The following is a 223575-nucleotide window of genomic DNA, read 5'->3' as shown; positions in this document are numbered from 1 at the left end:
TTTGACCTGGTGCACAGATGGTTTGGCTTTCAATATCTCTTAGCTCTTCATGTATTTTGTTGTGAGTGTCCATGGCCAATCCTCTGAGTGACCACAAATGAACATCCTGAAATAAACACAGAGCCCTTTTGCCTGTGAGGGCTCTCACACCCATCCATGTCTAGCAAAAAATTGAAGCTGCTCTGAAACATGACTTCTGCTCATGGGACCTTCTCCCTTTGTGCATATTCTGTCATGTCACTGAGCAGTGACAAAAAAGAGATGCCATGGCCTCCTGCTGCTGAAGGACCTGCAAAAATAACAGAGCTGAGGGTTAAGAGTCCCATGTGGTCTTTTGGGTACCAGGTGAATGTTCCTGTGTGACACCAGCCGGGGCACAGGGGTTTCACTGTGGTGGTTTGGAGTTATCTGAAGACCTGTGTTGCACAGGGAGACAAAGCTTTTATTGCTGTTGTTCTGTGCCAGTGGCTTTTGAACTTGTTTCTAGGTGTCAAGCTGGATTTGCAAAACATCCCTTTTTCTGTGAATATGAGTGTCTAACAGAAAAACTTGTAAGGGCCACTGTTTCTTTCTGCTGGTGGAATCAGTAGCCATCTGAAGCAGAGCTAGCACTGGAGGAGTTCATTCCTGCATACCCGACTTGGGTGAAATTGTAACCAAGGCTTTCCCTTACTGTGCATCATAATAAGGGACAAAGCAAGTACTTCTGTGTGTGCAGTCTTAGCTTGAGGGACACTTCAGATAACAAAAAAGTACATTTTATGGATGAATACAAGGTCCATCTGCACATCACAACTGTATGTATTTTCTAAATTAGCTTGCACTTGAAGTGTGAAAGCTGTGTATGTCACTGAGTATGGTTGTGTTTACAGAACATATTTTTTTAAAAGCAATTCCAACCTTTTTCTGTCAATAGGAATTACAGACCTCATTTTAATAGATAGGTGTTGTTAAGTCCTTTTATATTATAAAATGTATCTGTGACAGCTGGCTTTGTCCTGGACACACTGAACAGAAGCCTTTGTACAGTGAAATTCAACTTCAGGTGAAGTTTTCCTGAAGTCTGGCTCGTTTATTTCCTGGTGTTGATGGATGACACAACCTCGTACAACACAGGGAATTCTCTGCTAGCAAACTTGCTTGGTCTTTTCTGGAAAACACAGCTCCTGCATGGGCATCCAGAGGTATTAATTGCAGATTGTTTACATGCCTTTCCTCCAGCTGCCTCGCCAGGTCCAACAGGATTTTACTTGGCGCTGGCCATGCCCTAGGAGCTGCCAGGTGCTGCAGCTTTGCTATTGTGAACTTCCCCCTGGGGGTTTGGTGCTTTATCTGCTGGGATTCTCTGGGTGCAGCCACTGCATCCTCTCTCAAACACTAGAGAGGTTTTGGTGCCTCCCCGAGGCAGGGTGGTGTTCTGACTGCAAAATAAGGTTGGTTGTCATGGCCGGGAGCCCTGGGGCTCTGTGGGGCACTCCCCTGCCCCTTCCCAGAGGCACTGGGCCAGTGTGCAGCTGACTCCCAGCCAGCCTTTGGGATCTACCTCAGGAAGGTGATTTTTGTGTCTTGTCTCCTGGTTCTTGCAGTGAGGTTTGATCCAGGGGGTTAAGCCCCTTGACAGGGCTTGGCCAGAAGGGAGCTGCTTTAGTGGAGCCACTGAACCTGCTGTTCACCAAGGTGGGGAGCCAGGAGCATGAACAATGTAACCCCCGACTCCTTTCTTCGGCTCTGAGTCCCCAAAATGTGTCTGGTGTGTCTCTGAGGAGGCAGGCACCAGGCAGGGGAGGAATCCTTTGTGGTCCCTGCCCCTGTGACCTGGCAGCAGGAAGAATGAGAAGAGGGTCAGTGCCCTTCTGCTGAAATCTCCAACTATGCTGCTTCATGGGAAGAGTCGCCACCAGGCACTCTTGGTTCACCTTGCCTGTAGCTCTGGTGAGGCCTGTGTTCCATCACTTTGGGAAGTGATAATGTAGTGACAACTTCTTATGGTTTGTGGGTGTTTTTTGGGCTTATTTTTTTCCTTTGGAGCCTTTGTGACAGCTTTCACTGCTGTAACAACAAACAGCTGGAACTATATTTTCCAAAAAGGTATTTGGACCATGTGAAGAAGCAAAGGAGGTTTTCTTTCTTCTCTGCTTTAAAAAACCCAACTCCAAAAAAGGTTAGCTCCATAGACATATATCCAAAACATCATTTTTTGGCACACAGGTCAGATAAAAAGCCGTAACATTTTTTCACATGGTGAAGCCTGTCTTCTTTTTCTGATCTGACATTGCTAATTGAGTAGGTGGAGCAGGATGCCTTTGTGGGCCCTTTGGCTGTGGGAACCCTCCCCTCTGATGTCACCAGGAGCTGAGCTGCATTACAGTCTGTACTATTTGGCAGGGAAATGACTACACAGACACCACGCAGGGCAAGATCCAGCATGAGACAGCTTTTACAAAGCAACTGCCAGATAATAAGGCAATTAGAGATGAGAGGTGCAACTGGCAGCCACTGTTCCAAGCTGCCATGTGCTGCAAGGTGAACGTGGCAGCAGAGAAGGCAGAGGGAACAATGACAAATTAAGCAGCCCTGCGTTCCTGCACCAATCTGTTACTTTAGCTCTATGCAGTGAGGAGTCACAAGGATGGATGTCTCTTACCTGTCCCACTCTGCTTCTCTCCTGCTGCCTAACCTTATCTTATCTAATAGCCACAAGCTGGATTTACCACAATCCACTTGTAGATGTCAAGGAGAAGAAAGCAGTGGTTTAAAGTCAGGTCCCTGTGCACAAATCACACTGGCCCTGACTGTGAATCAACGTGAAACCAATGCAAACATATGGGAAAAAGTGAAGTTTCAGTAGGAAAGGCTGCTGCATCAAATGCCCTGCTGGGCAGGGCTCAGGCAGCACAGTGGTGACTCTGCCCTAGCTGTGAGGTGACACACAGCACATGCACTGCCTCCCATGCATCTCATGTGCTGTTTGCCTGTTAGAGATCTGCTGTGCTAGAGAAGCCCCAATGCCATTATAACCTACACCTGAATTAGTACAGATTGCCTGTAGACCAAACTGATCCTCTCCATCCAAAAAAAGCAGCAGTTTCTCTTGGTGGCCAAGATGGCCATGAGTGGTACAAAGGGCAGTGTGAAACAGAAATAATGCCCTTGGCCTGCAGCATAATTGATGTTTCCTTCTGATGTTTCCTTCTGTTAAAGCCTAGCTAGAGGAACATTTCATACTTCCTCAAAGGTGGGAAACAGCTTTTACTCAGCTGGACAGGGAGATTTCATACATGTGTTTTAAAAACCAGTTCATCCTGAGTCTGGCTTTAGCAGCAAACTCTTCAACAGGATCTGTGTGGCCACAAAGGAAAGCAGAGCTTTGCACTAAGCAACATACACTAAAAATCATCTGTGAGCAGCAGCAGGAAAGGCACCTGCAGTGCAAGGAAAATGGGAAGGTTACAAAACCAGCAATCTCTTTCTGGCATGTGTTTCATCCTGCAGGACTATAAGACAGGGAAGCAGCTCAGCAGTCAGATCAGTGGGACAGCTATCACCACAGTGCTGGAGGGAAGGAAGGAGAACCACAATGAAGAAAAAACCAGACTCACACAAATTACCACCACATAGCTTAATCTTTACTAATAAAGCCAAAGAACAAAACATCAGCATTTTTTCCTCTTTTTCTGCCCAAAGAGCATTCCCATTTTTAACACTACTGCTTTTTGCAACAGATGAACTATTACACACAGACAAAGCAAACCAGGGAATATTAAGACATTTTCTACATTTGTAGTTTGATGTCATTTCTGAAGACAATGCCTTGGTGAAATGCACTTTTTCACCTTGACACTGTGTCTTTCCTTAAGGGGCCACCTAGATACCTCAATGCTGTGACAAACAGGAAGGAGGAGCCACGGGGAAAGTCACGTCAGGAAGATGAGGCAGGTGCACTGTCAAGACACTTCCCAGCTCAATACATTTCCAGTCTTGCTCAGTTCTGAGAGGGCTCTGCAGAGGAAGATGGTGCCAGGCCCCACCATGGCACAAGGCTGGCTGTGGTACCAAAGGGCAGGTAGCTGACTTGCTCATTAGCTTGACAGGTACACTCCAGTATCCTGGGGCTCTGCTCAGCATTCAGCTGTTCTTACTGTGTATATATCTGTGCAGTTTTAAAACTAGCAGGTTTTTTAATTCCCTTTAGGCTCCAGGCAGCCAAACTCACCTCCCACAGGAGCCATTCCAAGCACAGTAGCCAAGACCAATATGCAGATAATCACTGAATGAAAAACCTGCCAGCTGACCCCCTAGTTAAACAGTCCATGCAACAGAGGCCTGGGATTTGCCAGGGTGGCCAGTGTTGGCAGGCAGTTCCTGTACATGTGGTGAGCCCTTTCCCTGTTCACACACCCAACTTGCTCTGCACCCACAGTGGAGGGAAGGAACAAAGAGGTGGGTGTGGAACAAAGGGGTGATGTGAAACAGGATCAGAGCTGGCATCCACCTCTGTTAGTATCTCTCTGAGACTTCCCGGGCAAGTTTCCTTCCTGGCTTTTCTATGGGCAGGATCAGGGATCCACAGGCTGAAGAAAGAAACAGTCAGCTCTTGGCATTCTTGGCATGGAGGAATCTCTCATCGAGATGTCTCTGTTGGTACACTGTGCATTGCCTTGATCTTCCAGCTCTTCTTGTTCCTCACTGATCCCCCACATTATTAACTCCTTCTGTTCCTCACTTTTCTGCTCTGTTCCTGTTTGCTTCAGCCCAGCTGTTTGCCATGCAGCATTCCCCACTCCCACTGCCTTTCAGCATTTTCCCCAATCTCTGGCTGTAGAGATGCAGCTGGGTTTGTTGCTCCCATCTCACCTTCTGCCTTTGACAGAGGGGTGGAGAAGTCTCTTCTGCTGCTCCCATGTTTTAATCCTCCCTGACAAACCAGCAGAGAAGCTGCTACACTGTAATGTTAAGCTGTTTGTGCACTTACATTGCTGCTGCTGTCCAGCAGAATGGAGAAATTATTAAAATTGCAAGGGATTTGGCAAGGGGCACTGGAACGTGCTCAAGGAAGTCACCTGCCAGGTGACAAATCAAGACCAATTTATGCAGGAGCAACAGTGCATCTCCAAGCCCAACCAGAGACACTGGCACTCAGCAGATGGCCCACAGGTCACACATATCCTGATGTGTGCCCAAAAGGTCAAACTGTGCCATCTGTCACACTCACACCTGACAGAAGATGCCAATTAAAATCAGCACCTGGACTGAGAGAGCACAGGAGACCTGGGGGACAATGACCACAGAGCCTGAGTGACTGGGAGTGCACTACACTTCAGGTACTACCTGACACATAAGCCTGCTCTGAGAGTACTCAAAGTATGTCCCACTTCTCCCAAACCAATGGCCTGATACTCAGGAGCACCTGGAGGCAGGTCTAGTGTTTCACAACCCCACCACACTACAAGGGGAAGCAAAGCAATAGCAGCAGTTAAGATTATGGAAAAAGAGCTTTTACTGTGTGGATTTGAAGATGAATTATACTTCAATTACAGCCACTAGCAACGGCTTCATATTGCTCAGTAATCTCTGCAGCTTCCAAAAGCAGCTGGTACTTATCACTCCTGTACTACTGCATGGGAGGGGAGGGCCAGAACAAACCACCACTTTGGTTCCAAAGTAACAACCATCCTGAGCTACCTGCATGGGAGGCTTGCCCTGGCAGCCTCCCTTGCTCATCTGTACATGAGATGCTGCAGGAAAGGTTTATTCCAAATCGAGGTCTAGGAAAGGAGAAGCAGCTGTGCTGTCCAGGCTCTGCTGTTGGTGGCAGAGGGAGGTCAGTCCGGGTGACTCCATCTGCAGCTTAAGCTCATGGCATGGGATGGGCTTTGCAGCAGTGGGAAGGAGCATCTCCACCCTGCTATAAGCACCTAACACACTAACCAGCTGCAGCTATCACAGGGAACAACAGAAGAAGCCTCCCACAACAGCAGCAAAAGACAAATCAGATCCCTTCCAACCTGCTAACTTTCTGAAAACAGAAAGGGCCTCACGCCTCTTCAACAAAACAGGCTGATCTCCACCAGCTTAGCTTGTAAGGACTGTGGAGAAAAAGGCAGAAAAAAATGAACACAGAAACGTTTTTCACCTCTTTGTAGAGCTGCCAGCACACCAGTGAAGCTGGGCACTGTCCTGCAGCAAGCTCTCCCTGCGGTAAGCACGCTGCAGAAAGCAACACTGCTCTTGTGAGTCATGCACAGAGGCACAGGACAGAGATTCACACGGAGACCAGCTTGTGGCTAACAACAAAGGACTCGGATCAACACACAACACCAATAAACGTGCAGAGCATGGCAAAGACCTGAAGAGACAAATACAACAGAAAAGAGAAAAGTTCAAAACTTGACTTCTCTGGTCCTACATCTGAAGGTGTCACTTTAACAGAACTTAAGTGTGGCTTCTCCTGTTCATGCTCTAATGACTTCATGGTCCTTTGGGGCAGAAGGGGTGAGAAAAGGGCTTTATCCATCTGTCGGTTCAGCGTCAATTTCCTTCACTATCAGAGGCACGAAACAGTCTCATCTCTTTTGGCATCAGTTTCCTTTCGAAATGATGGTTTTAGCTGTCCTGTTCCACTTTGTTTTCTCTCCTTTGAGGTCTAAGTTCAAACGCTGGAAACTGGGAAGTCTCCGGTACTGAAATGTCTGAGAGGAAGTGAATAGCTCCAGCCATGCCTAAAACATAACGAGAAGGAGATCATTGTGCACATTAAAACAGCACAGCTGACAGCAAAGGCAACAGCACCTATCTGAACACTACCCTCACTGGCATCTTTTTTAAAAGAGGTGAACTTAGGCCCTACAGAAAGGCAAGTTCATCTGTACTTTGCCCAAAAAACAGATTTTCTTTTGAAATATCAAAGGCAAGAACCAAGATGTCTCTGCTAACATGTCTTCAACTGAACAACCTCAATGCTATTTCAAATTAAGAAAAAGTTAATCCAAGCTTGGACTGTCCTTCATAATTTGAGCAGCTCTTGCTTCTCATTTCATTGGTTAAAAGAAAAAGCCAGAACTTTATTGCACTTGTGAAGTACAGATTCATTTCCTCACTATCCATGAAGAGGCCATCCAGACCCCAAAGTGCATCACCCAGCAGAACTCATAGGGTGACAGACAGGAGAGGCACAACAAGGAAATCGTGCAAATACAAGTTCAGTTTTATGCTAAAATCCTACTTTATAATCAGCTATGCATATATATAAAGGAACCTTTCTGAATTACAGTATCTGATTGAAACAAAACACTTAGGACAATTCCATAAGATGCACATGCAACTTCTGTTCGAAGCATTTGGGCAGAATTGCACAACAGCAAGCATGATTTTGGCTACAAAAAGAAACAAAGCCCCAATTTAGGAGGTTTTTCCATCTCAAATATGAGACTTCTGTATTTTTCTTTTAAAAATCTAGACAATTAAAAACCAAAATATAAGCTCTATGTCAGCATTCAAGCACAAATCATCCATCTCTTTGCACTGTTTCACTTTCTCAACAAATTTCAAAATTTTTATACAACAGATTGTATGCATGCTCTTTTCCCTCCCTACAAGAGCTCTCAGGAATAGGAATACTTATGCTTTTCTCCTTTAAGCATTAAGACAATAACTCTGAATTTAGTAGGGCTGCATATAAACTCCTGCTCTCTTGTGTTCATTTACGCCCTGGACTGCTAATTTGCAAATATCCCTGCTCGGCTGCTGTAATTTCAAGTATCTGCGGCAGGTGGCACACGAGGCTCGTTGTTCATGGAGCAGCCACAGTGCTACCTTAAATCCCACTTGGATCTGTAATTCCTTAGTACTGATTCTGGAACATGAGGATGATACAAGGAATAGAAAATAAGCTATATTTAAAAAAATACAAAACTCTAGGAAAGTAACTGGTAACATCTTGGAACTTAAAGATAAGCCCCTAAGAACTCTGCACTGCTTTCCTAGTCAAGTGATCTGGGTTCATATTAAAATTACCTCTTCCTTGGTTGAATATGGCAGCAGAGAATGACTAGTTCTGACAGCTAGCAGCTAGATGGAGACCCCCCTACCCACAGCTGCTCCTCTGCCCAGTCCCTCTGAAAAACCACCTGTGACAAAACTGCTGCCTGAACTTCTGTTTGCTTTAAACCAAGCTGCATCAGCACAGCAGAATTTTATTCTGGAGTAACACTGCCACTGGTTTTACATTCAAGCTGCTGAAATGAAAGCAGGAGTGAGAGCTGTGACAGTGAATGATTTTTCTTTGTCCTTTTCTAACCGCCACCTTCTTTTAGGCAGAGATGATGGTATGGGGGGGAGTTTAATAGTGGAGGAACCCACCAAAGACTTCCCAACTCCTACACATGTGCCAAACTTGCAAGGATGCCCCTCTTCCCTGTAGTACAAGACCATTTGCAACACCAGCACTTTACCTTCAAAGAGGGAATAAGGTCGGTCAGGAATACGACATCCATGTGCACCATACTCCAAACACCATTCAGCAAACTGGGGAACACATTAAAAATATATTTTTATTCAAGACTGCTAAATGCAAGCATGAGTATCTGAGTATCATTAATAGGTACAAAATGTGAAGCAGTGTAAGCAGACACACAACACATAAATCACTGAGATCAATTTGTCCTCCTTCAACCATGACAAGGCCTGCAATCAGGTTTTAAAACATGGATTTGCATAGAGTGAGTTTCAGTTTCATAACAATGTAATGTTGGGCTAGACATCTGCTTTTTGTAAATCAACCCTGCTACATGCCAAGGAAAAAATGCTGTAAGAAAAGATATACTTGGTCAAAATTTACTAATATTGTACCAGTCTCTTATCTCTCTTGTTGCTTAATTTATCCACAAACTGAGGACTTATAGCTGTTAATTGCATTTTGGTTTTCTTTCATTTCTGTGCACCAATTTAGAGTATTCAATCTTCAGCTGTCATTAATTAGTTTCATTTATTTGCTCTTCCCAAGCCTTATGAAAAATCATTATAAATACAGTTAGACAATTATGGTCATCAATGTTTTGTGGGAGGAGATGGAGTACCATTAAAAAGAGTTAACAATCTTTCTCACATTTGATCAGCACTGCTGCAGTAGCTACATTAGACACACATGGCTTATGAACCACACCTGGATCAATTCAGTAACAACCAGCTACTTCTCCTTTATGGCTCCCCAGAGCATCAGGGGGCCACAAGCTCCCCTGGCATTTCTGTGCTTGGACACAAACCACTGCTTGTTTGAAATACATGCACAGACTCCTGCAAAGCAAACGACTGAGAGGTCTCTCCCTGCTCCCCCTGCAGTTTGGCCTATCTGCTGGCAAACACATCAGCCTGAATAGAGGGTGTCCCTGCTCTAGAGCTGGGGCTTTATGGGGTCTAAGCATTGACTCCAGAGCCATCAGTCTGTTCATTAGAAGGAAAGGGGTGGTATTTCCTTTCTCCCTCACCTCCCCACTCTGCTCTGTTTAAGTATTTAGTGGAGGATGATGATCTTCTCTTGATAGAGGTATGTGCATATGTGTGTGTCTTCAGGAAACACAAGGAAAAAGCCACAAACACTGTGATTCACACTGTTACTAAGAACTGATTAAACATTTCTCTTCACCCTCTGGGTATAGATCTCCAAACTATGGTTGAGTTCTCCCATGTAATCCTGTCTTAAATGTGAGGACCAAACATGTTTATGGCATATTTCTAAGATACAATCAATTCTTGCAACATCCACATCTGATTGCACACTAGCCTTGATTATTACTTCCAGCCTGGGAACTGCAACAGAAATTTTAAAAATGCACCTTAGGCTACTGAAACACAACCATCATTTGCAAGTTCATAGCTTCAGCACAATTGTGATCCAGTAAGCCACAGGATCTTTGTTTAACTGGTGGGGGGAGAAGAGGGGGAAGAAACAGTATCTTAGGAAGACATCTGACATTATTTGTCACACAGACTGGCATGCTTGCCACCAACAGTGGCAGTCACCATGCTGAACAGCACAGGGCTCAATGCTCTGTTGCCTGCAGCCCAGGATGCCACAGCCCGTCTCCTCTTACACACAGGCCAGCTATGAGTGCCTCAGCTCCTGACAACTGGAGAGAAATGCTGTGAGGATAAAATGTGAAGGACAAAACAGGGGTCTCCTCTATTCAAGTTCTTGTGGTTCATTTGTGAAACAGCTTCATGGCTTTCATGAGGTAACCAGGTATTCCAGGCAAGACTCCTTCCCCTGGGCTTGATGCTTTTGGTGTGAAGAAGCCCCCCTGGGAGGGCAGCCATCTCATTCTCTCAGTTACATGCCTCTAGGTACCTTCATGTTTGCTTCCCTGCACACTCTGGCTCAGAAAGAAAAGATTTCAAGAATGCCAGACAAGCAAATTCCTCTGCCTGTCTCCCCTTACTCTGCCTGTTGTCTCCCCACTCTCCCACTTAGCATCCCTAAGGGGATGCTGGAGATGCTGAGTGGCAGAGTGGCTGCAAATCCCCTGCATGACTATGGTGGGCAGCTCCAGCAAACAGTCTTTGGCCACAGCATCACAACCTCCTTCTTAAAGGGATTTCAGGTACGTATCAGAGTCTCTGCCTTTCCTGGCTTTGAGACAGACATGTTAGCTTTTCTCTAGATAGGTGTGGACAAACATCTGGCTCTCGTGGGCCAGAAATGCAGCAGCACCAGGAGCTGCCCAGAGCTGCACAAGGTGTGCTAGCATGGAGGATGATAGGGAGAGCTGCCAGCCGTGCTGCCAGCAATGCCTGCAGGGTGCTGTGGCTCACACATCAGCAGTGGGTGACTCCATGTGTAACAAAGTCACACATTTGCTGTGGGAGCACTAGGGTTTTATTTCAATCTCTAGGATGCAGGTATGTCTACAGGTGTCCTCACAGCATGATGCTTTGGTAAATGTGAGACAAGCAGCAGATCTTTAAAGCTCTGCTGAGAGAGGAAAGGCTGACTGCAGAGATGAATACAGTAACTTTACATATGGCCAATATTCACTAAATAACACCTAGGAAGCAACTCATCAAATTTCATTTGCAATACTGTATAAAAGGCTTCAGCTAAAAAGCTGTGTACACAATATAAAACCTCATGTCAGTGAACTAAACTGGGGAAAAAAAAAAAAAACAACAAACCAAACCAAGGTCTTACAAGGTTGGAAAACAGGCAGAGAAAGCCTTCTCCTTCAGTAAGTGCTAGCAGAGTCAGGAGCTGAGAGCAGAACTTGGACAATTCCAATGGAAAAATTCTGAGTGTGTCTTTCTCTGCAATTTGTATTAATAAAAAAACTCAACGTGAGCAATTCAATAACTGCAATTCAGAGCTCTAAAAGCCCCAAACAGGCACTAGTTTGAAAACAAATAATTACAAAACACAAATACAAACAGCTTGAGGACCTGAGGAGGACAGTGAAACTCTCAGTGGAATAATTAGCACCACATAACATCAGTCTGTTATTGTTCAGGCAGGCTAATTTCCCAGGCTCTAATTTTCTTCTGAATACATTTAGTCCCTCCCCTCTTACAAATAATTTGTCTGTTTCACTCTGCTCATTAAGACAGTGCCTGCCCGACAGACACAGTTGAAGCTGTCCAGCCAAAGTGAGCGAAGTGGAGCAGTGAGGGGCCCTGTTACCCCAGCCAGTGTCCCAGCCAGCCCCAGGGCACATCAGCCCAGCCCCAGCCCAGTCTGTACAGGCACTGGGATGTGAAAGGGAGCAGTGATTTTGTGGCATGCTGCAGAGCTCACCTTGCAAGCTCGGTAGAGGTACTTTCTGTCCTGAGTTAGGTTATAGAGAGACAAGAAGGAGTAGCCATTGCCAGCAGTACCATGGCAGATCCCATACCCTTTTCTCAATAAACCTCTCTGCCAGATGACATCACTGCAATCCATAGCATCTTTCAGGTATTTATCCTCTTTAAAAGTCTGTGGAATAAAAACAGAGAATAAACACACATCAACTGAAGTATTAATGAAAACAAAAGGAAGCTGCTCCTGACAGATGTTCTGCTGTTTGTGTAGGGTTTTTCCATATAAAATTTATTTTTAATTTTAATAATCTATTCTTCATAGACTTCTCTTTCTTTCCTTAGTAGGTTGTTTCTCCTTTTCCTGCAGGGTAAAAGAAAAAGCTTTTTGGGTTTTTGCTTTCAAAATCAGGACCCCCAAAGAAAAAACTCAAGTTCAAGGCCTTTGGTTCTAAAACCTACAATCTATTTGAACATTATGTGGTCCTTTTTTCTTCATTTTCTATTCCCAAACCAGAATTTGAAAATACAGAAATGTGATGCTGCCTCCAAGAAAGGTAAAACAGAATAATGGATATCAAATCTGGTCCTAAATTGCTGGTCTGGTCTTCATGACTAATTCTTCCTGTTTGCTCACTGTCTGCCTTCAATTCCACATCAAAAATGCACAAGAATATCTCTTTGCATAGCACAGGACTCTTTTCTCTGCCACAAATACAAGCAGGAACCCCACATTTCCTTTATGAGTACTTGTACTAGTATATTTGTAGAGTATATACTCAGAAGCAGTAGTCAGTTCGAGCAAAGGAACACTTTTGCAAAGTTTACTGCAACTGATATACATTTTAAACATAGAGGGCTCATGCAGAAACAAGCAAACAAAAGCAAGGAATTAAGCTGAATAACACCAGAATTCCACCTTTATAAAGCCACTTTGCTGCTCACCTTTGCCTAAGTCACTTTACAGATCAACAAACAAACAAAACCCCAAACCAACAACAACAAAAATCCCAACCAAAATAACCCCAACAAAACAAACCTGATGCACTGCTGTAGACCTAGTCCTTTGGAGATGGTATCCCCTGCCAAACTATTTAGTAAGATAATAGAAGCAACTAACATGCAAGATTCTTAAATTCACAAGTTTGATACAGGAAGTGCCTCTCTCTGAACAGGGTTTGCCAGCTGTTTAGCCATAACATTTTGAATTAAGGCCTGGTGACAGCACTTGATTTCCAGGACAAACACTGCTGTCTGTTATCACAAGTCCTGCATGAAAGCATAGCCAGCAAAACACATGCCAACTTTTTTCTTTCAGTGCTTCAAAAAGAAGAATAGAAAAACATATGTTTCATCACTTTAAACACAGAGAGGCCAAAAAGGAGACTGCTAATCAGAAATTAGTCCTATCCCTCTCACCTCTTGCAAAACATTTTGTGCTGGGGAAAGCATCACATTGACAAAGAAGGAGAGAGTGGAGAAGTGTTAAGTCAATCTCTTGCCACAGTCCAAAGAAAAAGCAACTGCAACTGCTGTTACATGCAGCAATGCTGTAAGAATTTTAAAGCTCACATTTCAGGTAGCAGCATAAGTAATATTCCATAAACCAAGCCTGCTTTTCATCAACCCACCCAGATGCCAACCAGGGAATCTGTCAAGGAGGGCTGTCAAAAGCAAGAATCAATTTGCATAAATTTAATTAAATGGCATACTTTCAAATGTCACGCAAATCAGAAGCACACAAAAAGTCAGGTAGCAAACCTAGCTAAGAATGGAGAAGGGCAAACAGCAGGTTTGTGGTAGCTCAGCAGTTTTATTTTTGCCCTGGAAGGGGCCTGGGATCTTAGCTCTGACGTTAAATTCGCCAGAGTTATATCTTAATAAAGGAGTAATTTATGGAAGGCATTCTTTGGCAAGGCACATGAACCTATATTTTTGAAAACCAACATAATTGTTAAAACTCTTGGGATGAAGATTCAAAGAATTTACATCAAAGTTCTCACACCCAGGACTCTGATGCCAAACTCTTTAAATATACATCTCTTTTCCAAGAAAGCTTAGTAACTGCTAGTGCCCTGAGAAGAAATTTTAGCTACTTATTTTTCTCTTTAAAACATACCAATGTAAGTGTTCTGAGATTTTTAGGTGTCTTGCTTGGGGTTCTTGTTCAAAAGCCTAGATCTAGAAATACACTATATAAAGTCTTGCAAACAGGCCTGCATACAAGTCTCTCTGTGAAGACAGAGGTATATATACATACATATGTGTATATATATACAAATATCTAAGAGCTCGGTGCTAATTACACCAAGGCTGTGGCTTTGATCCCTGCTCGGACCACAGACTTAAGGGCTGGACTCGATGATCACTGTGTCCCCTCCAACCCAGAATATTCTGTGAAATCTATGCACACAGAATGCTTTACCTTATAAGCCTGCATGAGCATGTGGATGACTCCAGGGGCACCATGGCACCAGTGAACCAGCCTGTCAGTCTCATTGCTCAGTGATGATGGGTAGTTCCCAGATCGGAATTTTTTATGACGCACGTAGTCAATGCTCGGCTTCACCAGCTCTGTCAGGGTCTCCTGGTCCACATTTGCAATTGGCTGAGGAAAATATTAAAACAAACATCACTAAATACATCAACAGAAGTAGTAACAAATTGTGTATCAACACTTAATTCTACAATCTGTTTTCAAGTATCCTACATAAGTGCCCTTGATCCAAATACTGTGAATCACATCCTACAGATTTAATTAATGTCTGCTTATTACACCCTTGCTAAGAGCATTTTTACAGTCATTGCAGAGACAAAGAAATTGGGGCACCAAGTTGTTACCTGTCTTAATGGAGGTGACACAGAAAGATTATGGAAGAACTGAGAACAGCCTATGACGACTCCCAGACCTCTCTTTGTAACTTAAAATAGGGACAACACTTACAGAAGAAAAACAGTTTTGTACACATGGTGCTCATAATACAGACTTCCAATATAATGGGTTACACATTTTGTTTTAAAAATAACTATTTCCCAACAAATGAAGGAAAGTGTATATAGCAGCATACCTGGCAAGAGATCTATGAAGGCTCAAGTTTTCCATCATAAACAAAGCTCCTTGAAGCTATGGGCTATAAATCTGCATTTCCAATTTCAGAAGCAATAACTACCTCACCAAATACCTAAACATCTTTGCACTACAAAATCATCCTTCAGTTGCTCTTAGGAATTTCCTTTCTAATTTTTTGTTTAATTTACATCCTTGTCAAATGGAGAACACATCCATAATCCTGCATGTTCCTTGTAACTAAAGGTATAGAAGCCAAGTAACTGTGGTGTCTGCATTTGCTCTTGGTTGGCATTCCCTCCACTACCAGCCCATTTTCCACCATTGTAACAGCAGAGCTCTGTATTTTGACACAATCTATATGATTTCTGGAATTTCCGCAAGCTTTGGGAACAACCACAGGCACTGGAGCCTATAACAGCCTCATAACTGACCTTATTTTTTAAAATAACTTGTCTTTATTACTGATTCAATGTCGTAAAATTCCACTGTTTCCCACCAGCTCCAGCACATTTGTATTCAACAGGTGAGCACACTCCTAGAATTCAAAGTCTGGCAGCCAAATGAATGCAAACTTTCAATAGCTATATTTTGAGTAACCTGAAGAAATGAGAAGCCTCTATTTCCCCTCAGCCAGAAGACAAAAACACCCCAAAGTTAATCAGCTCTCACTCAGAATCCTCCCTGTGTGGTAGTGAGACTTCATAGGAATGTTTGTGTTGGGGCTCTTGATTTCACAAGAAGAAGGCAAAGAGGATGGGCACCAGCAATAAATGCCTTCAGTCGGGAGCTGTGCAAGGCAAGCCCAGGCCAGCTCAGAAATCCTTAGGAGGTAAATCCAAGAGGAGCAGGGCTCTTTACAAACCTCCTTACCTTGCGTTTCCAAGAAGATTTGAGTACAAGGGAGTTTCTTGCCCAAGCTGCTGAGGCTCCCAGCACTCACTTCAAACAGCTAAAGAGTAACCTACAGGTGTGTGTCCTGACTTTCTGGCCAAGAGCAAGGGTATGCAAACAGACACTTTTGTTTCAGGGTTAGTGAAAGATCTTAGAGTACAGACTTCCTAGCTAGCATTTCAGAATCCTCCCTCTACCTCCTGGAAGAGTTACTTAACATGGCTAAGCTCTTATTCTTCTAGCAGCCTGTAAATAACTCCAGCAATATCTGTTTTCTCCAGTTTAAGAAGTGTTTGGACAACACTCTGGGAACATAGTTACTTAACATGGCTAAGCTCTTATTCTTCTAGCAGCCTGTAAATAACTCCAGCAATATCTGTTTTCTCCAGTTTAAGAAGTGTTTGGACAACACTTTGGGAACATTTTTGGGGTGTTCTGTGCAGGGCCAGGAGTTGGACTTGATGACCTTGATTTGTCCTTTCCAACTCAGCATATTCTATGATTGTATGATAGAGGTGTTGTACAGGAATTACCCTCAGTAACCTTCACATCTCAGGTGCAATGTTCAATGCCTTTTTTTTTTTGTTATCAAATAACCACTCAACAAACCATCTCTTGAATTCTTTGATGAAAATACAGCAAAATTCACCCCATTTGGCGTGGGAGGGATAAGGAAAGTATGGGACTCTGATATGCCATCTTCTTCTGCAGTGGATGACTCAACTTTGCATGACTCACAATATTTAACATACAGTGAAAATATGGTAATCTAATGCTGCATAAACAATGGCTTTCTGGTAATTCTTAAAAGCAGCAATTACATGTAAAGGAAAAATAACTAGGATTTTAACATGTAGATAGAATAGCTTCTCCTCAAACCAAAAAGCAATGAGCAATGATTTCTGCTATCAGCCTTAAATAGTAAATGAAGCATGGAGCCTTTAAGGAACCTTCCTTAGAAGACTAGATGTTTCTCTGAAAATCTAGCACAAGCAGGGAAAGAAAAAGAGAAGCCAGAAAGCTGAAAGAAGCAGAAGGGGGTGGACAACCATGCTGAAGAAAGCAGTAGGTAAAGATAGGAACAGGGTAAATCAGAACAGCCTGGGGCCCCAGTGGGATGGTCACTGCAGAAAATGGGTATAGTAAGGTTAAGACACACCCCAGGTAGCAGAGCAGTAGCTACTTCTATAGCAAAGTCAGCTGGTTTAACCAGAACTGCTGGTGGAAATGGTGTAAGGTAATCTGAAACACAGCATTTCCTCTAAGCAAGGAATGGCTGAGCAGTGGCAGCACCAAATACCAGCACAATCACTTCTGCAGTGAACACTGGTACACAGCTGCAGACTGTGAGGATGTACAGTCCTTCCATTTGCCTGAAGAAAACTCATTCTGCATGAGCTGGCAAGGAAAGTCATATTTACAGAGACGTGCAGACTGGCAGCAGCACCTTCAAACACCAGAAAGAGGTGCAATAAAGTTTTGTAGCTCTGTGGCAATCTTCTATAATGAATCTTAAGGCTCTTTTCCCAGACTGTAGAACAAAAATAATCATAAATCCTATTGGAAATCTCAGGGCAGGGGAAATTGATTTAAATATGAGAAAGAGGAGGTTTACAGAAAAGAGGAATCTCACTAAGGAAAACAAAAAGAGGAAAACAGAGGTCATAAATACACAAAAGTACATCAGACTTTTGTGTGAGAAATAGGGGAGCCAAGGAAGAAGAAAAACATCTGAATATTAAAAGCATACGGAAGACAAACATGTGATTAAGGATAGTCTTCCAACAGCATCAAGACAGTAGGGGGGGAAAAATCACTACAGAAGAGAGGAAGGGCATGGAGGACAGGAGGCACCAGCAGTGCAATAATTTTAAAATGGCAAAAAATTGAAGAGTGATGGATAGTGAGTAAGTGAATTTTTAGCTGTTCTAACTGAAGGTACCAGAAGAAGTATGAAGATGAGAGAAAGCACTTCACTCACTTCACTGTCTTTGCTGAGGACAAGAAATCAGATCCTGAAAAGCTGGTGCTCTGAACCACAGCTCAAGAGTTAATTCATTCTAATGTGATCCTACCCTAGTCACCGTTTTCCTCTGCTATCAAACCCTTAGGCAGCACCTCAGCACAGCTCTGTGCTGCAGTCTAACTCCAAGTTGTGAGACCCTGATCCAGCACAACACTGCACATGCATGAAAGCTGAAGATATTATCCCTCTGATCAAAAAGTCTCTGCTACTTCACCCCAGCCAAGAGAAGATGCTCTTACCTGCATGAGCATGTAGTAGATGCCAGCCACTCCATGGGCTGCTCCAACATACTGCTTCCTGTGCCACTGGTACAGCAGAGGACAGCGCTCTGTCTTCCGCTCCTCCTTGGAGAAGTTCTTCCCCGACTCAATAATAGCATCTATTACCTAAGGAAAAGAACATATCCTGATGTTGCTTTCTTCAATCCAGAGGGTTTTGCTTCTGCATGACTAAACCCACAACAAACAATAAGCCACAATACAGTGGTAGGACAACAATATTCAATTCATTTGGATTTGAGTGCTGAGGGAGAAAAAGTATTTTCCTTAATGATGAATTCAATTATATTTTAAGAGTAAAAATTTAATCTATCAATATTTCTAATTGCTTTTTTTCCAGCCCTGGCTTCTCTGGTTCTGGTATCCGCAAAATGGTCATGCATGCTCCCCACGCTAAATTTCCTTTCTTTTAACTTAAAATACTTGCACACTTCTGGGGTTTTTTTGGTAACAATGTCTCAAGTGGTCAAAACTAGTTACATATTGACTTATTTCCTTGGCTGGACACAGACCCACCCACACTGGTCTGTCCCAGCCCCAGCTGGGCAGCAGGGAAAGAGGGAAGAGACTGAATGAGATGAAATTGGGTTTCCAGCTCTAAGCCCCTCTTCTCTCCAGCACCCCTCTCTTAAATTGCTTGAAATATGTATAGGAGTGATCCCAGTTCAACCTCAGTGATACTGTGATGCTGGAGAGAGAGAAGTGTCCTACCTCTTTGATAACAGACTGTGGGACAGTGTCTGGACCGATTTCAGTGTTCAGGTACAGCAAGGCATACAGGTAACCTGCTCTGCCGTAGAGCAGCTCATCTGGAAGTTCAGAATCTGTGCTGATGACTGTCCTCTGGAGCTGCAACAACCTGCATCACACAGTGAAGGTGGGGAGAGAGGATCTTCTGTAGAGACCACACTGCATTGCACAAGCCCATCAATCCAGCCAGAAGCAGAACAAATGGTGAAGCCCCACCAACCCCCTTCAACCACTCCCAGCCTAGCTGGCTGCTGGATTTACAGGCAGGAGTTCTGCACACCTGCCATCCTGGAGATGGGAAACTCTGTGAGCCAGAGCCAGGCCAGTATCAGCACAGCTGTCAGGATTCTGTGCAGGCAGAAACAGATGCAGGGTAGGAGAAGGAGAAGCCCAGAGAGCTACTCCAGCAAAGACAGAAATCTCCTGGAACCTCTGGGAATTTCACCAAAGTGAGGAACACTCAACTATACGTGTTTAAGAGGGGAAAAAACAAACACACAATAAACCCCAATACCACCATTTGTCATTCCCTCTCCTAAGAAAACACATTGTCTCAAACATTTAGCACCTCAGTTTTGAAAAGCACACTGCTATAGTGCACAAGTGTTTTGCTTGCCTTTAGCAGTGAAAAAATGAGAAACAAGAAGTGCTGGCAGTGGTAATCCTCATTTTCTACAGAATGACTCTCTGCTAATACTCTACCAGTCTGTATTACACCGAGGTGGGTCAGAGATCTGTTTTATGGCCACTCCCTCCCTATCTCTTCCTATCTTTTCTGATTAAATTGATATTTAGATGAAACCATGGTGATGATCCCATTTTAAATTGGGAGAGGGGTAACAACAATCTGGATTAAGACTAAATTCAATTCCCAGATTCCTCCAGTTATTATTTCTCAGGAGAAATGTTAGCATTAATATCATGCCATAGCAAAACCACTGACCTCAATCATGTGTTTATGCTGTCCCTGCTCAATACTAGGAAAAAGCTACTAAAAAACCCCAGTTTTATATCTCCTTTCTCAGAGCTATGCTTTGGGTTTAGAATTAAATTATTTTCTTCTAAATTGTCCGCTATTAAGTTTTATTGTTGAACTCATACAACTGGACAAGGTAAAAAAAGTGAAATCACAGATAACATTTTACATCTATAATGTGCCACTCAGCTGGTGTCATGTATATATTTGTAAATAAAAAAAGTTATAATATAAACAAATAATCAAACTAAACTCCTTTTCACTACTCCTCATAGAAATTATTTTCCAAGGAGAGGCAACCCTAAGATTTACTGCTAATCTCATTTTGCTATACTCATGCTTTTTGCCTTACAGTAAGCAATGCTGCTTTCTGAGCTGCATTCAAAATGACATGCCCAAGCTGACAGCCAGTTGTAAAAGCAAAAAAACCCAAACCTAACACTCATTTCAAAACTGAAATATTCATTCAGGAACAGCAGCAGAGGTTAATCACACTAGGATTCCAGAATAGAAAGAGACCAATTACATTTCCAAACATAAACTAGAATGGAGATGAGGACATAAGCCTCGTTGCAAATTCTGCCAGCCTGAGGTGTGCTGCTGGACAGCTATCAGATGGACTGTGGTGCTGAATGCAAGCCCCACAGGGTTCCAGGGCTTCCAGCCCTTGCTGGGATAGCAATCAACTGTACCAGCAAAGGCACAGTCAGCTCTCTAATGAAGCTACACTGAATGGGATTTCTTGAGACATTTGTTCCATTTAGATTACTTTGAAAAAGGGCTGGAATTTTTTCAGGCCACCCTTCATATGCTCTGACCTAATTAAATTCTTTGCCTTTACAAATCTGCTCCTGCAAATACTTCCTCTTTGATATATTAAATTTTTGTTACGTATCAATCCCATACACCGTGTTTCTGTCTGCCTGCATCCAGACCCAGTGCACATGTTTTGTAATGAATCTACAACTAAGACCCACTCTTTACAGAAAGCATCACATACTGCATAAGCACTACATATTGCTGATGACAAGAGCGTGGCTTTTGTTAAATGTCACTTCAATGTGACAAAATCAGAACGTGTGTGCACTACAGATATGCCCAGGACATCCTGTCCTAACAGCGATAGAGGACTCAAGATAAACGACTAAATATGAATCAAGTGCAAGCCAGCTTTAATAAAGATAAAGCCTATTTTGTATTGCTGTACCAAAACCTTATCAGGAGAGAAAGTGTCCATTCTTTAACCCTGTCCTCTAAAATTTCACTTGCAAAGTTACTGAACCAATGCTCTCTACAAATGAAGGGCATGGCATTTCCCACCATCAACCACTTACTTGGCAACACAATCTTGAGATTCACTGCTGTTTTTCAGCTTGTGGTAAACCACTGCACCCACTGCCAATGGCCCAGCATCACCACAGAGGAAAGTGACTCTTCTGCCATTCAGATTGCGAAGGATTCTCTTCACGTAATCGAGAGATCGCTGCAAGTGGCTCTGGTTTTTGGTGACACGGTATAGTTGCAGATATAAGAGGGCAATACCTGAAATGAACACATGAAAAAGAGAGAGGTTCACTTATTTTTCTTTCTAAGTGCATCCTATTCCCCTCTTTGGTGCCTCTGAACCAGTAACTCAAATGTGAACAGGTATTTTGGCAATAAATCATGTCAGTCAAGGGTCCCAGCTTACACAGTGTGAAGGCACTGGGCCACTATTTGGATGACATTTCAATGGGATGGTGGGAAGAATAAAAGTTATCTGACTGAAGCCCAATGGTAGAGCCTCAATTTCCAAAAAAAGAAGCAAACTCATGACTCAGGCCTCAACACTTGGCAAACTGTATTGGGTTTGCATAGCCCAGCCTTAGTAGTGGGGGGATACAGGCCTCTGTGAGAAACTGCTGGAAGCCTCCTTCATGTCTGGCAGAGCCAATTCCTGGTGGCTCCAAAGGCTTATGTGGTCAAGACTGGGAAATTAGAAATAGTGGTAATATCTCTGTAATAACAGATTTAGGAAGAAGAGGAAAAAACATTATTGAGCAGTTGTAATTGTGGCCAGAGAAGACTGGAGTGAGAACATGTGAGAGGAACTCTGCTGACCCCAGGTCAGTGAAGAAGGAGAAGAGATGAGGTGCTCCAGGCACTGGAGCTGAGATTCCCCTGCAGGCTGTGGTGCAGATCAAGGTGAGGCTGTACCCCTGCAGCCCATGGAGGCCCACCATGGGGATGCAGAGATCCATCTGCAGCCCCTGGAGAAAACTCATGGAGCACACCAAAGCAGGCACGCCAGCCCAAGATGAGGTTGTGACCTATTGTAAGGAGGCTGTAACCCCTGAGGAGAGAGGAGCCCACACTGGAGCAGCTTGTGCTTGGAGGACTGCACCCCATGGCAGAGTGACCCATGCTGCAGGTTTGCAGAGAGCTGTTGCTTGTGAGATGGACTCATGGAGAACTGTCTCCTGTAGGAGGGACCCCCATGGTGGAGCAGGGGAATGACTCTTCCTCCCAAGCAGGGGGTAAAACCATGGGTGATGAACTGACCATAACCACCATTCCCTGTCTCTCTGTGCTGCTGGGGGAGGATGCAGAGCTGGGAAGAAGGGAAGAAGGTGTTTTGAAGGTCTTATTTTACTTCTCACAATCCTGCTCTGATTTTGTTAGAGATAAACTCAATTAATATCTTTAATTCTAGCCTGTTTTGCCCATGATGGTATTCAGTGAGTGATCTCTCCTGGTCCTTATCTCAACCCATGCAGCCTTCGTTGTATTTTTCTCTTCCCTGTCCAGCTGTGGAGGGGAGTGAGAGAGAGGCTTTGTGGGTGCCCTGCATTCAGCTGGCATCAACCCACTACACAAAGAGATCACTGGAGATTCAAAAATTTGAGTTAACAAGCACATGTGTGATTCAGTATACTAATTGTACAATTCTCATCTCTTATATGCAAGAAATGACTTCCCTTTTGATTTGTAAAAGGATATTTTGATGAGTTTTTGGATTCAAGTTCCCAAGTTCTTCACACCCCCTAAAAGTATTTCATAACAAGATTACAAGCTTGTACAAGTCAAGCAGGTTTATAAAAGCCAGAAATCAAATCAGGGCTCTAAGAACGCCAGGAGGTACTATTAAGCTTCACTCTGTTGAACTCATTACATAGTTTTCCATTCAAACAAACTAAAACCTTAAAAGTAACAACAATGTAGGCTGAAGGAAGTGAAACAAATCCATCTAAGTGGATGCCTATTGGCCAATCACTTATCTCCAGACCACACTGTAACTCAAACCCATTTCTGAATGGGGAGAGCGCTCTCCTGAGCCTCATCCAAAGCCCAGTACACACAAGGCCCACTGAGCTCCCAGAGAGGCTATCTCAGTAGTACCAGAACAACAGCACCACAAGAGCGCTGGTACATCCTCACATGCTCCCTGGGCAGGCTCTGAGCCAGCCCTTCTAGCTGAATCTAAGAAGAAAGCTGCAGAGTTTAGGTAACCCAGTTCAGCATCATGGGAACTTGTGGGCTATTTACAGGGATTTGTGGAACCCTTTTTTATGCTGCAACAGATGTGTAAATATCTTGGCTTGACCAAAGGATGATTAGAAACACAGCCACAAAGTCCAGTTTATCTCATCCTTCCTAGTGTTTCTCAGTGCAACACCCTTAAAATGACTCCTCCAAGAGGTCTGGCCAAAAAGTACAAGAGGACAAGTAAAAAAGTACTTGTATAAGTAAGATGGACTCTTACATGTGTCCCATGGTTGCTACATGCCAACAGCACATGTTCCAAGATGTTAAAGACGTTTCACAAAATGCAAGCCAATGCTCATGACTGCACTGCCAGTAAGATTTGTCTAGACTTAGTACATAAAAAGCAGGGCAGTTGTTTACAGCACTACTTTTACCTTCTGATTTGCACGCTAGCAAAATGCAGCAAGAGCAAGTTTGGGGAAAAAGTATCTGCATTAAGTATTTTAAAAACCAGATCATTTAAATACTTTTATTCAGAACCATATCCACAGGAGCCTTGAAAGAAGTTAACAGCTTGGAATAGATGTAAATGGCAATCCTTCCACAGGATGGAAAAATCCCACACTCATTAGACAACGTCACTTGTTCATCTATATTCCTGTTTCAGCTAATGATGGCTGTTACTTTTACCTTATGACTCATTTTCAGTATGCTCTGGTTTATCAGCCATAATTTCAGTTGTCAGTCACTGTGCTCCCCGGGAGCCATTCCATACTGTCAGCACGAGAAAGCCCACCACTGGAGATCTGCACGCACTCAGCAGCCAGTCACTTTCAGACCCTGAAACACGTCTATCTTTTAAGCCTGAGTTGTCTAAAACTTCCCCACCCATCCACCCACAGCACCATCTGTACCAAAACATCAAGAAAAAAGCAAAGAAATTTTACCCTTTAATTGCCAGATTTAAGCCTAAGGATGGATGAAGGCTGGAGAGCTTTTCCAAGCTACCCCCCCCCATGACAGAGATAAAAGAATAGATCTCCACAGGCCATATTTCAAACATGTAGTGCTAAAAGTTTAAGTATGCCTGAAGTTTGAGCTGGAAGAGCAGGAACAGAATATGCCAGTCTATTCAGCAGAGTCACACTTAACAGGCTTAGATGGACATGTCCTGGCAACTTGAAGAACGGTGGCCACATCCGACATGAAAACTGCAGGCTCTGCCTAAAGGATCAGTGTCCTGGTTTCAGCTGGGGCACAGTTAATTTTCTTCTCTGTAGCTACAGTGCTGTGGTTTGGATTTAGTGTGAGAATAACACTGATAGCACACTGATGGTTTAGCTGCTGCTGAGCAATGCTTACCCTAAGTCACGGACTTTTCATTTTCTCATGCTCTGCCAGGGAGCAGGTGCACAAGATGCTGGGAGGGAGCATGGCCAGGACAAGTGACACAAACTGGCCAAAGGGATATCCCCCTACCATGGGACATCATGCTGGGTACATAAACTGGGGGGAGCTGGCTGGAAGCCACCAATCTCGGCTCAGGCGTGGGCTGGACTTTGGTGAGCAGGTGGTGAGCAAAGGCATTCTGCATTGTCACAGACATATTTTATGAAAAATCCTTTCATTAGGATTTTCCCTCCTGAGAAGCTGAGAGGCCTCAGGAACAAAATATAAACAATGATTATCTGCTGCTGTGGAATGCAACAGGTGGATCTGTGATTGGTCTCATGAGGTTGTTGCTAATTAATGGCCAATCACAGACCAGCTGGCTTGGACAGAGAGTCTGAGCCACAAGCCCTTGTTATCACTCCTTCTTATTCTATTCTTAGCTAGCCTTCTGATGAAATCCTTTCTTCTATTCTTTTACTATAGTTTTAATGTAATATATATCGTAAATTAATAAATCAGCCTTCTGAAACATGGAGTCAGATCTTCATCTCTTCCCTCAGCCTAAGACCCCTGTGAACCTGGTCACACAGCATCACCCATTTCTCTTGCATTTTATCCTTCTCCCCTTTTCATTACAATTGTAATTATTTGTTGGTTCCATTGCTATTATTATTTTACTTTATTTCAATTATTAAACTGTTCTTATCTCAGCCCATGGGTTTTATCTTTTTTTTTTTTTTCAAATCCCCTCCCTATGCAACTATGGCAGAGGGGATATAGGAGAGGCAGGGTGTGAGTGCTCAGCTGTGTGATGTTTAGTTGCCAGGTGAGGTTAAATCACACCAATTAGAAGGGCTCATTTACATCTGGACAGCATCAGTGATGCAATGCTAAATGAAAAATGGTCCCTAGCAACAACCACCACCTGCATATGCCTAATTTTCCTCACGATCTTCACAGTCTTGCATCCATACCTCTACACTCCCCCTCCTCACACAACCATTTTACCATTTTTGTACAGACAGAACAAGAATAGCCAAACTACCCAAATTCCAGATTTGAAGGCTACAAGCCTCTGGCCACAGAACATATTCCCCCCATCTATTCCCAGAGATTAGAAAATGCTGTTACCATTAGAAAACTGGTAACTAGTAGACTGGTGAACAGAAAAAGGTGAAAAGTAACAATTTTTTAAAAGCAATTTTAAAGAAACAAGAGGAAAGATAAAAGAGCAGCCTTAGAAAATCCACTCCTCTTGCAAAACACTGATCTCCATATACAAAAGTCAATTACCATTCTGTATCTTTTTTTGCTGAAGTCAATGCAAGTTACAGGCAGTGGTGACCAAGGTTCCAGAGTTAAAAGAAAAACCAACTCACAAAAATGCCTGTAACAGAGGATTTCTGCCACTCCTATGAGAATATCAGAATCTCCTGTGCATAAATCCAATCACATCATTTTACAAATACATTTCATTGAAATTCTAGCTTTCTCACCAGTCCAGCCAGTATAGGCAGAGCAGTCATGTGGATCTGCCGTCTTCAGCCCTTCCTCCATTTGTTGCAGAAGGTCCTTGATTTTTGCCTGGATCCGTTTTGAGAACCGAGCATTGACCTGAAAGCAGGAGACAGGGAACAAGCCAGAAAAGAAAGTAATTAAACAATGCAAAGTGCCTGCTCCACTTTCTTGTTTGGGAAGAAAACCAAACCAAACCAAAAACAATCAAGCAAAAAAAATAACTAGGAAATAAATAACACATACAGCAATCAGCAGCATCAAGGTGGTTCATCTTAAGTATGTCTCTTGTAAATTCATTCTGACTACATTTTAGAGTAAGTTACAGGTATCTACATTAGACAAAATTACCTGTGCATTCTTTAAAGTCACACAAAGAACAGCTATGGACACTATGACAGCATGTAATTCTAATCAGGGTCCTGGTACCAAGACCATGTTATGGACAAACAGCACAAGCCCCCCATGTTATAGGTGCTTGCTCTCATCACAAGGACCCTGCACACCCTTTGTAGCACTACAGAGCAGGAAAAAGCCCAAGGAAAAGAAATGTACCAGGTGACCAGTCTTTGTACAGAATACTCAAGACAATCAAGCCAAAGAAGATGAGCAGAAGCAGCTCAGCATCTTCAGCTCAGGAACAAAGGGAAAGAAACAAGTCTTTGATTTTACATGCTGCTTGCTTTTACTTTTGACCAAAAATGCTTATATAGATGAAATACATGATCTATGTTATCAGAGAGTACTTTACCTTTTCCAACATTTCTCTCTATTATGCACACTTTTAGGGAAGATATGTTAGTGATTACCCCCTAAAGCCTATGGAACATGGAAATTAGCACAGTAGTACAGTAAGTTCTTGACTACAGCACACCCCAAGTGTGGGGTTTGGATAAATTACAGGTCCTGGATGCTACCATGCAACTGATTACTCAAGATGTGCCACATTTCATAACTCTTGTTCAGAGAGAAACTTCAAATAAAAATCAGTGATTTCAAACATCCATCCAACAGATTCAGAAATCAGAAGTATTTAAGAATTGCACAAGGCTTCTGACACACCAGAAATCTTCAGGCTGAATAGTTCAAATCCATTTAAGAATATCCACGGTAGGATAGGAAGGGAAAAGGAAATATCTCACACTGAACACATATAATTCTAGAAACAAGTTAGAGACACCTTAACCTTCTCTAATATCTCGAGCAGCCAAACACAGTAGGCATCTGAAGCCTGTTACTCTTCAGTGGTGTTAAGCACCTTTCTGTTAGGGAACTGTACTATGCATCCACATCACCAGCACCACACCACCCTCCCTTTTTGACTGGTTCAGTGAGGTCTCAACACAAAGGAAAACCTTCCTCAAGGGCAGAGCTTCTCTCCTTCAAAAGACAGCTATGCCGATGCTAAGGCATATGGTGAAACAGCATGAGGATATTCACGTGGATGCATCCAGGCACAGAGCTCAGCTTGTCTGACAAGAGTGAACTAAGGCTTCAGACTCCCCATTTATTTACCTACTGCACATCACAAGCATGCTGGTTATCTTTTTGTTCTGACAATACACCTGCTGTTACCAAATCAGGATATTTTATATCAAACACCAGATTAAATTACTTAGAGGTAGGAGGGGAATACTAGGACATCAGGATGCCTGGGTTCTGCATTGAAACCTCAGTCCCATACAAATAATTTAGCTCAGGTTGGTAATCTCTCTCTCTAGAATCTGAATTGTAATTTACTAGTCTTGGTTCAGTGCTTGAAAAAGCACAGATTAAAGGATATTTTTATTAATATTTTTATAATTATCTGTAAGTCCAAACAAAGCTGCTCCCAAGCTTATGTCAGTGTGAATAGGTTATAAGTGGCAACTAAGTTTTCCCCAGCTATCCTTCTCTCTTTTTTTCTGGTTGCTCTGAAGCTTTCCCAAGCAAGCACTGTCACTGATCATTTTATAAGATTTCCCTATAAGCTTGTAACATACGCTTACATGCACTAGAATAAATTAATTGCACAAAGAAATGAATATTGAAAGGTGGCTTTAGAAGATTTAAAAGCTTCCTTCAAGGAATCTTGGGGCAGCATTACAAGTGAGCATAACACACACACTTGTGTGGAGCACAGATTGATTTTAATCAGAAGCACATTCATCTCAAGAGGATGTTTCCAGCTGGCATTCAGCCTTTGCTGGAGGTAACTTGTTATTCCTTTAGGGACAAACAAAAGCCAGGAAGCCTGATCTCTGATATCCAGTGGCACATTTACTTCTGGTTCACAACAGATTGAGTGATAGCAGGAGCTGAAGGGTACCTTTAATCAAAAAAGGCTTTCTCCAGGAATTCAACTGCTGCATTACTCCTCTGCTGCTGCAGAGAGAACAACCATTATCATCCCAAACACTGCCCAAGTTTTATATTGTCAAAACACAAAAACAAGGGCTCATTCCTCATTATACCAAATAGAGCCTTGTGCCATACTGGTTATGGTAGTTAACATGGCTCATTATCAGCACAAAAGTGATGCAGAAAAACCAAAATGTGTTAGTTTGGAAATTAATAGTTTTGTTATTTATTTGAACCATATCACTTTTTCCATTGCAGTGAGGGAGCAGGCAAAGCTATATCCCAATATAAAGCCTTCCAAAGCCAACAAAAATTTAAAGAATGTAAGTACTTCTGTAACATCACTCACCTTTGGCACTAATCACAAGATGTCTAAATTATGTTGTCCTTGTTATCAATACATGTTTCCCCTATCCGCTTTCTTTCATTTGTAGGGTTTCTAAAGAGAATTTAACTAATTTACTTTTGTAAATTCAGCACTAGAACTACACACCTACATTAGAGCACAGTGCTAACACCAAGGTCATGGGCTAGATCCTCATATGGGCCATTCACTTAAGAGTCAGACTCAATGGTTGTTCTAGGTCCATTCCACCACAGAATATTCTGTGATTCTGTTCTTATAAAATATTTTATATTTATATTTATAGATATAAAATATTATATCCATATTATAAAATTTCTATAATGATGTAAATAAAAATCTCCTAAAAACCCCAAACATTCCACTTGCAGTCGACATTACAGTAACATACCAGTTCTTCCTGACCATTGCAGCCATATCCAGCTTTATGGCATGGCATTAAAACAAACCAGAACCAGGGGCAGAGGAGGCAATAAGCAGCTGGCATACATGTATTGTACATCATGATTTCCTGTAGGTAAGAGAAGTCTGTAACTTTAAAGTCTCACATGCACATTTGGACCAAATGTCACAGTGCTGATATAAGTCTGAGTGCAACCCTGAGGCCTCGTGGCACTCCTTTTGTCATTAAAGTAACAGTCTGGTTTGACAGACATGGGATGAGTAATCTCATTTGCAATTGACAAAGACATTTAGATACCCATGTGTTGTTCAAAAACACCTCCTGGCATTTGCTTGCTCATGACATCTATGCTAAGAACTTGTGCAGAGCCACAGCAGGGCAATGGAGACCTGAGAGCACAGCTTCCTCACAAGCTGCCAATGTACCAATCTTTCTTGCTACCACCAGCTCCCAAAACAACCATCTTGCTCTTAACCCTATTTTAATTCATCCTGTTTTGGGGGATAGATGTTACATGCAAAACCAGACTGCAAAAGTAAATAACTGATTCTGCTGAAGTAGAAAGGAGATTACCTATACACACAGTGCTACCTCCCAGACAAGAAGAATATATACTTTTAATTCACCTCATTTTGTTGCTGGTGATGTGTAGAACAGAACACATAACATGGTGCTGTGTTGTCTTTGCCAAAGTGTATTTCAAAGAGAAGAAAACAGAGCTCAAGTTGGTGCTGCAGCAAGAACTCATTCAAAAACCAAACTTGCATAGAAGATGGCAGAAAGAACATGAAAGTCACTGGCGAGGAAGAATGTAGTAGGGGAAAACTCACAGTTCTGCTGAAATGAGGAATCCTGGCTGTACAGAAATCTTTGGGAACTTTGCCACTGACTGTAAGGGAGCCAGGTTTCACACCCATGCATTGGAGCATGGGTCTACTGAAGCAGGATGAGCTCTCACACTCACCTCCACAAGTTCCTGCAAAAGCAGACAAGAAGGGATGGCAGTAGGATCCCATATGCAGAATCTAGCAAGGTCTGCTGGGAGGTGACCAGTCTTTTTGTACAGAAGAACAAGTTCTACTTTATTTTTACCCAAGTCAAAAGACTCTTACAGCTCCAAGAGCAGCACCTTCTTCTCTGAAAATACCAGACACTGCCGAAGCTCATCACCCAGCCTCTGAAACACTCACAGTTCTCTGCTACTTCTCACACAGGTCCTCCACAAACAAATGCCAGTTCTGCAAAACCACACGCTTAATAAATGCGTTGAAACAGTACTGTCTGTAGAACACATTGCACTGATTTTCAGTGATCAATCACTTAGTGCCATACATGTGACAATAGGGGAAAAAAACAAAACAAAAGGCAAAAGAAGGGGGAGAGGAGGAAGAGATAGAGAAATCAATAGCTGTAGGCAAATTCCTACACTGCTACAAATGCCAGCTTAGGAATAGGCTTTAAACACAGTCATTGCCCTGTCTCAGGGGATATAAAGGTGTGAAAAGCATCATTAAAAGGCAAGCATTCAAGTTATAGAAAGAACTACTTAAGGCAGGTGAGAAATAAGACTGTCTCTAATGCATTTGTGTGTGAAAGAAGTAATATCTCTCATTGGTTATAAGACAGCAAAAATCCAAAGCTTAAAGATCTAGATCATCGCAAAGAATCATCAAAGAGCTCCAGATTATTGGTAACCAAAATAAACACGATTAACGGATATCCTATGTTTTGGGAAATGGACACTGATAAAGCAAAAGAGAAATACTGAAAATTGCTGGTCCTCCACGTAGCCTAACAGCAACATGCAACTTCTTGAAAGCTGAGAAAATAAAAGTCTGAGTATAATTTAAAGTCACTCAGTACACAAAAGTGTCTAGCCCAGCTGTGACAATTTAGGTGGTCCTCAAGTTTCAAAAAAAGCTAAAACCTCTACCAATTCTAAGTTACCTCAATGCAGAGAGCAGATATATTCCACATATTGAGCTTGACAGCAGATAATTGCAGTTAGACCCAAATAAAATTTATTTTCACCAGGAAGCAAGTACGTGTTATTGCACTTGCCCACACAACTGGCTGGAGTAACAACTCATTAACATGCAGGTTTGCAAGATAAAACTAGAAACTGATGAAGAGTGGATGGATGTGAGACAATTTAATCAGAACTTGGGGGTTTGATTTCATGAAGTATTTTCATTCAGAACTGGTTGACTGAAACCAAACAGGCTTAACTCTGTGGTCACCTCTGAACAGCAGGAGAGGCTTTCACTACAAAAGCATCAGAAAAGCCCTAAGCAGTGTTCAGTGCTGCCTGTGCTGTGGGAAAGAAACAGCAGCTCTTCCTTCCAGGCTGTGTACGACTGCCAGGAGCTAGTGAGGGACAATGAAGTACGACAGAGTGATTTCCAGGCTCAGTTTTGGCCAAGACTCTCAAAAAGCAAAACAAACTTTCCTTCTGAAGAATTACAGAGAACACTGCAAACCTTGTTTGTTTGAGAGTCTCCTATGAAAATAGCACATGCCTGAGTTGGACAGCCAGGAAATGGTCAAAAAAGTAATAAGCTCAAGAAATGCAGCTACCTCATCCCACATCTCTGGAAAAAAGTGGGAAGAATTATTTAGTGGCTTTGGAGGTTGAATTTTGCCTCCAGTGCAATAAGTTGTATAATACTCATTAGTATAAGTTGTTGCTGAGTCAGTCCCAGAACACAGAGAAATTGCTGCTCCCAGTGAGGTAACCAAAATGCACAGTGAGGCAACTGCAAAGTTTATAAAAATGAAAAAAAAAAAAAACCCAAACTAAAACAAACAAACAAACAAAAAAACCCCAAAAAAACAAAAAAAACCAAAAAACAAACAAAAACAAACAAAACAACAAAAAAAAAAAAAAAAAGAAAAAAAACCCCAAAAAAACAAAGAGAGAAGACAAGTGAGGCTATGATAAAAATCCATATATATATATATATATGTATTTAAAAGTATATTTTACAGGAGAAGGAAGACTTAAAAGCCATATAATGGCATTATGAGAAGTAACAGGAGATTGAGAAACCATTAGGAAACTTAGGAAACTAAATACTACTAAATCATCCAAATGATAAATCTAAGTAAATATCCTATATCACCATTAATAAGTACTTGCCAATGAGCACCATTATCTTTGAACAGGTTCCCTGTAAGAAGTCCCCTGCAAAGCCTAATAAGGTATTCTCTACATTTCTCAGAACATACCACTTTTTTCACTTTTTTCTAATATTCTTAGAACACTATAGCAAGTCAGGAAAAAACATACAAAGAAAGAATTTGCCTAAAAAAGAAGTTAAAAGTTTGGGCACTCTAGTGACCAATCCATGAAGTTTGAATCTAATTTTGCTTCTGTCTTGTGATTCCACAACAAATTCAGACAATCTTAATGTAAGGGCTGGGATCATGGTAATTTCTTGATGACAAGGATGCCTCTTTTTTTTTGCACAACCACAAAACGCAGACCATTGTCTAGGCTTCCACCTTCCCCTGGCTGAGCAGATAACATCAGGCTGCCTTTTCTTCCCAGGTCACTTGCCTGTCGTCAGTGTGAAGGAGAACCCCCAATCACACCTGACCATACTGCAAATGCAGCCACAGGGCTGTGGTGGCTCTGAGGAGGCAAGAGATCCTTGAACAAGCCATCAGCACCCCTCAGGAGCAAGCTCTCCTCACCCTTTTCCTTCCCAGGAAATCCTTTAGAGCTGTGTAACTCTCTACCACACTAGGGAGCTACGAACTAGGGAGTGTTCTTTGTTATGAGACTATTAATTTCTCTGCCTCCCCCAACCATCTACATTTCCATTTTGAAAACTTTTGGACTGACCACTTTGAGATAATATCTATAGGTACATTTTTAGGTTAAGGTATCTCTGTGGGGCCCAAACAAAAAAGAAAAAGGCTACAGGATGTATATTTGATTGAAATATTAAACATCACTTATTAAACAAAGGTTTACATTTAAAATTGTTTATTATTAATTTAGAATTAATGCTGTCTGATGAATTATTACCTTGGCTTTCTCAGATAAGTTACAGAAGCAATTTAAGTTCATGGTACTTTAATGATGAAGAGATCTAGTTATGAAAACAGTGATTTTCAACTACATGAGCAGAGCCCACATAGATAGCTGCACTGTTTACTGTGATTACTTATAAGAAAGCAAAGCAGCAACCTCAAATTCTACTCTCCTACTCCCATACCTTCAAGATTTCTGAACAATACTTTACCCACACACACTTCCATATGGAGATTTTTGTCCCGATTGTCTCACCTTCCAGACAATGCCTTGAAGAGCTTCTTGTCCTTTTATCAAGCAGGTGAATTTTAGATGGCAATCGTGACAGACTAAGAAATCGAATGGATTAATAATGCATTGCCTTCCATGACAACAGCAGAGCCCTGCACACCTCAGGCTGTCATTACGTGAGTCGCTCAGCGCTCCTCACTCCGCTCAGCAGCAGATGGGAGTGGAATTATGCATTATGCACTGCACTGAGGCCTTCTGAAAGATGCCCTCATTTTTAGGTGGGCTTGTGTACAAAAGTTTACAGAACAGACTTCCTACCCTGTGTAAAGTCCCTTTGTCTTCACTGGGGCTTTAGGCAAGCAAAGACATTTCTCCGCTGGAATGGGAGTCATTAAATGCAAAAATAAAACGCTAAAACGTAAACTGAAAATCACAACAACAACAAAAGCGCCCATCATGAAATGTCACAAAAAGGCAGTACTAGGAGTGACAGCATGCAAATACTTCAAAGAATATAAATGCACATAAATATTCTCACAGCTATATTCTAGCCCAGAAACACATAAAATGACTCCTGAGATTTTGCAGATGCAAAACCAAAAGAAAATGCACGCTTGCTTCTGCCTTCTATGAAATGCACAGAATTGCTGTAGTTACATGGTTTTAAGGCAGTACAGAATTATTTTTTTCCCAGAGGCACTTCACCCTCCCGAACAGAGCCCACACACAGTACCTTTTATCAAATACAAGACTACTCAGGTGCTCTAAGATATTTTCTGAACACACCTGCACCCATAGCAGCTGACTGCCACTTTCCAAAAAGGAATGTCATCCACCATTGATGCTCGGGAAAAAACACATACATGCACTGCAAAAACACCATTCTTATGCATAGGAGAGCCTAACAGGCACTGCTAATGTGAACACAGAGCTAGAAATTCTTGACTAACTCATTTCAGCTCTGCCACAGAACAACATCTCTCCATTTGGATTCATTCAAGAATCAAATCTGAAGTAAATTAGAGTTGAACTATTCTGCAATAGATCTAGTATACTCTAAAATGTACAGAGGTTCATCTTCTAAGGATGTAGTGTTCATCTTCAAGGATGTTCATCTTCTTTTGATATCTCACCATTCTTCTGGTTAACTCACTTGAGAAAACTTTAGTCCATCTAGATCAGCAGTAAATGAAGGAGTGTTTTCTCTTTTAAAATATAGACATGAAGTGTGGGGTTTAAAGCAGGTACACAAGATGACTGGCCTACAAGGGACTCGGTATGTTTATTACCGATTTAACAACAATATATAGCTATAGTGGCTCTGCCATCTCCTCTCTGCCTTTATAATTCAACTCATCATACTTGGATGGTTATTATAGACTAAGCCAGACACAAAAGAACAAAGAAATAACAGTTCTCTTACACAAGGAAAAAAAATATCGTTACCTACACTCAGCATACTGCCAGAGAGCTGTATACAAAACAAAGTACATTTCACTGTTACACCTACTCTTGCTTTTTAAACCTTCTCAAATGCTTTGCTTTTGACAGCTGCAATTATCTGCAGCAGTTAAGACATTGAAACCCCAAAGCATTCTCTTTTGTACACTCTGCTTAGCCACATACAACTTCATAAACCTCAGTCATAAACAACTTGGTGAAACCTTTCATTGCCTTGGACTGATGGTGAGCTGATGGTGTCCTGCAGGTAATTAAAATGGTCAGAGCGAATGTCCCTCCCACTGTTGGGCATCACCATCCTTGTCCCACTCTATCAGTAAGCCAAGGTAATTTCATATTGTCACAAGCAGGAAAATACAGAGCGGGTATCAAGAGCTTTCCTTTATTCATCTCAGCATACAATAAAGAAAGTTATGAAGTTAACTTCCCACCATCAATGTATTTGTGCTAGCAGCAGTGTCACCACGCAGTGTTTTCCATGCAAAAGATGACAAAGCTGTACAGTACTGAAGGATGAGGCTGCAGACGGGCTAAATGACAGAAAGTCCATATTCTGGCATTCCTTCTGCAGATTAATCCAGCCTGCAAGTTAACAGGCCAGGCCAGAGCAGCTTCTCTACTTAAAACCTAAGACACTCACAATACACCAAAAACCAGCACACGGCATCAAGGAGACAACCAGAGCAGGACGACTGCGAACCTAGTGTGACCAGTCCTACCAGGCAGACCTTCTGTGAGCATGAACCAACTTGCCAGGTGCTTATCATGGAGCACCTGAACCTATAAAAGCACACATGTCAATAAATAAACACGTGAGAAGAGTCTAGCTTCACCTAATGAGTGAGCGTTGCTGTCACCCGAAAATAAACTCTCCTTTTTCAGATGGGCGTTCATCTTTTCCATTCCCTTATGCATTTTCTCTGGTGAAACTCGGGCAACTTCTGCTGACAACTTCTTCTGAGACACCAAACCACCGTGGTATGAGCAGCTACAGCTGTTCTACTATACAGCGTTCAGCTGGGGCACCGCGTTCATTCCCGTACCGAGGTAAAACAAACAGCCCGAATTCAGAGCCGCTGCTGCCGTGCTGAGCCGGGCCGAGCTCCCGCTGCTTCCCTCAGTTCACCCCGCCGCTCCCTCCCCTCGGGCGCCCCCGAGGCCGCGGCGGCCGCCCCGAGTTCTGCCGGCGCGCAGGCCGCGGCAGTCCCAGCGCCCCCGCCGCCAGACCCGCGTCCCGCCGGGGCCGCCCCGGGGAGGAACCCACGGCAGCCCGCACCGCGGGGCCGCTGGCAGCGAGCAACCCGCCGGGGAGGCCGGGCCCAGGCTCCGGGACGCGGCGCCTGCCCTCCGTCCGGGACTCACCTTCCCGTCGGCGCCGAAGGGGAGGGAGTCCTCCTCCGCCGGCGGCTGCAGCGCCCTGTCCCGGTGAGCGTCCGCCGCGCTGGGGGCTGCCACGGCTCCCTGGGGCGGGTAGTCGGGGTAGGGGTTGGCGAAAGCCCGCTCCTCCATCTCCGCTTCACCGCCCAGCTGCAGCTTCAGCCTCTTGGACATGCTCTCTCCCATCTCAGCCGGCCCCCGGCCCGCCTCCCTGCACGGCGAGCCGGCGGGGACACACTCCGCCCCGCAGAGCGGCTTTGCAGCAACGCGAGCGCCGCGGCCGCCCCCGGCTACAGCTGCCCCCGGCTACAGCGGCCGTGCCGCGGGGCTGCCTCAGGAGGGCGGCTGCGGTGACAGGGTCTGCGGCCGCGGGCCCATCGGGGCCGCTCCAGGGCGGAGACGCCGCCGCCCCGACCCCGAGCCACCGAAGCCCAACTTTGGCAGGCGAAAGGGAAAGCTGCGAGGCCGCGGCTGTGCTCGGCGTGCCTGTCACCCGAGGCGGGGGCGCGGCGAGCGCGGGGCCATCACAGCCTGTACAGGGGCAGAGCGCGGCCGGGCCCCCCCGCGGGAAGCGGCAGCCCGCCCGCCGGCGCAGGCTGGGTGGCACGGCTGCAAAGCTCGTCCCAGCGCCTCATCCTCCCCCGCCGGGGCGTCAGTGCCTCGAGCTGCTGCTGCCGCCGGCCGCACGCCGGGCGGCGGAGCGGGGCTGCCGCCGGCTCCTCCCGCCCGTCCCCCCGCGGCGGGGGCGAGCCGCCGCCCGGCGCATCTCAGAGGAGCGGCAGCAGCAGCAGGAGGGGCACGGACAGCCCCAGGAGCAGGCAGTACGCCACCAGCTCCTTCGCCCGGCTCATCCGCAGCCGCCGCCGGGCCGCGCTCATCCGCCGGCAGCCCCCGCGCCCGGCGCGCCGGTCCCCGGCCAGCCCCGGCGGGAGGGAGGGACGCGCTCCTCGGCCACCGCCCGGCGGGGACGGCGCAGCCGGCGGCGACCGCCCCTCAGCCGGCGAGAGGCGGCAGCTCCCCGGGGAGAAGGGGGGTGGTCTCCTTCCCTCGGCCCGCCCCCGGCTGTAATGTTGGCCTGGCCGCGCTCACCGTTCGGCCGGCGGGCAGCCCGCTCCAACAAGCCAAAACGTGCTAGAAAAACAGCCCCAAGCCCCCCCGAAAGACACCAGAAAACCTCGCAGCCCTAGAGGGGGCTGGCGGCGGTGGGTGGGGAAGGCCCTCAGCGATCGGCGGTGGCGGCTGGACGCGAGGGTGGGATCGCATCCCACCTGGGGAGGAGCCGCGTCTGGATCCCGTGTGAATCGCGCGGCTGTGTCTCGGATCCAGTCCTGCCGGGGGGGGACTGAATGCCGGGGCACTGTGTCACCATAAATTTAGCCCGTCGTCTTATGACACCTCCACTTTAAGCTAGGAGAAGAGCTCCAGATGAGAGAGAACTGTACAATCATTGAGGAGAAATCTTTTCTATTCACAAATAAATGGTACGTGCTGTCGATGTAGTCATAGCCTTCAGGAATTGGTACTGCGTACTGAAACATCGCTGTGTAGAGCGAGCCGGCAGTAAGCCTGCAATCCGGCCAAACGCTGCACACAGCATTGTGTCAAAATACAGGCACGGGAGACTTCATTATCCCCTGAAATATTTACCCCCAACAATGCCATTCCTTTTTGCCAGTAATTGTAGGTCAGACGGACCATAAAGCATTAATTCAATAACTGGGCACTGTGCAGACTTATTGATCTTTAGTTTTATGCATTGGGTAATTTTATTGCTATCAAAACACATATTCAGTGCGTAAGATTAAATATAGGTGACATCTGTCCTGGCACTAACTTCAGTTTACAGTTTCTGGTAGCAATATACATGTGAATAAATGGGACCTGCCACCTTGTCGCAGGATGTGAATTTGAATTAATACTTGCTTCATTTTATTTATTTTTATAAATTAAGCTGATGACAAAGCAGAAATTCCAAGCAACCTGTCTGACACGAAGTACCTTGTGTTTGTTCTGGAAGCAAATATAACCTGTCACTTAAAAATCAGAGTAATCTATAAAATATCCTCTTCTTTGATAATTAAAAAATCACTTTATGCATCATGTATTCTTTAATTGGTAAATCTTTTGTGCTGTATTGCAGTGCCTGAAAAGGTAAATTCAGAACCTTTTTAAAACATCTCTTTCTTCTGAGTAAATATTTTAAGTAACATGTTTTCATCTAGGATGGTTTCCTACCCTTAGTGGAGATCAGCTGCATCAGCACAAGTGATGGCATTCCCATAATGAAGATGAGAGTTAAGCCTTTAATATGAGTGTATGTGGTTTCTGTTTTCTTACACCTTCTACTCTTTTTGAATCAAAATTGTGCAAATATAGAAGCAGCATCATACCAATTGGTACCTGCTCAAGGCCTACAGGTAAGGAGAGAAGGTGCTTCCTGGTACCTTGCAAGAGCAGGTTCTTCCCTTCTTGTGGAGCTGTGGGTTGCTGGGTTGGCATCTCTTCCCTTTTGCATCATTGCACTGTTTGATTATCTGCACACTGCTGTGTTTAACACCCTGTTTTCTGGAGCACTTCTTTCATGTTCACTGTTCTTCACATTCGTTCCAAGGTGGTATGTTTTGTTTCCAGCATACGAGGCCTTCTTTTGTTCTTAGCAGGTGGGATAGAGTTCAAAAGACTTTCAGGCTTCTTTTCAGTGTTTTTTCATTTGTTCTTTTACCCTTGATGCATGTAGAGCTCCCACAGCCCAAATGGGAATCATGGATGAAGGAGGAGGAAAAAAGTTGGGCTGACTGAGGCGTCCACCTGTAACGTAAGTTTTAAGCAATAATAAATTCACATCTCTCATCTCCAGCAGTATGAAGCAGGAGGCTTTGCCTACTGAAATCATGATTACATTTGTGCTTTCATCCAGAAAATTTCTAAATGTTACTGAAAGCACTGAGCCCTCACCCTTACTTCACCACCCCAGCTAAACACTCCTGTAACCTGCCTTCTGCAGCATGGGCAAATATGCAGCCCTGCAGCAAGCCAGTCTAGCAGAAAGCTGTGCATTTCCTTTCTATCATGTAGGTAAAATCCAACTAATGTCTAAACAAAGCCTGATTCTTACTTAGAAATCAGTTTCTTCATGTAAATGATGAAAGTTTTTGCTTATCAGATCAATGGGCTATTCATTCTTTACACAGAGGAAATCATAAATGCTTCTCTTATGGCCTTTCCTTTTCTCCAATCCTGTTCACATGCTGCAGCATCTGATACTCTGCTCATCATGAGACTAGTGCCAATTTTTTTAATAGTAAAATAAAATATCTCTTACATTTTCAGTCAGGACTACAAACCAGAATCCATACATAAATCATTAGTGATGCTGTGCTTTCCTATGCATTTTGCTGCTGGATTCCCAACGTGGTTGTAATTGAACCTAACTAACAGGGTGGGAAAGAGCATCGTGTATAACAGAGTCAGCCTTCTGAGGACTAGCACACAGCTGCCCTTCCCACTACACCCTGTGGGAGCTGCAGCATGATGCAATGTATATGGCTGTGGAAGGACTGTGAGCACCCATCAGGAATCTCCATAGCTCTAGCTGTGACATGTTCAATGGTTCTTTCAGCATCTGTGATCATTCTTATTGCAGTGTAATAGTGCTCATTTATTTTCATGCATAAGGGCTCCACAAATATGCAAGCAGCAACTCCATCCATGCTTTGCTCCATGGAGGCAGGATGATGAGTATATGACCCATGCTAAAGTGCTTTTTAAATTCTGGGAAACCATTGTAGCAGCTGGCATTAATCTCATTTTATTTCTGATTGTAGAGATCCCACTGAAATTAACTGGGAGAAGCAAGAGCTTCAGGAATGGACCCTGAGGTGATGCATAGTGGAGAACAGGGCTGTGTGCTGCTTTATTTAAAAGCAGTATGTGGAAAAACAAGGTATGGCAATTTCTCAGCAGATCAGTGGAGATGGAGTAGTTTATACCTGCTGCAAATCAGGGGTCATACTTTTATTGAACACAAATATAGTCTTTCATACTTTCATAAAAAGCTTTTGCTTTTTCTCTGGTCATCTCTTCAGACTACACTCTGTCTATGATGTCTTTGTGCTCTGCAGGAAACCTTTTACTGCTTGATCACTGCCATAGACCTATAGTAGCCTATAAGAAAGGATTTCCTAATTCCCTCTTCACTTCCCTTTATTTGCACTTCCTAGTTTCTTTTTACCTCCACCATTGTTTAAGAATATATTCTGCTACTAAATTATTTCAAGCTGTTTAGGTCTAATAAGCTATGGACAGTTGCTGCTTGTAAAAAACCATGATATTATGAAATAAAATCTGCAGGATTAGGTTTTGCATTTTAATTGCAAAGGACTTGCAGGCTTTGGATCAAGTTCAGTCCTGTGTTCAGTAATGCAACGTAAGAGTCAACTAGTCTGTGTGAGATGTTATTATACTGTTATCAGTAGCAACAAATTTCTCTGGCTGCTGTAAATACCTGACCTCTATTATTGTATAATTTTACTATTTCAGATCTCAGAGATTCCTGTGTATCTGAGATGACACTTCGTGATTCAACCACAAAAGTAATGTTTCTCTAATATAGTTGTCTTCTTATTTTCTTTTCTTGTCTTTTGTTTTGCAGCAGAAAAAAGCAGTGTCATGAAGTCTGCTGCACTTCTGATGACTGCCTGCTAATAAATGATAAGCCTGAACAGCAGTTCTTGTACTTCAGCTTCTTTTTAAAGAATGGATTTTATTACAATCAAACGTTTATGTTCCTTATTCTCTTATTGCCAGTAGGTTTTGATTTGCACATCCTGAGCAATACAACTAATGCTGAAATCATGCAAAGATGTCTGTAAATGGTCTTAGAGGTCCTCACCATCTATGATGAAAATGGAGAGAGCTCGCTGCTATTAAAATCTATGCTTTATAATCATTTGCCTAATGTTCAATTCTAAAAGGAGTTATTTCCAAACCTGACAAGGTTTGTAAGTCTGGGGAAAGTTGAATTAGTAGAAAACAAATGTAATCCTCCTGAAGCATGAGGAACAGAGGGGAAAGATGTTAGAATAGCAGTGACTGGCCAGCATCAATAAAAAGGAGCAACAAAACAAGTGTTGGACAAGAGGATTCCTTTTGCCTAAGGTGTGCAGCTGTTGCAAGCTGCACACCTTATTTCTTCTGATATTCTTTGAATGACTCAATGTCAGGGGCTTAAAAAGCAGCCCTAGTCGCTACCTTGAGGTTATGATAGGTGAAAGACTCAGGCCTAGGATTTACCAGAAATTATGGTCATGTTGCTGTGATGCACTGAGTGATCTCAGTCCTGTTTCTTCAGGGTTGTTTTATGGAGGCTTGTGATCTTCAGAGCATATTCACAAGTCCATAGGTTTGGGTTTCATCTTCAGTGGCCTTTGCTGAATCAGGACAGAGTGGGAAACAATCACCTTCAGGCAAAGCAGTTTTACAACTTTTGCAGGGTAAGAACAACTACAACAGTACAAGAAGGGAGAAGAAGATAAACAATGAGAGACAAGGGAATTTGGGAAAAACTAGACAAAAAACTATCAAGGACTGTACTGCTCCTACCTAATGAAAGATCTTACTGACTGTAAATGAGGCACATAGCTTATTTCTGCCCTGACACTGAAAGCACAAATACAGTGATTACTGCTCCAGATTGTACAGCCTTGATAATGATAGTAGTGAAATGGCAAGAGAGCCTCTAACACAGGATGTGCCATCCATTGCCTGTCACTGCAGGTCGTCACCAACCTTCAGAATCAACAATACAGCACCAGCCTAGAGGACAAACAAATTTCTCAGCCATCTTTCAGCTGCAAGAGGTCAGGGCTCTTCCTCATGTGTTTGCTTGACCAAGTTTTGAAAAATACCACCAAGAAGGGTTTCCTCCACAGGCAGTCATCTCTGCTGTTGTTCCCTTCATCGAATTATTTCCCGTGAGAAACTTGAAAGTCCCCTGCTGCAGTTTCAGACCAGGTAGAGAAGTGTTTACACTGTTACTCATGCCTCTGTTGCCTTGCTAAGGAATCGAAACTAGCACATGTACAGCTGCCCTCAGCACAGTGTTGGATCGTGTGCACATGTGGATCATGGTGCAAGGTATGAAATGGGCTCCTTGTCTGAACAGCACTCTTTTCTTTCCTCCTGCCTCCTGCCCCCCCCCCTCCCTTTTAGGTATAGCAGATCCCTTTTTTGTCCTTGTGGAAACAGCATGTGGAGCTGGTGTGTTTTTCCCAAAAAGCAGTGGTGACCAAGGGAGTCACGGCCCCTTATTACCATTGCCTAATGCAATCTTGCTCACACATTATAGGATGGAGTCATGGGTACAAGGCTGTGCAGCACATCCATTCCAGCTCCTCCCAGTCAGTGCTGGGCTTCATCTGCCCCTGCAAGGTGTACATTAGCACCATTAGCTTCCCATAATTTCCACATTTTGAGGCTAGGAGGAAGGAGAGACAGAAAGAGGAACAGATCCACTTTTTCCATTAGTCACTGAAATGGTCTGTGTTAGCCAAAAGCCTGTGCCTGGATAATCTTATTTTTCGAATTCTTCTTGGCCATTAATTTCTGATTTGCATCTTTAAAAAACACCATGTTGTTTCAGAAAGCATGAGGGAAAAGGACAAATTTCCAAAAATGTAGGTGACTAGGATCTTAAGAAAGAAACCAGCTACTGCTGTAACAATGGTAAAACCCCTTTAGCCATGTAAGTAACAAAGAGCAAAGAAAGAGGTGTGAGGTTTTGTTTTATTTAAGGAAAGGATAAGGTTAGAACCCATTAAGGATACTAAAGTTAATCTAAATCTAGTGGAAAGCAAAATTAGTATTTTTGCTCAGTATTTAGTAGCAGAGAGATTACACAACATGGCTGTGAAAGAGGGTAATGGGAATAAGTGAAGGAGAACAAATTACCACATTCAGGGTTTGGGTGAAAACTAAACTTAGATTATTTATTACTCAGTTTAACTGGGATTATTGAAGTTGGCAAATGAAACTGTAATACCCCTAGTGATGTTTATCCATGCAGTGAGCAAATTAGCAAGTACTGTGTGGTTGGGGAACAGCACATAAAGGACCTGTTTAACCAACAGAGGAATCATGAAGCCATCCATTACCAACCTTGGCAGGATGCAAAGATTTAGTACAGAGTTTGAAGAAAAGATTAATAGGAAAGATGGATATAAATGGAAAAAACATTATGTGGGTTTGTAATATATCATTCAGAGTGGAGAAACTCACTACTGTTCTTTGGCAAGAAAAGCAATTCGGTAGCTGTCACTCTTTGTACAGTTGCAGTAACATAACTGGTAATTTCCCATGTAGCCCAGTAGCAGGTTAATACAATTATCTTACAGTAAGTGAGGATCCAGAAGAAAGGGGAGCAACAATGTGCTATTGTCAAAGGGAATGCATGGGGCTAGAGGAAAGGTAGTAGGGGTGGTAGTAAGGTAATAAAGGAGTGGATTTGGGAGTACTTTTAACAGACATTTTTATTTACAATGTCTGTACAGCAAATAACTAAAAAACACAGTGAATTTTGCAGGGGATAATTAGAATGCTGTAGTATAAGACCTCAGTGAAATGGGCAGTTGTGAATGAAGGGTTGGCAGCTTTAATAGGGGTAACGGTGTATTGACCAGAGTCCAAGGTCACAGCAATCTGCCTGCAGGGGATCTGGTCAGTTGTAGTCCAAAAAAATCCATTAAAATTGGAGCAGATGCAGAAAATGGGAATTGAGAGTCTGTTCAATGAGGAAAGCTGAGAGTATTTTGGCTTGTTTAGCAGAATGAAGACTGGAATGATATATAGATGCTGTTCATAAAAAAGAGAGAGATATAAATATACAGCTGTATGTACGCTAGGGAGATATGTACATACAGCTGTATATTTGGGTATATATAATGGAAAAAAATTATTATATGTTGCCCATGATGAAATTCAAGCCAAAAAAACAAAACAAAAAAAGGAGTGATTAACTATCAGAAGATGAAGGTTTTGGAGCAACCTATCAGTGAGGCATTTTGGAAATACTTCAATAAACTTCTTGGGTAAACAGTGCTGTAATGTGGAAGTTGTGAGCCAGTAAACCAAGATTCTCATATTTCTGTGACTTGGGGAAGTACAGTAGTCTCAAGGGACACAAAAGACCTTCTCCTTATTCATCAACAGTGACACCTTCTAGGAGCCAGTGAATATGCAAACAAAGTTGTTTTTTTCTTCATAAATTCCTGCTGAGGGAGGGATATTGGCAAGTGAGATGGTTGTAATATTCACTAAGCTTCAGTGTGAGATTTCCCACAGCAGGCTTTTAAAGTCTAATTGTCATTAACAGTTCTGCACATGTTGTGTTTATGTGAGGATGGAGAACAGGCTTCTAAACCGGCTTCAAATTCTGCCAAGGGAATGACAAGCCAAATTACTGATCTGACAGATAAGAGAAAGTTAGAAAAGGATGGATCTAGGCAGTCTTGCATTTTATGGCTTGAAGGGAGACTTTTGTCTGAAGTGAACTCCCCATTCAGACAGTTTCCTGACATGTGTGTTTATTTCCTCAGCTCTCTCCTGATGTTTAACTGTACAAATATTTCCATCATCTAGTACTGAGCTTCCAGGTCTAACAATAATGAGAAGACAGCTGAAATATGAATGTAGGGCCCTCCTGGAAGCCATTTTAAATCTATCAGTCTGACATAAAAGAGGCTACTTATAGTGCTATATTTAGATTTTTCCTAACCTGAGCAGATAGGGAACTTATGTGCGATATTGTCCCCTTTTTTCCTCAGATATTCTAGCTTTGAAGAGCACTTTGGGTCACAGAAAAGAGTAATGACTTGGTTGTTGTTTAGTCCCTCCATCACTGTCATACTGCATGCAGTTCATCATAAGGCTGAGTACCCCTCTGCAGTTATGAAGATAATAAGTTTCAGAATACAGAAGTTTGTGTGCTTGAACAATGAAAGAGGTGACTGCTATCACCATAGAAATACTAAAGTCTGCTGAGGTAACTGCACTGACAGGTTTGGACTTCCTTAAGTAGTTAAATAAATTAACATTACTTCTCCATATATGTGTTGCAATTCAGTTGCCATATCACATCAGAATTAAACAAATAACTTTTACGCTATTCTGGAGTAATGTTGGCCCTTATCCAGTAGTACAAATATTGTTGCATCTGGGCTTAAGCAGGTCATGCTTTTCATGTCTACTTTTTTGACCATAAACTACAGCATGTTTTTGGCCCAGAGGCTCCTTAACACACTGGGCCAACTTCTGTGAATGTTATAGGTTCCAGGGACCGAGGGGGAGGAAATTATTGCAAAACTATTGATCATAGTTGACCATTTTAAGAAAAGGACAGCATGAAAAAAGCAAAATAGAGATAATGGCCTTCAGTAAAGCAGATGTTGGTAAAATTTGTGAGAGGATTCTTTTGGAGGGATAATTTAAGGACAAAGGAGTGCAGGAGATAAAGCAATTACTGAAAGAAGCTGTATTTAAGACACAACAGCAAATTATTGTGCTGCAAAGGAGAAAGGAATCAGCATAAGAGGGAATAGCTGGAGCAGAAGCTCTTTAGTCTTGCATGTTTAAAAGGGATTTATTTACAAATTAGGAGCAAAGACATCTGCCTGAAGCTGAGTAGAAACAAAATAGACCCAAAGTTCATGGTCGAGCCCAGATGTATAGACTACACAATGACTTACTACTATTGAGGGTGATAACAAATTAATGTGAAAAGATTGTGTGAACACTAGAAGAGAAGAAAAAAGGCAAAGTAAAATTCTGGGCCATCCCTTAATAGGCAAGGAATACAAATAATAGGCCATGATGAGAAAGCCAAGATATTTAATGACATCTTTGCTTCAGGCATGACATAAATTGTTAGCAAATGCCTAAAGCACTTAGGTTGTTTACAATGGAGTAGGGAAAGATGAGGTTAGAAAATACTTAATGTGTTACATATATTAAAGTTAGAGTGGCCTGATAAAACTGACCCTGGAATATCTAAGAAACAAGCCATATCTGAACCAGTAACACCTATTGGTAACCAAAGAAGAGAAGGCTCTCTAGGAATTAGAAGAAAATCCACAGAACCCATTCTTCAAAAGACAAAAAGCAAGATTCAGGGAGAGAACAAGTCTATCTGTGTTATCCCGAAAGATACATATGGTCTAGAGAACAATGCGCTAATAAAAACAGTCAGAGTAGATTTGTCAAGAATAAATCATGTCTAAGTAATGGTTTACTTCTCTGATAGAAAAGCTGTTCTCATGGATAAGGGAGTAGGCATATCTTGACTCTGCTGAGGCTTTTGGCGTGGTCCCATCTACCGTATTCTAAGGAAAACAAAAGAAACCTATATCTACCCAGGGTCACAGTACAGTGAGCACACACTCTCATGCTTTGAGGTTAAACTGGGAAGGCATTACATGCAGGGGTCTGTAGAAATCATCTCAGCATTTTCATCAACAGCATGAATCATGAAACACACAAGTGTCCAAACAACATGAAGCCAGGAGGGATTACAAGCTCTTTGAGACAACCAAAGTTCAGAGCCATACTGAGAAACAGCACAAAAGGCCCCAATCAATAAGGGAAAACTCAGTATTTGAATGCAAACACTTAACCTTGGGAAAGGGAAGTTAAAATACAAATTATAAATTAGGGAACCAAGGTGCATGGTTGCTCTTATGGAGATGTCTAATGGTGCCATAATATGATACTGTTACAAAACGAGGCAAATCTCATGCTGTGAGGCACTGACAGAAGTGTTGTGGGTAACATATGCAAGGTAATTATCCTTTCCTGCTTGACTCTGGGATGCTGACACTGGCATGGAGCAGTTTTGGACACTACACTTTCTCAAGTGTTGCCAAACTGGGAGGAGTCCAGAAGAGGGAAATGAGAAAGGTAGGAGGTAGAGAAATCATGGCCAGAAAACAAGAGCCAAAGTCGTGACTTTTGAGAAAAGATTGAAGGAAATTGCTTTGTTTGGTATAGAAAAGAGAAGACTAGAAATAAAATGTAATAATAATCCTGTATTCAAAGCCTGTTAAAGAGAAAGATGGCAATTTGTTCTCAGAGACCCATGCAAACCAGACCATGATGAACTCAATGAATTTGCATCACAGATATTTTATGATGCAGTATTAGGAATTTATCTGTGGTGCAGTGCCTAAATATGGTACACAAGAGAGTGTTTATGGAAGGACTTTAAAATCAGGCTCAACAAATTCTTAGACATGGTCTAGGTATAATAGCCCAATCAGAGAGGACAAAGGACTGTTAGATCCCAGGATGTCCTTACCAGGCTTACATTGCCATAATTCTACTAAATTAAGGCCAGGAACACAGCAGGATTTGACTTTATTATCTTTGCAGAAAATTTTCAGTTCCAAACTTCAAATATACAAGGCTATTTTAAGGCATATTTTGTTTTATATGGATGTTAGACAACCACAAATAAGAAAGGAATGTGATTTTTTTTAACCTGTGTTTAATTTGGGGCCAGTTAAGGCATAATGATATGTGGAGAACAAGATGTAATTAAGGAAATATGGGAGGCCTCTAAAGAATTAAATCTGGTGTGTTTAATGAAATCCCAATAATTTCAGCAGGCCAGTTGAGCTGGAGCCTTGTTGGCAGAAATCAGGCTAATTATACTTACTTTGAAAGTCCATTCTTAGGATTATTGTGGAAAAGAAAATGGAGTATAATACAGAATACAAACTTAATGTGAAAAGCCAAGCACACAAGAAATGGAAAGTCAAGGAGAGGTGTAGGAAATCCTGAAGACCTTAATAATCAGAAGCAATAGCTGAGAAATACGTTTAAGTAAAAAATCTCTGCGTTTGTCATAGAATCACAGACTATCCTGACCTGGAAGGGACTTACAAGGACCATCAAGTCCAGCTCCTGTCTCTGCACAGGACAATATCAAAAATCACACCATGTGCCTGGGAGTGTTGACCACACACTTCTTGAACTGTGTCAAGTTTGGTGCTGGGACCACTTCCCTGAAGAGCCTGTAACCTGGGCAGCGACTTTAAAGGTTTCCAAAATTGTCATTTACACCCTTCTGCTCTGCAGTCACAGTCTAGAAGGGTGGTCACTGGAGGGCTATGACCCTAACCCTCTTGGGAAGCTGTCACTTCAGTGTCACTCTATTTGAAAGATCTCTCCCAAATAAAGTGTCTATATGTTAAGACTATACCAGTGCTGGTTAATGAGGTCTCTTAATGCAGCAGCAGCAAAGGGCATTGCTTGCTAGCTGCTGGAGTTAATGCATTTATCAGAACAGCTTTGGGGTTTGAATGCCAGTGGTGGGACCCCAGATGAAATGCAGTACAGGAGTTACTTATGAACTGTGAAATGTAGCACCCCTCTTCCTCAGCTGCTGGATCCATGTACAGCATGCAGTGGCTCTGAATGCTGCTGACAGCCTTGGAGGAAGGAGGCTTCACTGACAGCAAACTGTTGATGCAAAGCTTTGGCTGGTGTCACCAACACAGCCTCTTCCAGACAACCTAAGGGTGCCATAAGAGCGGTGCAGAGGACAAGTGTCTCTGCAAACACAGCATCCCTCCTGGGGCCTCATCTCCCACACACTGCAACCTCACCCAGTCAGAACTGATCCTCAGAGATGAGCCAATAGAGCTACAAAAAGGACAGAGCTCCTCTCACCCTACCTGGGGACATGGCAGCCAGAAGCCTTACACTGTAGAGCCTGGGCTTCCTTCCCCCAAACACTTTTCCCAGCTGCAATATTTGCATCTGTTTGAAGCCTTGTTTGGTGGCAGCACCCCTCTAAGGACAGGGATCTTGGAATCTCTGCATCTAACATAAATCCCGAGGCTGAATCTGGGCTATGTGCCTCCTTCCACATGGGGAGAGCCGGTGGACCACCTCAGCTAAAGAAGTGGGTATAGGATGCAAATGAAGCTGCCTCGTGGTCTGGGGCAGAAAGTTTTCCCTTTCCTACTGAGTGACCAGCATACTTTACCCACTGCACCCTGAACCTTGATGCCTAGCAGCCAGGGATCCACTAAAATGAGGTTTCTACTCTTCAGCAGAAAGCCTGGCATCTGCTATGGTATGCCGCTTAGAAAAGAGTAGGAGGGAAGGAAGAAGCTGTTCTGAGGGAAGCCTGTTTTCTGAGAAAGCTTGTGAAGCAAAGGGAATTAAGTTTGAATGAGTTCTATCTTTGTTCCATGTAAATCTCCTGACCATTAATCTGGAATCATTATCCTTAAACACCAGTGATTGCAAATGTCCCTCTTAGCCTTCTGAGCAGAGGCAGGGTAATACACACAGGTTGACATGCTCCTTGAAGGAGCAGCAATAGACAGTGGGCAGTAAGAGTTTGGGAAGGGAAGTAACAGGCCTTAGCAGGTATGATTTGTTAAATCTTTGTTCATAAGCAGACTTCTGCTTTTGCTGAGAAAGGAAAAAAACTTGATGTTTCTGCATGTAGCTGAAGCAAGCAGAATGTCTGAAATATCTGATGTATGTTGAGTCTGCTTTACAAGGACTCAACAGTCCCATGTGTTGTATGCTTGGGGATGAAATAGAACTAGATCCTAAGGCACAGTGACCTGTAAGTCTTAAATGTGTCCACTTGATTTTTTGAGAAGAGAGAGAAGCAGCCATAAGGTCAGCATCTTTGCCTTATAAAGCCTGAGGCTTTGAAGAGTTATTCAAGGCAATAATTTATCTTGTACCTATGAGAAATGAAACAGAAGGGTTTTTTGCTTAGAGGAAATAACAGCAAAACTTTGCTTCTGTCAAGAAAGAAGACATGCTATCCTAATTAGCTAAAGAACATAGTTAGTTAGCTCTTCTGCTAATGATGCCTCACATGATTGCCCTGACTTTCAAAAATAAAATAGACAAAGGCTTAACATATATATAGGACATGTTATTTCTCTACAAAGGGGAGGATTTATGCACAGTGCTTACTTTAAACTTTGGATATTCTTCTTACTGTATTGCAAACAAATCCTCCCCCATTAATGAGTAAGACTAAAATTTAAGATAAAGCCTTTTAGTCTGTAATTTCAAGCACCTCAACAAAGAAAATTTAAAATGTAATGATGTGATTTTTGTTTTCTATATCTGTGATGCTCATTATTACACCTCAGACAATGAAATTGCCTGTGCTGCAGCCAGGTAAACTCACATTTTCTTGAAGATATATGGAGATTTGGCTAACACCAAGTAGCGCATTGTCTGTTCAACATGATCTGCTTATCTTCCTTATATCAGGAATTACTGAGGAAGTGTCTACTCTAAAAATGTGCTGAAACAGTGCAAGCATTTCTATTTGTCTTACAGTAAATTGAGCATGTTTTGTAACAGGACTGCTACAGAGAAGGGAGGAAAGGCTTCTTACAAGACAACACTGATAACTTGCAAATACTGAAAAACTCAGCAGGGTATGGGAACATGATTTCCCCCCCACCCCAGCTTAGTCATCATCAGTGATTAAAACTTGCTTATAACATGTAGAATCTTTTGTCTGGGATTTAATTAAGCAATTCTCTCAGTGAAAGGCAAAGCAGGTTAAAATTTGGGCTTTCCTAAAGGTACAGCATTTTTGTATCTCAAATGACTAAGATTCAAAAAACAGTATCTTTATCTTCAAATCAGCTCAAAAGATTCCTAATAAATGTAATGTAATTCTTAATAAATGTAAATTCTTAATAAATGTATAAGATCAGCTGAAAAATAAAGTAATACCTTAAAAATGGCTACTTTCCTGATTTTACCAACAGTAAAAGTATTGTGAAAAATAATTTGGAATACTCAGTTTTAATGTATTTTGATGTAGTAAGAATTTCTTTCACTGCTTCTTTCTTTGCCTCTAAGTTTACCAATTCATATCTAGCATTCAGATTTCAATGTTTAAAATAGACTGCTGAGTATCTGTCTTTGTAAGCAATCCAAACCAAAGAGCACCACACAGCAATTTCTGCAGCTAGCAAAGACTTTAACTTTGAATTGTAGCATGTTTCAAAAAGACACCTTGGCTTTTCTCTTTGTTACAAATTCTATTCAATTGCCTCCATAAATATCAGTAGGCATTTTGAATTTTATTAGTGCTTCAGCATTCCAACAAAGTATCTTTAATTGAAAAGCACGTATGTGACTCCTCTTCTAAATAAAAGATGCACTAACTTTATGATAGTTAAGATGTTAATTTACACACAGTGTAGTGACAATATCAATTAACTCCACACCTGGTAGCAACATCAAGAAAGAGTTAAATGGGCACACAGAGATCCTTGTGATGCTTCCATCTTATCCAGGGTGAAACTGAAGGGTGTTGATGTAGCAAGAAAAGTGACTTGTTTAGCTCTGGTCTGGCCTCTCATTAGACAAATTGATTAAAAAAAAAAAAAAAGAAGAAGGGTGTATGCTTGTGATAACTTCAGAATTTGCAGTATTAGATAAAATATGGCACATTTATTTGGAAAGTTTATTCAATACATCTTCCTTCTAGTGGAAGAAATTGACCTTAGTTGTGTTTCCTCCCCCATCAAAGACATCACATTGCTTTTGAAGGAACCATTATTAAGAATATCAAGAGATAGTGATGGTGACTGTGAAGAACTCACTAATTGCTAAAGCTGGTTACAGTCTAGACCATCTCTAGATTTTACTTTGTGTTCAGTGAAAATTCGTTCCTGTGCTATTTTGGCTCTCTTAACAACATTAGTGATGTGATATTTTCTGCCTGCTGCCTCCTGGTTTGTCACTGTTGTGGGTTTTTTTATTCTTGGTATGTGAGTTGAGTTTGCATAGCTTAAATGACCTCTCTGTTCTTTTCTCTCTCCCTTAAAAAATAAATACTTCCCTCTCTTTCAGTTGATCAAGGCTTAGAAACTCACTGCCTCGGGTATTTTCAGTCTCTTTTGAGTTTAACATTGTTTGTCAAGATTTCTTGCCAAGTGCCTCAGGATGCAAAAGAATCACAGATGTATCATCTGGGAAAAGATTTTGTGTTCAAGCCACGACTGAATTGACTTAGAGGCTATATAGGGTACTGGGGAATACACATTCACTACATCTGTCTTCATGCCAGGACTTCAATTAAGCACAAGAGAAGAAAAACTTAAGATTTACATTTTAATAGAATTGTCAGGTATGTTCTGTTTGCCAATTCTTTTTATTTCTTTTTCATATGCTCAGTATTTAAGTGGATGTTTTGATGTTTTCTGATGCCTAATGTTTTCTAACAAATTGAATGACAGCGCCACATTCAAACAAATAAAACATAATAAAATTTGTCTGATCACAGCACAATTTGTAATTCAGTCTTCTTTAGTTCTGACTATTTTCTAACTTCAAGATGAGGTTAAAGATGCTAAAGCTAATCTTTCTAACCTGAAGATTGTCCGAGTTTGGATCCACATATTGTAAAATTGCAAGTGTATCACTTCTACCTTCTCTATAATAGTGTTGGGTCAAACCCCATGCTATTTCACAGGCATCCTTTGTCACATGGAAGGAAAATGCCCTTTTTGGTGACACTACTATGAAGACAACGTGTGCTGGACAGACAACATAAGCCAGCATCATGGATTTTGCAAGGTGCCAATACACCCATGTAGTAATTCTAATTTTTCTTAAATTTCATGTGTTCATATCCCGGCACTGCTGTTTGCTGCAGTATTTGAAATTTTAGGCCATACTTTCTCTCTTATAATGAATACTACCAAGTCCTTGCTTTAAAAAAGTGTGTTTGAATTAGAACACAAACAGAGTTGTTGAAGTATCTGGAGCCAAGGACGAGTAGGGGCTATTAGTATTTTCTTTGGTGCTTGGCAGAATGGAAGATGTGAGATTCTGGGATACTAAGTCTCCCACATACAAGAGCCAAGGTTGAGGGGGGCAGGTTAGGAGAGGATTTGAAAATGTTTTTTGGAGGCTTACAAATATATGAAATAGGGCTTTGTAACAAATCAGTTCATGCCAGCACTGATGTACTTACTAGATCACAAAGCATTGAGGCTCCTACAGTGTAGTTGCTTCATCAAGGATGGATGTCCCATCCCTGGCAGTGTTCAAGCTCAGGCTGGATGGGGCTGTGAGCAACCTGGTCTAGTGAAAATTGCCTCTGCCCATGGCAGGAGTTTTGAAACTAGATGATCTTTAAGATGCCCTCCAACTCAAACCATTCTATGATTCTTCAAGGCACAGTTTGAAAAGCTGAGGAAATTTCCCTTTTATCCTTCTCTCCTTCTCTGAAGTATTTATTTGAAGACCTAGTGAAATCTGGCAATATAGTAAAAAAGTATATTAAGCACCTTGAATTCCTCACAGCATTATCCAAATTGAAAACATTCAGTGATTGTCAGATGCTGCATGTTGACCCACACTGGTACTTCCTACATTAGACATCTATAAAACACAGCACTTGTATCATCTCAATTTTCAAGTATGAGCATGAACATTATTAGGGCTTTACTTTTGTGAAACAGCAAAACCTGAACAAAACCAGTTTTCTGATAGTCCAGTTCATCTCACTTACCCTGGATTCAGCCCATCAGAAAGCACCCTGAGATGCTGTAATGGGCAGTGATACCTCACTTGGCTTGGTTTGAGGGAGAAGCTTGTGCTCAGAGACCTCTCAGCTGCAATGTGTGATGGAAAACCTATTTTAGATTTTGCACAGTGATGTTCATAGGGGTTATCTCCAAATCAGCACCCACCTTGTGGAAATGCTGTGAGGATCTCTTTGCCTTGCAAAGGATGGAGATTTCCCAACAGCCCTTCATATTCTGACAGTGTCTGGGCAGACCTCACAGCCCAGTGAGTGTTGTATCCAGTCTGGTGCAGTGAGCGGTATCTGACGTGCACAGCCTGCTAGCACAGCAGAAGGATCTGCTCACTCATAATCAGTTTCTCCTGGGATACCTAAAATTTTGCCCAGTTGCCATTGAAAGCAATGTGGCTAACTGAAACATTCAGTGGCTAACTGCTTTTTTTTTGCCAGCGCTGTTAAAAGCATGAGATTATTTTACTCACAACATGCCTTCCATCCTTGTCTTTACCTCTGACAACAACATTTCTGTTCCAAACCACTGAGTTATTTTTGCTGAGAATTTCAACAAAAAGAAGCAATTTTGTCAAGCACTGAGGGAAAGAATACAGCAAGAAAAGAGAAAACCTGTAGTGGACTGAAGACCATGGGGAATACTTGCTTCATTTGATCTAAAGCAGCCTCTGTGACTTCCATTCCAATTATTGTTCCTTTTTGACAGGGATAACTGATGTAGAATTAAACCACTTGGTAAGAAGAATAAATCAGTCATCAGGCTGCAGAGTGCTTCATTAAGTAAGATAATCTATCAGCTTTACATGGAAAAAAAAACATAGAAAAAAATTGCTTTTCAACCAAAGCAGTTCTGAGGGGAGAAGGCAACGTCAGTGTATAGTATTCAGTGACTGACAGGATGGAGCTACAGGCTTTGGTTATGAGATCTTCCTCCTCAGCAGGGTGCCTGATTCTTGTGGCTCTGTCAGATCTGGCCTCCCAGAGTACATATGGCTCTAGTCAGGGCTTCATCATAGTGCAAAAGAGCACAAGACTGAGGTCTGAGACTGAGAAGGGATGAGAAACTGAAGAGTTGAGCAGGTGGTCCAAGGATGTGAAAGAAAGGTGGGAAGTGGGTAAAGGATCCCTTAAGGTGAAAAATATTATGTTCTAAACAACATAGAATGAAGATGTGAAGGATTAAAAAGAGAAAAAGAAGAGGCAAACCAACAGGGCAACTTCTACTACTGCTTTGATCAGGAAAAGCTCCTTGACCTTGGCCAAGAGTTCTTTAGTCTTTTAACACAAGTAGGTGGTGAGGGTGGAGTGAGAGAAGATGAAAAGCCTGGGTAATGTTCTCAGAGAGGCACATTTTGCTTAAGAACTATGAAAGTGGAGGCAGAAGGTGGTCTTTAGCGTTATATTAAGGTGTGTGAGATGTGATGGGGCAGGGGACGTGTCAAGTGGAACAAGAGGACCAGACATGTTGCTGGTATGAGTGGTACAGATTGAGCATGCCAATCCTAGTGAGGTGGGATGGAGAGGAGGGATGTGCTCTTCTCACCAGGAGTGTTTCCTTTGAACCACTTCAGTTACTGCTGAGCCAAACAATGCTGCAGGATGGGAAAAAGGAGTGAATGGATCAATGCTTCCATTCCCACTCTAGATGTGGGCAAAATGGGTATGTTTTTTTGATTATTTATTGGTCTTTATGCTCAAGGAAAGTTATATTCTGGTAGCTGAAGAGGCTGAAATCTTTCATATGAAGTACGATCAGACATTTTAAGCTTTTGTGCTACTGAGGTCTCCTAGGGCTAGTTCTGAGGATAAACAAGCAGGCCTCTCTTATGATGATTAGACTTAACATGTTGGTGATGTCACAATTTTATTTCAATCACTAAACTGAGTCCATCTATCTACACCACATACTTGAAACAGCCATCAGAAGATGACTTAACTTTCATCAAACACAAGTTCTAAGTAGCACTGTACCACCACTTTTGAAATTCATTCCAGTCCCTTGCCAATTCTATTGGTGTTCCAGATCTATGAATATTTCTCTTTCCTTCCATCTCTGGTTTTAAATATAAACAGATGGAGAGTTTAGAAAAAACAAAAAGGAAATGCTGTACGGTTTCTAGCTATTGGTAAATACCCAGATAAAATGTCCTCCATAGATTAAAGAAGTAAGCTCTTAAGAAGCTTATCTTGCCTCATCTCCTACTATTTGACCTTTATTTTTTTTCAGAATTAGCACTGATTTGACTTTTTCCTGAAATAATTTGCTTCCAGAGTGGTCTGTCTTTAAAATGTGTGGCTTTACCCAGTGTGTGTTTTTGGTGTGGGCTGCTGATGGATAAATAGGTGGCAGCTCAGAGGACAGCAAGTGTTCAACCACCACTCCAGATACTGGAAGAAGGGGCGAAACAGAGAACAAATCATAAAGTATCTAATGTGAGATGCTGAAAGCTGATGAGGCAATAGGAAACACACAGATCGTGTGCTAGCATATGTCTGATAGCAAAATGCTTCATCACTTCAAGGAAGGGGTGAACGCAAGGCTCTGAACTTTACTGTGCTTTGGTCCTTGTTGCACAGGGAAAAATACATAAATTTTGTTATACTACCAGACTGTTTGAAAAGGTAACTGCAAGGTTGAAACAGTGGGTCAAAACTTGCATGACCTCATTCAAGGCCTGAAAGTTTTAAAAAGAGTTCATTTGGAGCAGGAACTCAAATATCCCAAGACACCCACCCGGCACATATCAGCACTGCTAACTTCCAAACTTAACCTCTAAGCTGGGCAAGACAGATCCACTGTAGAAAACAACTGTCCTGGAAGTCCAAAAGCCTCTATAGTCCCACAGAGCTTGACATAAGGAAGAAATGGTGTGGGTTTATAAAAGGCAGGGAGATGCCCTTCCACCGTGCAGTGTGAACTCAAGTCCTCTTTGAACTTGCTGGTGATGGAAGTTTCCCTGAAAGATGAGAAAACCCTTTGTATGTGGAAACAAATGTTAGCTATATGCTTCAAAGAAGTAAAAGATGTGAGGGTTGCCTTGTGTGGAGCTGAGATAAAAGCTTCAATGAAAACATTTCAGAAAGTCAATATAACAAACACAGACATCCCTGTATGGAAGCCTGCTTAAAAGCTTTCATCTGTATCAACATATGTACTCTTCTTCCCTCAGGAAAGTTTAAGAGAAAATTCCCATTAGTAGTAGCCCATTTGGTGCTTTAGTGTAAGTGTTTGCAACCATTTGTGCACCACAAAACTGAGAATGTCTTACCCCATTTGGACAACTCTGCTTTGCTTCTAATCCTGTCAGCAAATCATACTTGAGGAAAAGTTTCTGATATATCCAGTTTCTCATTAGCAACTTTACAGATCTAGTTTTTCACTTGCATAATTTCCCTTAACTGACAAGCTGCTGAAACTGGTGGAAGTTGCAGCTGGACCAGTAAACAGCAAATCTTGCTGGTCTTGTTTAAATTTCAGTGAAGCCAACTTTTCAGTCTTTTGTCACTCTGTCATGGTGGTCACTGCAGAAACCCAAAACCTGAAGAACTGGAATATTCATAGAATATAAGAATGGCATGAACTCTATTGTGGCAAAGCCTTTAAAAACTTGCATTTGAAATTAACTGTGCAATATGGTCTTCAGCAAAGTTGATTCTAAAGCAGTCCCAACAGTATCAGCCAACCAAGTATATGAGAAAGTCATAGATTTCCAGATATTAACTCAGTGCAGGAAGAAACCCCTTCTATGAAGACATTACTCAGTATTGAATGGGAAACTAAACTTTATGACCACTTTTCTAAAACAGCTAAGAAGGTTTGTGAGAAAAGATTAAAGCAAAGTTTCCATAAATGAATTACAACTACGTTTTGAAAACAGTGGGAGTCAGATGGTAATCCAACAGCTAAGAGACTGTCTAAATGTCTAAGTGTATGTGTGCATTGAAGAATTGGGTCAAAAGTGATCTGGTTATTCAAAATCTCATTGTAAAAGAGAGACAGCTACTTAGAAGTTTATTTCTCTGAGCCTTCATTGAGGGATAAACAATATGCCATACAGTATTTTTGAAGTCATCTAAGAGGAAGTATATACAGAACTGTGTAGGTTAAAATACAGATTAAAATTACAGTTTAAGACACAGTTTTACCTTTTGAATGAAAATCATAAGCTAGGGAGTTGAACTCAGCTTTTATTGGTGGCATGGCAGCAAGCCCTGCTGTGGTGAGACTTCTTGGGGCACTCTGGCTTGGGCCTTCAAGGGAGCCCCCAAGGTGCCTCCCCAGATGTGAGGATGACCAGAAAAAAACAGTCAGAGTAGCAACCTCAGCAGGGCTGAAGGACCTACCAGTGTGTGCCAATAGCAGAAATGGTCCCAAAAGCCAGTTTACACTCATCATGGCTTTGCTCATGCTAAGGTTACATTCCTGTATTACCCCAGGAACAACTTCACTGAGCGTCTGGGGGGCTATTTTACAGAGCTAATCTTGTATGCAAGCCTTCCAAGATCAGCCCAGAGAAGTTCACTCCAGCAGAAAGGGTGATGTGCCATTAGTCGTGCTTTAAAGACTTAACAGGGACGTAGATGATGCATTACTTTTCACACAGATTGTACACACACATATGCATTTCAATAACATGCTTAGTGCTATTTGAAGTATTTATAGAAGTGCTTTGCATTCAGTAGTGAGCAAAAAAAAAAAAAAAATCTGTGTCTCAGCTGATATCTCAAAGGGATATTTAGAAGCTTTACTGCCATTTCCCCTAAGGCCCTTCCCATGATAGCTGCAATACTGAGACATAGAAGGTTAATTAGTGAAAGTTTTTAAAGGACTTTGAAGATGAAAAGTTTGTTTTCTTTCTTTTTTTCTCTTTTTCTTTTTTTTGGGCTAAACATGCTGATGATTATAAAGGTGGGATTTTTGTCAGCCTCTTTGTTTTACATGCTGCACTGAAGTGGTTTGCCATGAATTCATTTTGCTGCCAGGTTTTCAGTAATTAGTTTATCTGCTTTACCTGCTGCTGCCTTTTGCCATGCTGCCCTCTTTTCCCTGGACCAGCTCTGCTGAGGATGCACCTGCACACCACCAGGAGCCCCACAGTGGGCCAAGTGAAAGAAACTCATTCTCTCTAACTCCATCAGAGTTACTCCTTGACTTCAACAAGCAACAGAAACATAAGCTTGCAACCCAGGAAACGAACAGTGCATATTGAACAGGATCTGTTGGGCCAGCTCTTCTCATCTACAAAGGCAACCCACACTGCCATTCTGCTTAGTAGAATACATCTTAACCATGCAAGATTGAAAAAAATGACAGCAGCTCTGTCTCTGGCAAATTTGACAAAACCTTCTTTGCACAAAATCCAGTACAAAACACCAATATTTAAGGAGTCAAGTACTAAACAGTCTGCACTAGTGCATCTTCTTCATTTAAACACAAGAGCTTAACAGCAGCAACTGCCTTTGAGTCTAATTCTCTGATCTTCCTGCTCTTTCAATAAAAAAACTTCATGGAATTCATTAGGTTGGTCCTTATCTACTACCTACACTTCCTCAGGAACTGGAGCAAGGCAAACAGCAGTCTCCTTTATCACACAACTTAGTATACTTTCATATTCAGTAAAATTAATGTTATTCTACCAGCAATCTTGATGGATGAAATTTATTAAGTTTTCCTTAATCAGACAACTGCAGTATTGGAAAATTTTTGTACCTGTACAAGTGGGTTTGCGAAACAGCTTAGAGTGCTGAAAATATGTTTTGGGATATTTACATATTTGAAAGTTTTTATAGCTCAGACATGAGGGTACCTTGAGATGATGCATTGGACTGCATCTTAGCCACTGCTGGTTACTTGACTGCATGTTGCTTTGTTTGCCTGCATTGCTTCTGCATAGAGTGAAATGCACCTTCCCTACAAGAAAAATCATCCAGAGATCTATGACAAAAACCCACTGCCAGGGCAAACCAGTTTGTTTGCAATGTGCAGACTGAGAATTTTATAAAATGAAAAAAAAGTAAATGTAAAATTTAATTTTACAAAATGAAACAACAAGGCATTTCCTCAGCAGAGCTAAGAATCCTCTTTAGCCCAATCTGTATTAAAATATTTATTTTAGAGCAATATGATGTTGGAGGGAAGGCATCTATACTACATAAATAGTTCTCCCTCTTTTTCTTGAAATTATATTATAAATTATCACTATTAGTTTATTGAGCACTAATTTCCCAGCACATATGGGTAAGCAGTCTCTCTATATTTATGTTTTCAATATAAAGAGTGAACCCATTAGATATTTCAAGGCAAAAATCATGGTCAATATAACAGAAGACAAGCCATAAATTTGTAAACTGATATAAAGCCCAGCTGGCTCAGTGGCTGTAAACCAGCAGGGATCCAATGAGACCCTTTTGTGTTATACTCACTGGAGAGCTGAAGCACCCCCAGCAGCAGGAACTAACTCTTCTGCTTGGTGAACAGGAGTGGCCTACCAAAAATGTTTCAAGAGGAGTTGCAGCCAGGGTTTCCTTCAAATTTCCATCAGTATTATTAAAATTCATCAGACCAAAGGTCCATATAGCAAAATATCTTTCCCAGTGGCTAAATGTAGGTGTTCAATGAAAGCACATAGAAGAGAAGGCTCTATGATCTTGGGATAATTCAGTTTATGATGAACCTATTTATTAATATCCTGATAGCCTCTGGGTAATTTTTTAAAATTTTTGGTGTGAGAAAGCATAAGCTTGAGTCATGATCATTAGCTGAGTTTGAAATAGAGTTTAATAGAATAGCAGTCTTTCATCCAAGAAAACATTTTGAGCAAACATTTTGAATGATAACTTCAATACACAGTAACCAAGTGCTGAGGACAAAATATAAACTCTGAGCCCATTAAAGATTCCTCGAGGTAATACCTACTCTATGCAAGCAGGTGATAGGCTTGCAAAATAGGAAATTGCACCCTGCAAGAGGATATATACATGCCTGTGGCTTGTTCTGCCTGCTGTGCAAACCTTTTTGCATGGGAAGGTGAGACCAGAAGACTACACACCCAGGATCTCTTTACAGAAGGCACACTTGGGATCTTTTTTCCCACACAAAATCCAGGGGCCTGATTTCAAGGGGACCTCACTGTGCTAAGTACCTACAAAGCCTTGCTGAGAAACATGCAGTGCACAGAACAGCCTGCAGCCTGTATGTGGTTCAGCTACAGAGCTAATGCTTGTGGAATTGCACTGGCCCTTTATTAAAGAAACTGTGTAAAAGGCTGCCATCACTTCAGCTAAAGTCATAAGTATGGGCTCAGAAACTGACTCCTGTAGGTACTTCCTCCAAACTGTCTCCTGCTACAGCCCACACTTCTTCTTCTTCCAGGCAGGACCTACAGTCATCTTTCTTTCTGCAGCACTGCCCCATATGCCCCTTGCTACATCGTCCTCCACTAAGTAATACATGTCCAAAAGACCATCCAAGAAGCAAATTATCCAATCCTGTACAAAACATCTCCAGAGGGCTCAAACCTTTGTTGCAAAATAAAAAAAACCCCACGTGTGTAAAAGGATCTAGTTAATGATTTAGGAAATAAAATGCTCTTTGTGTGTACCTGCCTTTGGTCACTCAACCACAACCAAATTCTGGTGCAAATTTATTTTAAAGAAAATACCTGTTTTCCCAAATCAGTCAACCAGTCTCTGACACACCTCTTCTTAGCTCTACCCCCCACCATATTTTCTTCCTGTCCTTAAAAAATATGCACTTCTTCTATCCTGCCAATTTGCTCCTACCTATTTGCTCCCTCCTCTCAGGCCATCCCACACTAGGCCAGGTTGCGTTTCTTTCTCTCATCCCTTTTAAAGTTAAAAAAAACAAGTTATTTTTATTGCCTGCATGTAACAAGCTTTCCTACCTCCCAGGGTCCTTGCAAGACTAAATGTGAGTCACATTCTGTGAAGCAGACAGGGTCACCTCTCTCCAAGGTCTCTCCAGGATTTCTTTGGAGAGTCTGAATGTCCCACCTACACCCTCTTGTCTCCTTCCTCTGGCTTCCCCCTTGTAAACCAGCCTGGTGAAAATCCTCTGAGGCCACCAGTATTTCAATGGGCTCATCTCTGGCTAAATAATTATTTTAAGCTTGCCAGTGAGCATTGTCCCTCTGGGAGAGGTGACCTATTGATCTGCACCAGTTTCTACTGAAGGGAAGCATTAGAAAGCCAATGCAATTAGCATGCTGACAAGGCTGCTTTCAAAGATGAATTTGTAGTCAGTGTTACCTCTGATAACTATTGCTTAATCACATTTGGTTTAATTACATACAGATCACTGATTCTCCCAGGAATTGCCTGGTGCCTGCCTGCCTTTTTGTGTTGGTTTCAAGTGCCCATTGGAGGCAGCCTGACCATCAAGTAACCATGAAGGTGTCCCTTGCTGCTGCCTCCTCTGTGGTGGGAGAAGGCCCTGTAGGTATACAAAGTCTTCCTCATCAGGCATTGATGTGAGACAGAGGAGAAAGCAGCCTGACTTTTGGGAGGAGGGCAGCTGTGTGTGTGCTCTTGAATTGTTACACATTGCCTATAGACACAAGCCTCAGGGGCATGCCCATTGCTCTCTGCTCCTAATGTTCCCAGGTTTTGGCACACAGACATTTTGCTACTTTCTACCATTGGTACAACTCATGTCTGATGGAAGCTAGGTTTGTTAGCTTAGCACTGAAACCCCAAGAATAACTGAAAGTCTCACTTGTTTACAATTCTGTTCAGCATCGTTATTCACGGCAGCAAAACATAAAGTGGCCAGATTTTTTAGGCAGATCCCAACTGGATACTAAACCAACAAAACAAGAACTAGAAATAATCTTGCTTTAGCAAGCCCCAGGGGCCAATACACTAATTTTTAAAAGTATATGGAAGCAGTGTTTGCATTAGGCAAAACCATGGCTTTTCTCAAAATGCCATTCTGCATTGTGTTAGACTCATGCTGGAGCATTCCCATAAGATACAAAAAGGCTGGATGAAGAATTCGCCCTACCAGCAATATAATGATCACAAACCAAACCTGAACCAAGATCCCTTTGATCTGACGCAGCCTATTTGCATTACTTTAAGATTCTTCACAGCTTCATCTGCACAATATTGCTTTTCTTGCAAGACATGGAGAAAGCCAGAAACTGAGAATTGGGGAAATAGAATTATTTATAGTAATATGCACAAGAGCTTTTTTGAGGGCAGGAGGATGTCACACTAGTTATGATGCTGTCACTTGAACACTTGCTACCAAGGGCTATGGTCGTGTCCTTTGCATGTACATTGCCATGCTAGAAGTCAGCTCTGTGGTGCATGCAGTTGCCTTGCAAGGCTGCTAAAACTCAGCTGCCAAAGAGAAGGATTAATTTTCCATCGGATCAGTGCAGCAGCCCTTTCCAGCAGCATCCCTTACGTAGGTTGGATTAAATGTACCATGAACCTGTACTCCAAATGGACTGGAAAATAAATTGCCCACGCAAGCTCATTTTTTCAGCTTGGTTTGCTGGGAGACCTATTTTAAAGCTATGTGTGCTCTGGCCAGAGTTTCTTCCTTCCGAGAGAGGGCACCATTAGCTTTCCTTCTGCTGCTCTTTGAAGCAGGGGTAATAGGAATAGTCCCAGAGAGGCTTTGCAAGCTTGGGTTCCTTTTGGACATCTCAAATAGCTGCAGATGTTCTCTATGAGTGCCCTATAGGATGTCTGGCCACAGGGGCAAGGGCTGTGCCTGAGGGATCCCACCACTGTGCTGTGCCAGAGCTGCATTCCCGTGACAATTATCCCCAGCCAGGCTTGGTTTGACCTAGCCTAGCCTCCATGGGCAGCAGTAGAGGTTACACATTACTCTATTTCTTACCCACAGCCAGCAAATTCACACAGAGATCCTCAGCTTTTGATGACTTAACAGGCTCCAAGAGCTAGATGGGAATCTGTACAACCAGCTGTGACCCTTACTAGCTGTACTTTGGCTCACTAAATCGGTGCCAGGTCAAACACCGCTAAATAAAAGTTGTCTGTGAGACAAGGATATCCATCTCTTGTATTATCACTGCTCCTGTCTGAGAGGGACAGTGTCCAGTGAAGTCTAGAGCAATCCATAAGTCTGTGTGCTCTCAAAATAGAAAAGAAAAAAAAGGTGCAAACACACAATATATGCATGCAGTACAGGATAAAGATGAGCAACACTTACTGTGCTATTTCTGATCTACTTCAGTTTCAGGGCTGTAACTCGCTGGAGAAAGCAGACTCTGAGGTTAAGACACACACATTAAATAACATTCCTTCTGCTCTCTTTAGAAAGAAAACTGGTTTTCAAGTGAAAGGATTGCTGCAACAAGAGCTCTGGTGTTGAACTTCACACAGATGGTGCTTATTAGAGAGACTTCTATTCTCAACAAACAATTGAAAGCATCACCTGATCTGCAATTCCAGCTCCTCTCTCAAATAAACAGCAATAATTCACAGTGTGGGCCTAGGGCCTTACTTCATTTCTATTTACAGATGGGCTCCAAGGAGACCATGTGGGGAACAAGATCAGCCACCCCACTGAGCACTATGAGCAGGACAGGTCCCTTTGTGCCTGCCATGCCAGTGACACCCCTCCTGGGTGATGCTGACAAAAGAACTGAGCCCATCTCGGACAGCAAACATACTGCCACTTTAAGGAAGCTGAGCCACCTTTGTCACAGACATATTTTATGAAAAATCCTTTCATTAGGATCTTTCTCCTGAGAGGCCGAGAGGCCTCAGGAACAAATTGTAAACAATGGTTATCTGCTGCTGTGCAATGCAACAGGTGGATCTGTGATTGGTCCACGTTGCTTGGTTTTATTTAATGGCCAATCACAGCCCAGCTGCCTCGGACTCTCTGGTCAGTCACAAGATTTTATTATCATTCCTTTCTTTTCTATTCCTTGCTACCCTTCTGATGAAATCCTTTCTTCTGTTCTTTTAGGATAGTTTTAGTTATATATATATATAGTTTTAATTATATATATATATATAAAATAAAAAATAAATCAGCCTTCTGAAACATGGAGTCAAGATTCTTGTCTCTTCCCTCATCCTGGGACCCCTGCAAACACCACCACACACCTTCACTGCTGTTCCCACCCCCCACCTTTGGCAATTGCAAGGCCCCTCTTTCTTGCCAGACCAATGCCTGGTACAAACATCCCTTACCAAATGCTGCTGCAGAAGCCTTGCCCCAGTCAGCAGCCTCAGGACAAGAAGCTGTGAACAAGGCCATTTGTGACAAGTTGCTGCTGCAATGTGACTGTCTCAGTGATGGTGGAGCCCTTCCATGTTCAGTTCTGTAGGAGCTGTGTGGGTTTGTCCCAGGTGCCATGGTAGGTGGTCCAGCTGTGGCTGTGAGCCTCCTCAGGGCACATTGTCTTTTACTGGCTCCCTTGTAATGTACTGCTCCATTTCTGATGTGTTTTGATGTAATGATTGGGCATCCATTCCCCAAAGGCTGGCTTTGTTGTTTTCCTGGGTCGAGGTCAGGAGTGCCAGAGGGTGAGGCTTGCTTAGGGCTGCTGTTAATAATGATGGAGCCTATGGAACAGACTTGTTTTCCTCTCCTATCCTTTACTAGCAATTTTCTATATCTTATCTTAATCTGCCATATCCTGTGCAGGCAGATAGGGAGGTTAAACTGCAGCTGTGTTTCTTTGGCTGTCTTCTATTCTTGCACCCTCTGTCACTTCTCTATTTATTTGAAGTTGACTGCACTGAACTCAGTGGAATTTCTGAATGCTCATCCTTCCCAAACACCCACACTTTTCTATACTTATATCATTCTTCATTTTAAGTTCCTCTCTTTTGGTGCTTTGAAAGTGGGATTTAGCAAGTCAGGGTCCTAATCCCTCTGGGGTAAACGCAGAGGCATTGCTCTGCCTCTGTCAGATACAGACAACAGCAGTTTCCTGTCTGATAAGGACTTTTAAATCTACAAGTTGCTTTCTGATCTTCAGAGGAGGTGCATAGATGTACAATGTATATTTCAATTTCCTTCTTGATACTAATTATTCTTCTTCAGAGCAATACTAACTTCACTAGAATCTTATCAAGCCTGCTGATTTCAAAGCAGGGGGGAAGGAAATAGTATGCAGAGAGAGCAAATATTTATTTAATTACTTTTATTAAAATAAAAATATCATGCATTAATACGCATTAGACATTTTTGAGAACCAGTAATATGAAGATTAAGACTACATAATTTCTGCATAAAATAGGTTGAGCTGGTAAAACATGCAGCCTATGTACTGGAAGGGTCTGGATGGAAAGATGAAAATGAGAAAGGTGCTATTGTGGCTTTTTCTTTTTTTTTTCTGTGTACAAAATTAATCTATAAAGACAAAAATTATTTCATTTACAAATTGTGATACCAGGGACCTATCCAGGCTGAGTGCATACTCACAGTTCCAGCTCCTCTCTTCTTTAAGGTCTGGCAATGTATTTTGCTCTGTTATGTTGAAGACCCTGCAATTGCTTTAATCTTTGTCAGCCACATGTTCCACCAGTTGGATATTACACACCATACTCAGGGTACACTGGGGCTTCATTTGGCTCAGCCTTTGCTAAGAGAATTTCTCTTCCTGCCTTGTATAGTACAACAATTCAAGTCATCAGTGTGACTCTGGTTGAGACTTTATTTTGCCTTGGCTATGCACTTTGGAAATGGCCAACACTATGGCTTCATATGCCACATGGATCAGCCTTTGAGAGGTTGCTTTCACTCTGCTTCTGCTCTTGTCATGGAAGTGAAGTGGGAACCTGACACATAAAAGAGCAGCTTTTTTTAGGCCCTGATAAGCAGCACCTGGGCTTTCATATTGCACTTCCACTGGTCACAAGGGCTGCCTGTATTATTGCTCATATTATGAAACTTCAGCACTGTGCATGCAGAGAGCCAAAGAGTCTTGAAGAGAGGAAAGAGTGCTGTAAATAGCTTCACTAAGCTCTGGATAAATCCCCAAGGTGACAAATTTTACCAGAAAAAAAAATTTAAGTCCATCAATAAAGAACCCTTACTGTGAGTTCTCCTCTGGCTACAAGCTACAAGCTAGCCACTGCTTTTTGTTCCCCCCAAATACAACAGTATATTACAATAAAAGTCCTCCAAAAATTAAAAACAATTAAAATGAATAATATACACCTCATTTTTTCATCGCTCATATACAAACAATCTTTGATCAACAGTATAAACCATTAAACCATATAAAAGTCAAGAGTTTCTTATTTTACAAATAGTGCTTTCATAGTTGAGTAACTTTACAATGTTCTGAGGGTACCATCTGTATCTGTGGATATATTGCTTGATAGTTTATTAAAACCAAGTCATCATACCTTATATTCGGTTGATTGCATCAGTACAAAGCAGCCTAAAATGGGCAGTGGATCCATAGGATCTCTGATTATTGTGAGGGATTTTCAAAAATCACTCAACATTAGCCTTGTTTTATACTCTCAGTGTAATCAATTTCAACATCCCATTAATTTCAAGGAGAATACTATTAGGAATGTAGGATTAAAAAGGGAATGTAGGTATGTGAGCCAAGCCTTCTACCATTGTAGACAACTACTTTGATTATTCCCTTTAATAAAACATGAAGATAACATTGATGGTGGTTGCAAATGCACGCTCTTCAGCTAGCTTATGGGAGGTAAGAAGAGTCTGGATAAATTCCAGCCTGACTGGAAATGATGTACTGTGTTGGCTGTGTAGGAACAACACCTTCTACCAGTACAGTTGTTAGAGGCATTTTTGATTTCTGGTTTTCACCTTATTAATCAGAAAAATCCATTACTTCAAAGTGAGAGATAGAGACCATAGGACCTGTGCTGCCCCATCTGCACCACGTTAGAAGATGACAGCAAAGTTGATGAAGCACCAGTCCCAAATCTTGGCTGAAGGTGTTCAGCATTCTGACTGCTGACTTCATCAGTGCAACAAGTGCTGTGTCTTTTGCCAGGTAGGTCTTCAGTTGCCAATATTTTCCCTTGGGAAACCCAGTTTTGGAGGCTTTTGAGGGCTTAGCTTGACCACTAACTGTGGGACAGCCAACTAGGGCTGCACTTTTCTCTCCCTACATAAAAAGAAGGGCTTGCACCAACCCAAAATTCTCAGTCCACACGGCCATGGTGATAGAGGTGGTGATCTGCCTACAAGAGACATCAGACATAGGCAGGAGACATGGCAGAAAGCAAAGCATATCATGGAAGCTCTGTGATTTCAACTCCCCTGCATAATTGAAGTAATACATAACCAAAAGTGTTACTGTTTTAAAGTCTCACTGCCTGCCTACACACTTCCTCACACAAAGAAGTTATTTTATCATGCCTCATCTTCACATCACCGTATTTTTTTCCTGATACTGAGCCAAAATATCATTTATTTGCTTCTTTTTTCTTGGTCTCTGTTTAGATATTGCATTAAGTGCAATACAGAGTAGAGGTTGTAGGTTTGGCCCTGAAGTGATACATGGTCCTGATATTCAGTTTGGTTTTCTATGGACAGGCCTCACCCTCCTGCCAAGCTCTCTTTGCTCAGTGGAGGTCTGACCCTGCCCCAATGAAGAGTGCAGCTCTGTAGCTCTTCTCTATAAAAAGAGGCTGTGGAAGTGGTGATCAATACCTTATTCCTTTAAAGCAAGAAAACAAGACATTACATCTTTGGTCCTAATTCAGCCCATTTGATAAGCTACTTGAAGGTGTCAAGTTTTTCTTTTGTATAAACTTTTTTTTTCTTTTTTTTTTTTTTATTATTTAAAAAGGCTTCTTGAAAGTTGTATGTCAGAACAAAGAGGGGACACTTATAAGAAGAGAGCTAGAAAATGGGGTCCCAATATAAAAATTTGAATCAGTGGTGATAAAACATTACAAAGCAGTCTTGCTAAGTGTTATACACAGAGTCTGACATTTCATGAGTATATGGTTTCCACCAAGAAGGAGGACAAAGGTACATTTTCATACTTTGTCCTGATTCAAGTGTTTTCTCATAGAGAAACTTTGTGGGAAACAATGGCTGCTTATTTTACAGGCAGTGGTCATACTAACAGAAAATGTGGAACCCTGAATGTGAAAAATGAGCGCTTGTCTGGAAATGCAAAGTTTCTTCTTGACACACTGGAGCACACGCAGACAGACCAATAATACCCCAGGCACCTTGAGATGAGATTTCTTCTATCTGTTTGGGGTCCTGTGATATTGTTGTAATCCTAACTACGTCCCCCAGGGAAGAGAAGAGATACCCCCCATAGTAAAAATGCCATGTACATTGGTTTTGGCACAAGCAATCTCTGCAGCCCCCTTCACATCACGCTGGGTTCAGGGACAGCAGCACCTGTACCTGCAGAACAGCCAGTGGGCTCAGTGATGGCCCTGTGCAAACTCAGCAGCTCTCTCAGGTATGGACTGCTCAGCTGCAGCCCTTCCCTGGCATTACTCTCCCTATACAAGTCCCTTCCTTTCAAACAGACCACAGGACCTCATTTCCTAATGCTAGGGCAGGCTTCAAGTCCTGGTGAGGTTGGTGTGATGGGGCATCACCCTGAGGCATTCCAGAAATCACCATCTTCCAACTGCTCTCTCTAAAAAAGCTTACTTCAGTGTTGACTGTCAGCTGGGAACAGTAGCAAGCCCCTGGCCTCTGGATGAATTTACTTGACAAAATCTATTGCAACATGAAGAAAATTTCCCAGATCAATTCCCTTTGCAGCAGAAGAAAACCACCCAAGGCCCACAATGAAATCAAGTGTGCTGACACTGCACACAGTCACTGGAAAACATCAAAGTAAGATGAAGACTCTTAACTTACATTTTCATACACTTAGAAGTTATTAAAAGTCCTAAATTATTATTGCAAAAGGAGTTCTGTAATAACTACAGCTTTATGAGAGATGCTAAGGAATAATTTGTGAGTGTTTTATTTGGTCTTCCATGAGAAATGCAGTAAAAAGGGAAATTTTATCTTTCTCTAGTGGTAAGACTGTCAGCTTTCGGAAGAGGCTTTGGTATGCTACATTTCCCTATTTATCTGTGTCTTTAAAATCAGCCTTTTCTACCCACACCTCCAGCTGACCTTTCAAGTTATTTCTGGATGTTGATTTATGCTGCTTAACCATGGTCTCCTGTATGAGCACACACAACCTGCTGGGGTCTCCTTGCTGTTTGATGTTCAGTGAGCTGCAATGGGTAAACCAGGGCATTTCTGCTGCTTATTTGTGTTTTGTTGTTGGTTTTTTTTTTCCCTAATCCTGGTGGAAATGATTTGTTATATTGCTATTATCTGTTACCTGTGAGCATCAGCCTGCACAGCACCTGTGCTTCCAGCCACAGCCATCGCTGCACAGTCCCATCTGCTCCCAGTGCCACTGTATCTGCCCCTGCAGGCACTACCTAGTTTTTATGTTTTGCTGGCTTTTGAATCATTACTGAGCTGCCAGCTTACAAATCATGGCTTACAAAATGCCATTTACCAGAAATACCTCACAACAGAGTTGATCCCGCCAGTCTGGAATCTATATTTGTATCAAGAGTTTGTGGTCCTACATCCTCTTTCCTACTTTTTTCATCAAAAACATCAAAGAGAGATTCTTTCAAACTTAGATTGCTTAATTTTTAGATGAATCTCCTTGTTTCTAGCAATGAGCTGCTACTGAATTCCTCCTGAATTATTTTAAAAGGGTAGGCATTAATCTCTATTCACGCTACATAATGCTGGTGATACATAATGCTATTTCTCAGTGGTTTTCTTGTTTTAGCTAACAGATTAAACAGATTAAAATCAGTAAATTCCTTTGTGCAGTAGTGTTTGAAAGATTCTATGGGAGAATATGCACTATGTGATTTTCTAGTGTTCTGCTTGGAGACATAACATCTTCAGCGAATTGAAAAATTATCTGTGAATTCTGTTAAGAACTTTTTTTAGTCTTATGTACATTTCTGCCAGGGCAGTGGGTGGGGAAAAGCATCACTGCCTGTGTGCACATGTTACACACTTGTGAGAGCAGCACAACAAATCTGCTCCCAGGAATGCAAGGAGAAATCTGCTGCTAATTGGACGTGGGAACTGAATTTTTGTTACTGTTTTAAATAAAAGCCACTGATAATCCAAGTCAAACATTGCATCTTCCACACTGCTGTGTCTGGGACTTGGTCATGGTGAGACACATCTACCAAATGGAACAATCTCTGGATTCTGACCCAACCTGCCACTTCACCCTATACTGTAGTGGGACCCATGAGCTGTACACATACAAATGCTAATGCATGTCACTTAAAAAAGGGCTCATTTCACATGACTGAAGGTCTCCTTTCCTCTGTAATTCTGTAAAAACAGTGCTCTAAGCATTTGCTGCTTGATCCTGGACTTCAGATGGAATACCTAAACTGAAACACATTATGATGTATTCTAAACACAGCAGCAGCATAAATATGGGTATTTCTTGCTACTTAATATAGGCTACAGATCCTCTCCAAGTCAGCTGCTTATGCTACCCTCAAGCAAGTTGCCAACATTCAACTAGTTAAGAGCCTTTGTCCCCAAATGAGAATTTACTTTCAGATCTAGTGATTTGATTAAAATAGCACTGCCAAGCTGCTGGTGGGATGCATCTAAAGGACTGACTAAATTCACACTTTAGGCACTTTATTCCTCCTACATTCATAAGAAATGTTAGTGATGGAATGATTTTATGGGTCACTGGAAAGAGTAGCTGCTTTTGCTGCTGTGACTGATTTATACTGTCAAGCCAAGATCTTAGCCTTGTCTTGCCTGCCTGTACCACACTAATAACCAGAAGATGTTGCTGCATATTTCAGAGAAGAAGTAGGTAACCCTGTGCTTCAGAAGAGGGAGATAATATTTTCCATCACTCTAGATTATTCTTTCTTTCCTTAATTCATTCTCACTGTTCCTCCTGCATTGACAGAATAGTAACTCCAAAGGGACATTTAACCAGCCCCAGCCTACTACCAACAATTGGTAGTATTTTGCCTTGAAGTGAGTGAAATGTACTACTTAGATAGTACCCCTTTTCTTTGCCAAATGTATAAGGGAAAATTATTTCTGCTTTGAGTCCCTTTAAAATGGGAAATAAAGCTGCTTGGCCAGAACTACCTGCATTTCTTGCCTTAGTCAAGTTTAATTTAGTATAGTTCTTCCAGTCTATCTCGTGAGTGCTCCAATTTGCCACTATTTGCATTTCCTTGACATTTAATTGAAGTCTGTTAAACATTATCTGACACTTCATTTTTCAGTTACAGCAACATCTTTAACAGTTTTGTGGAAGAAGAAAGGCATTTTGACAACTTGACAGCTGCATAAGGGATCAGAACAAAAAAAAGTCTTGGGTTTGACCATCAGAAAACAGACTAGTGAGCACTTTATAATCATGTATAGGTGACTTGGAGGCGTGTTCCTCTTGTCAGTTTGTGGCAGTAGTGGTCAGCAGGTGATGCATTGTGCCATTTTGCTCCTTGTGCTAGTTTTCCCCAGACCAATCCACTCCATACTGCCCTGGGCACAATCACCCATACGTCCCTCAGATGCACTTCTCACCTTTGGGCCAAAAGGCAGTATATGGAGCCAACTTGTAAAAATCTGGTGGTTTGGAATAACAGTTTCAGTTCCAGGAGATTTGGAACATAATTCTTTTCCCTGCTGGTGATCTGAGCAACACTTAGCAGACGAGCAGTACAAGCATCTGATCTTGTAAAAGATCCAAAACTTCTGTTAGAAACATTTATAAAAATACAGAATGTAGAAAGGAGTTTGACTGTACAATGTGTACAGTTCTCGAGTTCATCCCAGAGTGGCTTTTTACCATGCTACCATTTGAAAATGAAAGGAATGCATCCATATTTCTTCAGTCCAGGAAGATCCTGCTCCATCCCAACATGCATCTGAACACAGGCTATGGGCCTCGGTTATTACATGGAAATGGGCAAGGAAAGACCCAAACTACCATCAGACAGGCTTTGCAGTTTCCAAGCCCCAAGATGAAAAGCAGAGGTGCTTTTTGATGCATTGTGGTTGCCATTTGCTCTGAGCCAGAGTCCACTCTTGCAGCAGTCAACAGTTCACTTATCCAGCTTGCCTTGCTGCAAGAAGAAATTCTCTATGGTCATGCTGAGGCTTCAATGTATTCACTTTTTGGTGCTGCTACCCTCAAGTACTCTGGGTTTTCTGCTGCAGGAACTTTCAAGAGACCATTAGATTTGGTTTCCTTCGGTAAGAAGTCCTGCTGGTAGTCAGGATTGTCCAGGTTTATTTGGTGGTTGCCTGCCTGGATCCAGTAGGGAGAGCTCTCAAAGACTGTCTTGGTCAGGGGAGACTGGTTGGTGTTGAGATACTCAGGGTTGTCCACAGCTGTGCTGTGTGAATTCTGGTAGCTGGAGTCTGTGGGGACCTTTGAGTTTGCTGTGAGAGAGAAGTTGTTGTAGATTGGATTCTGGACTGCTGAGGCAGATGCTTTCTTGGGCACCAATTGGTTTACATACTCTAGAATAAAAAGAAAATTAAAATGAGAAGGAATGAAAAGGAAGATATAAAATTAATGCAGACATTTGTGTCACTTGACATTTAGTTTCAACCCAGCTGCCACTTGGTCTTTGCACATGGCACATCTCTGAATTTCCCAGAGTGGAAAAGAGCCAAAGGCAGGGACTGCCACTCTGGGGCACCAAACATGCTGCCCTGAGGTTCACCTTCAAAAGTTTTGTTTGCCAACCAGCAGAAAGATGGCTTGGACCATGAGACAGTGAGATAGCTACTGCTGATTTTAGTGGTGCGTGGGTGGCTGTGTCCCAGATAGTGTTCTGAAATGGCAGTTTAGGAGGTTAGCTGCCAGAAGCTGTTTCCCTGGAAAAAATGTTTAGAGATGAGGAAAAATGCCTAGAAAATACAGGACTGGCAGTAACAGTGACTCCACGTTTCACGTCAGTGCTGTTCCTCACAGGGCTTTTCACCCTTTTTAGCTATGGCATATTCTTGGTTGGGATTTTTTAAGGACACAAAGCATCATCACTGCATTATCCAGCCCCATCTCCCTCAGTGCTCATTGGCTCTCTCTCTGGCCGCCTACACTGTAAGTCCACGTGAAACCATGAACTGCCTTCTGTGGATTAAGTTCTGAAAGCAATGAAACAGCCTTAAAGCACTTTATATTGGTGAAATGGCAAAAAAAAAAAAATGAAACCAAAATTTTTAGAGGCTATTTTCTCAAGTAGAAAGCTTTAAACATATAACCACACATGCAAACTCCCTGCCTAGATGGCACCCATGGCTAACATAAGGAATCTGGCTCATGAGGGAACTGAAATGAGAAATGGTTAGAAGCAGACAGATAAAGGCTAGGAAAATGGTATGTGAACACTTTTCAACTCCCATTTACTGAGTCAAAAAGATAGAAAGCATTTAAAGTGCTTCATTTCTACAGAAAAGGAAGGAAAATGATTATATTTGCAAGCGAAGGGCTTGTGAATGAGTGGCCATGGGATAGAAAAACAGGAAAAGTACTCACCTGGGGCTGGTAGGAAGCTGTCATCTAAGCTGTCCTCCAAGAAAGCTCCTGTTGGGTCTGAGCTATACCTCTGGACAAAGCTGTCTTCCCGCACAGGGTGCCCCTGCTAGGATGAAAGTAGAGAAAAACAATATTAAAGGGACTGATTTGTAGAAGCTGATCCACATAGGAGGATTTACTCCATTATTAAAGGTCATTCCACTTACCCCATTCCTGTCAATGCAGGTTGTAGCAGAGTTGTTGCTGGTAGCACTCTTAAAAGACAGAGAAAGAAAATACAGACATTATGAGAAGCAGTTCACTCATAAAATGTCATGTCATGTTTCCAAAGTGGAAAATTTTCATACCAATGAACTCAAGAGAGGAGTGCGAGACGTTGAAGGGCTGTTGAAAAAGCCCTGGTGTGGCACGAGGTACTCATCTGCATCCACTATGTCCTCCATGTCCTCCTCCTCCATCAGGGTGCGATAGAACTTGGAGTCCGTAGGGCTGGGCAGGTGCATCCTATCATCTCCCTGTTGAAAAATTCAGCATGAGATGAGACTTGCAGGCTCCTTTCAAGCCCTCATTCTCCCCTTCTCTCTGCGACAAAGTAATTTAACAAGGGGCACAAGATGCAAAATCTTGATTCATTGATTCATAGGATATTCTGAGTTGGAAGGGACCCACAGGGCAAGTCCAATGTTTAAGTAAATAGCCCATTCAGCGATCTGTGCATTTAACCAAATTTACCTAGAGTTTAGGGGAACCTAGACCTGCAATCTCAGTCTATGTGCTGTAAGATAACTGCATTTTGAAGAGGATCAAACTCTGTTCTCCTCTCATGGACTGTTTCTGATCCTAGACTGAGACCAGTACTAAGAAAATAGTGACCAGTTTGGACATTTTGTTTGTGGCTCTAGCTGAATGAGTTAAAATCTGGAAAGCAACAATAAATCTGACCTTCAGTTATCCATATCATATGTCCTCATGTGCATTACTACTCATGTGTACTACTTTGGGCCTCAAATGAAATGCCCATCAGAGGTCTTCCCACCAGTGTGGTTAGTACCTGTATAACAAGATAGCGTGGAGGGTCACGGGCCATTTTTGAGAATTCAGCTATCAGCTCACGGAACTTGGGACGGCTGTCTGCATCGATCATCCAGCCTGCAGGAAAAGCAATGCACAAACAAAATTATCTGGGTGATCAAACACAGAGTTTCAAATAAAATATAACAGCAAAAAAGCAGTGCCATGTGTGGAACAAAGAAAGGAGCTACCCCTAAGGGACACCATAAAAAGTTAATTCATCAGCCACAGGTGTGAATTTCAACATTTAAAATGCAGATCTTGGCAGTTTTGGGAAGACAGAAATAAAACACCACATTGGAAAAACTTCAGGCTGAGTCTATATCCACGTGGGCAGGTGGGTCCCACCTGAGGGATAATCCCAATCAGATTGCTTTGAAAAAAGCTCTTGAAGGAGAGGAATCAAACTAACACTGGTGGGTGCCTGCAGAGGCACCAGGATTTGGCCATCTGACAGTCACTGGATTGCTTCATGAAGTCCTGGGAAGCTTTTAGCAGAAGCCTCCCTCTGTACCAGATGTCTTCTAAAATACAAAACATCCTCACTGGAGACATATTGAAAGATTACTGCAACTAAGCTGTATTTAATTAGTAAACTGACTTCAACAAAAGTAAGTCCTTACAGCTTAGTTTGGATCAATGCTAGAAGAGATTTCAAATACAGATACTGGAGGTTTTACATGTGATATTAGTTAGGAAACCCACATTTTCTCTAATCAACTAACAGATGAGCTGATCTGAGACTCTTGTGTTTAAAATTAAAAATAATAAAGGTCAAGATTAGTATGTCTAGAGGAACTCAGAAGAAACAGCCTATCTATATTAATGGGAAAATGAAGTGGTGATATGCGTTCTGAAATCTGCATTAGACAAAGATCTATGATAGACAAAATCTCATTATTTCCAGTGACTTTTTACCGTGCTAGAAATATCATTCCCCACTAATTCAAAAAGACATGCTTCTTGCTATTAGACAAAACTGAGTGTTTGGGAGTTCGCTGTTCTTGCAGGAGTAGAATCTACTGTTTCTGACTTTCTCTCTAAGTTGCCTATATTTAAATGCCGGTTTTTAAATTTAAAAATTAGTAATAATTTTGCAATTACTTTGAACATTTCAGTTTATACTTTCTGATTATAAAAGAGGTGACAGGGAATCCTGAATTCCTTTAGATAAAATGGCACAGCTTCAATTGGGTCTGCACTGTAGCCTGCAAACATGAGGTGACCAGAGCAGCAAAATATGTGCAACTGAGTCCTGTGCTAGGAGGAAGGCTCAGCCCCCAGATCCTCACACTCTTGCATTTAAATTCAGTGTAATGGCATGGAAAGGATGGGAACACTCCATTGGCTGTGTTTTACAAGCCACAAGTACCAGATTAGGTGCCTGGCAAAATGCACCTTTCTACCTCTGGACTGACCCTAAGGAAAGATAGGGGCTGAGGTGTCAGTAGGGGTCAGACTCTCTGAGGAAGAGTTTCTAGGACATTGCTTTGGGGTCTGGGCACCTCCCAGGCTAGGTGCACACTTCTGGATGCAGTTCCTGTTGCCCTGCTGAGCACAGACTCAGGCTCACCCAGTGTGATGCTTGTCCCACCACAGCAATATGTGTGTGCTCTAGGATTCCCCAAAAGTGCTGCACTATGGAGTGTTCTTGGCAGCCTGGCTCCTGTTTCAGGAACAGGTACATGTTGCTCCACTGAGAAGGTCTTAAATGCCACCTAGTGGGCTGCTTATCACATCTTCACAGCAGTGAGCAGGGATGTGGCAGTCATAGTCTAGAGATGTGCAGGAAGCCAGGTTGTAATCTGACATTTAGTATGATGTAGATGGAAAGGGGGTTTGAGGTTCAGAAGCCCTTTGACATGTCCTAAAGCAGCCCAAAACTGCTTCAGAAACTCTGTGCTCTTGAGCTACTATACTGCAACAGCTGCATGCCAAAAAGAGACCAGCCAAAAATGAGGAAGAAGTTTGAAAAGGAAGGCTGAATCCTCATGTGTATCTAACATTATGATTGTGCCTGCAACTCCAGACAGTCCTTTAGTAATAATCCACCTGTGTGCTTGCAGTGGGAAGCACATTAATGATCCAAGGGGGAGACTGGAGGAGAAGGCAGTGCTGATTTTATTTCCTAGGCATACAAAACCAGAGTATCAGGCAAAACGGTTGGTGTTATGCTCATTTTTAGTCCCTAACCATATAGGTTTAAAATAATTGACAATATCAGTCAGTGGTGTGAATGGTGAAAAAAACCTTAGTTGGTTGAATGAGTGAGAGTGATTCATGAAGCCACATCCCATGCTCCTAGGTAAAGCTCAGGGTGTGGGACATTCTGGTGTCACCACTCTTCATACAACCCTGTTTCTGCATGAACCCTGCCATTACCAGGAGCACAGTATAAAATGCAACTGAGTTACTTATTCAGCTCAGCTTGTGAGCAGCCACAAGCCCAGGTGTGAACTCACATTTGACCATGATCATGTACACGTCGATGGTGCAGATGGGCGGCTGCGGCAAACGCTCGCCCTTCTCCAGCACGGAGGAGATCTCACTGGCAGGGATCCCTTCATATGGCTTGGAGCCAAATGTCATCAGCTCCCAAACTGTCACACCTGCAGGGTGGGAAGAGAAGATCATGAAAGAAACAGTCAGGAGCCGGACTGCTCGGCATAGGTGTGGAGAAGTAGCAAGCAGAGAGGGATCCCTGGGAAGCACTGTTTTGCCAGAACTCCAACCTGAGAAACCATTTTCTGCCATGATTTTATAAAGAGATTATATATAACACTTTGAAATAATCCTGCTTCTATTTAAGGTTTTGCTTTTTTCCTTTTTTTTTTCTTAATCTCAGCTAATATATCAGTGTTGAACATTCTACAGGCTTCCTGGCCCCACAGAAAGGAAATGCAGGTTACTGTCTCCCAACTCCAACACAGCAAGTGGTTTTAAAAATGGAAATTCTCTTTTTGTTTGAAAACAATCTCTCTGGAGACGAGCAAAAGCAGTTTTTGAAAGACGTGTAAACCATCTGCCTGAGCATCATTTGCTGACATACCATGGACTCTTGTGATGTAGCTGTTGTGATTGTCCAGTAGCTTAGGATACAAAACAAGATTTTGGATACCAAGATACATAAATGGATTAAGAAGACCAGAGGCTGTACTGTTTCAAAAAGGACATAGGATCTGACCATCTGCATTAAATATTTTCCAGGAATATAAGAGCCCATGGGGGGAAATTTTGCAATAGGTTGCTTTGAAAAGTTTCCTTTCTGTTCCTTTCTTTCAAGCTGGCTTTATGAACTATACCAAATACAAAATAAATTCTCTAAGGAGGTTATCACACTGCTTCCCTTTTAGCATTGTCCTCTCATTACCAGGACAGCATGAGCATTTTTGGCCTCAGCAGAGTTACACTGATTGACACCAACTGATAGTGTGGCCAGTGATTTTAAATCCTCCTTGTTATCCATCTCTATTGCCAGCTCAATTATATTTCCTGTGAAGCTGCTGAAGAAAAACTCTAACAGAACTTCAGCAAATAGACCAGAGTCTCCTACCTGTGGCCCTTTTCAGGGGAGGGCTGATTACCCAAAGCATATTCTGTGAAACATCTTACACCTCACTCACATGCAGTTTCATGGGGATTTTACTTTGTTGAATAGGTGATTTGGGCACTGTGTTTATATATTTGATCTCTTGTTCTTCTCACAATGCAAAGTAAAAAGGCCAGTATTGAGTCACCAGCAAATAATAAAATTTTCCAATCCATCTGCAATAATTGTAACTGCTTTTAAACTCACCATAACTCCAAACATCACTTTGATGAGTGTAAATCCGGTGTAAAATTGACTCCAATGCCATCCATTTAATAGGAACCTAGGAAAATTCACAAAGAATCCTTAAGAGGCTGACCCAAAATTTATCAGGGATATTTACCACCAGGTGGTGTGTAAATCAATAGCTTGGTTGCAGAAGGAAAAAAAAATGAAAACAGCCAAGAGAACTATCTGAATGGTAGAACAGGCAACTTTTGAGTTCCCCTTTATTATTTTCATATGTTGTAAAGAATCTGGAAACGTGGAATACTAGGTGTATCAGAAATATCTCTTACTGAACAGTTTTACAGTATTTTTAACAGTCAAATAACTACTTTTTAGCCTTCTATCAGAAAAGGACACAAATGCAGTCTTAGGCTACATGACTGATCTACACTCATATGGTTTCAATTTATGGCCTCTGCAATATTTGCAAGCAGCTTCTCTTTAATTTCTCAGCAGGACACGTTCTCTCCATCAGCACGCAGTACAACACAAAAGTGTGTTGAACCAAGTCTGACGGGTCTTTCTTCTGCAATAAATATACAACATTCCCTTTCTCTTCATAAACTGCACAGTCTTATGGGTGTTGGCTACACTGATGAATTTTCCCAGACATTCTGGGTGGGAATTTCAAAAGCATTTGCTGCTCTGCTACCTCTGCTCCCACTGCAGTCCCACTGGCCTGATGCTGCTTTGGCTGATTTCAGAGGACTTCCACAGGCTTCAAAGGCAGCACGCTGGGATGGCAGCTGAGAGCTTTGAAAAACACACTCTCTTTTTCCTCCCCTCTTTGTTTGAGGCTTGTGTGCAAGCACAAACACCAGCAAATGAGCAGTAGTTCATTGTGCAGCATGCTTTACCTTGCCTCCCTCAGCATGATATTCCTTCTCATCTGCACCGAGCAGCTTTGCCAGCCCGAAGTCCGTGATTTTCACGTGCTGAGGGGTCTTGACAAGGACGTTCCTGGCAGCAAGGTCACGGTGCACCAGGCGCCGTTCCTCCAGGTAGTTCATTCCCTGCAATGTAACACACTGCTGGTCAGCTCTCACTGGTACACTCAAGTCACCAAACCTCAGCTGCTCTGTGGGAACCAGAGACACCACCATAAACACCTGCTGAGTTATCCCAGCCGCACTCTCCATTTAGGTGATGTTTATTGCAGGGTGAGGATGAGGGTTACTATTGTAACATTATTGACTGTTACTATTACCCCGCAGGAACCTTCTTGTGGGTCCAGGCACTGATGGAGTGATGAAGGAAAAAGACGCAGTAGTGGGTAGAGTAGTTAGTAGCAGGGCATCTGGTTCCTTTGGGACTTAGTTCAAGAAATACAAAATCAGGATGGAACTTACAAATAAAGAGACAAAGTCTTCTTTCAGCTGCACTTGTGCAAACCCAATGAGTTCAGTAGAGCACAATACAGAGTAACTATCCCCTGCCATTAGGCACACACACAAACCCTACAGAAGGTATTTAGACAATTATTCAATGTTGCTCATACTGGGTTTTATTACAGGCAGCATACTCTGCCTTTTTCCTGCTAACAATGAGGCAGTCCACTGCAAAGGTAAAAATGGGGGGAAAACAACAAAAAAAAATTTGTTCTAGGTCTGAACTCAGAGCTGCATCCATTTTCCAGTTCTCTTTGAAAAAGGCAAGTTCTTCCCGTTTCACTGCCTCCCATGATTAGGCTGGATTTGCCATAGCATACGTGCTTTTTTGGTACAACTGCCTCTCAAGGAAGAACATAACTAATTGTGCTGGTTTGACTTCTAAAGCATAAATTTAACAGCTGTGTTTCTGACCACAGAGGTTACTCCCCTTTCCCTCAACATCAGTCTCTTGGTATATGAAATCAAGAAGTTCATGATTTCCAAGTTTCCTACAATATCCACTATAAATCCCAGTCCATGCATTTCTGCTGGTGGTAGCTTGTGCACTTGTATTTTTATGAAGAGAATTGATAAAAAAAATACTTTTAACCTACAGAGTTAGCACCAAAATTATTGTGTTGATGTGATGGAAAAGGACTGGAGGGAATAATTGCCTTCCATCCTCCACCCGCTTCCTAAGCCCACTTCTAAGCTGGACCACCATCGAATCCTCCTTCCAAGTCCCTCAGCAGAACTTCACCCATGCACTGCTAATGTTGCCAAAACAAACCACCCAAACAAACTGGCACAGAGCCACCACGAGCGTGCACTGAATCACACAAATAGACCTTTAGCAAGCAGAGCTCTCGGAACAAAAACTTCTGAGCTGCTAACAAAAACCAGACTACCTTAAAAAAAATAATAATTGCATAATCTAGCCCCAGTAGGACAAAAAATGCACTGCTAAAATTGACTTGCTGCAGAGGCTAATAAGACTCAGAGCTGTTGAAAGGCAGAATATCAGTGTCACACTAAGCTGTTTAGGGTGCTGATCACTGAATACTCATGCACGTGCATAACCATACACCAAAAATGTTGAACTGCCAGCTTAGAAAGTTCAGCCGATCTTTAATTGTGTGCAGGCCTGGACTTTAATCCATTTTTCATCACTAAGCATGAGACCCTTGTGTTCAAAGAGTTCCTTCACACTGTTTCTGCACATGGAGTATTTATGCTATCATAACATCTTGCCTGGAAGAGAGAACTCCATACCTCAGGAAAAGATAATGTTTGTAAAAGATGCAAAGCAAACTTATTTCAAAGCTGTGAAAACAGTAACGAAAATAGGCTTCCCAGGGAACTTGTCTCCTGCTGTTTAGTTACCAGACATGTATTTGTTTCAATTCTTTTTTCCACTCAGAAGTAAAAAAATTTTAAAGTGTCAGAGAATGTTCAAAAATCTGACAAAACTTTATCAGAGTAGTAATACCAGACACATTGGTGGGAAAAAGCTGTACATAAGATTTATGAGTGCTTTGAGAAGAACTTCAGTGGAGTAGCACAAAGGAGTTATGTTGAAGGTCAGGCATTACTGGAGAGGGTAGAAGTTGCTGTGGGCAAATGTTGAACCGCCATGAAAAAATCAAATGGAAGCAAACAATTGTGAATGGGAACCTCTCGGGCAAGCAATGCCCCAAAGACCCATCTGGGGATTCATTTTGCCACCTTAAAAATTAACAAGGAGAAGAAGGAGGAGGAAGGAAATTTAGCCTCCAGTTCACCCTCCAAAGAGACTGGAACCAGGACAGAGCAGTAATTGATATTAGACAAGAAAGCAAAAGAGTCACAAAAAGTCACAAAAAAAAGCAGCTCACATCCCAGGTGGACACATAAATTAGATTTCACTTGTTGTGGAGCAAAATGTAAAAAAGGTGCACTGAGATGAAAAGTGCTCTATAGACATTTGATGGATACATTTCTGAGGTCCTCAGCATGCTTCCTGAAAGCAAACCACGGCTGGGCGAGCCTGGCATGTACACAAGGTCTCAAGGGACAAATAAGTTTTTAAGTGTGTGGTTTTCCTGCAGACCAGCATTCCTGAAATAAATAGCATTAAAGCAACCATGCTGTGTGGACACTGCCATCTCATATGATGAATCTCCAACAAATTGCAGCTAGTTTTTTGCTGATTTTGCATTGTTTTTCTATATTTGCAAATAGCTAACCACCATCCAAACACAGCATATTGGTCTAGAGGCTGTATTGCGGTTCCTCTGCTGCTCTTTGGCAAACAGTACCAGGTGTGATAATAAGACTTTTATGGCCAGTGCAGTTAGATTACAGACCCCAGCTCAGCATTTATGAGTTACAGAATAGCTCTGGGGTGCCTGAATGCCTTTTGGGGAAAGCCAGCCTGAGCAAGGATGGAGCTGGTATTCAGTAGTCAGCAGTTTTGATCCCTGGCCTAAGAGATTTCAGCATGAAAATCTTCAAGGCACACAAGAAGATGTATTCAACATCACTGTCCTGTGACCTAGCCCAAAGAAATCCACTGATGGAAGCAGCATTTTGCTATGGAAATTGACAAATTCTTCTATTGCCTTCCCTGCTGCCTGTGCTGCATCACATTTGCATTGCATTATGCTTTCAATACCAGGTTGGACATAAATGTCTAGGTGATAATTTTAAGCTGTTTAGAAGCATTTTGAAGAATAGTCAATGTTTGCTCATCAGCATGAAAAAAGTAAATTGTTCGAGAAAAAGTAACTGCTTACTGCCATGTTTAAGATACCTATGATCCAGGTGGCGAAACAGAAAGAGACAGGTAATTTGCAGAGACAGGTAATTACATGCTGTCAGACCTCTGAGTTTAGCTCATCTGGAGCTGTGCTTACCTTTGCAATCTGCACACACCAGTTGAGGAGGTACTGAGAGCCGATGTTGTCCTTGTGCTCCCGGATGTAATCCAGGAGGCAGCCGTAGGGCATCAGCTGGGTGATGAGCTGAACGGTTGAAGTGAGGCAGATTCCCAGCAAGCGACACACATGAGGATTGTCAACACTAGCCATCACATAAGCTTCCTGAGAAGAAAGGCAAAAGAAGAACTGTGGAACACTCTCCTTGGCATGACATGAATATTTGGAGGCAGTTTAAAATAAGTTGGTCATCCAAGAAGTTGCTAAAATACTATATGCAAACTCTGTGTCTCGTATCACATGCAAAATACACATATTTCCCATTCTGCAGACTGACTATTTTCCATTCAGTGGAATGTCCAGATTTTGAACACCAAATCATCACTGAGATGCTACAGAAGAACCAGTCTCTCACTACTGTACACCAAGCAAACATTGGACATAAAATCCTGGGAGATTAAAACTTACAGACCAAGGAGGAATTAACAAATTGAACACCAACTGGAAGCTGAGGGGATTTCATAATTTTGAGCACCTAATTGAAAGGGCAATACAATTTAAGAGCATTGCTTTTTTCTCCACAGACCTTTTAATGAAACTGATTGGAAATCAGTATTTTTGAGAATTCTGCTCCCCTGTCAAGGTTGGTACTAACCCAGAAAGTCAAAGTTGTCATCTAGAAAACGACTGACCGTCTCATTCTTTAAGAGACCATGTTCTTCTTGACCATGTTGTTCTTCATTCCATATCAAACCAAATAGATTAATAATCACTTCACTGCTTTAGAAGCTTGAATGCTTTTCTTTAAGTAACAATGATGAAAATACTGCCATCAATTGGAAAAGCTGGTTTAGAGTCATATAGCAATGTAAATTATACTAGAAAGGTACTTGGAATGTGGGAGCCCAAGCATTACAGACCCTTTGGTCAATTGGAATTTTGGGGTTTAGTTTCATACATATGTGAAAAACTCTTTTTTCAATTATGGGTACACCTTGTGTAGCTTTAGGTACCTGTCTACAGCGCCCAATATACCTCCTCTTCTTTTGTTCTTCCATGGGAAGGGAAAGATCCCTTCAAGGGCGGGTTCAAATACATTATTTAATATAGCCATGGAGTAAAAATTCCTGATCTCATGGTTTTTGTATGCAAAAACTACTTATAGATTGATTTTTAAGATCTGTATTTATACTCAAATCCACTCTAGAGTGCCAACTCCAAGAATGGATTCCAGGGGAAAAAACATAGAGCTGCAGTTGTTTGGTTTCCTTAACTAAATTTGTGTCTGATTTACAGTATGTCACTTTTAGATATTTTAAAAGTTATTTGATTGAAAACCAAGACAAGGGGAAATGAATGGGAATTTTTCCATTCAGTGAGCAGGTCAGCATCTTGATTCAGCATCTGGAGTAACACCTACTAATCACCCCTTGGCATTTCAGGTTAGCAGTCTCCCAAAGCCTAAAATCATAGTGAAGACATGAATAGTGCAAGGGAAAGAGAAAATCTGCTCTTTCTAAGAGCTTAAGAAAATAAATACCAAAGCACTTTACTCATCATCTAGCAAGTTCCATAGATGTCACATAGCTCCATAGCTGGTGAGAACTATTATTAAACAAAGTTATTAAGGCAATGACGTTCAAGAAATAAGCAACCCCAATTCTTAAGCAATACTTTCTGGCCTCTGGGTCGTTGCTTAATGGGCCAGCCTAAGCAAAACATGATGTAATACAGCCTCTTTTGAGGTACTAGTTCTGCATTTGGTATCCCTGTTTTGGAGCCCTCAGAATGAAAATGGCCTCCAGGCAGACAGGTTAAATAGGATCTCCACCAGATTTAGTAAGAGCTCGTAACCTGCTTCATGATGTGGGCATATCATTGACCAACAGCCCTCTGCCATGGATAGCACTGATTGTGTGGGCTAGCTCAAGGAAAGATAAAGCAGGAACATGATCTGCTATTCAGTTTGTATATATTTGTGGCATCATTTTTTAGAGATTCTTCCGAATTTGTTATCCAATTCTCAGATATAAGCAGAGACCAAAACAACTTTATTTCCCTATGCTTCCAAACTGAGCCATTGCAATGATGAAGGATGCCTTGCTTCCTGCTGGGATTCAGATCCATATTGTATTCATTTTGGCAGGTCAGGGCGGGTAGAAGACTGCCGAGCAGGAGCTGTTCTCACTGCCCATCTGCTGCACAGCCCCCGCGGGGCTGACCCGGGGGCTGAGCACCGGGACGGGGTGGGCGTTTGGGCCACAGCCTTCGGAGAGCATCCAAGTGCTGATTGCCTCTTGCATTTGGTACTGCAGAGCAAAACAGGCCACTGCCTCCTCCTTGCAGAAAGCAGAACAGAGCTATTGTGTGGCTGTGGGTCCCTCTAAGTAGCCCAAGACATTAAAGTGGGTCTTTGTTTCAACTGTTTATCTTGGAAATCTCTTCGGGTGCGCTCTGACCTGCTCCAAGTATGCTTGGTATTTAACAACAACCTTCTCAATTAACCCTAATAAAGTCAGCCAGAGCTTGCCTGGATTGTAAGAACTAAAGCTGCTGTGCTTGTTCTATACCTAGTGTGATTCTGTAAGACAAATCATCTTTAATTAGACATTATTATCTTTGAGGTTCCAGTGACCTTGGAAAATTGGTTGTGTAGCAAAAATCTGTATTGAGAAGTGCTTTTGGAGTCATCCCTCTGGCTTTTTTCACTAGTTCTGTATTTTTTTCAAAAACTTAATTCTGAAATACAGAGTTTCACTGACTAAATTATCTAAAAATTAATAGGATTGGAAAAGGAAGAGCTTTTTGATAAACATCCTGATTCAAAGGAAAAGAAAATGTGGGGATTTGCTACAGAAATTTCTTTTAGAAGAGAATGCACTTTGATACCACTCAAGAGCACACAGTCCCTGCATCTACTGCCCTGTCCAGTGATCTTGATCTGCTGAAGGAAGGATGAAGTACTGTAGGCTTGTTGACTAACCCTTTCTCCAGGATACGTGCCTTCGGGAATTTAATGAAGTTAAGTCCAAAGCATCCTTTGTGAACACTGTGCTATGCTCCTCATCACTGTGAAGAGCAAGTGGTGGGCCAGAGCTCTGGGCAGGCAGCTGAGCAGCATCTCTACCAGCTCCCCAATGCAGGGAATGTCAGTGAAGGGAGGGAGGGGCAGGAATGAGGGCCACATAGGTAGGACTTGGGGAAGGGCTGAGACTTGTCTGGAGTCTAACTAAACTAAAACCAAAATGGATATTGCTTCCTGTATGGATTTGGAGATGGACCACCAGTTCTTCTGCACTGCTGCAATATGCCTATCAAATCATATGGTGCATAACACACAATCTGATGAAGCAGAGTAATGTATTGGAATAACACTGTTTATTCAGGGTGACTTGAAAAATCCAGGGAGCTTTATTATTGTCAGTAGCACGAATGGTGGTTTGTTCACAGACATTTATCCTGAGACTTCTCACTACAAGGATGGGCTTTTTGTTAAGATCTTTACCAGCCTCAGCCATCTGAGATGAACCTTCCTACCTGAGGTGTCATTTGCTGACCAAAGCTGGATTGAAAAAAAAAAAAACCAGCCTTCTACATTCAGTCCCTACCAAAACAAAAAAAGTCCACAATTTTCCCCATGGCTGAAGGACTTGTGTGCTTGATTAACAGCACCATCAATTCCAGACAAACAGGTCCATTTGGGACATACCAGGGACAGGACAGAAACAGACAGACAAATTCTTCTTGTTGCTTAAGACTGAACCACAGCGTGTGAAATCTGAAGTTACACACTGAACTTCTGAGTGCTCCTCTCCTCACTCAGCAGTCTCCTTGTACACAAATTTATATATCCTGGGTTCTGCATGTTCCATGGCTTTGGTTCTAGTTTAGATTTTCATAAACTCCAGGTTCAAGAAACTTTGTATTTAGGACTCTGGCTCACTCATTGTAAACTCAAACATTTATGAACTCCTAAATCAGTGTCCCACAGCATTTTCTCCTGTTTTCTGAATCTATGAGCTCTATCCAAACAATAAAATAAAAATTCTAAGCTTCTGTCAGAAGGTGAGATAATTTCTTGCATTCTATGGCAGAGAAATCAGACAGCTGGCATTTTAAAATTTTATTTTGGATTTATAGTTAAATTTAATTCTATTTAATCAAGCAACCAGTTTATGACAACCTGCAGGATTCATAAATCACTAGGTCTGTTGTTATTTGGCTTAGTTGTACCACCATAATGACAATGAAGGCTACAGCTTAAGGTCTGAAATATCAAAATAAAAAAAAAGAGAAGTAGTTGTAAATGTATGGTCCCGACTACTCCGTAGGTGCTACCCCACAAGTATAAAATCTGTATTAGGATTGGGTTCATGAGAGACACAAAAGCACTTCACAGACTGGGCGGCAAAGTGCAGAACTTCTAGAGGGACAATTGAGTTTGGGATGCAAAATATTTCTTCCCACACAAATTCCTGAAACCCCTCTAGTTGTTAGAGAAGAAAATCCACAGACCACTGGCAACTTGAGAAAACAAACATGAAAACTCACATCAAGTATTTCCTTGTTGGCTTTTGGTGATGTAGCCTCTCTCAACTCTTTAATGGCAACAGGAATTTTAACCTTCTCTCCTTCTGGGATCCAAAGTCCCTACCAAAAAGAAATACAGAGGGTTATTCAGTCTCATACCTAACAGGTTAATTCTCACAGTTACATATATATTTTACATCTCCTGAGTAGACTTAAATATTCTGAGCAATAGAAAGACATGGCAGACAACAAAAGTATGCAAAAAAATGTGTCTTGTGGGTATTACCAAATTCCTGTTAATGGGGTGGTACTTCTTTTTCAGTCACCTCTACCATACTTTCTTGAAAAAACATGTTCATTACTATGCCTCTGTAAGTAGCCCAAGAGAAGCATAAAGAACAACATTTGTGGATGGAAATCTAACTAATTAGAGCTTCACAGCAACTACATGTGCAAAACCTTGCCACTTCCAATTTATAAATCACGGGATGAAAATAATTAGCATTTTCTCATTAAAACCAGATGGCACCTGTGCTGTACAAACAATGCAGCCATACACATGCAGTGGCAGGGAAGTCTGTGTCCCACTAGTGCAGTGCTCTACATCTGAATTGTGAGGAGGCCATTTAGGCGTCAGGTCAGCAGTGTGGCACTGGGAGGACGTGCTCCTGAAACCCCCAGCAGTGCAAGTGCACATCTTTTTGTGCCCCTGAAGTTCCTAATCATAGCTGGAAGCCTGATTTGGAATATAGAGCTTTATAAAGAAATATGGGAATCTACAGTTAATGGAAAAGCCTGAAACACATATCCTGAATAAAAGGAGGAACTTAACGAAGAAGCACAGAGGATAAACAAACACCAAGAGAAAAAATAACTTGTGAACCCACACAGCTGAAGGTGTGCAGATGCTTTCACACATCTGAACCAGTTCTAATGAAAGAAAGATTGAATGTTATAAAAAGAAGATCCCAGATGACACAGAAAAATGGTTTTGCACTGAGCTAACCACAATGCATTTCTTTTTCTTCTTAATTTTTACAGTGGGATGTATCTGACTATGGTAAGTTTTAGGTCATGATCTTTGTTCTCCAGGTTCATTAGTATGACTTTGGCAACATTTTATGTAAACCTGCTCCTGTTAGCCAATTTCTAACAAAACTAATGATGATTGAATAATCTCTCTACCCTTCAATGGATAGATACATGCTGTAAAATCTAGTTTAAAGAAAAAAAATCTACACAATGATTGAAGCTCCCAATTCTTGCTTTGTTTGGGTGGCTTCTGTAGGAGGGTGCAGGATGAAAAGGGAATAGAAAAACAATGATGTTACCTTATAAACAGTGCCAAAAGCTCCAGAGCCTAAAACTTTGACCTTTTTAAATTCTGTTTCCTTTAGAATTCTCAGATGAGCCTGGTTTGGTGCCTCTCCACTCGGTGTCAGTGGTTCAACAAGCTGGTGCAGAGAGAAGATAATGTTAGAAGGTTACACAGTCTGGAAGGTTGAACACTTTGGAGAAGCAAATAAATCCTTCATTTAAAATAATGAACATTTGATTCCATGTGAAATTTTTGGGAGGATAGCTCTGCTCTGACTTGCAGGAATAAATACCTGCTCCAAAAATCAAGCATGGAGTGGCAGCTGCCATTTTGAAGGAGAATGAAGGGATACCTCTTCTCAAATGGAGGCTATGACTTCAAAGCCTTGAAATACATGGCATGAAAAATCATGTAATTACCACAGATGCTAAAGGAGATTATTTTTGTTTTGAACTTGTGAATAAATTATTAAAATGTTTAAAATAATGGGCAAGAATCACCTGGAACCTTTCATGTCTGGTCTTGTTTAACTGGATAAAATTCCCAGGGTACCAGTGGTTCCCTCAGATCACACAGTGTACAAGCAGCAATTTTTGAGGAAAGAACCACTCTGACAGTGGTTCTTTCCTCAAAAAAAAAGGATGTTGAATTGCCTATTGATTTTTAAAAAATATTATCTTAGCCTTATTGCAAACAGTGGTAATGCCCTCCAAAGTAATTTAATTCTTTTATGCTGCATAAGTCAGCTTTTTCCTCATGTTATTTGTTTTGCTTTTTCTTCAAATGAAACCATATTTAGCTAGATTCAATCTGATTTTAGAGGACCAGCACCCTCTCAGTTGTGATGAAATATCCTCATTTTGAGGAGTCCAGAGGGTACAATATGAGCTGAGCAGAAATTGAACTCTACTATCACAACTGCAGAATACAGCAGTATGTAAAATATAGTTTCATAGTGCAATGAAAAACAAGCCAGCTTATCTTTTTCTTCTTTTTTCTTTTTTAAGGATATTAGCAGCTCTGCAAAGCTGGCAAGTACAGAACGAAGCTACAATTGGGATTTTAGCAGAATGTTAAAAACAATTGGCTAATTTACTAGAACCAGACTAGAAAGAGAAGGGGGCTAACCACAAAAGAGCAGCTTCCACAGAGGATTAGGAATTTTGCTGTATATGAGGTATCCAGAGGGTGATGCTGTAATGCACACAAAAACAAAGAGCAGTGCAGAAACCTTGTTCATGCCCAACAGGGTGAACCATTCACTTTGATGGCTTTGTGGGCTTTTTGTGCTAAAACCAAACCAAAGACAAGACACAAACACTTCCTCAATTCCTTTCCCTCCTCTCCTTTTTTTTTCCACAGGATCAAGGGGGAAATACTTTCAAAAGCACCCCAAGCTGCCAGAGGAGCCCCAGGGCTCGTCTGGAGGGACACACGATTTGAGGCTGAAGGTCTACACAGGAAGGTAGTACGGATCAGCAAACACATTGCACCTCAACCTGAAGGTGTAGTTTTTTCTGGGCAGACAATCTCAATGACTTTCCTTGGGATTGAGACATCCAAATCCCTTAAATATTTTGCAAATGATACTCAGAGGGATCAGATTTGAGATTGGGAAGGTGTTAGGTGCATGCCGCTCCTTTCCTGAGTGGCGTGGCAACGCCGGATTCCCCATCCCAGGGGATGGGTGAGCTACAAGGGTGCAGGACACAGATGCAGGGTGCTTTAATCCTCCGGCACAAGGAGCAGGCCCCAGTGGGCCAGGTGGATCAGGGTGCTGGCAGTGCTCACCTCCCTCTCCTGCAGCAGGCGGCGCAGCGTGCGCTTCCGGACGATGTGGCGTCTGCGCAGGTACAGGCCGATGCCCAGGCCCACCACCACCAGGCACAGGAGCCCTCCCACAACACCCGCTGCGATGGACGGGATCTTGGAGCTGCAGCACAGCAGGGCACACAGAAAGAGAAAAAGATTCTTAGGTGTTAGACTTTAAAGAAGCCCTAGAGAGGTTGAAGGAAGCCTTATGTTTTGATCAGACTCTGGATGCCCACATAAGCCTATTTGACATTTCAGATTTCTTGGGCACCTATATTTTTAAGTTCCTCATCCAGTAATCTGTCCAAAGTGGTGCTTAATTTCCACCAGGGCTTCAACCACAAGTCTTCATTCTTCCCTCAAACTCATAATTGGAACTGATCCTCATAGCTTAAGTGTGGGGATTTCTTCTCCCTCCAACAAACCCACCTCTTGGGATCTTTTGGTGGTCACTGCAACCCTGAGAGATGTTAAAAGTCTCTTTCCCAGCCCAAGCACTTGAAGAATGAGTTGGAGCTCTTCAGTTCTTGGTCTCAAGGTTGTTTATTGAGTCTTATCTATAAAAAATTTTCTCCTGTCCTGCCGAGGTCTGTCCAGCAGGACAGTTCCACGCACTCTGCCTGCCCCCGGAGCAGTGTTATGTCTTTATACTAAAAACTATGTATACAACATTTATAATTACTTTCCAGTACCTATCACCTAAGTTAGATGGTGAGCTTCTACTCTAGACCAATCAGTAAGTGCCAACATCATAGCAGAAGATGGAGGCCAAGAAGAAGAAGAAGAAAGGCTGGCCACACCCAGATCCCTCCATCTTGCCTCCTGAACTCCCATTCTAGAAACCCCACAATCTACTTTTTCACCCCGTGATAACTTCACTATTATTCTACTTAAACTGTTGTAGCTTGCTGATCTTCATATAAGGTTGGTAATTTCTTCCATGGGTCATAAACAAAACCACAGGTGTTTTGGGCTCCGTGCCAGGGCTTCTGAGCCCCCTGGCAGGTGTCTTGGCCATCCTGGACAGCCAGAGGGATGTCCTGGGTTCCCACACCCACCAAGCACATGAGCATCAGATCTGTGATGCCTATGTGTGCCAGCTGTGAGCAGCCCATGTGTGAGCAGAGACGTGAAGCATGTGGAGAGAAGGCCTCTCAGAAAGGCATCCACAGGTGTGATACCAGCAATGCAGCTGATATCCCCCCATTATTGTGGGGGGAAGGGGGCATGCTGTAAGGGTCACAGTGAATGTCAGATCATCAGTCTTCCTTACAAGTACAAATGTCTGAAGCCAGGTGTTGTGTACCATTCCCACTGTAAAGACAGATTGCTGCCTCTTTATTAAAGCTTGGGTAATTGCAAATTTAAGTTGAAAAGAAAAACCTGTTTTCCGCGGTTGTTTTTTGGTCTGTACTTAGAGATTCTTCCCAGCATTTTTCTAGGTTGCCCCAGGGATTACTATTAAATACAGTCACTTTTTAACAGTACTTCTGGGCTGAATTTATCTTGCCATAGCATGACTTTGTGGCCAGAAACTAAATCCCTCTCTCTCTCAGTCAGGCTGTTTGCTTGTTGCATGACCTTGAGCACATCATGAAGCCAAGCAGTGTGATATAAGATCTAGTCTGAGTGTGATGAATGAGAATCCAACTGGACACACAGTATTTGGAGATGTTCAGATCACAGGGCTGGAAAAGACCCTCTGCATCTCTCAGTCTCCTGCAACACAGGTAACTATATCAATCCTAAATATAGCTCTCTCTGCCCTTAATCCTTCCTTTTTCCATCCCTTCCTTTTATTCTTCAGTAAAAGATCCCTGGTCTCACCTTGACAAAAATTGTAGGCAGAACAAGATTTTGAAGTCTTGAACCAGTAGCAGTGTTTCTCAGTTCTTTAAACCATTTTTATAGCTCTGAGCCTGCTTTACACTGTCACTTCCCTGTAAACAGCTGAAGACTTTAGTCCCAGCCTTGCAATGTCCACTGTGCAAATGTAAACACACACACACACATTCCTTACAGCTCTGCCATTAATTGTAGCAGAATAAATACTCACCCATTTGGACAGCCTTCAAGACCTGGCCCTTTGCACCTGTAAAAACAAATGAACGTTACAAACATTGTAGCTCTGGCCTACATACTTCTGTAATTTCAACTAAGCAGAGAGCTACTGATTTGAAAGTTTGTGTTTCAGAACAGTCCAAGTGTTAACATAGGAATTTATAATAGTCATACACTCCATTAAATATCAGTCAACAACCTTGCTCCAGAATCTTTTATCTAGAGAAATAGCTATGCTGCATATTCAGTTTAAAGAATGCTTTAAAACAATTTTTTGGCATGTGGTAGAAGTGGGGGAGTATATAGATACACAAAATTCATGGATTCCCTATCTCTGTGCAGAGCCCAGGGCTGAATGTGGAGGAGGGCAGAAGTGGCCTCCTCCTCCTACACGGACAGGAATACATGTGGAAACTTGTCATTGCAGACCCTCCTGCATAATCCTTGTTTCCTGATAAGGTAAAGAACTAAATTTCCAGACTTTCTATTTCAATGGAAAACTGGGGTAGCAGATACATGGACTTCCATCAAAAAATGGGACTTGACAGCACTCTCTTGGGCTACAGCTTGTTGGCATGTGTCCATGGTATTTTTCCTTTAGAATCCAAAGTCTTATGTTACTGGTAATGTAAACAGGTACAATCATTATCCAGGGAGCCAGGAACTCTACTAGCAAGTCATTCACCCTCCATTTGAGTTTAAAATGCTCAAATTTTTGGCAGCGCAGTGCAAAAAACCCCACAGATGAAAACAGTGACGGCGTTCACTTGATGGTCTAATGAGTGTGAGAGGCACAGTGCATTCCCCAAGAGCTGCTGGGCTATAAGATGTATGCTCTTCATGGGAATTGTGGTCTTTGTGGTGTCTGCTGAGGAAGGAGAGCATTACTGAGAGGCTGACATCACCTCTAGAAAACAGAGCACAGAAAAGGACTAAAGTCCAGTTTGTGGTATCCGCTCCCTGCGCTGACTTCAAGAAAATGGATCATCCCAAAACAATTACAGAGGAGGTCAAATAGGGGGTAAAAAGTGAGCCCATGCCAGGAAAACTGCTCTGGAATCCCTCTCACTGACAGAAGGAACCAAAAAATTTCAAAATGCCAGGTAGAGTTGTAGATCTCCCATAACTTGGACTAGGTCTGGGGAAGGAAGAGGTGAAGCAACTACTCATTTTATTGGGTTTTAGTTTGTTTGTTTGTTTGTTTGTTTTCATTACTTGGATCTTCCCTTGTGTATTTGTCTTGTTTCTGGGCCAACACAGTGCTCCAAGACCCAGCATCTGGAAGGTCTTGTAAGTTCACTGGGCTCCCATGCAAGAATGTGCATCCTGGTGTCCTGGACATGCTGGAAGTGCTGTGCATACCAATTCCCGGATTCCAGGTCCTCAGCCTTGTTAGCTTTCCTACCAGCACACAGCTTGCTTTGTTTGCTCAGTTGTGTAACTAAGCACGGAGAGGCTGCACATGCAGAGCAGGGCCACCAGCTTGCTTATCATCACAGGGGGCAGATCTTGCCTTGGGCTTCTCTCTTCAGGTGCTCAATGGAAAACTGTCCTAGGACTCCAGACCTCATCCAGCCATGGTCTACCTCTTGAACAACAAAACATGTGCAGCTGCTCTTGATAAGAATGAGAAATTAGAAGACCTCACCTAATTTCAGAATATGACTTCTGTCCCTCAAAGTATCTCCTTCTCAAAATTCTGGTTTGCCATGCTACTTTAAGACAGCAAATTCTCTACGTGCTTCCTAACAGCAAACAAAACTGGCTGAGGGGATTGTAGCTAGAGTCTGAGGAATGACTGACCAGTTCCTCTCTTACACATCAAAGTAGAGGCAGGAGAACTGTAGATTTTTATCAGTTCCCTTTCCTTTCCCACACAAATCCATCAATATCAAGTCGTGTAGGATAAAGTAAAAAGGTGTTTGGGAAGAAATAGAGAGATCAGCTTGTGCTTTTCAAATCCCACTTGGTTTTCTGATTAATTTCACAAGTCAGAGAAGAAACAAAGTCCATAAGAATTATCCCTCCAGGGCTATATATAACTATCTTTCTTGTGGAATTTTATGATGACACCCTACATAAGTAACCCAGATTTTATGGAATCTAAACAATCACGTTTTCCATTCCTGAGTAATTTTTCTTCTGCTTACGGAAACCAAAATGACAAATGTGACCTTATGTTATGAAGTAACTCAAGATCTTATGGATATATGAGAAGAATATAACAGCAGTTGTAGTCTTTGATATATTTCTCTACTTATTGGAAAATTAGTTCTGTGTACAGCTCCTGAAAACTACTTCATCCTGAACTGCACATTTTACCTGTCTATGTAAATATTACTGCTCCCTGTGCAGACACAGCTGTTTATTTCCTAAATCCATCAAGGTTTTAACAAGTTTCTCCTTGACCTATAGTTCCTAATTTGATGTAATATAGTCAAGTTGTTATGATTGATGGCCTTTCAGAGGGGACTCACACTGTAACAGCCTAAGTTACTTCACAATCATAAAATAAATGGAAAACCATTTTGAAGTTTTTTTAAACTTTAGAAAAATTTTATTTTGTCCTTTCTTTCTAAGTAACCTTCCAAGAGTGACAAAGGCATAGAATTTGTGCTGTGCTTCTGCAGCCTTCCCTCTCAGATCCCCTAGCCACTTTCTCATTTCCCCCCAAAATCCCTTAGCATTTAAAATGAAGACTGGTGAGACACAGTGTTGATAGCAGCTGTGGATGGAGGCAGGATGTGCCAGCCAGTGGCACTGGCTACAGTGGTAGCTTCTTCTCCTTGTTCATCCACTCCAGTGGCTGTGTCTGAGTTTATTTCCTGTACTCTGTGAGACTGGCAAGGGAAAACCAAATCCTTCAACACTGACCAGATTAATTAAGATGATGGGTGTCTTTAACTGATGAGCATATGGGGTAATTCCAGGGCTTTTGAGATGTTGCTTTCTTTATTTTAGCATATAATTCTCAGCTGCACTAGAAGCATGGCAAAAGGAAGCTCGTGTACAAAATTCTCAAGAGAATACAGGAGAATTGGGAGAAAAGGGGTCTTTTGAGCTAGGCAGGAGAAAGCATCCTTCATTCTGTTTCCTAATGAAGGCTGAAAAATGGACTCAGCAAAGATAATAAGACTCAAAGGGATTCTTCATGGCATTGCAAAAGAAGGAATGTACAACCAGTACGCATACCTAAAGTGAGAAAATGAAATTCCTGACAAGACTCAGCTGGGAAGAGAAGTCCTTTAGTCGAAGCTTCTTCAAATAAGGAAAACAGAGAGAGATCCTGGGAACCCTTGCTTGCATGACTACTGAAGTCAGCACACTTAATCATGCTGATAAGATTTTGTGGGCTCTAGCCGTGAAATTGGACAGGGACAGAAATGAAGTTGTTGTTTCTTGTCATGAAGGAATTGCTGAGACTGTGGTTTCTAAGGATGCTAAAGCTTTGTGAGACAGATGTTTTCCACCCACTGCTGAACAGATCCATTCCCACAGCAAAATGAGGGAAAGGCGTGAAGAGAAATGGCATTGCTGATGGATTGCCTTCAGAGGGACAATGCTGTGCCTGACTGCATGTTCCCACATTATAACCCTGATATGGCTCCCTACTCATCCATGGCCACAGATGTCTCATCTGTATAGCAAATACTGCAACACTACCTCCTTCTAGCTCTCTTGAGCCCTTCAGGGACACAGCCTATTTCATCTGCCACATTTGGGCATCAATTTGACTTGGGCTATTGAGCATGTTCACAATGTAACTGATGCAAACTCAGCCCGGCTCTTTCATGTGAAAGATGAAATTGATACTACTTTTTATGTTCTGCCTTAATAACACAGGGCCAAATACACTGAGGCATATGTTGGGTAACCCTCATTTTTAAAAAGTCTCCTTACTGTAACCTCATCTCCTGTCTGACTCTTGTGGTTCCCTCATCCATTTCTAAAGCAAGGCAGGAATTGACTTCTCTGGTCAATTCTGCTTGGGGAACTTGCTTGTGCACCAAGAGCCACTGTGTGGCTTGTTTTACATCCCTGACTGGCAAATTATGTTCTCCAAATCTGCATTAGAGTCTAGTGTTTGATCTCACTACTGAGGCTGCACAGTGAAAAAAAAGCCTTGTTCAGATGTGGTTACTCATTACACTATTCCACAAATCAGCTGCATTTCCATGTGGCCAGTTAGAAGGAGGATATCAGACCACTGTGGCCAGTTTGTTCAGTAGGGACTACTGAAGTAATTAATAAAGAGCAACCTTATTATGATCCCTTTTCAACTGAGGAAATTTCTTCCTGGGCTAGCAGTGGGAAGCCCTGATCAGCCTTGTGTGTGACTATAGGAAAAGCAAGGGCCATAGCTGTAAACCGTGACAAATCCAGCAGGCTGGTATAACTACTGTCTGAAATCCATTGCACTGAATTTCACTATGAGCACTGGAAAGGGCTGTGACTTGCCCTCTGATGAAGGGAGTGATTCCACCCTTCATCTCCTTTTTCCCATGAAGGTGGGGAACTGGCAGCTGGATTAGCTAATATACATTGTGATGGTTGGTTTGCGTATGTTACAATTCCTCTCTCGCAACATTTATTATAGGCATATTATAGAAGGATTTTGGATCAGACAAATTTGCAGGGTGAAAAGCAGAGGCCTGTGAAGGAAAATACATCAAACATGGGCTGGCTTTTTATTCTGGAAGCATCACAGTCCAATAACCAGCTCTCAAACCCTAAAACCTTTTCCTGTGCATCCCATGTCTTTTGTAGGTTGGAAATCAGAAGAGAAGACCATTATTACTTGTGATGTAGATTAAACAGATCAATTCACAACTTGTTACTGGTTGCAGTTTAAGCTGTCCCCAAATGAGGAAAAAAAGGCTCATATAGATTGCATTTACTGTGACTCCTGTTAAAAAACCCACACTCACAAGGCTTTAAAATCAGACCAAGTGCTAGCATATGGAAAGAAGGAAAAAAAGAAAATTACTGTGTTACCCCACTGGGATTTCCCTCCTGAAAATTGAAAGGTGCACAGAAAAACGGGCCCTGGGAACCCAGCATCCACCAGATGTCACTGATGTTCCTCTCAAAACCAGAGGACACAGCAACAAGCCAGGTGGGAGAAAAAGGGTGCACCACTGGTGGTTGAGTCCTGTAAAATTCTTTCAAGTTATCAAACAAGCCTGTTTCAAACCTCTTAAACTATTTTTTTTCTTTCCTTCTGCATAAAGACAAAATACTACTGACCTTTTCCTACTTACAAAGTTTGCCACACTGTGCTTACATTAACTATGCTCTCCTGACCTCTCTGGCTCCCTGCTAGTTCTCCTCAGTGGTTTGACATGGGACCATCAGGAGAAGAAAGAGCTCAAGCCAAGCTGTTTCTCTTTTTCTTTTCTCCCCTGCCACCATTCAGTCCCAGGATTTACTCACCCCCGGGTGCAGTTTGGATGGCAGAGCTGGCAAACATTATTCGCATCAGCGTATTTCCAGACCAGGGTGTCATTCTCACCCAGAACCCCGGCTGGGCAGGATTTCACACAGTGGGGGCCATCTATAAAGTGGGCACACTTCATGCAATTGTCAGGGCCCTGCAGAGAAAAACAGCTTGTTTATAACGCCCTTACATCAGCCTCCTTACATCAGGAGGGAATTCAGAAGACAAATCTAAATGCCTTTTATTCCTGGAAGTTTTCAGTATTGTCTGGTTTTATTACCTTGCTACCTGATATTCTTGCAAGCAATTGCTCTTGCAGGATGGACCATACAAAAGACATTCCTGTTGTTAAAGCTAATATTTTCTTGCATTATAAAGCTAACATTTCTTGCATGATAATGTTGCTTCTTTTTCACCTCTGCTTATTGTCTGGTTGGAAAACGTGCGTTTTGCATTTTAAATGGGGAAGAATTTAATGACACCTTGATAAAGGGTCAGCTGAAAAGCAGACAGCTTGGTTGCTACCTGGTGAACCTTCTGTCACATAATTTAAAACTGTGGATATAGACCTCCTGATACCTCCCTGAAAAACTGGAATCAAATCATTATTTTTCTGGTTTCTCAGCACAGGTTCTTTCCTCTGTTAGGAAGAAGCATAGGATGATGAAGGCAACCCAAGGAGTCCATGCTTTTTTTTTTTTGTTCCACTTTGAAAAGCACTTAATTTGTATTTTGTATTTAAAGGCATTGCCTTCAGCCATTTTTGCCAGAACTGTTTTTATTAAGATTGTAACAGCACCATGAATGACCTAAATATTTTAAAGCCGGGGAACCAGCAATTGTGGGTCAAATTCTACTGTGGAGAAAAAACAGACCAGATCCATAGTGCTGGTTGCAGTGGGACAAAAGTAAGACACGTTATAGGAAGATTATTTTAATCACTGTAATGTCTAAGGTCCACTATAATAGACTGATTACTAGATGCTAGGCAAATATGGAACAGGAGGTCAGTGCCTGAAGGAGTTTTTAATGTAAATAACATCCTTGAGGCCATGGTGCTAGGAGGGAGGATGCAAATGCTTCACATTACTGAGCAGTGACTGCTGAAACTGATGATGGGTGTCCTTGTTCTTGACAGGACAGGGTTAATTTTTGCAGCAGCCAGGAGGGGCATGGCTAGGACATGGGGGCTATTCTGTACCCCCTCATGTATCCATCCTTCCCCCAGGGGCAGGGGGAAGCAGTTTCTTCTGGGGAGAAGGGGTTCTTTCTTGTTGAGCAATCATGACAGAGGGAACAGTGGGGTAATGCTGGTTCTGAGCAATTATGTGAGTATCCTTCATCTTTCTTGTACGCTGTTACTAATGTTGCTGCTGTTACTGCTCCCTTCCTTATCTCATTGCTGTTTCCAGTAAATTGCTCTTATCTCAACCCATGATTTTCCCCTCTTATGCCTCCAGTTCTCCTCTCCAGCCTGCCACAGGGGAAGGGGGAAGGGAGTGAGTGAGTGGCTTGTCATTTGGAGAGTCTCAGTGGGAGTACTCAATTGGGGAGTTCCTAAACCTTCAACAATGAGCAAGGGTCAAACACTCAGACAGGGTCAGTGCTGGTGGTGGCAAGAGGTGCTTAAAGATTTGGGCTAAATAACACAGAGGTGGACCTGTGAGAACTGGACTTTTGTGCAATTAAGATCTGAGTTTGATCTAATGTGTTCACACCAACTTGGAAGCTGAGTGGTTACACATTACTCAAATTTTTGCCATATTTGCCAAAGTAAGTATTTTTCAAAAAGTACAAATTTTAATATTTTAAAGAATATTAAAGTCTCTACAATGTCTGTGACTGTGGATTACCTGTCAGAAAATAAGCCTAACACCCTGAGGTTTCCCATCCTGCTCCCTTGCCCCAAGATCTTGACTTCTAACCCCCCCCCATTCTCTGCTTCACCTCAAATAGGATTAAAATGAGACCTCAGGATTATCTGAACATGGGAAATACAGATTAATATGTGATCTGGGGCTCAGGTTTGCTAAGATGAATCTGCTCTTACAGGTCCAGTGCAGGTTGCATTGTACATGGTGGAGTTTTGCACCAGGCACTCAGGGTGGCAGGGGAGGCACTTGGAGTCCTTTTCAAACTCTCTAGGCTCCCTGGAAAACAGCAACAAACAAAGAGAAACAATTAAACCTCAGAAATAATAGCAAGTGATAAATTGTGGTCTTCTTTTCTAGACTTTTCCACATTAGATTGAGATGATGATGGTACTGAGACAGGAGGAGGGACCCTCTTGGCTACACCAGTAGCACTTGCTCAGTGCAACCAGGAGGATGTAAGAGTAAGGGAAATTTGGTTGACAGTGAAGCACATGGCACTCCAGATTGCACATTACAAATTAGTTTACTTTCCCTTTGAAGCTAATGTCACAGAATACTCACAACCATTTCTAGAGGCTTTTAAATGGTAGTGATGCAAAGAGATCAGCAAAAACAGTTCAAGTGATTCCAAGGCTACAAATAATAATTAGGAAAGTTAAATAGCAAGGCACTGATAATTAAATTCATGTCCTCTCTACAACACACAATGAATCATTAAAATATGAAAGTTGGGAACAGATGGTTTTAATAGCAATAAAGCTGTTCCACTTCAAGTAATGGTGTTATTAATTAAACTAAATCTACCCATCATTTGACACAAAATAATGCCCTGATCTGCCCTTCAGGTTATAATAGCTGCCAGAGGGAATTCACTCAACAAAAAAAAGACAGCTGCTAAACTGCAAACCACTAGAGAAATACAAACATCAGAGGCATTAGCACCCTGACAAGTATTTGCTCAATACTCAGGAGCTTTAAAAGTCAGAATTTGTAATTTTGCTGTTAGACATGCCTTTTCCATCTACATCACCTGTTGAATTGACACACAAGGCAGCAATATTTTTTCCATGTTCTGAGTGAGGCTGAGGCAACAATTTTGTCTGAAATTGCTGCTCTCAGTCATTTTCAGATGAAAGTTCATTATCCCTTCAACTTTGCAAACCGCAAGGGTGAGCTGCTCATCTGAGCAAATATAAGAGGAAAGAAATCTACCAAGCAGTGAAGCCCTGGCTCTGGGGATGACTGAGCTCCCAGAGATTCTAAATGGCTCTGGCTCTCACACAGTGTACTTGACATGACAGCCACAGATTGAGTTTTAAACTCCTCCAGATAGTCTCCTTGTGGGCTTAAGGGGATGTTTTCTTAGCAGTCACCATGTCAGGAGCAAACTCCTAACCAGTACTGAATGGGGAAGGAGAGGTTCCTTAGCTAGGTATTGTGTTCACACAGCATCTCTGCAAGCTGGGGCAATCCCATGCAACCAGAGATCCATCTTCTTGCTTTCTTTCCAGCTACAACGCATTCTGAAAACCAAAATCCCCATACCATCACCAAAAGCTGCAGCACCCCTGAGACGCCTTACCCTTGCAGGATGTTGCACTGTTTCACACATTCCTTCTGACGATCAAAAAACCTGCAGGAGAAGCAGTGGAAGGGCCCTGGGCCCCAGCAGCCTACATCTGAGCACAGGGGGTCACAAACATGCTTGGCAGCAGCTGAGAGAGACAGAGGGACAAGAAAAGACATGAATGTCAAGGAGCTAAGAGAGAGGTCAAACTCTCCATTCTCACTCCAGCTGACCAACCCCTTTCCCCAGCCTGTTCCAAAACAGATATGAATGGTTCTGGTAGAGTGGAAGTGGAGTAATCACACTTCTCTAAATCCCAAAGCCTGAAATTGAGTGATTTCTGGCCATTCAAAATAAGAATGATATCCTCTGTGACAGCTTAACAGATGTATAATAAAGTTAAGTCAGGCTGAGGGAGCTGGGGATGTCCACCGTGGGGAAAAGACAGCTCTGGAGAAACATTACTGGGGCTTTTTTGTACTTGAAGGGCACTTTTAACAACTTTTTAACAAGGTCTGTAGTGACAGGGGAAATGCTTTTAAACAAAAAGACTAGATAGATTTATAGATACAATGAAGACATAGTTGCAATGTGGTGAGACACTGAGTTGCATAGGGAATTGGTGGATGCCTAATCCCTCAAAGTTCAGGGTCAGATTGGATGGGGCCCTGAGCAACCTGGTCTAGTGAGAGACATCACTGCCCACAGCACAGGGCCTACGTGACCTTTAAAGGTTCCTTCTCACCCGAACAATTCTGTATTTCTATGACAAATTTCTAAAATACAACAAATTCATATTCTGCAAAAAGAAATAGATTTTGGCCCAGGGAGCACTGCAGTCAACAGCAGTATGGTTGAACAACAGCTTCAACCTTGTTAAAAAAGGCCAGGTTTAGGAGTTAGCTTTTGTGTCCTTCAAGTGACGTGCCTTCACTATATTCATAGTAATGAAGAAGCTCCTGATTTGCTGGACACCACAGTCCACATTTTGGTGGGAAGGAAAAAAAATCCCACTTTTCCCTCACCACTTTCATTAAAGCAGTATCACTGATGAATTTTGTAGCCATAGGAACATGGAAAAAAAAGCCTTGCTTGAATCATGAAAATGCAAGCTTACTTTTGAATTTCAGCTTTGATGGTGAGCAGGAATGCAGCACTCACTTACCACACTCTTTTTTATCCCTGTTCTGTAAAATCTTTGTTTTCTGGCTCTCAGTTGCAAACAGGCTGTACCAGTCCATGGTGTCAGCATAACAGAGGTTCTTGTTCCTCATAATGGCAACATCTCCATCACTTATTTCCTTGAGGGAGCGCAGGCCTAGGGACTGTATTTTCAAGTTAACAACGGCAAGGGAATACTGGCCACTAAAACGGAGAGGGACAAATAGAAAAAACATGGAAGAAAGGTAATTAGCAAGCAGGATGTACTCAGCATGTTTTTCTTCTAGTTGTCAAATGCATCCTGCTGTGAACTGCATTTTCTTCAAGCAAGGTTCTGCTCAGCCTTCTAAACTTAATGCCACATACATGCCATGCCTTTAATGTAACAACTGCAATACTCACATCTGGTTTTGCAAGGGTTTTTTAAGCTAAAACTGTCAGGACACACGTGCTCTGAAAAGTAAATGAAGTTGTAGGTTGTAGGTTTATCTACAATGGTTGTAGGTAAAGCAGCTATTACTTCGTTCTTGTCCACCAAGTCACTCTTCCTTCTGGGGCAAGCCTAGGAGGGCACTTGGAAGCATTGCTGATGTCTGCACTGCTTGGCAGCCTCCATCCACGACTGCCCAGCTACCTCAAATCCCAAAGTGTTCCTGATCACATCATGACTTACCCCAGACTGTAAAGAGCATTTTCTGTCCTGCTTGTGCTTGCAGGATGGTGGGGGAAACCCTGGTCCTGAAAGCAGGCTGAGGGCAGCCCTCCATACATGGCACAGAGCTGAGGGCCTTCCCTCCCAGGGCACACTATCCATGCTGCAGAGATGGTGCTCTACTCCTTGCAGGGTTTGCCCCATTTTGCATCAGTTTTGGGACACCTGAGTCTCACACTGCTTGCAACCTTGGTTTGCTCAGACAAGAGCAGCCCAAAACAGGGTTTCTCTTAGAGTGGCTGTGGCACATGATTTACTTACTGCTGCTTTGTTCTGCCTCGTATAATCTCCAGATTTTCGAAAGCGTAGAGATCAGTAGCATTCTCAGGCCAGGCTTGAATCAACAAAAATCCTGCAAGAGGAAAAGAAGATTAAAAAATAACCATAATGGAAATAAACTCACCGTTAGTACTGGCAGCAGAACCTTCTTCTTTAGCAAATCCTGCACCAGGAGAAGGCACTTGTACTTTCCCTATGCTTATCTGAAGGACCATCTTAAAGTCTAACATGACATTTTAGGGAGCAAGGAGATATTTTTAAACCCTGTTTAATAAACAGTTTACTTCTTAGCCCACCATGAGGGCTTAGGAGTGCAACAGAGTGTGTTGGTGAGCTGCACATCCTGCCACACCGAGTCACCAGCAATGATAGCTCCTGCCAGCAGATACCCTGGCTGGGAGGCTGCAGGCTCTGGATCTGTGGGAGAAAGGCAGCACCCCATCCCCTTTTTCAGCTGACCTCAGGGAAGAGGGAAACTGAAAAGCAGGAACAGAGCAGAATAGTTACTTGTAGTGGATTTTTTGAGGCAAACAGAATTCCCCACTCAGCTGAGGTGTTTGGGAGGAAGGGGTGAACTTGGAAAATTGCAGGCTGCTGTATGAAGCTCTGCAGTTAGTCATTGCTACCCTGAAGGGAACCACACAGGTGAGAGAGAAACAAAAGGAGAACCGGAGTCATGTCTGTAGACCCAGCCCCAATGTTACATTCATTGCATAATGGGCTGAACACAATTACTTTTAATTGATACTTGGTGCAAGCCGGTGGCTGAGTGCTCTGCTGGCTGCCTTGTGCTCATGGAGACACATTCACCCCAAGGAAGAGCTCATCAGGCTGGAGAGGGTGTCTCCATAAGGATGACGCAAGCCCCTGAGCACGCTTCCCTAAGGAGCTGCTGAAAGGCTTTCCACAAATAGAAACAGACTTGGCTTTTTTTAGCTGGAGTGGCACGCCTCTGCATCACCACACGCTTCTTGGGTGGCTGGGGATCTCCACTGCTTTTACTCTTCTCTAGGGCTGACAGTTCAGCAGAAGGGATGATCTGGCCAAACCATACACCTTGGATGGAAGATCACCATGGGTTATGTGGGCGTAATGCTGGCAATGTGCTGCTGACCACCTTGGTTAAGAGTGACCCTTGTAAGCTCAGAGACAATAAACGCTTTGCATGCACTTCTCTTCATTTGCTTAAAAAATTTCCCTCCTCCCCATTAGAGTTTTTGGCAGTATCAGTCAAAAACCACCTCAGCTTAAATTCACTGCTAACCTGATATTTCTTTGACTGTTTTGAAGACATCCAATTTCTTGGGATCCAAAGGTAGGGTCTTTGTGAAGGCATCACTGAAACAAACAGAATGAGAAATTGGGAAAAGAACAGCTTAGCCTGGATTTCCCCTAGCTTTTTCCTTTCAGTTCTTGTTGGCCAGGAGGTAACTCACCCTAGAAATGCAACTGGGAGAATGCTGACGTCCCCATTGATCTTGGTACAGTTTTTGAAGGAGTCGATATTTGTGGCATTTATGGAGAGGATCCCTTTAAGTTCACCTATTCCAATGCCATTGCACACTGTTAAAGGAGAGATACAAAAGTTAGGGGGGACAAAAGTGCAGCCCAGTCACATGGCAGGGTAGAAATGTGAAGGTGCTCCAAGTTCAGAAAGAATTCCTGTATGGCCAAACTGACCACTCTAAGATGGGTTTCATAGGTCTTTTGCCTATTTTTGCTTTTCAGAAAGTGCCACAGGATAACTGCTTCCTGCTTGCCCAGCTGTGCAGCTCTCGTCTGAGCATCTCTGCACACAGGCTCTGGCACATTCCCTTCTCTCTTTGTCCCATTTCCATTCTCCTTGATGAGACACTGGGAAGGACAAATGGAGGAGAAGGTTGATGTACAAGATGTACATGCACACAACACACAATTTTATCTACTGTACTTGTGGTGTATCCCTCCTGGAAAACATGCTCCACAGTCATGCTTCCTGATCAAACCTCTTGTCACATCTCCAAACTATTACTGGACCTGATTTATATTGAATTTGCACTTAACTAATATCAGAACTCCTTCCACTAGTAAGTTCTCTATCATCCCAAAGCTTCACTGGTTTATTCCATGCTTTTTTTACCTTTGCTGCATAGCCCATCACACTTTTTACACTTCCGAACACCATTTTCTTCCACTTCGTAAGTGTCAGCGTTGCAGGAGCGAACACAGGAGCCGTGGTCTGTCACCACGTAGTTGTCTGGGAAAAAAAAGGATACAAAGGTGGCTGAAATACAAGAGGGATGCTTTGAGGGCCAGACAAGCACTTCAAGACTGGTAAGAAAAAAGGGACTTGAGCTTTTGGCACACTCAGGAAAGTACAGGCATTAACCATGATCATCACAAACATCATTTGAAGGTAGATGAACATATAGTGCTATCATCATTTTACAGGGAGAGGAATGGTCACAGAGAGATGAAACAACACTAAAGTCTTGATGGATTAAAAAAATACAGAAATGGAACAGCAAGAAAGGAAAAGCAAGAATCTGTAGAGAAAACAAGGATCACAGGCCTTCAGATGGAGTGTTAAAATCAATTACTTTTTAACAGTCCTAATTAAGAACCAGTTAAGAGTTAATAATGCTCTGGTAATCCATAGCATTGATCCCATATAGCCATTGTTTTAATGGTTTTTAGAAGATGCTTCTCTCTTCACTAAGAGAAAAATTTTCAGAAATTAAAATGCAAAGATTAAAAACCGGGCAAGGTGATGGATGCAGACTGTTTCAAGAGGCTCACTTTGTCACCTGTTCCCACAGAAAGAGAACAAGTGCTTTTTAACCTGACCACAAAACAGAAGGATGACATAGGACCCTTCCCCCTTTTCTCCATGCCCCACCTCCTCTGGGGCTGCAACCTGAAATGAACTTACGTGGACATTCCTTGACACAAGTGGCTCCGAAGCTGTATTTTCCTTCAGGGTTCACATCCATCTGGTAAGTGGTGGGGTTATACAGGACCAATGGGGGACATGTATCCTTGCACGTAGCATCATCCCGAAACTTGCGGCACGCCTGTCATGGAACAACAGCACCCGTTAACCTGCCTTTTCCTTAAAAAGTGACAGTGATTTCACATCAGGTCTTCAAAACAGTCTGATGGCCTCCTCTGCTTCCTCCTTAGCTCTAATGGAAACCCCAAGCAGCTACAGGGATGGTCCCTCAGGCTTTGAGGTTGAAAGGTTGCTTCATGCTGGGCAAAGGAGTTCAGTATTTTTTTTTAAAAAGAAACCATGAGCTTTTCTTTTTCTGAGCAAGAAACCTTGGCACTCTGGTGGGGAGCTGCTGGGTTTCACGTGGGAACAGGAGCAAATCTGCATGCCTTAGACAGAAAAATTTTCCCTTACAAGCAGCAACCAGATCAAGACAAACTGTACTTTTCTTGGCCAGTTTTTAATAACCTAAATCAAATCAAGTCCTTTCCTGCCAATTACTGACTTTTCTGGCTAAATGTTAAACTCAAGCCATTATATTTGGCTGCAGGTAATGAACAATTTAGCAGGCATTTATGAAGGGCAAGTTGGTTCTTCCAATCTAAATCTGCATTAAATTAATAATGACTCCCTTTTTCCCTTTCTTCTCCCCTGGCTTTCCAGATGAGAAACAGTAACTGTGTGAGCCAGTAAGGAGATCATAGGCATCTTAAAAGAAAACCAGGAATAGAGGTAACAACAATAAAATCCAGGTTGGACAATTTCTGTGGTGATTACTGAGATGTCACTGAATTTTCAATGGAGTGTAGTGCAAACATGGGGAAGAGTTAAAACCACAGCATGCACCAAACCCCTGGAACTCTTGTGGAAAAGCATTGAGACCTTTATTCCCTAAAGAAGCTCCATTTGTTTCTTCTCTCTTCACTGCCCCAGGGCTCCCCAAATACAGTGCTTTTGTGGCAAGTCAAAAGCAGAAAGGGAAACCCGGATTTCACTCGTGAAGTTCGGTGAAATGCAAAGAAATGAAGATCCATCACTTCTTTACTTCCCTTACAAGTTCTTGCTTTTGTAAACCAAGATTACTACTGACTAGTGCTAAGGACCACAAGACAAAGCTGTGCTGGCCCAGATAACCATGGGGGCACTGTGGGCCTGTTCATGTGGGGAAGTTGCCCACAGCAAACACTTGGATGTTCTGCAGCAACGCTGAGCTCACTGGGCAGTCAAAGGCACTAACACTGGTTTGGAACACACTAGGAAGGTCCATGGGCAGAGTCAGTAAACACCAGCCCAGGGTGCTGTGAAGGTCATGTCATCTTCCCTCCCAACAGCCACCCACGCAGGGAAGCCCTGGAGCACCCTCCAGGTCAGCATCTCTCAGGAGGCCTTCTGGGGCTGCAGAAGGCTAGAGCACATGCAGCTGAAAGCCCTGCTTGCTGTGTCAGGGACTGAGGCCATTGTGGTGGTGGTGCAGCATCATTACCAGGCAGTCACTCTCCCGAGGCCCGGTGCAGCCTGCGGCACATTGGTTGTGGCAGCAGTCGCTGGGCACCTTCCCCCTGCACCGACCGGAGCACTGCTGAGCACAGATGACTTTTGTTACTGGAAGATACAAGAAAAAATGAAAAACATCAGCTGTGCTTGCTATAATGAGATCAAGAAATATGGAGAAAAGGTCTGGTGCAGGTTCTGTGCTAGATTTTCCTCATGGGACGTTCTGTCCTCATTTAAGGCCAAAGTTTGGGAGGGGTGAGAGAGAGTGTGGGTGGTGGTAAGAAGGGGTCATGTTCAGCCTGTAATTATCTTGGCTCTTATGAGGTGCTAAGAACTCTGATCCCAGCCAGGAAATATGTCCTGCTTAGAAAGAACAACCCGGTTGCACCAATGCCTAGACCAAGTAAAACTGTGACAGAGTCATTGCATCTTATAGCTGGGCAACAGAGACATGGAGACATCTGTCTCCATTTCATTGAGAAAATTTACTATTATGGTGCTAACTTTGGGAAAAATAATATGACAGAATTGCCAGGACTCTGTACTATAACTAGAAACTATACATTGTAGGTGTGGTGCTGTAAAACATCCCTTTAATGCACTAAAATATTTCCAAAATTTTCAGAGATAGGGGAGACTCACTCAGCAAGCAGATTTCATATGCACATTGAATTATTTTTCTTTAATGTTCAAATCCTTGGCCAAATTTTATCTTCATTACCAAACTCCCTCAGGGTTTGCACCAGTGTAACAACCCAAAGCAAAGAACTGGCCCTGGTCCAGCTTTTTGCAGAAAAGCAAAAACTGCCTGAAACATTTTGTTGAGAATTGGGAAAGCTTCTTCATTTGAATATCAAAGCAGAGAAAAGGATCATCAGAACAATTTTAAAAAATCCCACAAATGAATGGCTAGCATGTTTTTGTACCAGAGACCCAAAATGGGATTGTTAAAAAAATAAATTAAAAAAAAATAAAATTACTGATCCATGAAGCATGGCATAAGGTGCCAGAAGAACCTGATGGCTACTGTGCTTCATACAGCATCCTGAGCATTTCAGCTGTGCACTGTGCTAACTGTTACCAACTTCACAGTTGGGACAAATGAGTTACAATATTATCAGAAATTCCTGTAAGTCTGAAAACCATGGTTGTTAGTTAACAGAAAATTATTTCAAAAAATAGCCAGCTACAGAGTATATAACAATGATTTTTTTCAAAAACATATATTCTTTTTCCATTACACAGTTCTGTATCCAAAGTGTATTATTTTATTTTTTCTTGTAGGCCTATAAGCAAGGTTGGATATTTTCAAGGAAAAAGATTATTTCCACAGTATGCATTATTTTCTCTGACAGCAACTCCTCCATTCAATGAGAAACAGGGGAATAAAAGGCATATTGTTCTACATGAACAGCATTTTGATACAATTTTTTCATAAGAATTAGCAGGGGAATAGAGCACCTCATCACTTTGATAACTACTGACCAGAGTTTCCTGCTGGAAACATACATTATATCAAACATTTTTGCTTCATATAGAGAATCCCACGTTCATTTCCAGAAGAAAAAGACGTATCCCCCAAAAATTCCCACATATGGCAATGTGGGATACATTTTCAGTTGGCCAGAGTCTCAAATGCCTGGAGAGGCGAGCAAGAGCCCGCAAAAGATTTTGTTTCATGCACTCCTGATTGCAGTGGGGGTTTGTAAATGCTGGAAGCTCGCAGGGCTGAGACCTGAGGTTTCGCAAGGTCCTGGGACAGCTGTGCAGCCTCAGCTGCAGGAACCAGCCCAGGAAGGGCTTTGTATGCACAGCCACTGTGCACCCGAGAGCCAAACTGCAGAGCCAGCTGACAAAAACTGAAGCATGCCCTAAGTGAAGACAGGAAAGGTATACACTCCTCTCTCCTCAAGCTCTAACTCATACAAATGTGGTGTGATATTTGCAGACAAAAAACTTAGGTTCAGGTGACTATTTGCAATGGAAAACTGAATGTAGGATGTTGCTTCCATTTGCATTATGTCTAGATCAGCCATTTTTCCACTGAACTTTTCACAAAACAAGACCCAGTGTATTTCCCCACTTTTTAGAGAAAAAAAAAAAAAGCAGTGAAACAAATTGCCATGGTGCTCCTCCTCAACCTTTACTTTAGGAAAAATAAACTGTTGCAAAATCTCAGGCACTTGTAAATGGATGTTTCTGCTGCTCTCTTAGTATCAAGGAAGCATCCTACCTGCATAATTACAGTTATTTTATTTTTTCAGTAGACAGAAATGTAGTATGGATGTTAGAGCACACAAGGTATTTCTTAACTAATCAACAGGCTTACATGTCTGGCAGTTTTGTTCACCAGGGCCCCAACAGTGGTCTTCTGTGCAGTTCTGATGACATTTGGGACCTAGAACACAAGACAGAGTATAATATTCTGTAAACTAAGAAAATAACAATGTACCATGAACAACAGAAAACAATTGAGATTTCCTTCCTGATAAACCAGGGTAGGAAGCACCTACATAACAGTGCTCAAAAAATTTAAGGGCTGAATTTGTTATCCTCTGTTCACCTCTGCTTTCCTACGTGCAGTTCTCCACCTCCACCCCTTTGAGCAAGTGAGCACAATACCCAGCCAGTCTAGCTTACGAAAGAGGAATATTTTTCCCAGGAACAGGAATCTCAGCTACTGCCCGGCTGGCCCTTCTGCCGGGGTTTTCATGCAATGGCAAGTCACCACTGGCTTGAAGTCAGGCATGTGCCAGCTGCTCACTACAGGCCACATGTAAATCAGTGTTTCTGAACAAGGCAGTTCCAAAAAGAAAACAAATCCAACTGGATTCACAGGCAACTGCCAGCTACTCTGACCACAAAGTAATTTGACTTGTCTGCTTTGTGCCCTCCTCCCATCCTATGCCAAAAATACTCCTTGTGCAGGACTATGCTGCAGACAGATGATTTATGGAGAGGTGGGCAGGATGGACAGACACCTTGTCTGACCTCGAGCGTTCAGTGCTGGGTTCTTTCCCAATCTTCCCTCTTTGCTCTGTTCTTCCTTTTTTCTCTTAATGACAAGCAAAGTCCCAGCGAAACAACTTATTTTAGAGTATGGCATCATTATTAAAGCCATAAAAGGCTGTCTTAGGAGATTAATGTGGAATTCACTACATTTAAAAGACATTTCCTACTCGAGTGCTTCTTCCCACTAACAGCATGTGATTCTCCTTCCCCCCATCAGCCATCAAATATTTGAACAAATGCCAATACTTGTCCAAGAGTTGATTGATTTGGTGTGGGACCAAAGAACTTTATTTTTTTTAAGTTGAAAAGTTAAAGGTTAACATTTCTGTGGTGTTCAGAGCCAAACTCCTGTGCTGACATGTATAGTTTGCAACTCCTTGATTATGCCAGGGCTCCATAGAAAAATAAGTCAACACAGAAGTTGGCTATTAGCTCAGGCAATTATGCAACTGGAAGAAGATAAAGAAAATATGTTTTCCTGCCAATTTATAGTGCCAGAAATGAAATGCTCAGAAATGAAAATAAACTCTCCTTTCTGTGAAATGACTGGGGATTTTACGAGGGACTCATAAGTCTGCAGGATTAGCTTGAGCCTGCTCTAAGCATATGCTGTACAAACTTTTAAATATCCCCTCATCTCCCTGTTGATCTGAAGTGTCAGATTTATCTACCTGTTTATTATACTTTTGCCAGGGTAATCTGTGGAGCCCAAAACAGGAGAATTTTATGGCATTACTTGGGCCCTAGCTCTAAGAAGGCTTCAGGTAACTCCATGAAGCTCCCCATATGGTTTTTCTAGACCAGAGCCTTATGATGTAAACAGAAGATTGCTGGAAAGGAAATGAATGCACGTTTTTCTGAGCTGTCTTTCTGAGCTGAGCACATATGCAGAGTACTGTCTTAAATCAAGAGGAACATTCCCAAGAACTTTGCTGAGCTGTGAGTTAAGGACCTAACCATCATGAAAAAATCTGTCTTAGGCCAGTGGTGCAGAAATGAAAGCACTTGTCTTGGAACAGAGCTGGGTGGCCTTTGTTAGGAATTGTTGGACCAGGAATCCACTGCATGAAAGATGGGATGTTCATTTTACTCTCTGAAATGGAGGGGGGAGACAGCACTTTTCATAAGTTAATACTCACAAGAAGACAGGTTGCTTGCAAATTCAAGCACCGTGGGAGGTTTCTTGCTTGTGTCAATGATGTCATTCCAAAGAACAGTATCCATGTTGCACAGTTTGGGGTTGTTGCTGATTTTAACACCTCCATTGAGAATTTCTGTTAAAGAAAAAATAATTGCTAAGTGAAGCAAATCCCTATTTTGCCCCAGAGACATCCCCAAAATGTCTCTGCTCTAAAGAAAGAGAAACAAGTTACATCTTTCTCCACCTCAGTCACCTGATACTGACAGAAAGAAAAAATCAGGGCATCAGACTCCTGATGGTGTAACTAACACCTGGATCAGACCAAATGGTTCTGCAGAGCCAGCTTTTCTTGGATGCCACAAAGATGCCACTATGTGTATTCTTCTGCCTGATGCCACCTCTAGGGCTCACAGCAGTGAGCAGAGCAGGCACTGCTGGTGTGCCCAGTCAGAGACCATGTGAGACACACATAATAGCAGTTCCCACAGGGATCTAACAGAAAATATCGATATGTATGCACTGGAATCAAATAATACAAATAATAAATGGATGTTTCTTTGCCAGTTTCAGGAACAAAGATGAATATTGATGGGTTTTCTTTGTCTTTTGTAGAAGACGGGCGAGCAGGAGAGCAATTAGAAAACTACATTCAGATCTTTGCTTTTAAAGCAGGTTTTGATGGCCCATGACTTTGAGAGGCAATCTCCAACAGATCTTGACACCAAAAAGTGGCAGTTGAAGTTTTAGGCACCTTTAGAGGTGCCTCCCCTCCTTGCCCGTGTCTCACCTGAAAGCCGCTTCATTGGCAGCTGCCGGAGTCCCTGGGTTTTATTCATGTGGTAGTTGGATAAAACAGCCAGGGCATAAGAGTTGTCATACAGCACATTGCCTCGGATGATCTGGAGGTTTTCCAGGGGAATGACATCCACCATGTTAAGGGCGATGAGCACGTAGCCTGCAACCTCCTGTATTGACTGAGAGAGCAACAGAAGAAACAAGGTGCTTAATCCATAGTACTCTTCAATAATGGCTTTCCTCCTCCCACTCCTCCACTGCACCATCTTTCAATTTTAAGGGATGAGAGACCACCTAATCTCATTAAAAACAAAATAAATCCAAGAATAAGAAGGGACTATGTGCAAAACCTTGGTGTTTCCCTATATATCCCTATAGGTTTCCCTATACATACCTAAGCATGTATAAACTCACCCTTTCAGCAGCTACCAGGGGGTCATTCCAAAGGTCCAGCATACCCCTGCATGACCCAGTCAGCCCTGGTAAGTGGGGCTGACTAGGGCATGCAGGAGAAAAGGGCAAGCATGTATGAAATGGCAACTAAGTGTGATGCTTCCAATAAATACTTGTCTAGCCTTCAGCACCTGGCAGCACACAGATGCCACCTGATTCAGGCTTTTACATGGTCTCTTCTGCGCCCCTTCCCATGCTCATTAAAGTGAGAGACTAGGCAACCTTCTCCTTCTTAAACAATTTATATCTTTGCAGGAAAAAAACACAAGTGAGATACTGTTCCTGCATGTGGGTTTATTCCTGTCTTGCATTGTGAAACATATGCATTTCTAACCCCTAAAAATTCACTGCAAGTGAAAATCCTTCAGGCTACTAAAGATATTTTCCTTTTTTGTGAAGACTACCAGTAAATTTTCAAGAGACTTGTTATATTCCTTGGAACCCTGAGCTCCCCAATCAGGTTGTGTTTGGGAAACAAGAATGGCAATACCATCATATTTGTAACCCATATGTTCAAACCACAGATTTTTTGATATTGCTTGTTACTTGCTGGTGGAGAACCTGCAGGTCCCCATGTCAGCCATGGCTCCTCCCCATGCTATGGCTGTGTTTAAACATCCATCCTCGGTTCACTCCCTCCTCAGCTTGCCTTAATTTGCCCATGAACTTGGGCACAAAACAAACGTTGAGATGGGAGTAGCCCATGTGTCAATCACAGGGTATTATCTTGAAGATCACTTCAAGAATCCATGTGAGAAGTTATTGCACAGGACTTGCCTGCCTGCTGAGGGTGTGAGCACTTCAGGCTGGAGAGGCACTCACCACTATGGCAGGGGAAGGGACTGCAGTTTGGAGGGCAGGGAAAAGGCCTCCACACTTCACAATCTGCCACTCGCTTTGTGCTTTGCTTTGCCCAACAGCACCACAAAGCCTTTTGCTCTCTGAGAACTGAGGTAATAGGTATGGATGAGGTTTCTTCTCATTCTAATTATAAATGAGAAGAAACCCATCTTGGCATGGCACCCAGCACAATGCTTGAAAAGCTATTTCTCACAGGACCTGATTTCTTTAGTAGGGATGAGTGCATCCTGCAGCCTACAGGTATGCTTAGACTGCAGGCTGCGATTCCTCTGACCTTAGCTAGCTATGTTTTTGGATCACCACAGAATTTTATCAGCAGCTGATCCTTTGCACTTAAAAAATGGGAGTAGGATTTTTTTGTAGCAGAGTAGACTTCATTGGCCACGAACACTAACCTTCAGGAAAGAGAGGTCACGATTGTGCTCCACATATGTAATCTCCAGGTTGCTGAGTACCACCTCACAATTGTTGTACATCCTCTGCAGGCTGGTGAAATGGTCTTCCACATGTCCCAGTTGGGTCAGCTTGTTATTTGTCCCTTGACAAACTGTGGAGAAAAGGAGAAAGCTCCATGAAGGAAAGGAAGAATTAACTACAGGGAAAAGACTTGTTTCTCACTTATCTTTAAAAGCACTACAGTAAGTTAAGCTTCATAAGAAGCAAGAACATTATCTGTCATGACTCCACTGGCAACAGTGTAGGAAGTATGAAGTGTTTCCCAGGGACAGAGATGTACCAGAATTCAGAGGAGGAATAACTTCCCATCACAGTCTGTTATAGAAAAGCCACAATACAAGGTTTTTATACATAGGGAGCACTAAGTTTTGTGCATCACAGACATAACTCAGTTCCTGAGGAGAGGACATTGATACAGTTCCACTGAACACTACTGAAATGGCATGTTGCCAGGTATCACCAAAAGTGATTTTCCTGAGGACCTATTTTACATTACTTTCAGGGGCATTGGGTCTCCTTGTAAGCTCAGAGGAAGGAAGGGGGGCTTCCTGAAGGACCCCTTAAGCTACAAACTCGGGTTTTAAGGTCTAACTGAACCTCCAGGTCTTACACATCTCTTGCCACTCTGACATTTTGGGAGTATGACAGATTTAGATTTTCTGACATATTCATCTTTGGCACTCAAATTCACTTCTGCCTGGTGTGGAAGGAAGAGGTGTCACACAGAGCACCACTGAGATTTCAAATATTTATAACAGCACGATGGAAAAATTAATCCCCTCCTGACATTATATTACACTGCTTTATTAAATCTAGAGGAACTGAAAGAAGTCATCAAGATTGTAATTGACTGCAATGCATGAGCAAAATGCAAACTTGCTCTGAAGAAAAACACCAGACACAACCCTGAAAAATTCTGTACTCATACAGTCATTTCCTGTGCTATCCCTACAGGGGTCAAATGAACACATCTCTCAGTTATGCTAATACAGAGAAAAGGAGAATTATACAAAAGACAATGCGGTAAAAACTTCACAACCCCTTCCAGGGGCTCCTTCAGCTCCACTTTGCTCTTCAGTGGGAGCAGAAGCAGGCTGTTATCTCATCATTTGCATAATGCAACCCCAGCCTAACTGCACAGCTTTCCATATTGAAAGAATTATATTGTTTTAACTTGGAGAAATAAATATATGAAATTATAGTTTTGTAGAGCCATAATTCATAGAAACACCAATCACAAACTGGAGTGCTGCAAAGCAAATAACAAAGACTCTTGAGAAAGCTGGAAATACGTTTCAGTTCTAGTAACAAAAGACAACACCTGTTGAAGATTTACCGAACAACTGATGCTTTATTAGTAGGAAAACCAGTGTAATGACAGCGATAAAAACACACTTTACCAATCATCAAAACTATTCACTGAACATGTGGTACTTTTCAGTACAATCATCGGCATTAGGAGTTACAGTGATAACAGATTAAATACTCTGGACCATGTTTAAAGCAAGGCTGTTCACTCACATTCCTCAGTTATTTCTCACTACACATCTAGAGAAACATTATAGTGTTTGGAATCAGAGCAGCAACTGCTGGTAAATGGGAGCACTATGACAGGCTGGGAGCACATCATCTAAGCTGCTCGACCCTTTTTATATATTTTGAATTTCTGAATTTCTTAACACTTGCTTTAGAAATTCTAAGTGGGATTTTCTGTTTTAGTTTCTGTTCCAGTTTCAAACTTCACTGTTGCATTGTGTTCATACTTCAAATCTGTACTTGATGTCCACTTAAAGTACAAGGTCCACAAATTATCAGAGTCATGGGTAGGTTTTAATTCTGCAGAGTAGTCACATTTTGAAAGTTAGAAGTACTGTCATATGGCTAGTCTGCTCTGGAAAAAGTGTTGGTTGCTCTTGGGGACAGGGATGAAGAGTCTTTGAACTGACTGGAAAAGTCAAGGAGTCATCCCAGAGGAGATCTTGAATTTTAAGCAATGTTATCCTAAAACCCAGGAAAAACCAGTAATCACAGATTCTGAGACTGTTCAAAATCTCAGCTTGGATGCTCCGTTTAGGCATCTCATATCTGATCTTTAGAACAGTGTGATTTTGGAAAGCACTCTAACACAGTGCAGGAGCAGGTGCAGTTTGGCCTGCTCACAGAAATAAAACTATAAGTCGTCCTGCTGTACTCTTCAGGGTCCCCAAATGTACCTGATGCACTTGTTGCACCTCTGAGGTTACCAGCAAAGATCTGCCCCAGTACTCAGGACAGGTCCAGTGCAAAAGCTGCAGTGTTTATGCTACACCTGAACCAAAGGATGGCTGGAAGGAGGAGCTTTCCCTGGTGGCATCCTCCTGGCCACCTGTGCCCTTGACCGACTCTATGTGGCTTGGCATCAGTCACATCATACAATAAAACAGCCCAGCTTGTTGGAACAACCCCTAAGACAAACTGCACTCATTTGAATGTGCTTCTCTTGGGATCAGACAAGTGTTGGAGCTCTGAACTTGGGCCAGCTGTCTTGAGAAAGACAGACTTTTCACTGCTTCAAGACTGAGGCAGCAGTCAGAGGGCATGGTTACTCTTGCACCTCTCCCTCTCCCTCTCCCATGGGACCTCTCAGGGAACCATGCCAAAGAGTTGATCCAAGCTACAAATAATATAGGACAATAAATAAATAATTAGACCGAGGGTATTTTTAGCTCAGGAAAGCTTGTTGATGTGGTTCACTGTGGTGTTCCATCCATTGGAAACAGCTCAGAGGACAGAGCAAGGAGGCAGAAGCAAATAGGCAAGAGAAAGAGCTTCCCTGCTTGTGAAGCTGCAGAGGGAAACCCAGACATAACAAGCTCTGAAAGGGCTTCACCTTGGTCCCCCAGGACCTCCTTTTCCCCCCCCTTTACTGTGGGCAGAGAGCACTTTGGCAGTTCTCTACCAAAATAATTCAAAGCCACTGGTCCCCTCCTCACATCCTCCATCCAGTAAACAGTAGCTGCAGATGAGATGTTAGTTACCATCTGGAGAGCAGAATAAAGAGGGCTGCTGCTGCTAAGAAATCAACAGTGTGTGGCTGTCAGAGTATCAGCCAGAGCACCTCAGTGCAGCTTTCTCCCTCATGCACAAATTTTTGTTTGCGCTGAGAGATATAAGGGATCTAAGTGCATCCACAAAGTGAACTTCATCACACCAGTATTTACCAAGTGAGAACCTGGGTCATGAGCAGTATATGCTGAGCAAATAAAACCCAAATCAAACAAAACAAGGTAAATCCCTGCAGCAGTATTACTGAGCTCAGGCAACAGCGCAGAATAATTTTCCAACTAGAACATTTGAAAAGAAAATAAAATGGTCTGCTTATATCTGATGAATAACACCATTCCTGCAATTTCTTTGCTTATGGAAACTGTTCTAAAAAGATACATGCTATAATTATCTGTATATAATATCACAGTGTGAATGCCACTCTGGCCAGAGGCTAAAGCACTGACAATGAGGTGCTCGCCTTGCTCCGCAGAGTTTTAAGTGGGATGTGCATGCTTGAGTGGATGGAATTTATTACAATTTAACCTCTTTTGAACTCAACCTACTTCTACTTGTCCTCTAAAGGACAAATTCTGATGCCACATGCAATACATTCATTACATAATTTTGTTTCAATGTGTAGCAAAGCCAGCACTATCCAGTTTAGGAGTCAGTGGTGGGCATGGATACTTGCATGGTACTGCTGGAGGTTATGGTAGCATGTACTGTATAATATATGTTCTGTGTGGACACTTACACGTCTTAGCTAAAAGGGAGAGTACAACATTCAGGGTGAGAACAACCCTGACCAGTAGAAAAGCCAAAATCCAGAACTGAACTTCAGGGCATGGGCTGATCCCTGAAAGACGAAAGCTTTGCTTTTATCTGTGATGTTAATATAATGAAAACACAACTGGTCTGGAAAGTTTTGACACAGAGGGCACGTCCCAAGAGGCTGCTGTCTGTGGCAGTGCTGAGAGCAGGCTGCAGGCTGGGAGTGTAGGGCTCTCCTGTCCCAGCCAGGGTGATCTGCTGGGCCCTTAGTGCCCAAGCCACCACTCCTATGACATGGGGCAACCCAGAATTCTGCAGGGCAGCATCATGGGATTGTCACCCTAAAGCATTTAAATTATGTGTGATATAGATTTTAGCCCATTTGCTGCAATTCTTAAATGCCAAAGTGATGTTGATCTTGAATCAGCTGCAGCATTACCTCAACAGACAGCCTAACAAAAATTTAGATATTGCTGAAATGACCCATAAGTCAGGCGCTGTACAAGGCAGCAAGCAATCAAAGGGCTCAGGAAAGAGGCACACTATACTGACAAATGCAAACTCATTGAATTTAGTGCTTATGAAAAGTGCAGGGTTGGCTGTCCTGGCTACTAAAAGTTTCTGTGTGTCCACAGACATGCTTGTGGACATGCATCCCCTTCTCTGCCCCAAACTTGGACTTACAGGAGTATTTCTAGGTGATGCAAGCTGGTTGACCCTCTGCAATCCTTTGGTCCTTGGCCACTTTTTTCTTGTGCAGCCTGAAGTAGTAGTGTGAAACAAAAGCATTTCCTAAATAGCATTTTCCTCAAGTGATGGTAGGGAGACAGGGGCCATCCATACAGATGTAATGCTAAGCAACAACATTTTCCCAAATCCATACAAGCTCAGATTAAACAAAATGGTCCCTGCAGCAATTGCACTGATACAAGTAAAATCTGTTTTCATCTTTTCCCCAGAAAATCTCTGATTACTGAAGTCCCAAGCCTGTCACACATATTTGCCCCAGACTTGAGAAAAACCCCAGAGAATGCTTTGAAACCAAATTATCGCCAATCCCCAAATCACTCTGTTTCTATCCCTGCTTAGTCTGTGTTAGTCTCCATTTACCTCAGATACACATCAAAATAGTAACTCACAAAGGCAATTTCAGAGATATGCAAGTCCATTTTCATGCTTCATATGTCACTTATAACTATATATGCCCTAGTATGATAAATTTATGTACTATATGCATATTTTCTATATTATGCATGTTTTCTAGCCATCACTAATGATAACACAAAACTTGTAGATGAGGGGTGTTTGTTTAATCTGACAGTGTATTTATAAATGTTCTTCTCTCCTCACTCGTTAGCAGTAATTTCACTTTTGATTGTTTTTGGGTACTTAATGGAAGGGCAGCACTTTGCTGGGTGTTTGGTTGGGATAGAAAGCTGGCACTGAATGCCTGGGGAGATAACACTATTACTGAGTGTGCTACTATCAGAGTGTGGGGGAAAACACCTTCCAAGCGAATGGAATAACTTTAAAGAAAATATTGCTCAATTTGGGTCTGTATGAGCAATCACACCATCCCAGCCTTTGCCCATTGTATCCCCTGGGTCACTCCTGCACAACCCAGAGGGAATCCTGGCCATACCCTGCATCTCCATGATCTTTCCAGGGGAAAACCTGTTTCCCCTTTATGAAGACCTTCATCTAATAGGCCCTCTGAAATTAAATGAAGATGCTTGCCATTTAAGCATAAATATGCACATCAGTTCTAAGGGCAGGTCCTCTAAAATCAGGTATTTTTTTAACTACCTTCAAAGCATGCCCTTAAAGCTATGAAATGGATCCACATAACCTGCAGTGGAAACCAGCAAAGTGCAGTTTACTAGCTGTCAAATAATCAAAATAATGACATTTAAGCTTACAACAAAGTACTAGAACAGACAGGCCATTTGTCATAATGATTAACCTACTAGAAAAAGAAAGAACCATGCAATGTTTCCCTAAAGAAAACAGGGTATGACATATCAGGGGTTGAAATAAGAAATTGACATTACATTTTATGTAATCAATCACTCAAATAGAAATATTTCTTATATTCACAAGTTCCTCAGGTCTACAGAGAGAAGGGATGGAGAAATTACCCAGTATTGCTGGGCTGAGTATGTTTACTAAGTATGTTCACTGAGTAAGAACTTCAAGAGGGAGGAAACTTCACATGACACAAAAGGAAAACCAAATCTGCTGCAATGTGCCATGGGAAGTTATGGAAAGGAAAGCTAGGAAACAGGTGAGGAGTACAAACAGTGCTCACATGCTGGCACACATTTTCCCTTAAGAACAGTGTCTGCAAACCCATACAATGCCTAAAAAGTCCAGTTTCAGCTTAATGACAGCAACATTCGGGCACTGGAAATTCTTCTGCAGAAGATAATGATTTTGCACATATCCAAATACTTTAATTTAAAACACTGTGAAAAACAACCTCACGTGGCTTTAGCAAGTTCTTGCTCAAGCAGTGTGGTTTAGAGTAATGCAGTTGCTGAGATGAATTCCAACTTTCAGACACACTGGGACCAAAACAATGACAGAGATCTTAAAAATACTTAGATGGAAACTGTAATTGCAAAAATTACCAAAACTAACACCCTAGTGGAGAAAAAGAATATGCCTTGAGGGAAAGCTTTCCCAGATGGTTTCTTATTTCTATTTACTTGACAAAAACAACTTTTCCAGATAAAAGTAATTTTAGGTTTCCCTTCCTGACTCCAATTAGGAGTGGAGACCTGCCATTCAATGTTGAAAGTCACATCCTGAATTGCAAAGGATGGAAGTATCATGACAGATGGTCTGTTTGCTGGTGAGTGTGTTTGCCTGAAAGAACAAATAATCACATACAAATCAACTTGTTTCTGGATGAAGACCTCACCAAAGTCACAGTATTTCTGACAACGAGGGATTTAACCTTATTAATTCCCCAGGGTGCTTTTTTTCCCTCCCCAATATCATTTACTAATATTTCTATTTTTCTCCTTTGTTGCCATTATTTAATTCTGCATGTATGTTTATTAATCCTCCAGAGATTAAGGCCAGACCAGGATGTGCTGAAATCAATCTTTCCACCGGCTTCAATGTGAACTGGATGGGGGATTAAATTATTCTCTTGCTGATACCGGTATAAATTTGGAGCAAGTACATGGACAGGATAGACTAACTCAGATTTAAGTTTTGCCCTCTGAATGTCTTGGGATAAAACTGTTGTTGATACAGATATTTTCTGTAAATACAAGTAAAATTTCAAAGAAACAGGAATTGTCACCTTGCAATTTTCTACAGTTTGGGGAAAAGTTGATTTCCAAAGGTGAATGATAGATGGGAATTTTGAGAGAGGGTATTTCCACTGAGGTACTGAAAGATAACCTGAGTTTAGCTGAGTTTTCTTCATGTGGTTTTGTCACTGATCTCAAAGACTTCAAATCACTGCTGAGGATTCCTGCAGATGACACAAGCATTGCTGGAGTTCTAAATAACAAAGAGGGACAGATGACCTGCGCAGGCTGGTTTGTATAATTTAGGAAAATAAGCTCCCTGAACAACATTACACGAACTATAGCCAAAGGCAAGGTGTTAGATCAAAGACTACAGAACACATAGTAGGCAGAAGATGGGGTCCTGGGATGCAGTTGCCCTGAAAAAGACTTGGGAATAATATGAGGTGACCAGAGGGAGAAGCCAGGATCCACTGGGTCCATCAGTGGCAAAATGTTGAAGGAAGGGAGGCAGTGCTGGCATTAATCCCTGGTGGTGCCCCAGTATGCCACAAGGGTGGTGGCCTCTGCACTGGATGGCTCTTCTCTCCCTGCAAAGCAGATGCCACTGGGGCAGCTCCCACTCCCAGTGCTACCAGGATGTACCTGAGGCTTCAGCCCTTCTCCAAGCGACATTTCAGCCCAGTTCCCTGACACATGGCCAGTGATTAGTGCACTAGGATTTTGCCTTGACTTTGGCAGGCTATTTATTGAGAATGATGGCTGGAAAGTCAAGCTCCCCAAGACGTCCTCCCCAGCACCTGGGGTGCTGCTGTTGGGTTGCTCTTCCCACTCACACCCTCTGGAGAGGCTGCCACAAAGGTAACTAAGAGCTTGCACGGGGCTTTCTCTTTTCAGCTATTGCTCAAGGTTAAAAGGCCAGGTCTATTACAAGTGCAATAACCAGTGAACTTAAATAATGAGTAGTTTATAAATGAATAGTTTATAAATATTAGACACAACACTTAACAAATTTTGTGCAGAAAACCACAGAGGCACCTTCTCCCCCTTTTTAACCATATTTAGAGAAACTCAAGCCATACTGACTGTGCTATGTGAAGTCAGCATGGACTCTGAGGTGCCCCCAAGAAGTTTTCCCATGGGACCCCAACAGAACAGGGTGATCAGCTTGGCTTTACAAATATATCAGCATCAGGATGGGCAAAGTGATGAGTTCATGCCCTAGCTGGCCATTTTTAGACTCACTGTTCCCTACACACTACAGAGCAACTGAAGCTGGATGCTTTAGTGTGCAAAATGGGGCTCTTCAAGACAAAATGTCAACTGCAGCTTAGACATTCAAGAGGTGTACAGCACGGGGAAACACCACTGAGTGCTATGGAAAGGAACCACTGAGGAAGAAATTAAGGAGTGGGGGAAAGGCAGAGTTGGTGGTATATTGGTTATACTGGATGGATGTTCTGCCATCCCACTTATTCTGGGTTTCCCAAGAGAAAGCATTGCCCATGCCTGTGTTTTCGAAGAGTGATCTTCATGCTGTGTGAAATCCACACACTGACCAAAGCAAGTCTGTCTTGCACTGCACTGTTTGCACCCAAACACGACCATGCAAGGGGCAATAGACTCTGGTGTCAGTCCCAGCAGCTCTGTGCACTACAATGGCTTGTTTCCCCCAGGGATGGGTCTGTCTATCAGGTAGCACAGGCCCTGGCTAGAAGTCCATGGCTGCAGTCCTCCAAACCTCCAGCTTCATATACCAGCACATCTACTATGTTAATCTCAAAAAACCTGTGTGCATCCACTGGGCAGAACTCTGGAGTGTGAGAAGGACTGTCACACAGCTCCATTCATGTGAAGTTCTGGCCCTGGGAAATGGCTCACAGAAATGGAATGGTTCTCCTGGCATCCATGGAGAAGTTTGTATTGCTGTGTTTGCTGCAACTGGTGTAAACAGTGGGCACAGAGCACAACAATGGGCATAGCTCACCAAGCCTTGAATCTGGTTACACATGTCTGGCAGGGCTGTGGCACCTTAAGATGTACACCAGGATATTTGGGAAAACAAGTAGATGACAATGGATAAATAAGCCTGTTTCCATGGTCTAAAAAACGCCACATACTTCACTGTTGTTTGTTCTGGCAACATCTATGAAGCAGCAGGATTTTATAGCACAGTAAAAAGAAACTGAAGATGTGTGGCCGTGAAAATATGGGATCAGTTGCTAGTTACATCAGCACTGAATTGTTTAAAATCATTTCAAAATGAGTTAACTTGAGAAACGAGAGTTAAAGGCATTAAACTGTGCTGTGAACATTTTAGCATGTGGGATTTCTTGAGACACCGCAATTGCATATTTCAATTTGTGCCTTCCAATGAAAAAAGACATATGTTTTTCTTTATTTATATTAAATCAAGTCTTATGTTGAAGTAAGCTGTGGTTCTCATGCACGTATTTCTGAATCCCCAGAGGTGTAAAGCTCTATGTGAGCACTCACATAGAACTGGCTCAAAAAGGACAAGAGAAACCACTTGCAGCTCATTCCGAGTAGAACACTAAAATCTTGCTATTACAAATACAACACATCCAATAAGTATATGATTACACATACACAAACATATGTGTATATATATATATATATATATATATATATATATATATATGTAGCTCTCCCAGTTAAGCAGACGGACATCTCTAGAGACCCAACATATGTGGAATACTGCTGAAACACAACAGCAACCACACAAGTTTCATCTGCTGCCTTGAACTACACTTGCCCACCTCCATGATCACCCCATGCACTTCTGTGCGTGGTTCTGCCCACTGAGGACAGGGAAGTGCTGCCAGCACCCACGGTGAATGCTGCACCGAGCCTTGGGGCATGTGCAGCTGCATCAGTCCCAACGCTTCCTCCCAAGCTGCTCTACAGTGAGTTCCAGACTCCTGTGGAGCCAAGCTGGAGAGCTACAGGAAGATCTATGCCTCAAAGTTCCCTACAGGACATCTTGTCCCTTAAGAATCAGGTCACCTTCTCGAGCAAGACTAAAACAAGACAAAAACTGCAGACAGGACTAAGATAAACAGCATTTACTGCTGCAAACAATAAAAGATACTGTTAAGTTACTACTGTAGCAAATGCCCTGTCAACTGACTACAAAGAACAAATGCAAGCTGATAAAAAGCTTTAAAAGTTTGTTTTCAACAACTGTGCATTCATGGGAATAAATGCTAACAATGACTCTAGGGCTTCCAGACGAAATTTGGATATTTGTGCATGTTGACAAGCAAGCAAGTTAATACACGCTGCTGGGTTTGAAGAGCCTCTGGTAATATTTAAGTTTAAAAGGCATAGCACAAAAGCATATTAGATGCAAATGAGGATCATCTTCTGATCTTCATTTAAAACTTGACTAAAACTCAGTGGAAAGACTGCTATTGAAATGAATGGGATCTGAATCAAGCATTTATTTCATTTAATTTAACTGTGTGAAATTTAATAAATGGGATAAATAGACTCTCTACCACCCTTTATTCTGGAAGGAAGAGAACTACAATTATATTTTGAAAGCTCAGGTAAAAAGCCACAAAATGTTTAACAGCACCTGGGTAAGTTTTGAAGATGAAGAACAATTTATCTTCAAAAGTCTGGGAAAAAAAAAAACATTGAATTCAGTAGTTTAGTATAAATGTTGCAAGTTATAGCAAGTGGACTGCTTTTAGAGCTGGTCTTATTTAGCAATAGGGAATCTCAGTCACATTTAATGCCAGAGTTCAGTTCTGTGAAGACCTGTAAACAGGTCTGAACACTATAAAAGATATTTGAAATGCATGATTACAGTACGTTTCATGCTGTTCAAACTCCAAAGAAGTTCCCTCTCCATCTCATGATTTGCATAGTTCCTTCCTCATGTCCTTTCACCCTTTTCAACAAAGCAAAAGCTCCATGGTTTAGTACAGAGCCCAGAACATCTGCAATCTGAACTCCAGAAATATAATGTAATGCGGATAAAGCCCTGCTAACACTCTTAGACTTCTATGATCATAATGTCCATTCATGAAGGTCAGAGAGAAAAAACTTCTGAGGTTTGTTTGTTTGTTTGTGGATTTTTTAAAAAAAATTGTCTTTGAAAATACTAATAAAACAAATATTGAAGATGGGTAAGTGAAATTTTTTTCTCTGAAAAGAACAAAGCCTCATGTTTATCAAAACACTGTGCCTTGCATTGACCTGTGTGTCTTTTTAGGTCAAATTATTGTTTCACATATACTCAGAATTAGTGGCTGTTTAATTGTGAACAGTTTCAAATCAAAATAAAGATGACTGCAGCTGCTAAATTGGTTCTGCAACTCCTTTGTCCCTAATGTTTGAGGGATGGTCTTTCTCAAGGACCTTTTCCAAGCAACAAGTCAGGAAAAACAATGCACAGCTTTAGCAAACACATCACCCCCCCCCACATGCAAATATGAAAATCTAGAAGATGACATGCAGATAAGGATTAAAAGAAAATCCGCCCTTACATAAATGACACAAACCTGCTTTAACACATTCCACCCCCTGCAGAAAAATTTTTCAGAAAGGAACTGCCCCATCAGTTCAGTGAACATGGGGAATAAATGTCCCCTTGTATACAAAAAGCTGGTAAATCAGCTACAACCCAAGCTCCAGCACAGAATGTGAAAATGTTATCGGTAGCAGACGGTTGGACTGTGCTTATCTTTGCCAAAAGTGTCTTGAGGGGGGAAAAAATGCCAGAAAGTTTTTACTAGTGCAGCGAAATGCATGAAGAGACATGAAAGCCAGTGACTGACTGTAGAACTGATCTCACTTGCTCCTGCTCCCATCTGCTCCTCTGTTCCTGCAATGCTTCTTCTGTAGATGATAGTACTCAAGAGTTTTGATGAATGGAAGAATTTTTGTCATCCATTAGATTTGGGTTGTTTTTTTTCCGCTCTGACCAGAAATAATCAGCTTTTACTTTTCACTATATTACAATTTGGAAACTTGCTGCTGTACACAGGTCTCTGGCTTTTTTTGTTTCCTAGAAGAAAACAAAGGGAAACAGAGCTGGGAACATCCCAGTGCAAGTGTCAGCACCAGCATCACTGCTGTGGGGCATCTCAGCAGTTTTGCAGGAGGATTGGCCCTCATCTGCCAAATACAGACACCCTGTTCGTGTTTGCTACTCCAATGCTGCTAGGATGCCTTACACTTTCCAAAATACCTTCTTAGGCACCTGCCCAAGAAACCAACTTCCTTGACTTCAGCTTTTTGTGGGAAGAAGTTTCTTGAACAGCAAGACAATTTAAATCACATTCTAATGTGTTTCTGGTACAATGTTTGGAGATCCCACATTTTTCTCCAGCCCAGACCTTTGGTGGAAATTCAACAAAAGGAAGGATTGGTGGAATAGCAACCTCAGAAGACACCAGAAGCAAGCAATGTTAAGATTTGATATCCATCATGCCAAGAACTTGCATGCTTGAATCTTCCAAGGACTTTTATGGAGAACTAAAACTGCGAGGGGAAAAAATTATGTGAGGCAGGCATTTATGTACCTCAGCTGAAAAAAAAAAAAAAAAACCCAAAAAAACCAATCACATTTTGTTTTCCAGAAAATGACATTAACTTCAGAAAGATCTGGCCTTGGCCATTGCATCCCAGAAAGTTTCCAAAATTGCAAAATGATCACCTTCTGAGCTAATGGACACATCACACAGCCAACTCTCCACTCCGCAGCAAAGCTGCTCCTTGCCTTGTGAAATATCTTCTGATAAGCCTTACTAAAACCAGAGCCACCTTATCTGGGAAAAATGACACCTACCAAGTTCTTAAAGCCATAGGTCTATTTGACTGCCTTTGATGCATTTGCCAGTCTTCAATCCCTATCTATCTATCACTTCATGGAGGAGCTGCAGCAGCTTTTTTTTGTGAGCCCAGTGAACTGCCTGGCTGCAAGTGATGAAATGCCACCAGCCCCAGAGAACAGAGCAGCTTTGTGTGTTAGCAGCTTCATGTTTTAGCAGCTCTGTGTTGCCTTCATCCTCACCTCCCAAAATGTGGAAACAAATACTCATAATGAACAAATAAAATTATTTCTTCCATGGGCTAGGAAATGAACTTTGCAGTGTTGAATGCGAGACTGTGTAGTACATTGGATTGTATGGCCAGTCTTGGAAAAATAAAGCAGAACAATCCTGTTCTCAACACCAGAACTAAAGGTCTGCATTACAAAACTTCAAAAGATTTAGACAGATTTTCCAAAGTAGGAATAGGAGTTTGGCACGTAAATCATACAGCATGCCAGTGGGAGGTGGCCATCAGCACTGGCTGTTGAAAATCCTCACTTCAAGAGGGATCAGCACTACTCAAACAAAGACACAGGTTTTGCCACTAAGAAGTAAAGTTTTCAAGACCTACTATGCCTCCATGAAGGAACATTCTGAAGGAACAAGAGCCCCCATTTTGCCCCCAAATGCAACATCACTGCGTTTATATCAGTGCTGCATGAGGGCATTGACTTAACTTAGTTGCACCAGGCTGCAGTACCTTGGAGCAGTATCAGCATTTTTAAGCAGCATGCAAAATGACATTAAAAATAATCGTGGTAAAAGGAAAAAAAAAAAAAAAAAGAAAGAGAAAGATGGGCTTAGAAGGGACAGAAAACAGCTGCTGGTAGATGCATTACAGCCGCATTCAGCTTACAAGCTCCCCAAAGGTTCTGGTACAGGAGTTAAGCAATCCCTTGGGAAAACTGAGCTTCTGATCTGGCTATGTTATTCAGCTACAGGATGTCTCTGCTGTCACCAGGTTTGCTTTTACGAGACAGCACCCGATAGAAGGGGGGTTGTGTTTTTTAGCTCTTGGATCTCATAAATGAAATTACTGAGTTCTTTCCGAGCTTTGCCAAAATAAGTTTCCATTAAAAGTCTCAAAACTGTCTACGGAAAGTTTCTGCTATGCTTTACTGAACTCTCCCAATAAATGGCAATGCAGTTTATACTTGTGGGAAAAAGCTCTGGCAGTGTGTATCTATTCCAGATAACGTGCAACTAACACAACTCGGGAAAGAAAATGTAGGTCTCAGAGTAACTCAAATGTGGTGGTTTAGGGTGTTACTTTTCCCTCTGCATGTTGGAGCCCATTGTTCTAAGGAGGAGTCCCACAACCCTTGCAACTGCATCTCACAGGATGTGACTGACGTGCTCTGCCAGATGCTGGGACACGGCAAAATATTGGACTTTTGTGCACTCTTTGTTGCATTTTTGTGACAAATTAATCCTACCCAAAAATGTGGGGATGCTCATGAACACCAAACATATTCTTATCTGCTCCTAATAATGTATGTCTTCAAGCATGCAAAACTGTCTGTCCTTCTTTTTCCATTAAAGTGCATTTATTTAAAAATTTGGCTTTCCATCAGGAAGGGAAAATAAGTTTTACACTTCTGGAATACAAAACTCATCAAGTGGAACATTTGCATTGGCCTAGATCACTGACCATGTAAAGATGAAGCTGCTGAAACCCTGATGATGAAACTGCTGCTTTTGAAAATTCTGCCTTATCCCATTCTTTTTGGTTTCAAGCAATTTTTTTTAGATTGAAACTTCACTATAAGTAATCAAACCCTATCCCACAGAACTGGAAGGCTGTGTCTTGTTCGAAAGCATTTTGCTGTGCCCATTATGTGAAAACTTAGGGAGAAGCAACAGGATTTCAGAAGCAATGACAAAATGTGCACATCTCTCAGATAGGGCACTGGAAACTTATTTTTTGCCTGCTTTTAGTAAAGAGATCCTATTAGATCTCTGTGGTTACTACTGCAAAAGTAGTAAGGATTATGTCATTCATTCTAAGGCATCATTTTATGTGCTTCCTCAACCAGAGATTTTCAATTTGTGCTCAACACCACCCTGGGAGACTCTGGACTATTTTCATGCCCATGAAAGCTAAGTAATGAAAAGCAGGCTTACACTTGCTAGAGAGATCTGTACCCTACCTCCCGTGGAACTATTGGAGGTGCTTGTCTATTGAGCAGTGCTGGAAACCCCTGGTATGCATAAACTGTGAACTCCTTTAAAGCATCTCCTACCACTGCCTGACCCCCTGCACCCCCCAGCACTGTATATCCACACACATTTATATACAACACATAACATATACATATACATATACATATACATATACATATATATATATATATATATATATATATATATATATATATATATATTACATGGCCTCTTGTTGCCACCATAAGTCTACCTGAAGTACTTAAAGGTGAGACTGAACAGATGGGTGGTAAGAGTACTGCACACCAATTTCCAATCTCTCCTTCTCGTGTGCTTATGCACAGACCCCTTAACAAGAAAACACTTCCAGTCATGCAAATGCTTACAGGAATCTTCCTATGGAGGCACTGCCATTTCTTCCTCACTTATTTTCAAGGAATATATGTCATCAGCTTTAATTGAAGCAGAGCAAATAAGTTTTTTGTTCAGATGAATAAATACCCCACTCATTGTGCAATGAATATCCTGAAGCTGAAGACACGGTGAGGTAGGAAGTGTTCTTGAGTGCTTCAGAAAACAGAGACTTGGTACATTTTATAGATATGTATGATACTAACACAGAGTTGACTGTGAGTGAAAAGCAATCCTGTTTCAATTTCCACAGGAGTTTATCATCACATAACCTAGATACTGTAACTATTTCCTTGCTATGACGTGAAAAACTTCTTTCCTTGCTCACCAATTGGCTGGAGAAAGAGGGTGGGGGTGGGGAAGTCACATGGGGATGTGGAGCATTATGTTCTGCAATGACAACTACCCAAGTTAGTGCATTAATTATTTCTCAGCACTATCATGTAACAGTGTGTCCCTAAATAAAAGTAGTCAGCATATTTATCAGTGACTTAAAAATGTACTTCATCCTCTGTGGCACAGTACCATGACTCAAAACAAAGTCTTGAATTCTTCCGCCAGAGGTTTTTCATGTAGGGTCATGCTCCTGTCTTGATTAAGAAAATAGAAAAGGTTTTTTTTTGTTTTTTTTTGTTTTTTTTTTTTTTTTTTTTTTGTTTGGTGGCTGGTATTTCTTGGGATTTTTTCCTTTTTTTTTAAAGGAAAGCACAGTTTTTTATTTAGTTCTGTTATGAGATAAGATATTTACTACTGAACACGTGCTACAAATATATGACAGAGCAATAAAGACGATTTAATAGCATGGGAATCTCTTGCTCAAGAGGGCTAAGAGGTCAAAAGTTATGGCTTTGACATATAACATATGCTTTCTGAGTGTCTTCTTCTTCCTTGCAGGAAGTGTTTTGATTTCGCAATCTTACAAATATTCCTGAAAACTCTGAGGTATTTTTCAAAGTGATTCACTCATGTGGGATTTTAAAAATGGACGCTTCCTCTGACCACCTTACCTTAGCACCAAGTGCCTTCATGAATGTGTACTTTAGGAGGTCATGGACACATCCTGAGGTATTTCCCCTCCTGGAAGGGGACTGTAATAATTACATTATATGCAGAGCACTGCCAGCATGGGGAGAGATCAGCACTGGTACACTGGACAAACAAGCACAGAGCCCAGCTGTGCTGCACACACACACAAACCCTACCAGTTGCCCGCCAGATGGGCTCAAGCCTTGCCTCTGCAGGGGCAGAAACCCATGTCACACCATTCCTAACAGCTGGGTGCTGCTGAGTCACTCGTGCCCAGGAAGGGGAAGCACCAGACGCAGCTGCTTTCGAAGGACTCACTGGTGTGAGCTGTCGCCAGACCCTCTGCAGTCAGCAGGCACAGATAAGCAAACCAACAGAACTATTCATCCTCACTGCACAGGATTCAATGTCCCTTTGTTTGCAGACAGCTTAAGGTTTCAATACAGACACAGCCTAAATCAAATTTCTCTACAAACCTCTGGGTTGTAGCAAGACCTAACTTGCCTGTGACTTATTAATTTACAAACAACTAGGAGAGTAATAAGAATGAATGACACCAGTGGTAGCTATAAGCAGATTTTTTACCCATTAGAACCTATAGGGTCATGTGATGTTCCTACAGGTGCCCTGCTCAGTGCTTGTGTTCAATTCAATGTGTGCCATGCCACAGCCCTCTGGAAACACATGGAGCCCCAGAGAGGCAATGGGGCCCTTTGTGCCTCTTGGAGGCTGCTCCAGACCTTCATCCCTCTGACATTTATGAAATTTGCTTCTAAATGTTCAGCCTAAACTCAGGCTTTGCCATTCAAACTATTTGTATAAATTGTGCTAGCATTGTTCTTTCCATTAAGGTAGATTCTTCCCAGTCTGATATTGTCTTTTCCATTCAACTCTCTTAGCCCTGTCTCATAAACTGGAATATTTCCCTGATTTTCCTTTTATTATATCCATCCAGTTAATATCCATATTCCATTAAACTGTGGATCACAACTATACACAGTGTTCCTGCCAAGGATTTAGCAGTGTATTGTAAATGATATTAAAGCTTTATCACTACTGGGACTTTCTGCACATTGTATCCTTATTTTCTGGATATACACATGAGCTCACCCATTCTTCCAGATTAAAACAAGAGTAAGTATGTACTTTTGCATTCTGCACAATTTTAACTTTTATTCCATTTCTTAGCATTCTTCAGTTCTATTCAAATGCCACTCAAACCTTCCTCTTTAGCTCTCCATTGTGAATCATCACATTGAGAAGGACCTATGCAAAGATCTTTAATGGAAATATTTAACTAGACACATCCCAAGAACAATTCTTAAGGATACCCAGTAGATACCTGTCTCCAGAGCTTTTCTGATACAATCTGTTGTGCCCCTTTAATCGGATCTTTATCCAAGTTTAAACTCTGCTACTAAACTAATGTAACCTCCTTCAAGTTATATAGTAACTTCATTTCATTACTTGGGTTACCGAAGTTCAGGCTAGTAATTATCTCCACAAAATGAAACAAAAGCAAGAACCCAACCATCTCCTAAGAAAGACAACCTGGTAGAACTGATCTTTGCTAACACAACTAAAGCTTTAGACTATTTTCCTTTTACTTTATTTACCTTTATTTTCCTTTCCTTCAAAGCACTTTCTGAAGCTCAGCATGATCTCAAAGGCAGAACAAAGGTCCTAAAGGTTCTATAGCTGTGTGGCTTTGCTCACTTCTTGAAACCATGGGGGCCTCGTTTTATTGCACAGACATGTAGAATCATGATTGTTTGATGACATATTATATTGCTTACTTTTAAAATAAAGTATTTATCACTCTTTTTAATCCATACATTATAGGAGCTTGACCTGGGTGTGGAGAGCTGTGACTGGAGATTGATTGGAAAAGTGGAGATGATACATTTCTTTCAGTGAAGATTTAAGATTGTGAAATTCCATTAAGAATTACTTTCCTGCAGATCTCTCCTGGCCAGTACCTTTTAAATGTACATGTAAACATCCTGTCTGTCTTCAGCAGCATATAATGCTTTCATGGTAGCAAAAGTCAACCTGATGTAACCTGGAGCTAACCTCTGATTCATTTTCTTCTTAATTAATGTAAGTTCCTAGCATCCATGCCCTTTGCAGAGAAATAAGGAAGGTTGGTCTTTTAAATCTAAGTTAATTTTTAAAGGAAATATAATTGAAAAAAAACAAACTCAGTCATATCTGTGTTGCTGAAGCTCTATGAGCTGTACCTGATAAATTATCTGTCTGTGATGCCTCAGAAAACACTCTGCTACTTCCTGTACACCTTGTTTGTAAAGCTCTGTTTACTTACCTGTTACTTTTTGGCTAATTATTAACCGCAATTAACCTGATGGACTTTTTTTTCCAAACAGAACAAATATTTATCAGAAAAGCAAAGCTTATTCAGTAAGCCAAATGCAAATGTTGTCTCAGGCAAGGTCAGAGAGGTCATGGGGAGCAATAAGGTTCTATTTCTCCATGGACTACTTTGTTCATTACTGCTGATTGAAAATTAGGGGGAGATAAGTAGAAGACCAGAACTGTCACTTTCTGTTTATTATGGATTTTTAAAAGGTATTATTTACAGAGTGGTTTGGGAACTAGTTCCAGATTGGAGGGAGGAATAAAAGCTGTTTTCTAGGCTCGCTGACAAAAACATTTTAAAATTCACTGCAATGCTACTGACAAATTTTGGGGTTTTTCTTTCCTACTGTCTGTTTCTGTGCAAATAACAAAATATTTCAGGAGAGCAATGGATGTTGCATCCTTCCAACTACTTCTGCATCCTTTGCCAACCACTCACTGACATCTCCTTTTTTGACATCTCTGATATCTGGGGTGATGGCCCCTGTCCCCTGTGGGACAGACCCACAGGGTTCATACCTGTAACAGTGTCTTACTGATTTGAGATACTCCTGTCACACGTGATTAAGTCTTGTCTCCCCAAGTTTAAAAAAAACACTAGAAATTAAAGCAGGCAAACCCAAATTTTGTATTAATGGTGCCAAAATTAGCCCAGGCTATGGCTGAAATAAAAAAAAAATGCAAAAGAGACCATCAGATGGTGCCATAAATGTTGGCAGATCAGTCTAACTCCCATCTTTCCTGGCTGGGGGAGGAGGTTTTTCAGCAGATACTGCAGACATCTAAATCTGAGAGCTCCAATTGTAATAAAACATTTCACTTTTCCCAGACAGTGTTCTCCTATTCAGGGATGTTTGTGAAACTGTGCTGCCAAATCTGTGATTTCACAAACTTTTCCACGGTGATAACATAAACAGTGAGTAGAGATTTATCTGAGGGATCAAGCTGCACTAGAAGGGGAATGTGAAAAAATGTGCATTTGAAGGCATTCTCTCCCCTGAGGAAGGATGAAAGCTCATAGACATGTATAAAATGAACCTCACACCCCAGATCTGATTCAAGCTTCTTTTGGTGTACTTTCCGAAAATGCATATCAAATTCAATGAACTGAAAAAAATCACAAAATAAAAAGTCTTTTTTTAAATTGAATTATCTCTGTCTTTCCTCTTAATAAAGCAAATTTGTGAGATTTACACAGCGGACTTTAAGAATATTCTCCATAACTCACTGAGCTTTCACTCTTCCCTTTAAACTAGTACATGATGGCTTTCTCAGGGAAGATCAGATTTTGCTCTCAGTTACATCTACATCAAAGCAAAAGTAATGAGACTGACTGGGGCAAAATTATTCCAGATCTACATCACCCTCATGGGCAGCACCAAGAAAGAACATTTTAAAGACAATCTAGTTAATTAAGTCCAAATTCATCACACTTTTTAAAGTTATGGGCAAGAGAAAAAACTAGACTTAGTATGTTTGTCTTATTGCCAAGGAGCACTCACTATAAAACCCCCTTGAATTCAAAACTGAATGAGCACATACATTGTAGCAGGGAAGTTATGGCAGAAAGGAGAATAACTTTATAAACTTTGATAATTGCTTGATCTGGAGTTTTGATTAAATGGTCCTTCCAGTATGAAATTATCCTCTAAGAGGGCCACACTTTTAAATTCTCTCTCATATTTCCTTAATGGTTTTCACATTTTATTTTCCCTACTGCAGTCAAAACAACTTCTTTGGCAGTCCTATCTTCCTGCAGTACACAGCCTGTGTGACCACTCTTATCCCCACAGAAGGCATCTGGGACTACATCCTCTCCTGGATGAAAGTGAGAGCATCTGTCTTCACCATTGAAATGAAATACTGCTCCTTTTTGCAGAGCTCTTAGGGCCTTGGTTTAAATGCTGGGAGAAAGGGAGGCTCTCACAGAGGGCTGCTTATGCAATTATCAGGTCACGTAGTCACAGTACACAGCGGGGTCAGAGGAGGCAGAGATATGTGGCCAGTTACCTGTCCCAGCACACACATCTTGTCCTGGTGCCTCTCCCTCCATGCTTCAAAAAACCCACACACACAGGTTTACAGCACCCAGTGCTGTTTAGAAGAACCACATAATCTGAAAGTGCTTTTTAAGCTTTGTTTTTCTCCTCAAAAGAGATGCTCAAGTGAGTTTAAAAATTGTGATAAAGCTGCCTATAATGTAACCTATCCCATAGTTTATCATGCACTTACTTGAGTGCCACTTGTAGTTGGGCAGAATCATACAGGGAAACAAATGCACCAGAAAGGATAAACTCTGTCTTAACACACTATTCTGGAGGTCAAATGATGAGGATCTGCATCTCAAAAGCAAGAGGAAGAAATTATGATCTTGCATACACTGGTTAATTTTTTTTGGTGTGAACCATCACCACCTCTCCCTGTCTAAGCGAGGGCTTAGTACTGAAGAGCCAGAAGCCTGGAAAGACAAATATTCCCATTATCAATAGCAGGGCAGTATTCCTTGTGATCATCACTGTCTGTTGCTAATCAAGGTTTTCTCTGTATGCATCCTCAGCCTCAACTCCTTGTGGTTTTATTTTTTTCCTTGGTGCTTTCCATGGAGATTCAACTTTTTCTTTGAAGATCCAATCTCTGCAATCTGCCTTCTTCCAAACAAGTAGCCAGAATGCAATCAACCAGAAGGCTGCTCTCCCCCGGCCTCTCTCAAAATAGTTAAGAGACAAAGGCAAAGAAGAGAAAGGTCTTGTTTTAGGAAAGCAAGGCCCAGGAGTGAAGAAGGCATGAGCTTACTGTGCAGTGAGGAGAGCACCTGTGAGCTGTAGCTTGGGTGGGCTGGCACGGGCCAGGGGACATTGCCCCACACCCCTGTGCCCATCCCAGAGCCAACACTGCTTCCTTTCCCACTGCCTGACATCACCACCCAGAAAATCCCAAAAGCAAAATCCCTTTGCCTTCTTATCCACATCACTCAAAACCATTTTCAAGCTGAAAATCAGGGCTATGATGCACTCAGAGTTCATTTACCCAGAGTAAATGTGATAACCAACAGCAGTTATTGTTTGTTAATATATGAAGCCTTGTGTCCTATCACTTTATTAAAATGCCTACTCTATTTATCTACATTCAGGAGGTGTTTATTCTTCTCTGTGACCACTAATAAAAAATCCCTGCCAATATTTGATATAAAAGTACCATGCCTGAGTGAAGTGCCAATTTCCAGGAGCCACGAGTAAAAACCCTGTTGTGAACATACACAAAAAACCTGAAAATACTAGATTATCTGAGTCAGATGAAAAACAAATAAACCCCACCACAAACAGCACCAGGAAAAATATGCAAAAATCAAGACAGCCACATTTTAAGGATATGTTTTACTGTTAGGGGTTAATGGTTCTGTTAATGGCAGCTAAAAGGAAAAGAATTACTGGGGTCATCTGTGATGGCAAGGAGGTAAGAAGCAGCACCCCAGCCTCACAACAGAGGAACCAAGTGAATTGCAGAGGGGAGAGCTGACACTGTCCTTGCCTCTGGCAGCACTGCTGGGGCTGCTCCCAGCTCAGCTCCTGGGGCTGGCTGGGCATCAGTAAGGGCATTTCCCAGTAAGGGTGGAATCACTGCTTTCTGAAGAATACACATACCATACTGAGGGGGTACTGTTAAAAAAAAGAAAGTACTTTTCCAATTACTAAAACAGGTAAGGGTTACACCCTTGGCTTTCTTAAAATAACTCATATTTATCTGGGGCCACTGAAGACCCTTTTGTAACAAGCCAAGCAAACCCAGCTCACTGCACAACTGGATTTCTATTTCCAGCTCCAAAGAGCCACGTTGAGAGGTTTCTCAGCCAGCAGGTTGCTGAGACCCATCCTGTCCAATATCTGGTGGTTCATGGTGTAGTCATGCTCCTAAAAGGCAGGGCTGGTCCGTGACAAAAGGCCAGGTAAGCATCAGGAGCAAGACAAAACTTGCCTGAGCATGACAGCTGGCTGAAGCCAAGGTTACTGTGGGCTGCAAGAGCTCTTACCCTGCCATCCCAAGCCACAGCTGAGCAGAAAAGTCAGCATTCTGCTGCAATACAACATGTCCCCAGCTGAGTAAAATCAGAAATAATAAAAAACCCCATTAAATTCACATCCTGAGTTAACATACATAGGATTTGGGAAGAGCAAATGGGAGAGGGCAATGAACAGCCAGAGTAGGTGCAGTCAGCTGCTCAACACTAACTCAGGCCAGGGTTTGCGTGGGCACCGAGTCAGCTTCTGGGCTGTGAGCAGAAAAATCCAAACATCAACCAGCAGAACTTTACACACAGGAGAAACATCCAGGCACTCACTTGGGGCACGGACTCTTCGCTGGGTCTGCCACCCACTCAAGTCTGCTTTCACATTTTAGCAGATGAGAGAAAAACAGGGCAGCAAAAGCCCTGAGACACAGGATGGCGTCAGCTCTCCCACCCACAGGTGCACTCCTCCTCTGCCCTCACTGGCTGCTGCCCAGCAAGGCACTCGGGATTCGACAGGACAAACCCATCCTCAATAAACATGTCACATCTCTTTTAGGAATAGAATTGTGCCCAGCAAGAGACAAGGGAGTTACACATCAGGTGTCACCCAATATTTTATTGCTGCTGGTACCACTCATGTACAACTCACAGGCAAACGATGCGACGCCAAATGGGAATTACTCACAGTATTTGGCATGACACAACGCTTTACTATGAAGAAACAAAGGTCACTTTGGTCCACTTGATGCCAGAGACTGAGAAGTCTAAAGCCAGTGCAAGTTATTGCTTCTTCAGGCCTCTCTGAAGTACATGCTAGAGCAATTTAGGTGCCCCTGGGGACACCAACATCTCCGCCACCGCCATCTCTACCACCCTCTAGGGTGATATCTGATAGGATATGGAGGCACATCTGAGCAGGGCAAGAAGAGAATAATGACAAAGAAATCTAACAGAGTTCTTGCACAAAATCACCACACAGCTCTAAAAAAATTTCCTGAGAAACAAAGCAAATTATAGCATTAGGGGATGATCATCATGGCTGATCAAAGCTGCTAATTGTCAGAGGTTCCAATGTACACACATATATCTGACATTACACGGAGTAGAATATGAATTTTCCTGTGGACTATGATACAGTTCCCTTCTTAATTTCTAGAGCTACAACAACAAAATTTGAAATGGTCTGTACAAAATAATTCCCTTAATACTTCTTCTGACTGACAGCATAAAGGGACTACCACAGGCCACATGCTTAGGACTACTGTACAAAATTCTGCCTTCACTTAACAGTCTCTTCTGACTTGCAGAGATAAAGACATGAGGGAGAGCACAGTCCACAGCACACAGCAAATAACAGGAAAAATAAATGCAGTTACCTGTGCCCTGAAGCAAACACATGTCCCTGATCTGCTTCCATGGGAAAATACCCTGTTGAAACTACCAGCGATTCAGCCCAGAATTTCACATCATGTTTATGCCTGCAGCACTGGCAAGAGCACTGGAGGGGTTTTCCCTATGGATGCTCAAGTGCTCCTGGTGACAGAGTCTCTGGCCATAGCCTAAAACACGCAAGGAAGTGCTTGTCCAGATCCATGTCCTATGACTCAATTCCAGGACTGCATGAAATAATTAGGCAACATTAGCCAAACTGCAGTTGGGAACATGAACAAGGGCACTGTGAAGCCAGTTTCAAATAATGGTAAATCCCCATGTGAATTTGAGAGTACTTATTTAAATATCCACTCCTTTTTTATCACCTGCATAAATGACAAAGTTAATACCCCCAGGAAGACTGACTCATTTGGGAAAAATCAAGCGCTCCCAATTATTTCTCTTGTACCTGTCCCTTCTTGCTTTATTTGTAAAGAAGAGAACAACTATTAACCAATTGACAATGTGTTCATACTACCCTACTTTTCTTTTTAAAGCTATCAGAGATCACATCCTATTCTTCCCCCTCAAAGATACACAGCTAAGCCTGCCTCTGCACACAGAAGGGACTTTGTATGAGAAGTGGCAAAACTGGCATATTTTTTAACTTCTCAGCATTAGTGTAACCCTGTCAGCTTCCCATCCTTTCTGCTATCGAAATCTATTTTATGGATGAAAAATTATTGAACCCAAGATCTGAGAAGTCTATTCTTGGAACAGGAGAGATACAACTACTCCTAAAAAAACATAAATTTTTTGCAACCTCTCTTTTTTTTTTAGCAAATTATCAGAGCTCATTGTCAGTACTAGCACATGAATACATCTGTAATGACACGTGTGGTATTAATGAAAATACCTTTAAAAATGCAAATTATTCATGGCCCATTAACTGTGAAGGGCACACCTGTGTGCCACTCTCTGCAGAAGGGATTGCCCCAACTGACCCGACAGAGCCTGGCCCTTCAGCCTAAATCTGACACAGCTGCCCACAGGGACAGAGAACAGGAATTTGGTGGCACTCAAAACTGTGACAGTGATTTAGTGAGAGCATTTTAATTCCTCTGGGAAGGTTTTGCAGGGAAGGGAATAACAAGATCTCTCTACCTCTCCTTTTTTTTTTTTTTTTTCCTGTTACAGGCAGATGCCTCTTTTTCAGTGTTTTGTGGAGAGAACAGAAAGTCAGTATCTAGTTACTGCTCTGTATATTTACACAGCCTTTAAATATTTTTATTAGCTCCTAAGCAGTTCATCCTGTCTGCCAGTGACTTGCTTCAGGGCCTCACAGAACTGTCTGGTGGGAATAATAGTGAAAAAAGGTAACTTAATTTTAGACCTTTTTACTAACAGACCCACTCATATTAGGTCTTCTCAAATGAAAGCAGAATTTCAGTAGGGAAGGTTTGAGTAGAAGAGGTGGTTATTCCCATTCTGCTCTCTGCCCTGTGTTTATCAGGAGTGGCAGAATTACACAGAAACGAAGCAGTTTACACGACCACCTGAAATAACAGGATTTGTTCTGTTTTAACTCCATAGGAGTTGGTGACTCACCAGCAATGATACTACACTTCAAATAAAGATATTCAGCTTCATCTTTTTAGTTTAGCAATTGAGCCTGGCAGGAGAGGGAAGGGGGGGTGTCCAAGCTGTCATTCCTCTATTAATATTCCTTCAATAATGAGCTATTTCTCACAGTTTTCACCTTTTTATTTCATGCCAGAAAGCAAGCCTTTCCATGAACAACATACCAAAAGAGAGTGCTACTATTTTAAAGTGTCTCAGCGTTCGCAGTATGAACTGCCCTGTGTAAACAATGAGATCTCTTGCCTTGAGAGAACCAGATGTTTCAGAAAAAAAAAAAAAACCTCAAAACTTCCCACATGGAAGACAGTTACAGCAGAGAAGAGATTCATCCACCAGACTGACTGATGGACTTTTTTATTGCTGGTGGAACAGGTTGGCTTTTCACCTTTTTGTTTCTTCTGGCTAATCTGCACTTTTCAGGCAGAGAGGCATAAATCAGTTTTTCACAGTCATGTCTTAATAGAGAAATCTTTAAATGCAAGGCAGTATCTTCTACTCTGCCTTTCCCCTCTTTCCTACACAAAGTGTCCTTGCCTTATTAGGATGCTGGATATGATTGATTGTAGTTTCTCATTTTTTTGTAACTCCTAGCCAAGGTTCATGGGCACTGCTGGGCAGCACATTCAACAAGACTGTCTTCTCAAGGGGCAAACAGAGAGAGAAGAGAACAGGCTATGCAGATGATTCTGTTCCTCCTGACAAAGCCTGCTCACATCTCACCTCTGAACATGGGTTAAAGTGAGCAAGCTTTTGGCTGTGGCTTGCTCAGAAGGGCTAACAGAGGAGGGATCAGCCCAACAGGACCTTAATTAGGATTTGCAGCACTAATTTCCAGTGGCAACATGCTGGACTTAAAGATAACTGAGAGGTCATCTTACAGTGTTCCATTCACCTCATTAGAGAGAAATCAGCATTCAGTGCATTACTGAAAGATTGCATTTAATTAGACAACACGAAAATAGCCAACACAGCCCTGTACAATGTCCCAAGAAGTAAATATCTGCATGATTTTCTTCCTCTTACTATCATGAATCAAAGTTCAATTTCCTGCTAAGGTGATTTTCTTCCTGAGGTAAAAAATCCTGTGCTTTCCCCCTGGCTCTTTTTATTGTTGAAAGAAAACCTCAGAATTACATCAGTGAGAAATGAACTTGCCCTCTCTTCTGTCTTAATAAAAAAAATTGACTGTGGGTAATTGTGTTGTCTATCTTTGTAAAAGCCACTACAGATGTAAAATGTTCATGGCCGAGCTCAAATTATCTTTCACATGATGAACGAGTATACAGGAATTGGGTTTCAATACTGAAGTCAAGCACCTGATTTTATTCTCTGCCTAGAAAAACACAGAGCTGAATGCTGGGTACTCCTAATGAAATTAAAATCACAATGAAATGAATTGACTATGGTTGGGAGGAGCAACTTTGCTGAAATGTGTGTTCCCAGACACGGTATTTCTAGGAGGGTTGCAATGATTACCTTCAAAACCAGAAACACACACTCTGCCATCACGCATATTACTAGACAAGAAAGTACATTTCTCGCACCAATAAAAATGTATATTTTGAAAGAACTTCCCATCCTGTTGTTATGCAAAATTGCTTGTAGGCAGTAGACTACATAGCCTATCAAAAAGCTTACAAAATGACCCTAGAACTGATGAACAGACAATCATTTAGTTTTCCAAAACATTTCCAAATTGGTAAACATGACCTTTCAGTTGGAAGGAAGAAAGAGAAGTTGCCTCTACCACTCTCTTTCCTTTCAATTCACTCTGCAGTACACCCAGAGGACCTTAACTTTTTTTCCTAATCTTGTATATTAAAAATTCAGCTGAAATCTTTCCTGCCTAAACTTAATGAAAATTACAGAGTGACAAAACTTCCTTCTATATTTTTTGTCACCACTCACTATCAAATAACTTTTTGGAAGGCTCTGAAAGTGGTAATGCATAGACCAGGCTTTCTAATATGTTTGGTTTCCTAGACTGGGCAAGTCTTTTATGTTAATACTCTTCATGTGAAACCCAGATGGATTTAATGTAACTAAAAGAGACAAGAAAAAGTGAATAGGATGAGGGATAGCAAAAAGGTAATATGCTGTAGTATGGGGAAAAAAATGTTCCACTTTGTGGTCTCCAACTAAACTTAGTATTTTGGGACAACAGAATTTAAAAAGAACCTAAAGCACGCTTCCAGCTGCTGCACATTTTTACCATTAGAGATTTAACAATCACTAATATTATATATATATATATGTATTATAATATAGACACTTGATGATTCTATTAAAATCCTATATCAATGAGACTGCTGTTATCAACACAATTATCCTAAATAGCAATATCTGTTCAGACATACACTTTTTTACATCCCAGAAAGACTGGTGACTATTTGAGTGTTGAAGATATGCTTATACTTCAGTTGTAGGCAATTTCCCTCAGAAAACCTCTTTGCCAAAAAAATTATGATCATGTTATTTCTTCAAAAAAATATAATCACAAAAGAGAGCAAAAAGAATTTAATATTAAAATATTAAAATGTTCATGCACAAAATAGTCTCCAAAGTTGTTTCTGTCCTTTCTCAAAGTTTGAATTATAGATATGTCATCAGGAAAAGGCCTCCTATGTTATGAAGGCCACTCTGCACAAGTGAGAACTACAATTCCAATAACAACTACTACAAATAAATACAATTAGTTATTCTCCCACAAAAGAATAAAGTTATTTTTGGCCCTGGTAGTGTTACTTGCAGACTAGTATATGCTACATACTCGTTTAAGTTTTTATGATATAGCACCCTGCAAAAGAAAGCAATAAATGTGAGCTCCTGTAAGGGTAGGACTCTAGAGATAGTGGCATGTCATTTTCACTCCTTTATTGGATGTTTGAATTATGATACTGAGCATAACCAGTTCCCTCACAACAAATAACAAGGGCAGAATTAACTTCCAAGAGTCTCATCAGAAACATATTTAAATATACACACAACAGCTTCATAGCTGCACTTAATCTTACATGCGGCCAAGATCCCAGTAACTTCAGGAGAGCAGAATCAGGCATTTAATACTTGCTGAGCAACAAAAGTTACACCATATCACAAAAGTTAAGTATCTCTCCAGAGCCTCAAGTACTATTAATCTGGGAAAATGCATCCATAGAATCCAATAATTCCACTTACAAAGTAGATGGTTGTAAGGAGGACAGCCAGTATGCACCTCTGCCATGAGTTTCAGCTTCATATTGTGCTCCTATGCTACTTTCTTCTCAATGGCTTAGCACAAAACTCACTTACTTACACATATGCTCTGAAAACAGTTATGGTAAAACCAAATTACAAACAGAAAGTAAACTTAAACCAGCAAATTTTAAAAATATAACGGAGATCTGCACTCACAGCTGATTTCCCCCCATAATTTTCTACATAAGTATGTCTATCACTGTAGCAAGCCCCTTAAACTCTTCCAAGATACTTCATACTTCACTCAGTAGTACTAATAAGCATTTGAGTAACAAAATGTTAACTATAAACAAAAATGTCCTGTTCTTCTTTGCCCCTTCACCAGAAGGGCCAAAAAGCTTAATTCTGCGATACAGGTATTACCGGTTTTATTCAATGCAAAGAACTGGATCAAAGTTCAGAGTCTGAGAATGCTGAAGAAAAACAGACTGCAGATCAGTCAGCTGCTGTTAACTCAATTCATTTTCTCCCTCATACTGGTCTGGAGAAAATAACAAACAATTGGTTTGGGACCAACATTCCTTTCATGCATCAAATCAGCTCTTCTTTTATCTTGCTGGGAAGCAAAAAAAAAAAAAAAAAAAACCCAAAACCCTAACACCCAGACAGACAAATTATAACAAATGTTCATACAAGATATCTGTGATATAACAGTATGCTGAAAACATCTGTACAACCAGATATAGTTCCTGTGTGCAAAACCCAGCTGAGATTGCACAGTCTCATGACCGTGATGTCATGATCCACAAAAGGATATGTACATCTATACAAAACCCTTGAAGTTATCAAAATTCAATTTAAAACTAAAGGAAACATAAAAGAAAGATTTTATGGCCAGATTCATCCCCATGATTTATTGGACAAGAAGGCTTCTTTGCTGCTTGAGACCTTCAGCTTGGGAGAACTTCTGCTTAACTGCACCACAGATCACAGCTGTATCACAGGGCTCTCCAAGCAAATCACCACCAGCATTGCAAGATGTGAGCTGTCTGATGCTTCCCAAAAAATGGAGAAAAAGTCCTTAACCAGGTGGGATAGAGTTGGGAAAGTGCTCTATTCACGCACTAGGTGTCAATAACAGCAGCGATAATGTGCCTGTTGCTTAAAGAAAAGGCTGAAGTGTCTGCAGTGCTTTAAGCAAAATGAGCAGTATCTTGTGGACTGGTAACATTACTGGAAAAAATGAGACTTTACACTTAAGTCAGTGTAGATCTCAGTATGGAAGCCTCTTGACCAGCCCCTGTTTATTTTAACGTCATGCCATTAAACCTAGCGCGTGTGCAGTGGCTTTTCATAAAGCCTGACCTTTAATAACCAGCCAGTGGTATTACACAACAAACACCAACAAAATACCCATTGCTATGGAGGGATAAAAGAGAAAATCCTGTTCTCAAGGGAAAATCAGGCTTCATGACTGGAAGGCAGTGCCACATCCCTCAGCCAACATCATGGGTCACCAGCATGGCCCCAGTCAACTTAAGAGGGTTTATAAAATTTCCTTTTCAACAGAAAAGCCACAGACCACATTCTGTGGCCTTGCGAGCCACCAAGGCATCTACAAATCTTTGCAGCAGACAGGGTGTCCCTCTGAAGATCATGTCCATGTTAGTGCCTCAGGTCAGACAAGAGATGTACTGATAGAGGAAGAAGTCTCTTCAGTTCATGGATACCTGGACACCCTCCCCAGTGCTCCTTTGGGCTTTTTAAGTGTGCTTTGAATGATTGATTCTGGCAGTGACTCTACTAGGTGCACACTGCCTCAAGCAGAAACCCCAGTCCCATTGTATTTCCTGCCAACTAGCAGAAATTAGGCAAATACCAATACCTTGATAATTTTGCACCTTGGTACCACGTTGGAACAAGGGGACACTATGCCCTAAGACTTCCCTCCATAACAGTTCTGGGATAAGAAAGGCTCTAGGCTTTTCCCTGCGGCAGCAGCCAGCAATGCAGCTGCTGAACACCCCCTGCATCAGCAACACAAGGACAACCCAAAGGCATCTGGCCAATTCAAGTGGCAGGGGCTGAGCCTGCGTGTGGCAGGAGAGGCCAGAGAAAAAGGCAACACAAACAAAACCTAACCCCACGCCCCCTGATTTCCTCCTTCTAAACAGTACCAAAATAAGCCAGATGTGCGTTACCGCTTTTGTCCGGAAAAACTCCTACACTGCAGGTTTTCTCCTTCTTCCTTGTAATACAAGTCCAAAAAAAAATTGTGGCAAAGAGAAACATTATGAGCAGTTCCCTCAAGAGGGAAGGACAGAGATACCTAGAAATATAATACATAATGACTACAGAGACTGCTGGAGTCCAGGAAATAAAAATTATATTTAGCCAGTAAACCAAAGAAACATCACCTCTGATGGCTCAGTCTTCACTGATCAGTTTCCAGATGGGGAGGAATTAATTTTTCTTGCTGTTATTCTACCACTATGAGAAAAGACAGATAGGGGTCTGACTACAAAAAAGTGAGATAATATAATTAGCCAAATATTTGTATAGGAAAATGATGGAAGCTTTTTAGGATGCATATTGATTGGAAATGAATAGCAAAGAGGTTGGCAAAAGGACTCCAGCATAGCTTCTCCTCACCACCTAGAGTGAAGAGGGTCATTCAAGGGAAAGAACACACTCTTGACCTACCCTAAAATCTATCTCAATTCCCACTCTGTTTGTAGGACAAGCTACAAGCCAATCTTGCACAAGCCATGCTAGAAGCCTAATCCGACGGTTTTAAAGTGTGAAAGTGAAAGAAAGCACCTGCTCTGTTGTAAAAGAGAAAGTGTCCAGTGCACTGTAATAAACTTGGTTTAGCCATAGCTCCAACATGTTGGAGAGATAGTGCAATGGCAGCATTGGAGGGCTCATTGAGAAAGGCTGTTGGTGATACTTTGCCTTCTTGCCACCTCTCAAGAGCCAGTTAACCCCTCTTCTTTCTCTTCATCTCCCTGGGGTTTTGAATCCACTACAAAACTCCTCTTGGAGAGTGGGTGTATTCATTAACCTTTAGGGAAATGTCTCACCAGACTAATTAAGTCAGGTGACATTTTATAGGCAGTGAGTGCTTTTCCAGGAATGTTTCTGTACTCGGCAGTAACGTATTTGGATAAAATTTCAGTGTTGTTCCTAAGGCTTAGAGCTGGAAGGAGAAATGAGGACATTTGCGTGATGTGATGAGAAATGGGAAACATGTGGCCCCAGTCTTCCCCTCTGTGGCATGTTTGCTCTGAAGGACCACAGATGAGAAGTGATGGCATACGTTAGGAAATACATATGTTTTGCTTTTTTAACAGCCCCAATCTACTACTGCCTAAAAGTTTGAGGCCAAACCTTTTAAATCATTAAGTTTTCTTTCAGAATTCCAGCATAAAGAGACCAAACCAACAGTGCAAACTATTTCCATTTCTCTCCTTCCCAAGGGCATTTTCTCTCTGTACCACAGGCTTCCCTCCTGAAAACAGTCATCCCCAACTCCCCAGACAGCCTTTCTGCATCCATCTTTTTAGGGAAGCTACTGATTTTAACCCTGCAGCAATGCTCCCCCTTGACTAAACTGTACATGGGCAAAAGCCTGCACAACTTACTCCCCTGACTATACACCCTCTCCAGATAACAGCTGGCAAAGAAACTCTGGCCTTAATTTTATTTAAATGCAAGTTACTTTAAATGTAGGCATGTTCTGGCTGGCAGATTTAAAATCTCAAACATTTCAGTGGAAGGAGGCAGCCATGCCTCTGTGCCAACTCCGAGGACATTCACAATTTTGAGATCTGAAACATAACAAACAGAGAGAACCCGGTGCCCGAGAGCATGGTTGTCTCCAAAACAATTCACAAGGAGGAAGGAAACTGACAGTAGAATGGATCTGAGTGGGAAGAGTTCAAGAGCAGGTTGGATGGGCCCTGAGCAACCTTACCCAGGTTGGAGTCCCTTTCCATGACAGAGGAGTTGGAACTAGGTGATCTTTAAGGTCTCTTCCAACTCAAATCATTCTATGCCATCTGGATGGACTGTGTCTTTGGGGTGAGATGAAATATGAGCTCTGTTAACAGCATCTAGTGGCCCTGTAAAGTTTTATTAAAAACAAAACATCTCCCCACACAACCCATGCCAGAACTTAAAGTTTACACTTATCGAGAAGGTAATAAAGAGGGCAGAGAAAAGGTGTGGCCAGAAGAATGCTTGTTAACTCTCATGAGAAAATTGAGATAGCATTCTGGGTATCATGATTTTATTCTCTACTGCAGATACAGAAAAACTTTCAAAAATATGATGGGAGCATTTCAATGACATATTTACAAATATGTGCTTATCAATTGGGGTGGTCCAGATCCATTTTTTAATAACAGGATTATGTTTCCTTCTTCCAAACATGGAGCTATTTAGAAGCTCAGCAATATACCACAAATAGAAATATTAACCAGAGTGGTCTGTACTAAAAAGCCACAGATTTATTTTTCCAATGTATAGACCATAAATATTGTTGGAGAAGGAAAACACTAAACATACACCATCTGGCACACATCTTTAACTTACACACCAAAGTTGTTAGCAGCCTTATTCCAACCATGGGTCTATTCCACTGAGGACATTCCAGCTTCTAATGCTGTATTATATTGTTGCAATACACAGCTGAAAAACTTCCACTATAAACATTTTTTCTGCTTTTTTAGAGCCCTGTTTGGCTTTCTAATGGTCTACAAAGGTCTAGAAGCTCAGCTGGTTGAAATCAAAGCAGCTTCAGGGCATGTGACTTTCCAGATAGCAACAAGTTCCCTAGCAGATCGTACTGTACTAGCCTCTTGGTGATAACAGGAAGGGCCTGGAAGAGATTGTGGTGGCAGTAAGGGAGATGTTAAAGCTCAGTTGAAAGAGCCTCAGCTACTTAAGCAGAAAAGCTCCACTAATATTTTTCAAACTTCCTCTTACAAAGGGTGTGCATACTAAGTAAAAACACCAAATACACCCTCTTTTCTGCTCGCATGACAGCACAGAGAATAACCCATACAAAAGAGAGGAGGAGCCTTTCAGGTGAAGAATTTAAAAGCTAGGATGCTAATTATGTGCCCAGTCCTTGAAAAGCAGAGCAGTTTATAAACAATGAATCCTTTCTGAGTGCAAGTGCTAGGGTTGAAGCTTAACTGCAAACCTCTGATGTCTTCCCTGTGTTTCTGCAATTGCTAACTCTCTCCACACGCAGTATGCACCCAACTCCTACATTCTGAGCTCTTGCTATGTTTAGGGGTTTTATTACAGATTCCTGCAGAAATCTAGTGAGCAATAAACCCAGAGACGTCAGTAATGACCATGACAAGGGTATTCTTACTAAGGTTCTCTGAGTCACCCAGTTATTTATCAGTTAACTAGAATAAATATTGACTTGTTCTTTGCACTGTCCTCCACAAATACAAACCCACCAGAGGGCCCAAAAGGCTAAAAAAAAAAATCAAAGTTGCTAGATAAATATGAAAAATAGCTGGTTATTTGCCCAGGGATTTTCCTGGTGTTTCAGATTTCCAGTTTATCAGATGTTGGCATTTAGAGAATAATCTTAAAAAAAGAAGACCTGATATTAATATAAAAACCTGAGTAGCTGAAGTTTTTGTTGATTTGTTGGCTTGTAAAGAAATCATCCAGGAGGAAAACAAAACAAAGAGACCAATTTTTTATCTGTGGCTAAGCTTTCTTCCCAGAAACAGATAAACACACATACTCTGATTTGCATGGTTTTGAAAAAATCAATGTCAATTAAGCCTGGAGCAATTTCCTGCATCTTTAGCTACAAGTTTTCTACTTCTCTTTGTCCTCTATGGCATAAATTCTTATCTGAGTGATCTCATTTTTGGCACCCAAATTGAGGCATCTTTCTTTCTATTTTCCAACAGAATCAAAATATCAGCAGAAATACCAGTCACAGTCTGAGAAATGCAGAAGAGCACCTGAAAGCAGAGGCCCTCAGCATCTTCATCTGAGCACTTGGCCAACAAGATACTCAAAACCACAGGGCACTTGGCAATGTGATGCTTTTGTTTACTTGCTTTTATCTCACCTATAAGAAGTAAAAAAGTAGTGGAGCCAATAGAGAAATCAGTCTCCACTCAAAGTCACCCATGCAGATCAAACACGAATGCAGGTCTGGCTGCATGTGACCACCTATATAACTTCTTCTGTTACTGTAATAACAAAACATATAAAAGATATGGGCTCTTAAAAAAGCACAGGTTCACATGACAAACTTTCAATTCTCCCCTGGCCCCATAATCAGCAAACAAATGCTCTAGGGAGCCAGAACAGAAAAAATTTCCATTGACCTTGGTGCTGTTTCAGTTAAAACTTTGACCTCTCTCTCCCTGGGCACCAGCATAAAGCTGGCTCTTCTATTCCTCCACCACTGGGCAAGCTGAGCTCAGCAACTCCTACCCAGCTCTGAGGTCATGGAAGGGTGGGCCAGAAGTGGTGGAAAGGGAAATCAGAACACACCAACAAGGAGGGCAACTGGGGTTACCGTGATGAGGCACCATACCCAGGAGACACAGGAAACATCAACAGAGAAGAAGCTCCTTTAATTCTACCACACGCAGAGTACTTGGTGCCCAAAAGTTACACTGAGAAGGGAAAGATAAAGCCCAGGAAGTAACACTTTGAGGGGTAACTGGCTATGGTTAAATGGTCTATACTATTCTGGATGATAAGGGGCACTTGTTGCCTGAAAGAGCCTGTGATGTATGTATCGATGTTCTGCTGCTGGTTTACAGGTAGAAAACCCAAACCACACACTAACAACAACTTCCCCTAAGAAATTTGTATAAGAAATAAGTATAGTAGCAGAAATACCTGTTCAAGGCTGTAAAAAAAAAAAAAAAAAAGTCTTTCCATTTTTATGAAAACAAAAAACCTAAGCATTCTATTTGGATGGCTGTCAGGCTAACACTCTGTGTTAGTTCCCCGCTATAGCTATGCATTTGTGAGCCTTACCTAAAAGGGTATCATTCTAGAAAGTGAAGGTGCTCTTTCCCTTATGCTTTTCTTTCTGCATGAACAAGGAAATGGAAATTCTGGAGGCAAATGAATTTAGCTCCTCAAATGAAAAGCATATATTTAATTCCAAGATACTGAACACACTAATTTAATTGGTATTAATAAAACATGGGCTTGAACAAAGTGTTTTTAATAAAGATCAGACACCAAGAGCTTCTTTTAATGTTTTCAAAACCAGTTTTAATCTCACACTTAACGAGATGCATTTCACTTTTCTAGAATTCCAACCCTCTTACAGATAAATTAATTTAAAACAAACGAAAAGAAACTCAACTGGCTTCAAAATCACTCCAGCTGCATGGCCCAGCTGGAGGGAGACAGAAGGCATTATTCCCTGTTGACTCCTTCAGGGGCTGGAAGGGCCCACTGTTGTTCTTGGCAGTTTGATAGTTTAGGCCAGTGCTGGGGGAGGAGAAGAGACACATTCTCCCTGGCTTACCCTGGGATGTGCTCTGCATGCTGAGATGTACGTGTGCCATTGGACGCTCCCCTTCTGCTGCCGGGCTCCATCAGACCCCGGGGCATTGGGCAGGAGCACATCCACTCACTTGAGCAGCATTTCAGTACCAGATCCCCAAGTAAGTAGGTGGAATTTTAATTAAAGAAAGAGAAAACATGTTAATCTCATTAATAACTGTGAAGGGGAAACCCCACTAAGATGAAAGCCTTGTTTTGTAGGAGCATTAAAGAATATCCCTATGACTGGAATGTGCAGTGCATTTTGCTGCTCAGTCCATCCATCCATCCTTCTCTTCAGAAACTTTTGGTGAGCAGGGGATTTATTTTGTGAGGGAGGATAACATCATGCTCTTAGTCACTACTCTTGCACTAGGTACCAGCAAAGCTAAGGGAAGAATGTGTTGAATAACAAATAACACATTAGGTCAGTAAAATCATCCAAAATGGAGCATTCTAGTGACAGTCTCTGCAGTGTTGCACAGGCAGTGCGACTTTTATAAAGAGGTATTTTTGTGAGGTACATGGCAAAGTACATTACATTGTGTAATGTAACTGTAATGAGGCTCGTGATAGTACTTTAAAAAAAGAAATACAAGTATGGCAAATAATGACAATTGAGTGAATCAAAGAGCACCACTGGTGCTACTCTTCAGATAATTGCATAATCATAAGGGTTGCAGTTTGTGTTATGCTGGCTGTTTACACATACAGTCAAAGCAGACTCAGAGCTAATAATAATACCTGATCTCAGGTCTTGTTTAAAAATGTCTCTCCTTTTGTTAAAGAAGTAAAGAAAAATTCCTTGACATCCAAATAATTTGGTGAAACTTGTAATTGGCTGATGGATGAGAAGGAGATGGAGGTTACAGAAAGAGAAGATAATTTGGCTGAACAAATTTTCAGGGACTGTTTTGGCAATTTATGTTCTACTTTCCAGCTGTGAAAGCTCTTATTCACTTGACTTGGAAGGTAAAATAGTCCCCCCTCCATAAGTAAGTAAATGAAATGAAGTATAGATGATAATGCTTGTAAGCTCTGGCCTTAGAGCTCCCTTTGAAATAGAAGAAAGTAAAGAGTGTTTATCACCTAAGAAACTTTTAAGTGTCCATTTGTGCCCTTACTTTGCAGGTTTATCTCCTGTTGACTTAAACCAAGGACAAGATTAGACTCAACAACTAAAAATTCCCATCAGTTTGTTTCAGCACAGGACTGTTTTCTGCTCTGTATTTCACAAGTCTTGGATTCTTGGACTGTGGCTTAGATGCAACTGCTGTAAGAAGAGATTCCAACGACCATGAAATGAAAATAAAACACTTGTCTGGCAAGTGGAATAACACCCAGTTCATTAGAACGGGTTCTCTGCTGGTGAATGTCATCCAAGCCACCCTGTAAATAAAGTGGCTTTATTTGTATTAGGCAAACAATAGATAATCTAGACTTTCTATCTGGTGAGTTAAATCCACATAGCATATCCATGACAATTTTAGTTTTAGGGGATTTGTAAGTGCTCTGAGCAGCTAAATAAAATAAATAATTTTTAAAATTTTTTCAGTGCTCTTATAACTATACTGGCTATGGAACAAATGCAAATGACAAGGACTCAAAGCACAGCAGCACATTTTTTATCTAGCACACCTTGTCAATATTGTGCTGGATGTCTTTCTTTAGCAGTCTGATACAGCATACAGCACTGAAGTGGTTGTGCCACAGGGTTTTTACCTGGCAATAGAACTTCTTGCATGCAGCTCAGTGCTACTTATATTGGAAACCTTAATTAATTTCAAAAATTTAATTATGTTCTCTAAACAATGAGCTGAGAATTCATGCTTGGGAGATGGCTGTCATTAATATAACCTGACCACAATGAAAAGAACATGTGAATTTTATATAATTTCATCATTGCATCTGGTCTAGCAAAATTAATCCAAACCTTCCCAGAAGTCAAAAGCTTGCCATTTGGAGGAGACATCTGAAATTTAACAATATTCTTGTGTAATACATGGGATGAGTTATGTCCTAAGTGGGTGTGTAGTTTGACACCGTACCAATATATTTTTTCCATCAATGGCAGCTGCCATCTGCACAGAAAGAGAAGTTCCAGCGAATGAATGTTATCACCAGACATTATCTCCTGGGACTCAGCCTCAGGAATTATGTTTTTCTCTTGCAGTGTGGAAAGCTGTTCAGTGTGCTGCATTTCTGCAGAGCACTGTGGACAGCATGTGGGAGCACTGTGGACAGCATGTTCTCTCATTTACTTGAGAAACATAATAAATGACAGGGTTTGCATTTGATTACTAAAATATGCCTCTCACCTTATTCTCCTCGGGTAGTCATAGAAGGCACCTTTTAAGAGTTCTAAGGCATGACTTGTGAACACAAGAATATTCACCACACTTAAGAAAAGCTAAGACCAGCTCTAAGAGTGACATATTGTGATTGTAGTGGTTCTATTACTGGTGCTTCAGATGGTTTTGGAGCTATAAGGGAGAAAGAAGAGGTTCAAGAACCCTGTTTTTCACATCCAGCAAATCCAAGTAGGCTTTTTTTTTTGCATGCCCTCACATTCATCCTAGTCTCCAAAGCACTTAGACTAAGAGTTTAATTAACAGATGGCTTACACATATTATTGTAGGACTATTAAAACTCTCTTAAGATGGATGTCTCCTCTCAGCAACTCGAGCGCAGCAAGGCGGTGAGGGACAGGCGGGCCACCCTGGCAGTGATGCTGCCCAGTCCCACTCCTCCTTCATGCCCACAGCTCAGAAGATCCCCACATGATGCAGCACAAGCTTCTTCCTGGCCATCAGCACACTCCACACTCACTTGCAGCACACACGCGCCCTTTGTTTGTCTGTCTCCCATAAAGCCCCTTCAAAACATTTTAAGGAAATACGAATCTAATTCCTGTTGAACTACAGCAGCAGTCAATAGCTTTATTTGGGTGTTCTAAGCTTAAACAAACAAAATACAAGAAATAAATGCTATTTGTCCAGCAGAATTTTGCAGACTTGGGTGGTTGACACTGGAGGACGTGTACACCAAGTGCTGGTGCATGTGTGCACTCATGCAATTGCAAAGGCTTTACAGGCCAAAATGTCCAGCTGCTCACCCTGCGCTCAGTTTTGAAGAACACAAGCTCGTGGTACAATATGAGGGTAAATCTGGGGTTCAAAGACCACATAATTATTTTCTCCTGCTCATTTGCCCTAACACAAATGACTTACAGTCTTTCTCTTCCTATTCTACAATTATCAATTCCTGACAAAAATGAGATTCTGCGATTTGTGTCATGCACAACACTTTTTCCAGTGGTTCACCTACATGTTGGCTGGATTGCCTACTTTATATCTGAATGCCAACCAGCCACAGGTTATCCCAAAGAGATGCTAAGGATTCACATCCCCCCAGTCACTGTACTTCATAATCTCCAGATCTGCTTTAGAATTCCCAGCATGTTATTGGTAATAGCTTTCATGCTCTCCCATTAGCACATTAAAGACCTACTGCAAGTGCACTCACAGAAGGGGATAATTAGGCTAAACTGGCAAACTTCTGAAGCAGCTTTTCTCTAAATAAATAAGACCCTATAATATAAATAATAACCCATTGATATATGCTAAGTAGTAGATTAAGGAGAGGAGGAGCTTTTCCATTTTCCCTTGGACTGACTATAATATCCAGCTCTCAAGCCCCCAGTTTGCTGCTGGAAAGGAACAGGAACTGGGGGCTCCTGGCTGCAGCCCTGGGAGCAAGAGCAGTGCAAACCCCATGGGGATGGCTGGACCAAGAACTAAGAGCAGTTGGTGGAGGTGGACTGGGGGTCAGGAATGTGAGCTGCAGGTCCCACTGGAATTAAGTGTGCAGAGGACAGGTGGGGCAGTCACATAAAATGCCACTCCTGCTTGCAGCTATCGACTGCAGATGCACAAGTCCACAACGGGCCTTGAGATCCCTAGGGAGCTGTGTGCTTGGAGCATAGAATATGCATTACCAACACAGTTGCACCAAATACACACATTTAATTTAGAGTGGATATGATTCATGCTCCAAACCCAGCCAGGGCAAAGAGAACAGCACTCACACCACTACACACACACACCAGGCCAGCCAGCACCACTGGGACGAAGATAAAGCTAGCACACATCAGCAAGCGTGTGAGTGCACAAGCAGGCTGGTAGCTGGCAGCACAGCTGCCATCACTAGGACAGCCTTCAGCAGCCTGGCACCAGCACTGCCCTAGCTGGGAGCATGTGCACCATGAGATCTCCACCAGCCTGCACACTTCAACACAGCAGTCCCATTTTGGTGTTAGGACACAGTCAACCAGGAGAAAAAACCTTGGTGAAACTTTGCAGCTGATTAGCTTGACCACAACAATATTCTACATAAACTACATATGGAACAGGAACAAACATATGAAGGATAAATCTGTGCATATTGGATTTTTTTCAGTACACAACTAGCTCTTTGGCTTGAGTAATGTCACAGTGTGATTACTGCTTGCATTAGAAACACTGCAAAACAAATGTTAAAATCCCATGCCTTTTTTTTCTTTGGTGAGAGCTCAGAAATGCAATTTAAGCTTCCAAACAGTTCAGTGGCTCTACAAAAGGAGAAAGAAAGGAATATTTTACTTGCTAAATAGTCCTTTCACAGGATAAGCCAAACACAGCAATAAACTTCAGCACTTCAGAAGGGGAGTTGAAACTGCAGCTCTGCAAAGACTCACATTTAGCATAAAGGAGTGGACTGGATCTTTTCTTTCACATATGTCACACAAGGGAACATTTCTTTCAAGTGCCAAATGATGTGGTAATAACAGAGGTAACTCACGCTATAATGCACTTACTTGACTTTACTGTAAATGTCACATGCTCATAGATGTCCCACCGTACTGTAATTTGCTCTATAATGTCGCATTACCTTAACAAAATAACACCCTCAGATTTTATTTTTAAAGTTAAAAATACCTCACAATTCACTTAGAAATTGCACTGAAATTTTCTACATTTGATGTGATTTACCATACATGTGTTTTAGAAGCTCACTGCCTGAAAACAAGAAAATAACCTTGGTCTGAGAGCTGCCCACTGGCAGCTGAGCATCATCTGCTGGCCAAACCCAAATTCTCCTCGTGTTATGATTTTGAAAAGATGATCATAAAAAGATCAAAATCAGATTAGGGTTGTCAAATTTTAAGTCCCACTCCTTAAACTTAGAGGATCATAGAGTATTCTGAGTTGGAAGGGGCCCACAAAGATCATCAAGTCCAGCTCCTAAGTGAATGCCCTGGCCCCTACAGGAATTGAACCCTGACTTCGGCACTGTTAGCACCATGCCTCAACCACCTGAGGGTCTTCTCAGTGTTCTATGTGATACTGCACACAATATCCTTGGAAAAAGGAAGGGCTGCAGCTAATCAGCTTGGAATTACTTCTGACGTGGTCCTTGGTGTCTCAGATCCATGCATCTCCTCTCAATTCAGTAAGCAGAGCCAGAAGAGAGGTTGCCAAATAACTGTTTGCTTTTTCCTCTCACTGCAGTGTCACTGCTTACATTACTGTATGGCACAGTTCACACCAGCTATTTTCCCAATGTACTACTCCTTCTGAACATCAGAAACATTTGAATGACAACTTCTAAGCAACACACCAACTAAAACACCCTTTGGGGTTTATCATCCACTGCCTAATCTAAATTTATCACAGTATTTCCAGCCTGCTTCAAAGCAGAGGAAAGGAAGGAAAAGATAAGGGAGTTTGCAATGATTAATAAAGGAATTCTCTTATCTGATCCTCCTGCTCATGAAATATACAGAAGTACAATAAGCATTTAATATCTATAACTTCTGGGCAGCCCTAACAGTGAAGATTTCTTTTTCAATCAGTGTGGTACCAACTGATCAGTGCTGCTTGATTAAAGCAGGCATGAAATGCTTCTGGGGTCTCATGAAGGTGAGTCCCTAAAGCACTGACCAGAAGATAAACAGGATGTTTTACTGCCATAGGTTTTTCCCTCCCCCATTGTTATTGTTGACTAGGGAAAAAAAAAAAAGTTTCCAGATGAAAATATGCGTGAGTGTAATGGAAATGACATGCGGGCAGCAGCTTCGCACCCCCATCTGGCTGTCAAACTGAGCTCAGGCTGGAGCAGCCCAGCGAACTGCACGGGGGGAGGAGGAGCTGGGGGTGAGGGGGACGGCTCAAGTGGGCAGGGGAAGCAGTGAAAGCCTAAATAAACTTTGACTATTAGATAACTGGGCTATTATTGCTCTGTAACACTTCCTGAATGGCCTAGAAAAAACACAGAGACAGTTCTTGTTCCTGCCTGAAGGAAACAAAACCCAAGGATGAGTTCTCAGTATGTCAACTAAAAACTCTGGTTGTTTCCTTCCTTCCTTCTTTCTCTCTCTTTTCATTAGTTTTAATTTGAATTTGTTTCCTTTTTTTCCCTAGTCCTTCCTAAAAATCATTTTGTATACTTAGCCAAAGCCATGAAGACCCCCTTTCCATGCAAAAACCCCCTATTTAAGTTTCTATTGCAGGATGCAAGCCCCACATGTTTAATGCAACGCACAGGCTGCAGCCACTGGGGCTGCAAGGCAAAGCATCCCAGGGCCCTGCCAGCAGCACTCTGGCAGCTGCAGCTCCCCAACAGCACCTCTGCAGGGACATCTTCACAACTCCTTCACAACTTGGAAAAGTTTTTTTCTCACTTAAGTCACTTCAATCAAGGATATTCCCTGTTGTTAACTTCCTTGTATGTAGGATACTGCTGGTATGCTAAAGCTGTTAGACTCATTAGGGAAGCACCTACACCAGTCATGTATAATTACAATTCCTCAGACTCAAACCAGTCCTCCAGACTGCCACAAAAACAGTAACGTGTGCTGTTTATATTCACTGATCTCTTTGAAGGTGAAAGCAGTGAGAAATAGGTTGCTCAACACCACATTTGGAAGACAGCGTGACCCAGAGTTACAGCTGATCTTCCTCTATGACACTGTTACAAACTTCTCCATTCCTCTCCACCTCCTCCTGGTCCATCAAGCACTCTCCCCATCTGCTGTGAGTCCTGCTCTGGCTGCTTATCTTGCTGCACCCACAGAAATGTTGCCATAAAATGTGGCAACCAAGACCATCTGAGTGCACTGCCTGCCAGGCGGTGACACACAGCTCCCCTAACACGCTCACCGACCTCTGCACCAAACAGCAGCTTCCTATCAGCATGCTTTGCCAGCGCCCTCGGACAACACCTGGATTTTCCACTTCTTTACACACTCTTTGTTTTGCTCCTATATAGCAGTTTTCAGTTCTTCCTCAGCTCCCTACTGCTCTGTACTTTCTTCACAGGCATTTCCCTTTTCTTCCCCACTTAACCACTTTATAGCCTTTCTTTTTGGAACATTCAATATAAAGTCCCTATGGGCAACCATCTCTGTGGTGGAGGAGGGTTGGATCTGTGCAGGATTCCTCACACCTGCTCCAATTTTGAGCAGCACCAGGCTGGCCACTGGAATGACTGGGAACAGCCACTGAACGGGAATGCCAAACTGAAAAGTACTGGTCAAACTGGAGATAATGGGACGGCCTGACTGGACAGACACCTCCAACCTCCGTGGGCTCAGAAATGAACAGGAAGAATGTCACTGACACAGACACACACACACAGAGTGAAAAAAAAAAAAAAAAGAGAATAAGAAAAAAAAAAGGCCAAACCCTCAAATGCCCTGTTTTTGGTCTAGTGGCCTTAATATGATGCTTTTCACCCAAGCAGGGAATATATTTAAAAAACAGAAAGAAGCTCCAGACCCAGGAGACCACACAAAGGTACTGGGAAGGACAAAGAGAGGTGAGGAGGGGAAGGAGAATTTTCTGGAGTGTAAAATTGAGCTGGCAGCAAATAAGAGGCAAAAAAATGCTGAAATGGATTTCCGGCACAAATAATTACAATATAATTTTTCCTAACTCCTTGTTGATATTCACCCAAATTGTTCCTCATAATAACTGCCCCTGGAAAATGGAAATACTTGGGGGGGAGAAGAAGTAAATCTGAGTGAAAGCAAATTCTGCATTTGTATTTTCGTGAGCCGCCAACATAAAGCATTTACCAGCTGTGAGGTCATCCAAAACGTTGATGGGTAGAAAAGTAATTTTGCAGGACTGGAAAAAGTGATGTTCTAAGTGACTTAAAAGTCTAAGCTTTTTTCCTCTAGTTTCAGCACCCTAGGAACATTGAAGAGTCAATCCAGGAGCCCTTGTAATCATAAACAATTCTTTTTCTGGTTAGTGGCTGTTTAATTTTTTTTGTTCCCAGAAAGGTTGTCATTAAACAAACAACAGGGATCATCTATGAAAAGAGAGACATCTTTGAAGCCTGAACAAAGAGAAAGCCATTCCAAAAACTCTTAAAATGAGCAACCAGACAAGAGAGAGGGATGGCATAGGATATGACTCAAGGTCTGACACACTCCTCCAAGCCCTGATGACTGACCTTGATGGGGTGTTCCTCTGGGGAAAATAAACCTCTCCAAAGAAAACAAAGCCATTACACACAAAATACGTGAGGAAAAAAAAGGAAGCCCTACCTTGATGTTAAGCAGCCCTGTCACTGCATCCTGTAGGTTTGAATCAAGCCTCAGTGTGGGCTGTGGCTTGGAAAGACCTTGTAAATATCGATGATGAAGCAGTGGCTGGTGTTAAACTGTTAGAATAGCTGTTACATGGTTCCTCCTGTTCCACCTCAGCAGCAGAGGTGGTACCAGACCCTGCAAACACATTCATGAGGTTTCCAGGAGCTGTGAGACCCATCCCTGTGAGGGTGGATAGCCTCAGGCCAATACAGCACATTGGCTTCAGTCTTTCTCCTGTGATGCGGTTTCCCTCCTAAAGAGCTGGCAGGTAAAGTCCTCTCAGAAACAAGACTGTTCTACCAGCTCCTGTGTGTGCGTGACACTGGCAAAGCCTCACCCAGGGACTCCAGTAGCATACAGAAAAGCAATGGCCTGTGCTGTTATTGAACGCTTCAGGGAGACCCAAAGCTCTTCAGGGCTGCTCTGAGAAAGAAACTGTCCTAAAAATGATGGGTCCAGACCATAAACACACTACAAATCAGTTGTCAATGTCTTGGCTGAGACATTGCAATTAAATACCAAATCTGTGTAAGGGCTAGCTTTTACTTTTTCCTGTGCCATTTTCAAGTTCCTGTCTTCTCTGAAATAGCACCTGTTGAAAATTGTCCGTAAAGGTGAAATCACTTGTCATGGCTGAGTGCAGTACAAGGGCCAGTGTTTGTTATCCCATGGTAAGTGATTATCAGAAAGGGTTACACCTAGATCATACAGTCCATTTATTCAAGCCTGAAGGAACATTCCCACCATGACTGAAGTAGGGGTTTTGAATTGAAAATATCACCACAAAGAGAAGGCATAAGCAAATTTGGGAAAAACGGCCTCAAAAAGAGACATTATTTGTAGCAAAACTCTTAGGTCCTTGATGCAAGCATTTCAATGCAAGACAAATGAAAGGAAACAGAGACTTCCCGTGTTCTAATTTTATTACACATCCCCAAGCAAGGGACACTCACTCCAGTCTTAAGAGAGCAGCTCACCAGTAAGGTGGGAAGGTTTTGTGCTGCTCTGCATTCATATGAATGAAATTTCTTTTAAGTGCACAGAGTACTCCTGACAATATACTGCTAAAGTGAAGTAACTTTGAAAGGGAGAAAAGTACAAAACCAGGTTGTTTAACTGGCTAACAATAAAATTTTTCTGGTTGAATGCATTTACCTCTATTCTCATATAAATGAAAATAATGTACTCCATTGAGCCCTATTAGTCTGGGTAACTAAGGAAATTGACCAAAAATGAATGAATGAAAGAAAGAACATGAGTTTCACTCTAGTTTCTAGTATAAAGCGATCTGATCAGCACACTTCCTTTCCTCGTTCTCAGTCCCCAGAAGCAGTGGCAAGGTATCAAATTTCACAGGGACTGTCATTGCTTTATCTGGATAATTCTATTAAATGAAGCTGAATCCCAATTCCAGTTTTTTTACCAAGTGATGCTATTACCAGAATGATGCAAATGGAAATCTAAGAAACAGGATAGAAATGTAAAATGTGAAATGAGTTTCTGAATATGAAACCAGAAGGGGAAGACATGCAGAAGGTCACTGTAGTCCTTTCATTCACTCTGTACTAAGGTTTCCTGTGAGTGCAGAATTGTGGCTATAAATTGGGAGCACAAGTCTGAAATGTTTCCGCTTCTTAGCATCAGGCTGAGATAGCTGCTAAGAAAAGCTTTACAACTGTGCCTTGCACATCTACCTCTAGGAAACAATATTTTAAAAATTTAAACAAAGAAAACCCCAACAAAGCAGTAAAAAAAGCAGATGCAGTCAGTTATCAAATAAAGTACACTAATATATCTGAAAGCTTCAATGAGAGGCATAGGTGCCCAGAATCCCCTGGGAAACAGTTCATACCTTGCAAAGCTGAATAAACCACATTTTCCAGATTATTGAGGGCAAAAGATAAGGATGCCTGATGAAATAGCAAGGTAGGAACAATTTGCAGGACTGCCTTTCTTTTGATGTCTGCCCATGTCAAAAACCCCTCATAGTTTGCATTACTGCCAATACCATGGGAAACCTCAGCCTGTCTCTTCTCCACAACAAGAAGGCAGATCTGGGGCAGAGTGGGCTCCCAACACCCTGAAACATTTTGGGGAGCTTTCATGGTACAAAACTCTTCTGTCTGTTCTTTCCAAAACAGAAGATTTCTTTCACAAACCATACTGAACATCAGAGTTTTTTGGCTATAACAACAGCCTGGGCAAAGCCATGGTTTATACATATACCAACTGCTTGGTCATTCCAATGGCAGTGTGGCACTTTGATGCCTGCTGTCTTGAAGGCCTGATGTGCTGTTCATCACACATCAGTTCTCTTGCTCTTCCACTGCTTTATCACCACTAGCCCATGAAGACTCTGGGCTTGGTAGTTAAAGATTATTGGGTTTATTTATTTCCCCACTATAAATGATTTCCCACTGAAGCCACGTGGTGTCAACCAGAATGTTAAATAACAAACTTGAAGTCTAAAACTTGGAAAGCCATAGTCTCATCCAGCGTTTCCAATTCTGCAATGGAAGCATGTTGCACAATATAAAAAGCAGGATTCTATTTTTCATTTAGCTTGCCACAGCATGGTTACCTCCAGCCATTTGAGGACCCTTGTCCTTTCTGCTTCTTTTTCCAAGCCTGCGCCTATCTCTAGCCCAACTCAAAGCATTGCTGTTTTTCATGCCCAACACTTTAATCTCATCAAACACCACTTTCATCTTGTGCCAATGTTCTTATAGCTCTCACTGTTCTCACAGCTAAGAAACACCTCTTTCTAAGCAACCCTAGGAAAAAAGTAGCTAAAATGCTGCAGTTAATGATCTAGATGAGGAAACATTACCTCTGTGGACTAAACTGGGCCCCATCGTGCACCTCCTGCACAGTGCTGGGTAAGTAATTCACTTTCTCCCTATCTTTGCAGAGCCAGGCACAGAAGAGTTGAATCAAAACTGGATTTGCTATTATTTGCAAAGCACTCATTGATGATATTACTACTTTATTACAGAGGTGACCAGCTTTGCTGCAGGGACATAGCTCTTCTCCTCCAGAGCTGAGCATTTGTGAAATAACCAGCTGACCTAAAAACCTCATCAACCTCCTGCGAGACCTGCTGCAGCACAGGGAGGAGACTCTGGGGCAGAAATCTCATTTCATCTTGTTAAACAGGCTCAGCTACAGAAAGTTAACAAATTGCTAGAGAACTGTGCAAACCCCTGTCGGTGCATGACTGCAGCAGAGCACACAGACTGTGAGCCATGTGAAAGACTGGTGAGATCATGAAGCAAAAAAACAAACTACAGACTAGTAAATTAAGAAGAGCTTGTGTGGGCAAGTCTGCCTCATTCCCTCCGGTTTTTGTAGTAGGAAAGGTGCCATTATGAAGTGGCTGGAGCGAGTTAAACACCTTTCAAGTGTGTTCTAACAATTAGTGGTATTATGAAAAAAAAAACCCTTGGCATTTGTTTAAAAAGAAAAGTTGTCTTATTTAACTACAACTCCAGTGTTTAAAGTATTAATAGCTGCCTATGCCACTCGTTCCTACATGCTTGCATGCTTTTCAAATTGCATTTGGTAAAGCTCAGTCCATCTGTTTTCCCACACTCCATCAACACATGCAACAAAGTGAGCAGAGGCTACCTACAGTAGGGTTGTGTTTTGTTCAGAACTTTCTGCTTGCATACCAGAAATTCAGTGCTAATTCAACATGCTTTGGGCACATTCAAGCTACAAAAGGAGGGGACTCAGGAAGGGGAGGGGAGAGAGGTTTTCCCTCATCACCATACACTCACTTCCAGATGAAAAAGTGCTCGGGTAGGATTTGTGGAAGCATTGTGGAAGCCTGGTTGCATACCAGTGCCTCTCTACTCCAGGACAAACCTGTTGCAACACGACAATATTATGCAGCAGAAACTGGACAAGCAGCTGCTAATTCACTGCACTAACTTCAAAACCCATAAATTTTCTTTTCAAACCCATCCAACAGGACAAAGAAAAGTCTGTTTGAGATTCATCACAAGTTCCAGGCTGGTGGCTAATTTGTATGAAAATAGGTATGGTGGTTCTTGTAAATAGCTCTCCTCAGATACTCTGTAGGTAAGTGGCTTGGGGAGCATGTGAAAATGGATCACCCCCTACCTAATATCAGCCTGCATCAAGCCTAGAAAGAGACAAATGCTTGGATGGATGTGCAGCCCAGAAGGCGTGGTGGTGTAAGGGGTCTTCATAAAGAGATCCAAAGAGGAGAAGGAGCAGAGGGAGAAATTGAGAATGTGCTGCTTGTGGCTTTTCAGTTGGATTCTTCACCAGCCATACATTCTGGTCCTCTGGTCCTCCATCCCTTCCTGTCCCAGCCACGCCGTCTGTCTGTCTGTCTGTCTGCCACCCCCTCCATTGCGCCAGCACAACTGTTTCAGCAGCCGCATTCTGTGAACCGGACTAACAGGTCTGGCTCCAAAAGGAGGAAAAAAAACCAACCCAACCTAAACCATTTTAATTGCCAGGCTATTTTTAAATTCTCCAGTGTTGCAGAGCATGGCAGGTACAAGTGAGGGGGTGGCATTTATCAGCTCAAGGTAAGGGCAAGTGGAGAATGAGGATGCTCTTAGTGGGTAACACCAGGAAAGATTTTGTCACATGAAATGTACATCGTAACTTTCTCCTCCATTATAGCTCCCAATGGCTGCTTTGCCTCCCATTTCTTTCAAGCTAGTCTGATTCTGGAGTCATATTAGCCTGTGTCCCAGCACAGATGTTTAAAATCACTTCTAATGTCTTCAAGCTTCTACATTTTGACTTATAAAAATATTTAAGTAAAACTACTTGCTCTTAGAAGAAAGCTAACCACACAAAAAATTTTCAGGACTTATTTTTTTAAGGATTCTTTGGCAGGGTCCACAACTTACATCAAATGCTAGTTCAGCACTGTATGGCCATCACATAGGTTATGAAATTGTCTGAAAATACCTGGGAGAAGACACTGTGTTGGACAAACCACAGTCAGAATAAAGACTTACACAAATGAACTGGCACTACATCCCTGGAAGCAGTTTTAGGTGAAGAAATTAAGTAGCTATCACTTAAATCTTTCATGTAAGAAGCTTTGGAGGCTTTTTGGAAGCCGAAACAATCTTCAAAATCCACAAAAGAAAAAAATTTGGCATTAACTCACTATAGGTTTTTTACTAATGTAACTTCACATGCTTGCAACACAGCCTGCTAGAGATCAGAATGGATATTTAAAATACCTGCTCTATTACAGATGGGTTTCTGGTGACGCAGGTGGGATGTCCTACATTTATGATTAAACACACTGGCAGCAACTACCTGCATGGGCTCTGGATGCCATTTGAGTATCAGCCAGCAACCTTGAAATGATGCTCATAACAAAAAATTCCTCCCATCAATGTAAGGGTCAAAAGCTGTCCTCATGTGATAATTAGATTATAAGGTGTTTTTTTTCCCATTTAAAGCTTTTGTGCTCGAACACACTAAATTCTAGTTTGTGCTTCAGGACTAAAGGTTATGATTTTAAAATATGCATTGATTCATATCTCCCCAACCATATGTTCAATGTGACTATAAAGTCTTCCCGTAGCTTATGCCAATGTAACACCTGGAATAAGAAAAATAGTTTCCATTCAGCTTTTACTCTTCATGGGAAAGTCCTCACAGTAGCATTTATTCTTTGGCTAAAGATTTTGATATTTGGTTCAAAGAATGATATTCCAGCCCTACTCAACTGTAAAATGTGGTGAGGTTAAAATTTAAGCCCAGATTTAAGTTTCTCAGCCAGCCTGCTATGTTTGAAGTACTACTGGTCTCCAGAACCTATGTCATGTTGAATTAAGTATGGAGCCGCACTGCTTGGCCAGTGAGTTTTGTTTTACTCGGCCTCCCTCAGCTGGAGCTCTTCCTGCGGCATCAGGGGTGCTCACAGCTTCATAAACTTGGACTCTCCTGCCAAAACAATCCCTGCACCTTGTGAGATTCCCCAAGCATGCAGTGTGGCTGAACTTGAGGGCCAGCAAATCTCTCCTTCCACCGTGTTTATGCTAAGTGGCACGGAAACTCCGTGTCAATTAAGGGAGTTTATTTGCTGTGATTTTTTTTTCCCCACCCATTGCTAATTTGTATATATACAAGGGGAAGGAGGGAGCTCTGCAAATACAGGAGACAGTGAGTTCTTCCTTCAGCTGCTCTGCTGCTGCTTGAAGTCAGCTTGTAGGGATGGGGTAAAGTGAAAACGTTACACTATGACTCTCTGTTACACAGAGGTTTTCTCCAAACACCCTGGAAGGGAATAATGCATAAATGTAAATGGCAACAGAATATTGGGAACAGGATTATTTTGTGGTGCAAAATTACCCAGGTCAAATAAAATCCAGAAGGATGGGCTATTGATCCAACTCTCAAAGCTGGAGTAACTAAAATATCTCTCTCCCGTGTGCTTGGTTCACTTTTACTCATGAATAGTGCAGAATGTAATATCAGTCTGGAAACTTCCAGCCTGCTTTTGACATCTATATAGCAGGCACCGGATTCTTGCAGAGGCTCACAGCACACTCAGCTCCAAACAACCCTTGGTTCTGTTAAGATGATAGCAGAGAACAGCCAGACTTTCACTCACTGCTTTCACAGCGTCAGCCAGGTTGTAATTTGCTGGGAACAGGATGAGGCTATCAAAGCAGCAGTGGGGAATTTTGTTCACTGTTATTTTTCTTCCTAAGCCCAGTGTTTGCTTGAAAATGTATTACTTTATCTAGGAGAGATTTTCATTCACAAGCAATTTGTCAAGCGACTTCAAACTTCTGGGACTGTATTGATTCCAGAACTGCAATTGCAGTTGTCAGCAACATGGGCTCCTGCAATCTGTTAAACACATTCCTCGAAGGTGGTTAGTATCCTCCCTTCTCTTTCCTGTGGGAAAGACAGCCACAATGGGCTCTCACTCACCATTCCCTGAAAGGCTTCCCTGGGATAGTTTATTATACTAAACCCTGCTGGTCTTTGCCCTTCCTCCCTGTGAGCCTGCCTTGCAGCAGAGCCAGCTGGGCTGGCTGATGCCTGGCTGTATCCTGCAGACTGATGGCTACCAAGTAATGGATCAAGCCAGCCATAAGGGCTGGAAACCCAGTGCTCACCACCTCTGCTACCCCAGGACAGCTACCCAGGGACAGCAAAGCCACAGACAGAAAGTAACCTCAACTTAATTTGGACAAGAGTAAAAATCTTCCCCTCAGCGTCTAAACTTGAGGTAAGAAGAGGGGGGTTTTAGGTAGCTTTTTTTTCCCCCTTTTTAATGCATCTAACAGCACCAAAATGCTTGATCCCCCACACACAGTCAAACAGCCAAAAGCCTGGTAGCTCAGTTGCTGTTCCTTGCCACTGCCTTACTCCATTCTGGCTGTGGCAATGCCTCTCTGTAAGAAAAGGTGCTGAGTCACACACAGCATTGAACAGACTCATTCTTACGTCCCCTCTTCTTCCATGCATCTTTCCTTTGCAAATTAAATCCTTTTTCAGACACAAGGGCAAGGTGAAATGAGGTATAAGGAATCGCTCGGGCTGCTCGGCCAGCCCTCAGCTCATGGAGCCTGGCAGAGGGCCACTGAGAAGCAACGGTGCTGGGCTGATTTGCACCAGCTCAAGCTCTGCCAATAACCCTTTTAAGGATTTGGAAAAGGTCCCGGTGAACTAACAGGCTGGGAGAGTTAATCCCAGTGAAGGGGAAGGGCGATTCTGCCCGACCTTCGCCTCCTCTGAAGGAGGGGGAAGGAAGGCGGGAACAGCGGAGCAGAAATTATCTGAAATAAAAACAGGTGTTGGCATACACAAGGTACTGCCTGGAAAATAGAGCTGCTGCAGCCTAAAGCAACATTCCTTCATACCAGAGAGATTAATAATATCAAATAATACATGCAAGAAAAACACTATTCTCATCGATTCCCCATTTCCTTCCCCCTTGCACTTCTCAACTCTGACCAAGATCAAAGACAAGGCTATTCTGATGTGTAGCAGAGGCATTTGCTTGATTTATTTTAAATGAAAATGCAACAAACTTGCCAAAAATAACACTCCAAGTATTTGCACCAGAACAATCCCACCAAGGGTGAAATGTGGACAAGTGGCACCAGGGCTAAACTCACGACAGTCAAAGCCCAAGAGGGATTACTTGGCTTTGTTGTAAGAAACTCCTCTCTAAGCACTTTCTCTTTCATCACTGCTGAAATTGTTGCTAGCAACGAAGCAAAGCAAAAACAGAAGAAAATTTGGATCTAACATGCTTTCAGCAAGAGCAGGCATTAGCTGGCAGGCTGCATGGCCAAGCAAACCTTGCAGGGTTTCTGCCAAGCTCTGCCAGAAACACAATATAACAAGTCAGCCCTTCTGAAAACTCTGCAGTTTGCCTTAAATTAATTTTAGTGTCATGTCATCTAGCCATATTCAACGCTCTTTACAGGAACTGCTATAGATATCACATTATCATGACATTATCAAGGGCAAATGACATGTTTTAAGAGCAGCCACTTGAACTGCAGTCTTTTGACTAAACTTACTCAGAGACAAGCTTTCTACATAGGCATTGTACACTTAACATCAAAGGCGCCTGGCTCTGTTTTTAAATGGCTGTATAAATGCATAAATGGCCCTGTATCTCAGAAAGCAGAAGACACTGGATAAATGCTAAGTGCTGTTGAGAGAGCAGGACATACTAAAGGCATTCATGGAAACACCAGTGTAGAGACAAGATTGATGTATATATGACGGCTATTATACAAATTACATTATATTAGTCATCATGTTCCTCTAGATATTAGAATCCCTTTCTCTAATGAACTGCAACCATAAGCTATTCCAATTCTCTAAGTAGGTCACAGGATACTGGGACACGAAAATCCTTCCATCCATAGGCAGCAGCTATAACAAGTACAAAATAAAAAACATTTGTATTTCATCTGACCGACCTTGTTTTGCTGGTATGCTTGGCTTGATACTCTTTGCATGTGGAGAGGAAGAGGCAGCACAGCCTGTAAGTCTATGTTTGTATACACCAGGAGCATGGGGGAGCAAGAAGCAGAGAAGAAATAATCATGCTGGCCTGGGCAGCAAAACCACTTGGCTACTATTAGAAAACCTTCCTCAGTTTCCAGTCCATACCTGACCACTTAGTTGGATTCTGAGAGGGGTCTGGGGCTTTCAGTTTGTGCTTATTTTGGGAGGTGGTAAATGGGATTTAATATCCCAAGAGTTACCCATGACATGACAGGATTTCCCACATTGCTTTAGTGCTATATTGGTTTTCTCCAGCAGTTACCAAAAATGCACTGGGCTGTCCTTTAGCCTCTCCTGAAAGACCCCAACTTCCCCCACCCTAATGTTATTCATATTTTAAACACAAATTAACTACTCTGACCAAAGAATCAGAGATCTGATTTCCAGTAGAGCCCTAAGTACAAACAGCTGTACAGGCACAGGGTGGAGGTGGAAACTACAGTAGGTGACTATGTAAGAGGGGGCAAAGCAAATATTCCCTAAGCCAGCTTTGTGGGTGAGGAAAACAGTCTTGGAAACAGTTTCCCAAATATATGCATACAATAAATTATATTGGTATTTCATTCCCTGTCTGTACTTGTACTCCACTGCCCATATCAACCTCTCATACACTGTACTTACAAATGTTTTAAATAAAGTAGTGGAGGTTATTTAACTATGGGTCTGTTCCATGTAAAGCCTTCTCCCCTGGTTGCTTCTGATTCATTTTGGTTAAAGCTTAATGGAGTAATACACATTGACAGGCCTTTCTATATTTCTCACTGAAGAATCCCCTCTTCTCATGCCAGCTTAGGCTACAGAAACCCCCTCAATTAAAAAAAAAAAAAAATCAGTCGAGATTCATTTAAAGAACTCTTCCTCCTCTTTAACTTTTGCAATTCATTAGACCTCCATAATTAAACCAATGGGAAATCTTCCAGTTCCCCAGTGGGTTTTTGTTAGTGAGGAAAAAAAAAAAAAAAAGTTTTCCTGCATGTGCCTTTCAGCCTGCACTGAGAATCCCAGGCTTTTCGTGTGAGCAGCTGCAGCAGGGTTACCCAGGGTCGGCTTGGGTAGGAAGCAAAGGTTTCCTCCAGTCAGATAGGGGGAACATAGCCATGGTTGGCAAGAGGGAAAAGAGAAACCAATTTCCCTTCAATTCAAAGTGCTTTTAAAAAGAAAAGCAACAGGCAACATTTCAGGAAGGGACTTTGCTAATGGAGAGTGACGAAGAGAGGAAAAGTCCAGAAAAATCTGGATGAAGTGCTAAATATTCTGCAAAAAAAATATAAGCAGAATCCAAATAAACCACTGACACAAACTTTTTATTTTATATTTGTGCACACAGCCAGGGTACTTTACCTTGCAAACCTGCTTAATATCTTTCTTCCAATCCTCAGTTTCAGCTGAAGCAGCTTGGACTCACATGGTCCCTCCATCCTTCCCTAAGCAGCCCATATCCCTAAGAGCTCAGCACCCCAGGCTTCACAGCTGCGTGGTTATGCACAACAGCACAAGCCTGCACTCGTGGCCCTGTTGTTTTAATTGTACTGTACTCAATTTGGAGCATGGCAGGAGGAACATCCCCCCTGACCCTCAAAACAAAGGGGACAAGGGGCAAATCCTGTCTTGAGAGCATCACCTACCAGCAGCCACCTCACACAGGCTCAAGTAAATGCCAAGGCGGTGTGGGAAGATGCCCAGGTCACAGTGCAGGTATGCTCTGCTGGCTTTGCTGCATCCAAGGCTCTACCTCTCTGGGGACTTGAAATTCAATGATAAAAAAAACCCATCTTCCTCCTCCAAAATCCTCCCCAAACGCTAAAAATGCACTATGACTGGCAAGGTTCTTGGACTTTCAATTTCCATCCTGTTTATGAGAAAAGGCTATTCTTAGTTATAAAAGAAAACCAAAGCTGATCCATTTTAACATTACTAACTCCAAGAACAGCTCTTTCTATTCTTCAAAGCCTGCCCCCCACTTGTACACATGCTTATTCTCTTTGTCCAACATGTGCCACTCATTAAAATCTCTGGGAGACAAGTCTTCATGGACACCCGATGAAAATACCTGCACAATTATTTTCAGTAGTATTCATGTCTCCTCTTCATTGAATAGGGGGGGGGGGGGGGTGAAAGGATAAACCAGGCTTTAGAATATTTGCTGAAAACTTAAAAAGAACATATGAGCAAGCTGGGTTTTTTCGGAAGAAAAAGAAAGAAAAAACCCCATGAAGCACCTGCCAGATTACAATAGCTGCTGAAACTGAAATTCAGTTTATCTTCAGAATAACTGCAAGGAAGGGATGCAGCAGAAGCTACTCCAGCTAGCTACCCTGGGCATGCCTGCCTTCAGCAACAAGGAATATTCCTCTGCCTCAGCACAGAGGCTGCACTGAGCAGTGCCAGCAGCATTTTACAGAGATCCAACAGCCAACAGGGATGTGATGTGACGCAGGAATGAACTAGGTATTTAACAAGACAGACCAAAAAAAGCATGTTTCTTCTCACCCACCCTATATATTAGTGTTATTGCTATATTATTGTTGGTGTTATTTTACATATTCTCACTATTTTCCTCCCAAAGCATCAGCGTATATAAGAATATGACATACACACACAGATGTTCAAATAATCTCCAAGCCCAATATTGATAGGTCATAGCTCTTGTTTACCATGTTTTTTCCTACAAGCTGAACATCTCACTGGGAAACCACATACCTATAGAGAAAAAAACTAACCCAAACAACTCTTGTTATTTGGTTCGTGACAAGATTAAGGACTTGAAATGCAGACATTAGTTTCTTGCTTCAGACTACACCAGTCCTGTAAGAGCAGATCCCTGTTGTGAAATGAAAAAGAGTACAACTCAATATGCTGTTCATGAATAATCCAATGTGGATACAGAGTTATTCAGCTACAATGCAATTAAGAATGAAAAAGAGAGGGTAACAGTGGTAAACACCCAGGGATATTTTGAATGTAATTGGGATTAGCATGTAATACTCTTACAGCCTTTTGAAGAGAGGCTACACAGTGGCACACTGGGAACACAGGCATTTGAAAGCCCCAAGCACCTCATTTAATGATCTTTTCAGCTGGTGTAAGTCGCTTTCAACAGTGGGCTCATTTGCAGGGACTTTAACCCAGCGCTGCTGCTTGCAGCTGAGCTCTGCTGGGGGGAGCAGACTCCAGTGCTGAAGTACACTTTGCAGCACATCTCACACAGGGATACTACATGGAACACCAACCAGGGAGTGTTTACCTTGAGGAGAACAGCAGAAAAAGACACATTTGGAGGGCTGCCAATGGGATGGGGCAGGTGTGTGCGATCCACCTAGACAGATTCTACTTGGAGAGCAGGTGTCATATATATGCTTTCTGTGCACACTCCATCTAGGGGATATATAAATAGGGGGGAAATAATCAATGACTATTTTCAACCTATGTTTAGGGAGGATGTATGGGAAGAAATCAGGCAGCCCTTGATGGTTTATCCTCTGCTCACAGAAGTATTTACCAATAACTGCCAATGTTCTGGTACTGCCCAAGCTGTTTAGAAGGCAATGGCGCAAATACCTGCAAAAGCAGGTTTGCAAAAGCAGAGCACCCACTCACATCTCAGACTGTTGTGCTGCCCTTGCCTTGAAGAATGCCTCAGGGAAGGGGAAGGGCTGGTTCAAAGTCCATATCACTGTTAGGGGCCCCAAAACATAACCAGCAGCTATCGAGCTCACAGAGGGCATCTTTGAGGCTCTCACAAGGGCCAAAACTGAGGTACTGTGAATTTTACCTTGTGAATTTCCCCAGCCTGCTCATTTTTTGGTGAATGAGTCTGCAGGAGGATAGTAGGGAAACTTGGGCACACAGGGGAATGAAAAGTAACGGATGTCTTTGATATTTTTCCCTTTCAGCCTGCTTCAGATCTCTCCTTCAGATCACAAGTGTCAGAATGGTTTTATAAAAGCCAAAGTTTGCGGCAGGGCTCTCACTGCAAAGGCACTACTGTCCTTACGCAGTCTTTGAAGATTTTCTTCCAAGCTGTTCCCACCGTGTGTCTCCTCAGTTACCAAACCCAGTGGGAATCAGTTGCACATGTTGCCTCAAGTATTTCTACAACTGCACAGCTTTGTTTGTATGTGGTGGTAGTGGGGAAATGACTTTATTCTAAATATATCCCCCTCTTACATCTGGGTGAGGAACTAGGGATGAGGTTATCCTTTCAAGTGCTGGTAACCGGGTCTAGTGTATTTGTTATTGCAGCACCTCTGAGAAAACCGAATTAGGGACTGTTGTACTAAGTGTTGTTTTTCTCATGTAAGGACAATCTCTGCTCTGGTGAGCTTATACAAATCCACCTCCTGCCAACAAGCTAGGAAAACACGGAGCACATATTCCGCTGACTTGTGTCTGCAGCGGTCCCACTGAAATCAGTGAGGTTGACCTACTTGTAAATGGAGCAGAATTTGATTCCTGTGTTTATTTGTAAATGGCTATGGAAGAGGCTGACCAAGTCTGCAAGGAAAAAAGATAACTCAGAACATCAGAGGTAGCTCCTGCTTGGACTAAACTTCAGAGGGTTTGAGGACAGAACATGGGAACGGATGGATGAATCCTTACAAAAACAGCAATGGGACTTAGCAGCTTTGCTTTGTTAACCTGAAAACTGCTCAGGGAACTCCCATGCTGGGAAAATTTATCTGATGTCACTATTACTTACTTCCCACTTTATCATTTTTCATTAGTGCATCTCCCTTGAATAAAAGGAAACCAGTTGCAGCTAAATGATATACCCAAATACCTCAGCAGTGGCAAATTAAAAGAAAAAGCAAAGGAAAAACTCAGGTTTTTTTAAAGGTTTTTAGCTACACCATGCAACCAGCAAGGCAGCACAACCTGAGACATGCTTTATCAGCCAGGCATGGCATTTGCAGCTGGCCTGAGCACTGAAGGCAGCACAGACCCGAGCATGCCCTGTACTGTCACAGGAGAGCATTGGCATTGGCCAAGCAACTTCTGGTTGCCACATGTTTAACAGGGACAGGAGAAGTGAAGGGACATAGCTCAAAGTAATTAAAGGTTTGAAGAAGACTGGGATTAAGATACTAACACCACTGTTTATCTGTAGGCACCCAGGAATCCTGGGAGCAGCTGCAACCATTGCGGAGTTGCTATGCCAGGTTCAGCAAGGACCTTCCTTGACAGCCTGCAAATACCGCTCCACGGGGACAGGAAGGGAAAACACCTAGATGAAGCCCCAGCAGTCTGGAGAATGCTTCTGAAACTTGCACCTCAGCTGCAAAAAGGGGTTTTTGGCGACAAAAAGTTTTTAAACCCCTAGAAAGTATAAGCACATAAGAATTGGAAAGGCCCAGGATTTGCATTTGGAAGCAGCTGGGAATAAAGCATCGCTTCAGCATCCTGCAGAAAGCAAGCCAGCCTGCTGACAGACCTGATGGAAGCTGTGGTTCTCACTCACTGACTAGCCAGTGTGGTGGGCTGAGAGACAGATAACATCACGTCTGCACACTCATTTCAGAGGCAAAAATCTGGGCAGGAAAGAAGTATGCTGCCATTAAGTGAGCTAACATAGAAATTATTTTAAAGCTCACTGGGAACAGAGGAGGAAAAGTCTGAGCACGGGCAAAGTAAAAGATCTTAAAAATGAGCCTTCTCACAGGGCTCTCCCTCATTTCCAGGATGCTCTAAACCAAGCTGGCATGCTGCAGTATGAAGCCAGTTTTCACTGGCACACAGTAGCTCCTGGCTTTCAGTGATTTCCAAACTCGGCAAAAGCTAGGAGCCAGGAACCACTACCTCTCACAGACACTGTACCAGCATGCTTAATTTGGGAAAGGAAAATACAGTCTGGCACATTAGCCCTGAACAGCTGCCAGGCCCTGCTCTCATCTATGCGGGGCTGGAGCTGGCCAAAAAATACTGGGAAAGAAGTCCGACACCAGGCTGGGTTCCCTCAGTAAAAATCCCCCTTCCCAGCCACCTCAGTTTCAGTGTGCTCACCTCCTTCCCAGCACTACAGGGAATCAGAGTGTGCATTCAGAGCTAACAGAACACCAGAACAGAAACTGGGGGTAACACAAAAGTGAGTCTACAGAGGTGCTTGCACACCCTGTAATGCTGAAATAACCAGTTCTGGAGATTGTGCCAGGGCTTGGTTCACCATCCTGCTCGATACCACCACCAAGCACGACAAAAATCTTGCCTTCAAGGCTGCTCCGCTGTGCACAATCCTGTGCCTAATCCAACTATAATTAAATAAACCTAATTCCAAATGGGAAAATTTCAAACCTATTAATAAGAAACCTGAAGCTATTATATGGATTAAGAAACATTTTGGAATTATTAATACATGTGTTATTAACACATGTTAAGCCTAATCACAAGAAAACCTTATGTGTTTGAATCATTTACCACATTCACCTGGATTTTTTCAGAAGTCTCAAAGTAAACAGGTCTCCACAAAGGAGTTTTATAAAAATAAATGTATGATAACAAATGTGGAGAGAGCTTTATTTATTTACATTTTAAACCCTAGGAAGCACTGATGTCTCATTTCATAACACTCTCTATAAGCAGGAAGACTAAACCCAGCATTTTGGGTGGGCTTATTTGGGTTTGTGAGGTTTTTTTAAAAAAATCATTTTGTAATTTAATCACTTGTTTCCAGGATACTGGGCTTTGAAGAAAATGTCGATTGTCAAATGTCAATGCTGCTGGAAATTGAATAAAATATGCTCTTGTTTGCAAGTACACACAGGATCTTCAATTCGGCTTTGACCAGTACTAACCAGCAGTGTTTACCCTCAAAAAAACATGCTCCAGAAAACAGACTTAAGTACACAGGCAAATGTCTTTGCTTGCCATCTTTTGTTACAAGTAATAAAACTTTGAAAGTTTCCTACATTCACTAAAGGAAGAGCAAGAAGAAAGGAGTCTGGTAACATGCTGTAATGCAAGACAACAATATGGTGTGGAGATCACAGAGCATAATTTAAAGCCATGCTAAACATCCACAGTCTCATGAATTGCTTTTAGCAACAGCCACAATTCCTATTCCCCAACCCTGGAAAAGTTCAAGGCCAAGCTGGATAGGACTTGAGGCAAGCAGAAGGTGTCCCTACCCATGGCAGGGCGGTTGGACCTGGATTATCTCTGAGATCCCTTCTAACCCCCAAGCATTCTATGACTCCATGAAGGACACAAGTAATGATGGAGCACATTTGCTTCTTCCATCACCCTCCAGTGTTCCCACCCAGCCATGCCAGGCCATGAAGCATGGCTATCTCTGTCCGCTACGCCGATACTGGCTGCCCCAGTGAGGCAACCAGCTCCATGCCTCTCACCTTCCTCCCAAACCTGAGTCACCCTGGAGTTTCCAGCCCCAGGAATAAGCCCATCCTAGCTGCAATTTCAATGGGCAGTGGTGGAACCAGCAGCTGGGACCAGCTTAGAAAGTTTTCTCACAGAGGTGAGCTTGTGTGTGCTGTCTCCTCAACCTACTCATTCCTCAAACCTGGAAGCAGCAGACAAAGTGAGGTGCTCTCCCTGGACAACTAATAAACAAAGGAGATCAAATAATCAATTCTTTTGAAATGTTCCTACAATTTATGCTACTCAAGATACCATAAATCTCAGAAAAGCTCTCAAGACGCTATCTTAGATTTAAAAAATTAAGGCCTGTCTTGGATAGATAAACTACTGAGAAAAGTCTTAGGAAAAAAAAGCAGTTTTTCCCAATGAATGATATGGGTAAGGGAAGTGCTTTGTTTTTGAAGTTGTATTGATTTTTGATGTTTTCTTGCCTCCTCTTAGGTTCAGGCAGCTAACAATTAACTGCTCAGAATTGAAGGATAAATGTAAAAAGATGAAGCCAGTCATTCAAGGGACAGCAAACGTGCTTGGAAAGCAGCAGCAAAAACTCTGCTTGATCCACTGCCCAAAAGAACTTTTAAGTGTGTGAAAGAGTACAGAAACTTATGTAAATAAGTAAGTTTTTGTAAGCCCTGTTCTTACAAAACCTTAATATTCTGGACTCACGTTGCTAACTTTGTGACTTGAGGGAGCAGAGCAGATGGTCTGTCACACAAGAATGACCCAGCCTCTTGGACACAACATAGACTAAACAATGATAGCCCACTTTCAGAACCTGGCAGAAGTGTCCCAGCCTCACCCTATCTTTCTTTAACCACAGGCTCCCTTCCTTGATCTCTTTATTTAACATTCACCACCTGCTTACTGCTCACTGCCCAAAAGCTGCTTTAGTTTCTGGAGTTGCAAGAATGCTGTTTCTCTCACAACCCAAACCCCTTGGTTTTATCAATGGAACCATCTTTTGCTCTTTCTCATAATTTGTTTGAACAAATAATGCTTTCAAGAAAAAAAACAAAAGACATTCACATAACCAAACAAATGAATAAAGACAAATTCCACTTGAACTGACCATCTCTAAGTGGATAAGTATTTTCTCTTATAGTGCTAGCACTGCCCGGATGAAGGGGCTGAAGAGGTTTGTGAAATAATTGTGATGTCCTCATGGTGCCCACCTTGCTCCTCCTCTGTCTTCTCTAAGGAGAAATAGTGAGTTTGTAATTAATCACCTGACATTTTAAAGCAGTAGTACTGCTTCACGTAACATTCCCCCTAGGGTCAGGTATTGATAGTGTCTAATGAAAAGCTTTGAGATGACTTCATGACCAGCTATCATTTTCAAACATGTTTTGGTGAAGAACAGAGATGCACACAAACACAGCAAGGAAAACAAGCAGAAGAAATTGTTAAAAGCCCCTGTTTTTCAGTAGTACCATCAAAGGTTAAAGTAACAGGAAGAGGACATCTCCTCCTGTCCTGTAGCTTTCCCATTTTGATCCCCTCTCCCCTCCTTGCTGGATGGTATAGAGAGAATGCATGCTCCTGTTTATGATGTGCTTCCACTCCAGCCCCCTGGAGCTCAGATATTTTACAGGCAGCCCCCCAACAGTGCAGTACAACACGGCAGACCCAGCTGCTGGGGTCAGACCAAGTTACCCTGAGCAATGTGCGATAGGCCAGAAGAAAAAGAGTGGAGAGAGGAATACAGTTCCAACATTCACCCTAGGAAGTTGAATCTGAAGTGGAGCACAGCTCTTTCACTTGCTCTAGGAACTATGAGCCATGCTGGAATAAAGCATGCCTCATCCCTATTTTCCTTATAGGCATTTCCATGGGTTGCCCTAGAACAGGATCTTCAGGGCTGTACTTTATCATCGGCCTAAGCATCAGCTCTTCTAAGGGGACCTTGGTCATGCCTGGGACCACTGGCACCCCACCCCAGGAATGAGTGTAACAGGAGCTCACCCCTCGAGTGCCTCACTTGCAGATAGTGGAGGCCCAGTTTTACACAGGCAGAATTGCATGCAACAAATCCTTGTTTCAGCTGCACTAATTCACTATGGAGAAGTTTTCACTATAGAATATTTCCACTATTCTCATGGAGAAGCATGCTTTCCATTTCAGTGCATGCACATTCTCTAGCTGCAGGGGATCTTAGGCTTCCACAAAGACTACTATTTTAATAAGTCAGCTCATCTCTCTTTTTTTTTTTTTAATTCCTATACACTATTATGAAATGGAACAAAACAGACAATTTGTCATTAATTTGTCAAATCAGGTAGACCCACTGAGCTAAGATAATGGCATATATTGAGTGGTACAAGACTTAAGAATTATGCTGAGCTGAGAATGTGTTAAGCTGCCATGAGAAATCTGTGGTGTCTCAGCATGGTATCAAATTGTAATTTCCATTCAAGGGAGACCCTCTCAATCAGGATGTATTAGAAATCATCTAAGGTTTCTGGTGTTGCATTAAAAGCCTTCAAAGCACCAAATTCACACCAATGCTTCAGTTTTTGCTTTCTACATAATAGAGACTATGTCAGTGGTTGGGATGTTCAGTGCTATCACAGCATAAACAGGGCAAGACACATAAGCAAAAGTAAATTAAAAGATGCCCCAAAATTGAAATGTAAATATTAGAGCATGTTGGAAAACAAGCAGCCAGTCAACATGGAGTAAAGTGTTCTGGTCACACACGGGAAACCATAGGGAAGTGGTGAACAAACCTCATCCCTAAAGCAAAGCAAAACAAAAAAAACTGTGTTTTTCCTTTAACAAATGTTGGAGGACTTGTAAATAGAAGTTTTGTCTAAAAACCCCAAAAGAATAAGTACCTATCTGCTCTTCTAAAAGAGAATGGAAATCACCAGCAGTAGCCCATGGCAGCCCTTGATGGGCACCAAATTCTCCTCCCTCCTCAGCCAGGCTTGCTGCTCATGTGCAGCACACATTCTCCAAAGTCCTCCAGCATCACCCTCCCTCCCACACTGCTCCCTCTAGAATTTTTTGGCTCAAGGCTCACCTGCCCCATGTTACTCCTATGACATGTTTGATCTGTGTACCCAAGTTGCCATGGAGTAGGACAAAACTTTGTAAATCTCCACTGTTCAAACAGATTCTCTCAAGATGTGTCATTTTAATGCATTTTTTCAGCCTCCCTTTACATACCATCTCTCTGCCCTCCTTCTCCTCCAGCCCTATCTCTCTTCCCAGTACCTTCAAGAATAGTGTAAGCAGTTAGAAGTGAAAATGAAGCAGCTGCTCGCTTGTTAAAATATTTATATTTTTCATTTCTGCTTTATGGATTGAGCCAGTTATGCTTTCTGACCTAATATTTAAAAAGATATAGAGCTGTATGTTTTATTTAATCTAAAAAAAATCCAAAGAGTCCATGGCATTTGAAAGAGACAAACACAAGTGACAGGTTGGAAGATGGGACAAAAAGGATGTGCTATTTCTTTTTGTGATATAATCCTGCTTTCCAATCCTTTCTTGGGAATGTTTATTTTTGTGTTAACACCACAAATTATCTTAGCTGCACTGTAAATATTTCTATTAATTTCCTAGTTTAGTTTAAATTTCATTAGTATCCTAAATACAGAAAAAAGGGAAACTTTAAACAATCAACAATATGCAGAGAATTTTTTCTGGGAGGCTGGAAAGGCTCCTATTTGGTACTGGGCCCACTCCCTCCAAGAGCCCAAGAGTGGTTTCAGTAGCTTGCTTTTAAGCAGTTAAAGAAATTCCCCCCAAAACACTATAAAGCTGGAGACAAATGTAACTAATTTCTGCCTGCAAAGAGGTGCATGCAAAGAGATGCATTTTCTGTAGCAGCAAGTACAGGAATTAAGACCTCCTTGGGTTTCAGCTGCACTAATTTTACTTGAGCATAAAACGTCAGTCCATATGGAAATAATCAGTTAAAAGAACACTGAAGGCTTGGTCCAAACTTTCCTTCAGTATAGCAGAAAAATATATTACTTTTCAACTGTACAAATGACCTTAGCTCCTTTTTTGTCTTTTCCAGTAGAAAACTCCCACTGTTCATTAAAGCACCTCACATACAAAAGAGGCCTTAAAAGGAGAAGTGGCTCCTGCCTACCAGCAAGATGGATATGTACCCTGCCCCTACCCCTACAGCCTTCTCAGCTCACGAGCTGGGGAAAATAAAATTATTACTGCAGGTCTACTCTTTCTCCTCTTCATCTCTTGAATTTTCCTCTTCATTTATCTTTGCTTTTCACAGCACTAGGCTGAACTGAGGTTGGATTATATGTCATCAAGTGAGAACCGAGGTTAATACCTATCCAGGGGTTTTAACTTCTTTTCTTTCCTATTTGGCAGTTCTCTAAAATATAGAGGGAAACAGGTCCTCAGGTGGAGAGTTAGTGTTTCAGACTTTGACTGCTGTGTGGCAGACCCACAGACATGGCCTAATCTAGCAAACAGCCCAGGCAACTGAGCATCCACCCATTTCCTCCCTCTGCATCTCCTGGCCCCAGCTCTGCTAGCAGAGGCTGATGGGCCCAAACACTGAAACTCTTGGCTTTAATTTCCTTCCTACCCTGAGCATGCCACCTGGGTTTTAATTCCCAGCAGGTTCAGTGTCCATAGCTTATTTATTGAGCCAGAATTATAGGTACCATATAAGGGAAGCAGACTATTACATGGGCATAAGGAGCTCTGCTTTACCTTGTCAAATTTGCTTATTTCTGATGATCCATCTTCAGGCAAGCCTTGCTTTTTTCTTCTTCTCCAAATCACAGTTGAAGATCCCAAGTCTGTCTTCATCATTCCTATTGCAGAGACAGTTTTCTACCCTTGAAGTGCAGGTTAGTGCAGATAAAATGCTGGATGGAGCAATGAAGAGGGCTGACCTGAGATGACAGCTGTGAGCACGGACACTGGTGCTGGAGGAAAACAGCCTCCACCAATGCAGTACAGGCATGTTTGCAGCAGGGAGCAATGGCTGGAGGAAACCTCATCAGGGAAGGAGGCAACAACACCAGCAGGAAGCAGAGGGGCAAACAGCTCCTCTTTCCCCTATTCTTGTTGGCACTGGTGATGTTTATTCTACCAGATCCAGATATTTCACAAAAGGGTGTAACAACCTCTGAAACAAACTCTAACTCAGGTTATTTTCTTCATTTATTCAGTCAGTGCCACTGCTGAACTTATTTTCCACAGAAAGACTCAAGACTGTCAAGAACTGGCTGGTTCTTACCTCAAAGAACCAAAAATTGCTTTGGTCCTTCACAGACAACTTGAATTACTTCTAAAGGCAGAGGCGAACCCCACCCAGGTCTTGCTATTTAGCCTTCGCTCAAGAACTGACTTGCCACAAAATTTTACTGGCTTGCAGCTCAAGAACCAGGCAGAGTCTTCCAGCAGCTTCTTTTTCATTCCAGAGCCACAGCATACCTATCCTTGATACATTAAAAAAGAAGAGATGCCATAGCCTGATGTTTGACAAGGGAAAACGAGCTCCTGGTAGTGCTGTCCCTTGAGACATTGCTGCTGGAGCCATGGTGGGTCGTGCTGAGCCCTGCCACCTCCCTCTCTGGTTTGAACACCAGGACTGGAAAGCCGTGGCTCCCCCATCACCCATGATAAGAGTCCCATGGGAGGATGTGAGGGGGTCAGGTCAGCCAGAGGCACATGACAGCATTTCTGTTGGGTTACCTGGGGCAGGTAATGTGACACTTATATTGACTCAGTGCCTTCAGACCACCTTCATGACAGCTGCAGCACCACCAGTATCTGCTCAGGCACCAAGCCAACTGGTACTGAATTACATCATTCAGCTTTTCTTGTTTTTTAATTTTTTTTTTAATTTTAAATACAAATCTTGAGACAGGATGGGCAAGGGACAATGAAGTGGGATTTACCTCTTTGTGAAGCCAACACAAGCCAAAAATAGTAAGCTGGGGAGAGACCCACACAGTATAGATTAAACTGCCCATCAGACTTGGCCACTGTTAACACTGCAGCTCACCCCTGTCCTCCCAGTGCTTCACAAAAGCCTCCCACAAGAAACAACCTCCCCAGTCTGCCAAAAGGCTTAGGAGGAGCATGAAGCTCCTCCCTGAAGAGAGCCTGAGGCTGAGGGCTTGTATGCAGCTAAAGGAAGGTGTCCTGACAAAAGTCCTCCCTGTCATTGCCAGGACATGCCACCCAGCATACCTCTTCTGGAGCTGGGTGTGTATCATTCACAGGACATTTTGAAGGTGCCATGACCCCTTCACCTTCCCTGTTCCTAATGCATTTTCAGTGTTTTCAGACCTCTGACTCCACTATTTCAGTGTGGTTCCTGATCTAAAGAGCTCTAAAAGAAATAATCAGCATGAAAAATATCTTTCTAACGAAGAGAAATTCTCCTGTAGGCATTTGAGAGCCTCCTATTTCAGCTGGTACAGTAAGGTAATCCACATCTTCATTTCAATTCAAACTCTAAAACAATTCTATTTAACTAATAAAGCCATTCTTAATAATCTGCCTACTGCTGGGTTCCAAAGCTAAGGCATAACACAAACATCAAGCAGATTTTTTTTCCCTTTGTCTCATTCTCAGGCATTTCTTGAGGGATCTTTGAAAGTATGTATTTAGACTCAAGGAAGTGGAAGTACATATTTTTAAAAAGTAATTGCTGTGGATACACATAAGAGAAGAGTTTGCAGACTTGGTTTGAGAGAAACTCCCCCAAGCCCCAAACCCAGTAGTCTTCAAATTGCAAGTGCAGACTGGAGAATGCATGAAGCAGCAAGTAAACAAGAACTAGAGCTAAGCTTTTCACCTCCTACAACCATTGTTTTAGGTAGCTGAATCTGTGATGAGACTAAACTGCAGAGCTAGATCCAGGTTTTTTATCACGATCTGGCTTTATTGGAAATTGAAAATGCACCTATATGCTAATGCATGTAAATATTTGGGCACACCTTCTATTTTATGAAAAGGTCTGCTGTTACTACTCCAGATATTTCTTCATTTACAAGAAACTGTAATAAAAATTCCACTTCTTTTTTCCTTGTATTTCTGGTATATAGGCCTAAAGAGTTCCATCATTTTACCTTAGACCACCAAATGAAGTTCCTCTGGTGGCACTATTTTTAAGAAATCTGGTGGCCTTCCTCACCTGAAAACCACCCTTGCAAAGACATTCGAGATAATATAAAAACTAGCTTCCTCATTTGGAATTTTAGGCTTTGTAAATCAGAGATTATCTGAAAATACTTAAGCCCCAGTCAAATTTAGTAGTAAAATCTTCAAGCTATTGAGTGAGCTTTACTGTGAATTTCAGATGTTTTCAGGCACTATGAGGTTCTCCTTGAGCAGAAAATGCTGAAAGAATTATGGAGCCAATCCTACGCTGGTTGGTTAATCCCTCTTTTCCAACACAAGTATGTCTGCTGGCAGATATTGGCAGGAAGCAAACTATAGACCAAAGGTTAAAACCATTACAGGGAGAGAGCATTGCTATGGAAAAACCCATCAAGATAGTAACTAAAGGAAAGTTTTCCAACTCATTATTTCTCCCTGCTCCTTTATATAGTTTATGTATCAGTTCTTTTTTTTTTAACCCCTATTTAATTTCTTTTCTGGCACTCCAGCTGACAGCGCTGACATGAGGTTCAGGTCCCCAGGGGTAGCAGTGTTGCAGTGACAGCTGACAACTCAGATTCAGCAATGTTTAGGAACAGAAGTCAATCTCAGGAGTCTTTTGCACAATAGCTCTCCTTCGTCCTGCAGATCCCCTACCTCATCTTTCACAAGGACTGTCCAAAATGCCTTGTCCACCCATCTGCCAGGGGAGGTGGCATGGGCTATGCAGGCAGCCTCACCTACAGTGACTCAAAAGTTAGGAACTTTACATGGCTGGGAGGAATAAAGTCCCAAACCCACATACCAAGCACACTTGACATCACAGGGGAGTAGCAATGAAGGGAAAAGAACCAGAAATGAGCAAAAGGCAATACAAGGGCACTGGTTATTTCCTGTTCATTTACTTAGGGTTTTTTTTCTTAATGTGTAAATTGACCCCATCTGTTTTTTTCATTCAATCTCTAAGAGAGAATATGGGCCACAGTTTAATAACAATGTTCCCACGAGACTTGGTAATCAGGCATTATCTCAACACCTTATTCCAAAACTGAGAAGAAGGGGGAAACCACTCAAAAGACCATAGAAGTACCACAGGACATGCCATCACCATTTGCAGAGACCTGCAGGATAAGAGTAAACTGACAGCAGAATGAAGGAAAAAATATATATAATCCAAGATTAAACACTGATGAAAGAATGTACGTTGTGAGAACCAGTCCTAGCATGGCTGCAAGCAGCAAGAGGACTATCCCACTGCAAAGCATGACAGGAGCTTTGATGGTAACCATGGAGCACTAGCAACATTGTGAGAAAGTCACACACTGAGGGTAATGCATTTTAGAAAAACTCTCTCAAGATAATTCTTTTGAAATATCTTCAGATTAAAATGTTTATCTTCAGATAAATATTTTTCATTTATGGAAAATGAAAAATCTTTCAGCAACTCTGTAACAGACTATTCTAGATGCTACCCAGTCTTCTCTAAATAGTGCTATTGAACCCAACTGAATCCCTCCTGCCTGACTGAGGCAGCCATACTCCTTCCAACAAAGACAAGCACTTCTTCACAGGAACCCATCTTAAACTCTACGTTGACACCAGTCAGCTTTGGGTACAAGCTTTCAGAGTTAAAGACTGACAATATCACATCTTAACAGCTATACTGAATGAAACTTTCCTTGTGGACAAAACAATCATTCTGTGTTACTTGCATTTTAGTACTTTTAATACAAATTTTGAAGTTTGTGGCCTTGCTTTAGGTGAAAGTATTATTCAACAATGTATTCATAATAGCCTCTTCCTTAAGATAAAGAAGTTGTCACTCATATTTCTCCTACACACCTTGGGACAAAGGTAACCAGCCTTGCACATTACCTTGACATTTGGGACGACAATCATAAAGCTCCAAGTGATTTATCGCCCTAGGATACTCTATGAAAGGTACCCAGCTCTGAAAATGGGCTCAAAAAAAAGCAGCTTTCATCACCAGGTTCACAATAGAAACATTTGAAAGAAAAGGAGGAATAAAATAGAAAACACATGCACAACACAGATGTCGTAGGAAAAAATCTCCTTGTTTCTAGCGCACTGGTGAAATTGGTCAAGCCCATCACATCTGTTCTGAAGCACAGTTCTCACAAACACAGCCATAAGCAAAGCAAAAAAGGAGGAAAGGTATAAAGCCTTCACCCCCCTATCCATGCTGACCACTGTGGAATATACCTTCATACTTTATGAGAGGCTGAGGTGCAAACACAAACCCCCCCCGAGATCTGTGACCCTTCTTGTCTGAGCGTGAGACGTGGGGATGTGCTCAGAACAACTCGGCACCAGCTCCTTGGGAAAGCTGCTCCTATCCTCCTGCATCCATCTGCTTCGGGACACAAGCACAAATCCCACTGCAGACTTTTTTTCTGAGAAAACAAGAGACCTCATAAAAAAATAGAACAAGAAAAATCTCCACAAATCAGATGCCTTTTCAGTAGATTCCAAAAACCCCCAGATATTAGAAAAAACTTAAGCGAACATAGATGGAAACTATATTTTTGGAAACACAAAATTCAAGCATGTGTAAATTGAGAACAGCCAAGCACTGTCCACCCTGCAGAAAAATGCCTCCAGAGCATTCCCTCTCAGCCCTGCAGTAAGAAACAAATCATTTTGCTATACAGGCAATCAAGTTCTCAGTAGAAATTTTTGCTTTTCAATTGTCATATCAAAGTCAATGGTGAGGTCTACAAAACAAAAAAATCATGGTAGCTTGGTCCAGTGGGATTTATATGTGACCACAAGATTTATAGAGATGAAATTATAATACTCTCAGGGTACTCTCTGGGAGCAATTGTTGAATGCAGCTAGTTATAAAATAAAGATAGAAAAATCAAGTCTGAGAAAGCTTTTGATAGGTTGTATTTTCCATGGAAATGCATCTAATAACATGATACACTGAAATGGAAGAGTGGGAAAATCTGTAGTTGCCAAGGAGGAAGCAGCAAGAACAAATAACTCATTTTCCTCTAAACTTCACTTATGAAAGAAGGTGCTCTAGGGATCCTCAGCAGTAAAAGCCACTACATAACAACTCAATAAAAAAAAGGCTACGTTATATAGAGCAAATCTTTATTAAGATTAATTACAAAAGACTGTGGAACAATAAACTTTCCTTTGCTGTGCTCAGTTGCCATTTTCCTTTAAAACCTCATGACCTTCTCACTGTGACCTTGAATTGTACCATTAGTTATAGACAATATATTGTGAACTAAAATGAACAATGATCATCCATGCCAAAACTTTAGACATGGGTTTAAAAAAACATTGGCAAATGGGCTATTAGAAGTGGATGCACTGTATTGATTCCCCCTTAAAGCAATTTAAAGTTGGACAGCACTGTTCACTCAGTAGCTTTAGAACAAAAATTGCTTGTATTTATCTTGGTGGCAAGGAGAAAACACATCAATGCATTTGAGCTGAGATTTGTATCTTGTTAAAACAGTGCTAAAAGACTCTCCACTGTATCTAGCAGACACCTGCACCTGTGCTAATGTGACAATACTTTAAAAGATGAAGATTATCTATCATAAGAAAGAAATATTTTGCCATCTGATTGCATTTCCAAGTGTTTCCCTATATTCTTCATTCCTCAGTGAGCTCCAAGACAAGTAATTACAGAAAACACTTTCACTGCAAGACGTCTGGAGGTTTAATGGTGCATTTAATCAAGACAAAAATGTCTTTATATATGATATTTTAGCTGATGATCCCAAGAGCAAAAAGCACATATTATAGGGAAAGACATCTACAGAGGCCAGGAGAGGAAGGAACAGATATCTTGAAGGAAAAAAGAGTGCACAGATCAAAAAAGGAAGTTAATGTAACTAGTTCCTTACAGTACTGTGGTTCAGGATAAGTTCCCTAACATGCCTTCTTCCCTCACAGGCTTCCTCATAGACATCTTTTTCCAGGTCCGTTTCTGGAATTATTAGAAAAATGGAAGAGTATTGCATTTTGCTTAAGTCAGTGAGAAAACCACACAGTCCACACTGCACTGGGCAGTGTTTTGTTACAGATGCACAGAGGTTCTCATCAGCACATCTGATCAAGCCACACTTAATGGCTTCAAAATCTGCCCGCCCTCACCTGACATGACTTTGGGCATAGACCATTCCACTTTTACAAACAGCCTTTCTTAAAAACCCAGAGATGTTGGTTAGAGCATGGTGCTAAAACACCAAGGTTGTGGACTTGATCCCTGTATGGGCCTTTCACTGAAGAGCTGAACTCAATGATCCTTATGGCTGCTTCCAACTCGGAGCATTCTGTGATTCTATGAAAACCATGCTTCCCAGAAAGTCAAATAGCAATCAAAATAAGTCATCATGGACAAAAGAGAGACTGAGGGAAAGGCTTATTTTGCTGCTTTGGAGTAAGATTAAACACAGTTATCACCACCCCTACTGACTGCAAACATAATTTAACACAGCTAAGGACTGAACCACAAGTTAAAAACAAGCAGGGGTGACACTGCTGACATCTGAACATTGTGTAAGATGACTTGAGACTGCTCATTCTGTATCACCAATCACTGCCCCACTGCTCCATGCCCTAGCACCTCTCGTTAAGAGTTGAGCTACATTTGTTCCACCACCACATGATGCCACAACACGATGACACCCTGATCTTGACCTGCATTCCTCTGCTGCTCTGGTTTTGGAACCTCTTATTTGTGAATGAATGCCATCCTTCTTTCATACTTGTTACCATCAGGAGAATATTTCCAACTCAGGTAAAAAATTTTCTCATTCTGATAAATTTTGAGGTGGATCCATGAAACGGATTTACTGATTCAGGGATACAACTGTGAAAAACCAACCTCATGTCTGTCTGTGAGGAAGGAGGGCTTTGCAACTAGAGGATACCAATGCCTCACACATATTCCTGCAGTAATAAATGAATCCTTATTCACTTAACACTAATTATTTTGTTCTTGATGAGCTTAGCAGATATCATCAGTGATGAAATGTCTAGAGCAAGTTCAAGAGTTGGTGTCCTTGTAATTAACTGATCAGCCACACATGAACTGAAAGCTCTTGATAACCACAGACCACTGTCCTTTTTAGACAGTTTACGGGAATGCATTCTAGAGAAAAATGGATTTATCTCCAAAGTGTCTAGGAAGACAAGGGAAACCACAGAAATCCTACAGTCCCCAAACTCTGGCAAAACCAGCAGGGCCTTCTCCAAGGGGTATTTATCTGACATTTGCCATTTAGAAGGACATTAGAGGGTGCGGTGCGTCAGGCAGGCCTCCTGTGCCAAAGCAAAGGAATCATCTGTGACCTCTGAGAGGAGTAATTTTTGTCACATGGAGTTCACGTACATACAGGAACACTTCCAGTGACCAAACAGAACTGGTATGTTGTGGAGATTGGAATCAGGACACAGAACAATAACAAAACCCCTGCAGCTGTCTCGATGTCATGTGTTTGGATTGCACAAGTCATCGATAGCATTCTTCTACTGCCATTCTACAAAAATGCCTTTTCAGTCATTGATGGCTGAATGTGATTGTTCCCCACCCCTTATCAAGGGGCATTATGCCTCCAGACACACCTGAGCCTGAATGCTCCCTGCACTCCTTGTTCTGGCTTTTGGGTGCCCATAAGCACATACCTTAACTGGCAAACACACCACTACACTGCACACCTTGTCCAGCAGATCAGATTTTACTGCCATGTTCACCACACGAACATCTCATCAGTAACATATAAATGCCATGACTGTAGTCGTTTGTGTGCTTTGACTGCTTAAAGGAAAAAAAGGAAGCTTTTGGAACAGGCATGAAGCAGAGGAATACAAAAACTGTGTAACATTAATCTGAAAAACAAAACAGAGCTTCAAGTTTCATTTTGGGCTTTTCACTGGCTTCTGGAGACATACTAGTTACATCTTTGTCAAATGCTCTAAGAAAAAAAGTTGCTACAGAGATAAAGAGTACGTCACAGATGTCTTTTTTTCCTGGAAGTAAATAGTCATTAGTATACTGGAGATGGCCTGTTTACAAAGGCCTGTTCCCAAAAGTCACACCCATGCATTCACTTGCTTCCTTCAAATCAGTGTGAGATGAAGTTATTCAAAGCCTCTCCAGAAAAGCCTTAAGAAACCGCTGTATTTTGCACTTTTAACTGCTCTTTAAGAATTTACAGGCAGGACAGTGTTAGCAAATAACCAGATAATATTTCCATTACATGCTCCATTTCTATTTTACTGAAAGGGAAGCTAATTTTATGACTAAAGCTCAGTTTTCAGTGAATACAGCTTTAGCACAGATGCTTTGGGGTTGCTAAAATCCACAGCAATTGCATCCTTAGCTATTATCACCATTAACTGAATGGATCTGTGGTTTACCAAATCTGTACAGGCAAAACGCAGGGTCTCCTTCCAGATAAGTTCCTAGATATCAAACAGGACATTCTCTCTGTATCAGCACTTCTGGTTCTTTAAGGCATTTACTGAATTCTGCAAATTAGACAGTGACAATTTGCTCAGCTCCTCTGAGCGACTAATGCTCATTCAAAAATGGGCAGAGACATGTGAAGTGAACAAGCAGCAAAAGAGCTCCCCTAGAGATATTTTTTCAAGTGGGTGGAAGGTGGAGATTTTCATCCAACAGGCTTTAGCTTAAAGAAGCATCATGATCATCTTAAAAGTGGTTTCCTGGAGCTCCAACCAGTGAATGCTAAAAGGTAAAGAGCACAGAAACAACAGCAGTGTCTTCTGCCTATCTGAATATGATTGCCAAGAGGAAAACTGAAACTGGTTCCTGGGAATATCAATAACTTGAAGGAGCTGCTTTACAAAACCATTTATGGCAGCTATGAGAAGCATCCAGGGGTCACAAGACTGCACTAGCCAGCACCAGCAAATCAGCAGGAATCATACTCAACCAGCTTAAGAACTGCAGATTAATAGCCTCTAGTCCATTCAGCAGTGTCCTGGTTTACTGTAAAACATCTTAAACTGGACAAATTGTTTCAAAGTCTCCACAGGTCAGCAGAATAAGAAAAGCACAGTCCTATATACCATACAGATAGCAGACTGGTGGTGGAACAACTTCAAAGGACAATTCAAATGTTTGGACTCAGCTTCCTTTATAAAATCCAAAATCTTGTTTAAAATGTTAAGGATTGTTGTCCTGGACAGTGGTCTGGGATGCATAATTAGCCCAAGGTCTTTTCCTGGAAATTGCTAGAGAGTGAAAGGAAATTCTCTGAAATTTGACATCAAGTTCTACCATTCCTCAAAATCTTTGCTTTGATCATCCATTTCCTGCCCTCAAGTCACCCTATTGTGTACTCATCTGATGTCCACTATACCACTTAAGAAAAGGAAACTGCCTGTGCTTGAATAAACTGCTATGCTAAAACTGGGTTGGCAACCACTCAATGAGAGGAACAGACCAGGCCAATTTTCTTCAGTACTGGCTTCATGTCCAAGGATACATCTGTTTATTTTCTCCTTCCAAGCCCATACCATTTCAATCCCTACTTTAACCTGTGCAGAATACAAGTAAATCAAGCTCAGCGTGTCTCAGGACTGTAAAAGCCTTCTGGCTATTTGAACAGTAACTCCCTGCACCTTATCCCTGCTCCAGTAGTATCAGCAGCAGAGGAAGGCAGCCAGGACACCAGGGAAGTACTGAAAATACCTTTCATGATATTTTTTTATCAATCCATCAACCTGCCACTAAAATAAATTCTGAAACAAGGGGGTGCAGTTCTATTAAAGGGTACTTGATAGATATTTCATCTTCGGATTTCCCCTGCTTGCTCTCTGAACCCATGTAAATACTGCGGTAGGGAGTTCAAGGGTTTTAAAAAATTCTAAGTAAAACTTGACAGAGCTGTCAAACGGGACATAGGATACAAAGTACTCTTGCAGTACGTGGTATCTGTGTGGTATTTACGAAAAAGCAAACACAGGAAAGCTAAAGGCATTGGTGGATGCTTTGAAAAGGGAATGCATGGGCCCATGTCTCAGCCCCTTGGGCAGGAAGAAGCTCATTAGTGACACAGGGCTGTGCTTGGAGTGGTTAAATGTCCTGCAAACATTTGGGCTCCAGCTCAGTTGCAGTGAGATTCCTTGCATGCTTAGAGCAAAGGCAGTGTGTAAATGTTTGAAGAATGCCCCTTTGCTAACTGTATGAGCACCGGGTATTTGTTATTGCCTTGGACAACCTGGGAACTCTCAAAGAGATGCTATTCACATTCCTATCCACAGAGGTATTCAGCAGAATTTGGATCCCACAGAACAGTAGACAGTTTCAAAGGAAGAAGATCAAGGGAACAGACCTGTTAATGAAATGTTAGAATTCACATATTTTGCTCCTCCACTTCAGAGCCCGTCACCCGAGCCTCTTTCAGCTTCAAAAGCCTCTGACAATACATAGTTCTGTTTCAGAAACTCAGAAGCCTGGAAATGTATACAGTTTCCAAATACTGCCTTAAAAAATATTCTGCAGTTTTTCTTCCTCTAGTCATAATAACAGAGCAAAGAAGAAAAGAAATTTAAAAGGGATTGTTTGGGGCTTTTCTAAGTACATTCCCTTGTTTAGGATTAGAAGATAACGACTTTTGCTTTGCTGCAGAGCAATTATAGAAATACTTCTATTTACCTAGAATCTTTTATCCTGAGAGATCCAAGGGGTATTTATGAAACATAGGCCAGAATTTTTAGCTCAGGAATGTGTGTAACTGCAAACAAACACTTTCTGGGCTTGCTCAATTCAAACATTTGCATGCAAGAGCATCCAGCTACGTGTTCCATTTCATCTCCTTTTAAACAAACAAACAAGAAAACATCCTATTTACAAAACTGATTTGTAGAAATGAAATTCATGTGTGTTTGGGAAAATACTGAAAAAAAATTACACTATGAAAAAAACTCACTCTGGTAAAATTACAAATTCAAGTGTTGTGCTGTTTCAGATTCCGTAATAACTATATTTAATTATACCTGTGCATACCAATTTACCTTCGCTTTCTCTGAAATAGTTTTATTGCCTCAGCACAAGAGTATCTCCCAGGCAACTCACCTGGGGGAGTGGTGACAACTGCTGTTTAATCAGTACAGCAATTAACTTAAGTTCTGCTTAATGGCTGAACGTTCAACCCATGGCATGGACTGGAGTCATGTTCAGCTCTGGGACGCAGCAAAGGCAAAAGTTTAAATCACTGTCTTGTTTCAGAAGAAAGTCTGACGATGGTTAAATAAAATAGAAACATGAAAGAAGTATCAGATACTAACAAAATTTCAGCAAAGCTCATTTTCAGGATTTTTTTTTTTTTAAATAAGTGAGTTCCTCTTGGCCAAACACAGAAACACAATTCCCAAAGTGAACTTCCTAAGGGATGGCTGAAGGTGGGAGGGAGAAGGAATCTTCCTCCCACTGCAAAATTGTTTTACATCCGATGGCTGAAAGAGCTTTCTGCAGCCACGCTGCTCCAGAGAGCTTGGGGCACAACCAGGAACAACCTCCCAAAAGCTTCCAGGTGCACTGCGAATAACTAAGTGAAAAACCCACCAAGCCCTCTGCCCGATTCGTGAGCAACTGAGTCTCCTGGAGAGGTCAGGAACTGGCTGTGGGCTGGGAATGCAGCTCTCCAACCCTTCTGGGAAGTACTGGGGCTTCTTATCCAGGCTGTGAATCACAGTATAACTGTTGCTGATGAGGTGGGGAAGGGCAACACCGACCTAAAAGCCTTATGGCCCTTGTTAAACTCTGCAAAAGAAAGGCAGAGAGCCAACCAGGCATTTAACATCCGGCAGTGGACACTGTTTGATTGAAATTCTGATTTGGGGCCTGATAGCTTTGCCAGGGACCCAAATCAGGCCTTTTGAGTGTGATGAGAATCCGAGCTGCACTGCCTCATTCATACATTTTCTTGAATAAAGCTTGAATAACTGCTGTCCTACAATCAGAAGTGAAATCGGAGTCTCTTTCTTAACTAGACTATGTTGTTATTAATATTATCATTTGCATTAAAAACTCCTAGATAAAGGATGCTATTCATTCTAACAAAAGCTAGGGAGCTCTTAGGAGTCACAATATAGTATTGGAGTTGAACTTTCAAGAGAACTGTTTTTATCTATTCTCTGATATCTGGTGTTATCTGATCTTTTGAATATGAATCACTGCAACAAAATAACCCTAAACCTCTGCTATTCAGAGGACAGGGCAGAAGACACAAATCAATTCACTTTAAGTGAACACAATTCACTAAATTTTAGAAGCATATTAATAGCTCTCCATTTTACGTCTGTGACACATGAAAAGTTCATTAACTTTGCCACCTTTCTTTTGTGTAAGTGATTTTTCTAGCCTTTCCCCTGAATGAAAAGTGAGGATCAAACCAATCTGTATCCTCTGAAAACAAATGCACTCAAGTCCAAAACAGATGTTTAAGTGCCTGCTGCATGCAAAAGGCATGCAAGCCGTAAGTATACTGGGGGGGGGGGGGGGGGGGGAAGTTGGTGCATTAGTAATGGGTCTGCTGTAGCATTCTTCTCTTTTCTTTCCAGTCAAAAATACCTTGAAATACAGTGAAAACACTGTGCTGCTAAAAAAAAAAAAATCTGATTATATGATCTCAGCTGTTTTAGGGCCATGTTCAAAGTAACAGGAGAATCTTTCCCAAGTGCCACAGAATAAATCCAAGTGTATGTAAGTTTTAATCAGTGGGGCTGGGGCTACTTTAACACAGAGCTTCACACACAGACACTCTGCTCTTCTACTACACCACCACCCACATATTGTGCTCTTCAGAAGTATGTGCTCACCATTAAACAGACAGCTTTCCGCTTCCCTAATCTGCTTTGACTTTTCAGAGTGGATCTGGCCACACATGGAGTCACCCTGACCCAGCAGTTTACATTCAGCCCTTCGCTTACACCTCTGCCATCGAGGACAGCGCATGCAGGATGCAACCATGTGTAATATAAATACAGGGACAGGACAGCCCAGGGGCTCCTTCTGCAGGGACACTCTTCTCCGTGGAGGCTGTGGATGTTGCCCTTTACTCTGAACACTCTGTCCTTCTGCCACCAGATCACCCCAAGGGAAAGCTGGGTCCCACCTCAACTGTTACTAGAGAGGATCCCAGGGCTGAAAACTCACTGGTGAGGGCTCCTGCTGCAGGAAACAGCTGCTGCTGCTGGGTCCCATCTCTGCCGTTCCTACAGACAATCCCAGGGCTGAAACCTTGCTGGTGAGGGCTGCTGCTGCAGGAAACCATCTCAACCCGAAGCTCTGAAGAGAGGGCAGGGTGTAGATACACCAATCAAGAAGTTCAAGGCAGAGGAGGGGGAACATGTTCCAGCTTTCAGTATAAACACAAGGAGCTCTACTCAGCCAAGCTGAAGTTTTTTTGTCTCCTTTGTAAAGCTCACAGAGGTGTTCCACATGGCGGAACAGAACAACAGGGTTGTTTAGCACCCCAGGCAAAGAGCAAATGTTTATTAACTGAGAGAAAATATTCCTGCTCAGACATGGCCTGGCATGCACAGCTCTGATGAAAAGTCTCTCCAGCCATCTACATTAATTGGACTAAACTCTTCCTTAAGACTAGAAGAAGATCTGCTCCACATTTTCATCATAGCTTTTACTCTCTCTTTTTTTTTTTTTTTTTTTTTAATAATATACAAGTTTTTCTATTTTAGTTTCAATTAATCCATTATTTCTACCTGCAGTAATTTTCTAGGTACATCATGGATTCAAAATAAAGAGGGTTGGTTCAAAATTGTCCTCAAAATTTCATACGTAAACTTCCATCCCTTCTTTCATCTCTTAAGAGACTTGAAAATACACTAATTTGTTTTAAATGCTCCAAGAAAATATGTATGTTAAACAAATCTGAGATGAGTTTAACAACCCAAAGCTTTAGAAATGTGCAAGTAAAGTAGAATGGATGTTAGGTGTAGATGTGCAAAAGGAGCAGAGATTTCACGAGCAGAATCTGTTGCATAAATATTTCATTTTTAAACTGAGCACAGAAACTGTTAAAAAATTCTCTTGAAGTAAACAATCAAAGTTGCATTTTCCATTAGTATCAGAGCCACAGCACACACACACACAGTTTCACAGTGAAAATAATCTAAATTTCTTTCCTGAGCAATATCCCTTATTTGTACTTCCTGTCTACAGATTGCAACGTCCCTCCCACATGGGCTAAGTGCAACCACTGGATTTGGATGAGTAATGACCAGCTGGGCTGAAATGTCTCCAGTGAAATGTTCCTCCACCACAAAGTATGAAACCCTTTTTGTTTTCTGGCTTTTAGTTAAGACTACAAAGCCTACAGATTCAAGAAAGCACCCTATGTCTAAGCCAAAGGTTTGATCTACAGAAAGTTCATGCTTGGTAATGCAAACAGAGCACACTATCACCTAAAAGGGACTAAATCACAGAAACAGGGTGACATGCATGAACAACACAGCTGAAAAAAAAACCAGCTGAAATACAAATCATGATAAATTACCTGTACAAAAGAGGAATCAGCATTCCTCTCAGTAACACTCCAGGTCCTAATTACATATAATGATCTTGCCAAGTAGCAAGTTACCCATCAGACCTGCCACCTCAGCACAAGAGGTCAGACGCTTCTACCACAACACGCAGGTTTTCCCGAGAAAAGTAGGAAAAGCCAGTAAGTACCCCAGGCAATTTAAAACCTCTGTCCTGACTTCATTTTTCCCGTTTGAAAAAAATAGGTTACAGCAATTTTCTTCACAAGCAGCCTTAGAGGGAGTCTGTGACCCCAGGGCAGACATTCTGAACAAACTGAAGATAACTCCCAGATAGAGAAGCAGTGCTGCTATACATCTAACAGAGCCCCTATTCCACACCAACTGCCCACGGAACAGCATTTTCAAATCCAAACACCAAAAAGACCCTCCTCCCCAAAACACCTTGCTTTCCAAAATAATGAGACAACACATGCAGAACATGTATCTTTCCTCCCCCAGCCAGGGTCCAAGCAATGCACCTCTGAGTGTCCTCCATGGAATGGATTCCACGGACTGCAGTGCTGGCCGTGGGCATTTACCTGTATGCAGGCAAGCACCAATCTGAAATGTGGGAAGGGACCCAGAAATCTCTCCCCAAAGACAAATGCATGGAATTCAAGCACGTTATCTATAAAAACTTGGAGACTTCCCAATAACAGGTTAGGACAGCCTTGACATATCTGATGCTTCAGCAAGAGCCCTGTGGGAATGACTCACAGCAGCCTGTGCAGCTGGCAAGCATCCAGCTTCCACACAGAAGATCAGGAGAGTCCCAAGAACTCATTGGGACAGTGAGGAATGATTAACAACTTCAAAATCAGAGGAATTTTCCCTTTTACAAGAGTGGGAGGGAAGACCTATAAAGGTCAAGCAGCCAAAACACATTTGCAACCGTTCTGCAGCTCTCCAGTTGTAACCTTCTGCCTCTCTCCTGGAATAGATGAAGCACCTTAAATCCTACACTCATGGGATGCATGGAATCCTACATGCTTTCCAAACACGGTTCCATGCATCAGTGAGATTAGCAACTGACTTTTCTACCAAATGAAGGCTGTAAACATGAGCCATAAGATGGCAGGACCCAGAAGTTCCTCCATGCTGCCACCCCCCAGAAATTTATATAAAAGTGGGTTCTCCTCAACATCCCCTGCCCAATCTCCATTCAGCTCCAAATGTTCTACTACCTATAGAATATTTTCTGGTATTGAACTGCTATGGGGGGAGAGGGGGCTGGTTGGTATCACTGCAAGTTTGGAAGCTGATTAATCAACCTTTTCAAATTGGCTTTAGGGAAACAATTGTTCTCTCTCATTGTTTACTGATTTTTTTTTTTTCTTTTTTACACTTCATTACAGCCAAGACCTAGATTTTGAACCCAGTCCCTAACCAAACTGACTGCACCTTTGGAAGGTGAAAAGTAAAGACACCTTTCAGCTGAAAAGCAGTAAGATCTGCCTTCACACGAGTGCCTCCTCCCTGAGTTCTCCACTCTCTGTTTGCACAGCAGGATCAAATCAGGCTAACAGGTTGCACTAGGGTCGCTACCAACCTTATCTTCAGTTAGTAATCCCACATATCTTTAAGAGGCAGGAACAACTTTGGAGAGTGTAATTGTGAACAGCCCATGAGCTTAAGTGAGTGAACTCTGGCATGGGCCTTTCACTTCATTGCACTTCCACCTGGGAGGTACAGAAAAAAAATCTCTTTTTCTCAGCTCCATGGAGTTCTACGTGAATTTCAACAGAGATGCAACCACACAGGAAGCATCTGCTTTCCCCTCAGTGAGTGGAAAGGCTACAAATCAACATTTTATATGCTGCTCCTACTTATTTAATTTAGCAGTTCACTTTATGTTTTCATGAAAAAAAATAATACAACTGGATTAAAAAAAAAAAAAAAAAGTAAAGGCTGTGAATTTTTTCTTTCTCTCACACAAATATGTACAAAGTCCTTGGATGTTCCCATAATTTTCTGGCCTTGTCTTTAAAGACATTAATATGCTTAAATACCTGGGAATTAGGTTTCAATTACCAGCATCCCCCAGAGGTGTTTTTACTTTTTCTTCTTCATTATGCAAAGAACATGAAGAAAGATCAAGTTTTTTATGAGCCCACCCACAAAGGCTTCAGATATGCTGACTCTTAATAACAAATTTGGAAAGGAGAACCTAGTCTTGGTGAACATATTTTAATGTTTAAAATATATATATATATTAAAACGAAAATCATGGAAGAGGTCCTTTCACTCTGACAGAACCACCACAGGACAGGAATGAAAATAAGGTGACTTCCCAGTTTCCCCAAAACATCATTCCATTTTATTTCATCACCTATAAGGGTGCAGGGCAGATTTAACTATTGCTGCTGCCCTCTTTGCTAATTTTTTGCTAAAAAAAATTGTGGAAAAAAGAGATTTGGCACCTTCACTTTAATCCTGTTCTCCAGGCAGAAACAACACCAACCATCACTTGCTACACCTCCCTGGTGTTGAAAAGACTGAGCTGGCTACCAGAATAATAATGCAAAAATCAACAGGTGTAGACCCATAAGAGGCAGTTAATGCAATTATTAATAAATACAACCATTTAGTGAAACCATCCACTTACTTTGTTTACGCTCTAGAAATTTTAGGCCTCCTTGGAAATTATCTTTCATCCTCTGGGAATGGAGTCTCATGGTTGGCTTCAAAGATGCTGGCACAAAGAGCAGACCTTTTGTTTAATTGCCCTCTTTTGAAGCGGAATATTAAATCAGGTTAGACTGAGTAAGAAAGGGAGAAGCCATACTGGAGTTGGTGGGAATGAAAGCCAGAAGCACAAACCATATCTACTCCTTCCTCTCAGCTCTAATGGTAATAAGGGAAGCATACGTTCCCATCCAGACTCTCTGCAAAATACTCCAGAAAGAAAGGGAAAAAAAGGAGAATGTTTTGGATGGAAAAAGCACTATACTTCTCTGAGTAAATTTTATTTCATTCTATTTTTTAACATACAACAATATCCACAGACTATGTACCTAAAGCTGTCAGTCTCAGAAGTACTGGTGCTGGAATAGTTTCGCTTGTCAGGAAATATCTGACACTAAGTTGCTTGATAAAAACCCCACTGGTTATGTTTTTAAAGAATCAGGGTTACTACACAGCAGATGTGTAAAAATAAGAATAGAACTATATTCCCATGGATACATGTAAGTAAATACACACAGAAATGCAGCACCAACCACACCTCTGTGGACACTAGGGGTTGGTTTGCCCCCAGGACTTAGGACTTTTCCAGCATGTTACAATTTAGTATTTGCATTTGTCAAAAAGAAACTGCCAACGTTAATAGCTTGAACTGTTTTCATTTGCTGATACAAATTGTTACACAAACAAAAGAGAACAACTACTCAGAACCTGTGGGCATGAACTGCTTTACTCTTGACAAAGAAAACTTTATAGGGCGAAGAAAAATGGTCTCCTCTCCTTTCCCTGTAACAGAAAATTTTCTGCTATTTTTAAATATATTCAGGGCATTGCTTACCTAAAGCTTCCAGAATTTCAATGAAACCACTGCATTGGCTTTATCCAGTTAAGTAAGCAATCATAGATGCTACAAGCAATAAACTTCTAGAGTGCAAGGAGGTGGGCTGCTTAGTCATCTCTGTTGAGTGCCTGAAACTCCGCTTTAGAAACACTGATGCTGGATTTTTGTCTAGCATTTGAAGTAATTATTTTAGTTTCTCTTGTAAAGTCTTCACGACAAGGTGGTCACAGCAGGCTGGGGTCTGATGAGGCAAGGGGCAAAACCCTGTCCTTTAATTTTTGGCCCTGGGAAGTGCATGTCATTGCCATGCAGGAGATAAACTGTGGTCCTGAAACGGATGCACAGCCTGGATTTTGAGAGTTGATAATGAGTCACTACATGTAACACACAGAGAAACACAGAGGCCATGAGGATCCAAACCACTGTGTGCAGGTAAGACTAATGCTTCCTTGGGCAAATACAGAAATGCACGTTCTTCCCTGCCACGGCAGACAGGGATTTCTCCAGGCAGGCATAGATCCATACTGTACTGTAAATTATGGCCTGCTTTAAATGAAAAATGCTGATTTGGGGATTGTTCACTTTGTTATAATTTTCCAAGAGTAATATCCTGCAGGGAACAGCCAAGTTAATACAATGTTTCCACTCAAAAATTGGCAGTGCAAGCACGGCCGATGGGGTGTATTTAATGAGACTTTGCCTGCTGATAAAATGTTATTGCAGAACGTGCAGGCTAAGGAGAGCCTCATAGTTTCCATCCCGGATGAAATGTTAGCCTAGGAAAACTCAGTAACTAGCAGCACTTCTCTGCACTTGTAATACAATGTATAGTCTTACTCTGTTTTGTACATGTTCTATAATTGGTAAGATCTTTTAGCCATCAGAAGCATACAGATGCTCTTTTGTCTGGTTTATTCTCAAAGGGAGAGGCTTGGGATCTGCCACGGATACGACTCGCACCCGTTATTTTCACGCTTGGCTCTGATGTGCCACAAAAAGGTTCAGCTGCTCCATCTGAGAGAACCTGAGTGTAACCCACAGAGCTAATCAGCTCCAACACAAGTATTTGCTCATCTTTACTGAACCTACTCCATATTTTCTCCAAATTTCCTATTTTTGGCACAGGGAGTGAATAATTTCCAGTGAAATGTGAAACTGCGGTAATGCACAAAACAAAATCTGGGATTGAGCAACTGAACTGAGAAAAATCCAAAGTGTCAAAAAGCCCCCGCTGCTCTGTTGTGAGCATGGCACGAAGGTAACAGATGTGTGCAGCCCTGAAACCATCCTCTCTGCTCCTCTCCCTGCCCTGTGCCTACAGCGCTCAGCACTCCTTTTGCATCCATCAGCTTGCATAAAGCTCACAAGCTGCTGAAGTCTGAAACTCATGGAAACGTAACGCGGGGAAAGCTCCATTTCACGCCACATCTCCGTGATCAGCATCATGCACAGATGAAGTTCCAACTTCTGCATCCGTCACCAGATGACAGATCAGCGCGTGAGCACCGGGGGCCCGAAGGAAGGAAGGAGCCAAGGATCACAAGAGCCCCTTGGGCTGGGCGAGGGAGGTTGCACAAACACACACCAACAAATGTTACGAGTCTCCCCCAGGGAACTTGGGGCAGCGCTGAACATGATGCAAATTGCATGGAGTCGCAGTTTTGCCCTAATTTGTACATCATAACTGCTTTGCATCCACTGTTGTGCAGAGGAGGAAAGAATCCCCCTAACACTGCCTTGAGATCACAGGCCAAGTGCTTGCTAGAGCTACTAACAAATGTGTGCGTGTGTGTCAGCATGTGCGTGTAACTCCACAGCTCCTCCCTCCACCCCCGTGCACAGCACAGGGAATCTGCTAATGCTTAAATGGTGGGGAAGGTCAAAGATTTATTGTGGGAAAGCCAACAGTAATTCTGTTGCCTCTCTAAAATACTGCAAACATCCAAACTGCACAGCTTAAGCAGAAAAATAAAAGTTACACTTTAATTTCATAGTTTAAAGAAACTATAGGTCCATAGAATTCACCACTGAAATCCACTGTGTATTTCCATAAATTAAGGGCAGCAAGTTATTCCCTCATAAGCAGAACTCCTTCTACAAAACGTGACAACAAACTTTCCAAAGGTAGAACTGGAATGTCCGAAACCTCCTTGCTTACAGGCCTGCCAAGAGTCCAAAATCCCTGTCTTTTGCAAGGATTTCTCCAACTTTCCCTGTGCCCCTCCACAAGAAGAGGCATGCAAACACTTTGGCAAGAGGCAGAAAGATCTCGTGGAAACACTGTGGAAAGCACTGGAAGCAGGATTTTCTTTAACAGCGTGAGGGATGAACTAAGAGAGGTTTGCTGTCTCCCCAAGTGCCCATTTGCTTCTGGTCACACACAGGACTTTGGGGAGCACCATGTACTTCAACTGTGAAGCGTCCCAAAGAGCAGACATACCCAAAGGCTTATTCAATCTCTGGGCTGCAGAGTGGCATTTTGAAAGATCTTATCTGACCCCCCCCAGGCTGGTCCCAGGCTCAGTCTTCTCTTTTGGGAATACATTTTTCCATGGAAGAAAGCTGCTAGTGGGAAAGACCCTCTGTGCTCAGGAGTGGCTGCTATTGCAACAGCCCGGTTTGGCAGAGGAGGCTGCAGCGTCCCCGCAGCTGTCCTGGGTCGCAGCCAGGGGCTCTCGCCGAAGGTGCTTCATCCTGGGTCCAAGTCTTTTATGAGTCCCAGACTTGCACAAGAGGACTGATGCCAAGTTCAGCGTGTTCTTGGTTTTACCAGCTGCCTTTTTAAATTAAATTATTCCAATTCATAGTGGGACGAGGAAATGAATACGAAATGAATAACAAGGTGCAAAAGCTTCGCTTGATTTTGTTCGGGTTCCTCGATGTTTAGCTGGGGAGGTTCACTCCACAGCCCAAGGCTTCAGTCAGTGCCACTGGCTGATGCAGACTTTTCTCTGGTAGGAGAAGGAGGCTAAAAGCATTAAAGTTCCAATCCCATGTAAAAAGCATGGCATGTCTAGCCTGTCCTATGTTAAACTAATGCTAAGTGACATAAAATGTGAGCATCTCTATGTACTTCATCCCAAAGCTTCCAGCCATTTGTTCCATTACCAAACCTCAAACCATTTATTTTTTCAATCAGTTGCATTTTAGACCTCTGTGCACTACTTTTTCATTCATTGCAGGTACCCAGAGATCAGGTACTTTGTGATTTTGCTCTCTCCACCCTTAAGCACACTATGGAGAAACATGGGGCAACACTCAGTGTCAAGGCCTCCCCAGCTTTACTTTTCGGATCTCACCACAAGTCGATCCCCCCAGTGACTGGGCTCACCAATGAAAATTTTCATTGCTATGTAGCGCCTCAGGCCTGAGGGATCTTCTCTTGCATCATATAAATTTCTCATCCAACTGGCAACTTCTTGCCATGATGATTGCAAAAGCATTCACCAAATTTGAGAAGAAATCCTGAGGACGCTACATGAACCAGCTGGGTTTGGATGGCACGTGCCCTGTCCAAACAGCTCCATCTCCACCAGTGAGGGTAATGGAGTGAAAAAAACAGGCCAGTAGCTGAAATGTTTTCTAAAACTCACTGAGAAGAAAATAAAAAAATTCAATTGCTGGCCTCACACAGTACCATCAATACATGACAGAAAGCAAGCACTCGGTTTCAGAGGGGTCATTAAGCCTTAAACTAGCCACTTAACAGGAATGCCAGTAGCAATAGTGGTCAAGTCAATGTTTGTGCATGATTACACTTCAAATTTAAATGTAAAGCTGTTGTACATAACAGGATCTGTGGAGACTTGTTTCTCTTTCTAATGGATTTAAATTGTCAATAAAATGGAGCCCAGGACAAAGGTACAAAACAAGCTTGAAGAACAAATATGCAAGTTATCAAGGGCATTTTGCGTTGCCTGTCCAATGCACATAATTTAAAATAAAATATTCACTTAAAAATAAATAAAGATTGTGGGGAAGGAACACCTTTTGAATCAGATCATAGAATGGGCAGCCATCATATGGCGCTCTTCTCCCCTCTTCCCAGCTGTAAGATGCTTTTCCTTTGTACGAAGCTTTGTGCAAAGGCGCAAATCAGCCCTGAGAATGCTCAGCCAACTGAAAACTTATGCTGAGGGCAACAGGTGAGTGGTTGGGCAAAGGAATAAAACTATCCCACCTCAGGAGAAAATAAAGCAAACACAACATGACTAAGGATGGCATCAGGTTCTTTGGCCAAGGAGAAGTGTCCAATCCTCTTTTTCACAGCTCAGTCTGGCCAGTTTGCTGCAGGTATCCTTGCGATACAGCAGTTAAGTGCAGAAGTTGTGCAGCACCTTTTGCAGGCTTTCCAGATATTACAGGGCTAGTTTCACCTTATAAAGGCCTTTTGTCTCCAGAAATCATGTTAGATATGCAAAGCAGCTATTGTCCTGAGATTTTGGACCAAACTCTCTTTCAATGGCAATAAGTTATGCTTTCCTTAGGTCTCTACAGTATCAAATGCTATTAAAAAAGAAAGTAAGAATGGAGATGTAAATATCCCACCTGTTACCCTGGAATGTTGCAGAAAGTAATGTCAGTAAAAAAACACCCAAAACCCAGCCAAAAAACAATAACAAAAAGCAAACAGCCAAACCAGAATTCACTATGCCATGTAGGTGCCTCATAAATATCCTCTTAAAGTATTTACCCGCAGCTGAGTTTGGATTGCAGCAAAAAACCTCATTTGTATTCAGCCAAAGGATTGCTGCTAATGCTGCAGAAAAACACAGTGCAGATTAATTCTCAATATTAATGAAAACAGAATATCCTAAAGCTGTGAACTAATAAATATGCAGTCATGGCCAATGACAGTTTGTAGACAACATATAGTTCAAAGCTTTAAAAGTTTCTTTTCTTTTTTTTTTAATTCCCTGCTTTATTTTCTATTGGTCCAAAACTCAGAAACGCTGATTAACTTAGCAAGCAAATGCCATGGACAGGAAAATTAAAGAGACTTTAGGAAGCTGTTAGGCAGCCCTCATCTAGAGAAGTTTTAGCAGAGTGAATCATGCCTAACCCAAACACAACCTCCCAGCTTATCGAGGAGGCTCCAAGCCCTGCTGATGCCAAGCTGGGGCCAAAGAGCACAGGCACGGAGCTGGGCCAGCCTGCCAAGGCTGTGAGCGGTGCCGGGAGCCGTGGGGCAGGCAGAGGTTTCCCCTGGGCACACCTGGACAGCAGCTCCCACAGGGGCATCACCCGCCCAGCAGCAGTCCCAGCACTCGAGGGTGCCCACACACTCCTGGGAAAGCCAGAGGCAATTAGTAACAGGTACATTTCCCCAAACCAGTGGATCATGTGGCAGTCTCCAAACATGCACACACAAACACTTTTTAAGACCCCAGCACTTACAAACTGCTGTGGCTGCACTCACCCTTTGTTTTACATGTCAGAAAATGAAGTCTCTCTAGTATACACACCTTGTATTGCAGCACTTAATTCTTGATAACACACAGTTACTTGGGGTTGGGGGTGGGGTGGGGCTTAGGCCATATCAAATCTTTACAACAGTGCAGACAATTATTATACACAGATCCTGATTTTATAATCCTCTTTTGACTATCTCATGGGAAATCCATTATTCTGATCCCTATACAGTCATGTCAAATCCACCCAAACAAAATCAAAACCAAAGCTCTCCCCAAAATCCAAAGCTGGCTAAGGATTTGATACTTGAATTCAGGTAATTTTAGCTCCTCCTTGGTGTAGCTTTTTCTGGGGCATACTTCTTCTGAGCATACTTCTTTCTTGGGCACTTCTTCTGAAACACTAAGCCAAAATCCCCTGCTTTATCTGCAACAGATTATGATTGCCATGCAAAATTCCTTATTGCAGTTACAGTGGGCTGAAATAAATACCCAAAACAACAAAAAGTAATTGGCAGACTATGGCATAGGACTTATCTACAATGAATCATAAAGGACAAACTTTTTTTTTTTTCCCAACAAGTCCTTTACACTTGACTGGGAGACAGCCCAGACTGGGAGCAAACCTGAAAGACTTGCATCCCTGCTTTTGAGCATTGCTTTTCCTGACTGTATTACCCAGGTCTGCTTTCAGACCTGAGCACAGTACCTCAGCATTTCAGCAGGGCTGCAGAATATTTACCTAAGGGTGGAATGTGACCTTATGTTTTCCTATCACAGTGCTGCAGACACTTACACTCTCCCCTTTTTATACCTGTGCATGTAAAAGTATTGTCAGCTTTAGGTAACATGCAGCTGCCTGCAGCACAGGTAAATGTTTGCTATTCCTTCTTCTAAATGGAAATATGCTACCAAACTTGCCTGGTTTCCAGAAGCCTTTGGTATTTAACTTAGTCCATAGCTAAAGCAAGCTCTCTCTCTCTCTCTTTAGCATGTTGTATACAATCAGGAAACACAGCAAGGGAACACACATGCATTTTAAACTGGGAGTGCTAAGCATTACAATACATCTGGTGCAATGAAATATGGAGTCCATGAAATAACTTTCTAAACCTTGGGAAGCTTCCACTCTGTGACATCAGCCTTTCACTTTGTGCACAGGCTGTGAGCTATGGACAAAACATCATTTTCAGGTATCAACCCTAGCTACCACCACATCCTCTAGGCAAGGCCCTCAACTTCATGCACTGAAATAATGCCACTACCTTTATTTTTAAAATTCAAAACAGACTTTACCCTCAATATCTCTGTGAGCAGATGAACAAATAAATTTCCTACCTGGGTAAACTACTACGAATGGTGAACCCAGTTCCTCTGCCCCTGGGAGCTCCTTTCAGATAAACACTCATCAGACTTCTAAGCTTTTCTGCCTCTCTGTCTCCAAAAGCATTTTTAATATGCATCCCAAGCAGCTTGTTAAAAACCTGCTAGTGCTGGAAAGCATTCCCAACGTAACATCAAGTTTATCATCAGAAGTGAGTGATTAATTAGATATCAGGCAGACAGGCTGGATTTTTGAAGGTGAATGTATATTCCTGAGATAAATCACTGCCTGCATTCAATTTTTGATGTAGTACATTTAAAGTACTATGTACAAATAACAAAATATATCATTAGAAATTCTGCTTTTGACCACAAACTGTGACTTCTTTTTGTTGTCTCAGTCAAATTGTCATACATGTTATGTGTCTGAGCACTTTCACTACACACCTATTCATTTAATACAGTACATGCATGAAATATCTTTTATGCACTGGACTCTCCTGTCATATTTGTACCAGAACTAAACTGAGTTTCTGAAGAAACTTCTTAGTGATCCTCTCAATCAGTTTTTCTTATTGTTTGGGCAGCACCACAAAAGTGCTGTTTTCAGTCCCAGGATACAGTCCCTATTGCTGCCTTTAACTCAGTGAACTTCCTAGTGCTTTTGGCATTTGTTCAAACAAAACATACTGAGGCTGTAGGATGGTTATCGAGAATAAACCTGCTCTACCATCCTAAAGTAAGAGTGACAGTAAATATAGTTACCAAGAGGGAGAATTCGTGAGCAAGACCTGAATGGGGATTACAGAGACGGAATATCAGCCCGAGTGCTGTGGGTTGTACTACAGTGAAGGTGTAGAAGGTAGAGGTTCAGAAATCATCCAAAATTGATCTGTCAATGTTTGTGCCTGCCTGACCCAGGCTAGGAAGGGAAAGCTGCCTTACAACCCAGCATGGCTTTCATGCAAAACTTGTGAATTTTCAGAGGCAATTTAATGACAACGTATAACTTCACCAGGGCTTGGGTTCAGCCCTGAACATCCAGCTATAGCAGGGTCTTCTTACACCTCAGTGTCTTACAAGGAAAACTCACATTGGTTTACACTACTAGATTCAGACTAGATTAAAACCTTTCCTAGTCTTTCCTAGGTCTCTTGCCTGCCCTAAAACAGTTATATTTTAACTTTTACAATGTACCACTCTAATGTTTAATAGACAACAAAACTTACTTATATACACATCCCTCAACACACATTCCTTGTTATATCAAATACAGGTGATACACAAATGTAATATGAAACCTTGTCCAAAATTCAAAATGTCCCATAAATCAAAACTTCTGATACTTCCAGTTACTCATGACTTCCCTTTCAATCATTTTCAGTGGCTCATTGTAGAGAAATGCCAGGTATCTGCCCTCACCAGTCACACCCTATGAAAGTGTCGCCACTGGAACCTCTCAAAACCATCATTCCCTTTCACAATGCAATTTTTGTCACCTGTAAAGCAACTCTTGAACCTGTACAAACTCTAGCCCTACACAGAGCTCAGCTGATTTCAAAGGGATTGTAGACTTGAAATGATGCATCTGTCAAAGCGCTTGCTGAATTAGATCTATTGCAATTTATTTCTGTTAAGAACTTTTCTCAACTTCTGAACAAATTCATGATCTCCCTCCACTGTAGCACTCACCAAGTGTTAAGTTCCTACTCTCACTTTAGCTACATGCACTTTAAAAATCTGTCTAATGTACTTCTATAAGTGCTACATAGATGGGAGCTGCTTCAGTACCGGGTGGCATAGCAGTTGCTGTGGTAACACCATTTTTTCTTAAATGATAAAGCAGGAGTGCCAGAGGCCTCTATATACTAAGAATTACATATTAACATATCATCTCAGGCCTATAGTAAATAGTTCTCAGGAACAGAGAGAGAGAGGTGTATGCTACATACACACGCTTCTTTGCAAGAGCTCCCATGTAAAAATTTTGGCTTCAACACACCCAGTGTGTGAGTGAAATGCCACTCAACTTGATAAAGCTCATTCCAGCAAGTTTAGAGATATCTCATTTTTGCTAATCCATGGCACCACCGCTTTGGCTGGCAGAAATCAATGCCTGAAGCCATAGTGCTTCACACAGCCTAAAGAATTCACCCATCATATTAATCACTTCCAAAAATATATCTAGAAATAATCTTTTCAGAAAAGAAAATGGAAGGACAATTACCAGAATATCTACTTACTAGACTTACTTGCCTTATCCAGGCAAAAGACCCATTGCAAGTTACAACACTGATACCATAAAATCTTGGGATGTGATTATCATCTTACCTTCTGTTTTGGGAGAATTACTTTTTGGCATAGTGTTCATATAACACAGTGTGGTATTCCATATCAGTTTTTCCCTTTAAACTAGATGAGAAGAATTTTCTTAGGCAAATAAAGTAATAAAAAAACCCTGAACCTGCAGTGGCAGGCAAAATATCCACAGACTTCAAAGGGATATAATGCCTACGGTTTGCTGGATTGAACCTGAAGAGAAAATGCATGTCCCTGCTGCAGTGTTACTGTAACTGAGAAGCAAGAGTTCCAGATTTTCTTCTCTCTCCATAATTTTACCTTTTCCTTAAGCTTCCATGTATGGAGCTACAATGCTTTTTTTTTTCCAAGTTGCACGTTCTGAAGCTGGGGAGCCAAATCATTTTGAGTCCCTCCTTGAAATCCACTTTACTACTCCCTGTCAATTACAGGGAGTAATTTACTACATCAGGAATTTGGAGATAGAGCAAGCAAGTTTATCAAAGGGCCATTCAAGATCATTAGCTTAAGAATTATATTTTTCTGGGGAAAAGCACTCCTGAAGCTGTATAGATGGAAACTGGAGAATATATTACCCCAAGATCCTTTCCTACCTCTACCATCACCCCCTAAAGAAAATAAAGCAAACAAATATGGGCAAGCAGTAACTCTAGGAGGACAGACCTTGTGTCTATTTAGCACATTTCTGTTCCCCTCCTTCCCAGAGTATAAAAATAAAACTCCACCTACAGGCAAGTAAACCAGCTCTTTCTTTCTATCCCATGCTGCAGAGGTGGAAAGTCCATGCTCAACTCTTCATTAAGCTTTATATTAGCAGTGCTTACGCATTGGATATGTTGAATATCAGCAACAAAATATCAGAGCTGGAGCAATTCACTGCTTGACTAAACTAATGACATATTTTCCTGCTGTCCTCACTGCATTATCAGTGCAGTATTAACAGTGATGTTGCTTAATGCACTGTTAAATACCGTGTGCTATTTATTTTCTTGCAAAAGAACTTCCTTCTCTTCCCACTTTGGATTAAAGCCCATTTTGTATCACACTATGGCCAATAATTTATCTAACCAATCATGTGGAAGGGATGAGGGGAATAATAAGGAGATAGGAAGGCAATAGCTGTGAAAACAGTTTGAAAGAGACCATACACTGACACAGCTTGTAAGTTATAGCCAAAATTTAAGCACTTCTTTTTTTAAATAGAGTATTAATGATTATGAAAGTAATTAAGTCTTTTTAATGTTCACATTCTAATAATTGTAATGCCAAAAAAATCCACAGTGAAAGCTAACAGCAGAGTAGAAATATAGTAAACTTAAACTCTTTTTTAATTTTCATACAAACCCTGCAGTGACATTGCCTATATCTGCTGACCTAGTGAGCAACTGGCAGAGGTAATGAAAAAGTGCCTGTCCTCTACCCATGGGAACCTGAAATGTAAACCCACCTCAGCCCAAGCCAGGTAAGGGACTTCTGGGTAGCTACAGCAACAGTGGATCTGAGTCATTAATTTTTAGCTGCCAGTATTTTCTATTATTTATTATTAGAGTTATTACATCTTCAGAGCGAAAGCCTTATTTTATGAAATTACATAAACACAATTGATGGTAGCAATTTATTGCAGGACCCTAAGATGTTCACTGATCATCTAACAATGGATGGAACTATTGTTGACATTTTACAAAAGCTTTTTCCAGAGTTTATGGGCCGTTAAGCCCAACAGTGTGATCACCAGTGCGATATCATCTCTCTCAGTAGTACAGAGCTGGCCCATAACAATCCATTTCCTAATCTTCTCTATTATAATCAGTCTGTTTACTTAGAAGTCATATGTTTGCTATTTCTGAAATTATCTGAGTCTTTGAAGCTGTATTTTAGTCCACAGATAGGACCCAATAGGTCCCATATTAAACAGGATAAAATAGCCTTTCTTTAAAATTCCAAAAATCAATTCAGATTTTCTCTTCATAAGGTGAAATACGAAACACAGACCTTAGCATACAATAATACTTGTATTACATTACATGATACAGGCAATACAATAATAAAGGTAATATTTCTCCCCAGAAAATCAAAGGATTCAATTCTTGACCCGAGTTTGTCATTGATGCCCTTCCATGCTCTATGGTGACAGGAATTAATTTAGCTGGTAGTAACTAATGACCAGACAGAAAAGAAATAGAGAAGGTGTTAATTAGCTATTTTTACTCTTAATTCACTGGATAGCATGTGCTCATTGATGCAAACCAGACTGCTGCTGTTCAAATCAAGATGACCCTCATTTAGAAAAAGGGTCTGTTCCTCCTTTTTTGCACATGCGAAGTCTTTCATGTGTCAGCAAGAATTACCCACACATACTGATGGGAGCATCTTACACACTGCTGAACACAAACTTCCTTGGTGCTGGATTAGTTCATCTACCATAGACAACTGTGGTAAACCAATGCTGCCTAGGGGATCTGCCTCATTAAGGAGGGAAAGAGAGAACAAGAGCAGATTTGAAATAATAAAATCGTTAACAAGAGCACCTTGAAGAGCTTATTAGGTAGGAAACAGACTGACAATACCATTGTTCAACACTTAATTACTTTTTGAAGGCCAGATGGAAACAAGAGAGTATTTCAGTGGTCATCCTTTCAAATTCAAAACAAAAAGACAAATATTAAACTGATCCATTAACTGGGCATGTATCCTAGAACAGATGTTTTAAGAAATAATGAGATCCTAGCAGACAACTGAAGATGCTCAAGTTTCAACTTCACCTCTTACGGCAGACTTCCTCACTGCAAGAGGTCAAATTAGGAACTACAAATTACTTTTACACCAAATCAAAAATGCTGCAACTCAGTTATTTATCCTCACAGGCAGGTGGAAGCTGAACACACAACATAAATCTGTCCTACATGCTTTCCCTTCCGGATCTGCTGTGAAATACTTGTCCCTGCTCCTACTCTCAAAGACTGCACTTCTGCCATTAATTTTGGGGTAGTGATAATGGCATCAGTACCCACCCAGATGTTACAAACATGGCAATAAGGCAAAGTGTGGGGCTGATACCACCTTGCCAGCACCTTGCTCAGTCTGCTGCACACACACCAGCTCAGTTCTCATGTTGACTTCCTCTCCTACACGAGTGAAACTTTGAATAGAAGCCAGTGCTGTGTCCCCAACACGTTTGGGTACACAAGGACCAGCTAGAAGGGGCTTTTTTCATTAGAAAGCCAAACACCAAATGGTCCATCTGTACAGGCAATCAGTGCCCTGCTGGCCATTGTGTCTCACTAAGGACAGTCTCAGCATTCTGATGCCAGTCACAATCCAAATATGGAACTTGAGGTGGAAAAAACTCTCCTGCTGGGCATACTTCATCTTCTGTTCACAGTACCACATTACCATTTCCATTAGGAAAGACCTGGATCAGTACCTGAGAGAGGGCAGATGAGACTGGTTTTCCGACAGCTTGGTTTTTATAACCAGATTAAGGGAGAGAAGTGGAGGTCACACTTCCACCATTTCCCAACTCTCCTCAAATGCCAAGGGCCCCACGTCCTACCCGCTGCTCTGTGGTGCAAAACCCATGTTCATGCGGAAACCTAACAGCTCCAATTATGGTCTAGCTGTGACAAATCAGCTTCCAGAGTCAGGATTTTGCCAACTAACACTTCTGCTTCCAAAAAAATCGGTTTGTTTTGTTCTGGTTTAATCGGTTTTTCACTTGGGGTTTTCTGTTTGTTTTTAATGGGAAAGGAAAAAAAACAGGCATGTACTTGGTGCTGAACTAGTCTGAAGAGCAGCAAAATAAATTGAATCCTATTCAAGAAGTGAGAATGTCAAAATTCCTTTCATGAGAAATAGGTAGCAATAAAAATGGAGGAGAAAAACCACTGCACTCCTGTAACTTAGATTTTAATTTTTAAAGGCCCTTGCTATTCAGCAGTTTCCAAAACATCATGCCCACCAGTCACTCAGCCTTGAGGATATCTCCCCTACATTTTTGTGGGGGAAGATTTCCTTGTATTCATGTGCCCAGTAGATGGTCTGTGAACCTTCAGATTTAACACACGAGAAACAAATTTGTCAAACTTTAGTCATATCTGCTCATATCATAGATGTCCCTTCCCAATGATTAAAGGAAATGAGGAAGGTTTTATTTTTCTCCCAGCTTCTAAAGTTTGTGTAAAATTCACCACCAATGCCTTCATGTAATTTCCACTCTCAGAAGAAAAAGTGATCACATATGTAAAATGGTATTTTTATCTGGCACTGAAGATCTGTTATCTTCATTATTTTGAAATCTCTTTTATCAGTTTTGTATAAATCTGCAAATTGTGTTTATTGTACTTTTCATGCTATATTAACTGAAAAAGTTGGAAAGAAACACGATAGCAAAATTTTATCCTGAATAGAGCAGATGATCACTGCTCTATTCAGGATAATAGAGCAGTGATAATTCAAGACTACAAATCTTACCATATCCCACGGCTCCATATCATATTGCCTTTGATATGGGTGTATTTTCTTAAATTAATATTGTTTTATACATGGCACAACAAGTATGACATAGGAGTAAAGTGCTCATGCATTTTTTAAATACTATTTTCACAACACCAAAACCGCCTGGGATTTTTCAGTTCCATAACATAGTTACTTACAATTAAAACAAAACTATGAAATAACAACATCAGGAAACAAAGGACAAGCAGACCTTTTCTTCCTTGTCTTCTACATTGAATTGCAATGCTCTCATCCAAAGTCCAAATCCAAGAGCAGAAGTTGCAGGTGATCCACGAAGCACATCCCCTTGGAAACACCAGGGACAGCACATAATCCATGGAACAGGTCTGAGAAAAGCAGTTTTCTGCACCTCTGGTTGTGTGCATCCATAGGAGTTGATGGCCACGTAAGACACGAAGGAAAGCTAAGAGTGCAACAACTGTAAATATTTGCAAAGCACCTGCTTGCAAATATTTGCCCACTACAATTACAGAAAATGGAGGTGCCCTTGACCAGGTGATTTCTTTTTCCTGTTAAGAATCTGTTTGTAGAAAATTCACAAGAAAAGAAAAGTGCAGAAGATACAGCACAATGCCACTTGTGCAAAACATATGTGCACCTCATTTTAATGTGAGCTCTGGTTAAGTGGCTTGTGTTGAAATGCTACCTAGCATTCCAAGTGTAAACCAGCTTAATCATATCTATTGAAAACCACATAATAAATAACATGAAATATGCAGCATGCCATCCTAATTGCAGAGGTTGTCTCACTTACTAGAAGTCATTTATTTATTCAAATGACTTGAGCTACGTGATTCAATCTGAATCATGGGAACTAGTTACTGATTTGTGCAAACAGCCTCTTACTTCTTTGCTAAAGGCATTGTTGAAATAAGTGACCCAACTGCTAAAACAAGCTTCTTCCTTGAACCCTGCCTCCTTCTTTAGTTTTACTTCCCGAGTGAACTTCGGGAAACATCACGGACCTACAAAAACACTGTAAATTGAATTTAAAAAATAATAATTCCAATGCAATGGAAAACCTGGTATTTTTAGGACGAAAAAATTGCTTGGTAATAGGGAACTGCACATGCAGCCGTAACTTCACTCTGCAGAACTGAAGTACACAGCTCTCAAGAAGAAACATCCACTGCCTCAGATATGATTTAAACTTAACTTTCAGAATTGCACATATGTCTCAGAGCTTAATGGGGGAGAGGGAATGAATATATATCCATGAATATATATCCCCAGACAGAAGAAGCTGCATTTTTTTTTTTTTGGTTGGTTGGTTTTAGGGGCTTTTTTTTTTAAGTTAGGCCTTGCAAATGTGAGAACTGCCATCATAGCTGTGCTGCAGCTACATAAAAAGCATAATTTAGGAAACAATACATCTGCTTACACCCAGCCTTCATCTGCAGCTACTGTCTCACAGTGCAGTTATTTCAGGAGGTGCTGGGGCTTCCCCCGGCTTCCACTTCCCCGGGGCAGTGGAGCAAGGGGCCAGGCATGCTGGGCCCTACCACAGGCGGGCAGTGAGCACGCCTCAGCCGCCAGGAGCCAAGCCAGACGCACGCCACCACAGGTCACCTCATCCCAGGCTCCAGACAGCCTCCACCAAGGGACATGTCCCCAGGGAAGGGCACACAGGAGGGCCTTCAGGAAAGGGAAGAAATGATGCTGTGCACCAGATATTTTTTTAAAGCTTTTGAACAAGCCCCAAGTAGGATGTTGGTTACCTTCAACTCCAGGCAGTGTTTATCATCGGCTTGGGCATGGGGTGAGAGGCCAAAATACTAGCAGGCAACTTCATCAGTGGCCAGATGTATTGCCTCAGGCAAGCATTTAAAGTCTCTGTGGCTTCGAGCCCTTGAATCATGATAGGTAAAACAATACTTTTCCCTATCTAGGAAAAGCGCTGTGCGAGCTCGCAGTGCCCCAGTGCCAAGGCTGGCTGATTTCCAAGGCTTTCCTGCTTATCTTTGTATTTACTGCAGAATCTGGTGATGGGAAGGCAGGGATTATGCCACTATGTCCTGATTACCAAACATACAAATGCCATATCCACAAAGTGATAATTTTCTTCTTATAAAAGCCAGAGCTAAAATACTACTATCCTGTCATCAAGACAGCTGGTTTATATCCTCTTCTCCTTCCTTCCACCTCTTCCCCAGAAAACATCCTGTCTGGCATGGTCCCTGCTGACCCATCCAACTCTGCTGGTCTCTGCACCCAGGAAGGAGCCATCCACCCCAGCAGAGTGGCTCTGGCACCACTGCCTTTGCTGGCCCTGAATGCTTACTTCCAGTTTTTCACTTCGGGAGGGAGGGAGCTGGCAAATCCCCGACTTTTCCAGGAACTGGAGGACACTCCTGGGAAGGCTAGCCACCTTTCACACAGCACCTTTGCAAGGTAAAGCAACCAGAGAGAGGTAACTGCTAGACAAGAAGGCTTTTAAGCCACACAGAAGCGTTGCTGGCCCTTGGGGCATTGCTACTGCTCAGCAGCGTCACCCCTGTGCCCAGAGCCCCGGTCTGCCTCCAGCAAGGAGCCTGCAAGGCTCGGGCTCCTCCACTGGAGCTCAGCTATGCATGGTGAAGGTGCCAAACATGTGGAGGCCAGGGAGGTGATGGACACCAAGCTTCTTCTAATTTAAACCTATTTATTTATCCCCATTTCACTGTTTTTACAATTTCACCATTTCAATTTATGAAACTAGAAAAAAGTGATCACAAGCGTTTTGGACTTGATTTATCTCAGTGCTCACAGACATCAGAGCAGAACTATTAATGTGTACACAAATGACAGCTTACCCCACTCCCAAAGCCTAAATTTTTTGAACCAAGCTCAGCAAACATGCCTTGGCCAAAAAACTAAGTGGGAGGGAGGTATAAGAAAATCAAGTGGTATTCTGGTATTTTCAAAATAAACCTGCAAATTTTCATTTCAAACAACATTTCATTTTGCTTCTTACCCAACTTGAAAAGAAATAGTCTCAAGTCCAATTGATCTTCCAGATTATATTAAAACAGGGCTTTTTTTCTTGGTGTTTTGTTGTTGGTTTTTTTTCTCTTCACTAAAACCACCCCTGACATACTTGTTTCAGTATGACTGGAAATTATTCTTTTTTCTAGGGTTTTTTTTTTCTCCTCAACCACTGAAACAAACAAAAGCCACCCATGATTCAATGCACTCTGCTAGTAGAACATGCATGTGAACACGTAGATGTTTACTTTCATGTACGCAGATGTGCTGGGCAGACGAAGGAACGCTGGCAGGAGGAGAATCCCTGCACCTGCCCTGCATGGATCTGTCAACAGGCAAAACCCACTTTGCATTGAAGCTTCCAAACGAAAGCTCACACATCCCTACGAGATACATAAATCCAGCGTGTCTCTCTCCTAAGTATGCCTTCTGCTCATTAAAAAATAATTTTAAAAAGGTGTGGTGTGGTAGCACTTGCACTTGTTAGCTCAACGACCAACACACATGGCCCCATCTTTTCACTTTGGTCATCAGAAAGGTTTCTGTTCAAACACACAATCTCACAGGTAGGTTTCTCATGTTTCTTCCTTTGAACAACCCTTAATAACATTAAGCATGGAGAGCACAATACCCACACCTACACATTCCCCCCATAAGACAAACAACAAAGTTGTGTCACACTTCCTTATAAATAAACACCTTGCTTCAGCAGAAATAGATATTTATTTTGGTCCAACTTCTCTGTACAGAGGAGTACATATTTTTTGCACATTTCCTTTAAGAATGACTTCTTCTGCACATACTAATGCCAAATGTTCTGGAACTATTTCTGAAATTAAAAAAAAAAATACACTATTACTCAATACTGTTAGGTCAGCAGAATTCAGCCATAAAAAAAGGAAGCATTACAATTCTGTTTGCCATAGTTGGAAGTCAAGAAGTAACATAATCAGAATGCACTGAAACACCACTGGGTCTCATACTGTACCTACTAATAGTGTTCCTGGAAGTTCCTGGAAGAAGGAGAAGGTCAAATCCGTATGTACTTAACAGGATCAGTGTGTACTGTATTAAGCTGAACAAGGACTGTCAAAGTCCACACCAAACACTAAGGAGCGGATTTCCACACTGTGGACCATTAATGCCTGGAAAAACATAATTCACCTGAACACTTAAACACTTTCTACCAACACCTACACAATTCTGACAAACCCATAGTACAAGCCCTCCACGTACTCATGGATTTCACAAGCTCTGTAAAACCAAGATATGAACAGCAGCAGTTCTCAGGAATGGAGGACTTCTGATGTGTCACATCCAACACAGCTCTTGTACCACCCTCATCACCAGAGGTGTGTGGCATTGTCGAAGCTTTGTTTGAAGGGTGCATTCCAGCGGTGAGGGCCCCTCATTGTTATCCCTGTTCCTCTGCCACAGAGCTCAGCATCACACAGCTCCTGGCCACAGTCCCTAGCACAGGTGCTGGGTGAAGCACTGCCCAGGACCCAGAGAGGCAAGTTCTGCACTTAGAGCAAGATGTGTTGCTCAAGCTAACCTCGAGGCAAGTGCGAGACAGGCAACTATCCCTGTCACCACAGCCACTGCTGCTCCAGCGCTCGTCGCAGGCTCACACCTCCCACAGCTGCCACAAAGCAAATGCAGGAGTCAGAAAGTGAGAACGATCCTCCCAAATAACAGCTCTGCTGCATTTCCTAATAACTTTCTCTTTCTGACAAAGCCAGCCATTTCCCAGCCAAGTTGGATGTGATTCTTGTGCCAGATGAGCCCAGACTGACAGAAGTTCATTTTCCACTAGTAAGTAAATGTCCAAGGAGAGCAGTACAGCAGAACAGGGGTCTGAGAAATTATAAACACAATTAGAAGATGCCTAATGCAATTCACACAATTCCAAAATGGCAATTATTCTATCTAGCAAGTAATCTTTTTACAGAATTTGACTAGTCTAGATTTATAAAGTTTTTTCAGCCAGGTCACCCCAGGAAGTGTTCCTAATATAGAACAGCCAGAAGATGTTTTTGTGAGTACAGCCTGTTCTGACTCCCTCAAATAAAAGTTCTACAAGTCAAATTTTTGTTACACAAACACTTTTGCAATACAGATCCAAGTCTAACATGAGATTTAACACAAGTTCTCATACCTGTAAATGCTGGTGCTTATAACATACTGACACCAATTTTGAGTGTCAGTTCTTTCTGGGATAATCCACTCATACACGGTGTGACTGTACTCTCTGATGCACACACATACTACTGAAACCTGGGCTAGAGCAAGAGTTTGTAGCAACATCAACAGTTTCTATGCAAAACCATTCCATGAAGGTACTGTCATCCTCCCAAAAATGAAGTAAACCTTCCACCAGGCTTGTTTCCGAAGAGCTATTAAGCAAAGGCAGTTTGTGCTCAAGGAAGATAAGGACACTTTCTGAAGGAACTGGTTTGGCTAGTCAGCTATCTTGCTGCTAAAGCCAGCATATCCCAGCGATTTCAGTGATACATGGATACCTAAATGCAAAAGTCAGCCCTGAGGACCATAATGGCATTGTGTGACACTCCCCAAAAATCTCTCTTTATAAATTAACAAATAAATTACAACTGACTACTCTGATTGTAAAGTCTCCAGGGCATTGATCTTGATTTCCTATTTATCTGCAATTCTCTTAATATACTCTTGATGCAAGAAATAACACATTTGTATTTAGTAGCACTTTAGCATTTAGTCTGCTCACTACACACACACACTTTGCTGAGAGGCCAACCTCCCTTGTAAAATTTTGCACATAGACAAAATATTTTGCAGATTACCTGAATTAAGGAGATGATTTGCTAGCACTTTACCTTCCCTTCACTGCTCTTAATGATGAATTTTGGGTTTTGTTCTCCACTGAGGCACTGGAATAAAAGCAGCTCTACACTCAACACTATTTATTTATTTCTATTATCTCAGCAAATTGGGCCGTATCAGTATCTAAGTTTCCATTTCTCTAACTGTATTTACCATCATGACTGCACTGATTGATTTTAGTTTGCAAATCCAAAAATGTTTGGTCATTTACCAAGGAAATAGAAAATAATAAATGGTTGTATAGACAAGACCTCACATAACAAATACCTACACAAACATACTACCAGCTCCTGTCCACACAGAAAATTCTGCTTGTGTCAGTGGTAATACAAACACAGGAATGAGAGAATAGTGTACCAGCTCTCCCAGGACTTTAACAGGAGTATGAGGCATCCTTCACCTGGTACCAGGTAGACAGAGAACACTGCTGACTCCTCAGCCACCCTGTGGATGTGTGGGCAGCCCCCTGCTCCTGGGAGGCCCCCATCGCAGGCACAACTCACAGGCTCCTGACAGACCTCTGCTCCACAGAGCAGCAGCCAGGTTACACTGGAGTGCACCTAAAAAAGCACTGGATGCTTGCACGGAACCGGATCAAGCTCTGCACAATCCACAAAGACTCCTCTATTTGTAGGCATCTGTCACGAGTGAGCATGGAATAATACACAGTGCAGAAACTACAAGACAATACTCAATATAAATACACACAGAGCCCACACGTAAACACTGCACAGGATACCAGACAAAAATCTTTTACTTCACATAGACATGAACACTTGGATACCCTTAAAGAAATCAGAACTCTTTGTATAAGCCTCCAGGTACAGAAAGGTACCACAGCCCACTCCGGCAGCTCCGAGCCGCCTGGCACGGCTGCCTGCACACTCCCGACACGGAGCAGCACACTCCCATCCCACAAGGGCTGCAGCTACAGATCAAAACTACAGATATAAAACCAATATATAGCAAGTAAAAGCAATTTGCTGAACCGTAGCACTGTCACTGAGCACTGGCACACAAAAAGAACACGGGTCAAATGCATCCAGTAAGTGGCATGCCAGCTATCACAGTATTTATCTCAGGTACCACCAAGCAGGCCTCCTGGGCAGATTAGTGGAAATCTGGATTAGTTCCACCATGCTCAATGTGGGCCAACATCAGAGCAGGTACATAGAGGTGGGTATTGATCCCTGTGATGAGAGTACTTCACTTTTGAGCAATGCTGTTTGGTTCTAGAATATATTAAATTAGGCTTGTTTGTATCTTAATGATTACAATGTTACAATAAAACCAGTTTGTTCTCATCCATCTTCAAGAAAATTAATTCTACAATTTTGGGAGAAGATACAATTGTATTTAAATTTCCATTCAGACATTATGTTGATAGGATGTTTTAGGCTGATTCTGATGTTCTTCTAACAGCTGCTCGGGCACCTTTTCTTTTTTTGAGACCACTCCATTTGATAACAGAACAAATCAGGTTGAAGTTTTAAGAAGTGTCATTTCACATGCAATTTGAACTTGCAGAAGTGTTGCATATATTGATGACAGCAAGCTTCCTCTCAGCATTTCTCTGAATTCTGATGCTAGGTCTTATCATTTGACCAAGGAAGCAGACCCGAACATACACTGATCCTCTGCTACCTGCTGGACCTGTTGCTTCAAATCAATAATGCACAATTCTCAGATGCTGCTTCATTTTGTGCCTCTGAGTAATATCCTTGCTTATCTTCAAGCGTGGGGAGAAGTTAATGAAGTCCAATCAATTGATTAGTGCTTTCTGAAGAAATTCTTCTGCCTCCACCTCTGCCACTGAGCCTCCAGCTCCTACCAGAGGAACAGTTACTTGCTGACACAACATCCTGAGAATAACCTCCATTGGATTTGTCACGTAGCCATTGATTATTTAGTTATCACCAAAAAACTGGCAACCTCCTAAGCTTATGAGACACAGAATTAAACCTTATAAACAAGGTATTTCTCCTCACCCTTAGCATGCTATACAGGGCATGTGCACCTGAGACTGCACCTCAAAAGACAGGCAGAGCAGATGGGAGGCACTTTACTTCTCATCACCTTCAAAGGGTGAGGGAAAAAAAAAAATAAATGAAAACCAGGAAAGAAAAACTGCCCATGTTACATCAACAACAGGTATGAACTTGATTTCTGGAACAAGAGAATCTTTCCGCTTTTTAAAGGTTGTGCAACTAGTTCTTTTGGATGGGGTGTTCCTCACTTTCAGGGCGGCTTTACAGTCCACAGTCACGAAAGACTCTAACTCAGTTGCTCTAAGCCATGCAATCAGCCCTTCTAGAAAGTAATAGTTCCCTTCTCCCGCTTTTTCTTTAAAAAGAATGAAAGGAAAAAGAAGAAAAACCAAACCACCCAAATGTGCATTTTTTCCTCTGGCTGGCAGATTTCCAAGATTAAGAGGACTGCTCTCCGGCTGGAACAGCAGCCGGGGCCTGCTCTCCAAACTCACAAAAGAGAACACCACACACAGAGAAAATGTGACGGGTCTGACGGGCCAGAAACGTCTTCTCACCCTCTGAGAGAGCTTCTCCCATGAAGAAGGAAAGCCCGAGCCCCCGCGGCAGCCCCACGGCCCGGCCCCACAGCCAGCCCCCCGCGCCGTTCCCACGCACCGCGGGGACGGGATGGGACGGGACGGGACGGGACGGGACGGGACGGGACGGGACGGGACGGCGGCTCCTTCGCGCCGGGTCGGGCAGGGATAAATCGCTGCTCTTTCTGATAGCTGGGGAATCAGAACCCACACGAAGTTCCCCTTTTATTCAGTCACCCCCTCCCCAGGTGTATACTTCCTTCTACTATTACTACGACTGTTTCTGAGCAGGACAAGCGGAGGTGTCCCGGTCAGAGCGACAGCGGGTTGGTGACCGGAGCGGCGCTGACTCGGGAGCCCAGTGGCTTCTCCCCGGTGCCGGGGAGCCGAGAGCGGCCGTGCCGTGCTGGGCTGAGCCGGGCAGTGCTCTCTGGGGAGCGACTGGGAAACGTGGGAAGGGGGGAAGAAGAAAAAAGAAACACTAAAGAAGAGAAGCACAACCGATGAGATGTGCCAAGGCTTATTCCCTTTTATTTCCTCCACCCCCACAAAAGAAAATAAGCCAAGAATCAGGAAGTCAGGGCTGCGCGATCGCTGCTATAGGTTTGGTTTTCTCCGCATTTCTCCCCTCTCTCTGTTTTTGGGGTGGGTTTTTTGTTTTGATTTGTTGTTTTTTTCTTAGGGAAATGAGTAGTTGGGACTTTCCCTCCGCCTCTCCCCACGGGAGGCCGCGGCACGCAGCCGCTCGCAGCCCCGGCTCCCTGGTCCGCCGGTGCGCAGCCGGCAAAGAGCGGCGGGACCCCGCACCCCCCGGCCCCCCGGTCCCCTACCTTTCTTTCCCTCCACGGCGAGGCAGAGAGCGAGGCGCCCCAGCAGCAGCAGCACCAGGACAGCGGCGCCGCGGGGCCCGGCGGCAGCGAGGGGGCTGCGGCCGCCCATGCTGCGGGACCGCCGCTCCCTCGGCGGGGCGCCTGGGGCTCGGACGGGACGGGCGCACTGGGGGATCCGCGGAGCCGCTCCTGCTCCCCTCCGCTCCTGTCCCGCGGCAGCGATCCAGCGATCAGCTCCTCTCCGGCGCTCTGCCCTGCCCGGCTCCGAGCAGCATGCTGGATCTGGATGGAGGGCGGCCGTCGAGGGCTGCGCGCACA

The 223575-nt window shown here is 42.1% G+C and overlaps 2 protein-coding genes across 2 annotated transcripts; both read right to left on the bottom strand.

Moving 5' to 3' along the window:
• Nucleotides 1–3604: 3604 nt before the first annotated feature.
• LANCL2 (LanC like glutathione S-transferase 2) lies at nt 3605–36723 on the bottom strand. The gene is made up of 9 exons (XM_058022174.1): nt 36342–36723; nt 26123–26240; nt 21104–21311; nt 18755–18902; nt 18005–18151; nt 14204–14386; nt 11780–11956; nt 8451–8523; nt 3605–6719 (listed from the first exon to the last, which is right to left on the bottom strand). The coding sequence occupies exons 1-9, from the start codon at nt 36540–36542 to the stop codon at nt 6604–6606; spliced, it is 1371 nt and encodes a 456-aa protein (XP_057878157.1). The 5' UTR covers nt 36543–36723; the 3' UTR covers nt 3605–6603.
• Nucleotides 36724–66092: 29369 nt separating this feature from the next.
• On the bottom strand, nt 66093–223352 carry EGFR (epidermal growth factor receptor). The gene is made up of 28 exons (XM_058019334.1): nt 223258–223352; nt 115542–115693; nt 113825–114011; nt 113036–113170; nt 111214–111282; nt 108874–108992; nt 107331–107472; nt 106539–106655; nt 105856–105982; nt 105684–105757; nt 104402–104492; nt 103433–103632; nt 102283–102415; nt 100877–100976; nt 98823–98980; nt 93385–93420; nt 91308–91449; nt 89530–89652; nt 88220–88318; nt 83648–83833; nt 80241–80396; nt 79363–79438; nt 78029–78175; nt 75547–75644; nt 74843–75010; nt 74702–74749; nt 74496–74601; nt 66093–73474 (listed from the first exon to the last, which is right to left on the bottom strand). The coding sequence occupies exons 2-28, from the start codon at nt 115620–115622 to the stop codon at nt 73098–73100; spliced, it is 3495 nt and encodes a 1164-aa protein (XP_057875317.1). The 5' UTR covers nt 115623–115693; nt 223258–223352; the 3' UTR covers nt 66093–73097.
• Between the last annotated feature and the right edge of the window lie 223 nt (nt 223353–223575).

Source organism: Melospiza georgiana, chromosome 1 (genome assembly GCF_028018845.1).
Source record: "Melospiza georgiana isolate bMelGeo1 chromosome 1, bMelGeo1.pri, whole genome shotgun sequence".
In the NCBI taxonomy this organism is placed as follows: Eukaryota; Metazoa; Chordata; class Aves; order Passeriformes; family Passerellidae; genus Melospiza; species Melospiza georgiana.
Note: the sequence above shows the minus strand (reverse complement) of the source record. Positions and strands in the feature narration are given on the sequence as shown.

Coding starts and splice junctions, on each gene's coding strand:
- LANCL2 (XM_058022174.1), bottom strand. CDS start 36,542: ATGGGAGAGAGCATGTCCAAGAGGCTGAAGCTGCAGCTGGGCGGTGAA. Junction 11,957..14,203: donor TGCTCATGCAGGCTTATAAG/GTAAAGCATTCT, acceptor TTTATTCCACAG/ACTTTTAAAGAGGATAAATA. Junction 8,524..11,779: donor ACCTCTACCGAGCTTGCAAG/GTGAGCTCTGCA, acceptor TGTGTTCCCCAG/TTTGCTGAATGGTGTTTGGA.
- EGFR (XM_058019334.1), bottom strand. CDS start 115,622: ATGTACAACAATTGTGAGGTGGTACTCAGCAACCTGGAGATTACATAT. Junction 113,171..113,824: donor GCCAATGAAGCGGCTTTCAG/GTGAGACACGGG, acceptor TTTCTTTAACAG/AAATTCTCAATGGAGGTGTT. Junction 102,416..103,432: donor CAGGGATAAAAAAGAGTGTG/GTAAGTGAGTGC, acceptor TGTCTCTCTCAG/CTGCTGCCAAGCATGTTTGT.